Here is a 244,437-nt window from a genome sequence, read left to right as displayed (position 1 = left end):
GAGCTCCGTGCTCCTAACTCCGAAGGCTGACGGTTCGATTCCCACATGGGCCAGTGGGCTCTCAACCACAAGGTTGCTGGTTCAACTCCTTGGTCCCACAAGGGATGGTGGGCTCCGCACCCTGCAACTAGGAATGGCAACTGGACCTGGAGCTGAGCTGCGCCCTCCACAACTAAGACTGAAAGAACAACTTGACTTGGAAAAAAGTCCTGGAAGTACACTCTGTTCCCCAATAAAGTCCTGTTCCCCTTTCCCAATGAAATCTTTGAAAAAAAAAAAAAAAGAAGAAGAAGACATCCTGAGGGAGGGCGGTATATCTTGTGATTAACATGGGCATTGAGGACTGATTTTTGTGCTACCTGTGTGGTAGTTCATGTCAATAAATATTTCTTGACCTCCTCCTATGTGCCAGGCATAATGCTAGTGCTGGGTATGAAAAGACAAGACATGATCTCTGCCTAAGAGGGTGACCAACATGGAATCGATTATAATCTGGTGATGAAATCTGCAATAGAAAAATGTATTAAAAGGGCAAAAGTGGTTCAGAAGAAGGAATGAGTGACTTGGGGGTGGGGAGCCAGGAGAGCATTCCAGGCAGAAGATGTGATCAATGCAAAAGCACAGAGGTATGCCCCATTTGGGAAGAACTATGAGGAATTTAAAAAATAAAGATAAATGGCTAAAGCTAAACTTTTGAGGGAACAGTGGTAAGAGATAAGGCTACAGAGCTTAAAAGGACCAGACCTTAAAGGGCCCTGTTTGCTTCTGGACTTGATCCAATAGGCCTGGGGAAGTTATCAAAGGGTTTTATGCAGAGAAATTACCACAGTCTATTTTTTATTTTAGATAAAAAGGTAGTTTATGCATTTCAGGAAACATTTTTGAGCTTCTACCACATGCCAGGTAGGCAGGTAAGTGCTGAAGATACAAAAATTCTTAAAATTGATTGAAAACCTTAATCAATTAAGCTTAAAGTCAGCAAGTGATACTGACTCCTGGAGCAGAGGTGGGACTGGGCTTGGAGAGAAGAGGAGGCACTCGGCATCTTTAGAAAGTGAAGGATCTAGGAAAGGAAACAAAGGTGGAATCTCAGATGAATGAATAAGTAGAGGACAGTACCTCTAACTGAAATAGAAAACGAGGGAATTTCAGTTGGAACATGTGGGGTTTGAGTAGCTGTGCAGGATCCTGGGAGAGATGAACAGAAGGGAACTGGAGTCATGACTGGCGCTCAGGAGAGAAGCCAGTGCTCGAGAGTCGTCATTGTTTGAGCTATGTGTTGGCAGTGGGACTTAAAACTATGGACGTGCATGATGGAGTCATTTAGAAAGACTGGGAAGAGTGAGGACAGGACCTCTGAGACTGGAGTCACTTAGAAGGGTTCAGTCAACACTGTTATTACCTCCTGGTTAAGTCCTCCTTTTACGTTCTGAGCAAAATAAGTCTCTAGCTGTCAATCCTGGTCCCATTTCCGCTATCCTTTTCATTTTCACTTTCCTCTCTGGATCAGCCACAGTCTGTTTAATCTGTGAAAGTGTGGAAACCCTGAACAAATACGTACTTATGGAAAAGTATATGACAAGAGTGGCCCAGATGACCTTCAACATAGCAGCCAGAGGTGCTCTTAACTTTCTATGTATAGAACACTGGGGAATGGAGAAGTGAATGGAAGTGGAAAAAAAGACAGTTTAGGGCCAAGATCTAAAGTGGTGCTGGCCAATATGGGAGGTACCAGCCACATGTGGCTATTTAAATTTAATTAAAGTTAAGCAACATAAAAAAATGCAGTTTCCTCAGTTGCATTAGCCACATTTCAAGTGTTCAGTAACCACACGTGGCTAGTGGCCACCCTATTGGAAAGTGCAGATATAGAACATTTCCATCATCAGAGAAAATTTTATTGGACAGAGCCAGAGAGCATCTATAAGTGTTATCTTTCTTCTGAACTTTTTTAAGGCCTCTGAGGACTTTTTGAAGAGTACATGTGGGGCAGAAATTGAAAGCAGGGCAGTGGAAGGTTGGGCCATAGCAAACTATGCTAGGTATAAAAGTGAAGGAGGTCACAAAGAGGCATGGAGAATAAGAAAAGCCAAGCAAACAATCTGGAGGAGACGTACTGATGGCAAAATCAATTCTTTTTGCTGGGGAGAAAGTTCATGGGGAAGTAGGAAAGCAAAGATCTTTTGGTTGTGATGCTGATTCCGTAAAAGACCAAGACATCAGTAGTTAATGAGAAGATCTCAAGACAGGGAGAGGTAAGCCAGTATCTTTGTTAGTATGCTGTGTGTTTTCCCCACCGATTCAAAGAAAGACATATGAGAGGGCTCTGAGACAGTCCAAAATGGTGTGTCAGGGCTAGGAAATCCAATTTATTGAGCTCTTCCTCTTTGGTGCCTAGTATTGAGCTAGATATTGTGTACAAGAGAAGGAGACGATCAGTAAGGGTGGAAGAACCAAGGTAGGTTGTTTGGAATTGGGAACAATGGATAAGGATTTGTAAAATCAGAAGAGATCAGGGAGGCATTCCTGAAGAGTACCCATGGAGGTGGGACAATATGCTGTCTGATCTGACTGGTGGAAAGAGGTGCTGGATGCATGTCCCTTTTCAAGCTGTACTTTTCACTGAGCTCTCCTCATCTATTCCTTAAGGGTATGGACCATGTCTTTTTCATTCAGCTATGTGTTTCCATCACGTAGCACCGTGCCGAAGACATAGTAGTTCAATAAAAGTTTGTTGTAGGGGCCAGCCCGGTGGCTCAGGCGGTTGGAGCTCCGTGCTCCTAACTCCAAAGGCTGCCGGTTCAATTCCCACATTGGCCAGTGGGCTCTCAACCCCAAGGTTGCCAGTTCAATTCCTCGAGTCCCGCAAGGGATGGTGGGCTCCGCCCCCTGCAACTAAGATTGAACATGGCACCTTGAGCTGAGCTGCCGCTGAGCTCCCGGATGGCTCAGTTAGTTGGAGTGCGTCCTCTCAACCACAAGGTTGCCGGTTAGACTCCCACAAGGGATGGTGGGCTGTGCCACGGCAACTGGACCTGGAGCTGAGCTGCGCCCTCCACAACTAAGACTGAAAGGACAACAACTTGACTTGGAAAAAAGTCCTAGAAGTACACACTGTTCCCCAATAAAGTCCTGTTCCCCTTCCCCAATAAAAACTTAAAAAAAAAAAAGTTTGTTGTAGTGTAAAAGTTCAAGCTTGATATAGAGGGCAAAAAGAAAACTCAGAATTTTTTTTAGTTTAACTCTACTTAAGAATGAGTAGAATATAATGATGGACAAAACTTGACTGGTAGCGTTCATAATGAACGTGCCTTAGTGTTGTTGTGAAGATGATTTCTTAAGCAACATACTCAAACAGGATAAAAGGTAAGCTGGTTTAGGTCTCTGTCTAGGAGTCGATCTCCTCTCAACTCTCCACTGACTTGAGTTTGTTAAAGATATATATATATATATATATATGAATGAAATCAAAGGATAAAGGAGGACCAGAAACTAAACTAAGGTTATTGGGAGTGGAATGGAGATTAAAAAGTACAGTGAGGAGTGGGAAGATCCAACTCAGGTTTCTGTCCTCCAAAGCCCTGAATTATAACTTAGCACTTAACCTATCAGATAAATAGGCAAAGTGAAAAAAAACAGGAAGCTGGAGAGGGAGAAGTATTCACTTAAGAATGAGATGGAAATAGTTAGAATTGAACACACACAGTACTGAGGTAAATTTCTAGGATGTCAAGCCAGACAGAAGTCATAGTGTCCAGGGAATTCATTACTCCCTTGTTCTCACCTGAGCTCCTTTTTCCCACCTCCAGAAAATGTGTAAGAAGAACAGGTTTTCCCATTCAGCTAGTGGGAGAAATTCTCAATTGGACTGTGGAGTAATAGAACTCTAGGGATAGGCAAGTCTCCACAAGGCCTCAGAAATAGTTCTCTGGAAAGGAGCAAACACAGGCTGGCATCCCTCAACATTGTTGAGCCCAGATACTAACCCCACGGACTATGGGAGTTGGCTTTTAGCATCCCACCCACTCCAAAATTCACCCCAAGTTTCACTTCTAGCTTATTTGTCACGAAGCCAAGACTTTAGGAGACTAGTCTGTTGTCCAACTAGACAGGGAAGGCTAAGGGATGCTTTTCCCACGCAGGAAGGGATTTAGATCCGGGCCTCCTGTTTCCTAGGGCTTTTTCCTGTGGTCTCTGTAGACCCTAGTGTCCAAAATCTTGGATTCTCAAGGCGTTCCCTTGGGCCTTGGGGCAGGATTCCCATTCTCTGCCTCTCCATCTCCCTGGAATTTTCCACTGCAGCTGCCTCCGCTCCCAGACACCCCTCCCTGGGCAAAATTCCCGGCTCCCTCCGCCTCGCCATCCTTAATCACACCTCATTCCCACCCCCGGCCCTGAGGCCCAACCCACAGTCCGGCCCACACCCTACACTAACCCGGGTGGTCCCCGTTACAGAAATGGGAGGCCAGGCCCTTACAGAAGGGTGAGAGAGGGTCCCAGGCTCTCTCCAGAGCGGGGAGAAAGGACAGTGTAGGGGCCGGTCCCCCGTGGGGCTGGAGTGGGGGGAGTGGCCCTCCTCAAATCCCCATATAAGGCAGGGCAAGCAGTTAGGCTCCTGGATTGGCTGATTCAAATGAGCATTCCACCTGGCAACAGGGTTTCTATTGGCTCTCAGGAAAAATAGGAGGAAGGTGGATGGAGGTTTTGGTGGCGGAGATTGGAGGGGGGAAGGGAATGGAGGTGACCGGAGTGGGGGGCGGTTACCAGGGCAACAGGGTAAGAGCCCAGCAGGGTGTCTGAGACAGAAGGCGGGGCTGGGAGGTGGCGATGGGGGGGGGAGGGAGAGGAAAGAGACTGACGGGGAGGGAGCGAGACAGGGAGACTGGGGGCGGGGGCAAAGGTGGGGGGAGAGGGAGAGAAATGAAGCAAGAAGAGTACCGAGATGGAGAGGGTCAGAGATCGTTAAAGACATCAGTGAGTGAGTCAGGGAAACAGATTGAGAGAGAGCGAGATCTCAAGAGAAAGATAGAGTTCAGCAAGGAACAACCTGGGTGGGGCTCCAAGATTTTTGAGGAGACTGAGAAACCCATAGAAGAGTCAGAAAGAGAAATTGGTAGGTGTGTACATCAAGGGACCAAAAGATGGTGTAGTTAAGCACTCAAATACTAAATGATGCTGATGGATCAATGTGCCTTTTTATTAAGATAATGAAAATGATAAAAGACGAATAATGATAGACAAATATGGGAGTGCACACACCCCAAAGATACCTTTTTCCAAACCCTAGCCTTCCACTCCATCCACATTCCTGACCTTTAATACACAGCCTAGCTCCTGTCACCTCCTGAAATCCCAAACTTCTCAAAATGACCCAAAGATACTGACACTGAGAACCAGGAACTGAGGATATATGTGGTAGGGTGGGGCTGGAACTCCAGACCTGGACCCCTTGCAAAGGAGGCAGACATAATTCCGAAAGGCTGAGGAAGATGGCAGCACAGGGAAGAGAAAAGGAAAGAACCGGAAAATAGCACATGAAGAGGAATTGAGGAAAATCAGCTAAGAATATAGGGCCAGGTGACAGATTTGACAGGAACAGTTGTTTGGGGAAGAGAGGGAAAGAGATCAGAGGTGGAAGGGTAGAAGAGGGCAAATGAGAAGCAGGGCAGAGGTGACAGAAGAATAAGAGAGACGTGTGTTATAAATTGTTGTTAGGGAGGGGTCTGGGTACAGATGAATGAGGAATAGAAGGCAAAGAAAAGTGAGGTGAGATGGGCGAATAAGAAAGGTCAGAGATAGAAGAGAAGAAAGGACACTGGAGGGCCTCTGACTCCCTTCTGAGCACAAGGAGCCCGGAAGGGAGGGACCCATTCAGGGTCACAAATGTCAGCCTAGAGCAGGACGGAAGGTGGTCTGCTCTTTCTGCTCCCATCCCTCTCAAGGCCACGCAGAGAATGTAGATGCAGGATGTGAGGGGAAATCCAGCGTAATGTGGAAGTAGCTCCCCACCCTCTTCCTCTTCGTTAGGCTTTTGGTTTCTCAAATACCTGCCCATCCTTTCTATTTGCTCCCCCCACCGTCCCTTGGCAAAATCTCAGGGCTTTGGGGTGGGGGGTGGGGGAATCAGTAGGATTCTGGCCATCCCTTCAGTCCGCCCCCAAAAGACAAGACTCCACATTCGCAGGCAGTAGGTCGGGATTAGGAGAGGTCCCTCCCCGCAGGAACCCCACCCCTTCCCACCTCCTCGCCCCACTCCTTTCTCCGCGACCGTCAGTCTCTCCATTTCCCCCTCCCGGTCTCGTCCTCCCTCCCTCCTCTCGCGCTCTCCCTCCCTTAGCTTTCATCCTCCTATCCCCACCTCTCCAACCTCCGTTTTCATCCTCCTCCCCTCTCCTCTCCTCCCCGCTCCCGCCAGCCCCACCCCTGGGAAGCCCCTCCCGTCGGACAACACCGCCTTTATAAGCGGGTTCCCTGCTCGGGGGCGGCAGCGGCTGGTCGGCGGCAGCTCTGCTGTTGCGGGGGCGGCGAAACGAGGACCTAGCGACCGCGGCCGGAGCGCGCCGGCCACCACCCGCACCGTCCTTCCGCCTGTCCTCCGGACGGCTGCAGCCCTGCGGGTCCCCGCTCCAGACCCACCCCCGCCCCACCCCGCGCGCCTCTGCCGCCTCTTCCAGAGACCCAGCTTGCTGAGCGGCCGCCGCTGCCGCTGTCGCCGCCGCCGCCGCCACCGCGCCAGGTTCCTGCCGCGGCCACCTTCTGCCGTCCAGGGCCCCTCCGTCCCGGCCCCGGGACCCCGGCTCCCCGCCAGCCCCGGCCCCGGCACCATGTCGGAGAAGAGCGTGGAGGCAGCGGCCGAGTTGAGCGCCAAGGTACGGGCGGGGACGGCCGCGGCCCGGACCCCGCATGACTCCCGGGTGCCGCGCGGTCGGGCTCCCCAGGCCGCCCCCGACGGCCCCATGCTGCCCTGGCGCCGGGTCCCGGTGGACCCCTCTCCGCCCTCCCCCCGCTCCCCAGCCTGGCGCTGCCTACCAGACTCGGCGCGCCACCCGCCAGCGCCCTCTAGCTTCTCGAGCGCCGCTTCTGGCCCCGCTTGGGTCCCCACCCCTCTCCGGGCCAGGCCCTCGCGCCTGGTCCGGGCCGGTTTCCCGTCGGAGCTCTCCGGCCGGTTTCTCCCTCCCTCGCGCCCCTTTCCCCGCGCGTCCGGTTTCCTCGTCTCTCCTTCCAGTTGTGTCCTCAGCTTTCCTCGGCTAAGCGGTTTGAGATCCTCCAGTGTAAACAGGACTCGCCCGGGAGGCTGCTCCTCTCTGCTCCTCCCCTCGAGGCCCGACTGCCTCTTCTCTCCTAGGACAGCTACTGCCTCTATTTCCTTGTTTTCCATTTTTATTCCTTGCTTCCTCCATGGCCTTCAGCTTTTTCTCTCCATAGTCCCTCATCCAGTCGCTCCCCAAACACTTAAAGAATCTTGAGTCCCTGAAAATCAGAAGCAGACTTGGAACAGCCTTCGAAAAAACCTAAGCTCAGCATTTCATAGCCTTGTGTGGAGCTGTCCTTGCTCTCATCAGTTCCCTTCCCTGGCCCCATCCCTTTGCCCTTTCCTCTCTTCTAGCCTTCCTTTAATTTCCCTAGGGAACCTGCTGAGTGTCGCTTTGGGAAATTAATTTGGCCAGGGCGTGGAGGCTGGGATCCTGACCTTGGGGGTGTGTGTGTGTGTGGGAGGGGGGTGCTGAGGAGGTCACAAAGGTCTGGAGGCCTGTGAAGTGAAAAGGGGGAACCAGTGGGATTAAAGACTATGTGAGAGAGAGGGGCTACATGTGAGATCTGACAAGATGTGCTTTGTGGCCTTCCTATGGGCTGTGCGGTGACATGTGATTTCACTGAGTAGGTGTCTTTGTATGTCTGAAATCCAGTGAGTATGTGGGACTGCCCGTGTCAGTTACATGTGTGCATGTGGAGACGTACATGTTCTGGAGCCATGTATTCTTTGTGAGTATTGAGTGGCTCCACTGTGCTCTTGTGCTATCTCAAATGTGCCAGAATGCCCAAACACCAGGCCATGTGTCTCTGGGTCGCGTGGGTGCTCCTCTGTAGCTGTGTGTGTGAATCAGTGTCAGCCTGTGTCAGTGTGCCTGTGTTGAGTAAATGAGGCCAGGGAGCTGCTTAGTACAAGACCTGGGTTACATACCCTGCTGGAAAAGAGATCATGAAAGGACAGTGACCAGAAGGACAGGGAGGAGAGGGCCCTGGCCCTTGGACTTTGGTCTCTAGTAGTCTCCCTCTCTCCCCGGCACTCTCTCTCCCGCCCTCCCTCCCCCCCATCAGTCCAGATGGGAAACTCAGGCCAGGGCCACACAAACCTGGTGCTGTGGCCAGAGAGAAGCTGACTAGCTTCTGGCTCTCCAGGCCCAGGATGAAGGGGAAAGCCCACCAGGTAATAGAAATGCCATACTGACCATGTGGCAAAGAAATGAGGACAGCCAAGTGACACGAAGAAACCTAGCTGGAGTGAGAGGGTCAAGCATTCTGCACTTCCCTGAAAAGGAGAAGGGAACTGAGTATCCCTCTAGGCCACCCATTGGCACCAACCCCCTCTCCTATCCCCAGTCCTGTTCCAGAAAGGACACACCCTCCCAGGGTGATCTACTCACACAGAAAACTTTCATCCACATGGAATCAGGTACACAGAGCTGCACACCAGCACCAGATCGGATCACACGGAGACATTGTCACTCAATGTCTGCCAAAGATGGGGTAGGGAGAGAACTGGAATTGAAATTGGATGGGCTGGTGTGTCCAGAGAGAGGAGACTCTCTCGGGAACATCTCCCTCTGCCACATCAGAATAGGGTATCAGGGTGTGCTTGCTGAGATCTTGGGGTGAAGGAGAGAAGCAGTGCGAAGGGAGCGTCCTCTATACAGCTACCTTCCTCATCTGTATTCCTGTCCCACCCCAGACATAGACCTTGTTTGAGTCTCTCTTCATCTCATTTGTCCCACACTCTTCCCATGTTTCTTTTATCTTGCTTGACCTACATCCCTGGAAGTGATTACTTCTATCTACCCTTCCATCATACCGTGCACACTCCATGAGCTGCGGAGGAGGAAACTACTTGAACTGTTTTTTGAGGGAGTGGGAAAAAGTGAGAGGGGTGTGCCAGGACTCAGGCTAGGGTACCCTCTCTATTCCTGTGGTATTTGCCCAAGTAGGAGCCTGAGGATTCTGGGAACAGGCACAGAGAAAGAGAGAAACAAAGGCTTCAGAAGCTGGGGGGAAGCTGGGAGGGATGCCCAGGAGAGTACCAGGAAAAGGCCCCAGAGGTAGACAAAAGGCAGAGCAGGGCAGGCGAAGGAGGCGGAGGGACCTCAGGAGGGGGTGGGGCATCAGGCCTGTGAGCAGATGGAGGGAATTTGCTTTGCTGAGCTAAACTTCAGCCAGTGAGGTTTGGAAGAACTTGATAGGGATGGTGAGCAGTTACCTGGGCCACCTAGTCCCCTTTCTTCACTTTTCATCTTCCCTGAGTCTTGGGGCAGGTGTCTGGTCTCAGCCCCTTTGTGGTCTTAAGGACCCTGGGACCTCTGTTCTGACTCTAAGCTGTTCTGGCCACCTTCTCCATTTCACACTCCTCTGAGCTCACTGCAGAGAGAGAACTGGGGCTAGAGGGACTTCAAGGCTACAGATCATTTGTAGTGAGAGAAAGGTGACCTCTTTCTCTCTTGCAGGACCTGAAGGAGAAGAAAGAGAAGGTGGAGGAAAAAGCTAGCCGGAAAGAGCGAAAGAAAGAAGTGGTAGAGGTGTGGAGGGGTCAGGCAGCTTGGGGGTTGTGACCATACCTGCCCACCATCCCCCCCCTTCTGTTATTTTCCTGGGAGGCTGGGTCCTGTCTTTCCTCTGACTCCTCCCATCCTCCCTGCCCCAACCTTTGGGCCCTCCCAATGCCCCTTGCCATTGGTGGTGATGGTGGGTGGAGGCAAACAGCCAGCCTGATATAGCTCCCTGTACTGCTCCCCATAGGAGGAGGAGAACGGAGCTGAGGAGGAGGAAGAAGAAACTGCTGAGGATGGAGAGGAGGAGGATGAAGGGGAAGAAGAAGGTGGGGATGGGCACAGAGGCTGGGCTCCAAGGAACAGAGTTAGGGTGGGCTTGAAGACCTGAAGCAGGGCTGAGGGCCACCACAGGGGGTCTGCTGGAGCTTCCTGCCTTTCCCCAATGACCCATTTCTGGCTCCTCAGATGAGGAAGAAGAAGAAGATGACGACGAAGGGCCCGCGCTGAAGAGAGCTGCTGAAGAGGAGGTTTGGGCTGGGTTGTGGGGCCTGAGGGGCTGTCAGGGATGCAGCAGGGGCTGGGAGCCCTGTGGATTTGGACCCAGATCCCTGTGGTGCATGGGCGGGGCCGGATCTGGGAGGTCCCTCTCCCATTTGACAGCTACCCCAGCTCTTTCCCTCTCCACAGGATGAAGCTGATCCCAAGCGGCAGAAGACAGAAAATGGGGCATCAGCATGAGCCCCCTGCCAATGGGCTGGGGTGGGAGGCCCTCAGGGCCTGGTGGTGGGGGCAGGAACAGATAAGTGCAGCCACTCTTCACCTGGCTCCTTGATCTGAACCCTGCATCAGAGCTGCCACCCTTTTTCTCCCTAGCCTTCACACATCCACCTCTCCAGACACTGTCCTTCCATCCTCACTCTGCCATCGTTCCACTTCCTGACCTGTTCCATCTGAGCTCCCCAGCTGGTCCCCAGTTGCCCCTGTCCCTTTCCTTGCTCTCTCCCTCCCTCCCTCCCCACCCCTACTCCCCCCATAGCCTCTCTTTCCTAACCTCCGCTACCCAGCCTCCTGTTCTGCCCATCCTTACCTGCCTGATTCCTGGGTCTCCCTCAGATCCCCTTCTGTCAGACAGCGCCAGGCCAGGGTGGGGCCAGGGTTGGGACTGAGCCCCACAGCTGCCCCTCTCCCCTTTTTGTATAATTTAATAAAGAAATGGTCGCGCTTCTGTTTTTAACCTGTCTCCTGCTTTCCGGGTCAGAGGGAGGAGGGAGGATGGCCATGTCACATTCTGTCACGACTCTTTCTATAAAAAAGCACCCTTCTACCACCCACTACCCAAGAAGACAAGGTCAGCACCAGAGGTGGACATGGAGCTTAGCTTCTTTGAGAGCTGTGGTCTTGTTTCTGGATTTTTAGGGATGCTCCTACCACAGCAATGCACACACACACTTCCCTGCTAGCCCACATCAGGTCTAGACACTGCTGAGCCTAGTGGAAAGCTACCAGCCCTATTATGCTGAACCAGGCAATGAAACAGCCTCAGAAACAGGAAGTCCCACCCCTGCAGTGGGAGCGGGCTGGGAGGCCTGGGTCTCAACCTTCTGGGACCTGGAATGAGAGTTGCCTGGCATCAGAACTGCCCCTTCGCCTGGCACTGAGCAAGTGAGCTCCTGGTCAAGCAGGGGAGAACTCCAGAGCCTCTTGTGGTTCCCGGGCTGGCTGCAAGTGTTTGGCACCCACCCCCTCCACCTCTCCCGGCTGTGCTCCTCAGGCTGAGTGGAGTGGGGAGCAAGAGTTCCTCTCTGGCGGTCTCAGGCTTCCTTCCCTAGTACTTATGCCTCCGTTTTTCTGGAGGTTGATCTCTGTTGCAGGATTTCTGCATTTCTCCATATCACCCTTGTCCTCTCAGTTCAGAACCTCTGGATTGGGAGCAGCTGCAAAGCACACGGGCAGAGTGGATGCAACTCATTGATGCCACCATTCTTCCCAAAAGACATCCATAATTCACCCAGGATCGGAACTACACACACAGTTTTTGTCTTCACACTCCATAACTATTTGACCTTGGCAAGTTATTTAATCTCTGAGCCTGCCTCTGTTTCCTCATCTGTACAATGGGGGAATAACAGATTTCATGATTTACTGTATGTATGTAAAGTGTCCAATACAGTGCCTAGCATATAGTGAAGGCTCAACACAATGTCGCTAGTATCTATTTTCCCTGGGCTTGGGGTGCCCTCTAAACCTACCATCTTTTAGGGTCCAGTAAAACTTCCTGTCCACCTTATTCCCAGAAGTCATTGTTTGGTTGGGTGGAGAGGCAGGTTTATAGGGGTAATGAAGTTCTGGGAAGTTAAAGGAATGAGGGAGGGGATGAGTGCCAAAGAAAGGACTGGCCGGAAGAAAGTGTGAATGTTTTGACTTACAGAATGTTGAGGCAGTTTACAGAATGGCAAGCAGGTAGTTTCAGGCAGACATGGTTTGGGAGAGAAGGGCAGAAGGACCCGGGCAAAGGGAACAGAAGGGTGAGGGAGGGCATGGAGGGGGTGGTGGGGACACCCAGGACTGAGGAAATAAACAAGGGGAGCGCCACCACAGAGGTGGAGGGTAATGCTGCTGGGAATCAGCCCCCTCAGACTTTCCACTGCGAAGCGAAACTGTGAGCCCTGGGGTGTGTGTGTGTGGGGGGGCAACGGGGAGGGGAAGTGGGGAAGGAAGGCAGGACAGGGGCAAGGGCCCTGGGAGCAGCAGACCAGCCTCCCGGCTCAAGACAACAACCTTGCCTCTCCTCAGCTCTCTGCCACTGCTCTGCCCCATGCCCTGGGACCCCCCCTCACCTTCTCTCTGGCTGATTGATCTGGCCAGCTTTCCTCTGGATTCCAGCCTCTAGTCATTGGTTCCTCCCCTCTCTCTCCAGGTCTCTGTCCTTGTCCTTCTTCCTCTAGATTCCCTTCCTCCGCCTCCCTCTTTGCAGACCCTGTCATTTGTCTGGCTGTCTCCCCACTTTCTGACCTCTTCCCTTTGGAGGGCTCAGCGTGGCCCAGGCCTAAAGGGAGATGGGGAAGGCCCAGTTCCTGGTCTTGCTGCTTCTGCAACTGCTGTGGGTGGCTCCAGGTAAGGTGCGGATGACCTTGTGGGAGGGCTGACCTCCAGATCCACAGTAAGGGGGCAGCAGGGATCTCTGGATGCAAAGGTCCTTAGCTTGGGTGGATTCTTCTCATGCTTTGCCTGGGGCAGCCCTTCAATCCCAAAGCCTCTCTTCAAGCTCCCCCTTGGCAGGGAAGGGGCAGAACCCCGGTCTTCCTCAGGCTCCTTCTCTGCTCCTAAGTCACTTGGCTCACGGCCCCTCCCCTTGGCCTCTCTTTTCCACCCCAGTGGAGGCTCCAAGGCCTGGGGCAGAAGTCTCAGTGGTGTGGGCCCAGGAGGGGGCTCCTGCCCAGCTATCCTGCAGCCCCACAATCCAGGATTTCAGCCTTTTTCGAACAGGAGAGGTCACTTGGCAGCATCAACCAGACAGGTATGCACCCCAAACTTGGGCAAAGAACTCCTAAATCCAACAGTAATGGCATCCAGATTCACAACCCAAAGCCCAAGCCAGCCCTTTGTCCCCTCCCCTGAGCTGTCAGTCCCTCTGAAGCCAGGGGCCTTCCTCCCCTGCCGCTATGCACCCTAGGCCCTTTCTCCACGGACTGCTCCCCTCATCCCTGCATCCCATAGGATGCCTGCCTCTTCAGCAACGGATGGTGCTGGCCCAACACGAAGGAGAACGGGGACAATTAGTGGTCAAGAGAGCTTCCCTTTGGGTGGGCTTCCTCATCCTCAAAGTGTGGGGGGACTGCGTCTCCCTCAGGACTTCTTGCCCCTTAATGCCTCCATCGCATCTCTCTCTTCCGCGCCCAGCGGGCCCCCGGCCCCCGGTTCGCGCCCCGCGGCGCCCTCCTTCTACACTGTGCTGAGGCTGGCTCCCGGGGGCCTGCGCAGCGGGCGTCCGCCCCTGCAGCCCCGCATGCAGCTGGAAGAGCGCGGCTTCCAGCGCGGGGACTTCTCGCTGTGGCTGCGTCCGGCCCGACGCGCCGACGCCGGCGAATATCGCGCCATCGTGAGCCTCAGGGACCGCGCCGCCGTGCGCTCCAGGGACCACGCCCTCTCCTGCCGCCTCCATCTGCGCGTGGGCCAGGCCTCGAGTAGGTGGGGGCAGGACAAGGGGCGCCGGGCTAGGAGGAGGCCGCCGGGTTCCCCGCCGCCCAGAGGCAGGAAGGGCTGGGCAGAGGCTGTGCTTCTAAGGATGCACCCGAGGCCCGCCAGAGAGCCCCCAGAAGGGTAGCGGAAGAGGGTGGATCCAGATTGCGAAGTGGAAGGTGCCCCCAGAGAAGCACCTGTGTGTGGGGGGAGGGCTCTGTAGAGAGATTGTATCACCCCTTGAGCTCCCCTTCCTCCACCCACAGTGGGAGTGCCTGGGTGGAGGAGGGGAGGCACTTTTTGGGGGGAGAGAGGGTGCAGGGCTAGAATGATTCATTTCAGACATCTGTAGCTCAGGGGGTGGGCTCAGTGTGGATCCTCAGGCAAGGCCTGGAGAAAGGGAAGGGTAGACCAAGCTAAGTAAATTGGAGGCAGGGAGCAGGAAAAGCAGGCAGGAGACTGGGCATCCATTTTAAGCACCTCCAAGTTGCCAGGCACTGAGCTGAGGGATGGGGTGAGGGGAGGAGAAGACAAAGAAATCTACAGCTTGATGCCTGTTTCCAGGAGCTTCCACCTTAGTTGGCTTGCTGTGTTGGGAAAGTGTTTGCCCTGGAGCTGATCAAACTTTCTTTATCTTTGCCCAGTGACTGCCAGCCCTCCAGGGGCTCTGAGGACCTCCGATTGGGTCGTTTTGAACTGCTCCTTCAGCCGCCCTGAACTCCCAGTCTCTGTGCACTGGTTCCGGGGCCCAAGCAGAGTCCCTATCCAGGAGTCCCCCCATCACCACTTAGTCGGAAGCTTCCTCTTCCTGCCCCAAGTCAGCCCTTTGGACTCTGGGCCTTGGGGCTGCATCCTCACCTACAGAGATGGCTTCAATGTCTCCGTCATGTACAACCTCACTGTTCTGGGTAACTCTTCCAGTGTGCCTTCACACTTGACCACAAGCCCTTCCTGCCCCGTCACCTCCCTCTGACTTTTGGGTCTGCAAAGCAGGTCTTTGGCTTCTAATGCCACCTATAATTACTCTGGACCTCACTGCCCAACCCCTTTCTCCCTCCCGTTGCAGCCTTTCAGTTACCTTCTCTCATTCACGTCTTTCCCTTGGCAATCCAGCCTCACTTGCCAGCCTTTGGTCTGCAGCTGGCCTAGCCCACATCCTGGGTTTCTGAGCCGCCCCAGTTCATCCACTTTATTCTGCTCCTTAGCACTCAGCAGAGCTGGACCACCTCCTTCATTCTTCTGCCTCCCTTCAATGCAGACTTAGCGTTCCAGCGCCTCTGTTACCTCTGCTTTAACTTTGAGTTCCGTTTTCTCTCCAGGTCTGGAGCCCCCAGTCCCTCTGACAGTGTACGCTGGAGCAGGTTCCCGGGTAGAGCTGCCCTGCCACCTGCCTCCTGGTATAAGAACCCAGTCTTCCCTCACTGCCAAGTGGACCCCTCCTGGGGGAGGCCCTGACCTGCTGGTGACTGGAGATGATGGAAACTTTACCCTTCAACTGGAAGCTGTGAGCCAGGCCCAGGCTGGGACCTACATCTGCCGCATCAATCTGCAGGGGCAGCAGCTCAGCGCCACTGTCACTTTGGCAGTCATCACAGGTCAGCCCCTTGTGGGAAAGGAGTAGCTCCCATCCCAGGGGAGCTGGGACAGGGAGGAAAGAGGCTGGGCAAAGACTGGAAAAATCCACCTTATGATGCCAGGCCACAGGGCACAAGTTTCAGAGGCTGCCCCTGGTAGCCTCCTCTTTTCTCGCCCCCATATATAAAGAACTGGAACTGAAACTGAAAATCTCCCCTGAGTCACTAGATGAATGTTCCATTGTTCTCTAAGGGGATCCCCTGCTGTGAATTCTGGAGAGGTGGCAAAAGTTTGAATGGTTCCAAAGGGGTGGAATATATTTCTAGAATCCTTGTCCCATTTTGGGGCCATGGCTTGGGTTAAAGTTGCAGGAAGTGGCCTGGATTTGGGAGGAATTAATAAATCAGTCCCTCCTCAGCAAATATTTACTGAGCATGGGCTTATCAAGACAGTGTAAAACAAGCACACATTAAAAAAAACAACCAACTCAGAACTCGGAAAATGTGTTGATTGATTGGTAACTATCAGCCATGACATCTTGGCTATGTCTGCAGTTCTCACCTGTGCCCACTAAATAGTAGCACCGCATAGTAGGTGCTTAATAATGTATATTGGTTGAATGAATAAATGAATATGCTAACAAATAATACATCTTCTGAGCGCCAATGCTGAATTTCCACATGCTTCCTGGGTATCTCTACGTAGATATTGTAGCTACACCTCAACCTCACTCTGAACCCCATCTTTTTTCCTCATGCCCAATCCTCTTGCTGCCTTAGCCTGTCAATAACTCCACTGTCATCCCACACACCCTGAAACGTGGCCTCCTCCTTCCACCATGTCCAGTCAGTCATCATAGCCTACCAATTCTTTCTGTCCAAGTCCTTCTTGAGGGTCCACTGTTTTGTGTCTGTTTCCCATGCTAGCTCATGACAACTCCATGGAGTTGTTTTATAGAGAAGGAACTTTCCCAAAGTCACACAGTTGGAAAGTGCTAGACTTGGGGTCTAAACTCAGGGTCTGTGTCACCAAATTTTCAGGTTTTGTAAACCAGGCGCAGCTCAACGCCTTTCATTGTTTGTCTCCTGTTAGCCACAGAGTGTCTCACTGTTCAGCTTTGAGATACTGTGTCTCTAGTTTAGTTGGTCAGTTCACTGTTCTTCAAACATTCAGAAAGGGGGAGAGTTCATTCGGGGGCACCACAAGGCAGGGGCACTGATGTGAACCAAGTTGTGGAAGCAGGAAAAGTGCAAAGCATATTAGGGGCCAACTCACCCGACAAATATTGGGCCTTCTGAGCATTTGAGTAGACAGTAATGTAAAAGAATCTGAAATAAAATTTATGTGAGCCTTCTGGGCCAGAGTGAGTTTGAACAGCCCCTGAAGGCAGTAGGGAGCCTGGAAAGTTTTTGAGCAGCAGAGTGATCTGACCAGAGCTTTGTCTTGATAGGATTAATTTGGCTATGGCCTTGATCTCCTCCCCTCAACCTCACCCAATCAGCGCCCAGGAGAGAGCAGGGTGATTGAGACTTGGGAGTTGAATCTATGGTATCAAGTAAGGGGGCTGAGGCTTCAAAAGATCTCTTCCCTCTAATGTTTTCAGTGACTCCCAAATCCTTTGGGTTACCTGGCAACCTGAGAAAATTGCTTTGTGAGGTGACTCCAGCATCTGGACAAGAGCACTTTGTGTGGAGCCCCCTAGATAAGCCATCTTGGAGGAGTTCCCCAGGACCCTGGCTGGAGGTGCAGGAGGCCAGCCTCCTTTCCCAGCCCTGGCAGTGTCGTCTGTACCAGGGGGAGAGGCTTCTCGGAACAGCGGTATACTTCTCTAAGCTGTCTGGCCCAGGTTTGAGACCCCGCAATGGCATAGCCCCAACTCCAGACCAGTCCTCTTGATCCCACTTTCCTGCCCCTTCACAGCTTTTTTCTTTTCAATCAGGGATTTGACCTTCAGCTCTTGTGTAGGCCTGACTCACTTCTGCCACTAATAAGCTTAGTGACCGTGTCAAGTCCCTTAAACTCTCTGGGCCTCATTGTCTGCATCTGTAAAATATGAGGGTGTGGCAAGATGTCAGTTCAACTGTGACCCTATGCCTAATACTGTACTTTCTCCGTAGGTGCCCAGCACTCTGGGAGAGTCCCAGGTACCCTAAAAACAGACCATCTCCCTATCTTTCTCACCCTTGGTGTCCTCTTGCTGCTCCTTTTGGTGACTGGAGCCTTTGGCTTTCACCTTTGGAGAAGACAGGTGAGGCCCTCCCCCCTCCCCCCTCACTGGCTTCCCCTTTCTCTAGTTCTTGGAATGTTGTCTGGCTCCCCTTCCTCGGGAAAGATGACCAAGGTAAACCTGAACTTGCCTCTAGAGCCCCCTCTCCATAAGCTTCTGCACTCCAGGGACCCCTTGAGCCTAAAGAACTCAAGGAAGTCTTGCAGTGGCTGAGAAAAGGCCTGGGATTAGATAGGGAGGACTGGGGGCTGAGAGAGAATAGATGGACCCTTCTTATTCCCTTTCTCTTCATGCTTCTCTTCCTCCTACCTCTCTATGTCTTCCTACAGTGGCGACCAAGAAGATTCTCCGCCTTAGAGCATGGGATTCACCCACCTCAGGCTCAGAGCAAGATAGGGGATCTGGAGCAAGAACCAGAACCGGAGCCAGAGCTGGAGCCTGAGCTGGAGCCTGAGCTGGAGCCAGAGGCAGAGCTGGAGCCAGATCCAGAGCCACAGCAGCCCTGACCTGGAGCTGAGGCAGCCTGCAGAGCTCCACAGCACAGTCCAAATAAACTCCCGTCAGCAGCAAGCCCGAGTCTGGCTCCTTTTTTTCCAGTGAAGGTTCTTGTCTCTCCCCAGCCTCTGGGGCTTCCCTTCTCCCACCCCAGCCTTCCGACCTACTTTCCCCAACCTGTCTCTCTTAACTTCGCCTTTCTGTTCCTGGATTCTCCATGATCCATTCCTCCTTGGTCTCTTTCCTGCTCGCTCGCTCTCTCTCTCTCTCTCTCTTTCCTGTTCTCTCTCTCTCTTTCCTGCTCTCTCTCTCTCTCTCTCTCTCTCTCTTTCCTGCTCTCTCTCTCTCTCTCTCTCTCTTTCCTGCTCTCTCTCTCTCTCTCTCTCTCTCTCTCTTTCCTGCTCTCTCTCTCTCTCTTTCCTGCTCTCTCTCTCTCTCTCTCTCTCTCTCTTTCCTGCTCTCTCTCTCTCTCTCTCTCTCTTTCCTGCTCTCTCTCTCTCTCTTTCCTGCTCTCTCTCTCTCTCTCTCTCTCTCTCTCTCTTTCCTTCTCTCTCTCTCTCTCTCTCTCTCTCTCTCTCTCTCTCTCTTGCTCTCTCTCTCTCTCTCTCTCTCTCTCTCTCTCTCTCTCTCTCTCTCGGATAATCGTTTTTCTGAAGCTCCGAAAAGCCCTCACCCCTTACCTCTACAGCCCTTTCCTCAATCCTGTGGCTCACATCGTCCTGGCTGACCTGGTTTCCTTTATATATTTATTCCTGTGGCCCACCCTACCCCACCCCACACTCAGCTCTACTTCAGCACTGTCCTTGACCCTCTAGCTGTACTGGGCACACACACACACACACACACACACACACACACACACACACACACACGGAACAACCCTACCATGTCAAGTCTTCCAGGAGATCAGGTCTTGCAACCTTTCTGGGCCTCGAGCTGAGGTTCATGCCTGTCTCTGCCCCACCCCCCGTTCCTGAGCTCCTCGGGACCTGTGTGGTCCCTGGCATGAGAACACACTGCCACCCAGTGGTCACTGTATGTCACACGCTACTGGAGGTCACTAGGTAGGCTGGGGCAGGCCTGAGATTAGCAGTGCTATGGACAGGGAGGCACATATCCCCACGTGCAGTCACTGCCTTTGTGGGGTGCACTTGCTATGGTCCACATAGGAGTGCACACCCAGCAGCTGTCAGATGCCCTGTGTACCCACCAGGAGAGGGACTGAACAATACATACCTTAGGACACAGCCCTGTCAAGGTTATAATCCAAGTCTGACAAAGGAGGGTGCTGTGAACAAAGGCCCCACATGGGGGAGAACAGCCAGCAAAACAGTCAGCTGCTGCTGCAGCTTTGGGAGTCAGGAGACCTGGTTTCTGATCCGAGTTGTGCTGATGTGACCAGAGCTAATCGCGCTGAGCCTCAGTTTACTCACCTATTAAATGGGATAATGATAATAACCCACCCAAATGGGCTGTTGAAAATATCGGATAATAAATGGGCTTGGAAAACTGTGACATGCTCCTCGTATGTGATGTATTTGTCTCATCGTCCATTTGTGAAGGGGGAAGCAGGCCTGCTCTGGTCATAGAGCAGAATGATATAGAAGACCCATCAGTCTGCCTGCCCCCTTACGCTGTCTCTCTCTTGGAGAGAACATTTATCTGGGCCATGCAGACCATCCTTCAGCAGAGCACACACACAACCTCCGCCTGCAGAGGCCCCACAGGAACCTAGATCTTCACCTGCAATGTGTGCAGGGCTCTGGACTTTGGCCACAGACAGCTCTGTCAGGGAACTTTAACCCCAGGTAGGAGTGAAAAAAATATTGAAAGAGTGGGAACAAGTTTGCAGGAGGCCCCATGTTTTAGTGGGGCAGGGGTTTCCTGGACTTTTCTGTGGGTGGCATTTTTCCTTTCTACTAGGTAACATCCTATGCCCTTTGGGTTTATGAGAGTAGTCATTGAGGATTCACCACTGTCTATACAGGGGCTTCCCCATGCTTATACACAAAGGGGACAGGGAGGGGAAATGGGCAGAGGGAAGGGCCACATTGTTCCTCCACCCACTAAGGAAGTGAAGAGCAAAGGGCGGAAGGAAGAGGGGACATGAGGCTTGTGCATACGGTGCTTCTTTTAATTCTCACCCCCTTTCCTATGGGATCTCTCCTAGAGAATGACACTCCTGCTCCTTCCCTTTTGCCCCCAAAGCTCCAGCAAGATAACCTCCTGTCCTCTTCGCTTCCTTTTTTTTTTTTAATTTTTATTGGGGGACAGTGTTTTTCCAGGACCCATCAGCTCCAAGTCAAGTCGTTGTTTTCAATCTAGTTGTGGAGAGCACAGCTCACTGGCCCATATAGAAATCGAACTGGCGACCTTGGTGTTATGAGCACTGTGCTCTAACCAACTGAGCCAACCGGCTGCCCCACTTTTCACTTCCTCTTCAGGCCTTCCAGGGAGCTAGGTTAATTCATCAAGCATCTCCAAGTTTATCTGTGAACCAGTGTTCCAGGCTGGGGACATGGAGGGGAAGAAACATCAAGGAGGCAGGGAGCTAGGTGGGGCCCATGGGGGATGGGGGATGGGGGAGGAATCATCTTAGGTCCCGGTTAAAAAGAAAGGGGTATATTAGCTTTCTATTGGCACATAACAAATCACTCCAAAACTCAGTAATTTAAAACAGTAAACATATTATTTCACATGGTCGGGAATCCAGGAGCAGCTGAGCTGAGTAGTTCTGAGGCAGGGTCTCTAGTGAGGTTGCTGCCAAGATGTGGGCCAGGGCTGAAGGCTTGGCTGGACTGAAGGATCTGCTTCCAAGAAGGATCCTTAGGTGGCTGCTGGCCAGAGGTGTTAGTTTTGCCCCACCCCCACATAGGCCTCTTCTTAGGGTCACTCATGACATAGCAACTAGCTTCTTCTAGAAGGAGAGAATGGCCAAGACAAAAGCTACCATGCTTTCATAACCTAATCTGGAAAGTGACATACTGCCCCTTCTGCCCTATTCTATTGGTCACACAGACCAAGGCTGGTACACTGTGGGAAGGGAAAACATAAGGATGTGAAATGAAGGAGTCAGGAGTCATTGGGGGCCATCTTGCATTATGGCTATCACAGTGGGAAACACTGACCGTAAGAGAGACAGGCCATGAGAGAGGAAGAGGTATCTCTGAGTACCTCTACCCCCAGTCCTGCCATGGACCTGATAACCTACTCTGTTGTCCACTGTCCACAAGTTCTGGATGCCAAATGAGGTCCAGAGCCTTGCCAATCAAGTGGGTCAGGCAAGAGGCCATGCTGTGCTCATTCAGACCTGTGGTCACATTTGCCAGTGTGTCCCCCCCACCCTTAACCTCGTCTTTTTGTCTATATGGTGCAGGGTAGGCCCAAAAATTTCCGTGCCCCACCTCTGTCACCAGGCAGAGATATTAGAGTTCAGGTCTGGGCCCCTGTTGTAATTCCTCCCACAAAGGATGTAAGCAAGGAGCTTAGGGGTCTTGTTTGGGCCCACCCCAAGATGGAGTTCGCCCTTTGAAAGGAATGGGGCTGAGGTGGGGATGCGGATGGGTTCTATCTGCTCAACTCTGTGGCTGACAGTTTATCCAAAGGACTGCAGGTGCCAGCTGGCTGAGCCCAGGCTGAGCTCTGAAATTTGCCTGCTCATAGCTCCCATGGAGTGCGGGAGGCCCAGGAACCACTCTCTGAGAGATGCAGAAAGTGGTTATGGAGCTAGGGAGAATGTGGCCAGGTGGAAGTGGGTCAGCTCTCCAAGACTCCGCTTCTCAGAGAACAACCTCTGTGGCCCCTCCCCACCTCCCAAATTTTCAAGCCCTTCCCCCAACCCCCTTGCAAAGGCTGTCAGTGCAGCTGTAGATGTTTCTGGTAAAGAGGCCACCACAGGACTGCACCTGGGGCTTCCAACTTCCCTTCCACAGGCTTCCACAGGTGGCCCTACCCCTTCTCCAATGGCAGGCCTCCAACACTCTGTCAGCCTTGATGCCGGCTTCCTTCTGCTTCCCCTTTCTTTCTCCCCACTAGACCTCCTCCCCTTCTTCCAGCCTGGAGACAGAATCCACACAGCAAAAATATCTCTCAACCAGGAATCAGAAGACTTCTAGAAATCCCCATGCTTCATGCTTACAGTCACATCATGGGACAGATAACTTCAGTTTCTTCTGTAAAATGAGGATAGTAATACTTGCCAAAAAGGTGTGGTATGTGCTGATGTATATGAAAGTGCTTTGAAAATGGAAAATCACTCTGTACATATCAGGGATCATGGTGATGCTAAGCCTCAGATGCCCCAGATGAGGTTGTTGGCCTCCTACCTCTCCACTGTTATGGGAGAAAACATCTTAGTCATCATCCTAGCCTTTCTTTCTTCTTTCTTTCTTTCTTTCTTTCTTTCTTTCTTTCTTTCTTTCTTTCTTTCTTTCTTTCTTTCTTTCTTTCTTTTTTAAACTTTTATTTATTTTTTTTTATGTCTTTTTCCAGGACCCATCAGCTCCAAGTAAAGTAGGTGTCTCAATCTAGTGGTGGAGGGCGCAGCTCACATTGGCCCATGCAGGGATCAAACAGGCAACCCTGGTTTTACGAGCATCGCACTCTAACCAACTAAGGTAACCAGCCTCCCATCCTAGCCTTTCTTAATACAGAGAAGAGGCAGTCGGCTGAGGGGGATAATCCAGGCATGGGGTCCAAGCAGAAGTTCAAATCCCAGTTCCATCAGTTGTGGTTACTATCTCTGTGACATTCAGCAATTTTCTTAAACTCTTTGAGCCTCTGTTTCCTTATCTGTACGGTCTGGAGAATAATACCTATACCCTATATAGGGTATATAGGGTTGTTGTGAGTATTAAATAAAATACACAGCCATATAAAGCAAACAGCAGTTCTAAATATTAAATATAAACTTGTCCTCTCTTCCTCTTTTCTTTTCACAAACTCTTTAGAAATCCCAGGGAGAGAACCAGGTTCTTGAAACCCTTTGACTCCTGGGAACCCATCTTCACAGGCATTCATAGGTCAGAGACCCAAGAGCTAAATGGTGTCACACAGTCTGTCTGGTCCATGAGGTGCAAACTGCTGGGCTTTAAGCTAGATACAGCCCTTAGGATGCTTTGTTTGATTTACCCAGTATTAGAACAAAACAAAATTAATTGCCAACATTAAAATTAGGACATACTACATAAATGTCTGGTTTTCCATCTTCTCTCAAAATTTTGGCAGAACTGACAACTCTGGGCTCATATTCTGGTACAACTTCTGGTACAAAGCTGGAGCTGTGTGGTTAGTGGCTGCCCTCATGAAATGAGGCAGGTACTCTCTAGCTTATCTCAGTCCCCATTTCTCCCTATTGTTCACAGCCAGTCTGCTTTGCTCATGTATATTACCTAGCAGGCTCCTGTAGGCATTTAAGTTTGTGATCCAATCTAGTCCCTCTCTATTCATTTATTCATTCATTCTTTCATTCATTCAAAAAGTATTCAACAGCCAGGGCTGGGGGCGGGAGGAGGAATGAGAAGTTAGTGTTTAACAGGTACAGAGTTTCAGCTGAAGAAGATGAAAAGTTTTGGAGATGGATGGTGGTGATGTTTGTACCATAACATGAATATACTTAATGCCATTGAACTGTGCACTTAAAAATGGTTATAGTGGTAAATTTTATGATGGTATGTATATTTTACCATAACAAACTTAATATCAATAAATATCAATAAAATTTAATATATTTTTAAACAAAGATTTGACAAGTATTAAGGGTCTACCAGGCCCAAGGCACTCTGCTGGGTGCTAAGAAAGGCAGACATGGTCACTACTGTAATCTGTGAGACAGACACTAAAAAATCAATAGTGTCATAATTATTACACTTGGACTAGTGTTTCCAGGAGACAAACAGTGCAGGGTACTGGGAGATCTTACCATAAGGGACCCTGATACCAGCTGAGGAGCTTGAGTATCCTTCTCAGACTATGAGGAAGGTTCATGGGTAGAGGATGGGGGAGCAACAAGATATAAACAGGACAAATCCAGCTTCTGGGGTATGGCATGGTGCCCCCTCACCTCCCTCACCTCTGAACCACCAGCCTCCAGACTTCTTTCAGTTGAGAAATCAACTCAAGTCTCATGCAATCCTCTATCATGTTGAATTTTCTTTCATTTGTAGCAATGCTTACTGATATACACTTCCCATGGAAGCCTTTCTCAGTTGAACTAAGGTTCCCCAGGATAACCTCTCTCAACACTCTGCTTCTCCCTTTGTAGCACTTGTCCAATCATAATGGAATTATTAAATATTGAGTGTCTATATGTATGAGATTTAATAAAATTAATATTTACAGCTTCATCAAGGACATTCTTAAGTAAAAGTGTCATGGGCAAGAGCAGTTGATCATGTCTAGCTTACTTAACATCCCCAGCATCCAGCAGAGTACCTTGGGCCTGGTAGACACTTAACACTTGTTGAATGTATGAGTGAATGGAGAGAACCAGAGTAGATCAGGGATTATAAATTTAAATGCTTATAGGAGCCTGCTAGGTAACGTAAATGAGAAAAGCAGGTAGCCTGTAAAAAATTGTGAGGGTGTTTGCATTCCAGTCTGTAAGAGGGAATTAAAGGCCTGAGGAAGGACATACACCCTCCCATGAGGGAATTAGACCTTCCTTGTAAGGACGCTCCTTAGACGGTGCACCTAACATTTTCACTTGCATCCAAAATTTAGTCAGTTAGCCACATCAAGCTGCAAGGGAGGCTGGGAAGTGTAACTTAAATCTTGGTAGCCATGAGCTCTGCTAAAAACTAAGAGAATTACTAAGGAAGAAAAAGAAAATAAATTATGGGGACAGCGAAAGTTCTGTGCAGAGGGGTAGTTAAGTTCTGAAGAATGAATAAAGATTTTCTAGATTAGTAGTTCTCAAAGTGTGGCCCATGGGGGTCCCTGAGACCCTGTCAGGGGGTTTAGGATGTCCAGCTATTTTTATAAAAATAATGGGATGTTATTTGCTTTTGTCACTATGTTGACATTGCAATAACATTGCAAAAGCAATCTGGGATAGACTGCTGCCTTAGCACAAATCAAGGCAGTGGCGCCAAACCATACTATTGTCATTTTATTCTTCACCGCCAGACACTTGCAGTAAAAAAAGGAAGGGAAAAAAAACATGCCAGTTTTACTTTAGAATTTCCTTGATGAAGTAGTAAATATTAATTTTATTAAATTTCAACCCTTGAGTACATTGTGTTATGGAATGGGACATAACATTTCTCATTTGTTATGAAATGTTATGGAATGAGAGAAGCACTTCTGCTGCAAATGAAGCAAATAGTTGTTTCAAGTGGAAACACTTGTATTAATTGTTGGAGTTGCAAGATGAACTGGCCACTTTTTTTCATAGTAGGGCAATGGCATGATGACATTTGCACATTTAAATGATCACTCAGGCTACTGTGCGGAAGATGGCCTGGAGGAAGAAGAATGGAGAAGCCAGGAGACCAGAGAGGAGGTACGAACCATAGTCCAGGTAAGGGACGATGATGGCACCTTGGATGGGAATGGTGGCAGTGGGACAGTTGACTTGGATAGACTTCAGAACTATTTAGAAGGTAATAGCCACCGGAATTGGTAAATAAACACATGGGAGATGCTGGGTTAAGAAGGAGTCAAAGATTATACCTAGTTTATTTGGCTTGAGCAGCTTGGATGGTGAAACCCTCACTAAGTGGGAGACTTGAAGGAAAAGTAAGATTGAAGATGTAAATAAATAAAATGGAGCTGGAGCTGCTATGCCAAAGGAACTGCCTTGCACATCTTATACCTCAGACCTTTGGAAGGTTAAAAAGAGGGCAAAATAACCTTTGGACTAAGCCTGAGCAACATTTTGTCCCAAAGAACTGTTTGCAAAGATAAGAAGAAAGCAGATATTATGACTTCTGGACTGATGGCTAACGGACTGAAAATTAGAAGATGCTTTAGAATAAATATCCCTGTGTTATGTTATCTGCACCAATAGAAATGCCTTCCTTCTGTTAATGTAATTGTTCTCCTTTTTCTTCTCATAAATACCCATTGCCTTTGTCTCCTAACTGGAACATTATTTGGGCTTCTGCCTGAATCATTGCTTCCTAAATAGCTATTCTTTTTATCTCAAATAAATGCTTGTTGCCTCTCACTTTGAAAGTCCTTTTATTTTTAGGTTAACAGAGGGGGATAGTATGCAGGTGATAACTTTAGTATGGGGTGTGTTGAGTTTGCTGTGTCTGGTAAACATCCAAGTGGAGATGTCCAGTGGGCAGATGGGTTTATATATCTGGAGCTCATGAGAGATCTGGGCTAGAGATAAAAATTTGAGGGTTGACCAGAGACGAAGGCCCAGAGGAAAAGAGTCTGGTTCCTTGTCATTCTGGGTGTCTCAGACATCCTCCTCTAACCCAGTTCCTTTCTGCCACACTGGGCCATCTACAATGCCTCTGGTGATGAAAGTGCCCTTAGGGCCCAGGAAGAAGTAGCTCTTGAGGTCTTAACATAACTGCTCTCATATGCCCTCCACTTGCCTCCCACTTCTTGTTTCCCTGAAGCCCTGGCCAGACTGCAGAATCACTGACATAATCTTGCCACTCAACAAAAAGTGCAGTGACACTTTTTCTTGCTACCCAATAAGAAGTGCAGTGACGCTCTGGGCTCCAGCCTGGTTGTGCTTAACTTTTTCCCTTGACTTTGACATTTTCACTTTGACATCTTCCCTGAGAGGCAAGGGGTGGGGACCCCAGCCCCAGATGGTGACGTTGGGGGCTGGCCCAGGCCTGGGGTTTGGAGGAGCCTCACTACAGGGCTTCCTGTCTCTGCAGGAGTAACAAGCGCTCTCCCCAGTGGGCTCCTGGTGACAGAGCTCCCAGCCTTCACATAGGCACACACCTGTGCGAGAAGCAGAAGCAGAAGTAGAGGGGACGATAGACACAGGCCCAGAGGTAAGATGGATAGACTCAGCTTCATTCTTTTCTGTGGGCCTGGGAAGGGGAGGAGAACATGGCTGCAGACGCACCGGAATGTGCTGGGCCTCCTGTTCTTTGCCCACAACTCCGGTCACTTTCTCTTGCATTTCATGAGCAGCAATCTCCTACTGGAACTGTGAGCTTCAAGAGGCCAGGGACTATGCCAACCTCCTCTCTACCTCCCTACCAGCACAGCTCAGTGCCCAGAGCAGAAGATGCTCCTCGGAGGGGTGTTGACTCGGATTACAAGACCGCAGAAAAAATGGGGACTCAAGGCCACCCCCTGAGAAAGGCAGTGGAAGGCAATTAATCATGAGGACTGGAGGAGATGAAGATAGGAAGAGAGGAAAAGAGGAAAAAAAGAGGAAAGAAGGAGTGGGAGAGAAATAGAAAGAATGACAAAATATTAAGGAGGGAGGAGGCCTATACAAAAAAAAGGGGGAAACAAAGGGAAAAGCAAGAAAAAGAGAAAAAGAAGTGGAATCTAGTCCAGAGATAATTCTCCCAAAATCAATTTTCTCAATGACACAGTCACCAAAAAGTCATACCAGAAATCATACTTGCAGCATTTCATAAGCCACATGATTGATGAAGCCTCTATTAACTGTCTTTTCTGTTTGTGTGCATTTTTGTCTACTTCTGTGCATTTTTAGGATTTTTGAACAATATGTCTAAAGGCACTTCCCCTTTAATTAGCTTTAAAATGATTAATGAAATGAGAAAGCTAAAATTCTCAAAAGGGTTGAAACTGAGCTCTTATGTATGAAATGCTGTAAATGTGATAGATATATATTTTTAGGTAAATACGTCATTGGAACAATTGGTTCTAAGAGCACTGGTTTTAGGTGTCTTAGCTGCTCTGGGAAAAGAGATTAGGGAGATAGAAAGGATTTGCAGAACTCCTCCCTTCCCTGGGCTTGGTCAGGCGTGGTGGGGGGAACTTAGGAGGTGATACCTCTCAAGATGGGACACCCTGTACAAATCCACAGCCCTCGCCCTTACCTCTCTGAGACCTCCATGGCCTTGCAGCCCTGTTCCCCAGGCGTCTTCTGCCTTCCCTTTGTAGATGTCTTCTGGGAGAGAGGTCTCCTCTGGTACAGTGAGATGTCTCAAAATAGAAAGGCCCCATTCTCCCTAATTCAAAGATTTTGTTCTGGCTGGACTATCTCCTCCTGAATGTCCTACTCTTATGGGGCAAATTTTTAGAGGTGCAGGGCTGAGAGTAGAAGTTGATAGGGAAGATCACTGCTGTTTCGTGTTTTGACAAATAATTTCTTGGGCTGTGTTAGATGCTGTAGGTTCATACAAAATGGCCGCCCTCTTAACCTCAAATGAGAGAGTTCCCAGAGAATAGCGTCATAGATAACTCACCAGATGATTTCCCTCTCTCAGTTTGGGAGCACTTATATAGCAGAGGTCTACCTCAAAATAAAAACTCCCTTCACTAACCGGTTCTAGGCAGAAAAAGCCTCTCAGTGCCTTAGGCCCTGATCCTGGCCATAGTGGTGAGGTAGCAGCGAGGGAGTTGGGTAGACCAAGGGCCTTGCACATTTTAGACACTCAATAAATGTTTGTTAAACAAAATAAGTTTGATGAAAATGGGTGCTGGGAGGGGGCAGATGGGGGCCTGGGTTTGTAAGGCTCTAAGGTTGAAGTCTGTTCTGCACCTTTGGGGGGATAGGGGGAAGAGGGAGGGCACAGCTCCCCCAGCGTGGGCGTCTGAGGCAAAGGAGAGGATGGTGGAGGTTGCAGCCACTGAACCACAAGGGTCCCTTAGAGAGGTCATGGTCTCTAGGAAGTTTATATGAAGCCAGTAAGCAGTAGAGAGAGTGTGTGTTGTGGGGGGCACATCCCATGGCGGGGCTTGAGAGGGCTGACTGGGGGCTATGGGGAGAAGATAAAAGTGCCTGTGGGACCACAGACTGTCGCTGTGGTGGGGCTGTGCCCTCTTCCTCTCCCCAGCCTCACTCCTCATGCCGTCTCAGGGGGCCAGGGTGAGGGTAGCAAGAACTTCAGCGGCTCTGAGTATGCGGGTGTGTGTTGCCATTTTGGGCTCATCGCTCTCTTGGTCTCTGTCTCTCTTTTGGTCTACTGCGCTGTGCATGTAGCTTAGGTCTCAGAATTTCCTCATCACTTTTCCTCTTTCTCTGTCTTGTTTGTACTCCCTTGGGCTTTGTGTGTGATCGTGGATTGTGTGGAGTGTAGCTGTTACTTTAATGAGCTGCTCTGGGTTTCTCCCTACCTTCTGCGTTCCCTCCCAGCCTCCCATTATCAGCCCTTGGGGCCTCTGTTTGTTTCTCAGAATCTGTGCTTTTCCCTTTGTCCACCCTGCAGCCATCTCCCTGGTATCCATCCCTGGGCTCCAGACTGTGCTCTGCAGGCTCCCTTTAGATCAAAGCTTGTTGAAAGCCTGCATTCCTGCCAGAGGCCTGGATGCCTGTTAACAGGCAAGAAAAGGAACTAGAGCTTGGTGGCAGCTGGAGAAGGGAGAAATGCAAGAGGAAAAGAGGCAAAGGGCATTCCAAGAGAAACCAGAAGAGCCACAATTGCCTCCTGGTGTATGACGCACAGAGGAAGAGAGACAAATGCAGGGTGTTGAAGACAGAGGCATCAGCTTGGGGAGGCATAGATGTATAAATGCACAGATATGAGCAGAAAAACAAGGGAGGGAGGGAGACAACGAGGGAGGGAGGGAGGAAGAGAGAGAGAGAGAGAGAGTTGCCAGGACATCTCGGGGACCAGCGAGCTCTCCAAGACTCTCTCAGGGCTGTGGTGTACAGGATGCGCCTGCTACTGTACTGCTGCAGAGCGTCTCTGGGGAGGCTGAGGGTGTGGGAATCAAAGGCCAGCTCTCTAGGGTGGCAGCGGAAACCCGTAGCACCAAAGCAAGCAGCAGCTGGAAACCCATAGCCTCTTTCACCTAGTCGAGCCCTTGGGGTGGGTTGAGGCAGTGCAGGGAGCTGAAAGTTGGCCCTCTGCACAGACCTCAGGATCATTGAGTGGGGAAGGAAAAATGAGCACATTTGCGGAAGGTCAGGAATGTCCCAGCCTTCCTCAAACATCTAAGCTGAATTTGGACCCCAGGGAAGAGGTATCCCCTAGGAGACTCCTTTACTTTCTGCTCACCAAAGACACAGTGAGTCTGGGAGTTGGGGACAGTGGGAACCACTCTCAGATAATAGGGGTGCCCCTACCCCACTTTCTCACCCCAGCCTATCCCTCAATACCTCTATGCTCCAAGTTAACTTGTAAACAACTGCACCCGTGAGCAGCCTCCCTCCTTTCCTGGAACCCTTCTTCCTGACATGTTTTGTTCCTGTTTACCTGCTTAAACAATTCTATCAAGCCTGTACTATGTGTTAGGCCCTGGGTCATTACTCTTTTGGACAGATGGAGTGACTGGAGGGGACTTTTTAAAAAAATTTTCCCCCAAACCTCATAGGAGAACCAAGCCCCCAGCACCCATCTGAGTGTTACATCTGATCATAGACCAGTGCCCAACAGGAAATAGTCTGTCTCAGATGGTTCAAGAGACTGCAGAGAGGGGGTTTTTCACAGAGAAAGGTATGGACAGGGAACCAACCAGCACATTGCAGCAGACTAACACTAGCAACAGCAGGCAGGGTCCTGAAGAAACAAAAGCCAAAATGGTGTTTCTGGAACTTAGTGAGAATTTGAGCTGTGGATAAGGGGCTACCAGGTAAGAGCTTTAATCAGCAGGGGAGAGGAAGGGGGAGCGGAGGGAATACAACCATTTGCAGAAAATACTTCCAGAGCAGGAAGAGGGTAAGGAAAAATACCCCAGCCTCTCTCCCGGATTCTCTGATCTCTTGTGGGTGCTCCCCATTGGCCAACCCTAATTAGTAGCTGGAGAGCAAAGGAGCCTGAGCTATGCAGCCTATAAGAATCATCTTCCTTGTAGAGGGCAGGGCTGAGAGGATGGCCCATGGCGAGGTGGGGATTGGATTGGGGGGCGGGGGGTGCACAAGAATAGGCAGAATGATTGGAATGACTTGGCTTGATCCAGGCCAGTGCTAGGAGTGCACACACAGTTAAATGACCCATTTTAGTAACAGAATTAATATGTCGAGTACAGAAAGAAGTCAGTGATTTCTTCTCCTCCATTCAATTCAATTTGGTTTAAGTTTAGCAAACACCTCCTGAGTCCCTTCTCTATGCTGCAGCTGGTACCAGGCCTGCGGTAGCGGCAGATCTGGCTGAATCATCATCTCTGTCCTAGAGGAGATCAAGCTGGTAAAGGAGAGATAAGAACCCAATTCATTGCTCCATAGGTAGAAGGTGGGACATGCCCAAGAGAGTGTCAACAAGGTGTCGTGGGAGTTTAGAGTGGGCAGATCAGTGCAGAACTCAAACAACAAAGGTGGCTTCTAGGAAAAAGAAAGACCAGGCTTGGGGGAGAGAAAAATAAGTCTGGACGCAGGCTATCATCTTGCCAAATTCTGGATCAGGTCCATGCTGACACTCTTCCCAAGGCATTCACCCCTTTGAAGCCTACTTATAGTCTGGGCCTAGAGTTCCAAGACACTTGAGCTCTGCTCCTGCCTTTCTTTGAGGCACTATCTGGTGGCCATCCTCTGTTTTCTAATTCTTCCATGTCCTCTGATTCTGACTTGCCACGTCAAGCTTCCTAACAGTTCTGCATAGTCCATGTCACATCTCTGCTCAAAAATCAGCAGTGACTCCGTCACCTGCAGAACAAAGCTCCCTAGCTCCCTAGCCTGTCTGTCAAGATTTGCAATCAGTCCTCAAAGGCCTTTCCCACATCACCTGCTACCACTTCCCCCCATGAGCCCATTCGTGACTCTCAATTCTGTTTTCACAGCCCACCCCTCACCTCCCCCTGCACCTCTGAACACCATAATGGCAGGATGCCCCTCCCCTTTCCTTTCTATCTAACCCAGGCTTTCAAACTTGAACATGCATCAGTCACCTGGAGGTTTGTGAAAACACAGACTGCTAGACCCACCCCCAGTTTCTGAATCAGCAGGTCTTGGGTGGGGCCTGAGAATTTGCATTTCTAACAAGTTCCCAGGTGACGCTGCTGCTGATCTGGAACCACACTTTGAGAATCACTGCTCTAACCTAATGCCGCCTGTTCCTCAAGGTCTATTCAGAACTCTTCTGCAGCCCCCTCCCCGCAGCCAACGACAGTCTTCTAAGCTCATAAAACCTGCTCCTGCTCCTTCATCTTATGCTTGTCACACTCAAAGGACTTACAGGGTTGGTCTGTTAGAGAGCAGGGCATTACCCTCTGCTCTTTCTGTCCCTTGCACCTCACACTCCATCAGGCCCCAACCCCTGGGAATTTCATCTCAGAACTGTCCCTGAGGTCAATCTCTTTTCCCACATCTCACCACCACTGTCTAAGTTCAGGCCTCTTCTCTGTCAGGATTGTTATAATCCTGCCTCCTGCGCTTGGCCTCCTCCCACTCATCTTTCACACAGAAGCTCAAGAGAGCCATTTTACAAATCTAATCTTGTCCATCCCTAAATAAAGTCCTTTGTTGGCTCCCCAGGGCCCAGGGTCAAGTCCCAGCATCCCATCATGACATTCAAAGACCTTCATGACCTGGCTTGGTTTTCTGGTCTTGGTCCCCACCAATTTGTCACCTTCTCTGTTCATCTTTTTCTGATGCCAGCTGGCAGAGACTCCACGCCTGGCCTGGGCACAGCATTATATGGCACATATTGGTGGATGTCTGCTTTGCGGTTTGCATGTCCAGGTCTCTGGCTTGGCTGTAGGATAAGGGTTTGTGCAAACATAGACTGCTAGACCCACCCCTCAGTTTAACAGAGAGATTGCATATCATCCCCTTATGCCCCAGGCCCAATAAATGACTGCTGCCTAACAATTAGTATCTCCCTCAGGCCCTGCCCGTAAGCAGGGGAAGGCCCAGGTACTTGCCTGCCTCAGGCAAGGCCACAATGAACAGGGGAACCTCTTTTAGGAGCCTGCTTCTGCTGCTGCAACTGGGTGAGTGCTCAGAATTGGGATCTGGACGCAGATGGCCTGGGAGGAGGGGCTGATTGGGAAATGCAAAAGTGGGGCATGGGGTGGAAGTGGGAAGTGAGGGGCTCGAGGCCCAACCTCCTTCTTTTCCGCCTTAGCCCTGCTCCCAGTGGTCATTCAGGGACAAGAACTGGTGCTGGCTGAGGCAGGAGGCATGGCAGAGCTGCCCTGCAATTCTTCTCAGAAGAAAAACATGCACTTCAACTGGAAATATCCTTCTGGGATCAGGATTCTGGGAACTCAGAGCTCCTCTTCGGCATGGTTGGTGAAAGGTAGGGTGGCCTGGCTCCCCATCCCGGGAGAAAAGCATTATGGATTGAACATCCAGGATGTCAGAGCTCCTGATGCCCATTATAAATTCACACCCTTGGGCAGGGCTCAGGACCACAACTCCCACAAACTCTGCAAGCGATTTTCCTGTCCTAGAATTTTGTTCTGCTTAGTTACTTGAAATAAGCTGACTTTCATCTGGGACTTTATTTATTTTTATTAATTTTAAAATTAAAATAACTTGAGAAAGTCATATATGTACATGGTAAAAAATTTTAAACCATGCAAATGATATACAGTGACAATAAATCTCCCTCCTACTCCCTAGTACCTTAATTTCCTTCCCCAGAGGCAACTGTTTTAACCAGTTTCTATGTTTCCTTCAAGAGATGAACTGTGCACACATTTAGAAGCCCATATGTATATAGTAATCCCCTCTTCTTTCTTCTCTTAAATTATCAATACATTTCTCTCTCCCTTAAAATTGCTAAGTAATGTTCTAGATACTGGGAATACGTGTAATATGTATAGTGAAAGACAAAAGACACATTCAAGCAACATACCTGGTTCTAACCTTCGTTTTTTTCAAATTCGACAGATATTTTGAAGATTGTTCTATATTCATGTATATGTACACACACACACACACACACACACACACACACACACACAGTGCCAAAAAAAGTATACACATTTTAAGAAAGGAAAAAAACTGTTTTAAAATTACACTGATGGTAACCACTTTGAGCACCTTTTGTAATTGCAGAAGTCAAACATGACTTGTATTCTCTTTTGTTATCGGTATACATTGAGTATTACAATTTTAACACAGTTTTCCACTTTTAAAGTGCATTTTTTTGGCACCATATATATGGTCAAATATATCTGTATATATTTCTCCCTCATTTCTTTTCATTGACTGTATAGTTCTTTTGTATAATCATACCACAATTTACTTGACTAACCCCATGTTGTTGAACGTTTAGGCTGTTTTCAGTTTATTGCTGCCAACAATTCTGCAGGGAATGAAACCTTGTATCTTTGGACACATGTGCAAATGTCTTTGTAGGATAAATTCCTAGAAGTGAAATTAGTGGGCCAGGTCAGCTTGATCTTTTGATATCTTTTTGTTATACAAATTTTGCTGAAATGGAATCTGCTTAATAAGATTTGACTGTATATTGATTTGTACCATCCAATGTTACTTCCTTTATACAAATTTGATTGATATTACTGTTTTTTCAGATTTTAGTATTACATGCTCATTATAAAATATTTGGCAAATGCAGAAAAGAATAAGGAAGAAAATCAAATGCACACGTACTTCCACCTCTCAAAGATATGCTCTGTCAATATTTGATTTATTTCCTTCCAAAGGTTGTTTACTGGGGAAAATATAATATGTATTATTACATACATGATATTATACTATATATATCTTTATCCTTCTCCCTTATAAAATTATACCATGATGGGATGATCAGTTATTAGACTAATTTTTAAAAATAATCTGGCAATATTTAATAAATACAAAATTCTAAACCCTTTTATCTAGTAATAGCTACTCTGGAAAATCCTTTTGACAAAAATAAAATTGTGAATATATTGTGATATTTATGCAAGGATGTTGTTATAAGCATTGTTTATAATATGAGAGACTAGAATTCAACTTGAATACTAATCAGTGAGGAAAGAATTGAATTATGGGTATAACTGTGGGAACTTATGTAGCTAATAAAAAGAATGAGAGCTTGCAGGTATATATGTAAATACAATAGAATATTATTATAAAATGACTCCTTCAGAGCTTGATGAATGCCATTAATCATATCCTTCCCCCTAAAACATAACTGCAGGCTTAAAAGACTTTGGGGGCATACTAGTTTATGAGGCAGTTGTTAGTTCTGACCCCTGTGACCAAAGTTAATCCAAGTATGCTTATTTACATTTTAAAGGGTGAAATACTTCAGCACAGTGTGTGCATACAAATTCCATTGTGTTTGTACAATAAAATGATCCAATTTAAAGAAAACGAATGAGGATTTTTAGGAAAATGAAGTAGATGTATGCATTAGTCAGCTTGGGCTGCTATAACAAAATACTATAGACTGAGTGGCTCAGAAAACAGAAGTTTATTTTCTCAGTTCTGGAGGCTGGAAGTCTGAAATCAGGGTGCCAGCATGGTTGGGTTCTGGAAAAGACTCTCTTCTTGGCCTGCAGATGGTGCCATCTTGCTGTGTTCTCACATGGTGGAAAAGGGAGAAAACAAGCTTTCTGGTGTCTTATAAAGGCACTAATCCCACCATGAAGGCCCCACCCTCATGACCTCATCTAAATCTAATTGCCCCCAAAGGCCCCATCTCCAAATACCATCACAGTGAGTGTTAGGGCTTCAACACATGAATCTTGGAGGTCCATAAGTCGGTCCATAAGTCGGTCCATAAGTCAGTCCACAGTAACATACTTTTTGCTTTTCCTATCATTAAGTACAATTGAAAACCCTGGACATTACATATAGAACTAATATAAAAAGATTTTGAAAGGTGTAGAGAAGAGGGTAGACTAGTAGGGGCCTCAGGACCTGAGGAACAACATGATGGTAAGTTTTCTTGTTGCTTCATATATCCCAGTCTTGGAGCTGATCAAGGAGACAATCTAAAAATGCCAATGGGCACAGACAAAAATAAGCCTCAACAAAAGCCTTTCTCTAGCCAAAGGACCAGAAAAGGAGCAACTTAGCAAGACAAAACACTTTTAGATAATAACTGTTCTATTCCAGTCAAACACAAGAGAAGAAAAACTGGGCCCCACCCTCACTCATGCCAGCATTACCCTCCTAAGGCTGTACTGAGGCACCCCAACACCCCCACTGGGATGGTGTCAGGGAATGCAAAGTAGGAAGCCAGGATGTTCATCCACACCAGATAGTGACTCCTCAACCCCTGCAATGTCAGTGGAGATCACACGAGGAGCCTGGACATCCAGCCCCTCCCAGCAGTCATGAGGCTCCCCTCCTTGCTGGAGTGCTGTCAGAGGAGGCCTAGTGGAGGTGACAACTTTCACCATCACCCAGCAATAACTTTCACTACCTCCACAGCAGGGTCCAAGGAGACCAGTAGCTGGAACTTTCACTCCTACCCAACAGTAACGAGGAATATTCTCCTCTAGTGGCAATGGAGGATAAGGAACAAACCTAGATTTCTACCTACCCCTGGTAGTAATACGGTGGCATCGCCCCTTCCCTTGACAGTGGTGTCAAAGAAAGCCCGTTAAAATAAAAGCTTTAAATAAGATTCAGAATCTCACAACACTCAAATGTCCAGGTTCCAACATAGTTGGTAGTTGAAAAATATATCATTATTTTAATTTGCATTTCTTTGACCAACTGTGAGAGTGAAACAATGTGCTCCTTTCTAAAAATTCTTGTCTTTTGTGTCAGTGCTTTTGTTCTATTTCTATCACTTGAGTTTCCTCCAGAACAGCTCCCCTTCCCAACTTCCTGATCTCTGACAAAGGCGTATCATTTTCCTGATTCCCCACAGTCAATTTCTGAACCACAGGCAAATTTTTTTCAGTACCTAACAGGCCTGAATTTTAATCCCATTCCACCAGTGACTGGAGTCAAAATTCGAAAGGTAGAAATAGGTATATAGTGGAAAGGCCCCCTCCTACATCTGTCTCAAGGGTATTCACTTTCTCTCCCCCAGAAGCAACTAGTTACCATTTTCTTACGTTTACTTTTAGAAATATTTGTTCCTATGCGAGTCAGATAGATGATAGATAGATAAACTTTCCCCTCTTTTTTAAACAAATGGTAGCCTGTTTAATATCTTGATTTATTCAGTTAATGATGTTTCTTAGATATTACTCCATTTCAATATATAAAGAGCTTCCTCACTCTTCTTTTATAGCATTACACTGAATGGTGGACTATAATTTATCTATCCTTTCTTGGTGGACATTTAGTTTTGTACGTGCATTTGTAATTCTGGTAGATGTTACAAATTATATACAGATTATGTTCCTGCTGATGTTGTGTAAGTAAGAGTTTGGGCAACTATCTAATCTCTATGAGCCTCAGTTTCCTTATCTGCAAAATAAGCAAAATATTACCTATTTCTTGGAATTGTTGTGAAGAATATTTAAGATGATGCATGTAAACTACATAGGGTGCAAAAAAACTGTATTAAAATAACACTGATGGTAAACACTTTGAGCACCTCTTCTAATTGCAGAAGTTAAACGTGACTTGTATTCATCTTTTGTTATCAGTATATACTGAGTATTACAATTTTAATAGGTTTTTCCTTTCTTAAAATGTGTATACAGGGGCGGAGGGGTGGCTCAGTTGGTTAGAGCACAAGCTCTGGGCAACAGGGCTGCTGGTTAGATTCCCACATGGGCCAGCAAGCTGCTGCCCTCCGCAACTAGAATGAAATCAACAAGCTGCAGCTGAGCTGCCACTGAGCTCCCAGGCCACTGGATGGCTCAGTTGGTTGGAGCGTGTCCTCTCAACCACAAGGTTGCTGGTTCGACTTCCACAAGGGATGGTGGGCTGTGTAACTAAAATTGAACAACGGTGACTGGACTTGGGATTGAGCTGTACCCTCCACAACTGAGATTGACAGGACAACAACTTGACTTGGAACTGATAGGTCCTGGGAAAAACACACTGTTCCCCAATAAAGTCCTCTTCCCCTGCACCAATAAAATCTTAAAACAAACAAACAAACAAAAAAACCCTGAAAATGTGTATACATTTTTTGGGAACACTGTATTTGGCATGTTGGTGTTTAAATACGATGTTACTTTATTTTGGATTAATGAGATATTATCCTGGTTAGGTAAATGAATTTGATGGGACTTCTTTGCTAGTCTGGGTTTCTCTGACTAGGACGACGGCAGAAAATTAGCAACTTAGATCAGAAGAGTTGTAGGCACTGTCTTCATCAGGGAGGCCGTGTTCCAGGGTACCCCAACCTCCTCCATATGGCTTCTACTCCCAGGTTCCTCCAAGCTGAAAGACCGTGTCGATTCAAAAAGACTCAATTGGGACCAAGGATACTTTCCTCTGATCATCAAGAATCTTGACATGGAAGACTCAGGGACTTACCACTGTGAATTGGAGGGCAAGACAACAAAGGTGAAATTGATGGTATTCAAATGTGAGTAGCCCTGGGGTGCAGACCCCTCCAGCCAATCTCCCTTCCTCCCTTCCCCCACTCCCATCCTTGAAACCAAACCAGGGTCTGTGCTGGCAGTACTTCAACAGTCCAGAGGCGGATGAAACTGGCCACAACTCTTCAAACCCTCCTCAGGCCTTGGGAGGAAGAGGAAGGGGGAGAGGAAGAGACCTATAGAAGGGGCAGGAGAAGGGCAGGAGCTGTAGGAAGGAGGGAAAGAAACAACAGAAGAGAGGACGGAGAGAGGAGGAGGAAGGGAGAAGGAAGCCCTGCTGGGCCTGGGGGTGAGCAGCTGGGTATTGGCAGGAAGAGAGATGTTGGGACAAGGGTAATGGAGAGACACTTTTGGTTTCCTGGCTTCTGCCTGTCTCCTTGGGGATAGTGTGTGTGTGACACAGGTGGCCTGCTCCTTCCACAGTGAATTCCAATTTGGACATCCGCAGCCCCATCTGCTTACTGCCTGGGGAAAGCCTGACCATGACCTTGGAGAGCCCTCCTGGTAGTGACGCTTTAGTAGAATGGAAAGATCCAGGGAATATAAAGCATAAAAAGGGCAAGAGCTTCTCACTGTCCCAGCCAGAGTCGCAGAAGAGTGGCACCTGGACATGCACCGTCTCCAAAGATGGGAAGACACTGGAGTTTAACATAAACATCTACATGCTGGGTAAGAGGAGCTCATCTTCCTGCAGGCTCCCTCCTGCCTCAGCAGCTGACAGACCCTTCCTCTGCTCTCACAGCTTTGCTCCTGTGTCCGATACTAAGGGACAGAGGGAGGCTAGGGCTAGGCTCCCTAAAGGTGAAATCTGTCCTGAGGGATACACTGGGCCCTCCCTTCCTCAGGGTGGTGGACCTGGAGGAGAAAAGGGACACGGGATGTAAGGATGGAAGGGACCCCAGAGAGCCCTGGAGGAGGTCCTAAAGGAGGAATGTCAAGGGCATCTATTTTCTTTGTTGCCTCTGCTCCCCATGCCCACCAAACTGGCAAATTTACTTACTCAGGGATACTAACAGTGGCAAGCCAGCCCTGAGGAAATTCTATATTGCACCTTTAGAGTCCTGAGGTAGACACTGTGAGGGAAACTGAGAGGCCAGAATGCAGGTTCTACCCATTCCTGTCCTCCAGGTGCTTATGGGACACAAGTAGGGTGGTGTGGTGGCTAAGTGCATGGACTAGGGATTTAAATCCTGACTCTGACTTAACCATGTGACCTTGGGCAAGTTACTCAATCTCTCTGTGCCTTGGTTTCTGCATCTATAAAATGGGAATGAGGCTCACTGTGATAGTACCTACCTTGTACACTACCTTGTAGTGTTATGGTGAAAATTAATGCGTGTAATACACTTAGAACAGTGCCTGGCACATAGCAAGCCCTATATATTCGCTTTTATCTTGTGAAGGGTGCCAAATTATACATGTAAGTATTACGCCAAATACCCTCTGTGCTCCAGAGATCCTGAAGAGGGGAAGACCCCCCCTGTAGCTTGGCTGTTCTATGAGGGCTTCCAGCGGGAGGGGGCACTGCCATGGGAACATGCTGGGGTGGAGAGACAGAGACAAGATTGGAGAGGTAGATGGGAATTTAAGGGTCTGAAAGGGCAACCTAAGTGTTTGGACACATGTGGGCCCCTTCCATGCCTGTGTTGCCCCATCACATGCCTACTCCATCCATTCTATCTCCTTCCGACCCTTCCTACCCCCTTTGTTCCCCTTTCTACCCCCAGCTTTCAAGAAGGTCTCTGACACAGTGTATGCAAAAGAGGGGGAGCGAGTGGAGTTCTCCTTCGGACTTACCTGCGAAAATATAAACCTGAAAGGAGAGCTGAAGTGGCAGAAGGAGGGGGCATCATCCCCTAAGCCCTGCATGAACTTCTCCTTGGAGAACAAGAAGGTGTCTATGCACATTCACCCAGGCTGCAAGTTCCAGATGAAGGAAACCCTCCCGCTCTGCATTAGCCTGCCCCAGGCCTTACCTCAGGATGCTGGTTCTGGAAACCTGACCCTGCTTCTCAGCAAGCGGCAGTTGCATCAGGAAGTGAAACTGGTGATGATAAGAAGTGAGGAGCTGGGCTGAGAAGGGGAAGGCAGGGCAGGAGGTCAAGGGGTCTGGCCCAGGTTTCCTTCCAAGGCAGGACAGGCCCACAAAAGGATGCTTAGGCCTTGGTTGTCTGATGGAGCTGATGAAGGGCCCACTGGTTTGGGGGCTGGTTTTTAATTGAAACTGGAATCCGCATGCTCTTCCCTAACATCTATGAGCCAGCCTAGAGGGACGATTCACTGAGAATCCTCAAAAGGCATGCACTAAGAACCAAGGTTCTAGTTCTGCCTCTGCCCTCACCCTCTGTGCCCCTGGCTAAGCCCCCTTATCTCTCTGGGTCTCCTTTCTCCTGATGAGGACAACAAAATCTGCTCTGAGTTTAATATGATGATGATGTCAGGCTCCACACAGAGTCCTTCACTTTCCTCCTTCTTAATCATTGTGACAACCCCGCGGGTCATAACGGCTAATACTAGATGCTTCCCACATGCCAGTCCCCATTCAAGAAATGTACAAGTATTTGTGCATTTAATAATTCTCTGGGTCTCAGGTTGCTAAATAACTTGCTCAGGGACATGTAGATAGTAAGCAGTGGGGCTAGGATTCGAATCCAAAACCGTTGGACTTCAAAAACAGTGTTTTCTCTATTAGAAGTGCATGAAAATGTACTCTTAGAGGTCAAAAGAGGAGTGCCCATGTAAAGTGTCATTTTGATTGTTCTACTGAATCCACTTAGAGCATGGAGGTGCGGGGAACCCAGAGGTCCGGGGTCCCAGCCTCAGGCTCTGATTCCTCTGCAGTGACTAAGTCCCAGAACCATTTGACCTGTGAGGTGCTGGGGCCCAGCTCCCGCAACCTGATGCTGAGTTTGAAGCAGGAAGACCAGGATACAAAGCTCTCAAATCAACAGAAGAAGGTGGAGGTGCAGGACCCTGACTCAGGGACATGGCAGTGTCTACTGAGTGACAAGGACAAAGTCCTGCTGGAATCCAAGGTCGAGGGTGAGTGAGACCTAAGCCCAAGTCCCTGCCCCCTTAGCTGTAGGACCTTCCCAGGGTTGGTGGAGACCACCCAGAGCCCAGCCTCCCAAATCCCCTGAGATGGTGGGTTATGTGTATAGTGCCTGGACACAACGGAGATGAGGTGAGATGGAGTGTGGTCCCGGGCCCTAGGCACCCACCTATAGTCCTACAAGTCCTCACTCCCCTAAATCCAGGAATGGGTCCCCCCTGACCAAGATCCCCACTCCCAGTTCCTTTCCAAACCCAGCCACAAGCACTCCTGCATGTGTGCGTGCATGTGGGGCAGACACACTGGACTGCTGTTCCTAGCTCCCCAGAGCGCCCTGCAGTCTCTAAACCTTAAAACTCCTTCCCCAGCCTTTCCTCTCCAGCCCCAGTGGAGTATGAGAGCCCAGTGTACCCTGCCCTGCTCTCCCAGCCCAAGGATCACACCCAACAATATCTGGGCAGCGAGGCCTTCCTCAAGTCCTCCAGAATGCTCGATGCCCTGATGGAGGGCAGTGAGCTGAATACATCTCTCTTTCTCTCTCTCTCTCTCTCTCTCTCTTTCAGTTTTGCCTACTGCATTCACCTGGGCCTGGCCAAAGCTCCTGGCCAGTGTGCTGGGGGGAATTGCAGGCTTCCTGATTTTCACTGGGTTGTGTATCTTCTGCTGTGTCAAGTGCTGGCACCGCAGGGTGAGTGAACCTCCACAGACCACCCATTCACTCCTATATAGCAACAAAAGCACCTTGTCTATGTGACCTGCTTCTGCTCTATCTGCCCATTGCCGAGTTCCCTTAATGCAGGCTGGGCTCTGTCCCAGATCCCATGGAGGGAGAGGCAGGAAGGAGCAGAGTTAACTCTGGGACAGATGGCCTCAGCCACAGTATCTGCTTCTCCTCTCCCAGCTTTCCCCCCTCCCCCCTCCAAGGGGCACCTCCCTTCTGGAGGCCTGGGACCCTCACAACTCCCCTCCTTCTTCCTGGACAGCGCCAGGCAGAGCGGATGTCTCAGATCAAGAGACTCCTCAGTGAGAAGAAGACCTGCCAGTGCCCTCAGTAAGGAACTGGGGGGAAGGGGAAGGGGAGGGGTGAGAAAAAGAGTAGGAGGAGGGCAGGAGGGGTAAAGAAAAGAGGAAAGGGAAAGAGATGAGGAAGGAAGAGGGGTGGAGGTGAGGAGATGGAGGCTAAGGGAGGTGGGAGGGGAGAGAACAGTACAAAGGGCTGGCTGAGGAGGTAGGAAGCAGGCAGAAGGTGGACGGTGGAGGTGAAGAGCTGTAGGCCTGGGATATTTCTGGATGTGGCACTGCAGCTATGGCCCAGATGCCATCACCCAACTGGAAGAGAAGAGTGGGGTCCGGGAGCCATGGAGGTAGATCCTAGAACTCAAAGGAGTCAGGGAGGAATAGACTTATTCCTCTTATTCTTTGTTCCTCCAGCCGGTTCCAGAAGACATGTAGTCTCATTTGAGGCACCAGGCCAGGGGGAGCTTCCCACTTGCAGCCTCCCCAGCTGTTTTCCCTGCATTCCTCTTGGGCTCCTGGGCCTGCAGACGAAATGAATGTAGCAGATCCCAGTGCCTTTGGCATCTCCTGCTCTCCTTGATAACAGTTAGCCACTGGGTCTCCTCTTTCAGAGGCTTACTCACACCACTGCTTCCCCATTCCCTTTTCAGTCAAACCTTAGCCCTTCTTCGATTATTTCTTCTCAACTCTCTCTCACTGCTCACTTAGATCCCAGGGGAGCATACTGAACCAGTCTGGCCTGGCATGGAGGGTGAGGCTGGGTGTCTGAAGCACAGAACGATCATTTTACAGGAGAGAACGCTGGGACCAGAGAGAGCAGGAACTAGTCCAAGATCACACAGCCAGTCAAGGATAAATCTAGATTTAAAGGCTCCTGACTGCCAGCCTCCACCATTCCATTCTGCTACACACCCATGTAACAGCTCACACTTGTGCACAGACACAATTTCTTATCACCCAAGCAGCAAATTCAATTTATAAACCAGGTCAGATGATTGCCCAAGGTCACACAGCTGGTAAGTGTTGGAGTTAGGACTGGCCCAGGCCTCTTGACCTCTAGTTCTGCTGTTTCTTGAACACGGGAACAAATAACCACAAAGCTCTCTGCAGCTGGCTAGTCACAGATGCCCCATACGTACCTTAGAATTCTCAGGAGCACATCACCACAGGTAGGAGCACATCACCTCAGAGAGTTCAGGAACATGGAGGAGGGCCTCCCTGCCCACGAAGTCCTTCCTTTACCACCTGTTTTCAGCAGAATCCTGTTATCAAAGGACAAAGCCTTCAGCTCTCCTAACCAGAGCACAGGTTGGGAGCACAGACCCTGTGGGAAAGAGTACCCAGTGATTTGCCACTCACCCTGTGCAGAACCTTCTGGAAGGTGAGCTTTGCCAGGGGGATGGGGTTGGCACTGGCTTGAGAGTGAAGCTTGTGACAGGACCTCCTATGAAGGGTGATAGCCTGGCCTCAGTCCCTCTGCTTTAGTCCCCTTGCCCTGCACCCTCCTTCATCCTTCACTCAAACCATTCAGGATACAGGAAAACTGAGGTTACAAGTATTCTTCCTCTTCTTGACCCAGTTCTCTCAGGATCCCTAGCCTCCTCTGCCTCTCCTTCCATTCTTTTCTCACCATCTCCCTCAATCCCTATGCCCTTTCCCTTTCTTCCCAGCTTCCCTCTTCCAAAAACACCCAATTGCTGCCTCGGCTCCTCACTGCTTGCTTTGTATTCCTGCCCACTCCCCACTTCTGCCTCCCTGAGCTGACAGAAAAATACAATAAACTTACTATAAACTTACGCTTCTTCATTTGTGTGTGTGTGTGTGTGTGTGAGAGAGAGAGAGAGAGAGAGAGAGAGAGAGAGAGAGAGAGAGATGCATGGACTCTTCTCTGGGGACCCAGAACCTTCTGATCTGTGGTGTCAGACCCAGAGGAGAGGTTGCCAGTCTTGCCCAGGAAGGAGATGAGGTTTCTCTGGGGAGGGAAAAGTTCTCTGGAAGCTGATTATTCACCTACCCATCCCCAAAGGGCCCTGTGTGGTCTGTGAGGCTAAGACTTTGTAGTCAGTCACACACGTGTGATACACTGAGGGGGAGAGCTTGTAGGGGTGTGTGTGTTCCACACATGCGTATGAGTGTGGTGGAGAGCAAGGACCATAAGAAACTAATGTGTGCATGCAACTTGTGTGTATCCCCAAAAGGAGCGTGTGTTTGTGTTCCAAGAGGAGGGAGCTGTGTGTGTGAATGTGTGTCCCAGCATCCTTTTAGGCCCGGGTACCCGCACCCCACAAGCAGCGCAGCTTTACCACTGCCCCATTACTCCCCACAGCCTCCAGCACATGTCCCTCTGAGCTACACCCTAGACACAGCCCTCACACAGATACACACAGTGACATACTGTGACACATGCTTCCTCCTCCCGGAACTGCTAGCTCTTCAGTCCCCAACACCACCAGCTGCCTCCTGGAGCTTGTGTTCGTGTTGAAAACGGGATGGGGTGGGGGTAGGACACTAACCATTTCACCAATGAAGCGGATTCCCCTCCATCCTCCTCACCCCCTCCCTCTCGGCGTCTTCCTTGCCCCTCCTCCTGCAAGTCACCACCGTCCAGTTCCCCGCCCTACACTCGTCCCCCTTCCCCCGAAAAGCTTTGCTTCGGTCCCAGACCCGGGGCTCACGGGAAAGAGGACTCAGGGAGACAGGGTCTGGGGAACCCCTCGGGGTCAAACACTGAGTGCGTGGCGGGCTGAGCGGAGAGACTGGGACGTAGGGGAGGGAGGGAGGCCCCTAGTGGGGGAGGGGGAGGGAGGAGGAGCTGGAGCTGGCGGGCCTCGAGAGCCCCGCGAGCCGCGGCGGGAGTGCGGTCTCCAAGGCAGTGCTGGGCGCAGCCAGAGGTAAGCCGACCCTTGCCCGGTCCCCTCCCCTCTTTCCCCCGGCTGCCTCCTCTCCTCTCCGACCGGCCCCTCCTCCCCAGCCACCTGCTGTTTCTGCGCTGGAGAATCTGGTGGGCGGCAGGAGGGAGGAGCCGCCTGACCTTACCCCTTCACCCCGAAGGGCGAGGGACCCCTGTCCGCCATGGACTCCCCCAGATCCCCACTCCCACCTTCCTCTGATCTTTCTCTGCCCTTCACCTCCTTCTCTCTGTCCTTCACTTCCTTCCTGCCTCCCTCCCTCTCTCCCCATATCTTTCTTCCTGAGCCTGCCGCTGGGCCTGAGTAGGGGTGGGTGGGAAGGGGTCCGAGGCTGTTGGGGAGGGAAGTGGGGGAGGCTCTCCTGACCAATTCCCTCCACCTCCCTCTGGCTGGCCATTGCCATGGCAACTAGGGTGTACTGGGCTCCGGAGAGAAGACAAAGGTGGGGGGTGGACTAGGACCTCTTGAGGAGGGCAAGGATCTGAGGTTCTTCCACAGGAAATAGAACCTCCCACTGCTGTGCCCCATTTTTACTCTCATTTACCCTAAAGCCATTATGCCCACCCTTACTGCCTCCACTCTCTTCAGAGTTGCACCTGATTTCCTCTTAGCCCCCTCCCCAGGGCTTACTGAAGCTCAGGTGTCATGAAATTCTGAACTATCCTCCCTCCCATCAGAGAGAAACTGAGGCTGGGGCAGAGGAGGAAATACTCGAGGTCTACCAGTGGGAGTCACTACCTTATTGAACATTGGGCTTTTCTTCTCAGCCTTGGTATTCCCTACTCCCGCCCCCCAATCCTCTTCCCTCCAAAGCCTCCTCTCCAGAGGTCTCTAGGCTTTACTTATTTTTGGATCCTATCACTTTGCCCCCTCTTTCTTTCTCTTCTGCTAAAACTCTCCTCTTTTCCTCTAGTTCCCCTTCTTTCCATTTCTGGATGCTAATGATGTCAACGGTTTCCCCACCTTCAGGTTCCTAGTACCCCCTCATCCCAGCCTCCTTTGTCCCATCTTCCCAGATCCCTAGTGAACTGGAGGGCAATCACGCAGGCATGGGGAAACAGGGCTGAGCACCAAGGCCATGGGACCAGGAGCCTGGAAGGTTGGGGAGAGTCTGTAACACGTAGTCTGTAACACCGTAGCCCAGTCTACTCTGAACCTCAAGAAGAAACAAGTCAGATGTCTGCCATCAGTAGCTCTGAATAGAGATTCAGGGGCATGAAGATAAGGGTTGAATATTACTGAGTAGGGTATATGAGAAGAAGAAACCTGAGAATGCCAGAAGGAGGTAAAAGGGCTGAAAAGAGATGGGAGATGGGAGGTCAGAATACCGTCTTCCTGGAGGTCTGGAAAATAGAGTTCTTACTGTCTGGGGTATTTGAGCAGCCATCTGATTTAAGGCAGAATATTCTAAATGACCCCATGATCCCCAGTAATCAGTCATTGCTGCAGTTCCAAGAGAAGGGGAGCACAAGAAGCCAGTTGTAGACCAGTGTAGGCCCTACCTTCACCCTCTCCATTCCACATCTCATCTCTCCCTTGCAGTTTGTCCAGGTGGCTGAGCCTTACTCCCCATCCCTTGGGCATCCAGAAGATCCTTGACTGGTCAAGAACCAGAAGAAGAAATCTGCAAGTCCTGGCATGGGGGCAGGAGCTCCTCACCCAGCTTCATAGTTGGGAAAGCAGCCAGTTGGCCTCTCCTGTCAACTACAGGGGTACTTCAGGAAGGGCCCCACCCAATATGGAGGCTGAGGACCACCTCTGCTGACTCCCAGTCTCCTCCTCTACCCTCCACACCTGACCTTAGCTGGGTCAGTCATGCAGTGCTGAGCAGTAGGGTGGGCCTAGGAGTGGCCGGCCTCACTACAGGGCAAGGACTGTGGGCAAGATGGGGGTGTGTGTGAGTGGGGCTCCTGGGTGAGACCTATCCCCCACCCCCAGGAGTTCAAGGGGGGTGGGGGGCTGAGGATAGGATGGCTCGGGGTGGCGCAGGGGCAGAGGAGGCCTCCCTGCGCTCAAACGCGTTGTCCTGGCTGGCCTGTGGGCTTCTGGCCCTGCTGGCCAATGCCTGGATCATCCTCAGCATCTCTGCCAAGCAGCAGAAGCACAAGCCACTGGAGTTGCTGCTGTGCTTCCTGGCGGGCACACACATACTCATGGCGGCTGTGCCACTCACCACCTTCGCTGTGGTACAGCTTCGGCGTCAGGCTTCCTCCGACTATGACTGGAATGAGAGCATCTGCAAGGTCTTTGTGTCCACCTACTACACACTGGCCCTGGCCACCTGCTTCACAGTCGCCTCACTCTCCTACCATCGCATGTGGATGGTGCGTTGGCCCGTCAACTACCGTCTCAGCAATGCCAAGAAGCAGGCACTGCATGCTGTCATGGGCATCTGGATGGTCAGCTTCATTCTCTCCACACTGCCCTCCATTGGCTGGCACAACAATGGCGAGCGCTACTATGCCCGAGGCTGCCAGTTCATAGTCTCCAAGATTGGCCTGGGCTTTGGTGTCTGCTTCAGCCTCTTGTTACTTGGGGGCATTGTCATGGGGCTGGTCTGTGTGGCCATTACTTTCTACCAGACGCTGTGGGCCCGGCCCCGGAGGGCTCGGCAGTCCCGGAGAGCAGGGGGTGGGGGTGGCTCCAAGGGGAGTGGGCCAGGGGGTTTGGGTACCCGGCCAGCCTTTGAGGTGCCAGCCATTGTGGTGGAAGATGCCCGAGGGAAGCGCCGGTCCTCGCTGGATGGCTCCGAGTCAGCCAAGACATCCCTGCAGGTCACCAACTTGGTCAGCGCTATCGTCTTTCTCTATGACTCACTCACAGGGGTGCCCATCTTGGTGAGATTGGGGTCCTCCTCCTGGTCTTCCCAAACCAGGCCCCAGCACAATCCTCTGACCTCCAACTCCATCATCCATACAACAGTTTCATCACCCATCTTCCTCTCCTCTATCCATCCCACTCTATTCGTGAGCCCCATCTCTATCATCCATCTTCTACCGTGTTTCCCCGAAAATAAGACCTAGCTGGACAATCAGCTCTAATGCGTCTTTTGGAGCAAAAATTAATATAAGACCCGGTCTTATATAATATAATATACCGGGTCATATAATACAAGATCGTGTCTTTATAATATAATATAATACCGGGAATATAATATAATATATATAATATGATATATAAAATATAATAAATATAACATAATAAATATAATATAATACCGGGTCTTATATTAATTTTTGCTCCAAAAGACGCATTAGAGGTGATTGTCCAGCTAGGTCTTATTTTCGGGGAAACAGTAGTTCCCATTACTCCCAGTTTCATCATGTTTTCCAGTTCCCACTACTCAACTCCATCACCATCCTTCAGTCCCCACTACCTGTCCTCCAGCTCCATCATCTACTCTGAGGCTCCACTACTCAGCCCCCCAGACCTATCATTTAGCGCCGAGCTCCACTCTTCATTCTCAAATTCCCTCTGTATACCACAGGATCTCTGAGCACTCCCAGAGAGCTAACTTCACCACCCCAGCTTTTTGCATCCCCATCTAGTCTATATTCCTAAGTTTCTCTTGTCTTCAGGTTTACTATATCACCTCTGTCCCTCTCCCTCTGGTACTCTCCCCTGACCTTCCTCTGAGTCAATATTTTCCCTTCTGTTCATCCTGTCTTCTCTTCCAACTTTGCCTCTTTCATGATCCAATGTGATCCCAGCCTACCCTTCCTGACTTCTTGCCCACCACCTGCACTGTGATATCGGAGCTGGGTTCAAGTGGGCCCCCTGGGCTCTGGGTACTGACCAGGTGCCATTTCTGGTCCTCCCACCAGGTGGTGAGCTTCTTCTCCCTTAAGTCGGACTCAGCTCCCCCGTGGATGGTGCTGGCTGTGCTGTGGTGCTCCATGGCACAGACGCTGCTGCTGCCCTCCTTCATCTGGTCCTGTGAGCGCTACCGCGCTGACGTGCGCACCGTGTGGGAGCAGTGCGTGGCTATCATGTCCGAGGAGGATGGTGACGACGGTCAGAAGGGGGACACAGCTTTTGCTTTCCTGGGCATCGGCTCCCTTTTCTGCCCCTGTCTACCAGTCCTTCTCTGTGCGGGGATGGGCTGCCCGGGAGTGCTCCCTACTGGACAGAACCTGCGCTGCCTGTGGGCTGACTCCTGGCTTCCTTATCCCTAATCACACACCATGATGTGCACCCACCGCTTCCTTCTGCACTGAGGTCTCCTTCCACGGGGTGACTGTTCCCCTCTGGAAGCCTACACTACCTGGTGCCCAACACAGCAGTCCAGCCTAACACACTGTAAAGGAAGGCTGTGGAACTAAGGGGAGGCTAACCTTTCTGAGAGAGACCTCAGCTATAGGGATGGCTCTTGGCTGAGTGGGGGTAGGAGTGGAGGTTGGGGGTGGGGAGTGGGAAAGACTGTTTCAGTAAATATGTCTATGTATGACGCACTAGGGATTCAGCATTGAACACAACAGACACTAGCCACTCTCATTTTCCTTTTGGAGCTTACAGACTAGTGGGAACAGAAGATTCTTCAGGGAACTTATAAAGGGGGCAGGAGTTTTTAAAGTGGGATGGGGAGGGGTGGGCATTCCTTGCTTGTAACCACTCTATTCCTTTTCTCTCCCAGATGGGGGCTGTGATGACTATGCAGATGGCCGAATGTGCAAAGTTCGATTTGATGCTAATGGAGCCACAGGACCAGGGGACCCCACCCAGGTGAAACTGCTGCCTGGGAGGCACATGCTGTTTCCCCCTCTTGAGAGGGTCCACTACTTACAGGTATGGGACTAAGAAATACACCTCCTAGGGTATCCCCTCACTACTCTTCTCCAGTCTCTGTTATCCATCCCAACACCGCATTGCCTAGCCCTGGCCTACAGAGCACATAAGGGATACGGGAAAGAAAGGCATGGTAAGAGAGGCTCCCCTTCAGACCTCTGAAAACCAGGTTTGCCCATCAGAGGATATTTACAGAAGTTTAAGGGGGTCGAGCCATCTTGCAGAGTCCCCACTTTGGCTCCTGCCTCTACTCCCTTTGTCCCTGCAGCACCTCTGGGTCTACCTCTGCTTCTCTCCCCAGCTCCCTCTGTCTCGGCGTCTGTCCCATGATGAGACCAACATCTTCTCTACTCCTCGAGCACCAACCTCCTTCCTGCATAAGTGGTCATCCTCTGATGACATCCGGGTCCTCCCTGCCCAAAGCCGGGCCCTGGGGGGCCCTCCTGAATATCTGGGACAAAGACAAAGGCTGGAGGATGAGGAAGATGATGAGGCTGAAGGTGGAGGGCTAGCCAGCCTTCGACAATTCCTGGAGGGTGGGATTCTGGGATCAGGTGGGGGGCCCCCACGGGGTCCTGGCTTCTTCCGGGAGGAAATCACCACCTTCATCGATGAGACACCTCTGCCTTCTCCAACTGCCTCACCAGGGCCCTCTCCTCGGAGGCTCAGGCCACTGGGCTTCTCACCCCGCCGACTCTCCCTTGGATCCCCTGATAGCAGAGCCATTGGACTTCCTTTGGGGCTAAGTGCAGGGAGACGCTGCTCCCTGACAGGAGGTGAGGGGAGTACAAGAGCTTGGGGAGGGTCCTGGGGCCCAGGTAACCCCATCTTCCCCCAGCTGACCCTATGAGCCCAAGTGGTACTACTGGACTTAGAGGAGGGGGCCTGGATGGGTAACACCTCATTCTGGCCCTGAGCCGAGGGCAGCTGCCTCCAGACTCTGGGGAGATAGGCGCTGGATCTGGGGCCTGGGACCCTGGATCCCCTGCTGTGTCCTATCCAAGTGACCAGATGCCCTACTCACCTTCCATCACCCCTAGTAAAATGTATTAAAGTCTGAAGTGTTACCATGGAAACCTCTGTGTCCAGTGTACTATTGTGGCAAAAGGGTATGATCAGAGTTTTGTGGGGTTTGGGGGGTGGGGGTGGAGTGGCTCATAGAGGACAAAATAGAGCAGGGACAGTGGACAGAGGCACAGAAATACCCACAGAGAAAGACAAAGTCAAACATGCAGACATACACAGAGAAGGGCTTATAACGGCCTCTTATGCTGGGGGGCATTGGGAGTCACTTGAGTTTGCTGGTTTGGGGTGTGAAGGATCTTTGTTCAGATTTGTGGAGGTAGTTCCTTTCTTTTTTTTAAAGATTTTATTGGGGAAGGGGAACAGGACTTTATTGGGGAACAGTGTGTATTTCCAGGGCTTTTTCCAAGTCAAGTTGTCCTTTCAATCTTAGTTGTGGAGGGTGCAGCTCAACTCCAGGTCCAGTTGCCATTATTAATTGCAGGGGGCACAGCCCACCATCCCTTGCAGGAGTTGAACCGGCAACCTTGTGGTTGAGAGGACACGCTCTAACCAACTGAGCCATCCGGCAGCTCAGCAGCAGCTCAGCTGAAGCAGCTCAGCTGTGTGCAATCTGAGTTGCAGGAGGCAGAGCCCACCATGTGGAGGTAGTTTTACTCTATCCCCCAAGCCTCAGGTCTCCTCCTTCCCCCAAATCCGTGGAGGGCCCACTTTCTGGGCAGGAAAGGGTTTGGGCCTGATTTGGTGTCACAGGCCTGGCGTTTACCCTCCTCTATGATGCATTCTAAAGCTCTTTTGCAAGAGTGTGTGTGTGTGTGTGTAAAGAAGTCTGTGGGAAGCATCCACAATCCTATTCCTGGTCCCAAGAGTGAAAGGGAACACAATCACAGTGCTGACTCCCAGGGGCTGGAGTCAAGGGTCCCCGGAGGCTCCTCACACTGTCCTCTAAAGCACCAGGCCCGCTCCAGTGTACGCCTTTGCTCTCCTCATTCCGTGGTCTGTTTCTTGCTCTGTTTCTTGTCCCACACTGCAGTCGTTTTACAGACTCGCTCCACTTTCTGCCAGGCTCCTTCTGACTTTTCTCTCATATTGGCCTCTCGTAGGGTTGGGTCTCGGCCCCATCAGCTCTTTTTGGCCCCGCTCATTCATTCCTTCTCCCTTCCTGTCCTCCCTCCTCTTCATCTCTCCTTCCTTTCTCCTCCCTCTCCCTGCCCCCTTTCCTCTCTCCCTCTCTGCTCCCTCATTTCTCTTCGGCAGCCGCGGGCGGTTCGGGCACAATGCTCCGGCTCCTGCACTTGCTGCTGCTCCTGCTGCTGCTGCCTCCCCCCGGCACTCCGGAGCCCCCCGGCCTGGCCGCGCTCTCCCCGGGAGCATACCCCCAGGCCCCCGACTTGCTCTACGCTGACGGACTGCGCGCCTACGCGGCGGGGGCCTGGGCGTCGGCGGTGGCGCTGCTGCGGGAGGCGCTGCGGAGCCAGGCTGAGCTGGGCCGCATGCGGCGGGACTGCGGGGTGCATTGTACGGCGGAGCCGGGCGCCGCTCTCCCCGCCGCGCCCCTCGACGTTCCAGGGCCTGATTCCCGGCCCCGCCTGGCGCCCGGGGCCTGGGAGCCGCTGTTACTCCGCGCCGCGCTGCGCCGCGCGGAGTGTTTGAGCCACTGCGCGGTGCGGAGGCTGGGCCCCGGGGGCGCGGCGCGGCTCCGCGTGGGGAGCGCGCTGCGGGACGCCTTCCGCCGCCGGGAGCCCTACAACTACCTGCAGAGGGCCTACTACCAGGTGCGCCAGCCGCCGGGGCCGATTGCGGGGTCTTGCTCCGACCCACGTCGCTGTCCTACTTGCGCTCCCCAGGAGAGGGCAGGATGCCAGCGCCAGGGCTCGGGTAGGGCTGTGGAGGGCGGTCAACGGAGCTCTCCTTATGAGTAGGTCCTTCCAAAATCACATCCAGTATCCACTGACGTCGCAGAAGGACAGCCTAAGGGAGAGTTCGAGCAAAGTTGGAATGGGGGAGTGGGTCGTGAAGCGGGTGGAAGTAGCTCGAAAATGGAGGGAAGGGGCCTGAAATCTTAGTCGGTCTTACTGTGACTTCCTTGGGATGAAGCGGAGGGGGTAGAGGTGAAGCCCACTGCTAGACGGGAAGTGTGGAGAGGGAGTTAAGTGAACCTTTGCTTGGGGCAGCACCGAGCTTAGGGAAGTTAAGAGCAGTGGGTTCAGCCGGAGAGCCTGGTGTCAGGGAGTGGAGTGGGAGGACAGTGGACACTGCGCAGCTACTAGGACAGTAGCTGTTGTCTACGTGGCTGTGTGTGTGCGGTGGGTGCCGGTCGCACACCTAAGCTCAGGGTCCTAGAGACCTGCGGGTTTTGCTGGTCACTCAGGTCTCCCCCACATACCGCCTCACTTAGTCATCACTTCCACCTTGTCTCTCAAACTGAGGCCCCTCTGCCCATATCCCACTGACTGCAAAGTCTTCAGACCCTCTTTCCTTAGCTGCCAGACTCCTGAGAGTCCCAATATAGTGGTGTCTAGAGGCTCTGGAGGTTGGGAGGTGGGCAGTTCAGACTGACAAGTCTTCCAGAAGGCCTGGGGCAGTCCCAGGTGTGTGTCTTGGGTGGGGAGGCTGGTGAGGGGCAGAAGTCTGACAGAGGAAGTCAGTGCCATCACCTCAGGGCACTGACTTCCTCTTCCTTCCTGCTTCTCAGCTGAAGAAGTTGGACCTGGCAGCAGCTGCAGCTCACACCTTCTTTATAGCAAACCCCAAGCACCTGCAGATGCGGGAGGACATGGCTAAGTATAGACGGATGTCTGGGATTCGGCTGCAGAGCTTCCGGGACCTGGAGACACCCCCACACTGGGTGAGACCCTCAGCACGACCCCTGCCCCACCCCCAGCCATTCACTAGCAGGATACACAGAACTTCCTGGACTGTGGCCCTGTGTATCTTGGGCACCAGGAGATATGGTTACTGTCCTCAGTGACCATGGATGGAGAGTCCCTCTCTGGGACTTAGTTTTCTTCCTGAGGATCACTGAAGTCCCATGCTCTAACATTCTGATTCTGAGGCCCACTCCTGTCTTCCCCAAAGTGAAGTGGGACCTGGAGTCCATGCCCCAAAGGAGACTAACACCCTTCCTCCTCTTTTCATCTCCCAATCTTGTTTGGCAACCCCTTCCCCAGGATCTCAGGTGACTGACCACTCTCCTCTCCAACAGGCAGCCTATGACTTGGGTCTGGAACTACTGGGGCGCCAGGAGGCAGGACTGGCACTGCCCAGGCTCGAGGAAGCCCTGCAGGAGAGCCTGGCCCAGATGGAGAGCTGCCGGGCTGGCTGTGAGGGGCCTGAGGAGCAGCAAAGAGACGAAGAGGAGGCGGAAGGAACTGGGAACCAGGGGGGCCTCTATGAGGCCATTGCAGGTAAGGAGCTGGGAGGTTGGCTGGTTCCTGGTACCAGGGGGAGGAGCATGACAAGCTGAATGGCTCATGTGTGTCCTCTGCAGGGCACTGGATTCGGGTCCTACAGTGCCGGCAGCGCTGTGTAGGAGACACTGCTACAAGGCCTGGACGCAGCTTCCCTGTCCCTGACTTCCTTCCCAGCCAGCTGAGGCGGCTTCATGAGGCCCATGCTCAGGGTCAGTTGGGGAAGGGTCAGATCTGGGGGGGTGATGGGTTGGAAACACGGAAAGTGAAGTTTTGTTTCTAATGGTATCCTGAGCCCTGTCTCTCCATCCCTCCCATCTATCTCCGGATCTATTGTTGGTCAGGGTTCCAAGGGGACCATCACTTCCAGAGGACTCTAAGTTGCTTCCCTATGGCATCATTGTGGAAAGCTCAGGAGATGGGTCACAGGGCTCCTCTGTCCTTGCTGCTTTTCACTTTTCTTTATTCTCTCTTCTCTTCCTCTTCTTTGAACTCTGCCCATTCAGCTCATGTATGTTTGAGTAAGTTGTAGAAAGAAACACTGGAGGAGCACGTTTGCCGGGAGGATGGGGTCTTTGGAGTTGGTTGCCATAGGGAGATCACCTTTTCTGGCTCTGCCTCTGTCCTACCTGTCATCACTGCGTCTGCCCAGGGAACATGGCTGTTCTCGGTCTGTGTGCCCTATCCTACCCTATTGCTCTATCTCCAGTGGGGAATTTGTCCCAGGCTATGGAAAATGTCCTGAGTGTCCTCCTGTTCTACCCGGAGGATGAGGCAGCCAAAGAAGCGCTGAACCAGTACCAGGCCCAGCTGGGGGAGCCGAGACCTGGCCTTGGGCCAAGAGAGGTAACCCTCCACTCATACTTACCCTGTGAGGTAGCCCTAAATCAAAAAAATATATCTGCAGTAACCTGGATCCTGCCCCCCATTCCGGCTTACACACTCTACTGTGTTTCCCCAAAAATAAGACCTAGCTGGACAATGGACTCAAATGCATCTTTTGGAGCAAAAATTAATATAAGATTTTTTAAAATTAATATAAAATATCAATATATTACTATAAAATAAGAGCGGGTCTTTAATATAATATAAGGTGATAATATAATACCAGGTCTTATATTAATTTTTGCTCCAAAAGACGCATTAGAGCTGATTGTCTGGCGAGATTTTATTTTCGGGGGAACACGGTGGTCACCAGAGGCAACCCCAAGTGCAGTATTGCCTTCTCTCCACCCCCTGCTCCCCACTTCAGACTGGACTTCTTAGACCAGGCACCAGTCTATCCCTGTTCCCTGAAACTCACCCCTGCCGGCTTCTACCTTGTGCACACACTCCTCCTCCACTTTGAGCCCAGAGGTCTTGAGGCTGCTGAGGGAGGAAAGTTGAATGGAGAGGCGCAGTGAAGTGTTTCAGCGGCGTGTAGACTGTTTTCCAGAATCTGGGGCTGCCCTGCTGTCCTTCACCCTTTACTTCCCTGCCCCACTTCTCCTTGTTTTACCCCCTGCTGTCCACCCCACCTCAGGACATCCGGCAATATGTCCTTCGATCCCTGGGGGAGAAGAGACAACTCTACTATGCCATGGAGCACCTGGGGACCAGCTTCAAGGATCCTGTGAGTAACTCCACTTCTCTCCATCCCACTTCTATGTAGAAAGTGCTAAGAATAGCACCTGTCAAATAGTGCTACGTGAGTTGGTTTTGTTTTGTTGTTATATTATTACAGAGTTTGGTCCAGCTCCCAGGGGTTTTCCCACCTCTACCTTGCCCTGTGGAAATAGGAGAACCTTAATGTGGTAGTTTAGTCTAACGTCAGGGTTTAGGGCTGGACTTGGTGGGTGATGGTGCTTTTCTTGACTGTTCAGGATCCCTGGACCCCAACAGCTTTCATCCCTGAGAGGCTTAGAGAAAAGCTCAGGTAGGAGATGCCTGTGGTGGGAGGGGCCTGGCCTGAGCTGGAAGGTGACAGAAAGGGTCCTGGGAGGCTGGTTCTGGGGAAGATGGATCTGGACTGGTCTGTGCATCCACTGAGCATATCTCTCACCCCTGAGAGAGGATCAAGAGCAGCGGCCTTGGGACCAGGAGCCTCCACAGCCGAAGCCCTTGACTGACTGGAAGGGTAAGTTCCTGGGAGAGCAGGAGACAGGGCCTGACAGCTGGGGCTACTGCTGGGCCTGCTTTTAGGGGCCCTCAATCCCCTCTGACTTGCCCCTTCCCCTGCAGATGTCCTCCTCCTGGAGGTAGTAACCCTGACCCAGGATGCAAGACAGCTGAATGGGTCTGAGCGAGCAGTGTTGGATGGTCTGCTCACCCCATCTGAGTGTGGGGTGCTGCTGCAGCTGGCCAAGGTAAGAAGACCTATGAGTTAAGTGGCATAGTTGGCTAGTAAGGGACCCTTAGGCACAGCTGCCTGCTCCCTTGCTCTTGGCCTGTCCCCTGGACTGCCCTCTCTGATTCTCCAGAGGGGACTTACCACTGCCTTACCACTGTGGACAAATTCCTTTTTCTCTCAACTTAGAGGGCATGGGGTGGACATTCTTTACAAAGGAATTTTGCTAGAAATTTATAGGAAGAACAAAACAAAAAAAATCCTAAAGACATAAAGAAGTGTAGTATGCAGGTGAGGATTCTTTGGAGTTTCATTATTGGCTTGGTGGATGGCTCAGCGGACACACAGGCCTCTTTTCCCACCCATTACATCCCCTCCTAGTTTGGGGTTGAATGATCCATATGCACCAGGTTGAGTCTGCCATTTGATGAAGCTTCAGTCCTCATTCTAGGCCAGTGTTCCTTCAACACACACTCTTTGAGTACCTGCTGTGTACTCGAAGCTTCTAGATTTCAGGGAGAGATAGATGAACACAGATCCTGCATTTGGGAACTCACTGTAGAGAGAAGGAATCAGATGTGGAGACACATTATTAGAGTGGGTAGTAAGTTTGATAAAAGAAGTATGTCGTCCTCAAAATAGAAGCTCCAAAATGCAAAGTCCTCGAAGGCTTGGGTGGGGGGTAGCATTTGAGGTCAATCTTAAGGATGAGTTAACCAGGCAGAGAAGGGGAGGAGAGTCACGCTATGAGGAGTATTCTGGGAATTGCAGTGGAACACAGGGGTTAAGAGCATGGGTCAGCCCTACCAATGACTACCTGTGTGACCTTGGGCAATGTTTTTTAACGTCTCTGAGCCTAGTTTCCTCATCTATAAAATGGACTAAATACAGTGGTTTTGTCGTAGGGTCATTGTCAGGATTAAATGAATTAGAGCATAATTAGGTCTTGGAAGAGTATAGGAAGTGTTCAGTATTAGCTGTAACTATTATCATCAGGCTGTATGTTATCCAGAGGTGATATAGGAGATAGACCCAGAAGTAGAGGCCCAGGAGAGACGGTGCAGGGCCTTCTGTACCCTACCAAGGAGTTTGGACTTTATTTGTAGATGGTGGACAGCTTATTGAAGGATTTAAGGAGGGGTTGACTTTTGTGTTCCTGTAGAACCTTCAAGTGTAGAGTCTGGAGTCACCAGCACACTGTAGGACTCTAGTGGTAGTGTGGAGAATACAATGAGAGAGGAAAGTAAGGGGGAGACCCTGGGGTGATGCAAAAGTGTCCTTATTTCAAGAGAGTGAAGAGAAGGGGACAGGTGAGAGATATTTAGAAAATCAAAGTTGGAGAAGTTAAGAACTAAATCTGTGTGGAAGATTATGAAAGAATTGCGTCAAGGATAACTCCCAAGTAGCAGACCTTTCTATTCCTTAATCACATTAAACTCATTCTGGCCTCAGGACCTTTGCACTTGCTGTTTCTACTGGCTGGAACATTTTTTCTCTCAGATATTTAAGTGGCTCTTTTATATCATTTGATTTCAACTCAGATTGTCACCTCATCAATTAGCTGTCCTCTAGCCCTTGCCTAGGCATTCTCAAGGTTGTAGCCCTGTTTTTATTTTTTTCATAACACTTATCTAAATTGATCTGGTTTGTTTGTTTATGTATTATCTGAAAATATAAACCCCATCAAAGCAGGGGCCTTTTCATGTTCACAGTTTTGTCCCTAGTGCCTAGAACAGTGCCTGGCACATAGTAGGTGCTCAGTACAAATTTATTGAATGAATGAATACAAAAATAGAAGGTTAGATGGCTTGGGTCACATGGTGGCCTCTCACAGATGAGGTTTATATATGGGGTAATTAAGTAGTGATACTTTAACTGAGTTTCAAAAAGCAGACATAAGAATAGGTGTCAGGACAGGGACATCCAAATACCAGGAGAGCCCCGGGTGATAACGGTTGTGTAGGTGGTTGCGTTATTAGGACACTGCATCAAGGGTTCTCACGTTCTCCAAGAGTGTGTCAAGTGGGAAGATGTCAGAGAGAGATACCTCAGTTGGACCTGGCCTATCAAACTTCCTGCTGGGGACCTGTTTCCAGAAAGACTCCTCTATTCTTGGCTCATCAGGGATGAATGATCAAGCCCTTCCTGCACCCCTTTTCCTGCTGTCCTTACACCCTCAGAGGTCCTTTCCCCACTGTAGAACACTCTCCAGAGTTCTGTACACAGGCCCCTCAGCAAGTGGGATTCCATACCTTTATCAGAGAGTGACAATATAGACATGAAGATAGTCATTCTCTGGGGAAGGGCAGCATCTCAGGAAAAAGAGCCACCAGAGAACTCTGTTCCAGGAAATGGGAGGGTTGGAGGGAAGGTCTTGTAGCCCTGTGGGCAGTGAGGTGGGAGACAGTCCGGGGCCAAAGGCTACAGTCAACTCCCTCCCTATTTAGGATGCAGCTGAGGCTGGAGCCAGGTCTGGCTATCGGGGCCGCCGCTCCCCTCACACCCCCCACGAACACTTCGATGGGCTCACAGTGCTCAAGGCTGCACAGGTGAGAGAGGAGGCACCCATGCCCTGGTCTGATGGAGAAGAGGGCATGCAGGAGGCTGGATACCTGGGCTTGGGCTTCTGTGGAGGGGCTCTCCTGGGATTGAGAGTCCTTGAGTCCTCTGCCCAGGGTTGAGGAGGGGATTGTTCTAAGACCTGAGGGCCTGGGATGTTGTCATGGAGCCAGTTGGGACTGATGGACAGAACTGGCTGCTGAGAGACTCCAAACCCACCCTTCCATTGTCTCCCTCCTCTCTTGCTCTTCATTCCACTGCCTACAGTTGGCCCGGGCCGGGGCTGTGGGCACTCAGGGCGCTAAGCTGCTTCTGGAGGTGAGCGAACGTGTGCGGACCTTGACTCAGGCCTACTTCTCCCCGGAAAGGCCCCTGCATCTCTCCTTCACCCACCTGGTGTGCCGAAGTGCCATCGAAGGTAGCCATCAAGACCCTACTGCTCCTCCCCAACCTCGGGCCCCTATGGGGCACTGCACACCCTCAGCCTCCCCAAACTGTGTGGGGTCATCCTCACTCCTGAAAGACTCTGACTCCCTTTCCCAGGTGGGAGCCTGGGCTCTCTGCCCAGCTGTGACCCCTGAGCTGCAGGGTGGGTGTGGACAGTGGTGGGGGGACATGGGGGCACAGAGACATTCGCCAGGACGCTTTGCTTCCTAGGGGAGCAAGAGCAGCGCATGGACCTGAGTCACCCAGTGCACGCCGACAATTGCATCCTGGACCCTGACACCGGAGAGTGCTGGCGGGAGCCCCCAGCCTACACCTATCGAGATTATAGGTGGGCAGCCCCTCCAGAGGTCAGGTAGGTGGGCCTGGGTTGGGATCTTACTGCCTCTTGTCTTCTTCTCCCAGTGGACTCCTCTACCTCAACGATGACTTCCAGGGTGGAGACTTGTTCTTCACAGAGCCCAACGCCCTCACTGTCAGGGTAAGTGGGGTGGTGGGGGGGTGGGGGTTGGGACAGGGAGCCCAGCTGTAGGCTCAGGATTCAAAACAGAAGGTTCCCAGAGGCAAATGCAGGGAAATGGCTGGGGCCACCTTAACCCTCTCCTTTCCTGGCCTCCCCAGCCCTCTCCATCGCTTGTTCAGGGGCTCTCCTAGCAGAGGTTGACTATGCCCCGCAGGAAATCTCCAAGTGGCCCTTCCAGACCCTGCCTTCAGTGTTTGCCTCATCTCCTAAAAAAGGGTGGGTGAGCACAGGACCCGAAATCCCTATTCCAGGCAGAAATTATAGGTTAGAATTGGGTAGGAGGAGAGGAGCTGTGATTTCTCATTGTCTATTGCTCTGTCTTAACCAACTACCTCCTTCTCTGCTTATCACCATCAGCTACCTATAACCCAAGCCCTACTTGGGGTGGAAAAATGTCCCCAAGATCCTTATCCCCAGTATCAAGAATCTGTTCCTGAGCTCATTTCCTCAGATTGCTTCACACCGAGTTCAAAGGATAGACAGGAAAAGTCAAGGCATGGGGTTAGGGTGGGGAGTGGAACCAACAGAAAGCTCTTGATGGAGGCACCTTCTCCCTTTGGCTCTAAATCTTCTGTCTTCAGTCTGGCATTTGTGTTTCCCAAGTGGAGGCCAATTTCCCATGTCCCCCAAGATGGTCCCTGAATTAAGGAGTGGGAAATGATGGACAAGAGAGCTGACCTTTCAGTGGCCCCTGCCCCATCCTGTTCTGAGAGTCAGGGCCAAGTTCTCTGAGGGCCTGTTCTTAGAGCTGAACTTGCCCTCATTCTTCAGGCTCAGGTTCGTCCTCGCTGCGGGCGCCTTGTGGCCTTCAGCTCTGGTGGGGAGAATCCCCATGGTGTGTGGGCTGTGACGCGGGGCCGGCGCTGTGCCCTGGCACTGTGGCACACATGGGCATCTGAGCACAAGGAGCAGGTGAGGAGGAGCAGGACTAGGAAGTGATGTCTCTCCTAGTGTATGAAGCATGGGCAGGCTGATGGGTGAGGGGCAGGAGCTGAGATGACTCAGGGAGGGTCCTTGGGGCATGGTGGATGCAGGGTATTGGGCCAGACCGACCTCCCACCTCCCAGGAGTGGACAGAAGCCAAAGAGCTGCTGCAAGAGCCAGAGGAAAAGGAGGACGAGGAGGAGGAAAAAGAAATGCCCAGCAGAGACCCTTCCCCAGAGCCTCCCAGCCACAGACTTCAGCGGGTCCAGGACAAATCTGAGAAACCACCTCGGGTCCGAGAGGAGCTGTGAGGGTCTAGCCAGCTCCTTGGGGATGTGGCCACTTGACTTATGAAGGGCTGCCTTGATGCCAGGGCCCACGAGAAGCCCCCATGTGACAGAAGCAGAACAGTGAGCTCTCTGTCCCTGTACCCCTACTATTTTGGGGATCACAAAGGCCATCCAACCCTGGTCTCAGAGGACACTGCGCAGACCAGCCTAGAGCTCACCAGGTCTGGGGAGCCAGGCTTGGCCTCAGCTGATGGACCTGTGGCCCTAGGACTGACAGAAGACATGATGCCTCCCTGGAAAGAAATGGCAGGGGGTAGGGTCTGACTGCTTCAAATGAGGAGGATGAGGGAAGAATAATAACCCCACTACCTTCTCCCAGCCTGTCAATAAAGAATGAGAAGATCCCTCAGCCAGCGCCTGTCAAGTGTGTCAGTTTCTGTGGTGGTTGGAGGTGGGAGTGGCTATGGCTGGCCTGGGAGGAGACAGGTGTCTTCTGGCCTCCCAGAGGCAGGGCCACTCAAGCCTGTGATTTGTCAGGGAAATCTCAGCCACCTGCTCCCCTCATGCAAATGAACCCAAACCCCTGACAGCTGCTCCTTGGGCCTCCAACTCTAAGCCCTATCTTCCCTCTGAGCTTGGCCAAGACTTAGGGCAGCCTGATCCTTCTGACTCCTGCCTTCACAGCCCCAGCAGGACTCCGTGAGTCATGGGGGCAAGGAGTGGGCCAAACCCCAGATGGGAGCAGGAGATTGGGTTGCCCTCTACTTAACAAAGCTTTCTCCATCCAGGGTAGGGGCAGGCCTGTGCATCCTTCTCTCTGAATCCCCTGTGCCTCCCTCCCTCTGTTTCCCCTCTCTCCCAGGATCAGACCCTGGGGCAGCTGGTTGGGGTTTGTTGGGAAGAAGGATTATCCAGATCAGTCCCTTCTAATCTCCCTATATTCACCAGAACCCTCTTCCCTCACCATCCTGAGCTAAGGGACAGTTTTGGTTATTGACTATGGGCCGTCTCTCACCTTCCTATTCTGGCTATTGGACCGGTTGCTAGGTAAGCCCTGACTGCCAAGATCATGGCCATTGGTGGGGGCCGGGGCCTGAGGGGCTGCTGCAGCTATAGTGGCTACTGCTCCCAAACCCCAACCCTTAATCCTCACAGCTTTGTTCTAATCCCATGGGGCCTGAGGCTCTTCTCTCTGCCTGCAGAGAGACCTAGCAGGGAAGCACCCCTTCGACCCCTCCTTCTCCTAGGGCTTGTTGTGGGGGGCTGCTCCTCTATAGCCCCACACTCCTGCTCCTTCCCCTCCCCCAGGCTGGGCCCAAGTCTCTGGAAGCCACACACCTCTCTCCCGGTCCCTTTCCCCCTCCCCTGCCAGCTGCTTTCATTGGCCCTACCCTTCCCTGTCAGTGCCCTCTCCCCCGCCCTCCCCAGAGTGGGGCCAGGCCAGGCCAGCTCCTCTGGCAGCAGAGCTGGGGCAGGTGACAGGCTGGCCTCGCAGCTGAGGGAGTGAGGAGACGCCTGGGAATCAGAGCTGGAAACCTGGGAGAGGTCCAGTCAGAGTCCAAGTAAGAGGGAGCTGGCCTGGTTCTGTGTTCTGGGGTTGGGGTCTGCAGGGAGGGCTCGGGCAGCGCTGGGGCTGGCTGCACAGGACTCCAAACTTGGAGGGGCTAGTGGGGGACGCGGTGCAATCCACCCAGTCATTTCCCTGTTGCTTGGAGTGGGCTCCAGCCCTCATGGCAAGTGTGATGTGGGGTGTGAAGGACAAAGCATGGCCTGCTGGGGAGCCCCCTACACCTACCTTATGTTCCTGGCAGGAGCCGGAACTACCCCTCAACCTGTCAGCCATGGGGGAGATGGAGCAGCTGCGGCAGGAAGCGGAGCAGCTCAAGAAGCAGATTGCAGTAACCCCAGAACCTTCCCTCTGGGGACCCCAGAAAACTTGGAACTGGGGACATGAGGAAGTGTGGCCTGGGGGGAAGGAGGCTGGGTTCGCTCTTGAGTGACACCTTAGAAACCCCTGACCTGGAAGTGACCAGAGACTTTCTGAAATTGGATCTCATATTTGAGATGTCCCCAAATTGCAGAGCCCCAAACCCACCTGCCTCAGAGGCCCATGAACCCCCCACCTCCCTTCCCTATCCTGATGTCTGCTTTTCCCCCAGGATGCCAGAAAAGCCTGTGCTGACATTACTCTGGCAGAGGTGAGACTCCTGTCCCCCTCCCGAGGCAGGGTCTGAGGGGAGCGGAGGGGAGGGGAGCTCCCTGACCAGCCCAAGCTTTAGTACAGCATGTCCTTGGAATGAGGAATGACATTATTTCAACAAATAGTGAGATCTTCTCTGGACCAGGCACCATATTGGAGGCACCATACTGGCAGCTAAGGACAAGATGCTGTCCCTATCCTTGTCCATAAAACAAGAGTGATTACACCCCCTCACCTCGCAGGGTGTAAATCACTAAGCCCTAGAGACCCCACAGTTACTACTTGTCTAATACTGTACTTCATTAATTCTGAGATGCACATTTTTTCATATTTTGACATTTCTGAAATCAAGATGCATCAAACACTAGATGATGCCTTACAATTAAAATTGGCAGCATTTTTCTTAGTGATACATAGAAGACTGTGCTTCTCAGAGTTGGTGGCATCTTAGGTGGCATTAAATATCCTAGTAATAAGAGTAAGCATTTCCTAACACCATGAGGTAGACACTGGGGCTAAGTTGCTTAAATACATAATTCCATTTAATTTTAATGACAATCCTATAAGGTAGGTGCTATAAACATTCGATAGATGAGGAAACAGGCTCAGAGAATAATTTGTAACTTGTCCAATATAACAAAGCAGGGAAATGGCAAGTGAAATCTATTGGTCCTGGAGCCTCAGCCTGAGTCTAGAAGCTGGATAGAGCTTAAGGCACATAGGATCACAAATTTCAGGAGTTCAAGGTCATGGTGATACCTTAGGTACCAAGTTAAAGAGTTGGCCATGTGGCAGAGAATAAATTGCAGGCTCCTCGGGTGTTGGAACGATTGAATGCATCTCTTCCCAAGTTCGTGTTTGGTGACTTTACATTGGCATCTTGAAATTGGTTGTGGTGGGAGAATTACAGCATAGAAATCACCCTCCCTCCTCTCTTCATCCTTCCTCGATCCCCACTGGAGAGGTGGTTGTTAAACACTTAACAACATACCACTGGCCAGGCATGTGGCTGTCTCCCATATCAGCCTAAGCCACTCCAGGGCAGGGACTTATTTCTCTAAGGCTGGGGCCTTACAGCCTGGCACGGAACTGAAACTTGTACAGATCGGTGGCTGGGACACTGACATCTGGGGATGTACCGTGCTCACCTGGTTTCTAATGCCCCCTTTTTGGCAGCTGGTATCTGGCCTAGAGGTCGTGGGACGAGTCCAGATGCGGACGCGGCGGACATTAAGGGGCCACCTGGCCAAGATCTATGCCATGCACTGGGCCACTGATTCCAAGTGAGGCTTGAGAGGTGCCCAGAGGGGAGGGGTAGCAGGAAGGAGAGGCTTGAGTGACATGGGGTGTCCTCTCCCTAGGCTGCTGGTAAGTGCCTCGCAAGATGGGAAGCTGATTGTGTGGGACACCTACTCCACCAATAAGGTACCAGCCCTGCCTCCCACCCCTCCATCATCCCGTCCTTCCTTGGGGGCTTTATGCCTGTCCACCTGCCCTTCCCACTTGGGAGCTCAGCCCAGGTCCTTCCTCTGCCCACCCTGCCCTCCTGCAGGTGCATGCCATCCCACTGCGCTCCTCCTGGGTTATGACCTGTGCCTATGCCCCATCAGGGAACTTTGTGGCATGTGGGGGGCTGGACAACATGTGTTCCATCTACAGCCTCAAATCCCGTGAGGGCAATGTCAAGGTCAGCAGGGAGCTCTCTGCTCACACAGGTGAGTGAGAAACCCTCTTCCCATTCTGTTCCGAGGGGCCCTGGGAAGCCTCTGGCCTGGTCGGTTGTGCCTCAGCAACAAGGGCACTGTCCTACTCACCCCCAGGTTATCTCTCCTGCTGCCGCTTCCTAGACGACAACAACATTGTGACCAGCTCAGGGGACACCACGTGGTGAGTGCTGGGTGCTGGGCTCCAGAGGCATTTCTGTCCTGGCCTTTCTCTGTGACAGCCTCTCCTCATCCGGCAGTGCTCTGTGGGACATTGAGACCGGGCAGCAGAAGACTGTGTTTGTGGGACACACGGGGGACTGCATGAGCCTGGCTGTGTCTCCTGACTTCAAACTCTTCATTTCGGGGGCCTGTGATGCCAGCGCCAAGCTCTGGGATGTGCGGGAGGGGACCTGCCGGCAGACTTTCACTGGCCATGAATCAGACATCAATGCTATCTGTGTGAGTCCCCTCTGTGCTCTAACTCCCAGGACCACCTCACCCCACCCTCCAACACACACATCCTTTACCTCTCCTAGAGCCCCCCACCCATTTCTTTTTAACTTTCCACTTTGAAATAATTTCACCTAACAGAAAAGTTGTTAGAGTAACAAAAAGATTCCCATCTATCATTTACCCATTCGCTGTTAACATTTTATCACATTTGCTTTATCATTCTTTCTCTGTAGAGGGAGGGATGGAGGGATAGATAGATAAACACATACACTTTGATGTAGATATAGATACATTTTGTTGATTTTTTTTTCCTTGGGTCTTTTGAGAGTAAATTACAGACATCAAGACACTTTACCCCTTAAATACTTTAGTGTATATTTCCTAAAAACAAGGCTATTCTCTTACATAGCTACAGTGTAATTATTTTTAAAGATCTCAATGTTTTCTGTTGTTGTTTTAATTTTTTTTATTGGGGAACAGTGTGTCTTTCCAGGGCCCATCAACTCCAAGTAGTTGTTCTTCAATCTAGTTGTGGAGGGCGCAACTCAGCTCCAAGTCCAGTCGCCGTTTTCAATTTTAGTTGCAGGGGGCACAGCCCACCATCCCATGCAGGAATTAAACTGGCAACCTTGTTGAGAGCGTGCACTCTAACCAACTGAGCCATCCGGCCACCCCTCCAGCAGCTCAGCAGCAGCTTGTTATCTTCAATCTAGTTGTGGAGGGTGCAGCTCACTGGCCCATGTGGGAATCGAACTAGCAACCCTGTTGTTCAGAGCTCGCGCTCTAACCAACTGAGCCATCTGGCGCCCCTACAGTGTTATTCTTAAAACCAGAAAATTTAATATTGACACAGTACTATAGTCTACAGTTTATAGTCACATCTCACCAATTATCTCAAAAATGTCCTTAATAGCAGTGTGTTTTGTTTTGTTTTCTGCCAGGAACATGTATTGCATTTTTTGGCCACATCTTGGTTTCCTTTAAACTGGAACTGTTTTTCTACCATTCTTTGTCTTTCATGACATTGACATTTTTGAAGAGTACGAACCAATTTTCTGTAGACTTTGTATTTGAGTTGATTTGACATTTCCTCATGATGAGATTCAGGTTATGCATTTGTACGTGGCCCTGCTCCTACACACTCTGATCTAGCCGACTGTAGTCGGAAGAGTCTGGGACAACCTCCGCCTTCCTGGCCACGTGACCCTGAGCAAGCTGTCTGCCCTCCCTCAGCCTTGTGGGAACAATGTACGCCGGTAACACTGTCATGAGGAGCAAGCGAAGGGTATAGGGGAGCCGCCGGTGTGCAGCTGATGCATGATAAATGTCAGCCCTCGAGAGTGATGCTGCAGCCATTTCCCACTGCAGGCCAGGGAAGGGACAGGCAGGGAGGGCTCAGCAAAGCAGCCTGCCCTGGCACTACCAGGGCAAGAGCCAGGCAGAAGGCAGGTGAGGCAGCACCTGCCCAGATCTGAGTCCTGACCCTCTTGCCACCTGTGCCCTCAGTTCTTCCCCAATGGAGAGGCCATCTGCACTGGCTCGGATGATGCGTCCTGCCGTCTGTTTGACCTGCGGGCAGACCAGGAGCTGACTGCCTACTCCCACGAGAGCATCATCTGTGGCATCACATCTGTGGCCTTCTCTCTCAGCGGCCGCCTGCTCTTCGCAGGCTATGATGACTTCAACTGCAATGTCTGGGACTCCATGAAGGGCGAGCGTGTGGGTAAGGGCCAGCCCCCCTCTACTGCCACCTCAACCGGAAGGACCCTCCAGCCAGCTCCCCTTGTTGGGATCCTCTTATCGCCATTCCCTAATTACTAGATAACTCTGAGCTCTACCCCTAGAATCCAGTCCCTGTTGGTTCTCAGTGTAGGACCATCTTCTCTCAAAGAAAAGTTGCTCTAAGGTGTCCTTCTCTACCTGCCAAAGGAGCTCCTTCAGGTTATCTCCAGATCTGAGGACCTTGAATGTTCAGTCAGGTCTGGCTTTCAGGGGCATCTGCTGAAGGAAAGGGCAGGCTCATGGGACTAGGCAATGAGCAGAATCAAGATGCAGAGTTACCTGAGGCCCTGACCCCAGCCTAGGGGCTTATCTAGGACCAGCCTGGTGTGAAGTTGAATCAGACAGTGTGGCTTCTTCTCTTGGGAGAGGCCAGGTGCTGAATGAAGTTAACACAGGCGAGTCGGGCTCCAAATCCTAATTTTGTGGCTTCCTTTCTGAGTGCCCTTGCACAAGTCACTTCTCTCTGGGCCTCAGTCTCTTCATTTGGAAGCAAAGGAACAGCATGACAGGGTTACCATCCCCCTTTTCCAGCGCTGATCAAGGTGCTCCCTGCTTTTCTCATAGCACACGGACATTTCCAACCTTTCCCTCCCTCCCCACCTCATGTTGTTGACAGAGAGATTGGCCTCAAGAGAAACACCACTGCTTAGGGCTAATCCTCTTTTGGTCTTCCAGTCTCCACCAGGGGCTGAAGAGTCGAGCCCCGCTACCTTACCTAGGATTCCACATGCTCCCTGCCATATCGGCCAGGGAGACAGGCTGACTCCTCTCCCTTTTCCTCAGGAATCCTCTCTGGCCATGACAACAGGGTCAGCTGCCTGGGGGTCACAGCTGATGGGATGGCGGTGGCCACTGGTTCCTGGGACAGCTTCCTCAAGATCTGGAACTGAGGAGGCTGGAGGAGGCCATGAAGACACTCGGCTGCCTCCTCCCATGCCCAATTTCTTTAAGATTCCTTTAAAGGCTTTCTCCTCTACACCCTAGCTCCTCTGCCATTCCCAGCAAGCTTTCTCCTTTGAGGACAGTGGGGAACATGGGGGTTGTGCCTTTGGGAGGCAGCATCAGGGACACAGGGGCAGAGAACGGCCCCATCTCCTCCCATTGCCTCCCCTCTCCATAGTCCTAACAGCTTCTCCCATAAAGAGAAGGACAGCTGACCCCTCCCGGCCCTCGGCAGGCCCAGTAGTCTTCTAGTGTAAGGCCCTAGTCCCTAGGATTCCTTCCCTAGAGCTACTACCTTTGTCCGGACTTGGGGTGGCCCAGGGTGTAGTCCCGTGACTATGGCTCTGGCACCACCAAAGTCCTGGCCCCCTTCTCCTTCATGCTTTCTCCTTTTTCTACCTTCTTTTTCTCTCCTAAAGCACCTACAATAAAATAAATCTCCCTGGTATATCTGTGATGTTTGGCTTCCATCCTACTTCTGTTCCAAAAGGATTCATTTCCCCCTGAAGTAATAAAGTATTATAGGCGCAGTGATAAAGGTAGGGTACCAGACAGCTTGTGGGCAGAAAGTAGAGTGGAGGCAGAAGCCCAAGCCCTGTGGGGAAGACCTGAGCTCGGTCAGGAGAGAAGGTATTCACCACGTGGCTGGGGAGCATGTGCAGAGCAGTTCACTACAGCCTGCCTATGGTGCGTATGTGTGTGTTTGTACAAGAGGGTCATGTTGAGAAGGAATCAGATTATAAAAGGCCTTGAATGCCAGGCTACAGTCTAGAATTGATCCTAAGGGCAATGGGAACCATTAAAGTTTGAGCAGAGTAGTAATGTGATCAGCTATGCTTCTCAGAAAGACGGCCCTAGCAGTATTGTAGGTTGATGGAATGGAGGGAGGGGAGACAGGAGGGAATGGAAGGAAACAGGTAGGAGGCAGGTGGCAAGACTCGTAAAAGCAACAGGACAAAGGGGACAAGGGGAGGGACGGGGAAGAGATTAAAGATACAGAATCACTAGGATTTAGTGACCAAGTGCATAGGTATGGGATATTAAGAGGGAAGGATTCAAAATGATGGCCAAGATCTGGGTTTGGGCAACTAGGTGGATAATGCTGTTATTCACAGGGATAAAGAAAAGGGGATGAGAAATAGACTTTTGGGGGAAGATCACAAATTCAACTTCAGACAAACTGACTTTGAAGTGCCTGTGGGGCAGTTGGATAAAAGTCAGCGTTAGATAGAGAGACCTGGAAGTTACCAGAATATAGGTAATTAGTAGCTAATCCCCAGAAGTGAACACCTAGGAAGAGTGAGAGGAAAGAGCCAAGGACAGAGCCCTGGGGAACACCAGAATTTAAGGAAGGTGCCTATAAGAGGTTTGGAGATATTAGTACGGGGCACTCAGGCCAGGGAACATAAGCTCCCCAGGCTGCCTTTTATATACAGAGGACCTAGTACAAGCTTTAGGTGTAACACTTAACATCATTCAAAACTACTTCCTTTAATATACAAGAAACATATAAGACACAAAGAAAGCTCTCAGTTCCAGAGTTGGTAGTTTAGGGTGGAGTCAAAGAAAATGAGCCTTTCCAGTCTCCCAGGGAAAGAAGGGGTGAGAGGACGTGGACTATCACTAGATCCCCGGTGAGCTCAGGGCTGGGGCCGCGCACGGCCTAGTTCTCTACCAAGGCAAAGTGCTGGTTTTCCTTGTCATGGTCCTGGCCTTGTTCCCATGCTCGTCCTCCAGTTCTCAGAAGTCGTCCAGTTCCCAGAATGGCCCCATCCTTTAGTTCCCTAACATTTTCACTCAGGGGAGAAGGTCGCTTACCCTGCAAAAGGCAGTGTGGAAGTTGGAGGGGTAGAGGTTGTTCAGGAGATGGGAGATCAGGTAAAAGGGCATCCCACGCTCTACATCAGATTTCCTAGTAATAGCTTTCACCCTCTCTCCCTTTACCTGTCGTGGTGTCAGAGACCCGGGGGAGTTGTCGTCCTGCAGGATGGTGAGGGGAGATCTCCCTAGTACCTTGCTGTTTGATTTCCGTCTATTGCACTTAGAACCTGGGGAGTAAGGAGTTAAAGCAAAGAGCTAAAATTAGGGGCTTACAGTTTATTCCTCTTAAACTATCTGTGGACATTATCCCAGAACATGATCCCAATTCTCTTCCGTATACCTTGCTCTTAGATTCTGTACCTGAAGATCGGGGTGTCTCTGCGTCTCTCAAGGGCTTGTCTGAGCCCTGGCTGGCTATAGGGGTTTCTGAGGGCTGTCCTGTTTCCTCCTCAGAAAACACCTGCTTGGAGGGGAGCTCAGTCTGACTCCAAGGTGGCATCTGGTCCTCAAGAGAAAACTGGGTGCCCAGAGGCAAGTCCAATTCAGAAGATGAAGGTGCCTCTAGGTGTAGAACAGGCTCTGGGGGAAGGCTCGATCTGGGGGCTTCGGTCTCAAGTACTTCACTCAGCTGTTTCACCAATGGGCTTGGGCAAGGCTCTAGAGGCAAGAAGTGAAGTGAGAGAAATCCTTCAGCAAGGAGGAAAAGATACAGGAGCCTTAGGATTCATGTCCTGATGTGTGGGGAATTGGGAAGAGGGACATCAAGGTGAGAGGGAACAAAGTGTAGGGAAAAGAGTAAGATGTGCTTAAAGCAAGAGGATGGAGGTCCCTTTAAGAAGGAGCCCTGAGAGGCTTGCTTCACTGACCCCACCCAAGGATGCTAGTTGACAGTCTTATCAGAATTCCCTGGGCCCAACACTTACCTCCATTGCTGGTCTTCATAGGTGTCCGTGCAATGCCAAGGGTAGGAGAGCGGGGATCTGAGCCCTGGGCCTGATTAGGACCCTCCAGCTTCTCCCCTGCTGATAGGTTTGGCTGTGGAGAGCTCTCCACCTGTCAAGATTAACGGCTAGAAAAGTCTGGGCCCTGAATCTCCTTCCCTCCCAAGTCTCCACCCTTTGGCTGATGTTCCAGGCAGGAATTGCCAAGGCCTTCAGACATTCAACCTACCCTACCTAGTGAAATGAGAATGTGGAAAATAAAGCCTCAAAGGAGGGAGTTGGGGGGCAGAGTGGGGGCTCTCTTAGAATCACATTAGGCAGAGGCCCAAGAATTCAGTTTCTCTGCCTGGCACCCACCCGGCCCAGAGTACCTGGATGGGAGTGCGCAGGATGCCGGCCGTAGGTGAACGCGGGTCGGCCACTCTTGCCAGATGCTTGTTGTGCAGCGGAGGCCGCGCTGGAGTGACTGGGACGCTCTTGGCTGAGCCCATCTCAACCAGGAGGAATAGGGTGGGGCAGGGCCCGGCCCGGGGCAAGGAGGGGATGCCTGTGAGAAGTTACTCAGGTCTCAGTCTTCACCGCGACCAAGTCCGACCTCGGACTCCAGACCACCCGATCTTCCCAGTTCCCAGCTGAAGAACCTCCTGGCCGCTGGGCCAGAGGCCTCTGCAGGAACGACTGGTGCAGCTGACTAGGCGGTTCATTTTGGGCTAGCTGAATTTATTCACTAGTTAATTCCAATCACTTACCAGGCTCCCACTCCACCTTCGGGTGCACAGCAGCTCGAGTCTCAACTACCGAAGCTGTTTCAAACCTCCCGCCACGCCCCCTGCCGTGACCCTATTGGCCGAGCCGACGCAGAGTCCTATAGGCCCGCTATTAAGACCCGCCTCCAGTGAAGGAAGCCATTGGCCTGGGAGACGTCTATCATAGGAAACACAGGACCAATGGGCAGCGGTTTGGCTTGCCCAGAGGTGACGCCTCCTCGATAAAAGGGGACTTTTGTTCTGTACTGGGCTGCGAGTTGTCCATCATGAGATTTTGAGGGGTGCTAATCTTCGCTTTTGAGACCTTCAGTTTCAAAACCAACTAATTTTATTAAAAAAAATAATGAATTATTATGCTACTATGTACAGATGCAGGCGGACACGGAATTATGAAGATATTTCTGAGGCGAGAGAAACAGTAATCCTGACTGGTTGAGGGCATTATCAATCATTCGACTCTAACCCTCTCAAACTCCGCCTCATTGGATAACCCCTTTTCAAATACCAAGAATACAACTGCCCTTCTATTTTCGGATTGGACAAGTCCCCAGGAGTTTCTGAGATCAGTTTCTGCTCTTCAACAGAAGGCACGCGAAGGGGACTGTAGGACCCCAGAATACGAGCAGCGAAAACTCCGGGGTCCACCTCGCTGCTCTACAGGCGCTCTACCCTGGAAGAGTGGGATTGGTTCTTTAGACCATCGATTGTATTGGAAGCGCTTTTCATTGGCGTTAGTCAAGAGTAGGGCAGAAGGCGGAGCACTAGTAGGCCGACTCCGTCCAACTGCCATTCTCGCGCGTCTTCTCTGTAGCGCATGCACCTAACGAGTAGTGCTCATTGGACCGCAAGAGTAGGGGGTGGGGAACTAGGAACGGTGGGAGCCGCTGTGTGTGGAGGAGCTGCTGCCGGTGTCATGGCGGAGCTGAGTGAGGAGGCGCTGCTGTCAGTATTACCGACGATCCGGGTCCCTAAAGCTGGAGACCGGGTCCACAAAGACGAGTGCGCCTTCTCCTTCGACACGCCGGTAAGCCCATTCCCCATGCCCGCACCGAACACGACTTCCTTCCATCGCCCTGGTCATTCTGCCGGGGCCTGCAAAGCTTGGGCCACCGCCTCCTTGCGATGCACATTGGGACTTGTAGTCTTCCACGCTGTTCCCTGTCGTTGCTTTTAATTAGCTGGAGCTGTTGTGTGACTACCGCCCCCGGAAGACACCGCGGCCACCTCACCCGCTCCCCGTCTCGTGGAGCATTATGGGGATTGTAGTCGTTCATTCCCCGCTGCCGTTCTAAGCTAGGGACACAACCCGATTGTTGGACTACATCCCCCAAATGGACGCCTGCGGAAGCCTGGGAGTTGGCCTTGCCTGCCGCGCATGGCTCTCCGGGTTTTGTAGTCTCGTATAGGAGGGATGGGGCGACCCCCCACTGTTATGGCCCGGGGTTGGGTTGGAGAGTGGGTACTGCAGCTCCTAGGCGCCCAGTAGTCTGGAAGTGGCCATGAAGAAGACCAGTTCTGAAGAAAGCCGAGTTACAGAGCCTCCACGCATGGTTAATGTACACAGGGGGCGGGGAGGTGGGTCATTGGTTTTAGGGAGGGGAGAAAAGAGAGGAAAGCTCTAGTCGTTTCTCCTTTAAGATGAACTATGCCCGCGGCCCTCTCTTCTTTTCGTCCATCACAGAGAGCAAAGGGAACTCTTTTTAAAGTATTCCCAGAGAGATGGTTTCTTTTTTGAAGACTGCTAAGGCCCCTTTCCCATTCCGCTCCCACTCTTGACTAGTTAGACAAAGCCACCACCCACACCATACTTCACGTTTTGCAGGCTCCACCCGGTACCTCCCTTTCTGCAGTTCTGCCTTCCTCTGTCACCCTCAAGCAGAGACAAGCCTCCAGCCAGGCCAGAGCCTGAACTGAGAGGGCAGCAGCTTGGTTGGGATCCGCCCCCCTCCCCACCCCTCCCCTCAAGCCGCTGCTGGGCCCTGCCCAGGGTGTTCAGCCAAACCAGCTCATGGCCAGGAAAACTGCAAGTCAGAGTGGAAAGTCTTCATTAATGCATCGCCAGTGCTGAGTATAGCAGCATGATCTGAGGCCCTGTTCAGGATCATCACTGATTTGTGGTTTGCTTGGTTTCTAGGCTTTGATCTGGGCCTCAGACAATATGCTGCTTCTCTCAAGTCTGGTTTTGGCAGAGCTAAAAGAGGATTGCTCTGAGCAGAGTTCCAGGGTTCCAGTCCTTGGTGAAACCAGCATCTTTTATTTCCAATAGAGGAGTTTAATCTCTGCAGAGCTTCCTGGTGCCTCCCAGGTTATCAGATACATGGCTTGGTGAAGCACCATCTTTCTCAGGAGGAAAAGGTTTTTCTTAATTACCAACCAAATCAGTGGATCCCTTTTTATATTACTGTCTCCTAGTAACTACTTTGAATATCCAAAACGGATTTTTGTAATCTTATTATACTTCTCTCACCCCAACTCAAGAAATCTCCAGTGCAGCTGAGTTTCTTTGCTAACCAACTTCCAACATATTTGATTATCTTCAAATTGCGTTCATGGTAGAAAGAGAGCTTATATGATATGACTTCCCTGATGAGAAATGCTCTATTTGTTTATGAACATTGTTATCCACACTGCTTTAGGGAGTGGTACACAATCTATGGGACCAGGAACTGCCTTAGATGGTACCCTATTTTTAATATCACAGCAGAGAGTTTTTCCAGGCCACTGAGACTTATTCCAGAAAGAAGATGCCTGATGTTCTCAGAACCTTGGATCTGAGGGAAGGCTCTGTTGTCTCCAGTTTCCTCCCTCACGTTCTCCATCATTTTATTCACAAAGGCACTGGTAGACTTGCTCCGTTTGGGGGAAGCCCATCCTCCCCCATCACCTGCGAATTAGAGTAGACACTTGTCTTTCCCTGTTTTTTGTCTGGCTTATGTGTGTTCTAGCTGTCTCAGCAAGTATTGTTAGATTGTCTTAGAAAGGGGATGGCTTTGAAGTTGTAGGTTGATGGGACTTCAGTAGGGATTTAGTTATTGGCTAGAGGGGAGGCAACAGGGTGGTGGCTGGAGAATGCCGGACCTCATGTCCCTGCCGTACTGGGTCCAAGCTTAGCTGTGAACTACATGCAAAGCATTGTTCCTCTAGAGCCAGGCTTCAGCAGGGAAGAGGGAGAAGACTCAGTGTGGACCAGGGTTTGAGTACCTAATAGAGTGTGGTAAAGGTCTGGGCTTGCTGGCAAGCTCTGGGGTTAGATGTACTGTTCAGGTGCTAGAATCTCTGTTTCTCCAGTCTGGTAGGTTTTCTGAATCCTAGAGATTAGGTAGAATTTGTCATGGTGTCCCTGGTTTAGGTTCAGTATCTAACATGTAGGTCTTTCCTCTCTGAGAAAGGGACCCCTATCCCCTCTGAATATAGTCTCTGGCATTGTAAGTCCATGGTATATTTTATCCCCATTTTCTTTCTGGATCTCTTGGCTCCAGAGACGAGGTAGAGCAAGTTCTCTGCAATTGATTAGAGGGCTCCAAAGCCCAAAGAAGGCGCAAGAAGGAAGAAGACTGGTGAATGATGATAGGTGTCATTCAGCTCCTGGTGTCCTTGTTATTATCAAAGTCATAGGAGGATGTGGAGAATCTTAGCCATGAACTAGGTCCTAAAAGGCTAACTGACTTGCCATGGGCTACACCGTGTTAGACAACAGAACCTTTCTTCTGGAAACCAGCAGTTTCTGAGCCCAGGTCTTAGTTTCCTCCCCTGGCCAGACTTCATCCTTCCCGTGTTTCCTCCCCTGCCTCCTGTCCTGCAGGAGTCTGAGGGAGGCCTCTACATCTGCATGAACACGTTCCTGGGCTTTGGCAAACAGTATGTGGAGAGACATTTCAGCAAGACGGGCCAGCGAGTGTACCTGCACCTCCGGCGGACCCGGCGCCCGGTAGGGAGTAGGGAGGGACAGGGGCTGGGGCAAGGCCTGGGGACATTCAGGCATATCCCACTCATCCCTCATTTTGAATGTGTGTTCCATTCTGACCTCCCATAGGCCTCAGTTTCCCCCCTCACCTATTTCTGTTGGTGTCGTTAAAACCCAGCACATGTGTTTTTTAGCTCCATTCTCTTCTGAGATTCACCTACTCCATCCTGCCCATCCTCGCCCTTTGTCCTTTCCCTGGTGCTTCTTGCTGATCCTGCCCTTCCTGCCTCATTGCAGAAAGAGGAAGACACCACTACAGGCACTGGAGACCCCCCTCGAAAGAAGCCCACCAGGCTGGCTATTGGTGAGCACCACTGCAGTCCTATTCTTCTCCCTGAGCGGGGCTTTCCTGCTCTCAGAGGCACTAGGAGAGCCCCGAACCATGGGCCTGTTCAGTGGCCCTACAGCTGTAGAAGCGATGAAGTGAAGTGCTGTACCTGTGGTCATTGTCCTACTCTCCTTCTTCTTCCCTATCTCTCCAGGTGTTGAAGGCGGGTTTGACCTCAGCGACGAGAAGTTTGAATACGATGAGGATGTGAAAATTGTCATTTTGCCTGATTACCTGGAGATTGCCCGGGATGGGTTGGGGGGACTGCCTGACTTTGTCAGAGATCGGGTATGAATACCTTCCCCCCACAAAAGATTCTAGGGCAAGTGGGGCCGGATCAGTGATGTCTTGGTCAAGCACTGAGAAAGCTGAAGACCAAGGACTAGAGGGGACTGTGGGGCTGGGGGTCGGCTACTGTCTCTGACCCTCTGCTTCCCCCAGGTGACCAGTGCGGTGGAGGCCCTACTGGCTGCCGACTCAGCCTCCCGCAAGCAGGAGGTGCAGGCCTGGGATGGGGAAGTGCGGCAGGTGTCTAAGCATGCCTTCAGCATCAAGCAGCTGGACAACCCCGCTCGAATCCCTCCCTGGTGAGGCCTAGCCCCTCCACCTTGGGGCACAACCCCAGAGCAGGGGCAAAGAGGCCATCCTCCTGGTGAGAGAGAGGGTCGGGAGCGGGACAAGGAGACTTGGGGGAGGACAGCTAAGCAGGGAGGCATCCAGAGGCGAGGAGAAGAGAGAGAGCTTGGGCTGGTTGGGGGGCCCACAGAACCCCCTTTCTCTACCACTCCCAGGTACCCCTGACCCATATTTCAGCTCATTTTCTTCTCCCTGGGTTAGTGGCTGGAAGTGCTCCAAATGTGACATGAGAGAGAACCTGTGGCTCAACCTGACAGATGGCTCCATCCTCTGTGGCCGACGCTACTTTGATGGCAGTGGGGGCAACAACCACGCTGTGGAGCACTACAGGGAGACCGGCTACCCATTAGCTGTCAAGCTGGGCACCATCACACCTGATGGAGCTGGTTGGTACCCCCACCCCTCTTCCACACTGAAATGTTTTAACTGTTACTCACTTTATGTGACACGAATAATACATGAACACGTTCTCTTGATAAACAATGAAAATATTGCAGATGAGACTAAATCTTCAATTAATTCCCCCAAACCCCAGTCTCCTTCCTAGAAGTTACCATCATTATCTGATTATTGATATCTGATTATCTGATTCCCAACTCATCTGACCCTAGAACCTTATCCTATGGGGTAGAGTCACAATTAATTCCAACCCTCACCCTGTGTTTTACCCCATCTCCCTGACAGCCAATCCCTGAAGGGTTTGTGACCTTACTGATGTTCAGGGGAACCAAGAGGGTTCTCTACAGGCTCATCCTTCTGTCCCAAGGCCCCTCAGGCCAGGAGGTGGCATTGGTGGCCAGGCCAGTCCTGAGCTACCCCCTCTGACATTGCTCCTGCCTGCTGCCCTAGACGTGTACTCATATGATGAGGATGACATGGTCCTGGACCCCAACCTGGCTGAGCACCTGTCCCACTTTGGCATTGACATGCTGAAGATGCAGAAGGTGAGACCTGTTCAGCTTCACATCCTTCTCATTCCTGCCCCTGCCCCTGTTAGGCCCTTCTTTCTTGCCCAAGGCTGATGTAGTGTATTGAAGAGAGCTGCCACAATTATCCCAGTCCCCAAGACATGTGGGCTCTGAAGAACTTTCCAGAATCATTTATTCATCCATTAAATGCTCTTGAGTACCTACTATGTGCTAGTCACTGTGTGAATAAGTCAGGTGTGATCCTTGCTTTCATCGACTTATATTCTAGATGGAAAGGCAGATGTTAATCATATACTCACACAAATAAGTGAATAAGCACAAACTGTGAGGGGCGCTGAAAGAGACATGGAGGGCACTGCAGTGGTTTACAGCAGGGGACTTGGCCTAGTCCAGCACATCAGGGAAGTTTCCCTGAGGCAGTGTTGCTTGAGTTAAAGACCTGAGGGGTAAGGTGGGGTGTCTTTGGAATGGGAAAAACACTTCAGGTAGAGGGAATTGCATTCATTTCATTCCCTCCTTCAACCAGAGGCCTGATGACTCACCGGCCTCTGGGACAATAGCTTATGGCCTTCCGGAACTTGGACTGGACTATATCCAGCGTGCCTCGCCTGTTAGAGTCCATAATTCAACAAATTCTAGGCTCCAGCTGGGTATCGTCCTAGACCCTGTGAGAGATCAGTGTAAAAAATCCAGGGCCAAGTCTCTCACACCGTCTGAAGTGTCCCTTCCCTGCAGACGGACAAGACGATGACCGAGTTGGAAATAGATATGAACCAGCGGATTGGCGAGTGGGAGCTGATCCAGGAATCTGCTGTGCAACTGAAGCCCCTGTTTGGGCCCGGCTACACGGGCATCCGAAACCTGGGGAACAGCTGCTACCTCAACTCGGTGGTCCAGGTGCTCTTCAGCATCCCTGACTTCCAGAGGAAGTGAGTGGTGCCCCCCCTGCTGGCCCCTTGGCCCCAAACCTCCCTGCTCCCCTCCTGGTCACCAGCCTGTAGGCACACCCCTTCAGCTGCCCCCAACACCTTTGTTCCAGCACAGTCTGTTCCTCTGACACTGGCTGGCATGCTATGCGCCCAGGGCGCAAATTGTAGAATACACCACTGTCACCCAGTCCTACACGCCCCACTGACAGCAGAACACCAAATCCCAGGGCTCTCTGAGGCCTCCTGACTGGCTCAAGGGTGAGCAGGTGGTCTTTATTTTAGGCCAGTGACATCAGATGAGCACCTAACATGGACACTTGGGGAGCGGGGAGGGCTTGGGACACTGAGATAGAAGAAAGGCAAGTGCTTACCATAAATGACTTGATTGTCTGTTTGGGACGGACCTAATGCATATGTGGAAATTTAAAATGTATTGATAAGTTCTGTTCGGTAGTATATGAACTATGTTTAGCTTTTTTCCGGGTGGTCTTCTCCCATCCCTCTGGCTCTGTCTTAGGAAGGAGGCTGGGAAACACTGCCTCAGTGCACTGCATGCTGACATAGTTGAGACATGAGGAAGGGCAGGTTGCTGGAAAGAAATGGACTCCAAGGTTCAACCACATAACTCCCCACTCAGGGAGCCTGTTAACTGAGCTGGTAGATAATTACTCCCCTTTTCCTCTGAGCCCAGGCCAAAGCCCCTCCAACTCTCCTACTCTTGGCTTTTAGGTATGTGGATAAGCTGGAGAAGATCTTCCAGAATGCCCCAACGGACCCAACCCAGGACTTCAGCACTCAGGTGTACGTAGCCAGGTCCTGTGTACGAAGGCTGAGAGCCTCGCAGCCTGTATGCCTCCTCTCTGCTCCGTGACCACCTGACGTGGGCAGCAGTTTAGCCCATGGCCAGTTAGAAGCTTGCAGATGATTGCCTTCTGGGCATGCTGTCTGCCTTGAAATGGGTTCCTGTGGAACCTTAAGATTTTGCACAGTTTAGAGAGTTGTCTAAGGAGAGCCATGAGCAGGGGTTGAGTTGGGGAGGAAGAGGTACAGATCGACATCAGATTATCATTAGGTGACTAAAGCTAAATGGTTCTCTTGGATGTGAACACAGGGCCAAGCTGGGCCACGGCCTTGTCTCCGGAGAGTATTCCAAGCCAGCATCGGAGTCAGGTGATGGGGAGCAGGTGTCAGAACCAAAGGTGAGTCTGGGTCTCTGTCCCTTTCAGGCTCAGGAATTATGGGGAAACTAAGGTGTGGGAGATGTATAAAAAGGCCACTTGGTGGTCTCTTAAGCACCAGCTGAGCTGCTGCCTTGGCTCTGCCTAGGAAGTTCAAGATGGCATTGCCCCTCGGATGTTCAAGGCCCTCATTGGCAAGGGTCACCCTGAGTTCTCCACCAACCGGCAGCAGGATGCCCAAGAGTTCTTTCTTCACCTCATCAACATGGTGGAGGTAAGGACTGAAGATGACAATGGAGGGCTCTCTTCACACTCCTCCATCCACCTGTACTTTACTCCCTCTCCCTCTGCCCCTTCTTGCCTTGTCAGCCCAACCCAGTCCCACCCCTGTACTGGGCAGTCTGCATGCGCTGCACCTTCCCTGTGGTAGCCATTGGACCCAAGGAGAATAGGAGAGCCAAGCAGAGAGCCTTACACTTAGTGGGTTTTGCTGCCTCATGAAAGATACACCCAAAGAAAATGCTGTGAGGATACTTACTGCTTATCGAGAGAACTCCAACACAGTCCCACAGCGCTGTGCTGGGCCAGAATCGGGGAGGGCGTGGGTAATTGGGGAAGGCTTCTACTCTGCCCTTGCATCTGCCTGCTCTCAGCGGCAGTCTCCCTTCCCCTCCTCTCCCTCTCTGAACCCCAAGGACCCTTTTAGGTATCCATACCATTCCCTGGCTGCCCAGACTTCCCCACCCTGACTCTTTCCCATAGAGGAATTGCCGGAGCTCTGAAAATCCAAATGAAGTATTTCGCTTCTTGGTGGAGGAAAAGATCAAGTGCCTGGCCACAGAGAAGGTGAAGTACACCCAGCGAGTGGACTACATCATGCAGCTGCCTGTGCCCATGGACGCGGCCCTTAACAAAGGTAGATGGCTCAGCCAGGCCTGGGTGTGGGTGGAGCCCGGGCTGTGAGGAGCACTGGGCACCTTCGAGGAGCAGAGCGCACGGTATGCTCTGCTCCCCCAGCCCGAGGTCCAAAGCTGGACAGTGGGAGAAAGAGGATTAACCTTGCTTACAGCTTGTCAGCAGAGCTGTATTGAGAAAGAAAAGCAAGATCATATGTGGATGAGCGGCACATGGGTTTGGAGAGGGTGGAAAAGCTGAAGTAGTCCAGGACACGAGCCAGTAATGCCAGGCTCAGGAGGGAAAGAGGCAGCATCCTCTGAAGGATCCACCTACCAATTCTGTCACCAGAGGAGCTTCTGGAGTATGAGGAGAAGAAGCGGCAAGCCGAAGAGGAGAAGCTGCCACTGCCAGAGCTGGTTCGGGCCCAGGTGCCCTTCAGCTCCTGCCTGGAGGCCTATGGGGCCCCCGAGCAGGTGGATGACTTCTGGAGCACAGCCCTGCAGGCCAAATCAGTAGCTGTCAAGTAAGTCCTATTGGGCTGGGCCTGAGGTTTCGGGCCTGTGTCAGGATAGTCCTAAAGATGCTATCTGCTTCTTTCCAGTTCTCTAGTCCCTATTTTGGGGTGGAATCTCAGGGTTGCTTCAGTTGAGGCTGGTAGTCTGGCCCTGGCGAAACCAAGAGGCCCTAGCAGGAGCAGATATGAATGATTACTACATGTTACCTTGTCCTGCCCCAACCATTCCATTTTGTCATGGGACAGGGTCACTTTTTAGTGCAGTGTCTCTCCATTCACTCCCTCAATCCTGACAGCATAGACACGCAGTATCAGTTGTGGACAGAATGTGGATTTCTAGCAAGTGGCCTGACTTTTTGCCTAACTGTTGTTGGCATCAATTAGAGTTGGATCTGTAAGAGTGCTTTGGGCTCAAGCGAATTCAGCCATCCTCCCCTTTGTTGCTCCTGCCAATAAGACAGCCCTTCCCCTGGCTTCTGCTGCTCCTTGTCTGCATACGCTCTGATGCCGGCTCAGGGCAAGATAAGAATATGGAATATCTTCTGGGCTGTTAGATCTTCTGCCCATAAGAGGCTGAACCCCAGGGAGGGGGTTTCAGGAGAGGAGAACCTTGGGATTGTCTGGGTACCAGGACATTCTCTCTTCCCTAGGACCACACGATTTGCCTCATTCCCTGACTACCTGGTCATCCAGATCAAGAAGTTCACCTTCGGCTTAGACTGGGTGCCCAAGAAACTGGGTATGGTGGCTGGGACAAGCGAGGGAGGTTAAGCAGAAAATGCTAGAAAAAGAAGGGGCCTTAACACATATAAACTAATGTTTTTCTAACTTTCCTCTGAAAGGGGAAAACATTGCCTTAGATGTTTCAAAATGTGTCTAGTTTGAAAAGCACTGACTAAAAATATTAAGACTTCTTTGATTTTATAGTTATGATTTACAACCAAAAGTGATTTTCATAGTTTTTTTTTCTTTTTAATAATTTTTTTATTTTTCAATTACAGTTGACATACAATATCATATTAGTTTCAGGTATACAGCATAATGATTAGACAGTTATTTAACTTACAAAGTGACCATCCCTATAAATCTAGTACCAACCTGGCACCATACATAGCTAATACACTATTATTGACTATATTCCCTATGCTATGCTTTACATCCCCATGACTATTTTATAACTACCAATTTGTACTTCTTAATCCATTCCCCTTTTTCACCCATGCCCCAATCCCCTTCCCATCTTGCAACCATCAAAATGTTTTCTGTATCTATGAGTTCATTTCTGTTTTGTTTGTTCATTTTGCTTTTTAGATTACACATATAAGTGAAATCACCTGGTATTTGTCTTTCACAGTCTGACTTATTTCACTTAGCATAATACCCTCTAGGTCCATCTATGTTGTTGCAGATGGCAAAATTTCATTCTTTTTTATGGCTGAGTAATGTTTCATTGTATATATACCTCTTCTTATTTATCCATTCATCCATTGATGGACACTTGGGTTGCTTAGTTTTATTTTTATAATTGGTAAGATGTTTTCATTTTGATAATCTTGAAATAATTAGCTCTCATGGGTCTTACAGGCCCCTGACAGCTTTGAGAACTGTTGTTTTATTCATTTCCTAGATGAGACACACAGAAGTATAAAATCATTCTGTTGCACAAGTTGGAGCCCCGCTTCCTTGCCCATAGCTCATTTGTGGTAGATCTAGGACTAGAATCCAGGTCTCCTGACTCCCAGGCCCACAATTATTTTTATTACACTGGGGACCACTAATATTGGTACTCTCTGAATAGCTCCTTGGTACAGACCAGGGCCAAGATATGGTGGAGGGGCCTGAGAGTCCCAAAGTTCTTTTTCAGGGAGGGCCTCAGGTTGCTGCTGAGGTAAGCCTTTACTTGACATTCCAACTACAGATGTGTCCATTGAGATGCCAGAGGAGCTAGACATCTCCCAGTTGAGGGGTACAGGGCTGCAGCCTGGAGAGGAGGAGCTGCCTGACATTGCCCCACCCCTGGTTACTCCGGATGAGCCCAAAGGTAGCCTTGGTTTCTATGGCAACGAAGACGAAGACTCCTTCTGCTCCCCTCACTTCTCCTCTCCGACATGTTAGTGACTCTTCTTCCTGCCTGTCTCTCTCCCTTGCTGATGGGGGTCTTCTCTGCCTGCCTCACCCACTCCCTGTCCTTTGTGTTTCTCCTGTCCTCCTTTTCAAATTTCCTGTGCTCTCTTGATGGACATGAGGACTTACTGGAACACTCCCAGCCACGTTCTCTGTGTGGTGGCAGTAGCACTGGCTAGTTGCCTCTCTGCCCTTGACCTCATTGGTTGGGGGTATGGGCTGGGTATCATACTCCAGAAACGGTCCATTCTGTGAAAGTGGGCAAGTAAGAGGATCCATGGGGGATCTTTAACCTTAGTCCTGTGCCTTTAGGATACTGGCCCCACACTATGTTGTGTTGTCTGTCGTTTTAGTTCTGGGATAAGAAAAATGCATGGAATGGATGGTTGGGAGAGGGCTGGGGCTGGGCTGTGGGAGGGAGGAGGAGCAGAGAATGGCCTCAGCAGTTAGTCACTGCCCTCACTTCTCCCACCACAGCCCCCATGTTGGATGAGTCTGTCATCATCCAGCTGGTGGAGATGGGCTTCCCTATGGATGCCTGCCGTAAAGCTGTCTATTACACGGGCAACAGTGGGGCTGAGGCTGCCATGAACTGGGTCATGTCACACATGGACGATCCAGGTATGCAGGGGTAGGTAGTGGGGCGGGGCGGGGCCACCACCCTCCCCTAAACACGTCAACCCCTTCACATCCGCAGATTTTGCAAACCCCCTCATTCTGCCTGGGTCCAGCGGGCCTGGCTCTACAAGTGCAGCTGCAGAACCCCCGCCAGAGGACTGCGTGACCACAATTGTTTCCATGGGCTTCTCCCGGGACCAAGCCCTCAAAGCTCTGCGTGCCACGGTAGGGACTGCCCCCAGCTCAGGACTGGGGCCTGTGGGGTCAAAGGGGGTGGGAGCGAGGTTCCATCCTTCGTAAGCAAGACCAAGGACAGCCAGTGTGGTATGGCCAAGGGTGGCTTCCACCTGTGACGAAGGAGCTCAGGCTTTCCCTGGTGACTTTGAAAATGTCGTACTTCCCTTCTCTCCAAGAATAATAGTTTAGAACGGGCTGTGGACTGGATCTTCAGTCACATTGACGACTTGGACGCAGAAGCTGCCATGGACATCTCCGAGGGCCGCTCAGCTGCCGACTCCATCTCTGAGTCTGTGCCAGTGGGACCTAAAGTCCGGGATGGTCCTGGAAGTGAGTGTCCCGGGGAAATAGGACAGACCTGACGGGATCCAGCCAGTCTCCTACCCCAGATCCTCATTCCAAGGCAGCTCTGCTTCCCCTGGGGCAGAGCGGGTGGAAGCTTCCTTCCACTAACAGTACTCCTGAAGGTGGGATTCTAGGTGGTGGAGACAGACTTTTGACCCCATACATGCCCACATTCCCTGAAACTCATGTCAGGAGTTTGAGCTGTTAGACTATATTTGGTCTGTCATTCAAGGATCCCTTCTAATTATCTTTTCTGCTCTCCCCCCCTTCCTTCCCTAGAGTATCAGCTCTTTGCCTTCATTAGTCATATGGGCACCTCTACCATGTGTGGTCACTACGTCTGCCACATCAAGAAGGAAGGCAGGTGAGGGGCCAGCAGTGTTCATTAGGAATGGGGGAGTGGTGGTGGAAATGAGTAGGGCCATCCTGGAAATCCTTAGAATGTTTGTGGAGAAGGTGAAGGAATGCCTGATGGCAGCCACACATACACCGAGGATGAGAGAGGATGAGAGAATTCCTAACGGCAGGGATGGGCCAAGGACAGCCCGAGGGCTGGATCCGGCCATTGCTTCTGTAAGTAAAGTTTCAATGAGCATAGCCACACTTACTCAGTTATATATTATCTGTCGCTGTTTTGATGCTGCAACAGGAAAGCTAAGTAGTTGTGTCAGAGACTGGATGACCTGCCAAACCTGAAACATTTACTGTCTGGCCCTTTACAGAAAGTTTGCTGACCCTGCCTCACAGGAATGGGTGGGGGTGGCTGTAAAGATACTGGAGGATCTGAAGACACTGAGTAGGGGAGATGCTTGCGAGTCACTCCGTTCAGACAGGTAGCAGCTGGACTGTAGGTTTGAGGGCCTTTCCCCAGAATCCCCAGGATCGACTCCAGGAGCTGTGTCAGAGAAACCTAGTTGAAGCGGTGTGGATGGCCCAGTTTGTTCATCCTTTTTCACCTCTCTCCACCCTCCCCAGATGGGTGATCTACAATGACCAGAAAGTGTGTGCCTCTGAGAAGCCGCCCAAGGACCTGGGCTACATCTACTTCTACCAGAGAGTAGCCAGCTAAGAGCCTGCCCTGACCCCTTACCACAGAGGGCAGGGGACAGACCACCTGGCATGAGGGAGAGGGGCTGGGGAATGGACTGCAGCGCCCCTGCTCTGTATCCGTTTTCTTTTTGTCCCCAGCAGCAGGGAAGAAGCTAGAGGCCCTAGGAGAATGGCCAGGCCAAGTGGAGGGGCACTCAAGAGACCTTGGGGATAGAGCAGCAATGGGACTGGAGGGTGGCCGCCTGTCTGTGAGACTATGTTGCTTCCCGCCCCCCCCCATCCTTAGTTCTCTGCTTCTCTAATCCTGCCAGCCCCTGGTGTGGAGGGGGCTTGTTTGTGTGTGTGTGGGTGTCGCTTTGTGCAGCCTGTTCCACAAGAGGGGGTGTCCCTGCTCCACTCCCCCTTTGTGTTTGCTCCCTGTGTGGTCTGGCCAGGAGGGGTATGAGGGAAATGGGGACCCCCTTGCCCTCCTGCCTAAGTCTTTTCCCCACCCTGTCTCTTCCCTGTCCTTCTCTGGAAAATGCCAAAATACATGATGTGAATAAAAGTACAATGGCTAAATTGTGTCACGGGTGTGTTTTTTTTTCCAAATCCCCCCCCCCCAAATCATTGTCCTTCAATTTTAGTTGCAGGAGGCGCAGCCCACCATCCCATGTGGGAATTGAGTCGGCAACCTTGTTGTTAAGAGCTCACGCTCTACCCAACTGAGCCATCTGGCCACCTTATAAACTATGTCATGTTTGATACCTTGCTTACCTTCCTTGGGTCTTAGCAGGAGGTCCAGTGTCCAAAAACTCCCAGCCTTGCCCCCTCTGTAGGCAGTTCTCTACTTTTCAGTAGTTCCAGAGCTCTTGGGACATTGAGGGTGAGGTGAGGGCTGGGGGCTGTCAGATCAGGGGAAGTGGAGTGGGGGTGACACAACAAAGATGGGGGTGAAAAATGCTTTCCTGCCTTCCTCCCTCCCTCTCTTCCAGCAGTCACACACATTTCCATCAGGGGGCCCAAGTGGGTATTTCCCAAATGTCCCTATTGTCTAGGGGGGTCTGGACCTGGCACTGGGCCCCAGGCCCTGCAGTCTCTTCACCAGCTGGAGCAGAGTGGGATACTCTTGGGGAAAGAGTTCTGAACTGTCTCTTAGCTGCACAGTTTCTGTGCGAATGTGGGCCGTCCCTCCCCGTCTGAACCCTGTCACTTGCCCAGTAACTGTGCGCTAGACTTTCCCTGTGTGGGTCAAAGGTGCCTGCTCAGCAATCAGCAATCGGATGGGGGAAGGGAGTTCCTTTCCCCAGAGTTGGATTGATGCCTCTTAAGAGCCCCCTCAGTCTTCTGAGCAATGTGGTCTACGCCAAGCAGTTGGGAATGGTGGGGCCGGCTGCTAGCTAGCTAGCTTTCCTGGGAACAACCTCTGGCCGTATGGAGGGCTGTAGTCGCGAAGAGGGGGGGATCCTCCGAGAGCAGGGGCTCACAGTTCTCACATTCTCTCGAAAGTTCGGCAACAGGCTGAAGTGACTGAACCCCCACGTCCCTAGAACGTTGCTACAAGAAAGGGTAACAACAGAACGCTGCCACTTGAGCGGCGGGCGGGGCGGGAGGAAGGGCTTGCCGGCAGGGGCCGGGCTAACCATGGCAAAGGACGGGGAGGAGGCGGGGTTCTACCTCACCGCGCTCTATATAAGCGGGCAGTGGCCGCGGCTGCGCGGTGATCCTGACCTTCAGTGTATCGGCTCCAGCGCCATGGCGCCCTCCAGGAAGTTTTTCGTAGGGGGGAACTGGAAGATGAATGGGCGAAAGACGAATCTGGGGGAACTCATCAGCACTCTGAACGCCGCCAAGGTGCCAGCCGACACCGGTAAGCGTTGCCGGGGAGGGAGCTGGCTGGTGGGGGAGGGCGGGCGTGGCAGCGCCCTCTCCCGGGCCACCTGATGTCCTCATAGACCTGGGTGCAGGGCTGGGGACGAGGGCTGCTCGGGATCTGGACATTGACCCAGCAGAGCCGTGGCCCTGCAGCCGCGTACCTGGGGTGTGTCGAGGGGGAAAAGCAGGGCCACATTTTCTGGTGCCTTCGGAGAGGGGGGCAGGAAAGGACTTTTTGGGTCCTCGGGAGGAAGATGGCCCCGGGGCACGGACTGGGCTGCACCACGAGGAGTCCGGGGTGGAAGCGAAGGCTAGCCCCAGCCGGCTACCGGAGAGGCTGGCAACAGCCTCCAAGTGTGTGTGTATCGTGGGGGAGGCGGCTGAGTGGGCGTGCGGGCGACCAGCTACCTACCCCTAGGCCCAGCTCCGTGCGCTGCTGCACGTAGGCCGAGACTCCTCCCCGCGCTTTGCCCGCCGGCGGAGTGCCCCCGCCACGCTGCTTTGGCCTCCGGGGCTCCCAGCTCTGATTCTTTCCCCTGGGCAGCCTGGATGACTCCTGCCTTCCATAGAAAGGGCCTGAGCTGTTGGGAATGAGGAGTCATCCTACTCCTTCCAACCTGGAACCGGGAAAGTGCAGGGCCTCTGTAAGCTGGTGCTGTCCTCAGTCCTTCCATCCACCTAAATCACAGAACCACGGACTGGATCAAAAAGGCATCCTTTTTTATTCCCTAGAGACCCCAGTATAAACCCCAGGGGTTGGCCCCTTCTGCTTTTGCTAAAAATCCTTGCCTTGCCTGGGGGAGGTGGGGATGGGCTATTTTAAAAGGGAGGCGGGGTTGGCCCCCAGAGAATGCTGAGTCTAGGAGGTACCCAGACCCAGAATAGCCCAGGGAAATCGGAGCCACAGCTTTGAAAAGAGCAGAGGGCAGGGTGAGGGCCATGGCCTCCCAGGGGCACTTGCAAGGCAGGGTGAGGACCATGGCCTCCCAGGGGCACTTGCAAGGCTCTAGGACTTGGGAACAGGCCCAATCTGGGCTCACTATGGACAAAGATCCTCTTGCTGGCTTGAAAAGAGAAGGAAAGAACTAAGAAAGCTGGTGAAGGCTAGGGGGCTCCAGAGCACTGGATGGAGTTTGGAGAATGATGACTTCCTTGTGATCTCACCCTCAGAGGTTGTTTGTGCACCCCCGACTGCCTACATTGACTTCGCCCGGCAGAAGCTAGATCCCAAGATTGCTGTGGCTGCGCAGAACTGCTACAAAGTGACTAACGGGGCCTTTACTGGGGAGATCAGGTGAGATGTAGGTGAGGCGGGTGGGGTGTGGGACCCCTGCCCTCACCTTCCTCATTGAGTGGAAAGCCACAGGTAGGCTCCCTGTGGAATTGTGGCTTCATCTCTTTCTCTAGCCCTGGCATGATCAAAGACTGTGGAGCCACGTGGGTAGTGCTGGGGCACTCGGAGAGAAGGCACGTCTTCGGGGAGTCAGATGAGGTTAGTAACCTGGAGAGGAGATAAGAGATGCCTTATTCCAAGAGTGGTGTCTCACCAAGTCTGTTCCTCAACAGCTGATTGGGCAGAAAGTGGCCCATGCCCTGGCCGAGGGACTTGGAGTGATCGCCTGCATTGGGGAGAAGCTAGATGAGAGAGAAGCTGGCATCACTGAGAAGGTCGTTTTCGAGCAAACCAAGGTCATCGCAGGTATCTCTGGAGAAAGGGATCTATAAGCCTAGCCAGGGCCACGCAGGCACAGAGGGTGAGGTCAGAGGCCCTGCAGCCTGACTTGATTCCCATGCTGATACTGGAACAGAAAGGGGAAGGTGGGAACCCTTCCCTATCACCTCTGCTCCTGCTCCAGGGCTTTGATGCCTCTTGGAGTTCCTTCAACAGCCACCAGGGGGCAGAAGGCCACCCTCGTTCTTTAGTCCATGGGTATCTAAATACCTGGCTGGATAGCTCGTTCCTGTTCACCCTTCTTCCCTCTGTGATCTCTGTCCCACAGATAACGTGAAGGACTGGAACAAGGTTGTTCTGGCCTATGAGCCCGTGTGGGCCATTGGTACTGGCAAGACTGCAACACCCCAACAGGTAAAGCCCAGGGGCCCCACCTTATTCCTACCCTGCCTCAGCAGAACTGGCAACCACAGAGACCATCTGGGCCAACCCCTCATTTTAAAGACAGGAGCCCCCAAGCCCAGAGAAGGAGAGTGATTTGTCCAACGACGTCCATTCTAGGGCCTGGGGGTGATCGGAGCCCTGGTGTTACGGCTTGGATCCCAGGATTTCTGGGATTCCCTGAAACCACACTGCCTCTCTACGGGTGCCCAGGGATTTTTCCCCTTTGAGGGAAAGGCTGAAAGAGTCTTATTTAGTCTGGCTTCTTGTTCTAGGCCCAGGAGGTACATGAAAAGCTCCGGGCATGGCTTAAGTCCAACGTCTCTGATGCAGTGGCTCAGAGCACCCGCATCATTTATGGAGGTGAGTGGGTTTGGCTCTAGCCTGATGTAGGGTGGATTTAGAACTAGACTGATCCCTCAGACATGGAGGTGGGGATGGAGTATGCCCATCCCATCCCTGACCGTTCCCCCTTTCTTTTCCCTTTCTAGGTTCTGTGACCGGGGCAAACTGCAAGGAGCTGGCAAGCCAGCCTGATGTGGATGGCTTCCTCGTGGGTGGTGCATCCCTCAAGCCTGAATTTGTGGACATCATCAATGCCAAATAATAAGCCCCATATATCTCTGCTACCCTTCCTGCTATGCCAGGGACTACGTAGCTCAGAAGCCCAGTAACTGCACCCCCACTTCCCACACATGCTTCTCATGGTGTCATCTACCCCCTCTTGTGGCCTAATCCAAATTGTACCTCTTCCTTTACCGTTTACACCTTACCCCATAATGGTTGGGACCAGGCCAATCCCTTCACTTAACTGTAATGGTTGGAATAAAACATGTCACCAAGGTGGCTTCTCCTTGACTGAGAGGTGGAAGGGGTGGAGTTTGTTTGTGGGTCCCCTTAGTCCCTGGTAAAGGCAGGAGAGAGAAGCTAGCCTCCTCTCCCATCTTGCACCATGGGGCCAACAGCTGAGAGCCCTGTTGTCCCCTCAGAGGCCAGGGGTGTTGTCCTTGCCCCTAGTGCCAATGCCTGTGTGTGTTGTGTATGTGATCAGTCCCACCTGGGGGGAGGGGAAATAAACACCTGACACTAAGCCTTGTGTTGTCCTTTACTCCTGTACCTCTCTCCACATCATCTCTTTCCTTTTTTGAGACAGCCACAGGACTCGTGCAAAAAAAAAAATACCATGAACAGGTTTTTACAGTAGCACATCTCTTACTGTTTTTACTTGAAAAAATGTCTTGTGTACCAGGCCACCAGTCTTGAATAAACAGCTCCCTCCCTTCACCCTCTGGGTAGCTTGGGTTGGGATAGGGGCCCAGCCTCACTGGCTTTAAGTAGCTGGTCTAGGCCAGCCATGCCTCCTCCCTGGCCCCTGGGAGGGGTGGCATCAAGGCCCCATGCATCTGTGGTATCACAGGGTCACTGGTAGAGCAGATAGCGCTTCATGGCAGGGGGCAAGGGCAGAGCAGATACCTGGCCCAGCCGAGTAGCCCCCAGTGCTTGGCGCACGCACACGCGGCTCAGGTGCAGAAGGGAGTGTGGCTCCGCTGGGAGAGAGAAGGAGGGGAAGGTAAGTAGGGGTGTAGCCACCAGCCAGACATCCTCAGACTACAGGGTTCCCTTCTGCTTTCCTGTGCCGAGTCTGCTTGGTTGAGAGGGAGATCTAAGGCCCCCTGAAGTTCTGCATCTGCTCTTGGGGTGGGAGGCATCACATCCCCAGGCAGAGCTGGGGGTGAAGCTCTAGTTAAGGCCCTCTAAGCAACTGTCCAAGGTGGCTCTGACTGGTGGAGCTGGCCCAGGCTTTGATTCCAGACAGGCCTTGGGCTGGGGCTGATAAGCTGAAAGGATGGCCCTCCATTCTGTAACAGCTCATCATGGGTGATGGGAGAAGCATCCAGCCTCTGCTGAAGATTACAATTTCGGAGAACAGGTAACTTCAATCAGCTCCAAGCCTTGGCCGCATTAGCTTCCCCAAGAAAACCCCGCCCCTGCAGCACCACCCAAACCCTGCCTCCACTGCTCTGTTCCGGGCCCCAGGCCTCAATGTCTCCTTCCTGGGAAGTCTACCTACTGAGGAAGTACGTATGTGTCACAGGTCAGAGCCCGGAAATCTGGTACACACCCTGGGTGGCTGGCCCTGCCAGTTCTCTTTCTTTTGGACTTGTACACCTAGCCTAGTACCCATTTAACCCTTTGCACCTCTGTTTCAGGGACTGATAGCTCCTGTAAAGTCCAAATCCCGAGTACTTCCCTCCACTTTTGAGGGCTCACAACTTAAACTAGCAAGTTGATTTCCCAAGACCCACTTTGTACCTTTATCGCTGTTGGGAGGATAAAATTAGGTAACAGCTGTGAAGACCCTTAGCCATTCCTGGCACTGAATAGGGGTAGAAGGTCGGTCAGATGAAGGCTCGTTCCCTCTACGCTTGCAAAGATGTTGAGCTTCCAACCCAAACCACAGCCACCAGTAACAGAACACTCCCCACACCTGCCCCAGGCCTCACCTCTCCTTTCACCCAGGTAGCTGATGCGGACCTGGCACTGGCCCCAGACAGCGCTTACTGCTGGATAGAGGGTCCTGCCCTTCAGTCCCCGGAAGGCTGGCCCCAGGTAGGTTCCCCCAATAGCGTAGCCCAGAGTTCCCTCCTCCATGTCCAGAACCACCAGCAGCCTCTCCGGCACTTCCAGCTGTTCACCCTGAGGTCCGGCTGGATATTGAGGGGCACCGGGCCCTTTGCTCTGATGGTACAGCTTCCCCCGCCCAATGTCCCAGCCCCATGACTCGCTGTTGCTGCCCAGCAGCGCCGCGTAGTGGTCAGCCTGCAGAGGGGCGAGGGCCGTGGCCACGCCCACCACAGCGTGGGTGCCCCTCTGCTCCTGCGGCCAGCTGATCTCCCAGGCGTGCAGGCCCCTCGAGTAGCCCCTCTTACCCCGGGCCCCATCAGTGCTCTGGGCCACGGGCCGCCGCTCAAAGCACAACCCCTCTTCCTTGACCTCGATGTTTTCTGAGCAGTCCTTGGGGTTCCACCCGTGGCGCCGTTGGGTCCCCAGGTCAGGACGGGGAGCAGACAGCAGCTCCTCCAAGCCTTCGGGACAAGAGAGGTCGGAGCACAGGGCCTGTGGGGTAAGGGTGCCGTTGCTGCCCCCTGCCAGGGCCGTCTGGCCCATGGAGGTGAGGGGCTGGGGGACTCCCCCAAAGAGTCTTGCTGAGGCGTCTCGTCTCCCTTCTGCAAGTTGAGTTTCTGTTCGGTATTGACCTGGAGAGGAATTAGGAGAGAAGAGGGTGTGAAATGCACGATCCTGGCGGGGGGCTCCTCACCCAGGCGCCTCATCCTTTCACTACGCGTTTGCCCACTGCCCTGCTCCTCCCTCTTCGTTCCCCCAAAGCTCCTCGGCCCATCACCTTGCCCTCACCCATCTGTCCCGGTCTCCCGAGATTCTCGCGAGTTCGTTCCCTTCGGGCCTCTCTAGGGGCCATCCCTCGCCCTCCCCGTGCCCGGTCACCGCTCCCGAACCTCGCTTGGCTCCCCAGGCTGGGAGGTCGCCGGGCCTCAGGAGGAATCCGGCCGAAAGTCGCTACGCGCGCGGGGCGCAGAACACCAGGCGCAGAACGCCGGCCGCTTCCGTCTACAGCGCCGCCCCCGGGTCTCGCCCAGGCCCGAGGCCCCGCCCCACGGGGGCCCTCTCGACGCCGCTGCAGGTCGCGCCCCGCCCCGAGGCCACGCCCCCGCTGGGAGGCCCTCGCGGGCGGTTAACCCTTCTCTTACATCACTTTAGGATCCTTGGAGGTCTGGTCTCCACAGTCAAGACCTTTGAGCAGCTGGGCAATCAACTCCCGAGCCCCTAAAGATGAGGGGCATGGGGTCAAAGGGGGGGATTGTGTTTCATTGTGCTGACCTCTATTTCCGTGGTCCTATGATTCTGGATCATTGTTTCTGGGCAGATTTCTTTCTGACCCAGTTTTGATTTCTTTCTGACCCGGTTCTATATCTGAGGTCCGAACTCTGGTGTTTCGGTCCTGAGCGGTAGGTGTCATAGGTCTCCATGCTGTTCTAGTCTTCATCCTGGATGTCACTCCATTCCTGAGCTATTGGTCTCATTTGGGAGAGTGTAGTGGTTAAACCTTGGTTGTGGGGGAAGCTATGCCACTAATTAGCTGTGTGACCTTGGGGAGGTTGCCAAACTTCTCTAAACCTGTTTTCTCTTGTGTAAAATGGGAATAATGGTGGTACTTACTCATAGGGTTGTAATGGAGTTGAAATAATCCAGGTAAAGCACTAAATGTGGAGCCAGGTACTTGTACGCACTCACTAAGCATAGCTATTATTGTTTACTTAATGTTTACTAAGTGCCCACTCTATAAAGAGGTAATATAATGGTGAAGGATGCCTACTGTGGATCCAGGCTGACTGGATGTGAATACCTGAAGGCCAGCATGCACATGACCTTGGGCAAATTTCTTAACCTCCCTGGTGCTGTTTCTTCCTCTGTAAAACGGAAATGCCGTTGGTATCTATTGCATACAGTGTCATGAGGATTCAGTGAGTTTTTTCTATATGTAAAGCACAGCTTCTGGTTCAAATGTAATCATTTGTGCTAAGCACTGAAGTTTAAGCAGTGAATCCTCAAGAAGGTTACAGGGACATTTATAAAAACAGTTTATCATGTAGTAGATGAAATTATGGAGATATAAAGTATATGGGGGGCTGGCCCGGTGGCTCAGGTGGTTAGAGCTCCATGCTCCTAACTCCGAAGGCTGCCGGTTAGATTCCCACATGGGCCAGTGGGCTCTCAACCACAAGGTTGCCGGTTCGACTGCCGCAAGGGATGGTGGGCTGTGCCCCCTGCAACTAGAAAACGGCAACTGGATCTGGAGCTGAGCTGCGCCCTCCACAACTAAGACTGAAAGGACAACAACTTGACTTGGGAAAAAAAAAGTCCTGGAAGTACACACTGTTCCCCCAATAAAGTCCTGTTAAAAAAAAAAAAAAAAAAAAGTATATGGGAGTAAAAAGATGGGACTCCTAACTAGGGATCCAGTAGTTAGGAGAGGAAAGTATCCGGGAGGAGATGACACTGGGTTGAATCTCAAAGAATGCCTAGTAATTGGCCTGAGAGGTGTTTTTGCAGGATGGGGTGAGGTTAGAGTTGCTGCATGTAGAAGGTATTCCAGACAGAGCTGGCTTGAAAAAAAGCCAGGAGTGGTAGTTGGATCTGGGGAAGTTTGAAGACTTCATTCAGGGTTGCTGCAGCAAGAAAAGAAGCAGGGAGACAAGCCTAGAGAAGTCAGAGCCAGATCATGGAAGCCTCGTAGGCTAAGTTAAAGAACACAAGTGTTAGCCTCTGGACAAGCCAGTAATGGGGAGAAGCAGGAGAGGAACATGGTAGATACTTATTTGAGAAAAACCACCCTGACAGCAAAGTTGAGGAGGCTTTGAGAGTAATAGGACATTAAACATCAAGGCTGGTTCTAGCAGCTCAGGTGACAAGTGTCAAGAGCCTGAAATAGGGCAATAGAAATAAGGATGAAAAGAATTCAAGAAACACTGATGGAATTGCAAAGTTTGGTGATAGATTAGATGCTGAGGCCAGAGAAAGGAAAGAAAGGGAGGTTTCCAGTCTGGAAGTCTGTTGGAAGTTGGTGCCACTAATGAAGATGGAGATGACAGGAAGAGTAGCAATTGGGGGTAGGAGTAGGAGGGTGGGAGAGAGATGGTAAGTTCAGCTGAGGACATGTTTTTGAGGTACCTGAGCAACAACTATATGGAACCATTTGAACACACTTGAAAATTACAGATCTGGAGAGGGAGTGAGAGGCCTTGGGCTAGAGATATAAATTTGGGAGGTGAGTCAGCCTTTATTCAGGAGTTGAACTATGAGAATCAATGAAGTAACTTGGAGACAGTAGAGTGAGAAGTAGAGTGAGAAGAGGGTCAAGGAGGATACTGTGCAGCAGAAAATTCAGGTTTGATTACGTACAAAATTTTTTTGGTCATTGGCTACTTTGGTGACACAACACATGTGGGTAGTGGGAGATGGGAATCCAGGCTGAAGGGGCTGAACTGGCACTTTCTGTGTGTCGGGCTCTGTGCTACATGCTTCACATTTTGGGGGGATAGAGAGTTGGGAGAGGTGAGGTGACAATTATTCTCATAGTCAAAATTACCCTTGACAATCTCTTACTCCATCATTTAGGTACAGCATATGTTAGTTTTGAGTAAAATACAATATGTGGCAGTATACATACAGTATATATACAGTGAGATGCAGGATAAAATTTTATACCATTTTAATTAAAGAAAAAGGAGAAAGCATATTAAAAAGAAAGATGTGAACCTGAACACTTGTCATCCACACAACCTGGATATTCTTGCTAGTGTGACAACAAAAATAATGACATCATGACTGTGGATAGTGGCCTGTGATGAATACTAGTGCAGGACCTGTGTGATAACCAAATGGATGAAGGCTTGGGGAACAGAGAGTGAGACTATGCCACGGCTGACTCTAGTTCAGCTTGAAAAGTTGATCACACCTGCTCAACAACTGGTTGTTTCAAACATGGTATTCACCAATTGTTGCCACTTGATCTTGAACTGCTCAAACATTTGTTGATAATAGCTCAAATATTCCATAATGTTACAAGTAATTTTTAAACTTTTTTATTGTTATGCAACATATATAAAGTACACTAATCTTAAACTGCTCAATGAAGTTTTACATATTTATATGTTGTGTGACCACCATTTCCAGCATCAAGATCAGGTATATTTCCAGCATCCCAGAAAACTCCTTGCCCTTTCCCTAACACTACACCCCTAAAAGTAACTACCATTTGACCTCTGTCAGTATAGATTACCTTTGCCTTTTCTTCTATTTCATATAAATGAAACCATTTAGGGGGGCCGGCCCGGTGGCTCAGGCGCCGGTTCAATTCCCACATGGGCCAATGGGCTCTCAACCACAAGGTTGCCAGTTCAATCCCTCGAGTCCCACAAGGGATGGTGGGCAGCGCCCCCTGCAACTAAGATTGAACACAGCACCTTGAGCTGAGCTGCCGCTGAGGTCCCGGATGGCTCGGTTGGTTGGAGCGAGTCCTCTCAACCACAAGGTTGCTAGTTATACTCCCGCAAGGGATAGTGGGCTGTGCCCCCTGCAACTAGAAAACAGCAACTGGACCTGGAGCTGAGCTGCGCCCTCCACAACTAAGACTGAAAGGACAACAACTTGACTTGGAAAAAAGGCCTGGAAGTATACACTGTTCCCCAATTAAAAAAAAAAAAAAAAAAAGTTCTGTTCCCCTTCCCCAATAAAAAAATCTTTAAAAATAAATAAATAAATGAAACCATTTAGTATGTATTCTTTTGTCTGGCTTATTTTTCTCAACATTATGTCTGTGAGAGTCATCCCTGTTGTTGCATGAAATAGTAGCTCATTATTTTCATTGTTTTACAGTATTCTATTATATGAATATACCACAATGTATTTATTCTACTGTTGATGGGCCCTCAGTTGTTTCCAGTTTTTAGCTATTATAGAGAAAGCTACTATGTATAGTATTATACAAGTCTTTTGGTGGATGTAGGCACTCAATTTTATTGGGTGCATACTTATGTGCAAAATTGCTGGGTTATAAAAACTTACCATGTATGCAAGTAGATTTAACCACATGTAATTTTCAGGTTTCTCTCCATAAGAGCACGTTTATTTAGAAATTAAATCATTCAGATATTTGGCAGCATGGAACACTTCAACATATACATAAAGATTTGAACTGGTCTTCTCTTACTGTTCGTCATATCTTTGTCTTCTGGGGATTTTATAACTTCTTCAAGTTTTTTATTAGTGTTTCTCTGTTGCTCTCAAGAAGCTCTTCAATTTCTTCCACAAGGCCACCACCATCCACTCGCTAGGCCACTTAAACAATGTTTCAGTTCTTTATCAATAGAAAACCCTTAAAAATCCTAAACACATGCTTCCCAACGTATAGACTGTTTTAGACTTGTTTTCGTGCCTGTTTAATATAAATGATGCAACTGGCAATACTGAAGAAATTTCAACTCTTTCAGCTCATTACCACATTAATATTAGGCTCAGCATTCATGGCTCTGGGAGTCAGGGAGGAGTCAGCCTTGTGTATGTGGCTTTTTTTTAAATACTTTATTTACGTTTACTGGTTTGTTTGTTTATTTATTTATTTATTTATTTTTCCCACAGGACATTATTGGGAACAGTGTGTACTTCCAGGCCTTTTTTCCAAGTCAAGTCGTTGTCCTTTCAATCTTAGTTGTGGAGGGTGCCATTCAGCTTCAAGTTGTTGTCCTTTCAGTCTTAGTTGTGGAGGGCGCAGCTCAGCTCCAGATCCAGTTGCCGTTTTCTAGTTGCAGGGGGCACAGCCCACCATCCCTTGCGGCAGTCGAACCGGCAACCTTGTGGTTGAGAGCCCACTGGCCCATGTGGGAATCTAACCGGCAGCCTTCGGAGTTAGGAGCATGGAGCTCTAACCCCCTGAGCCACCAGACCGGCCCTATGTGGCTTTGAAACAGCAAATCATGCTTAGATCAGCAGAGTGACAGATAGGGGTGATGTTGCGGGGAGGAAGACTTCAATGTCTTTATGATGACACTCATAAAGTGTGGGGTACCTTAGCATGGTACTACCATCTGCGATCAGCAACACTGAAGTCAAAGCCTTTCTTTTTGAGTTCCTACTCGACTTCTAGAATGGAGAACTGTAAAACCGAATCAGGAAAAGCGCTGCAGTCCCACAGGAATTTGCATTTGATTGCTAGAGCACAAGTAGATTTAATTATTCATTCATTCATTCATTCATTCATTCATTCATTCATTCATTCATTTTTACAGCTTTGAAATCTGTATCCCTGTCAGACAGAACATGTCTGACTTGATTAAATACAGAGCTGCCCTGCCACCATGAGATAGGGAAGGAGAGATGGTCACAAGGTCATTAGTTGCTTTCATATCAGGGCCTGTGTCTCTAGTTTGGAAATATAGAAGCAATTAGGCTTTCCCCCCACCCCAGAAGATACCAGCTTCATTACATTCTGGAAGATAGCCCTTTGGTCATTAATTCCTTTCAGTTGCTCTGGGTGGGTTTTACTGCCTGCTCCTCCACAGATAACAGCTTCACCAACAGTTTGCATGTTTTTGAGGTTAAAGTGGTTTCTAACACTCTTATGCCATCTGTGGCTGGTTTTGAAATCCTTCCATTTGAAGGCTGTCTTCACTGGCAGGAGGTTTGAACTATGACTTGAGACCAAGAGCCCTTCTTCTCCTTCTCCTTCTCCTTCTCCTTCTCCTTCTCCTTCTCCTTCTCCTTCTCCTTCTCCTTCTCCTTCTCCTTCTCCTTCTCCTTCTCCTTCTCCTTCTCCTTCTCCTTCTCCTTCTCCTTCTCCTTCTCCTTCTCCTTCTCCTTCTCCTCCTCCTCCTCCTCTTTTTTTTTTTTTTTTTTTGCTACATATTGCCATTTTTAGGCACAGACTTCTGGCTCATTTCTTCCAGGCATAAATTTAGTGCTCTTTCAGTCTTTGTTAAAGATTTATCACATGTACTTTGCTGTCACAAGAGCAATTATATGTGAACTTGACCTGGCTTCACAAATTTGTTGAATCGTCACTGTATATGTGAATTTCTTGAGATCATATTCATATGCCATAATGGAGATGGACATACCACCTTTTGGTAAGTAAACTAGTTTATTTTCCCCCAGCATGTTAAGGGATTACTGTTTCTGTGGTTGGGTGCCAAATGAAATGATTTGCCTCCGGATGTTATACTGTCGTGTTCTACGGAAAAGAGACATCTTAACCCACTGTAATCTAGTTTTACAAACAAAACACTAGAATCACAAGATACACACACTGAAAGGCCCAGAACTGGTGCCAAGGGAACAGTCCAGTCTCCCATCTCACATTTGAATGGAATGATGGCTGGTGACCTTCTGCCCTACTTAATGTGAGTATTGTTGAGTTCATGTTAAGGATCTATGATGAAATGCCACCATATCTCATTTAAACCTTATAACAAAGATATCCCAATTTTTACAGATTCGTAAACTGAAATTGGGAAAGGTTAAACCAGGGGTGTCAAAACTTTTTTCAACGTTTTTTACCAAGGGCCATATGCAGTAAAGTACACAAACAGCCGGGCCACTCACTCGGGATAAAGAACATATTGCCTCACCTGGTTTATTTAAGTAAACTAAATATATTTTTGGAATTTGCTGCCGGCCAATTAACAATGGATTGCCAACCGCAGTTGGCTGGCGGGCCACAGTTTTGACACCCCTGGGTTAAACGAACTAATCCAAGACTCCAGAGCTGCTGATAAATGGCAGTGTCAGGATTCAAAAACAAAATACTCTGAAAAACGCAAGGGCGGTGATGAGATGGCGACTGCAGAAGATGTCAGCCCCAGCAAGACGCCGCGACCTGTGCCGCCGCCTGGGGCGCTTATTAGGTAAGCGTGGCAGAGCACCAGCGGGCGGGGCCATTGATTCAACGCGGGCGGCAGTGACGTGAGCGGGCGCCAAGGCCGCACGGGGGGGGGGTGGGGGGGGGTGGGAGGCGGCCCCGGTGGCTCACGCGCGCCCCCCAGCGGCCGCACCCGTTGCTGGAGTCTTTTCCCAGCCCTCTCCACCCCCGGCCTGCGGCAGAGCTAGGCGCCCTCAACCTAGCGCCCTCCCTTGGACTGCGCTCCCACCCGGCCAACCTCCTTCCGGCGCCAGCGTTAGCTTCTGGAATATTCTGCGCCAGAACAAAGGCCCGAGAGCGGAAACAGGGGGATCTCTAAGCCGGCTGCTGTTGGGCAGCTCTATCCCCTGGTTCGAGAGAGGTGTACAGGAGACTAATGTTTCTGCAAATCTTCTAATGGAGGCTTTCACCCGGAGTTTCTTCACATTTAAAGGGCCTCCTTTCTCCATCCTTCAAAAAATTTTTCCTTGCTTCTCTATCTCCCACTCCTGCTTACTGCTATCAGGATAGTTATGTCTAGGGACCCTCCACAGGAGAGAATCTCTTTGTTCACCTTGGAGGAAGGAGGACGGAAGTAGTAGACACCCAGGTTATGTTAGGAACTGTGCAGTATTAAGGAGCACACCTATTATAATAACCACTCCTTCTTAAACTCTGCCAACCTCACATACATTGGTCAGTCATCGAAAGTCTTACTTGCCAAATCTAATACCCTTTTGTTTATCCTCGGTAATTTTAAAAATACTGACTCAACTTTTTTGAATTCTTCCAACTTTATATCCTTCAGGTGTTCTACTTCCTTCTAGTGAATCCTGAGACTATCTCGCTGGCCTGTCCTTTGTTCATTTCTCATCAGTCACTCTCAAAGTGGAGGGAGAAGGAAAGCACATTTTATCTATGGAGGGCAAATCCAAATTCAGGGGAGGGTGTCTCTGATTACTTTTTTTTTTTATTGGGGAAGGGGACTTTTTTTTATTGGGGAACAGTGTGTACTTCCAGGCCTTTTTTCCAAGTCAAGTTGTTGTCCTTTCAGTCTTAGTTGTGGAGGGCGCAGCTCAGCTCCAGGTCCAGTTCCAGTTGCCATTGTTAGTTGCAGGGGGCATAGCCCACCATCCCTTGCGGGAGTTGAACCGGCAACCTTGTGGTTGAGAGACACATTCCAACCAACTGAGCCATCCTGGAGCTCAGGGGCAGTTCAGGGGCAGTTCAGGGGCAGTTCAGGGGCAGTTCAGGGGCAGCTCAGGGGCAGCTCAGGGGCAGCTCAGCGGCAGCTCAGGGGCAGCTCAGGGGCAGCTCAGCGGCAGCTCAGGGGCAGCTCAGGGGCAGCTCAGCGGCAGCTCAGGGGCAGCTCAGCAGCAGCTCAGGGGCAGCTCAGCTCAAGGTGCCGTGTTCAATCTTAGTTGCAGGGGGCACTGCTCACCATCCCTTGCGGGACTCGAGGAATTGAACTGGCAGCCTTGTGGTTGAGAGCCCGTGCTCCAACCAACTGAGCCATCCGGGAGGCAGCTCAGCTGAAGGTGCTGTGTTCAGCACCTTAGTGGCAGGGGGCAGAGCCCACCATCACTTGCGGGACTCAAGGAGTTGAACCAGCAACCTTGTGGTTGAGAGCCCACTGGCCTATGTGGGAATCGAACCAGCAGCCTTCGGAGTTAGGAGCATGGAGCTCTAACCGCCTGAGCCACCGGGTCTGCCCCCGTCTCTGATTACTTTTAAAAAGCACATTTAATATTCAGCAAGTATTTACTGAGCACTTACTATGTGGCATGCACTATGCCAGGCAGTAGACTGCAGAGTGAAAGTCAAGGTCTATTGGAGTTAGAAGAAACCAACATAGAAGTCCTTGACATCTAGAAAGGAACAAACGATTCACAAATTCATATATGAAGGCAAATTGTATTTATTGCTGTCAAAGAAAAGCAGGGGACTGTTAAGAGGGAATTCTAATTTGGATTAGAGGTCAAGAAAGACTTTTCTGAGGAGGTCTCATTTAAGCTGAGGCCTAGAGGATGAGCAGGAGTTAGTTAACACGTTGCGTACGGATCACGAGAATCTTCACGAGGGATTTAAACCCGCCGTACGCAACGTGTTAAGATTAGTTCCACACAGAAGAAAAGAGCATAAGTGAAAGCCCTGAAGAGGGAGGGAGCTTGGTAGTAGGATCTGAAAAGAGGGTTATATGGCCCAAGTGTGTCTCGCGCCTAATAGCAAAGGTCATGACAGACCTTGCTGGGCTTTGCTTATAGGCAATGCTGATGAGTAGATATTTTATCCTAAGAGCAATGGGAAAGACTGAGGGGATATAAATAGGGGGTTCTCTTTACAATTGAAAAAGCTCACTGTGGCTACTCATGGAAGACAGTTGGATAAGAGAAAGAGTGCCATCAGGAAGATACTTAGGAGGCTACTGTAGTGGTTCCAGAGAGTGATGATAGTGGTTTGGGCCAGATATGTATCTCAGAAGATAGAAGTAAATGGAGCCAAGATATATTTGGAGGCAGAACACCCTTGGTAATAGATTCAATGGAGGCCAGTGGGGAAAAGTGTCACTGAGGGAGAAAAAATGACAAGGATGACACAGGGTTTCTGATTTGAACATCTGAATGGTGATATAGGGAGCACTGCAGAAAAGCAGAGTTAGGGAAAAAGATACAGAATTTGTTTTTGGATATGTTAAGTCTGAAATGTCTGTGAGTCATAGAGGCAGAGAAGTAGGAGGTTATCTGTATAAGTCTGGGACTGAGAAGAGTTCTTGGTTGGAAATAGAAATTTGGGACTCGGTAGAATACACAGTGGTGAGCTGGAGCTGGCTAGTACAGGCTTGTGATAGCTGATTTGTAACTTTTTCATGAATTCTGTTAGCTGGTTGTTAAGCATAGCCAGTATTAAAAATTAAATTGTATAAATATAATTGAAGTAAAGTACTCAAAACTCGTCACTTTCTCGTTATTTTACTACATTTTTGCATTAATTTGCTAGGACTGCCGTAACTAAATACTAGGTAGTTTTAAAAACAGAAAGTTATTTTCTCACAGTTGTGGAGGCAAGACGTCCAAGAGCAAGGTGTAAGTTTGGTTTCTTTTGAGGCCTCTGCCCTTAGTTTGCAGACGGCTGCCTTCTTGTGTCCTCACAAGATCTTTTTCTCTGTGTACGTGCACCCATGTGCCTAAATTTCCCCTTCTTATACTGACAAGTCAGATAGGATTTGGGCTGATCCGAATGGCCTCATTTTAACATAATCATCTTTTTAAAGGCTCTATCTCCAAATACAGTCGTTCTGAGGTACTGGTGGGTTAGGGCTTTAACATATGAATTTTGCGAGGACAGAATTCAGTCCATAATAATTTTACTATTATCTTTGCTTCTTGAAGTTATTTACCTCTATTGTATCTGTATGGTAATGATGGAAACACCATATTATGGGTTGCTTGCTTAAAATCAGCCATGGTGGGAATATTTATACCAGAGAAATAAGCAAATGCTAAAAATTAGGGCTTTTATTCTGAGCTCCCTCCAATCCTAAGGTCTACCTGAAAATAACGATTGGATGGGACCTATGCTGGATGGGGGTGGGGAGTGGCAAAAACCAGACCACTTACCTTAGTATTTTTGTTCCTCTATTCCCACCTTTTACTTCAGGGGGTTAGTTTCTTTTGAATTCACAATACTTTGCTTTGAGGATGTTCGTTCCCTTTAAGATCTCAGGTGACGTAATGGATAACCCCCACCCCTCCCCTGTGCACAGTTCTAAGCCCCGCCCACTGTTTTATGCCCTCGACCAATAGAAGCCCCTTATCCAGGTTTCTGGGATTGTGAAAGTGGATTTGTAACCTGTCGTAAACCGATCCACTTCAGTTCATCGAGGCTCTTCCCTCAACGGTTGTCTACAGCGGAAGTCAAGTGCCCCGCCCCGCCCCCCTCCCCCCTCCCCCCTCCCCCCCTCCGTTGCCATAACATCAGTACACAACGCCTCCTTCCCCCTTGCCCCTCTTCCAAAACAATCCTTCCCCTCTTGGTGCCAAGACCCTCTCCAGAATCGCTTCTAGTTGAACAGAACCAGAGTCTGTGCCCCTTTACTAAGGAAGAGTGTGTAGGAGGATTAGAGACTGGGTCAGGCTGGTGTCGCGGAGGGGACAGGGAAATGGGGCTAAGCAGGGTGGAGCAGGGTTTAGGGATGAAAGGGGAGGGGAGGGGAAGGAAGGAGTCGGTAGGTGAGATTGGAGGAGAATATAGTTTTAAGGTGGAGGTGGGAAGAACTGGAGAGCGGGGAATTCAGGAAGCGAGGAGACTGAATTGTTAGAGAGTCGGAACCACTGTGAAGGGCAGGAAAGGTCTCAGGAGTCTGGGAAAGCATCCTGAAGGGAGAGGGGTCCTTGATGGGAAGTACGAAGTGGAGGTTGGAAGTCAAAATGAGATGTTCACAGAGATGAGGAAGGGAGCACAGTTGGGAAGAGAGGAGGGTGACAGGAGGGGGAGTACCCCACCATTGGAGGTGAGGGAGTTGAGGGTTGGCAGACGCTGAAGAGACCTTCTTTTTCAGGACAAGGACCCAGTTTGATCTGACTCCAAAGCCTTCTGCAGGGAAGAAAGATGTCAGATGAAGATGATCTGGAAGATTTTGAGCCAGACCAGGATGAGCTGGAAAGGGAAGATGATGAGAAAGAGACAGAGGAGTGGGAGGATGACAGGAAAGAGGAGGAAGACTTCTCTGAGGAAGTGAGAGCATGGAAATGGAGGGATCCTAGGGCTAAGGGATAGGGTTGGACTGGAAAGGGATGCCTGACACCACCTTCTCCTGCAGTGGCTGCCCACTCCTCTGACACAGGACATGATGAAGGAAGGGCTTTCTTTGCTCTGTAAGACGGGCAGTGGATTGGCCCATGCTTATGTCAAGCTGGAGGTTAAAGAGAGGTGCGTTTATGAGGGGCCAGAAGAGGACTGAGGTTGTAGGGCCCAATCTCCTTTCTCTCATTCCTGGGTATTTCCGCTGAGAGTTTGGATCTCTCTTATTCTGGGCCAGTGGGAAGGGAAAGATAGAATTTACTTTTTAGGAGCCCTGTGTCTCCCTGCATGCATCAGAGCTGGCTTGGGGATTAGAGGCTGTGAGGGTGAGTGGGGGGGATTCCTGCTGGACTCTCTTACTTGTCCTTCAGAGTGTAAGGGCTTGGCCCTTCACAGACACAAAGTCCCTGCCCACTGTTAAGAACCCACCTACCTTCTCTTCTCCCTCGTCACCCATCCCATCTGTCACCCATTCTTCTCCCCATTATAAGCCATCTCCATTTTGCCCTCTGCTTTAGCACCTCTGCCCATCCTTGCTGGATTCCTAACCTTAACCGTGGCCTCTGCCATCTCCTAGAGATCTGACAGACATCTACCTGCTGCGTTCCTACATCCATCTGTGCTATGTGGATGTGTCTGAGAACCACCTGACAGACTTGTCCCCACTCAATTACCTCACCCACCTGCTCTGGCTCAAGGCTGATGGCAACCGGCTGCGAAGTGCCCAGCTGAATGAACTACCCTACCTGCAGATTGCCAGTTTTGCCTATAACCAGATCACTGACACTGAGGGCATCTCTCATCCTCGTCTGGGCAGCCTGAATCTCAAAGGTGGGTCCTTAGGATGGGCTACACAAGATTTTTTTCATTCCTAGCCTGGGGCAAACAGAAGTGGGCAGTGTGGTTCTTAGCTGTGCCACACAGCAGTTGGCATTTATTCATTCATTCATTCAGATATTCATTATGATTTTTTATGCCAGTTCTATGCGCTGCTGATATAAAAGTGAACAAAGAAAGTCCCTATTCTTATGTAGCTTACATTCTACATGGGGGAGACAGACAATGAACACAATAAGCACAATAAATAAGGAAATTTATACAGTAAGTTAAAAAGATGTGCTGTGGAAGAATAGATTAGGGTAAAAGGAATGGGAGGGGGACACAGGCAGCAATTTCAAACAGGTCGGCTAGGACAAGCATCATTGAGAAACTGACATTTGAGCAAAGACTTGAGGGAGGAGAGGCAGTTAGTCATGTGGATTGCTGGGTGGACAAGTCCTTCAGACCCTGGACTATGAGACCACTTACCCCAGGGCCTGGAGGAGTTAAGTTTGGACTTGTCCCTCCTCATATTCACCTGGCATTAGAGGGAGAGGATGATGCAGAGCTTCCAAAATCCAGGCTCTACTGCAGAACAATCGGAGTGGCCCTCTGAGCTCTTGACACCCTCCTGCTCCTCAGGGAACCAAATCCGCATGGTGACAGGTCTGGACCCTCAAAAGCTGATCAGCCTTCACACACTGGAGCTTCGGGGGAACAAACTGGAAAGCACCCTGGGAATCAACCTTCCTAAGCTGAAGAACCTCTTCCTGGTAGCTCACTGGGTCAGAAGGTGGTTGGTGAAGGGAAGAGGGCATTTTCCTGGGGGCCAGCATATTCTGGCTTCTAGTAGGCTCAGCTACTAACATTATCATCAGAATGATAATTGGTGTCATTTATTGAGCCCTTACTTGATACCAGATGCTGTGGCGAAGCCAAGTTAAAACAGACAAGGTGCTGACCACCTAGCAGGGCTGATAATACATAATGTGTATACAGAGACAGTTGGCTTTGATACAGGTAGCAATAACGTGCCACAACTGAGGTACAGACATGGGGCTAAGGAGGCCACTTAAATGGCTAGTTGTTTAGATTCTTGAGCTTCCTCATTCCAGGATGGTGCTGAAGTCATTTCTCCTCAGTGGAGCAGTGGGGCTCTTAGACCTGGGGCGTGGGTTGAGGCATTGCCTCCTTAATCAGAGGTGGCTTTGGTGGGATGAGCAGTCAGTAGGAGGTTACTGCTGACTTTCCTCTGGGCTGGCAGCTTCTCCTGGACTTCTTTACTCTCTATACCCATCTCTATCCACCTCTACTCCCCTCCTGCACCCCTGCCTCTCTACCTCTTAAATTTCATCTTTTGCTGCATCTGTATCTGACTTCTCTTCCTTTTCTGTCCCTCTCCCCTCTCCCAATGTACCTATTATATCCTGGGGTCTAGGCCCAGAACATGTTGAAGAAGGTGGAAGGCTTGGAGAATCTAAGGAATCTCACTACCTTGCATCTTCGAGACAACCACATTGAAACTCTGAGTGGCTTCTCCAGGGAAATGCAATCACTGCAATACCTCAACCTGAGGTATGCACCCCTTCCTACCCCTGACTAGGAGCAGCTTTTGACCCTGTGTTCTTCCCTGTCCCCAACACTCCCATCCTAGCCCATGCCCAGATTCTCACCTCATCCTCCATCCTGATCCTTAACCCTTCTTTCCTTACTTTCTTCTACATTCAGTCCTAATTACAGCACTAAGACCTTATAGGCGGAGACCCCTGAATTCTTACTCATTCAATTCAGTTATTTAAAACATGCTATGTGCCAGGCTTTGTGCTTTTTCAGGAACATCTAAAGGAATCAGTGATGGCCTATGGTCTCAAGGGACTCAGTCTGGCTTCAACTTTCTTGGCCCTATCCTATATAAGTTTCTACTACCCATCGTCATCTCCTGAGCCCCAATTCCCCTTCCCATTTCCCACCTCTCTTTTCCTGAGCCCCACCTGTAAGGGATGGCCCCCTTACTGATATAAAACACAAAATGTGCTCAGATGTGAGGAGAGAAGAGTATCTGAAAGGAAATCTCTAGATAGGAAGCACTAGGGATCAGGGGGATTTTCTTTCAGCACCTCTTGTCTGATGGAGGATTTTATGTGTGTTTCTTTAAGCAAAGATATAAGGAAATTGCCTCCTTAGTCAACAAGGCGAAATCCTCAAGGCTGGCAATAGAAACAGAATCTCTAAGTAGGGAGAGGTAGTTGAACCTTGAACCCCAATTTCTGATTCCTGGAGCAACCTCTTGCTAATTAGCTCTGCCACATTGGTCTCATAGGGTGGAGGGAGTGCTGTTTTCCTGTTAATGGTCTAGACAGCGATAGTGGACCCTTCTCAGTGGCTGTTCACTGGGGATGTTTGGAAGTAAGTGTAATGGAGACACATTATCTCAATGACTGGGAGGAGCCTCAGGGGCCACAGATGCTAAACCTCCTGCAGTGCACTGGACAGTCTTACACATAGTGCATGTAGTGCTCCCAGGAAGAAACACTGCATGAGGTTTAGCACCTCCACTGAGAGAAGACAGAAGAATGTACACCTGATTTCATAAAGACTTGAGGCAAGAACATGAAAACAAACACAGAGAACAGTACATACAATGAGGCACATTAGAAGATGAAGCTTATTCTTCCGGCTCAGAGGCCTCAACCCATCCCTACCTCTAAGTTCCTCCCCGTGGGGAGCATCAACATAGCACCCACCACCATGAGTTTTGATCCCCGTTCATCTCCACTGGTCCAGATCCTACCTTCTAACCTCTGATTGTCACTGACACAGAGAAGTCTGACCCTGCAAGGGAGATTTCCCTGTGCTCCCCAACTACAAGACAAGGTTGTGACCCAGCTTTGCTGCTCCAAAAGGAGAAATACGACACATTACATAACAGAATATGGCACTTAGGGATTTCTTGACGGGCAGAAGCAGGACAGGAGTAGACTTGGACAACACCTCCGGCAATGCTTGGCAGGCCAATCCACAGAGGTAGTGTTTCTAGGGAAACCGGAGCCCATGGGAAATTCCCCCAGAGGTCCCATTCGTGGTAGCTGGCCTCCAGAGCCCGTTATTGCCCGGTGAACCCCTCTTGACTGCACTGGCAGGGGCAACATGATAAGCAACCTGCGGGAGTTCACCAAGCTTCAGGACCTGCCCAAGCTTCGAGCTTTGGTGCTGCTGGACAACCCATGTACAGATGAGCATGACTACCGCCAGGAGGCCCTGGTGCAGATGGCACACCTGGAACGTCTGGACAAGGACTTCTACGAGGAGGAGGATCGGGCAGAGGCCCAGGAGATTCGTCAGAGGATGAAGGAGGAGCAGGAACAGGAGGCTGAGCCTGAGCCTGACTTGGAAGTGGACCAGCCATTGATCTAGCAGCAGTTCTAGCCTTCAAGGATAGTAAGGAAGCCAGCAGGGAAAGGGGGGCAAAGGCCTGGTAGTTGAGGGGAGAGAGAAGTTGCTATAGGAGGAGGGGATAAGGCAAGGAGAGAGAAACAAGGGTGAGGAGTCAGGGGGTATCTTAGGGTGGAGAGAAATGAGCAGAAGGACCTGGGAGGAGCTGAGAAAGGCTTAGGAGACCCATCAGGAAGCCAGAAGAATAAGTGAAAAGAATTGGGGTGACAGGCAGAGATGTTGGTGTGGGGTGGGCAGGCACTCCTGACCTAGACTAAAGATCAGCTAGAAGGGCCAGGTCTGGGGCACGGTGGTGAGGGCATGGGGGAGGGACGTTGGTGGTGGCTTACGAGGAATACAGCTGGGCCTAAGAGAGAAGGCAGAAGAGGACGATCCTGCACTAAAAATCTGAAGCTAAAAATAACAGGACTCAGGGAGGAGAAAGAAGGGCAGGGTGTGGCAGAAAGAGACTGAGGAGATAAGCCCAGGGAAGTGTAGCAGCTGGGCACCTCAGATGGGCGCAGAGGTAGCAATGGGAACCAGTAAGGCCCAGAGGGTTTACTTCTGTCCTCTTCCTCCAGGGGATCAAAGACACTGGCCCCAAGACCTAAGAAGGCTCCTTTAGGGATCATCCAGTCAGAGGATGCCTTCTCTTGACCCAGACCTGGGGATTCATCACAGCCTACCTCCCAGGCTGTGGGTGGGCACCTGAGCAGCAGGGCAGGATGGCCAGGGGCCTGAGCTCTGCCTGCAGCCTAGCAACGAGGGCAGCCTTCAGGCAGGTCTGGTGCGAACCAGGCCTGGATGGACCGAGTTGGCTACGGAAGAGCTGCGGAGGCGGGCTAGGGTGTTGGGAACAGCTCGGTTTTCGAATAAAGAGAAATATTGATACTCTTGTGTCTGGCCGGGTTTGGAAGACACTGAATCTGTTACGGCCTCTCCTGGCTGTGCAGGCCTCAGGACTCGTATTACCCGTTGAGGCTGTGCTTGTTACTTTCCAGGGGGTCGGGACGTGGGCAGGAGTGTGCGTGGGCGCTGGGGGGCCAGGTTCTGGGTGACCCATAGGCCCTCCCCCATCGGCCCCCCACCCGCACTCCTACGTGCACCTCCGCCCGCGGCTCCTGACTCATCGGGGGCTCCGGGTCACATGCGCCCGCTCGGCCCTATAGGCGCCGCCCCCCGCCCGCCGCCCGCCGCCCGCCGCCGGGGAGCTGCAGCCGCCGCCACTGCCACTCCCGCTCTCTGCGCCGCTGCCGCCGCCGCCTCTGCCACCGACACGGACAGCCCGAGGTGAAGCCCCGACCCGGTCCCTGCTCTCCTCCGGCCGGTCCCCTGGCCATGGCGCTCCGCTGGCTCCCCTGGCCCGCGGGCATCCCTCCCCGGGCCGCTGCGCACCTGCTCAGTCACCCGCCCCTCTCCGGCATCCTCCTTCCCCGCCTTCCCGAACAGCTCCTCTCGGTTTTTGGCTGTCGCCCCCTCTTCATTTGGGCGCCAGTCCTCTATGCACCTGTTTCTCTCTAGCCGTGCGCCCTCCTCCACCCTGGCCTGCCGCTCTCCCCATGCCCTTCTCCGACTCGGGTTCTGTCGACGTTAAGTTTGGGGTCTCCCCGGGCTGTGCATTTTTATCCAGACACGTCCCCTTGGCTTTCCATCTGGGGAAATGTCTTCTCTCACCCTTCCGCAGCATCCCTGGACTTCCTCCGGACTCCCCTTTCTCCCACTCCGCCCCCACGTAGCCCCTCTCGGCTGCCCTGAGGTTGGAAGGGGAGGAGGGGAGAATTTGTCTAGGGGCAGCGGGAGGATCTGCTCAGCCCCGCCGCCCCCCTCTCCCGTCTCTCCTCCTCCTCCCTCCCAGTTGCTATCCCCGGAGACTGAGGGCCTTTCCCAGGACCCTCCCCGCAGACTTCTTTGCTGTACATCTCTCGGGAAGAGTGGGCTATACGTGTGGGAGCGAGATTGAGACCTTGGCGTGGAGGCTTGGGGTAGGGGGCCCCAACTACCCAGAACACCCATCTTCTTCTTGGCTCCAAGAAGAAAGGCAAGACTGGCAGCCATTCCTCTCTGAGGAGGTCTGGGGGAACCCCACTAGCCGGCTGCCGAAGCTGCCTCGGGGCGAGGGAACCACTGCCGAGCCCCTCCCCTCCTCACTGCGGTGTCCTCCCATCTTTTCGTTGGATCTTACCCCGCCCCTCACTGCAGTGACCTCCCCTTCCTCACTGCATTGACCTTCTCCTCTCCCCAAGGGGGGGGGGTCCCTTTTGTAGGCTGCTCCTCCCCGCTCCCCCCACTGCAGTAACCTCTTTCCCATCCTTCCTAGCCTCTGGCCCCTCCCACTGATCTCAGGCTCCACCCCTCTAAGCCTCTTACCTTCCTCCTTCCTTCGCTTCTACCCAAGGAGATCCCAGCCATCATGTCGATAGAGAAGATCTGGGCCCGGGAGATCCTGGACTCCCGTGGGAACCCCACGGTGGAGGTGGATCTCTACACTGCCAAAGGTACTGGGCGGGCCTGGGCCTTCCCATAGCCGCTGTGCTGGGTTTGCCCTGGCCTGTGATGGCAGGCTTCCTTGGTTCCAGCTGGGATGGGGTGGTGGGCCAGGCTCTCACAGGCCTGGATTGTGGGGGTTGGATCCTGTTGTCAAGGGTAGCCAGGATAGGCAGGTCTCCGTGTTTTAGTTTAGTGTATGACACATGTCCTGCCTCTGAATGTTTGTGTGTGCACTGGTGTATGTGTATGTGAATGCATAGCTTCATTTCTCTGGGTTCCTATTGGTGCATATAGGACCTCAGCTGGGCAGATAAGGAGGCCATTGTTTGTGCATCTGCCCCCGTGTGTCTGTGTGTGTGTGTGTGTGTGTGTGTGTGTGTATTAAAGAGCAGTGTGTATGTGTGTGTCCTAGGGAGCAGTGCATGTGTGTGTATTAAAGAGTGTGTGTGTATGTGTACTAGGGAGCAGTGTGTGTGTGTGTATGTGTGTGTGTGTGCGTGTGGGTATTAGGGAGCAGTGTGTGTGTGTACTAGGGGGCAGTGTGGGGAGAGGGCTGCATGTGGCAGGCAGGAGTTTAGAGCTGGAAGGCTGAAGGGATCCCTGCTCCCTGTAGTGCCCTTCTTTCTGCCTCCTCACTCCCTGTTCCTCTCCCAGGTCTTTTCCGGGCTGCGGTGCCCAGTGGAGCCTCCACTGGAATCTATGAGGCCCTGGAGCTAAGGGATGGGGACAAACACCGTTACTTAGGCAAAGGTGAGGCCTTCTCTCTTTTCCAAGCTCTCCCACCCCTCAGCTTTATACTCCTACCTCACACCAGTCACCAAGCCTCTTCCTGTCTTCCTGCATGCCTTCCTTTCCTTTTCCCTTCTGGCCCCTCCTGGCCTGACCAAGTCTAGCCTCTCTGCCTCTCCCCAGGTGTCCTGAAGGCAGTGGACCACATCAACACCACCATTGCACCAGCCCTCATCAGCTCAGTGAGGCCTGCTCTTTGCTGGGGGTGGCAGGACCAGGGTCCTGGAAGGAATCCTGGGTTAGGGGAGAAGGAAGAGGGGGGGAAAGGCCCACCCCTTGGGAATCATGGTTACCAAGGGAAGGGTGGGGAGATGACGTCTTATAGCCACAGCTCCTCTGGGGGTTAGGTCCCCTGATCCAGACAGGCCGCTGTCACAGGAACCTGTTTGGACCCTCCTGGCTGGATGTGAGCCTGTGTGTGAAGGGGGGGGCCCTGTGCCTTAGGGCCCAGCCTCCATCCTGGCCCTGCGTGATGGTGGCTGTGCCCGCAGGGTCTCTCCGTAGTGGAGCAGGAGAAGCTAGACAACCTGATGTTGGAGTTGGATGGGACTGAGAACAAATGTAAGCAGGGACCGGGAGAAAGTGGGGAGGCTGAGGGTGGACATGTGGAGCACAAAGAGAACTGAAGGGGCCAGCGCTGTGGGGGCTTCCTAAGGAAGGACTGTCAGAGGACTAGCCCTTTTACCAGACTCTCTTCAAAGCCAGAGCAGGAAGAGATGAGTTTCACTGCAGTGGGTGGGTGGGTGGGGGGAGTGACATTAGAGGAAGAAGCTTTTTGCAGCATAAAGAGGAGGGAATTGGCGCGAGATAGTCTGGTCTCCGGATGTTTAGAAATAAGCGCAGTTTTCTGCCTTTTCTAGTCACCTCCTTCCCACCTCTACCTCCACTATTATTTCAGGAGAGAATGGATGAGATGTTGCGGGAGAGGAGAGGGAAAGGGGGTCTCCTTGACTGGTTCCTTTGGGGAGTATAGGTGGAGGCAAAGGCTTGAAGGGGAAGGGGACATTTGTGCTCAGTGCCTTCCTCTATGATCTTCCAGCCAAGTTTGGGGCCAATGCCATCCTGGGTGTGTCCCTGGCCGTGTGTAAGGCAGGGGCAGCCGAGCGGGAATTGCCCTTATATCGACACATTGCTCAGCTGGCGGGGAACTCAGACCTCATCCTGCCTGTGCCGGTGAGCACTGAGCCATGCCTGTGCCTCTCCCAGGGGTGGGGGCACGGGGAGCATGAAACCTTGTGAAGACGGATGGGAGGAAAGGGGATTGGGGCAGCTAAAGAAAGGGATGGGGACATAAGACTTGGAGTCTGGGAAGCTGGGGGGAGTTTGGGATTTTGGGTGAACACTCCCAAGGGCAGGAAGGAAAGTGCTCAGTTACTTTTCTGTCCTGTGGCTCCAAGGCCTTCAATGTGATCAATGGTGGCTCTCATGCTGGGAACAAGCTGGCCATGCAAGAGTTTATGATCCTCCCAGTGGGCGCTGAGAGCTTTCGGGATGCCATGCGACTTGGGGCGGAGGTCTACCACACGCTCAAGGGGGTCATCAAGGACAAATATGGCAAGGATGCCACCAATGTGGGAGATGAAGGCGGCTTTGCCCCCAATATCCTGGAGAACAGTGAAGGTGAGGTCAGGAGCCCCACTCCCACTGCTAAGTGTCACTCCATCCTGGGCCATCAGGAAGGGTCATACACTTCACCAAGTCCTGAGGAGTATGGGTGGACGGTCCTTGACTCCTGCTAGCTCCAGGAGGTGCCAGTCCTCGGAGTGGGTTCCAGAGGGCCTGCCAAGTTCACATGCAGGCTTAGGAAGACAGTCCTTACCTGCACAGCCAGATCTGTTAGGAACTAGAAGTTCTCACTGGAGCCCCTGGGACTGCTGGGAAGAGGTCTGGGTCACCTATGGGATCCATCCCAGCCTTTAACTCTGTAGGATTTTCGGTTTGATGAGATACACTAAACTCCAGGGAATCTATTTGAATCTATCCCATTCCCACCCCAGCTTCTTAGGCCTCGAGGATTCCTAACTTTTCTCTGCCCTGGGAGAAACTGTATAGTAAATAGAAATAGTACCAGTAGTAGCTAAGAGTTAAGGTTTTGAGGCCAAACTGCCTGCATTTGAAGCTTGACTTGAAGAGTTACTAGCTGGTGATCTTCCTTACTTAATTTCTCCATGCTTCATCTTATCTGTAAAATGGGAATACTAATAACAGTGTCTGCCTCATAGCATCCTTGTGAGAATTAAATGAAATCATGTATGTGAAGTGCTTTGGTGACATAGTTACTCCTCAATAAATGACAACTATTAAAAAAAACACTATTAAAAATAATAAAAATAAAAAACCACTATTATTAACAGAATTCCATTCCTCTGCCTTCGTGGAAGATGACCTTCTCTCCCCAGACCCGGGAATAACCCTAACAAGAACCTTAGCTACACTCCTCCCCAGCAAGTCGTCCACCTCTGCTCTGAGTTTCTTCCTTTCCCTTATTCCTCCTTGCCCACCCTTCCTGCTAACAATCTCACTGTGTTTCATCCCCAGCCTTGGAGCTGGTGAAGGAAGCCATTGACAAGGCTGGCTACACGGAAAAGATTGTCATTGGCATGGATGTCGCTGCCTCGGAGTTTTATCGTCATGGCAAATATGACTTGGATTTCAAGTCTCCCGCTGATCCCTCCCGATATATCACTGGGGACCAGCTGGGGTCCCTCTACCAGGACTTTGTCAGGGACTATCCTGGTGAGAGCAGGGCAGGGGGTGGGGGGGAATGAGAGAAAGAGAGATGGCAAGGGGCAGGCAGGGATGTGTTGGGGCAACTCTGGACCTTATGGGGTGCTCAGGTGCCAGGTGGAGATGTCCTAAGAAGAACCTGAGAACCAGGGATGGGGTGAAGAAGCCTCCTGCAGGCCTGAGCTTTGTGTGTAGTGTAAATGTGCAAGTACCTGTGATGAATTTATTCCATCTGCTTTGGATCCTGATTAAAGGTCATGGGCTCTGAAGCTACTAGGATCCTGGAGAAGGCTTTGGAAGAAACCAGGAATGGTGAGGGGGTGACCAGACCTAGTAGGGAACCAGCAAATTTCAGTATTTTTGATGGATAGCATCGTGGATGCTGAATGGAGCTGGAAGTGATATATGAACAGAACAGAAGACTGATGAGGAACTGAATTACCTTCCCTAAGTCTACCTAGGGCTTTTACCCCTGGATGGAGGCAGTGGACTTCCATTTTCCTGAGACAGTGAAGAAAAATAGAGCATTTTGATTAGTAATGAGGAAGGGCTTCCTGGTAGTGAAAATAGGAAAATACAAAGATAGGTTGTGAGAAAGGTTCCGGACTCTTGTTTTTTTGGAAGGTTTTATGAAAGAATCAAGGTAAGAATCAGTTAGGGCAGGCTTATTTTGGCAGGGAGCAAGGATGAGCTGGTTCTGTTAGCCAGGGGATCTAGGCATTTCAGGGAACCAAAGGGGGTTGTCCCTACCTGATGCAGAGCCCCAGGGAGGGTCAACAGCGCCCTCACCGCTCTCCCTGCAGTGGTCTCCATTGAGGACCCCTTTGACCAGGATGATTGGGCTGCCTGGTCGAAGTTCACGGCCAATGTAGGGATCCAGATTGTGGGTGATGACCTGACAGTGACCAACCCAAAGCGTATTGAGCGGGCAGTGGAGGAAAAGGCCTGCAACTGTCTGCTGCTCAAGGTCAACCAGATCGGATCGGTCACTGAAGCCATCCAAGCGTGAGTGCCTCCTGGTTCTCTCCTGCCCAGTCCATTTCTCACGACCCCTCTTGCAAAGGCTCTAAGCCTGATCTTGCCCACAAATGCTGAAGAGAGCAGGGAACAGGGAGTCACCTTCATAGCTCTCTGTTCTGCTCCCTCCATCCCTGATTCTCTACTCCCCTCCCAGGCAGCTTCCCTCCAGATGTTTCTTAACATAGAGCAACGTTGGGGCTGGGAAGAGAGTAGCCAATGTGAGGGGCTGGGGGTCAGTGCTGGTGTATGGATACAGGTGCAAGCTGGCCCAGGAGAATGGCTGGGGGGTCATGGTGAGTCATCGCTCAGGAGAGACTGAGGACACGTTCATCGCAGACCTGGTGGTGGGGCTGTGCACAGGCCAGGTGAGTGCAAGGGAGATCTTTGTGGAATTGGTGGGTTCTAGCTCAGGTGGGTCTCTCCTTCCAGGTGTTTGAGGGTGTCAGGGAAATTTTCAGGGAGTATAAGTTTCCTTTCAAGGAATGAAGGGGCAACCACTAAGCTGCTTATCTTTCGGGATGTTTCAGATCAAGACTGGTGCCCCGTGCCGTTCTGAGCGTCTGGCTAAGTATAACCAGCTCATGAGGTGAGGGAACCTGGGGAATGGGAGCCCAGGGCTCAGAGAGTTAAAAGCTCTGTGTGCCCACCCTTCCATCTCCAGTGCCCAGGGCCTGGAGAACAGTAGATAACCCAGAAAAGATTTGGTTTTTAAAATGGGTTCACTGATGGATGGATCACATGGGTCACGTGGGAGAGCCAGGGAATGCAGGCTTGGGTCAGGACACAAGAACAGGTGGAGTGAGCGCTTTGGAGCCTGAGGGCCTCCTGGAGAAAAACTGGATCCTCCTACTCCTCTGATGTTTCCTTTCTGGCCCATCTCAGAATTGAAGAAGAGCTGGGGGATGAAGCTCGCTTCGCTGGACACAATTTCCGCAATCCCAGTGTGCTGTGATCCCTCTACTTGCTTGGAGGAGACTTGGACCTCCTGTCCCATCCTCCTGGAGGCCCTTCCTGTCCTGATCTGTGATATTTCACCCCAGACATCCTGGCTGACCTGCTGCACTGCTCCTGGGCTTGTCCCGCCCCTGCTGTCTCTGCTCTCCCTCTCTGGGTTCTACACTCTCCACTTCTTCCTTCCTATTCTTTCTCCTCAAAGACTGGCCCATGGGACTGAGGATTATAAAGGGGTCCATGGAAGAATGATCAGGGCCTGTGATGGGAGCATCAGGCTTGGTGTTGAGGTGTTTAGAGAAGGGCCATGTGTCACTTGTGCTGGTTCCATGTGTTTTCTGTGTTGCATATCAGCCAGGCACTGCATGGTGCTGAGGTAGAGGGGCATGCTGACTGTGTGGTCATGCCTGGCCTATTTATTTTATTTATTTATTTGGAATTCATCCTGTTATTAATTAATAATTTCCCCATAATTCCAGGGCCCAAAACTGGCTTGGCTGGAGGGGACTATGTGTCTGTATTTCATGTGGCTGTAGATTCCGAGATGGCGTGGGGTGGGAGGTTTTGCTGGTATGCAAAGGGTAACAGAAAAAGGGCCTTGCCAGCCATTCCTTTGTGTGTACCAACCCTTCACTGAAGCCTGGCTCCCCCCAGAAGTGGGGCTGTGCACCTGGGGGCTCTTCCCTGAGAACTCTCCCCAGCCCTAGCTTCCCTGTTCTTCCTCCAGCTGCGCCAGAGCAACATCTCCTCCCCCTTGCCATGTTCCACAGCTGCCACCACCTCTGTGGAGTTGAAATGAGCACCACCATTAAAATCACAGTGCATTATTGTGTCTGAGAAGTCTTGTAGTCCATATGCGGGGAGAAAAGATGGAGCACCGAGAAGGAAGTTGGTGAAACTGGCTAGCAGAGTTGGGGAGGGCACAAATGGAGGAAGACAAATAGAACAAATATGGGCAAGGTGATGACATTGCCTACCCTAGCCTGCCCAGGTGGGGTCCATGTTGCCCCTGCTTTTTCAGCCGCCAGCCTGGCCCCACGACCCACCCAGGTGAATTAGGGATTTTAACCTGGGGTCCAAGAATTCCTAAAATTATCCAAAATTTTGTGTGTACGTGCATTTTTGGGAAAAGGAGTCCAAAGTTTTCAGATTCCTAAAGGGCCTTGACTAAAGAAGGGATAAAGCTGTGGGCTGGAGTAGCTCCCATACTGGGCCTCATTCAAACAAAATCCTGGCTGCTGCTGGGATGGGACAGAATTGCATGGCCATTACCCCCTGCAAAATGGGGAACAGGGGACATAAGAATGGTACTGGGGGGTGTAGAGGAGGGCCTGAGGAAACAGTCCTCCAGTAAACTGGAGATTGAGGACCTGAAGTGCTCAACAGGACCCATGGGTGGATCAGCCGGTGAGCACCGTGCCAAAGTGTGGCTGGAGATCCACTACAACTCTTCAGCTCCTGTGGATCCCCAGCATTGAGATGGGAACCCAGGAACCACCAGAGGGGGAGGAAACCCCTCAGTGCTTTGGATTCAAGGGCACAGCCCACCTGTAGGGACTGTGGGGAGCTGTGGCCACTAGAGGGAGTCAGGTTCTGTAGGACATCATACTGCAGCCTGGCTAAGGGGTGGGTGGGAGGAATTTCAAGGTTGTTCCCTCTGTGGGCCTCCCACTCTGTTTCTACTCTGAGTTCTGGTCCTGGGCTCCCTCTGCCATCCTGCCCGGCTCCAGGACTAGAAGAGTTCTGCATGGGCAGCACCCATGTCTCTGCTCTTTTCCTTCCTGTGTTGCTGACACCTCAGTCATTTTCAGTTCAAAGAGCTTCTTACCCCCTCTCCTCTGTGCCTCTTCATTTCAGTACAGGCATCTCATCTTTCCCTTCTCTCCTGTGTCTCCTGGCGCCCTTTCTGTTTCCCTTGGGCACACTGTATTTTCTTCTGTGTTTCTTGGTTTTCTCTGGGGTCCATTATATCCATCTTCAGTAACTCCTGGACTGACCAGGCTGATTCTGGTTGGAACCACATTTCCTAACCTCTGCCCTTTCCCGCCTCCTTGCTAAGTCACCTTCTCTGACAACCATGCCTTCCCCCTTCTCACTCCCCCCCCCCCAGGTACTGGATGGATTGGGTTACAGCGAGCTCTGCCTGGGCTTCCAGGCCCCTCTCTCTACTTTCCCTTTGTGCCGTTGCCTGGAGACCAATGGGTTGTGGGGGGCTGGGGCCAGAAAGGGAGCTGGGGTGAGGTATGGTGTGTGTGTGTGTGTGTGTGTGTGTGTGTGTGTGTGTGTTTGATGCTCCCTGAGCTGAATTGTGAGCCCGGCCCTAAGGTAGGAGAGGAATTGGAGGGGGTAGGCCCTGGCTTCTCTTCTCTCTCTCCCCATCTTCTGTTCCTCCCTATGCCTAAATTTTTCTTTTAGGCTTAGATATGTGACCATCCTAACTCATCCCCTTAGTGGTTAAAAAAAATGATGGAGAAGAATTCAGCCTGGAAGGGAGTTGGGAAGGGCCTGGGCCAGGGCCCAGTGGGAGACTGAACTGAAAAGTGTAGAAAGAGAGGAAATGCAATAGGGAGGGGAGGAGGGGGAAGGAGGAGTCTTGGAACAGTTAAGGGTTGGGAGGAAGGGGACTGAGGGAGGAGGGGGCGGATAGGGAGCTTGCCTGTTCTGAAGGCCCTGAAGGATAAGGAAGGTGGGCATGGGTGGTAAAGTGCCAACCAATTCTCGGACTAGAGTGGTGATTCCTTCCCAGGTTAAGGAAGTCTTCTTGTTCATGGTCCCCAGTGCTTTAGAATCCATTTAGAGCTTTTGGGTATTCCTAGAACTTGGCTGAGCCTGGCCCAAGGAAATAATGAGCCAAAATCTACCGAGCTGCTACAGAGCTAATCTTTCCCAGAATGCTGGTGGGATCTTGCTATTGAGGGCCCACTTTTGGCCTCTAGGTGGCCTGGCCCCACATATACCCTACCCCTACCTCAAATCTGGAGAGCTTTTGAGGGCTCCCAATCCAGACTCCAGCTCCAGCTCTTCCTATTTCCCAGCCTGCCTCTTTCCCATTCTCTGGCCTTCCCAATCTCGGCTGCCAAAAATCACCCAGTGTCTTGGTGTCCTTTGTCCTGGGAGATGTTGCTGCTTGGTGTGGGGCCAGGGAGCCAGCCCAGAAGAAGACACTGGTGGTGGACTGGTGGGGGTGCTGGCTTCAAGGTCGAAGACTGGGAATGGCTGGAAGACTGGCAGAGACAGAGGCTGCCACTGGCAGTGGGGGAGAAGGAAGAGCCTGGGTCTGTGGTGGGGATAGTCTCCACATTAGAATGATTGGGATTGGGGAACCTGAGTACCTAGGGATTTGGCTCCGCATTGAGCCTAATCCCCACCCAACCCCTTGCCTGGGAGCCCAAAGTACCATCAGTGATGACTTCAAACAGATTTGAGAAGGAAAATGGAGACACCACCAGAGAGGGGGCCTGAGGATGGTGTCCCACGCCTATAATCCCTTACCTAGGGGGTTTGCCCTCCCCCATTTCTATTATTCTCTTCTGCTTTGCCTTCCACTCTGTCTTCCAAATCACTGACCTTCCCCTTCCATATTGCCACCAAAGGCCTTGTTTGTCTTACATTTCCTTCCAATTTTCTTAACCCCCCCACTCCATTCTATCTATTTGTCTTGCCAACTAAAATCATCCTCCTCTGCTCTCTTGGAATCCCCCCACCCCCAGAACAGCCATCTCTGTCTTCCACCCTCCTTTCCTACCCAGAATCCCAGCCCCCCTATAAAATGCATCTGACCCCACCTCTATCATCCCTTTTTGAGGTTCCTCCTGCTTTCCAGTCTCTCTCTCAGCTGACATCTCTGGACCTGTCTCTCTCCAGTTTACCTTCATCACTCCCAAATTCTTGTATTTCCTATTATTTTCCCAGCACCAGTCACCCCCACACTCTCTTCCAGAAATCCCATCCTATATATGTCTCCATTTTTTTCAATTTCTTCCCCTCCTATGATCCCAAACTTCCATCCTGTTTTTCTCATAATTGTCTCCCCAAACTATCCCCCTACATGTCTGCCACAGACCCTGTCACCTCAAGCTTCTTTCATCTCTCCTTGTCACACCTCATTGCCCCTAAAGCCCCCATGTAGAGCCATCTATCTTTCCAATCTCACCCCATTATCCCAATCTCTGCCACATACCCACAAACTCCCACCTCACCTCTGCTACAGACCCTTTTGCCCCCTAACTTCTCCTGCCTCCCCCGTATCTGCCCTTAAAACCCACAGCCCCTCCTACCTAGCCCTCTCCCGCTCCAGGCCAGCGGGCTCCCCACATTCCGCCTCCGCGAACCCCTCCCCGCGCTCCGGGCCCCCTCGGACTTGGTGTCGGCCAACTCGCACAGCGCCTCCCGCTCTCCGATCCCCCTCTCTCCCCCCTCGCAGCTTGCCTGGCGCTCCCTCCCTCGCGTCTCCCTCCAGGCCCCTCTCTCCTCGTTCCTCCGCGCTCCCTCCTTCTCCCTCTTCCTCCCTTCTCCCATCCCCCTCTCCCAGGCTCCCTCCCTTCGCCGGCCGCTTTCCTGTGCGAGTCGCCGGACGCGCCGCCCAGCCCTCCGCAGCCCCGCGTCGGGCCGGGGCCTGGGGCCGGGACCCATTACTGGGGGACCACTGGCCTCGGGGAGGGGCTAGCAGGGGGCCAGGGAGACGACCGCCCGGGAAGGGGCGGGGGCCGCGGGCGGAGGCCGCTTAAGGGGCCGGGAATCGCTCGAGTGCGGGCCGCGCGGGACCGGCGAGGGCAGCGGGCGGGAGACGGCGAGGCAGAGGCGAGCGGAGGGCCGGCGGAGCCGCGGGGGCGAGTGGAGCGGCGCCGGCGGGCGGCGCGGCCCGTGCATTCCGGGCGGCCGGGGGGAGGTGGCGGGCCTTGGGAGGGGCTGAGCGAGAGCCGGGATCGGGATTTGCTCCGGGGCCGGCGGGCGATCGGGACCAGGTGGGGGAGGAAGGGGGATGGGGGCTGCCCTCCGAGGGGGTCGAGGCCGCCGCCGCCGCCGTCGCGGCGGCGACTGAAGCCGGGAAGAGGAGAGGGGGGCGGGGAGCGGCCGCCGCCGCCCCCCGGAGGCGCCGGAGCCCGGAATCGCGCTCGGAGCCAGCCAGCGGTCCGGAGCTACTAGCAGGTAAGATCTGCCGCCGCCCGGGCTTCGGGCTTCCCGGGGTTCGGGCCCGCGGCTCCCCACCCCCACCTCCTCTCTGTTCCCCCTCCCGCCGCCGCCGCCTCCATTTGTTATTTTCTCGATCCGGTCCCCCCATTGCAGGCACTGTCTGGCCTGAGGCTGGGGGCTCGGGGTGGGGCCGGACCCCAAGGAGGAATGGGGGCCCGGGCACCCAGAGGATCGGGCAGGTGGGGGTAGGTGGGAGGGTCTCAGGAGGAGGGCTGATGGGTCAAGAGGGTAGCTAGGACCCTGGGACCAAAGAGGAACACCAAGAGGGAGGATTGGCAGAGGGAAAACGGGGGATGCCCGCGAGAGAGCTTCGGGGCGAAAGCAAAAAGGAATGGAGAGATGGCAACGAGGTGGGGTATGAGGGCTCCAGGAAAAGCCCCAAAGGCCCAGAACCTGGGTTTCAGAGCCCAGGGTTGGGAGTGCTAGGTATGGAGGAAAGTGGGAAATGGGGAAGGGGTGTGGTAGATGGGAAGAGAGGGCTTGCAGCTGATGAGGGAAGAGAATGGAACCTGGGGAAACAGGCTGGGAAAGAGCCAAGGAGAGGTCCACCTTTGAGAAGACCCCAAGGTGTTCCCGGGTTGAAGTGGGAAGGGAATGCCTTTGTGACTCAGTTTTCCTTCCTCTACTCCAGGTCACCTCTGGTCTCTTTTTCCCCAATTTCAGACATAGTTACTTCTTGGAGAAGAAAGAGTACACTGGGGCCCAGTAGTGTGGGTTCTCCTAAAACTAATGAGGAGGGAGGAACACTGAAGGGAGAGTTAAGGAGAAAGGGTTTCTGGGAGGGTGGAAACAGAGAGAATTGGGTAATCTTATAGGCACTCCAGACAAGTTGTCACCTCCACCTTCAAATCCGCAGAGCACCCATTGACCCTCTAGCTGTGGTTTCCTGGGGGTGGGGGTGTCTTCATTGCTGTTTTGAGCTCAAAAGATTTCCATTTGTACATGGGCTTATTTCTATTGGGGTAGGTATTTTGAAGCTCTCTTTCTTCCCTGAGGGTACTGCAAGGAGGGTAGGAGTTGCTTTGGCAACTGGAGGGGGAATGGCTGGCAGATGGACCCCTGGGATAGACTCTTGAGGGGCAGGTTCTGCCATTTCGTTACCATGGCAGTGATCCAGTGGGATGTCCAATCGGTGGAGGTTCAGAATCTTGATGGGACCTCAGCCTTTGGCTATGTCCTTGGGACTCTTGTCTGGGTTCTGGAGGATGTTTCTGGTGCTGCTGGCGGATAGGTTTCCTAGGGGGTCCACCCCTTCCCATCTAACAGTCTGTTGGACAGATAGATATGTTACTTGCCCGTCATCATGTTTCCCCAAGTTCCTTCCCCAGGCATGGTGGGATCATGGAAATGCTCTATTCAAGTTATACCATGTTTTGGTAGTTCGTTCTGACTCTATCACCCTTATTATTAAGGGACTTTTTATTAAGGGACACCCTTTTATTAAGGGACAGTAGTCTTTTTGCTTCTTTGCACTGATATTCTTCCATTTTCTTAAACTTGAGTCTCCTTTCCCCAGTCAACCTTTTCTTCTTTCACCAGAGTGACCCCTTCCCTCAGCTAACCTTTGACCTATATCCCTGACCTTGTAGAATGGCTGGGTTTTCCAAGCCCATCCCAGGTGAAGGAGGCCCAGGGGAGAGAGCTGTGAAACAGCTTGGAGCAGTGGAAATGCTCTGGAGATCTGGGTCTAGGCCTGGCTGTACCTCTAACTGTGACCTTGGGCAAGTCACTTCTGTTTCTTTGAGCCTCAGCTTCACTGTAAGATGAAGGGGTTATAGATGATTTCTGAGGCCCCTCTGACAGTCCTGGATTCCCTGGAGGTTTAGGCCAGTGCATTGTTATCTGCTGGTCTGGGCTGCACTGTTATCTAGGAATCTCTTTGGACTGGTTTGTTATTCTGGCAGGTCCGGAATGATGAGGAAGGATGGGCCAATGATCCTGAAATTCACCCTTCAAGCCCTTCCCAGAAAAGCCTTGTGCCTCTGTTGTATTCCCTCTGACATCCTTCTCATATTTCTCCCTTAATTTCTTTTCCTGTTCTTACTTAGAGACACTTTTCCTATTTCTTACTTTTCCACTTCCCCAATCTGGTCTTACCATTTTCCTTTTGCAGTAAGGCAATGAAGGTAAATGTGCTTAGTGTGTTGCCAGACACATAGTAGGTGCTCTACAAATGTTAGTTACAGTGACTGGCTACTAGGGCAAGATGTAGTGTAGCTCAGCTTGCTAGTGCTAAAACATGTCCCTGGTTCAGACACATAAATACAACCCTAACATCTTTGCTCCCCCTGCCCCTCCTTACCACAGGATTACCTACCATGACTGCTTTATCTCCTTCAAAGCTACTCATTGCTTATTTTATCAGATTTCAGCTGATTAAAAAAGTTGGGTGGGGGAGGAGCACACTAGGATTGCTCAGGTGCATTCCTGCATTTCTCTGATCTTTTGGATCCCCTAGCTCTAAGTGACTTGGTGAGCAGGTTCTGTGATGGGGAGGAGAGATGAGCAGCCTCCCTTGGAGGGGCTGGCAAAGACACACCAGTCACAAATCGTCCTCGTTGTGCTTTTGTTAAAGTTGTTTCCCCTTTTGTTATTTGGATTTTGTTCTTTGGGTTTTTTGAGTTGACAGTATTTTAAAATCACTCTACACAACAACTCAAAAATGTGGTGATAGTTGTAGTTGAAGAAAAGTAGCTGGTTTACTGGGCAGAGGATCAGTTGTAAGTTCGGAAGACCTGGGGCTCTGTCCCAGCTTTTGTGACTGTAAGTAAATTCTTATTAAGTTTTCTGGAAAGGTTAGGCTCACCCCTCATTGCCTGCCTCAGTAGGGTTCAGTAAGCGTGAGTGAGAAGATACTACTTTGTATTTCTTAGGGAAAATATGCTCTAAAATGTGGAAATGCCATTCACCTAGCCAGGCCTCCTAACTCAGAACAGGCGGTAAGCTTACTCTGTTCCCACCACGGTCAGAAGCTCTTCGTCCAAGACCTACAGAAGTTAGTGGATTTAAAGGTCAAGAACAAGAACTGAACACCCATATACACATGACATCAGTGGGGCATATAAAAAGGAAGAAAACAGTAACAAGAACATGTTTGCTCTCAAAAGATCATATGGTCAATAGTATGGAAAGACATGATGCTTAGCAAGAAATACAAACAAGTGCAAATGAAAATAGTTGGTATAGATATATAGATAGGCTGAGGAGCTGTGTGTCCCCGTCTAAGCCAAGTGGGAGGATAGGCTCACAAATTTATAAATTTGTATTGTGTGCTCACTGATAGTCACAGATTTCATTGGTAAAATGAAAGTCCTGCCTTTTCCTTTAGCCTTTGGGAACCCAAGGGGTCTTTATGAGGCTTTCAAAAGCGAAGCTCCGCACTTTGGGGATACCTAGATTTGGTCTTGGGATTGGTAGGATTGTGTGCTTTGCATTGTAGAATGGGACATTCTTCTTCCACCTACTCTGATGGGAAAAAAGATTCTTTTCATATCTCTGAGACTGAGCTAGGCCTTCTGAGGATTCTCTAACTTCTGACGAGAGTATAGCATAGCAAAGTATAGAAGAAAGAACATGGACTTTGAAGTCAGGGAAATTACTTCATGACTTCATGGGCTTGATTCTGGTGCTGTCACTGGTTCGTATATTCATCACATGAAGTTGGCAAATCACAATCTTTGAGCCTCAGTTTCCTTACCTATATAATGGGAGTAATAAGAACACCTACTTTTCAGGGTTGGTTGTAAATATTAAATTGTGTATATGTAAGGACTTGACAAAAAGAAGGTACTGAATAAATAAGTTAATATTTCAGCTGTATTTCTTTATGCTCTTTTGTGAGGCTCTCTGGAATTTGTGTGTGTACAGATATTTCCTAGGGATCATGAAGGGTAAAATAGTGCTATCTCCTGAACTGGGGCTCATAGATACTTCTGAGTTAAATGCCTTCCCCAGAAATAAAAGAGGTGACATTGTGAGCAGAGTCTCCTTCACTGGTAGATAGCTGGGTAGCCTGGGGCGAAGCCAGCGATGTCTTATGGGGCCTGTACCTCTTGGCCCAAAGGCCTAGGGCTGGGCCTCTTGCTCAGCCCCTTGACAAGCACAGTAGTAACCTCCTCAGACTCTATTCCCCAATTTGGAGATACTGATGGTCTTTTTCTAACAGGCTTCCCTGAAAACAGATCCTGCAAGTTCCCGCTGCCTACATTGCAACCTTGGAGATCCTGCTTCCTGCTTCCCAGGCCACAGACGTGGGGAACTTGGGGTGAAGCAGAGAAGTTTCTGTATTCAGCTGCCCAGGCAGAGGAGAATGGGGTCTCCACAGCCTGAAGAATGAAGACACGACAGAATAAAGACTCAGTGAGTAACAGCTTAAATGAGAGACATGAAAGATGAGGGGCAGGGAAGCTAGGAGGAAAGGCCTAGAGAGAACGAATAGAAATCAGACACATCATAAAGTTAGGTACAATGTAAAAAAAAGAAAAACTATATTATCTGTTCCCTTTCTTTCCCCTCAGATGTCGATGAGGAGTGGACGGAAGAAAGAGGCCCCTGGGCCCCGGGAAGAACTGAGATCAAGGGGCAGGGCCTCCCCTGGAGGGGTCAGCACGTCCAGCAGTGATGGCAAAGCCGAGAAGTCTAGGCAGACAGCCAAGGTATTCTATCCTGAGATCCTCCCACAGGATGCCCAGGCACTGGGGCTGAGGATGTATGTGTGTGTACTGTGGGGGTAACTTCCTGTCTGGCAGAGGGTAATGGTGGAGGCTTGGAAGGTATAAGATAGGAATTCTCTTTCTCTCTAACAGAAGGCCCGAGTAGAGGAAGCCTCCACCCCAAAGGTCAGCAAGCAGGGCCGGAGTGAGGAGATCTCAGAGAGTGAAAGTGAGGAGACCAATGCACCAAAAAAGACCAAAACTGAGGTGAGAGACCAGTGCAGCCATCCTGACCCTTCTTCTGACCATTCTTTCCGCCACATTTCCTTACATTCAGGATTCCTACTTTAATCTTGCCTGGGATATGAGAGAAAAGTCACATCCTAGTGCTTATTAAAGGAGCCCTGTCTATAATATGTCAGACAGATCTTTAGGGCTTTGGCCAGACCATTAGATGACCAGGCAGGGGGACTGGAAGAGTGTGGGGGATCTCTAGCCTTACCTTTTGTAGGTCTTGATTTTCAGGAAGGGGCTGGGGAGGAGGTTAAGGGTGAGAAGTCTTAGTAGAAGGAACAGATAAATCAAGGAAAATGCAGAAGTGGCCTTTTTAAGAATGAAGGGTTTCTGGGATGTTAAAGGGGTAAAGGAGTTGAGAGGAGGGTGGATATGAGCTGGTGGAAGACAGTGATTTGGGTTCATCTGGGAATGAGGAGAAGGTGCTTGAAACGGACACTTGAGGAAGGAATAGGGTTTTACAAGGAGGGAAATAAGACTAGCTGCCAGGGAGTAGTTGAGAATGTAGGGAGAGTGGGGGAATCCCCAGATGGCAGGGGAATGGGCTTCAGCAAGCGTATTCATCACATCGTGACACAATAGTGTGCTATGAGGGGAAATGATTTTGTGCAAGGGAGGCCCCAAATCTAGGGGAAGCAAGAAAGGTAAGGAAAAGGGGAAAACAGCCCTCCCTTTTCTGTAGCAGGAGCTCCCTCGGCCACAGTCCCCCTCAGATCTGGACAGCTTAGATGGGCGGAGCCTCAATGATGATGGCAGCAGTGACCCAAGGGATATAGACCAGGACAACCGAAGCACGTCCCCCAGCATCTACAGCCCTGGAAGTGTGGAGAATGACTCCGACTCATCTTCTGGCCTGTCCCAGGGCCCAGCCCGCCCTTACCACCCACCTCCACTCTTTCCCCCATCCCCTCCACCGCCAGACAGCAACCCCCGACAGCCAGAGCCTGGCTTTGAACCCCATCCTTCTGTGACACCCACTGGATATCATGCTCCCATGGAGCCCCCCACATCTCGGATGTTCCAGGCTCCTCCTGGGGCCCCTCCCCCTCATTCACAGCTCTACCCTGGGGGTGCTGGTGGAGTTTTATCTGGACCTGCAATGGGTCCCAAGGGGGGAGGGCCTTCCTCTTCAGTAGGGGCCCCTAGTGGGGGTAAGCAGCACCCCCCACCCACCACCCCCATTTCAATATCAAGCTCTGGGGCTGGTGGTGCTCCCCCAACAAAGCCACCTAACACTCCAGTGGGTGGTGGAAACCTACCCTCTGCTCCTCCACCAGCCACCTTCCCCCATGTGACACCAAATCTGCCTCCCCCACCTGCTCTGAGACCCCTTAACAATGCATCAGCCTCTCCTCCTGGCCTGGGGGCCCAGCCACTACCTGGGCATCTGCCCTCTCCCCATGCCATGGGGCAGGGTATGGGTGGACTTCCTCCTGGCCCAGAGAAGGGCCCCACTCTTGCTCCCTCGCCCCACCCACTGCCCCCTGCTTCCTCTTCTGCCCCAGCTCCCCCAATGAGGTATCCTTATTCATCCTCTAGTGGTAGCTCTGCAGTAGCCTCCTCTTCCAGTTCTTCTTCGTCTTCATCTGCTTCCCAGTACCCAGCTTCCCAGGCATTGCCCAGTTATCCCCACTCCTTCCCTCCCCCAACAAGCCTCTCTGTCTCCAATCAGCCACCCAAGTATACTCAGCCTTCTCTCCCATCCCAGGCTGTGTGGAGCCAGGGTCCCCCCCCACCTCCTCCCTATGGCCGCCTCTTAGCCAACAGCAATCCCCATCCAGGCCCCTTCCCTCCTTCTACTGGAGGCCAATCCACTGCCCACCCACCAGCCCCAACACATCACCATCACCACCAGCAACAACAGCAGCAACAGCAGCAGCAGCAGCAGCAGCAGCAGCAGCAGCAGCAGCAACATCATGGGAGCTCTGGGCCCCCTCCACCTGGAGCTTATCCCCATCCCCTGGAGAGCAGTTCCCATCATGCACACCCTTATGCCATGTCTCCTTCCCTGGGGTCTCTGAGGTCCTACCCACCAGGGCCAGCACACCTGCCCCCACCACACAGCCAGGTGTCCTACAGTCAAGCAGGCCCCAATGGTCCCCCAGCCTCTTCCTCTTCTTCCAACTCCTCTTCTTCTCAAGGGTCCTACCCATGCTCACACCCCTCTCCTTCCCAGGGCCCCCAAGGGGCGCCCTACCCCTTCCCACCGGTGCCTCCGGTTACCACCTCTTCGGCTACACTTTCCACAGTCATTGCCACAGTGGCTTCCTCGCCAGCAGGCTACAAAACAGCCTCCCCACCTGGGCCCCCACCGTATGGGAAGAGAGCCCCGTCCCCAGGGTCCTACAAGACAGCCACCCCACCCGGATACAAGCCAGGGTCGCCATCCTCCTTCCGAACGGGGACCCCACCAGGCTACCGAGGCGCCTCGCCACCCGCAGGCCCAGGGACCTTCAAGCCAGGCTCGCCCACCGTGGGGCCTGGGCCGCTGCCGCCTGCGGGGCCCTCAGGCCTGTCATCCCTGCCAGCACCGCCTGCGGCCCCCACTTCGGGGCCGCCCCTGAGTGCCACGCAGATAAAACAGGAGCCGGCAGAGGAGTATGAAACCCCCGAGAGCCCAGTGCCCCCGGCCCGCAGCCCCTCGCCCCCTCCCAAGGTGGTAGACGTGCCCAGCCACGCCAGTCAGTCAGCCAGGTGAGTGGGGCAGGGGCGGACCTGAGATGGGGAACAATGACCGGATGATGAAAAGAGGGAGTAGGCTCGGGTGGGGCTTGTGTTCGTGCGATACTTTTTAAAGTACTGCAGACCCTCGCCTAGTCCTCTAAGCCTGCGGAGGCTGGCTTTGGGCCGGAGTCACCGCGGGGCCGTATGGGCAGCTCGCAGGGGCTGAGCGCGCACTGCTTCCGTACCCGGAAGGTTCAACAAACACCTGGACCGCGGTTTTAACTCGTGCGCGCGCAGCGATCTGTACTTCGTGCCGCTGGAGGGTTCCAAGCTGGCCAAGAAGCGGGCCGACCTGGTGGAGAAAGTGCGGCGCGAGGCGGAGCAGCGCGCGCGCGAAGAAAAGGAGCGGGAGCGCGAGCGGGAACGCGAGAAGGAGCGCGAGCGCGAGAAGGAGCGCGAGCTGGAACGGAGCGTGGTAAGTACGTCACCATGTGCGCCGCCGGTCTTCTGATCCTCTGCGCCGCGCAGGGAGGCTCGAGGGACGGGGAGTTGTTGCACCACCTATCGGAGAGGAGGAAGCACTGCAGCCCAGGAAATGGAGACCAAAGGACACCCTTGCATGCCTGGGTTGGGGGAAGGCCTGCTCAGGTCAGACTACCTGTGGATTGCAGGGAGAACCACTAATCAGGAGAAGGGGGTTAGGGAGTTTCTGGTAGGCTGAGTTCCAATAAGATGTGACATTTTGCCACTCAGCTTCTGAGACAAATGAGCAGCTCGAGACCGGTTGGTCACCTCTTTCCAGAACTGCCCTTCTGACTCCACTTTTCTTCCTGTACCTCACAGAAATTGGCACAGGAGGGCCGTGCTCCAGTGGAGTGCCCATCTCTCGGCCCAGTGCCCCATCGCCCTCCGTTTGAACCAGGCAGTGCTGTGGCTACAGTGCCCCCCTACCTGGGTCCCGACACTCCAGCCTTGCGCACTCTGAGTGAATATGCCCGGCCCCACGTCATGTCTCCTGGCAATCGCAACCATCCGTTTTACGTGCCCCTGGGGGCAGTGGACCCAGGGCTCCTGGGTTACAATGTCCCGGCCCTGTACAGCAGTGATCCAGCAGCCCGGGAGAGAGAGCGGGAAGCCCGTGAACGAGACCTCCGTGACCGCCTCAAGCCTGGCTTCGAGGTGAAGCCCAGTGAGCTGGAACCCCTACACGGGGTTCCTGGGCCAGGCCTGGATCCCTTCCCCCGACATGGTGGCCTGGCTCTGCAGCCTGGCCCACCTGGCCTGCATCCTTTCCCTTTTCATCCGAGCCTGGGGCCCCTGGAGAGAGAACGTCTGGCGCTGGCCGCTGGGCCAGCCCTGCGGCCTGACATGTCCTACGCGGAGCGTCTGGCAGCTGAGAGGCAGCACGCAGAAAGGGTGGCAGCCCTGGGCAATGACCCACTGGCCCGGCTGCAGATGCTCAATGTGACCCCCCATCACCACCAGCACTCCCACATCCACTCTCACCTGCACCTCCACCAGCAGGATGCCATCCATGCAGGTGAGATGACTACTTCCTTCCTTGACCCCTTGAGGCCACCTTGTCCCCCAGTAAGGGATTGGGCTCTCCTCAAGCCAGGACTTCTCTAGTCTGGCATGAGCCTCTCTCCTGAGTGCTGCCCTGATCTTTGCCTCCCTGTCATCCCCCAGCCTGTCTCCTAATGCCCTAGCCTTGCCACAGAGACTATTCTCCATATCCCCACCTGTCCAGAGGAGCATTCACTTGGTCTGCAGCCCCTTGCCCCCTCTCAAGGTGGTAGATGAGCTCAAGCTGTAAACCTTTGAAAGAGCACCATCTTTCTAGCCTTACAGCCCCTTTCTGGCAGCCCGGCACATACCTGTTTTCTTGCTCTTTTGGATTCAACTCCGCTGTAGCTTCTTGCCATCTTCTCTTCTCCCAGCTGGAGGTTCTTTCTTGTTCCTCCCCATCTCTAGATCCTGTGTCTTTTCAGAAACAGCCTTGTAGCTTTGGTTGTGGGCATCGTAGGTGATAACGAGCTTTACTTACTATCCCTTCACTATATTTCTTATTGCCCAATCTAGCCTTATAGCCATATTCATCCCAGTCTCCTTTGTGCGTTCTCTGTCTTAGTGTCTGATCTCTTCCTATTTCATTTCCTAAACTTTCTATCCTCTTCCATTTCTAAGCGATCCATTTCTCTCTTTCCTTTTCCTCAGACCCCTCTGACAACTATAATCTGGCCTCCGCCATCCATATGTCCCTGCTCCAGTAGGTTCTTATGTTGTCCATCCCCAGCCCCTAGTTCTTCCATGTGCCTCCTCATTCCACTCTGTTTGATTTTCCATCTCTCTTCCCAGGCTTGGATCCCTTAACCCACATGCATGGTTTTCCCCAAACTTGCCTTCTGGTGACACCTTCCTCTTCTCTACCCTCCAGCCTCTGCCTCGGTGCACCCTCTCATTGACCCCCTGGCCTCAGGGTCTCACCTTACCCGGATTCCCTACCCAGCTGGGACCCTCCCCAACCCCCTTCTTCCTCACCCTCTGCACGAGAACGAAGTTCTTCGTCACCAGCTCTTTGGTAAGGATGGAGGTTGGGGGTGGGGGAGGTCTAATGAGAGAAGGGCAGAAAAGAGGAATTTGTGTGGTGGGATTGGCCTAGTTGGGTTTGGGTTGGGGTGAAATGCTGCCCAAAGGATCTGGGAATGGGAGTAGAAGGGCTGAAGCCCTGCCCAAGAGAGGCACAGGTTTTAATGTCAGGCTGAGGTTTGAATCCTAACACCACCGCTAGCAGCTTGCAAGATTAGCTGTTACCAAACGATTTTAGTCTCAGTTTCCTTTGTATGTAAAGTGACTATCTCCTCGCCCAGAGTAGGTATTCAGTACCCTGTCAGTCATATGCTCCCTGCCCTTCCTGCCCATAGCTGCTCCTTACCGGGACCTGCCAGCTTCCCTCTCTGCCCCGATGTCAGCAGCTCACCAGCTGCAGGCCATGCACGCGCAGTCCGCTGAGCTGCAGCGCTTGGCACTGGAGCAGCAGCAGTGGCTGCACGCCCATCACCCATTGCACAGTGTGCCGCTACCTGCCCAGGAGGACTACTACAGGTATTACCAGGCTCCCCTAGGCTAGGAGTGAGGGGATGTGAGCTCTGCTAGGCTGGGATGGGGTATGGGCATGGTACAGCTGGGCGCTTGGCTCCTGGGGGGGGGGGGAGCCCCTCCTCCACTATCCTCTGTGAGAGGGGCTAGGTTAAGCTTGACCTCAGTCTCTCATTTCTGTTCTGCACTCCATCTCCCCCCAGTCACCTGAAGAAGGAAAGTGACAAGCCGCTGTAGAACCTGCAATCAAAAGAGCACCTATGGCCCCTGCATCTGGACCTTGTAGGCCTCCTTCCCAGCCTGCTACCCAGAACAAGGAGGGGTGCTGCTCAGTTGCAGGGCCTTGGCAGCTGGGCAAAGAGAGGAAAGAAGGGACAGATGGAAGGCCAAGGCTCCTGTGGTGTGTGGAGGTGGAGAGGTGGCAGGGGTGGGGGCAGAAAGCGCACAGAATCTTGGACCAGGTCCCTTTTCCTTGTCCCCCTGCTTTCTTCCTCACCCATGCCCAACTCCCATGGCCACTGCCCCTCCCCCACCCCGTTGGTGTGATTATTTCATCTGTTAGATGTGGCTGTTTTTGCGTAGCATTGTGTGCCGCCCCAGCCCCTCCCCAGTCCCCGTGTGCGCGCCCCTTCTGCGATGTATGCCCCTTGCCCCTGCCCCACATTAATAATTTATATATATAAATATCTATATGATGCTCTTTAAAAAACATCCCAAACAAAACCAACCAAACAAAAACATCCTCATGATTCCCCAAGAAGATGGCTGTGACTGGTTATTTGCGGGCTATGGGGGCGGAGTCTGCGCGGGGCCTTGAGAGAAACCAGCAGGATGGGCCTTCTGAAGGAACTGGGTGGAGGGACCCTGGAGTGTTGGAGAGGGTACCATTGGAGCTAGTCCCCTCCTTCCAAGGCTGGGAAGTCAGGATGCTGGAGGTCTGGGACAGGCACGCCTCTGACAAGGTCAGGTCTAGGAAACTACTCAGACTTTTGAGGCGTTTCTTTCCACTGGTCCCACAGCTAGGAGCCTCCAGCCCTGAATCCTTTCCGTAGAATAGTTTGAGACACGGTTATGAAGCGGAGGTGGAGGGACCGTCTTGGTTTCAACAGATTAAAGCGATTAGAACCCAGGAGTCTTACCTACCCTAATGGTTTGAAGAGATAGGTGACAATTTCAAATGCCTAGAAGAGAAATTAGGAGGCATTACGCTGCAGCACACACCATTATACAAAGCCCTTTTGGGAAAGCGAAGAGTGCCTTCAGCTCCAAGCTTTTGCTGTGAATCACTGTCTCCGTCCTTAAAAACAACGGTGTGACTGGCTTCTCTCAGCCAATGAGCATCGATCTCATTTGCATAAACTCGTATCAAACGTTCACAAACTAGAAATGAACGATATAAGTTCCTTAGAATACTGTTTTTTCTTGTGAAAGTTAGAGTGTGCCTCGTTGTTACATCTAGGGGAATTAGAAACAAAGCAACAACAACAAAAAAACACTGAGCTCACCCTCACTAATAGTGGAGTTCATGGCTATTCCATATTCTCTCCAGGTTACTTTCTGCAGTGCTTACAGCTCTTTTTGAATTTGTCTAGTAGGTCTTCCGGTATCCACCGGAAGGCCCCCCCTTCTACAGTATGTTTTTAACAATAGAGTGTAAATGACGTGCGGGCGATTTCATTTTTATTTACTTGAGCGGTGTAGGCTTTGAGCATCGCAGAATTCTGAGATCTTGCAGTGCCAGGTTTAGGGTTGCGTCGAAAAGCTTCCGGTTACGGCTGTTTCCCTACCCCCATCGGTCTAGAGAGCTGTTTTGTGGAGGTTCCCCTTGTTGAGTGTGTTCTTGGTTTTGCTGCACGTGCAACTTTTGTTGCCCTATGGCGTCCGCCTCGGCCCAACCTGCGGCCCTGAGCGCCGAACAAGCCAAGGGTGAGAAGCTTCCCAGTCACTGGGTGGGCTGCCTGCTGGAGGAGGGTGTGGGCGGAAGATCCGGAGCGCGAGATACGCTGGCATCGCCGGGAAACGGGGCGGGGGGCAACCATGTTTCTCTCTTTTCTAAGAGGGGTTCCCCTAGAGCAAGGTATTCGGGCCGTGTTTATCGGATTACTGCGACTTCAGTCCACTAATTCCCTGCCCTCTTCTCTGCACTGGGACCGCCGGCCATGCTCTGATGCCTAACCCGGGACGTCTCACCCTGGGTTGCATCTGCCGCACAGTGGTCCTGGCCGAGGTGATCCAGGCGTTCTCAGCTCCGGAGAACGCCGTGCGCATGGACGAGGCTCGGGACAACGCGTGCAACGACATGGGCAAGATGCTGCAGTTCGTGCTGCCCGTGGCCACGCAGATTCAGCAGGAGGTTATAAAAGCCTATGGCTTCAGCTGCGACGGGGAAGGTGGGTCGGACGAGGGTCGAGGAGAGAGGGTGCCGAATCCTTTGAGTCCCTGAGCCGTCGTCCCCCTTCCCGCCACACGGCGGCAGCCACAATCTAACAGTATTGGCACTTAGAGCCCAGGGTCTACTTTGAACTTGTGCCAGGTGAAATCCTAAGTGCATTTTGCAGTTACCATTAATTATACTATTGTTTCATTTTATGATGAGGAAATTAAGTCCCCGAGGTCACAGCACAGCTGGACCTGAACCCTGTTCTGATAGCTTTTAGTGAGACGTCTGCAATGCATGGCAGTACGCTTCTGCAGCCCCTCTGAGGTGTTTCAGCTAACCTCTGTTTGAGGGCTGGCATTTAGTTTCCTTGATGAGATCATGGTGTTCCCCAGGGGTGTTGACTGATTCAGGTCAGTTGGCCCATGGCCCTCCTGTGTCCTGGTTATAGATGTGGGATCTCATGGGTGCTCATACTTTGGGTTCCTGTGACTAAATTGCTAAAATGGTTCACCTGATAGTGAGAAGCACACAGCTTTAGGATATTTCCATTTACTGCATTCCAGTTAGTTGTGCCCAGTGTAGACCAGGAAGTGGTTGATCCGAACCCCACAGGGCAGAAGCCTGCATGTCTTGTTTTGCAGACAGCTACCTAGCCAGAAGGGGAGCAGCCAGTGACTCCTGCGCAAGCTGTCCCCTCCTGCTGTCTTGGGCACCCCAACCCCCTAGGGGTGTGGGTTGACCTCCACTCCTCCTTATAGGTGTCCTTAAGTTTGCCCGCTTGGTCAAGTCTTACGAAGCCCAGGATCCTGAGATTGCCAGCCTGTCCGGCAAGCTGAAGGCACTGTTCCTGCCTCCCATGACACTGCCACCCCATGGACCTGCTTCTGGTGGCAGTGTGGCTGCCTCCTGAGGGTTGGCCTCCCCGTGACAATGCCCAGGAAAGGAAGACCTTGGAGTCCCAGAGGATAATAAACATGCCTGTGATTTAGTCTCAGCGTCAGTCTTTTGTGATTCTGACAACACCTCCATCTGACCCCAGATTCCCTCTGCCATTCCAGCTGCATATCCCCTGGTCCAAATCCTTCCTGTGGTCCTGCTGGGCCCAGCCCTACTCCAAGGCAGGGTGGGAGGGTGGGCAGCCCTTCAGCACCCTAGGTGGGTGATCCTGCACAGGTGGCACTTTTACTGAGGAGTGGGGCTTCCTGGGCTTTTCCTGAGGCCCCTGGGTGGCTGTGGACTGAGAGGCTTCCCCATTGGTTGGTGTTCACTTGGCCAGGGTTACTTCCTGGTCTTTGCCTCACCCGCCTTCCTGCACCCTGCTAGCCTGAGCTCCAGGTGGAGCTCCAGGTGGAGCTCCAGGTGGCTCCGCCCCTTTCAAGGGAAGGAGGCCCTGGACGGACAGGCGGGCCCTGCACTCCCTCCCAATGGAGGAGAAGGGCTGGAGAGAGAAGCAGGCTGCTGTGGGCGGTCTGAGGCCAGCCCCGCCCCACCTGTCCTTTTTCCTGGGATCGTTAATCCAGAGGCTTGTCCCTGCTGTTCCATTGACCTGGCAGGCAACACTGTGGAAAAAGTGGCTGAGTTCCGAGCATTCTTCCTCACCTGGTTTGGGCCACTGCACAGCTGTGCTTCTGGCTCAGCCCCGCCTCTTGTGGCCCTCTCCGCCTGTGACTCCCCCATCTCTCTGGGGAGATGCTGTCCCGTGGGTAAGTCCCCTGCTCCACCTGGGTGCTATAGTCTCTTGTTAGTTTGGGAGGAGGGGCATGTCTCATGCTCACTTCTGACAGGTGTGTGACCATGACTGCAATCTGTTGCTGCCCCCTGCTCTGGGTTTGCTTCCTGTCCCTACCCTTAAATTTTGAGGAACTCCAGTCTCATGCATGCTCCTTGTAGGGGGCTCCCTCCTTCTCTAGCATTTTCCCTCTGACAGATGTGTATTTATTCTCACCATTGCATTTCTCCACCCTCTGGTTCTCTGGTTCTGCTGTCTGCTTAGGACCTGTCCCCCTGGGTAGCCCACATCACCTGAAACATGTCGTGTCTGAAAGGCAAACCTGAGAAAGCTTGCCTTCATTCCACTTTCTTTCAGTTTTCCTTCACTCCCCCCCACCCCGCATCATTCATACAACAGATACATGGTGAGCATCTCTTCTGTGCTAGGTACTTTTAAAGATGCCGGCAATACTATATTGGACAGGGAGGACATGGTCCCTGCTCTCATAGAGCATTGTTCAGTGGGAGGTGACAGACTATACAAAAATCCCAATAAGTAGGATAATTTCAGATTCTCAGAAGTGTTAACGCAGAAAATGAAACAGCTTCATGTGCTAGCAAGTGACTAGGGGTGCCAATGTCATCACTAGCATGGAGGGCTTTCCTGAGGAGTGGACGAGTGAGCTGAGACCTGGATGGTGAAGAAGAGCCAGGCTAGTGCCCCTAGGCAGAGACAATGGTGAGTGCAGAGGCGCTGCTGTGGGAACAACCACCCAAGGACTGTGCCTGAAGCAGGGTGAACTGGTGGAGAGGGAGACAGGGCCAGACAGGACTTGTTGGACTTTGGATCTTATAGTAAAGACCTGCTTGGAGTGTTGGTGACTTGGTCGATTGGTGGCCCCTCAGTCCTGCAGGTTCTTGTTTCTCATATCTTCCCTTTTACATTTGCACTGCCTCCCCAGTGCACGTTTTCACTGTCAGCCCCACTGACAGGGTATTTATCCAGGGTACTTAGCTTATGGTCCCTGGTCCCTTACATACTCCTGCCTTGGTCGTTTTCCTACCAGGTGGTTAGCAAGGCCTCTTCTGGTGCAGAATCCTTCCTTGGTTCCTAATCCTGGACTTGTAAGATCCTCTGCAACAGGTCGCAGTATCTCAGAGCAGCTTTGCTGCAGCCACACTGCTCTGCTCACACCCAGCACTGCTCAAGCGGATCCTGCTATCTCAGTGCTGCCTCGCGGAAGCACCAGCCCTCTGGCTTTCACCCTGCGGGCCATGCCAGTGCCTGCCCACTCCCCTCACTGAAGCCTGCTCCAGCAGTGTGGTTGGTGTACAGGAAGGGGCAACAAGCTCTGGCATCAGACAGCCTTGGTTTGTCCACCTTTCCAGTCACTAGCTTGTGACCTTGGGCAAGTTATTTAACTTCTCTGAGCCTTAGCTTTTGTGTCTAAATTTGGGCTAATAAGACCTACTAAATAGGATTGGCATGTGGATTAAATTTGTAATGTAAAACCTGTTGGCACTAAAATGCTACTACATACCAGCTTTTTGTATCAGTATTTGGGAAACATTGTTAAGCTTATTTATCAGGTACAGATGTTGAGGCTAGGGGAAGCTCAATAACTTAGACCACGCAATAAACAGACCAGGCACGCCCCCCGGGGTACCAGAAAGGGGGGAAAAGCAGCCCTTTTTTGGCGGGGAGAAAAATTGATGTTTGATGTTTCAAAAAATGATACAGTAGTCATCAGAGGAAAACTAGACTTTTGCTGGGCTTTAACACTTTGTTATTTATTTTTCCTTATTTTTTTAGTGAGGTGTGGTACACATAATGTACATGAATATTAAGCATACGCCTGATGAACCTTGCATTCATACACACCCATGTAAACACCACCCCGATCTAGATGTGGAGCGCTCACAGCACCTCAGCACTTTCCTAGAAATTACCATCTCCCAGTCTGTTTCTTTCTTTCTATAAAGGCAATACAAGCCCATACTACAACTATCAAAAAGGTGCAAGGGAGAAGTCAGCGTCCTTCCCAGCCCTCTCCTCCAGCCACCCAGCCTCCATTCCTAGGAAAAGACACCAATCTGACTCCTGTGGGGCTTTTTTCCTTTTGTTTTGGGTGGGCAATGTTTGTATTTGGAATTACACACAGACAGCATTATAAGCTTTTAGTGCCCTGTTTCCCCGAAAATAAGACCTAGCCAGACAATCAGCTCTAATGTGTCTTTTGGAGCAAAAATTGATACAAGACCCGCTATTATATTATATAAGATCTGGTCTTATAGTAAAATAAGACCGGATCTTATATTAATTTTTGCTCCAAAAGATTATAGTAAAATAAGACCTGGTCTTATATTAATTTTTGCTCCAAAAGACACATTAGAGCTGATTGTCCGGCTAGGTCTTATTTTCAGGGAAACACGATGTTCAGGGCCTATCAAGATCAACCAGCCCTGAGAATATCAGCCATGGCAGGGACCCAGCCCCCAGGAGCCAGGCCCTTGGTTGGAGTCCTGAGCTCCGGCCAATTCAGACCAGACCCACTTGGCAAGAAGCTATGACTCAGGCATGGGGTGGATGGACTCAAGGGAACTGGTGATTCTGCTTACCTGCTTCCCTTCCCCCATTCTGTTCCCGGGCTCCAACTACATGGTTAGGGCAGAGTGGAGGCAAAGGCCTGGGGACAAGAAGTAGAAAAAGTACAAGTTTGACAGGGCTGCACAGGGGTCATTTTGTCCATCTGTCTGCCCCAAAGGTACCTCTTCAGATACGTCTGTCAGGAAGGCGAGGGCACCCCTCCCTTTGTAAGCATCTGCAGGGCTTGGCTATTAGGGACTCTCCCCCTTCCACTGCAGCCCCAATGATAGAGGAGGCTCACCCTACCCCCACACCCCTGTTTTTTGAAGCCCTGGGGCAGGCATATGGTAGCTAAAACCACAGGCTTTAGAACCAGACCATCTGGGTTTCATTGTGGCACTGCCACTTTACTGACTGGATGACCTTGGGCAAGTTCCCTACACTCCCTGAGCCTCAGCTTCCTTGTCTGTAAAATGGGGAGATAGTACCTGCTTCATAGGGCTATTGTGAGGAGTAAATCAGATAAGGCTTGCAAAGGCTGTTATAACATAGTGCATGGCATATAGTAAGACTCCATTAAATAATAGTTGTCACCATGACTATTATTAATTATTAGCTTGCACCAGGGAAGGCTGTGTGGAAACAACTGGTGGAAGAGGAAGAGATGGGTTCACATGTATGAAGCATGATCTTTGCCTGGATGGTGCAAGGCACACGTGTCCTTATTTGTGGAGTGCCATGCTCCTCCAAGGCCTTTGATGGCAGACATGTGGGAAGTGGGCCCGCCGTCCCCACCCCCACTGCCACCCTGCTCTGCTTCTCTTCCCTCTGCTCTAAAATGAGAAGTACAGTGAGTTCCCCCAAGGGGTCGGCCGCGCCCCTTCCTGTCCCCGCCCTGCCGGCTACCCTAGGCCAGTGGAGTGGCAGCCCCAGAACTAGGACTGCAGGGGTGGTGAGGTGGCCTGGGCACTGAGGGCCGAGTTTGAGGCTTAGCCCCAGCATTCTCTGCCTGCCTGGACTCCCCGGCACCACCACCACCTCGTTTCCTGCACCCGCTTCCTCTTGGGGAGCCCCCAGGATGGTGAGGTAAGGGCCTGGGACCCACGGTAATCAGGAGGCAAAGGGCCCTGGAGCCCATGCGACCTCTCCTCACCACCCTCCTGGGCCTCCCAGGTGGTTTCACCGAGACCTCAGTGGGCTGGATGCAGAGACGCTGCTCAAGGGCCGAGGTGTCCACGGGAGTTTCCTGGCTCGGCCTAGTCGCAAGAACCAGGGCGACTTCTCCCTCTCAGTCAGGTAGGTGGCCTTCAACTGCAGTCAGGGCCAGTATTTTGGCAACTCATTCCCGGTTCCCTCATGGCAGTGCCAACTCCCCAGTCCCCAGCCCCAGCATGTCCCCTCCCCCTGTCTGTGTCCACCCTACCCATGTGTGCCCCATATTCAAGACCGCAGCCCATCCCCTACCCATCCCCACCTCTACTCCTGCACCCTGGTCTCATCACCTTGCAGGGTGGGGGACCAGGTGACCCATATTCGGATCCAGAACTCAGGGGATTTCTACGACCTGTACGGAGGGGAGAAGTTTGCGACGCTGACAGAGCTGGTGGAGTACTACACACAGCAGCAGGGTGTCCTGCAGGACCGCGATGGCACCATCATTCACCTCAAGTACCCGCTTAACTGCTCTGACCCTACCAGTGAGAGGTGAGGGCCTTCACTTCCACCCCTAACTGACAGTGCCTTCCCCATCCTGGCTCCTTCTCAGGGCTCTGTGGGCCTCTTTCCTCCATGGCTGTGTCTCATGGGACTCACCTAACACCCCTTTCCATTAACCCCCCGAGGAAGCAAGAGAACGTCACCTCACCCTTCTTCAGGGTCCCTGTCAGCTGGCAACCCAGGCCCTATTGGTGACAGGCTACTCCTTGTGGCCGTGTTTCTTGGCAGGCCAGCTCTGTTGTTAGAAAGCTTTTCTTCCTCCTATGGAACTGAATCTGCCTTCCTATAACTATTCTCTCCCCCAGGACAGGTTAACCCAGTGAGAGGTGGGTGCTTAGGAGGAGCACAGGGACTAAATCGATGAGGACACTTAATGCCTTACCTCAGAACCCAGTGGGGATGGGTCATCCCGTTGGGGTTGGGTAAGGGCATCACTGTGTGATGTGGTCACATGTGTAAGGGCCTAGTACCTGGGCACAGGATAATACTCAAGGCATTTCCCTCCCATCCTTTTAGCTCCAAAGATGTGGCCCCAGAGCTGGGCTGGCCACTCCGTAGGTGGTCTCTGTAAAGCCTGGGTGGGAAGTGGGGTCATCTGAACACTCAGCATTACAGGTGGCTAATTGTAGTAGCTACATCTCAATGACAGCTTCTATTAAGGTGAAGCGCAGCAGAAAAACTCTAGGTTTTATTTTATTTTTCTCCACACTCCTGAGGCCAAGTCAACTTGCCCTTGTCCAGTATTTGTGTATTGATTGTTGAAATGATTCTGAACCTTAACTCTCTGTCAGTTTTCAGTCTTTCTAAAGTGCATGCCTTGCAACTTGCATCAATATTTTTAAGTCACTGGTTAAAACTTAGAACTGGATGAGGTGAGGTAAAGGCCTCATGGCCCCAACACTGGAGACCTCTCTCCAGTCAACATGAAGCCATTGATTTACTTCCTTTGAAGCTATATCTTCTAGGAGTGAAGCCCCAGCATTGATGACCTTGCTCATGGTTGCCCTCCTTACTAGTTTCTCACCCTTTTCCTACTCCCCACCTATAACATGCATGGCGGTTTTGCTCCCAGACCCTCTTGAACGCCTCATGTCCTCTCTCCCCTCTTGCCCGCAGCCAGGCTCTGACCTTGGGGAAAATGGATTGCCCAGACCATAGAGAAGTAATACGTTGTAGATGGAGCTGGGAGAGGGAAGGAGGAGCTAAGCAGACCCTCTGGGGAGGAGGCTGGCCTGGGTTCATATTGCTTGGGAGAAGAAGGAGAAGGGCAGAACTAGGACTAAGGGCAGTCATTCATAGAGGGATCGAGACCAGAGAAGCTGACTCTAAAAGGCCCTTTTGATTATCCACGTCTGGACGCCTGGGCTCACCCCTGACCTTGGGAGTGTGCGTGGGAGGCTCTTTCTCCAAACCTCCGTTGTGTCCCAGCCTTGTGTGCAGCCCCTCCTCCTCCACAGGAATTTGCATTTGTCCCCTCCTTGGCTAGCTCTGCGCCTGTGGTCAGCCTGACATTTGCATGGAAACTTCCTCATCCTGGGGCCTGGGGGAAGAAGGTTAGCCCCTTCCCCATTGCCTGGGGACCCTGGCCTGTCCCTGAGTGGTGGGATGGGGTGGCCCAGGGGGCTCCTGGACAGGCCAGGAGACTCTGGAGGTCTCTGAGCTACAGTCTCCTCTGGGCTGGAGTGAGATGGGGCAGACAGAGGGGCCCCCCTCCCTCCTTCCCCCATCCCTGCGGTTGGAAAATGCCCCCCCCTCCAGAGGTCCCTGGGCTGAGGAAACCTCACAACCTCACTTCTCACTCTCTCCCCAGAAGGAGTTTTGTGTTTTTTCCATCACGTGGTTTCCTGTGGGGCTGGGCATTGTGGGGCTACAGTTTCCTCCTGGGAAGGGGGTGTGCTTCGGGGAAAGGTCCTAGTTCTGCTTTCTACTCCTTTGAGCCCCTTTGAGCCTCTCTGAACCCCAGACTCCCCTTCAGTGACATCATCCTGGGTACCCCGAGAACCCCCTAAACCACTCTCCCCAGCAGGGTATCTTTCTTCTCCGCCTCCCTGGGGGAGTTCTCCCTGTCATGTCTCCCTGGTGACTTCCGTCTCTCCCATCTCCATCGCTCTCTGTGGTTTGGTCTTTGTCTGCATTTCTCTTGGTCTCTGTCCTCTTTCCCTAGTCAAGCCCTGTCTTTCATGGAGACTCTTGCTGGGTTTCTCCTCTCCAAATATTCTGGGTATGGCCTGCCTTTCTACCTTTGTCTTAAACTCCCAGAAGTGGACTTGGTTAGAATTCCTGAGGCTTGCTTCTTATCAGCTAGGGCCTTAGGCCAGTGTGCAATCACCATCCTCAGTTTCCTCATCTGTAAAATGAGGATGGTACTTGCCTCTTTGTGTTTTTGTGACTAATGGACCTAAATATCGTGGTGGGTTTGGAAGCATCTAGCACAGTGCCTGGCACATTGCAAGTACTGTTTCCTTGCTCAGTGCCTGGCCCTTGGCCCAGCACTCACCTTCCCTGCTGCTGCCTTTTCTAGGTGGTACCATGGCCACATGTCTGGGGGGCAGGCGGAGACACTGCTACAGGCCAAGGGTGAGCCCTGGACATTTCTTGTACGTGAGAGTCTCAGCCAGCCGGGAGATTTTGTGCTGTCGGTGCTCAGTGACCAGCCCAAGGCTGGCCCAGGCTCCCCCCTCAGAGTCACCCACATCAAGGTCATGTGTGAGGTAAGGCAGCCGGCAGTAAAGAAGGCATCCTCCTGGGGTACCCATCTGTGCCCGCAGCGTGGGTGCTGGGGAAGGTCAGCCAGTCTTTGGTCCAAGGCTGGGGGTCAAGGGAGGGAGACAAACTTTGCAGGGTGGCCTGACTTGGTACCCCTCAGGGTGGACGTTACACAGTGGGTGGCTCGGAGACCTTTGACAGCCTCACAGACCTGGTGGAGCATTTCAAGAAGACGGGGATTGAGGAGGCCTCAGGCGCCTTTGTCTACTTGCGGCAGGTGAGGGGTGGGCCTGGCAGTCCCTCAGACACATGAGCCTTTGAGATCTGGAAGTTGCTGACTTTTCGCCCTCACCCACCCAAGCCATACTACGCCACGCGGGTGAATGCGGCTGACATTGAAAACCGGGTCCTGGAACTGAACAAGAAGAAGGAGTCCGAGGACACAGCCAAGGCCGGCTTCTGGGAGGAGTTTGAGGTGCGTTATGGGGACCCAGCAAGGTAACCGGCGTGGGGTCCCAGGCAGACCCATTCCCTCTCTCCCAACCCCTGATACTGATCTACCCCACATCAACGACCCCCATGGATACCCCTCTTGCGGGTGTCCATTGTCCCCTCTTGCCCCTCAGAATCTGCAGAAGCTGGAGGTGAAGAACCTGCACCAGCGGCTGGAAGGGCAGCGGCCAGAGAACAAGAGCAAGAACCGTTATAAGAACATTCTCCCATGTGAGCACCTCACCCCAGCAGCCTCCATCCCTCCCACTCCGAGGCAGCATCCATTCATCTTGGAGACTCCCCTTCCCTCAGCCAACCTCCCCCAATTCACAGTACCTCTACCCCCATCTCAGGGAGGGTCCACCTCCGTTCCCACACAACAGAACCTCTTTTCCTCTAAAATGCCTCTACTCCTCCCAGCAGAGCCTCCCACACCCACCCTTACCACTCTCCTTCCTCTGAAACCTCCACCCCCACCCATGCCGGTCCCCATCCCTGCCCATGCACTGTGCTCTGAGAACCTCACAGCTTCTCAGACAAGAATGGCCTGTGAGCCTAGGAAGGGTGTGATGCAGGGGCTGGTGAGTTGCTGCTGACCCAGGCCCTTCCCACCTGCTCTCTGCTCACTCGCAGTCGACCACAGCCGCGTGATCCTGCAGGGACGTGACAGTAACACCCCTGGGTCTGACTATATCAACGCCAACTATGTCAAGGTGGGTGTTGCCCCTGGGAATTTCCCATCTCAGGGGGATACTGGGTCCAGAGATGTGTGGGCAAAGCCAAAGCTGATCACTTGGGTGGGATGAGGCGGGTGGGGACAAAGGGCGTGTCCCGGGCCAAGGAACTCACAATCCTGGTATGTGTTTTCTGTCCTTCCATCCAGAACCAGCTGCTAGGCCCTGATGAGAACTCTAAGACCTATATCGCCAGCCAGGGCTGCCTGGATGCCACAGTCAATGACTTCTGGCAGATGACATGGCAGGAGAACACCCGCGTCATCGTCATGACCACCCGAGAAGTGGAGAAAGGCCGGGTAGGGCTGAGCCGGGTAGAGGCTGATCCCCCCACCCCCTCCCCAGTAGTCATTGTCCACCATCATTAAACAAAAGAAACTTTGGACACCAGGACAGAAAGGCACCCAAACCTTGTTAGGAAACCGAGGCACAGAGACAAAATCTCGGGTACACCCTGACTCCCAGATCCCTGCTTCCAACCTTGGGTTCTCCTGACCACCCCCAGACCCAGGTTTTAAATGGGTCTTCTGCCTTAAGATGTCCTGAAGCAAACATTCCTCCTGCCCCTCCCCCACCTGTCCCCATCCAGGCAAGAGCCCCTCTTGTCCACTCTGCCTCATAAATCTCTCTGGACTTGGCCCCTCACCCTCACCCCTGCACTGTAGTACCCTATGTACTGGAGTCAAAGTGATTCTGTCCAAAGCATGCACTGCATCACATTACTCCCTCACTGCAAACCCTTCAATGGCTCCCAGTTGCCTTTAGGAGAAAGTCAGAGGCTAAGACTTGGTACTCCAGGTCTGGTGGCTTCTCTACAACACTCACTGCCTCCAACGGGCCAGGCCTTTTCAGGTTTCTATGCCTTTGCACAAGCTCATTTTCTGCTAGGAAATGACTTCCTCTCTCTGCACTATCTCTGCCTGACAGACTCCTCATTTATGAAGACCCAGTTCAAACGCTCCCTCCTCTGTGAAGCCATCTCTGATTTCCTCCATAACCTAGAGGAAGAATTAGCCTCTCCCTCCACCGTGCTCCTGAGCAGCTCCATATTTTTCCTGTTCACTTATCTCTCTGTGAGCTCCTAGAAACACAAGGGCGCAGATTGCATCTAGTTTGTGTTTGTAATTCCAACCTGCTTTACACAGCTTCAGGTTCTGTGTGTGTGTCAGACAATGTGTACTGAGTGACTTGTAAGGTTAGGTGGCTGGCTGGTCAGGTCTCACCACTAGATCCTGAGACTGACTTGGCCAGTTCATCCAACCGATGTTGACTGGGCCAGCACCAGGGACTCATGACATAGATCAGGGCCTACAACGCCCTGCCCAGTGCCTGCTTCTGTGGCCCATTCTCTACCTCTACCCTCCCTTTCAGAACAAATGTGTCCCATACTGGCCAGAGGTGGGCTCTCAGCGAGTGTATGGATCCTACACTGTAACCAACTGTGGGGAACACGACACAACCGAGTACAAACTCCGCACCTTACAGGTCTCCCCGCTGGACAATGTGAGTGTCCCCACTTCTGCCCCCTCCTGGGCCTTCCTTGGACCTGTCCTCTTATCTGGTTGTTGGGGATGGGGTGATGTGTGGGAGCAGCCATCACTGACTTCTATGTACTTGGCCCAGGCGAACCTGGTGCGTGAGATCTGGCACTACCAGTACCTGAGTTGGCCTGACCATGGGGTCCCCAGTGAACCTGGGGGTGTCCTCAGCTTCCTAGACCAGATCAATCAGCGACAGGAAAGTCTGCCTCATGCAGGGCCCATCATCGTGCATTGCAGGTGAGAATAATAATAAAGATATTAACAGTAATCATGCATGTAGTAGCTGGCAAGTAAATACTGCTAAGAGCCATGCAATTGTATGCAATTTACATAATAACTCGTTTACTGCCTCCCCCTTCCCCCCAGCCTCCTCTGGGTTTCCTGATGGCTCCAGATCCATGGGTGGAACTTAGCTTGAACCAACCCCACTGTCTGATCCTGTGCCTGGGGGTGGCTTTCTCAGAGATCTCCCTGGATGTGTCATCTTGTCCAACCCTGCCAAATACAGATGAAGAAACAGGCCCAGCCACTTACCAGGTCACCACCTGGTCAGGGGAAAGCCTGGACTGGTGCTCACAATAGCCCTAGGTCCCGTCCTGGTCACCCCGGTTTTCTTGCACAGGCCCACTCAGCCTGTTAATTCTCAGCCCCAACACCCTCCATGTGGGTCTGTGTGGCTCCCTATCCCTTCTCTTTTTCCATCTGTGGCTGAAGCCCTGGTTGGGGGGTGCTTCTTCATTGCTGCTCCCGGTCTCTCCTTCCTAGCCAGGGTTCCCCAATTGGCCCCAGGGTGTGTAGGGATGGGTAATGTATTCAGCAGGGGCACATGCCTCACTAGCTCCAGTGGAGACCCTCATGTTCATGATCAGGATACCCCATTCCTGCTAAGGCAGGGAGGTGGGGAATCAGCAGGGAAGCAGCTGAGTTCTGCAGACGGGCTGACCCGGCTGGCTTGGCCTGACTGGATGAGAGGCAGTGAGTACAGTGTCCAGGACAGAGGCTGCTGGTTTAAATTCTAGCTCCTCCACTCACTGGCTGGGTGACCTTGTACAAATTACATCACTTCTCTGTCCCTCAGATCCGTAAAATCAGGATCTCACAGAGCTGTTGTGAGTATTAAATGAGACCCTATCACTGTGTCCGGAATACAGTAAACCCTCAAGAAATGGGAGCTGGTAGGGAAGGGGGAAATAGAAACCCGCTGTGTGCTCTTCCCTTCCAGCTCCCTCCATGTGACCCAGACTGTGAGGGCCTTGACTTCCTTCTTCCCACCAGCAACTGCTTTTCCTGGGGCAGGGCTGGGTGGCTTGAATCTGGAGGTGCTCCAATATGCTGTCTGAGGGGCTGTTTTGCTTCCAGGGGCAGGCAAGCCATCACCAAAAACGACCCTCCTGCTGCCCCCCACCCCCACCCTCTCATCCACTTCTTGAAATCCCCATGGCCTTTATTTAGACGTTACAGGAAGGAAGTGGGTGAGGGGGGGTGGTATTTTTGACAATCTGGGTTTGAAATTAGCGCGACTCAGGGTACCAGTCTGACAGGTCCAGTGAGAGGGCGGGACAGGGTCCATGTGGGTTCCTGAGGTTCCTGGGGTCTGTTTGCCCAAAGGTGGTGGCAGAGGGTGGGGGAAGAAGGGAGACTTCCTGCTGCATTGCTCCTCCATGTCTCCTGACCCCAGTGTCCCCTGCACCCTACTGTCTCAGGGCTGTCCTTTCCCTGCCATCATAGTCTGAAGAAAAAGGGAAATGAAGCCCTGAAGAAAGAAGCTCCAAATATAACTTTTGATTGAATGGAGATGGGGAAGGTCTTGCTCAGGCCAACAATGTGGGAGAGGGCTGGGGAGGCTGGCAGGACAGTGGTGGCTCTGAGGGTTCTGGATTCTTTGGGGTAGGCCGCAGCCACGGGCCAGAAATGAGGAGTCGAGACAGGAAGTGGGGGAGTGTGGTGCTGAAACAAGGAGAGCAATGGTGGTGTGTGGGAGAGCCAGGCCCTTCCTCACAAATCTCTTGGCTAACATGATGAATGCAGACACAGAGTTGGGCAGATTTCTGCCCCTTGCCAGCCTGCTTGCCCAGTGACCTGGGCACATTTCCTCATCTCGGGGGAGCCTCAGTTTCTTTATGTCATGACCATGCTGGAGCTGGGTGCTGGGGCCCCCCTTCCTAGGGAGGTGTAGACCTGGCCGCTGATGGCTCCCCTTTCTCTCCCCAGCGCGGGCATTGGCCGCACAGGCACAATCATTGTCATCGACATGCTCATGGAGAACATCTCAACCAAGGGTGAGGGTTACCTGTGGGGGACATAGGAGGGAGGGTGTGAGCAGCCCCTTGGTGTCCACCTCTGCCTGGGCAGGAGGTCCAACTGCCATCCCTGCTCAGGGCTGGACTGTGACATTGACATCCAGAAGACCATCCAGATGGTGCGTGCACAACGCTCAGGCATGGTGCAGACGGAGGCGCAGTACAAGTTCATCTATGTGGCCATCGCTCAGTTCATTGAAACCACCAAGAAGAAGTTGGAGGTCATGCAGGTGTGTGCTAAGCGGGGCTGCTGGGGTTATGGGAGGCAGTGGGCATCACCTGGTCCTGCTGGGTCTGCTGCCTTCCCAACATACCTCTACCCACAGTCCCACAAGGGCCAGGAGTCGGAGTACGGGAATATCACCTACCCCCCAGCCATGAAGAATGCCCATGCCCAGGCCTCCCGTACCTCCTCAAAGTGAGTGACCCCTCCCTGCCTGCCACCTCCCATCATCCACTCTTTTTCCTTCCCAGTCCGACCCTTCCTTTCTAGAGAGGACCAGTGTTGCCTTTGGGGTGGGGGTGGGGGTGCTGAGTTCAAGTTCAAGCTCGGTTCTTACTGTCTGTGTTCACAAGTGTTTCCTGAGTGCGCTCTGTGTGCGGCCTGTGCTAGGAACTGGTAGTAGTAGACTGACGTATGAGGTGGAGTTTCTCTGCTCCCAAGGAGTTTTTGGTCTAGTGTAAGGACAGTGACCAGGTCTCCTTGCTTTGCTGGCCTCAGTTTGCTCACCTGTGATGTGGGGTGGCCCGGAAGGGGCTTCTGGTTAACTCTGCACTGTCTCCTGACCTGTGCCAACTGCCTACACGTGCCTCCTCCCCTCCCCCCCCCCCCCCCCCCCCGCTGCAGACATAAGGAGGACGTGTACGAGAACCTGCAGAGTAAGAACAGGAGGGAGGAGAAGGTGAAGAAGCAGCGATCAGCGGACAAGGACAAGAGCAAGGGCTCCCTCAAAAGGAAGTGAGCTGGGCACAGTCTTGACATGGCCATGGTACGGTCCCTCTGCTCAGGGCTTTTCCCTGCCCTGTCCCTACTGTCCCCTGACCCCTCTGCTCAGGGCTTTTCCCTGCCCTGTCCCTACTGTCCCCTGACCCCTCTGCTCAGGGCTCTTCCCAGCCCTGTCCCCAGTACCCCTGGCTCCAGTGCTTCCCCTGATGGATGGGTGGCTGCAGCCTCACCCTGCCCTTCCCAGCTGCCTCAGACTTGCTCTTACCCTGCACTCCTCAGGTTCCAGCCAACCCCTCATTCCCTTACTCCCTTCTCTCTGCAGCCTCAGCACTGATCCCTGTAGAAGTCTCCAGTGAATGCCAACAGCCTGAACCTAGGAAGCTGCCCGCCCAACTCTATTGTAATTTAAATGGTGTGTCCCCACCTCCCTCACCCTACTGTATATAGCCCAGCAAGACTCCAGGAGGGGCCAGACCCTTCTATTCTTGTAAATAAAGCCCCTAGGATCACTGTGTGTGTGGGTCTCTAACTCTGTGTGGCTCAGAGGGTGGGGCCCAAGGGGATGGAGGGGGAGGTGGGCAGGGAGTGGTATGTGGGGCACACGAAAGCTCTGTCTTCACAGTCACACAGACTGGTTCTGGGCTCTGCTTAACACGCTAGGTCTGTGATCGTGGGCCAGGTTCCTTGTCTCTTTCCTTTAAAGTGGAGGATCATCCTAACAGGGTGGCTGTGAAGATCATTGAGATGAGGGATGACGATCTCAAGGGCAACCATAACTCATTCCATGCTTGTCACGTGTCAGGCGCTGTTTAAAAGACTACACCTTTCCATTCAATCTGGGTGCCTGTACCATTCCCATTTTACAGTAGGGGAAACTGAGACACAGATAGATTGAATAATTTGCTGAAGGTCACAGGACTATTGAACAGTGAAGCTAAGATTTTAACTCAGGCCCCAGAACCCTCACGCCTGGAAATGCAGCTGGGGTCACCTGAGGGGGACAGAACCACACATTGGTGGTGCTGACTTCTAGGTGTAAGAGCTAAGAAGATGTAGAAACGACCTCCCAGGCTTTCCCTCCCCTCTCTGGGCTCCTGCTGCTCACAGGAGCATCCTGCTTCTCCCTTTGCTGAAACCGTTTCTGCCCTTATGTTTCTGGTCAATTTTATGTTTGTCCCCTCTTCCTTACCTGTGTCCAGAGTGGACGATCAGGGATTCTTTCTTCGTGTTAAGGCTTTATCTTAACTCCTGGGGAGTTAAGCCGATGAGAGTCCTACTGGGGATGGACTGGCTCCCCGCTGCTGGGCAGGCTAAGAACACACTCGTATGGCAATATTGACTTCAGTCATTCATTCAGCATATACTTTCTATAGTGAGTGTCCACTGTATCACAGGCACTGAGTTGTGCTGGGGGCGCGATGGTGAACAAGAGAGTTCCTGTCCTTGCGGAACTTTAGGAGAGTAGTAGGGCAGACAGACGCTGAAACAGTCCACAAGCATAAAATAAGTACAAACAGGTATTAAGAAGGATGCAAACAAACAAAACAAAGGGGCAGGATGGGGGAGGGGGAGAGAGAGAGAGAGAGAGAGAGAGAGAGAGAGAGAGAGAGAGAGAGAGAGAGAGAGAGATATCAGATTGGGCAACACAATAGTTGCCTTACCGGTAACTAAAGTGCCCTGGAAGGGGTGGGGCCATAATCTGTGTGCCTCAGGACCCTTTCCACCCCAGCTAGAGCTGCACAAAAGAAAGGTAGGCTCCACAGCCTCTAACTGCCCTTGGGCTAACTGCCTGTGGGCTGGGACTTGGACCCAGGGCATTGAGGTGGGTTCAGGAGCAGCTCTGCTCAACTTTGGTCCCTCTGGAGAACGGAGCATAGCCCCTGGCTGCTCCTCCCTGCAGGACAACTGTGAGGGCTGAGGCTGTGAGGGCTGAGGCTGTGAGGGCTGAAGCAGAGCAGCTCAGTACTTTAACTGTCTGGGTCCGTGCTGATGCTCCTGGCCGGCAGGGGTGAGTACCCCAACACTAGGGTATAGGACAGGTAGGCACCATGCTGGGACCTGCCTGTCCTCCACAGGCAGGGATGCCCAAATACAGGTAGGTCACTGGGCCTAGGCACAATCCAACACTACCAAGCTGACTCTGTTGCTGCCCTCAGGGGTCTATGGTCCACCATCTCTGGCCATGGGCAGGGTCAGAGGTTTCAGAGGAAGAAAGTAGCTGGGAGCAGAAGTGGCTGTGGGGAGACGCCAAGGAGGAAGGCAAATTAGCCCAAAGATAGCCCTTGGCTTTGTCCGTCTGGAGACCAGGTTCCCTAGTCTAGGTCTGGAGGACGGAGGTGGCAGATAGGACAGAAAACACCACTGGAAAGGGTGGGAGGCCTAGTGGGGTGGCTAGGACTCAGAATAGGTGCCTGCGGCTGGTGCTGGGAGGCAAGGGGTTAAGGCAGTGGTGGGGGGTAGCCTATGGAAGGAGGACACACCTGTACGCAGGGGCGGCGGGCGGGGCCCAGGTGAGGAGCCTGCGCTGGCTGCCTGCGGAGAAGGAAGGAGGAAGAGTGGAGGCCAGGACAGGCCTCAGGCAGCAGGCTGTGGAATCCTGGCCTGACTCTCCTTCCTCTCCTCAGCACTTACTCTCTGGGGGGGCAGGCGGCCCGGTGACAGGTAAAGGCCACTGGGAGAGGGGTCTTGGGGCTCAGCTGGGGACTATAGAAGGGAGATGAGGGCTGGTGAATTGGTATGTGGGGGCAGAGACAGGCTGTGTAGGTGGTGGGGGAAGGGGTTCAGAGACAGAGAACAGGTGGGCAGGGGGCTTCTGAAGCCCTGCCTGGACCTCAGTGGTTCAGCAGCTCAGGGTGGGGCTGGTGGCGGGCTGCAGGCCTCACCCGGAAGTGTCCCCAGGGACGCGGGTGCTGGGGGGATGGGAGCCAGCGTTCTGCAGCCTCTCCACAGGGAGCCTGGGTTGAGGACTGCCTGACCCGGAGGTGGGCAGGCTGGGTGGGGGCCCCCGTCTTACCCAGCAGTGTTTGGGTGCTGGTTGGGAGTCTCTAATACTGCCGGGTAATGATGGAGGCCCCTGTCCGTGTCACCGACATCCTTTACCTCAAGCCCCCAACCCCCAGCCAACTGCAGCCCCCCACTTGAACCTCCCCACACAACCTGGAATACCCTTCATCTTGTGTGGAGGGGGCTGCAAAAGAGGTGGCTCTTGGTTGGCAGGCTGCCCACTGAAGGGACACAATGGTTCCGGGCCCCTCCCCCAACCCAGAGTGATTTGTCATCTGGTGGATCCAGAACCCACAGCCGACCTTGAGCTTGGGATATACTCTCAAAAGACTTCACCAGGCCCGCAGCCAGGGTCCCTGTAGCAACTGGTCAGCTCTAGCCCAGAGTTGCATGTCAGCCGGCTCTGGGTCCATCTTCCAGCACAGTGTTGGATGGTCTAATTGTGAAGCTCCTAACACTGTCTGGTAAAGATGGCCCCCGGGCCGGTTTCCTCGGCAGTGACCTTCAGGGAGCCCTGAAGACCATGGAGGCCTCCTGACCAACAATCTCTGACCTTTATCCCTCTGGATGGGGGTGTAAATCACTAGGAAAAGGGGAACAATGGGAGGAGACAAAATGGCTGCCTCTAGAGCGGCAGCAGCATGATTTGAAACATACTTGGCTCTCCAGGCACCTCTACTCTCTTCCCACCTTGGGAACATGAACGAAATAAAATGGAATGAAACTTGTGGTAGACTGATTAAGGTTACTTGACCCATTTTTTGTCTGTCGATCTCCTCTTAGGCTCCCAGTTCCTGAGGACTGGGGCAGCCACAGCTACTTCATCTACCTGTCGAGCAGGGGGAAATTGATCTTTCTTCAAAAATCTAAGAAGCTGAAGATGAACTCAGTCTCTCACCCTATAAGACTCACCTCCCCTACCAAGCACTTTGTAATTCCTGTACATACTTCTGCTCCCAGTATTTATGGTTTCAAATGTTCTTTCTCTCCCTATAAGGACAAGGGACGGGACACGGGTTGTAATGGCATCAAGTAGAGCAGTGGCTTCATTTCCCTGGTACTTGAGATTCAGAGAGTGCTGTCTTGGGAAGGAGATGAGGTGGCTTACATAGGGACTAAAAACAGGCACCTGTTAGGGGCGCAAGCTGTGGGAGTGAAGAGCCCATCTCAACACAAGTAGAGCCCTGTTTCACCTGTGAAACAGGCTCTGGTGACTGTGAAATTGGTAGTGTGGGTAGCCCATAGCAGGCAACATGACACACTGGGCTTTGGACACGTAAGTCCCTCAGTAGGCACAAATGGTCTCCCCCACAGCTACATGGAACCCTGTTACCAAGGAAGCAGCTCATGTTGGGGTCATCACATTTTTGGTCTAGCTCAGCAAAGCCACAGCTGCTACAGCCTTAAAAAAGGAGATGTTGGTGAACACAAGTGTGATGTGGTAGAAATAGAAGGTGGAGTGGAAAGTGCAGCTGGGCCTCAGGATCCAAGGGCCCTGTTTCTAGCTTGGCTCATTTTGGATGACTGCTGGGCTTCCAGGGCAAGAGCAGCAGAGCCCAGGCCCTATTTCCTTAACTGCCCTGGCCAGAGTCTGTGCTCCTCCTGCTGGCAGAGATGAAGACAGACCCAGGAGTGTTAGGTGAGCAAACGCATGCGTGCCTCCCATAACCCAGCTCAGACATGTGAGACCTTGACTTCAGCTTAAGTAATAAAAATTTATTGAGAATTCCTGGGATGGTGGTTATCGCCTCCCAACAGAGAGGGAGGAACCAACTCTGTAGGAAATCACTGAGAAATCACACACTGTCCCAACAACCCTTGTCAACACTGGAAGTCATTCCCCTGAAAACGGGTCAGTCTTCATTCATCCAAAAAGGGTTGGTAGGACAGATCCAGAGGGGACCATCACATGATACCAGGGGCCAGGTGGGGGTGTGCTCCTCAAACACCAGGGGAGAGACAGATCCACTTCTTCTCTGGTGGTTAAATTCTTGGTCACCAAGTTCATTTCTTAGCCTTGATGAGGCTGTCACTGCGGAAAGGCAACAGATAAGGGAAGATGACATTAGGAGACAAATGTAAGAGGCACCTTGGCCACTCCCTCCTCAACTACCCTCCTTCCAGATAAAAGGTTAGTATGGGGAGGTGAGAAAGGTTAGGCGGTGGGGGAGGAGGCAGGTACTGGGAGATGAGCTACAAGACCCCAAAGAAACATGCATCAACAACTTACCTCCCCCTGCAGATACCAGGTCACCAAATGAACAGGAAACACAGGAAAAGAAGAAAAATGCAGAGGTGATTTGACAGTTCAGGCCCCACCCAGCTCTAAACCCTCCTTTGCTCCCAAGAGAAAAAGACAAATTGGGTTGGAAGCCAGGAATCTCAGGCTCTGGAAAGGAAGAAACTGGTTCTCTTTGCCACTGCCATTTCTCACTTCTCCTTTCGTAGCATCTTTCCACGCCCCCACAGCAGCAATTTTAGGGTTCCCGAGTAAGGATATTGAGTTTCATCTTTCACCATTTTTCAGTTAGACAAAACTTTACAATTAAAGTGCTTCTTACATGAATAATCCTATTCTCATAAAATCAATCCTATGGGATTCAAGTTAGGCATATCAACCCCCACACTTTTCCATCTTTGGTTTAGACACATGGTGTCTTTCAATGGTGACAAGAGTAAGCTAGTAACAGGCCCTAGAGCCCAAGCGACTAGACTCAGATCCCATGTTCTGACACCCCACTATGTAGGTCACATCTCTCACCGGGTGAAACTTTCATCCTGTAGGTTCAGCACAAGGTTGTCAGCAGTGAGATAGACACGATTCTGTGATGTGGCAATCTACAGGGTAGGAAACAAGACAGACGCTTGTATTAAGCAGAAAAGGCCTTGATTCCTGTCCTTGCATTAAATCACCACTGATGGGGCATATGTGGGTTAGGAACAGGGATCCAACGATGAGAATGACATGGTTCCTGACCTCACACAAGGATCCAGAGCAGTAAGCAACTGTGATGTGTTAGAATTGTTAACAGGTGTGAACAAAAGGTCAAGGGAACCCAGAGGAATCGTTTTTGTATGGGCGGAGGAGTGACAGAGAAGCCAGTTTGAGTAGCAACCTGAACGAGCATGATTCTAATTCCCTTGCTTCAATGTGCTTTAATTAAAAACACTTTAACTCTCCAGGCAGCCCTGGAGGGATACTGGGCTCATACTCACCGTCTTGGAGATGTTCTGGGCTGCCCGGATCTTGCGCAGCTTGATGTAGCCTGGGTTCTTGCTCAGTGCTTCTCCAAGGTGAGCAGGGTAGGGTTAAGGGTTCACACATGGCCAGGTCTCAATCACTGGCCCCATCTTTACTACTCCCCTGGTTCCAGCCCCCCTCTGGGCTGTCAGATCCAAGGTTGCGCTCAGGTGGCTTGTGCCCAGTCTTATTTTGGTCCTCACCTGTGGGCCCCCCTGCAGGCAGCTGCCAGGAACTGGAGGCAGCAGCAGGAACGTAGGCAAGGCCAGCAGTGCTATTGATCTGCCTTACAGTGAGGTGCCAAGCTCAAATACCCCACTAAGATTTCAGATCCCATTTGAAACCTCTACCCCCGGGGGAGCCAAGGATCAGAGAGCACAGAGTCGCATTCGCCTTAGTCTCATCAGCCGGCCCATGAGGGAGGACGGGGAAAGCAAGGTGCCTCAGAGGCAGGCTGAGATCTCTCCAGCAGAAGGATATCATCTTGGCAGCCTCGGCCTCACCCTCGGCCTGCACGATCTTCTGCCGCTGTTCCTGCTTTGCTTTTTCCACCAAGAATTGGGCCCGCTGGGCCTCCTGCTGGGCTGTGGTGGGAGCCAGGTCACAGATGTGAGGTGTTAGGGACCCCATCTCCCTTTCTGCATTCTCAGAAACCCTCGTCCTACTCGTCTGGTAACTCACCCACTTGTTTGGCTTCTACAGCAGCTGTGTATTCTCGGCTAAAGCTCAGCTCTGTGATGGCTACGTCATCCAGGATGAGGCTGAAGTCCTTGGCCCTCTCTGTCAGCTCTCGTCGGATCAACAGGGACACCTGGGGGTTAGGGTGAGGAGGGGAAGGGAGAGGTGGTTTGAAGGGACTGGAGAACTGAAAGGAAATTGTTGCTGTGACCATCTGAATACCATATCTTCTGAAAATGGCAGAAAATTCACTAACCCTTTTTTAATTCCTCACTAAAACATCTGAGTTGGAACATATTTGGTCCAATCTTTTCAGCAGGTCACACTAACTTCTAATCTTCTACTCTCTCCAGCACCTCTAAACTTTGTTTTCTCCCATGCTTTCTCACACTGACTGCTAGCTATCAAGTTCCAATCTTGGCTCTCCTTGTTGCCCACAGTGGCCATTAGTATAGCTTTTAGATAGTAATGGAACCTGGGTCACAACCTTTTTCTATTAAGCTGGCTTTCCTAATACCCAGTGCTCTGGGCCTAGAAGGGAAATGCTGCCACTATGCAAATGGTAATGGGAGCTGGAGTCCAACCTGGGCGCGCTGTGTGATCAGTTGTGAGGCATTGAACTTGGCCACCACACTCTTGAGCACCTCGTTGACAATGGACGGCAAAACTCGCTCCTCGTAGTCTAGCCCTAGGCGCTGGTACATGCTGGGAAGCTCCATGGCATTAGGTCGAGACAGCACTCGCAGGGAGATGTTCACCATCTGCAGGTCTAAGAGTGAGGTCAGCAGTGGCTGGTCAAGGCCATCGGGGCCTCATCTGGTCTCTTAGCCAAGCACCCTTCCCCAAGCACCGTCTCCTCTTTGTGTTTCCCTCCATGCGATGTCGTGCAGCCTGGAACTCCCCTGGGGCGTGGCAGCAGGGAAATCAGGCCAGCAACATGTGACTTGGCACAGGCCAAATGCATCCTTGTCCACTGTGACGTCGTCTCTGCCCACAATCCCTCCACCAGTAAAGCTGATCTGTCTTTTTGCCACTATTGTGTGCAATCTCTACTGTAGGTTCTATCATAATCATGTTTTCTTTACTAGACTATAAGGGCTTGAAGACAAGGATTTGTTTTATGAATCCTTTATTCCCAGGGCCTATGGTTTAGGGAATGTTAAGTGACCTGCACTAAAAATAGTACAAAAAAAGTATATTATAGATGAACTACTTGCCTCAGTGTGTACACGCCTGTGTGTGTGTGTGTGTGTGTGTGTGTGTGTAAGGAATCTGGGGAATCTCAAAGGCACAGCTTCTAGGTACGGTGTAGGAGGGAACAGATGCACCAGGGAAGTTTCCCAGAACAGGGTGTACTAGTGGATATAATTAATAAGTTAAGCAGTTAAAAAATGGCTTTGATCTAGGCAGTGAATAAGACAAAGAACAAACACTGCTCTCAGTGAGTTTACATTAGAGGAGAGGGGCAGTTAATAAGAATGTACAAACACATAAAAAATGTGAATGTGCAAACATAAAAAAATGGACAAACAAAAGTGTCCAGATGTACTACTTTAACTCCAGAAGCAGGTACTTTTATTCCAGCTCTTTTGCAGATGTGGAAACCAAGGCCCAAACACTCTGACATGACCATCTGCCCCTAGGAGCTCTTGCCAGGTTCCCTGTTGACTTTAGGGAGCCCATCTGCTGGTAGCTTCCAAGTGTCCAGACCTACCTTTGGAGCCTGTGGGGGAGGAAATTTTTCTGGGTCTGGCCCGAATGTCATAGATGATGGGATACTGGAACCAAGGTATCCTGGAGGAGAGGAAACAGGGATAGGTATTAGGAGACTGCAGTTTCACTAGTTTTCCCAGTTTTCCCTCACCACGTGTTTCTTTGCCTGCCCCTCCTCTTAATGACCAGACAAGGAGAAATCCTATTCTTCCTTTAGAGAACAACAGTTTATGCGTTGCTGGAGTTATGGGCAGCACATACTGTCCTGGGAGATGGGGTGAGGAAGGGAAACAGTAGAATCCTGTTGAAAGTCCTACTACAGCCATTGGTGGGTTGGCGTTCAAGGGTGAAGGGTCAGGGTCAGTCCGCTTTGCCCGCCATTACCTGAAGTGAAGGCCCTCGGCGAGAACGGTGTCCTGCTGCACGCCACCAATCCGATTAAAGAAGATGGCTCTTTGTCCGCCTTCCACTGTGGGGATAGGGGTGTTAATCAGGCCAGGTCACTGCTCAGAGTACGTGCTAGCCCCTGGTGGGGCGGGGCGAGGGGCTAATCCCTTAGCGCGGGGACCAGGCGGGACAAAGTAGGGCGTCTGGGGAGGGACTAGAGGAGTCCAGAGTGCGGACGGAGGTTGCTCACCGGTGAACACGGACTCGCGGACCCCATAGGCCACGGCGCCGGCCCCCAGCAACAGCTTCAGCGCCGTGCCCATGCCCCGGGGCCCGGAGGGCAGCCGCCCCGCTAAGTCCTTCAAGTTCTGGGCCATGTCTGATCCCGAGGCCGGCGGCACCAAAGGTCAGGAGGGGGTGCCGGCCCGCCTCTACCCCACTCCAGTTTAGAAATCGCAACCTTCTCACGAGGGTCCGGGCCCCAGGTGCTCTCAGGCGAAAGGGCACCGGAAGTGCGCTCCCTTCTAAACCCTCCCCTAGCCCACGGCGGACCCAAACTACGCGCACAGGAATTACGCATTCGGAAGTCCCGCCTCTTTCTGAAACCCTGCCCTCCCAGAGAGGCTTTGGTAATGCCAGACTGGAAGCTATCGCCATTTCCAAGCGCCCATTTTCAGAATGGTAGCCGGAAGGAAGTTCGCAATTAGGGCGAGCGCGAGGTTTTAATTTAAGGATATTAGCGCAATTTCCGGTTCGGTTGCAAGATGGCTGCGCCCAGTGGTGGATTCCAGCCTCGTGAGCGTCGCGGTGAGGACCAGGAACAGGACTGGGATGCTGTGGCGCCCAAGCGGCCCCGATTTGGGGCGGGAAGCAAGATGGGAGGCCATAGGCTCATTGTGGTGCTGGAAGGGGCCAGTCTGGAGACAGTCAAGGTAATGTGGGACAAGAAAATGAAGAATGTGTATATTGATAGGATGGGACCCTGTGGAATGAGTGAGGGTGAGGGCCTCAGTGGATGGAGAAAGCAGAGAGGTGTAACATGCTTTTGGAGGAAGAGTGGCCTAGTTGACTGTCTCTTGGTTTAACATCTGGGGTGGCGGTACTCATTTTCTACTGCCCTTCTTGAATCCCATAGCAGCCTTCATGTCCTTGGTTACAGTTGATTTACCAAGATTTTGTGATACAAAGTAAACTAAGGGGAAGGGAGTTTTGTGCACCGCGGTGTCCCACATCATCCCACGATAACTTACAGGGAAAGGAGAAAGTAGCTTAGTCTGCTCCATCCTTTTATTCATAAGGACTTTGTGTTTTAATTCATTAAAAGGTGTTTACTGTCTCCTTCCTCCGTATTACTATACAACTTGAAACACTGTCTGGATCAGATTATCATTTAATAATTTTACGTCTTTATTTTTACCTGTCATTCGGCTCTTTCCCTGAATAATCCAGCAATTCCCTGTCTTAAGACTTTGCTGCCTTATTCTCTGACTTGTTTCTCTTACCGTTTAGAACTAAATTTGTTCAATGAGTAGGCCGAGAAGAAATAGCACTGGTTGAGAAGTTAGATCTGGATTTTAATCTAAATTCTTATACTTAAGTGTGTGATCTTGAGAAAACAAGTTTGTCCTCAGTTTGTAAAGTGGAGGTTAATACTTTATAGGGGACTGGAATGAAAGTGCTTCAAAACTAGTACATTTCCATTGTAATCTACGGTGTGATTTTTCTATCTTTACTTCTTTAGTCACTATAGCATTTTATTAAGTTTGCAATCTAGAAAACTTTTTTTAAAAAATGAGCAGCTAATGAGATTTCCTCTTTCGTTTTCTTCTGTAATTGATATTTCTAACCTAACTGTAGGTTCTTATAGCCATCCCTTATTTAATAGCCTGCTATCTTTCCAGCCTATTAACTCTGAATGTCACTTCATTTCTTCCTATGTTTCCTGGGGCTGATGGTAGTATCTACCTTACTCGGTTGTTGGGAGGATTAAAAAAGTTAATATGTGTGAAGGGTTTAGAATAATGTCTGTCTCTTGGAATTAGGTATTAGGTATTAGATATTATTATTGTTACTGTTTCCATGTTACCTATTAAAAAGTTGAAAAGGTCATGGCCAAATTAAAATTTCTAGAACATGTTCAGGAAGAATTTAAGCCAAGTTGTCATTAATGGTTCTCCAAGGTGATAGAATTCACAGCTGTTTGAAACCTTCCTCTGCCTTGTGTCTTCCTTGTGCTGCTACCCCTTGCTTCTGCCGGCCTCATCTGGGCCTGCTGTCTCCATTTATTCTTTATATATATTCTGGCCGCACTGGCCTTCTTTTAAGCTCTTTGAAAGCACTGAGTTCTCTTACACCTTAAGGCCATTGCAAATAATGTTCTCTAACTGGAAGCTCCCTTTACTCAGCTCTTTGCATCAATTCCTACTTAATGTTCATTTAACAATTATTGAGTCTATTATGTTCATTTAACAATTATTGAATCTATTATGTTGCTCATTCTTCAATTAATAGGTTAAATGTTACTTCCTCATAGAAATGACTCCTTTCCTGCTATAAATCAGGTCCTTCTGTCATAATCCTTTAATGAACCATTTACTTTTCCTACGTAATGTTTATCACAATTTGATTTAAGTATTCACGTGGTTGTTTCCACTAGAAGTTTGTCACTTCCACTAGAAGGCTCTATGAGGGCAGAGAATGAGGTTTTAAAAATTCTTATATCTCTAATACCTATTATAGAAAATGAATACACACGGTATTCATTCTGATTATTCCGATTAGTGGTTTTCAAGCTTACCATGTTTCCCTGAAAATAAGACCGGGTCTTATATTAATTTTTGCTCCAAAAGATGCATTAGGGCTTATGTTCAGGAGATGTCATCCTGAAAATCATGCTAGGGCTTATTTTCTGGTTAGGTCTTATTTTTGGGGAAACACGGTAGTAACCACAACCCACCAGTGAACCAGTGTTCACACATACACACACACAACTGTGTGAAACCAAAAGTTTTATAAACCATCACTTACCATTACACTACATGTGAAGTACTCATATGTTTTCTAGTTTATTTTATTAAACCCTGGTTATTAAGTCACTAATGGGTTGTTGAGACTGGATTCTTTTTCTTCTATAATTAAGTGTCCCATGGACCTAGTTCTTGGTCCTTTGTTCTTTTTCTGTGCTTACTCTCTGTGACATTCTTAGTATTTCAGTTATCCAATTAATTTCAAAGTCTACATGCCTCTTCTCTGAAATCTTTTGGAATCATATACCTTAAAATGTCAGATCTAGAAATGTTCTATTGAAACATAAAAACTTAGCCTTTCAAAACCTGTGTTTGTACTTAATGGTATGTTTTTAGACTTTTACTGGCCACCTGAATGCTTCTTAGGATTCCAGATAGCAATTTGCAATTTTTTAAGCTGCTACAGATGGATCCAGCCAGATTTTTAGTATCAAGTTTTCACCTGGTATATTTTCTAGTATACAGAGTTGCCGGGATAATATCCCTGTCATTCTCATGCCTCTGTTACTCCAGAATTATCCTAGCTTTGTGCTGGATACTTGAGGATTCTGCAGTTTACAAAGCAGTTTCATATACAGAGGGTGCCAAAAAAAGTATATACATTTTAAGAAAGGAAAAAACTATTAAAATTGTAATGCTCAATGTATACAGATAACAAAAGATGAATACAAGTCATGTATATACATTTTTTTGCCACCCCCGGTATAATCACTGCCTGTCAATGTCTCAGTTCCCACTTTTTCAGCATCATTTTCTTCACATTTCTGCCTTTTCTTTATTCCATCTGTACCTTTGCTGACACTCCTTAAGAACAACCCCTCTTCGTTTTACTCCTGAGAGTATTCCTTGATGAAACTACCTCCTGCATCATTAGAATTTTCACTTTTTCCCAGATTTGCAGCCTTTCAAATTGTTACAAGCAAACTGAGGGAAGGCACCTGTAGATTTTGTCCAGTATATACAGTGCTCCTGTGTTAAACAAGCATTCAGCCTTGCTTATTAACCTTATTCCTACTGGGTTCCAGAATCCCTCACCGGCTTTGCCTAATAGCCACAGGTTTTAAAATTAAATCCAATTTAAAACGTGCAATCACAGGTTGTGCCATTTTCCCTTTTCCTTTTAAGATCAGATCAGTTATGGTGGGGGTGAGTGGGGATTGGGAGGCAGGGTAAACATAGTGATCGCCTGAAGGGTTTGCAGGGAACCACCCCCATAGCTTCAAATTCAGTAGATCTAGAGTGAGCCTGAGAATTTGACTAAAACATTTTCAGATGTTGCTACTGCTGGTGGTTTGGGGACCACACTTTGAGAACCGCTGGGCTAGGTAAAAGCAACTTACGTTGCTCTCTGTCATGTTCCTTCTTCTTTAGGTAGGGAAGACATATGAGCTACTAAACTGTGACAAGCACAAGTCTATGTTGTTGAAGAATGGACGGGACCCTGGGGAAGTGAGACCAGACATAGCTCACCAGGTAAGTCCAGGGACAGAGCTCACCACCCTGTTAGCCTTTCTATGGAAGGTAAAGCAGCTGCATGCTACTTCTTAATTGTACCTTGGTGTCTGCCTCCCTCAGAGTTTACTGATGCTCATGGACAGTCCCCTGAACCGAGCTGGCTTGCTGCAGGTTTATATCCACACACAGAAGAATGTGCTGATTGAAGTGAACCCCCAGACTCGGATTCCCAGAACCTTTGACCGCTTTTGTGGCCTCATGGGTGAGATCTTTAGGATTTGAAAGTTCAGAATGAACTTGGCAGAGGTGAAGGAGGAAGAGGGGATGTGATCGATCCCAGAACAAGGATTCTTCATTACTTTCATGTGCAGGGGTTAAGCCTGCATGGGTTCCTGGCTGAGTGAGAGAGAGTGAACCCATCAGTACACAACTAGTCTTATGCTGACAACTGCTTGTTCATAACAGTTTAGGAGTAGAGTGGATGTAAAACGACACATGGAGCCCTCCTTACCCATTGGTTTTTCTGGTTAGATTCTGGGCAGAAGTGGGGTCTCCACCTAGCTCTGAACTTTGTTTTTCCCCTGCCCTAGTTCAGCTTTTACACAAGCTCAGTGTTCGAGCAGCTGATGGCCCCCAGAAGCTCTTGAAGGTGAGGTAATAAGTACTATCTACTGTTTGGAGGTAGGGTTCTGAGAATGTTTCTGGGGCTCATTTTTCTCTTTTTCTTTAGGTAATTAAGAATCCAGTGTCAGATCATTTCCCAGTTGGGTGTATGAAAATTGGCACTTCTTTTTCCATCCCAGCCGTCAGTGATGTACGAGAGTTGGTGCCCAGCAATGAGCCTATTGTTTTTGTGGTGGGGGCCTTTGCCCATGGCAAGGTAAGGTCTGGGCTCTTCAAGTCCGAGAGCAGTTAGCATTTTGATCCTTGTCCTTATAATTTGGAAAACAGAGACTAAGAACACAGCTGGAAGACAAATGGGGGTTCCCTAACCTGTCTTAGGGCACATCCTTTAAGGACTGCTGGCATATTTGTCAATACCATGCTGTTTTGATTATTGTTGCCCTGTAGTACAAGGCGAAGTCAGGGAGTGTGGTATCTCCAGCATTATTCTTTTTTCTTAGGATTGCTTTGGCTATTCGGGGTCTTTTGTGGTTCCATACAAATCTGATGATTTTTTTGGTCTGTTTCTTTAAAAAATGCCATTAGGATTTTGATGGGGATTGCTGCTGGCATATTTGTAAGTCAAAGCTAGGACCTTTTTCATCTTTTGTACAAATTTGATATTAAACAGCACTGAGAAATACTAACTCAGCCCAATTTCCCTGCCCCAAAGAAGGGACTGAGCCTGTTACAGAGTGACAGTCAGCTGACAGAACTGTTCTCTCTTCAGGTCAATGTGGAGTATACAGAGAAGATGGTGTCCATCAGTAACTATCCCCTTTCTGCGGCCCTCACCTGCGCAAAACTTACCACAGCCTTTGAAGAAGTATGGAGGGTCATTTGACAGTCGGACCTTGCACGGAAACACAGACTGTTGACATTGTAACCCTTGACCTTGTTTTCAATTCACTGTTGGAAGATGACCTTCCTGCACCAAGACTGTGGGGTTTGCGGAAGCTGAGGCTGTATATTTGCTATTTGTTTATCCTATAAATAGTGTTCTTGTAAACCTGGTTGTTCTTTGGGATTCCTAAATTTAGTATTTAATGGTTTATACCGTTTGTTCCCAGACTTTAGGAACAGGTGTTTGGTTCTGGGCTTTAGCTCCAAACTGCTGCAATTACTGTGCTCTAAAGGAGACAGTCCTGATACTTGGAGCCACGGCAAGCATGGAGATCTGTGAAAGAAAGCAGCCGGGAATGCTAGCAGTGAAAAACCAAACAAACAGAAGTGATTTTATCTGGTACAGTTCCAAGGTAGAAAAAGTGGAGCAGGCGAGGCCTTGTACCCCTCCTCTCCCCTCCCCTCCCATGGGGAGTGGGGGTGGTAGCGGCACATATACAATCATAGTAAATTGGCAGAAGAAAAACAACAGATTCCTGGCTAGAGGGGGAGAGATAAGGCAACGTGCATGGGGGAGTCCAGAGGGGAGACATGGGTCCCTCTACTCCTCCCACAAGAATTTCCCCTTTGGCCCAAATGAAGACTTGGCTGGCGGCAGAGGCACAGCTGGCAGTGCCATGTCTTCCCACTCCCTGGCTTCTATGTTCTCTGTGCTCTGGGGCAAAGGAGTGCTGTAAAAAGGGAGACAAGTTGTTTCTGCACCAGTCTTGCTCTAGGCCACCTGCAAGAGAAGAAATTGGATTGGAAGGCAGGTCAGAGTTACTTCTAGTCCCTGGTCTTAGCCCATCTAAGCTGCTTCCTGGCATGCTAAGTTAGAGTCGTCAGTGCCACATACTGTGTTTTCTATCAGCCAGGCTACCTTGAGATTCACCCTAAATTTTCAACACTACCTTTTTTCCACTTAATCTATTGCTCTATTCTGTATCCTGTTTAAGTTTCGGGTTAGCTTTAGGAATGTTTACTTACCAGGGAAATAGATTATTCCATTTTCTTTAACTTCTCTTTCCTTGGCACCATTGCTTTATGAAGATAAGGCAATATGAATAGTAGGCTCAAGAAGACGACGTGGCCAAGAAAATAGATGGATTTATACACCTGTGGAGAGATACAGGCCACCAAGGTAGACAGAGGGCATGGGATATAATATCCCTGACTGCCTGAGGTATCAGTGATTCCCTCCTGTCCTTGCAAGCAGGCCTTCACTTACCTTAAGCCATTTGTCCCATGTGAAGAGGCAGAAAGCAGTCATTGAGTAACCCATGAAGAGCCAATGGATGGTCTGCTGCACCAAATAGTAGAAGGGTTGTAGTATAGTAATGGAAGCCATGCTGCTCAGGGTTGGGCTGTCTCGAATTAGGCTGGCAGCCTGGGGAGGAAGGGGAGAGGTAGTCAGTGTCTTGCCCCTTCTCATATTCCTCTTTCACTCACCACCCTTAAGGCCTACCTTTCTTTCGACGACAACAATGAGGAATTCCATCTGGAAGCAGACCAGGTATCCTGAGTGTAGGCCGTGCCAGAGGGCCAAGAATAGCAATGAGAGACCCTGGGATAGTTCTTTATTTCCAAGGAACTTGAGTCGTTTAAAGAAGTAACTAGAGAAAAGGGTGGGTAAGGATGAGCCTCAGACCAGTTCTTGTACTCCCCCCATCCTGCCTCTGGGTTCTCAGTGCCCTGCGGAGTGCTGTAGTGGTGGCTGGCTCCCACTTGGGGCCCCCTGGGGGGGTCAGTGATATTGACGACTCAGACAAAACAGACCTGAGGCTTAGCTGGGTGAACTGGGGCAAGCTACTTAGTACAACAGATAATGACTAGTGCCCACTAACTTGCAGTAAAAAGGACAGACCAGATCTCTATTTGTGCTGCTTACACGCTCGTCATGGGACAAATAAAGATGTTTATAAATAGGGCAGTGGAGAACATAAACCAGTGGCAGAACTGGGATTAAAACCCAGGATTTAAGGCACTTGTATATCTTGCTTTTGGGAATGATTTTTGGGGGTGGTTGGGGGAGTGGAGACACAAATAAGTGTGTGAGAATGACCGGCGGGTGTACCCAAAGTGGGAAAAGATGGACAGAAGTGATATAATACTTCCCTGCCCTCACATTTAGTTAAGTGGAAGGCAGAAGCTAGTAGGGTCCAGACCTCCCCTCCTGCTGCTTACCGGGCCACCCAGGCATTGGTGTTGATGTTGAAAGAGGCGATGGTGCCAGTGAAGCGGGGGGTTGTTTCAAAGAGCCACACCTTCATGTTAGCGCAGGCATCCCACTTTGCGTTTCCATTTTCATCAAAGTCATTGAAGCCCAGTCCCGTCAAAATGCATACTCCTTCCTGCGGGAAGGACCGACTCAGGGTTCTTGCCACTCTCCTCCCCATGTCCCCACAGCTTGTTTAAATATGATCCTGTTTCATCTTTTTTACTTACTGTGACCAGCCAACAGGTGACGTATTTGTACAGTACAAACTTGCCCCAGACCAGCATGTACATGCAGCGGAACCAGAAAACGCGGTTCTTGAGAGCAGAAAGAACACATGTATTAGAAAGCCACCTAAGCCAGGCCAATCTCCCTAATGTTCCTCCTTCCCACACTTGTGGCTGACTATGTCATGGGTGCCTGACAGTCTGCTTAATTGCCTCTATATAGGCTGAGAGGAATAAGCAGGGAGCCCAGTCAACACCCATTCACCTCCTTTTCCTTGGAGAGTCCCCGAAATAGCATTGTCCTTAACTCTTCTCCTAAAGCACCGAGCATCTGGGACACTTAAGTACTGGGACTTTTATGTCGCCATGATCAATGTTAATTTAAGGAGACAACCTACCCAGAGTGGGTATGGAACTGTTGCAAGCCTTTCAGCTGGGCCAGAGCAAAAGCCAGCACTTCCCCATCCCTTGGACTTAGAATTCCCTAGGAGCCCCCAATCTATCAAGAAAAGAAACAGGCTGGAGAGGGCCAGAAGCTGCTAAGCTCCAAGGAGTTACTGGGCCGTAACACAGCAAGCTAAGAGCTGCTCCTGGGAAAGGTAAGGGGTGCTGAAAGTGCACCTGGCACAGCCCTGTGCCCGCGAAGGTCGTTCAATGTTGGATGATGAACATGTCCCGGCCCGGCTGGCATTGACATCAACTCACAGATCTAGAGCAAAACCAACATGCATTTGTAGATGGCATTACCCACTTCCTGGCTATCTACAGGGATCCTTGCCTGGCCATTTTCTATCTTGGATGCAGTCACACTGCTGCTGCTTTAGTAGCCACTCACTTCATAGTCTTCAGACAGGAGATAGTTTTCTGTGATGTGGGGGCTGAGCAGAACGTAGCCCACCAGGTAGACAAGGCCCAGACTCAGGCGCTTGAGAGCAGGTACGGTGCTGGAAAGGAACAAGGGGTGGGGGGTGGGGTGTCACAACGTGCAGAGGCCACTCCCTTCACTCTTTGACCTTAAGTCACAGAGGGGAGTGTTTCGGAGTGCGGCTATCCATCTGGGATGGGACGAGGAGCTCTGCTGCCCGGAGTCTATACTCATTCTCAGGGAAAGACCTCTATGTGGTTGGATATGAGGACTGGTGAATGCAAACCCCTGTGAGTTACAGGGAATGAAGGGCAGCAGCAGGGAGCCGTATGTCTGAGTCTGTGGTGCTTCCCCTCAGGAATACTACTGATCCCAAGTGTTCTCAGTCTACACTGGGACTTGAAAACCCAATGCCTAACAGATAATAATGACCAATTTTGAATCCCCTCCTTTCTCTCTTGTTTGAGTTGATGCTCAAACAGGCTGAACACGTTCTCAATGAAGGTAACTTTTAAATTTTCTACTGTGATATGTATTTATGTAAAGTTCTATTTAACAATCTATTTTTTTAACTGAGAAAATGGATTTTAAAGGCAGGTACATGATTGGTTCAAGCAGAATCCTGTGGCAGAAAAGTGAATTTTTATGTTTGTACTACTAGGTCAGAATGGATGTCTGGAAGCGACCTAAGATGAAAAGCGCCCGCTGCCTGCAGTGAGCAGGTACAGGGTGCCCGTTAAGCAGTCCAGGGCCTGTGTGGCATGGACCTGGGAGCCAGGGCCAAGCTGGAGAACGCAGCCGGGGCTGGCCTTCAAGAAAGTCACTTCAGAAGTGGCTTTATAGTGGATTAGACACCTACACAGAGGTCTTGACCAGAAGGGGCAATTACCTGTTTGGTATCTTCCCTGGTATGTCAGTCAGCTGTCCCTGCACCAGCTTCATGTAGTGGTTCATTGAGAACTGGGGCCCTACCAAGAAGGCCCCATAGAAGTAGGAGAAACCAGCAACTTCCAGCAGGGAAGGGACACCCCGTATGGCATATTTCTGTTGCTCAGAGGACAAGGAATTCTATGCCGGGAAGAGAATGAATGGTTCAGGATAGCCTTGAATCTCCCCGTAAGAGCCAGTTTGCGTGTTCCCCACCCTGTGGCCCACTGAACTGGTTCTTCAAATAGTCATCTCTGAGGGGATGATACGGAGAAAAGTAGTTGCCTCATGTGGAAACGAGTGTGTGTAGGGGTAGCTTAGCAACAGTCGGCTGCGGCTGCCTTTCCAAATGCCGTGCTGGCACTGATCTCTGGACTTTGTGCAAGAGCTGGATCTGGGCAAATTCGGTTTGCTGATCCTTGCTCAGTGCTATCTGATATGGAGATCACATAGGCTGCGGACAAGGGAGAGGCTCTGCCCCTGGCATTTGGGTTCAGTCTTTTGGTAACAACAGCCTTTCTCCTTCCTTAACCTCTGCGGAGGAATCCTACTTACCTGATTTTTCCCTCCGTCAAAGTAGTCAACAGCCAAACCTGAGCAGAGAGAGAAGGTGTGGGTAGAAGAGAGAGGACACTGGGGGTGTGGCCTGTGAACTGGGGGCCAGAAGTGTCCGGGGAGAGAACAGAGTGAGTTTATGGTCAGATGGGGGAAGGTAGGGACCCATCACTCACCAATCAACTTCAAGGTCAGAACACAGTGTGGCATTGTCCACTTGATGTCGTAGTTGCCAGTGGCTGTGTAATAATACCCAGCAAGAAGGTAAGCCTAGGAGAAGGGGAAGTATTTATTCTATTACTGCTATGATTTATTTTCTTCCTGCTCTGAAATCCCATATATTCTTTCATTTTTCCTTTCTCCTGGTCTCATCATTAAAGGCTTTAAGAAGTTCCAAATAAATGGAGAAACTGAACCTGTAAAGGGAAGAGAATTGCTCAAGGTTTCTCAGCAAAATGTGGGCTAAACTGAGAATTTAGATGCTTAGATTCTGTAGCTCATTCTAAGTTGATTTTCTGCCTTGCCTTTAGTTGACTCCACTCATGGACAGCTGGGCTAATCCTGGTCCGAATCAGAGAACCTTAATACACAGTCCTATACAAAGGGTTAGCTGGCACCCCTTCCTTGTGGCAGATGAAACACCTGGGGCCCGTGTAAAGTGACCTACCCAAAGTCATACTGCCAAGTGTTCTTGGGAGAAAGGATTAGAAATTAGATCTCCTAGTTCACTGTTTTTTGTACACCACAGCCCCCGACCTCCACCCACCCCCGAACTGCTGTCAGCTGTGACCTGAGCTGTCAAGGGAAAGACATTTACCATCTGGAAGATAAAGGTAGTGATGACGGCAGTGATGGTGCGGCCCATGAGTCGCAGGATGAGGAACTGCAGGACAATACATAGCAGGGAGTGGTAGAGCTCGTTTCCTGGGAGCAGAACAGAGCAAATTTTAGCCTTTTTTTTTTTGGGGGGGTGGTGGTGCATTATCACCTTTCCTGAGATTTCTAAATGCAAAGAGGATATATAAAGAAACAAACTTTGGTATTAGGATTTTTTTTCAAAATAGCCTCATATTTTGGAGGAAGGATGGACATTAATTGTATAAACAGAAGGGATTGTGAAGCAGTTACTGTATTTCTCAATGTCTGAGCTCAGGATCGCTCCTGAGGGGCTTGCGTGGATCTGTCATCCAGTTACAGCCACAGCAGACAGAAACTGATGCTTCTCTGTTGATGGGGTCCGGCAAGGGTAAACACTCTCAAAATGTTTTATCTGGGACGGGATTGTACATAAAAGGAGAATTTTAGCTGTGTTCCCGTCCATACAAACCCTTTCTTTGCAAGCAGAGCATTATAACTTCCCTATCCATCAAATTCTCTTCAGGAAATTTTGCTCAAGTCTGTTCCTTCTCAGATTCCCTCAACTGCAGTGCCACTGCTAACTCAGTTTACTCACCAAAGTTAAAATAAGCAATTGAGAGGCCTGTAAAGGCGTGGAAGAGATGGATGAGGTAGCTGTCCTTGTAGAAAAGGTAATGCCGGTAAAACAAAGCCAAGGGGTAACCTGAGGGGAAATCAGAAGAGGGTTACTTGTGCCTGGTGCTCTCCCAATTTTGTTTTGGAAATTCATCTGGCATGAAACTCAGCCCAGAGAGGAAAAAATATACATTATGTGCATATCAACAGAAAAGATAGTTAACAGTATCCCCAAGAATCAAGTCTCTTTGTAAATACACATTTAAAATTGAAGATAGTAATTTTATATTGAGGCAATACAAGACTGGGTCCTAAGGCTAGGTTTCATTTATAGTCTCTTAAATATTGCTAGGAATTTTCTCTTGTTTTTCTTGAACAATATGAGGAACTGAGGGTACCCAACTATGCCCAGAAACACTATTTTATACTTTTATGATCTATTATAATTTTACTCCATCCTGCTAGCAGAGTATGATCAAATTATTAAGACTATTAAGAGCATAAATATAAGTGAACACCAGGCTACAAAGAAGGATTGCTGACTGCATATAGAGTCACACAGCAGTTATAGGATGCATGTGGATACTCCTCACAGACCGAGGTCGGGACATCCACCAAGTTATAAATCTATTAGGTATACTGGAGAAATGTCTTCTACATCTGTGATTCCGAGTATGGTGCCAGGGCCATGACTGAACTACAGAGGATCTCCTGATGGGCCATGAACTGATCACGCACGGCCTGTGAATTAAAAAGGGTCAATAAGACTTGGTATTCCTAAACTGAAGTTACTACACACTGGCATTCAGTGTTCTATGAGGAAGTCTGGCTGATGTGCTTGACAACATTCCCACTGCAGGTAGTGCACGTGTGAAGAATTGGAATCCCTACTGCATTTTGGAAGGACCCTTACCTATCCTACCATTGTACAGTGTTCTTGAGTTGGTCATGGTTTACAGTTGCTGCAATTCCGCTTTTAAATTTTAAGTTGCAATATCGTTGCAACTTATCGTTGGCAATATAGTTGTAAATTTGAGAGCCATAAACAAAGCGCTAAATCATTTATTAAGTAAATGGATAATCATGTTGTATAATTGGCTTATGTCTTAGTCTTTTTTCCAATACTTTTTAAAACTTAGGATCACAGCTTGTGTACTTATATAACCTAGTTTTTCACATAACAGTGTATATACCATTTGATCTTCTTGGTGCCAGGATTAGTTGGTGTTCTTTTATTGCTGTCTTACAATGGACTAGGCTCTTTATCAAATTTACAGCGTCATGCAAGTAGTTAATTTTATAGATATCCTGTGGATTACTGGCTCATCTATTCATCCAACAAATGTTTATTAAATGCCTATTATATGCCAGGTATTGTTTATACAGCGTATAAGGAGGGACAGGGTGGCATGTAATGGTTTATTTTCTAGCTAGCAGAGATGAAGTGATATAGGATTACTAGCTCAAGGGAGAGGGAGACACCTGTGACCCTTTTACAGTCAGATGAATAAACAAAGAAATAGGATCAAGTCTCATACATATCACATACCAAATTTGGCAGGGACAGAACATCAGGTTATCAGCAAGTATTGCAAGAACCAGAGCCAGGTACTAGAAAGTATATAGAGTAAGATCTGACTGCCTGAAATCTTTTGCTTTTTTAATGTTTTAGAATAGGGGTATAAATGAATAGAAACAATAAGTAGGGTAGAGCTTAATTATCTAGAGTACTCATAAACAGGTTCTGGATAGAGTTCCCCTCTTTAAGCACTTTGCCCCTTAACCAATTGGCATCACCAAAACCCTGAACCATTTGGAATGCCTGAAATTTAAAAAACACAACACACTTTATTCTGCCTCTTTAAATTGAACATAATTTAACAGTTTCTTGGTGATCTGGGTCATAATTGTTCTAGAGTCACGTCACAATGGCTTTATGACCTGTTGAGGTATGTAAAACTATTTGACTGTAGAGGGCCTACACTGTCCGGCATTCTGTGTGCCTATGTCCATTTCTTAGGGCTTTTTGCCCCTTTCCTTCCCATGCAGGGATCAGTAGTCACTTCTTGAGCTTTCAGTTATTTTCCCTACCGTAGAAACCATAACTTTGTTTTAAAGGCATTAAAAAAAAAAAAAAAAAGATTTAAGACAAGAGCAAGGGTCTTGGGTGCTTTCCCGATAGACGGTGCCGCGTAGCCTGGTGACATCTGTTCTGGCCACTCAAGGCCCTTTGTGCTATCTCCTGTTTACTGGTGTATTTGGGGGAGTGGAGGTTGTTGAGTTCCACACGGGTAGGTGAAGTATCACTGCACACTAGTAAACACATGGTAAGAAGATGGGGCAGTTGGCAGAGAAATAACAGGAATGCAGCAGGCCATTACGGTTACCAGGAACGTTAAGATCATAACAGAGAGCAGCAAGGCCTGGGTTGCAGCAGCAAAGAGGAACAAGAAATGGTGCTGGGGTGAGTTGCTGTGACAACCCAGGGCTGATTCTGAGTGTGTAAACACCAAGCCTTGTTCTTGGCTGCTGCTCAGCTCAGCAAGGCTTTGGAGCCTAGCTGCCCAGTCACCCCTTCAGGGACGTGCTGTTTTTTGGGCGGGGTTGTCCTACCCCAGTTTCAGAGTTTTAATGCTTTTTTTTGTGTGGGAGCCAATGCTTAATATAGTGGCTACAGTCACCTGAAGAATCTTTAAAAAACAATGAAAGCACCTCCTGACCATTCTCCCCACCCGTCAACGTCTGATTCCACAGGCCAGTGATCTGATGTACCGCCAGGGTTAAGCAGCACTGCCTCACTAAAATCCTAGTGCAAGGCAGCAGCAGTACTTCCTAGGTCCTGAAAATAAAATTCTGAGTTTGATTACTCAGAGTTGCTGTCTTTCCTTTAATGGCACCAAACAAGCAGAGGTTTGTTTTATAAACCTGTCCTGGAAGTTTTTAAGAACTTGTTTGGCAGTACTGTAACTGTTTCTTCTGTTTGTTTAAAGGAGGGCCTTTAGAAACTTCTTAGCAGATGAAGGATGATGACCTAACCTGCCCTCTAAACCCAAGGATCTTCTATTAGAACGGGAGCATGCCAAGAGCAACATCTAGGGCATTCAAAATGCTGTGATCTTAAAGCAGACTGCTGGGATACACGGAATCTGGTCCTCTTCGGGGGTTCAGGTCTCAAGCACACGGAGAATATCCAGCTGTGTGTGTTAGCTAGTCAGTCACTGGGCATCTCCTCAGGTCCTTGTGCTGCTGAAGTCAGGGACTCGGATCTACCACAACCTAGTTGCTAGAAGAACTCCTTATTTTCTGTACAATAGTTGTGAAATCACTTACTAATCCTAGAGGTTCTGAGGTTTCATTTGAAGAAATAGAAATGGGCTGTTTTCATTCAAGTCTGGTAAATTTCTTTGCCTTTCATCCTGTAAAGCAATTTTGGGGCTCTGTAGGAATAGGATAGGACTCCATCTGATCAGTCAGTGGTTCATAAGACTCTGGTAAGAAGAAAATAGAGCATGTTTTGGCAAGTGTGAGGGAGATGATGGAATTAGAACTGCTACACTTGAATGCTGGCTTAGCCAGATATTGGTACCAGTTTTACAAAAAACAAAACCACCTCAAACACCATACAAAGAGTTGATATAATATCCATAGCATATCGTAGCGATTTTTAAACTTTGTGGTCTCAGGACCACTTCACTCTTAAAAATTACTAAGGACCTCAAACAACTTTTGTTAGTATGAATACTATCAATATCTATTGTATTAGAAAATAAACTAAGAAAATTAAAACATATTTAATTACTAATTCATTTAAAAAACCTATTATATGTTAATATAAATAACATACTTTTAATGAAAACAATTTCCAAAACATATAAAACTAATTAAAAGAATATCATTGTTCTATATTTTTACAAACTTCTGGCCTTTCTTTAGCTAAATAGAAGATAGCTGGGTTCTCAAATTTGCTTCTGCATTTAATCTGTTGTCATATGTTGTTTTGGTTAAAATATAAAAAAAATAAAACATAAAAAATCTGGCTTTACACAGATATGTAATTGGGAAGAGAATCAATAGCCTTTTCAGGTAAGTTTGGATAGCCTTCTTTGATACTATTCCAAAACTTGAGAGGTAGGTTGTTTCTTAAAGGTTAGTTGCAATGTGGAATCTGCAGCAACCATGTCAATGAACTTTTCATACTCTGTTACGTTACAATCCAGGGGCCTCTCCTGGGCTTTGAATGGATCTGTTACCCAGACATGGTTTTTGTAACATGCACTGGTCATTCAGAAAATATTGGTTCAATGATTTAGGCAGATCTTCCAAATACTGCCATGTCATTAGAATACAGTACCAAAAAAATCCACATCTCTTAATACCACCATTGATTTTCAGCAGAAAAGTCTTTATGTATTGGGAAATTGTCAAGCTCATGGTAGTGGATACAAGATTTCCAAAATTCTAATTTTCACTTGAAAGCTTGAATTTTATCATTGACTACAAATACTGTCAGTTATTTTCCTTGAAGTGACAGGCCCATTTTGTACATTTTCAAGAAACTGCCAAATGCTCATGTCTAAATAACCAGTTTATTGGTCACTTTTTCTTCCTTTTTTTTAAAAATAAATTTTATTGGGGAACAGTGTGTTTCTCCAGGGCCCATCAGCTCCAAGTAGTTGTCCTTCCATCTAGTTGTGGAGGACACAGCTCATCTCCAAGTCCATTCGCTGTTTTCAATCTTTAGTTGCAGGGGGTAGGGGGGTGGCGGGGAGCGCAGCCCACCATCCCATGCAGGAATTGAACTGGCAACCTTGTTGTTAAGAGTTCGCACTCTAACCAACTGAGCCATCTGGCCGCCCCTCATCATTTTTTCAAGTAAAAATGGTGTTCCATGGAAAAAGAAGCTGTTATTTCACCATGCAAGTCAAGCAACCGTACAAGTGCTTTGCATCGGGACAGCCATTGTACTTCAGTATGCAGAAGTGTTTTGTGCATATTTCTCATTTCTTCAAACAGAATATTAAAAGACGTGTACTCAAGGGTTGAGATTGAATGAAATTCATAATACTTACTGCTTCATCAAGGACATTCTTAAGTGAAACTGGCTTGTTTTCTTGGCTGTGAGTACATGGCAGTGAAGAATGCAGTGACTGCTAGTGCACTTTGGTCCCTTGCCTTCATTGGTGCTAAGGCACCAGCAGTTTTACACATCATTGCTTCATCAGTGCAAATGCCAACATATTGAAAAAGGCAAATAACATCTTCGTATTACTATGAAAATAATTTTTATCCTACGAATCCCTGAGGGGTTCTCAGGTACCCCTAGGAGTGCATGGACTATACTTTGAGAATTGCTGACTTATGGAATGATGTTTTACCTTAATCTGCAGTCTTGTAATGCCGAAATCCAAGTCTTTTCTTCCTCCCTAGTTTCAACTGCCATGCTGTATTTTGGGTTTTTTTTGAAAGCTTTTCTTTCATTGGTTTTGAGACACACAGTCTTCCTATTCTTTTGCTTTTTCTATTGAGATATAATTCACATACCATAAAATCTACCACTTCAAAGTATAGAATTCAGTGGTTTTTAGTATATTCACAAAGTTGTGCAACCATCCCCATTATCTAATTCCAGAATGTTTTCATCTCCCCAAAAGAAACTATACCTGTTAGCAGTCACTCTCCATTCTCTCCTAGACCCTGGCAACCATCAATCTACTGTCTGTCTCTATAGATTTGCCTATTCTGGGTATTTCATATATATGGAGTCATACAATATGTGGACCTTTTGTATTTGGGTCTTCCACTTAGCATGTTTTCAAGGTTCATTCATGTATAGCATATATCCCTACTTCATTCTTTTTATGGCTGAATAATATTCCAAAATGGACATACCACATTTTGTTTATCCCCTCATCAGTTGATGGACATTTGGGTTGTTTCTACTTTTTGGGTATTATGAATAAGGCTGCTATGAACATATGTGCATAAGTTTTTGTATGAACATATATGTGTTGAGTTCCCTTGGGTATATACCTAGGAGTGGGTCCCTTCGTTCTTTTATCCTCTAACCTAGCACTTCTTAGTCAGTAGTGCAGACAGTTTTTAACTGTTGTGGACCAATACTTTTGTAAAATACAACAAAGTCATGGGCTTGGATGATGAGACTTAAATTTCTATGAATATTCCTAAGTGTTTACTCACTTTCTGTGTTTCCTTTCACTGGTAAATGGTGGCCAACTACAATTTGTATAGATTGCACCAATCAACCTTTCTTTGTCTCTTTCACTGAGGACTTTTTTCTGGCTCCTAAATATGAATGATTTCTAGGATTCAGTCTTGGCCTTTTATTATTCTCCCTATACTGCTGCTTTGGAAAACACCCATCTACTCTCATGTAACTTAATACGATATTTAGGCAAAAACCAAATCTACATTTTATAATCCTAATTTCTCAAATTTCAGTTCCACATTTCCTACTTCCTGCCTGGACATTTTCAGTTTGCTATCTCATACTATTTTATACTCTGTAAAACTAAAACATGACTTTCCCGCTAAATCAACCTTCTCTTGGCTGCTGCTGCTGGTTTTTTTTTTTTTTTTTTTTAAATTAATGGTGTTAGCTTTCTCCAGGTCACACAAACATCTTCAAAAGCTTGAAGTTGTCTTTGTCTCTTCCCTTTTCTTACTTCCCTCTATCTAGTCATCAAACCCTGTTGATTCCTTCTTTCCTGTCTCTCTCACCACTACCATCACCATATCCCCTTTTTTTTCTGTGCTACATTTGTATAAGGCCCTTAAGCATCTGACCCTTAAACTCTTGCAGTGGCCTCCTATTTGATCTCTGCCTGCAGCCTTACTTTCAGCAATCCTACACCAGAGTACTCTTCCTTCAACTTCTGCTCAGAAACCATCAATGACTCCCGACTGACTACTCAACAGAGTACCAATTCCTAAGTCTATGATTCAAGGTCTATCTTCTAAACCACATTTCTAGTTAAAGCTTCCATTTCTCTGCTTCAGCTAAAACTGATCTTGTTTTTGCCCAAACATATCTTGTGTTTTGTCTCTAGACTTTAGCTTATACCAATCCCTTTGCATAGAATAACTTCTCCAACCACCCCTCGACCAAGGGAAATCCTACCCATTCTTCAAAACCCAGTTCAAATGTCTTTCTTTCTCTAAGGTTACCTCAGACCACAATGAACTCATGGTCTTGTGTATCATGGACTCACTCATGCCTTAAATGAATGGCACTTAGGACTAAGACACTCATTTGGCAAATCATTATAAACTACAATATGTCATTCCTTACATTTTTGTATTACAATTTTCATATGTTCACAATCTGTTTTCCTGTAGGCCTCCTATGTCTTTGGATCTCCCATAGCATGATATGCTGTATACCTTTTTTTGATAGATTGACCAACAGTAATTGACACTTAATAGCTGTTTGATCTTGAGTGTCAGTTTTCCTCATCTGTGAAGTGGGGATATTACCAGTACCTGCCTCAGTGAGTTGTAAGGACTAAAGGAGATAATGCATATAAAGTAATTAGCACAGTTCTTAAAATATTCTAAGTGTCAAAAAAATCATACAAACACACATTGACATAAAGTTAGAGGGAGGTAAAGTAGGCCTTATCTGAGAAATTTTGGGGCAAGTAGATCTCAGAGCTTCTGAATCTAATCTTCATTCTGTGTGACAATCAACTGATTAAGAGATTTCCCTTTCATCTGCATTTCAAAATAAAATTCATAGCACATTTTTTTCTTACAAGGGTACTGATTATGGCTTGTCAAGAGCACTTTTTCTAAAATGCAATGTACTATTAAATTAAGGCACTAGATGGTTAGAAAAACATGGACTTTGGAGTTAAGACAGATGACCTGGTTATTATATTTATACATTATATTGTATTTATTATATGATATTATTTATATTATATATTATAATATTAGACCTGGTCTTACAGTAAAATAAGACCGGGTCTTATATTAATTTTTGCTCCAAAAGATGCATTAGAGCTGATTGTCCAGCTAGGTCTTATTTTCGGGGAAACATGGTACTTACTAGCTGTCACATTAGGTTGGTTGATTAGTTAACATTTTTGGACCTCGGTTTCATCAGTGAAATGAGTATCTAGCTTAGGGTTCATATATTAAGACTGGTACATATTAGATGCTCAATAAATGTGAGATTGCTTCACCTCTGCTTTAATAGTGAAGTACCCAGTGATCTCATCCAGTCACATGGCTTTAAATACATACCATCTATTTGCTGATGTCTCCCCAAATTTTTATCTCTAGCTTAGACTTCTTCCCTGAACTCCATACTTGTATAGCCTACTCAATACCAACTTGAATGCCTAACGAATATCTCAAATTTAACAGGTCCCAAACTGAACCGCTGACATATGCCCTCACTAAACCTGCTCCTCCCATTGCCTTCCCCATTTCAGCAAACAGCAACTTACTCTCCTGTTCACTCAGGACTGAAACCTTGGAATCATTCTGACCTCCTTTCCCTCCACTCTCAATCCAATCATTAAGCAAATCATGTAGCGTCTACCTTCAAAATAAACCCAGAATTTGACCACTTCTTCTCCTGGTCCAAGACAACCCCATCTCTGGCTGTTATAGTTGCCTCCTGACTGATCTCCCTGCCTCTGCTCTTGCCTCCCTTCAGTCTATCCTTAACACAGCACCTAGAGGGATTCTATTACAACATAAGCCAGACCCTCTCCTTCCTCTACTCAAAACTCTTGGAAGGCCTCCATTCTCATTCAGCAAAAGCCAAAGTCCAACCAGAACTTAGAGATCTGTTCACCCCTCCTTTACCCCACTTTTCTCATACTCATCTCTTACTCTCTGCCTCCACCATTCTGCCCCAGCCACAAATCTCTTCCTTCCTGGAACATCAGGCAGATCCAGCATCGTAACCTTCACATAATAGGTTCTTCACCTGGAATGCTCTTTCCAAAGATAAGCTCAAGTCCCTCCTGCACTGCAGGTCTTTACTAAAAAAGTCACCCTATCAGAGAGACCTTCCCTGAATATCCTATCTAAAATTGCACCCATTCCACTCCCCCCACCAACCACACTCCCCCCCCCACTGTCCTTTCCTCTTAGCACTTATTACTCTTTCGCATACTACATATTTTACTTATTTATCAGTCTTTGAAAGCAGGGATTTTTGTCTATTTTTTTCCCCTGCTGCACCCCAGTGCCTACTACAGTTCTTGCTACAAAAAAGGTCTCAAAAATATTTGTTGAATGGATGAAAGAATGAAACAATGAATAAACAAATACTCTGTACTCCAGGCAGTCAATGAATTATTTAATGGTGACAATTATGTGGTCAGCATTGCATTAGGCAAAAAAGGGATATGGTAGAAATTATAAGAGATGCTTTTAACTCTTAAGGAGCTTTTTAGATATAAAAGAAGTATCAAACAATGATGTTCTAAAAGTGCTAACTGCATGGAATAGCCAAGGTTGTAGAGGTTAGCGAGAGAGAAATCAATAACGCAGAGCAGTCAGGACAAACAGAGAAGAGAGAAGGAAAGGGCATTCCAAGAGAGAGGAATAATGTAGTCAAAGACACAGGGTAGGAAAGAGCAAGGAATAGTCACTTCAAGACTATTTCCCCCCAGGGAAAAAACAGTAACAAAAATGGACTGGGAGATTTCAAAAAACAGCAGAGTCTGAAATTGATGTAACAGGGAAAAAATTAGTGAGGGATGATGGAAAAGGTCAAATTAAAGATGGTTAAGCTGCTGCAATGGTTTTCAAACTTTTCTGCTGGAATAGCCCCTGAAAGAATTCTGAAAAACCATATATGCCCTCTCCCATTTTTAAGTTGTCATCTAACATTTATTAAGTTAAACAGTAAGTGATGTGTGTTTTTTTTTAAAAGGCATACTGAAGATGTGCTTTAAGTACATATGGAAAATGTCTGCCGTGTAATCCAAATGGCAAACCAATTAGCTTGATCAGATGTGCTTTCTGTCAAAAGAGGTCTAACTTAATTTTTAAAATTCAAATAAATATGTTAATACTTCTTCCTAATGACAACCATCTTATTTCTGAATTCTACTTTTAAGATGAATAGACAAGGCAGAGGGTAGCCATCAGTTTGTCGCTGAATAGAATAAGGGGCTGCTTCTCTTTGCTGTACTTTTGTGGTGTCCTGTGGAATTTTTACACCCTGGGACAACCCACTGTGCCCTTTTTTCTTTTTTAAGGCTGGTGAAGGGTGACTGTAAGAGATTCGGTTAAGAACCTTCAGCTCAGACAGTCTCAAGCATATCAATTTTAGAAAAGAATACAACTGGAAGTTGAAAACCTGGAAATGGATTCCCTTATCCATGCCCATGATGCCCTGGAAAGTCTCTGTGTATCCCTAGGGTACATGTATCCCACTGACCTCAAGATTCCATGTCTCAGAGGTTAGAAAGAAGGTGGTGCCACTGACAGAGACACAAAGGTTGGAGGAGAGAGCTGGCTCTAGTGGTGGTGTTGCTGGTGATAGCGGAAGCCAGGAAAAAAGATAAGCTCGCACAGGGACAGACCATAAAAGAAGGGCAGGTCAAGGCTCAGTCTTGGAAAACGCCTGTATTTAAGGGAGTACAAGCAAAAGAAACAGATAAAACACAAAAACAAGGTACTAAATCAGGATAATATACATGTGAGAATGGAAGAAGACTATTTCAGTAGGAAAGGAGTTTATCAATAATATCAAATGTTACAGAGCTCAAGGAAGGTGAGGAAGGGGACGATATCATTGAATTTCACAATGAAGTTATCAGTAACTCTGAAACGATGGAGCACGATGGATATGGAGATGAGGAGATGAAGGGCAGCTAAGAAGGAAGTGAGTGGATAAAGAGATGTAGGCTGGCTATAAAGACTATTCATTCAAGAAGTTTGGCAGTAAGCAACTATTGGTCAGAGAGCGTGACCACTGAGAGAATGAAAAATCTCTAAGACAGAGAAGTTCTATCCATATATGCATGTTGTATGGAAGAAGAAAAGGAGTAGAAAAGGACAGTATCTGTGCCACAGGAAGAAGGATTTACCTTAGAAAAGGGGAAAAAATCCTGGCTCTTCCTCTGAGACTTTGGGCAAGGCAAAAAGAGGCGGGCCTAGAAACATGGAAGACAGATGAGGTAGTTGATGGGAAGACCCTCAGTCTCCTCAGTGAAATGGTTGATGTAGGTCATCTCTTGGAAGAATGGCAGTGTGGGAGAAGCAGAGTGACATGGGATGGGTGGGGGAGGGAACACACAGCCCATCCCCAGAGAATCAACCAGAGGAGATGCTCTCTCTTTGCAAAGGTTATCCAAAACAGAAGTGGGCAATTCCTCAGCTATGGATTCATTCTTCTTTCTTTAGAATTTGGTAATATATATGAACATAGCAGAGAGCTCTGACTTTTGATTTAAAACATCACCGTCAATTTATGTATATCACTGTCTAAATATGAGCTGCTCAAACTGAGGCAACTGACAGAAGCTATAAAACAAATGTGGCATATTCACTTTACTAGAGGTTTTGCAGAAAAGAAAATTTAAGTAATTTAACTGGTAAGTAACTTAATTATATTAAAAAAAATGAATTACACAAAATGGAATGCAAAGTTGCCCTATGTTTTAAAGATACAACATAAGACTTCAAGACTTTGTCTTTTAACATCCGTTTTACACTAAATGCCCGAAGCCCTGAGAGCACACATTTATTTCGTCTCCAGCATGGCCTTTAGGATGCTTTGCTTGAAATCCGTATTTTTATCCTCTCTTCCAGATTCAGAGGAAGATGTCCCTCCCTTCTTTTTAAACATCTCCTCCTTCCCTTTGGTCCCAATCCTCTTACCCGTACCAGTCTTATTTGGGAACTTCCTGTATGCTTTTTTTTGCTAGAGTCCTTATTCTTTTCTTCTCAATAACAACATTATCATCAATATCAGCAACTAACCTTTACTGAACACTTACTAAGTGTCATGCATTAAACACTTTACACACATTCTCTTAATCCTCATAACTATATACAATAAATAATAAATATTATTGTCTTCATTTTATGAATAAGCAAACAAATCAAAACAGTTATCTAACCTGTGCTCATTAGCTAGTAATTGATGAAGTAATTGATTCTAAAGCATTGTCTGACCTCTAAGTCCACGATTTAGCCGCTTAGCACATTATCTCCTCTACCTTCAGCCCTGCACAGGCCCTCAGTGTTAACCTTCTAGACCCCGCCCCCCCCCATTCTTGTCCCTTTGTTACTGCTTCTAGCTACTGTTCATTTTTACTTATTGCTTTTGCAGTCAATCTCCTAGAATCCTAGTCTAATTCATCACCTCTGTTTCTTGTCTATCCATTTCTTTCTTAGCCTTCAGCAATGTGGCGCAGGTCACCTTCCTAAACGTCACCATCCCTTCTTATAAGAACATCTGGTTTAGATGGTGAATGAGCTCCTTAAAGTCACTGAAACTCATCAAATTCAAAATTCACGCTTATAGTTGGAGATAAAGGATGGGGGATAGAGAATCTAAAAAAAAAAAAAAAGGCTATGTCTGTCACTGCTCTTAGGGATTGTTTACTGAAGATTATGGCCACTCTATGGAATTTCTAGTTAAAAGAGATCGTTAGAAAAAACTGTTTGTCCTTATCTAATATGGATGTTGTAATTTTTCTAGACTATGGAATGTTACCATAGATAATGGGTATTTTGCTTTCGGCAATATTGGAAGGCCACATTCAGAATCTATCTGCTCCTTTAATCAAATTTCAGTTAAATTTCCCTAAGAATCACAGACTAGAATATAAAACAGAACTGCTTTTGGACATGGCTTATTTGTAGTTTTTTTTTAATCAAATATTTTCACATGATAATTTTAACCTTATTATTTCTGCTCTGAAGATCTGCCACTCAACTTTTTCCCTATCCTTTCACCAAAGTGGAAAGTCCTTGTGCTAAAGAAGTGTACAGAGAAAAGGAAGACAAATAGAAATAGAGAGGTAAGCCCTGCTTGACACTCTATTTAAATGATAGGTAACTGATTAGGCACTTAATGCTTTGAACTTAGTTACTGATTGCTGTCAGCTGGAGCTGATACTTGTAGATTATGGACATTTAGGTAGCGATGAAGCTCACCTTTGGAATTTGTTTAGAACTAGTTCTTTGTTTCCGTTTAGCAGATTAAGCCTTGTTGATAGTTAAGGGCAGGCCAATACACCTTCCACATTCTGACAATCCTCTATAGCTAGAGCTGAATGGTTATTCATTGGATATAGATTCTTAGAACTAAAGAAACCTTAGAAATCACTGACTCCAAACCCTTCATTAGATAGATAAAAAGCTAAGGCCCAAGGGGAATAACTGGTATACCCAAGATTAATAGAGCATAGTTCAAATTAGAATCCCCCTCACTTGATTTCCATTCTGATACTCTTGCCACATGCCTTAGCACTTGGCAGTGACCTGTGAGTGTATCACTAATAACTAGCTGTGTGCTTCTAAAACTACAGCTGTATTATTCTTTGATTTCTCAATAACCATCTATATTCCAGCACCTGTTTATAGACACATACACACCCACGTTTATGCATGCTTATTTTCCTATCTAGAAGTATGTAAAAACTTCATTTTAATGCTAAATATAGGTGCTCTCCCATACTTTGTTAATCTAATTCTTGGGGACTCCCTCTCCCTACCCTCATATAGCGCAGTAAGAATACAGCAGTTCATTTCTGAAGGTTACCTCCAACTGAGTATCTTAAATATTTTGGCAAATGTGGTATAAGATTCAGGGAAACTGGGATAAGTGATCAAAATGACCTGAGAATGAAAGAACAGAAGGGACATTTTAAAGGTAAACTAGTGGATGGCTGTTACTTGTGAGAAAGAAAAGGGTTGTTATGAAGGGTAAAAAATATTAGTTTAGTCATTTAACCCAATCAAATAAACTAAACCTGAACTGCCCCAAAGTCCTACCAAAAGTAATTCTTTAATTGCTCCATTTAAGCCAAGTGCTCTTAGTAAGCAAGGCCTTCTTAAACTTAGTGCTACGGTAGTGACTGATATACACACACATTGACTGACTGGTGAAACCTGCTACAAAAACTGAAAAGTTAAGATACAACAAAAGACTGACTTTGATGCCACTAATCCCTTTTTTTGTCATGTCACAGGAATTAAACACTCACAGGTTCTTACTAGCTTCTTAGCCCAGGAAAAAGTTAGTCACCCATCAGTGGCAAAGCCCTCAAGAGTATTTCATATCTGATGAGATGGCAACAGGGATGTCAAGAACATTATCCTCGTATTACAGTATTTTTCTAAATTACTAGAGTTTGTTCAAATGGTCATAGTTATTTTGTTACTTTAGATAAATGTTTTTCCTAAACAATTCTACAAAAGTTTATAGACTGAAAGAATGTTAAAGCTAAATGAGGCTACTGACTGACATTTCTTCATTTTAGTGGAACAAAAACAGATGTCCAGACTGACTTTCAATGCGCTTTAAGACACTGAAATGCCTTTACTAGGCATAAAATGACACCCCTAATGCCTGTATTCAGTGCATTTCATCACATTTTAATTTTTAAAATAGTAAACCACAAGGTGGCAACTTGTAGCCAGATTGTCAAGTACAGGCATACCTCATTTTATTGCACTTTGCTTTATTGCACTTCACAGGTGTTGCATTTTTTTTTTTTTTTCCTACAAACTGAAGGGAAGACCCTCTACCAGCAAAAAGATTATGACTTGCTTTATTCCAATACTCACTTTATTATGGTGGTCTGGGACTGAACCTGCAATATCTCCAGAGTATGTCTGCAGAATATCCCTGGACTTAGGCATCAAGAGTAACCTGGTTTAGAAATTCAGTTCTACGGCTTGGACCAATTACTTAGATTCTTTGTACCTCAATTTCGTCATCTGTGAAATAGGGGAAATACTAGTCATCTCGCTGGCTGTTGTGCAGATTAAAAGAGACAATATTTATAAAAGCATCATGCATGTACTTCCTTTAGGCCACTCAAAATATTTATTCTATGTATGGGCAGGTATTTTATACAAGCATATTTTATACAAGCATACCTGATTTCTTAAAATATAAGTATTCTTTCAACTGATTTTAAAATACAAAATCTCAGGCTCAAGCCTATAATTTAGCAGTGGAAAATTTTGACCTTTGCCCACCTCGATCTAACTGAACTAAATTAAGCCAATAGCAACTTTCAAAAGTAAAGGTCCAAGTTGCAACCAGCACTCCTAGGGAGCTGATTTGCCAAGAAGCTACTGAAGCTTCAGTTTCCAGGCCTTTCATTTACATAGACCCCTTTTAAGGCCCTAGAGGGTAAGGTGGGAGTGGAGGTGGGAGCTAGCAACATATTTTTGTAAAACTTGTAAGGTATTTTTGTTTTCTTAAGGTATCCAAGACTATATGTACTTCAGGTCTTGCAAATCTTAGATTAAAAAAAAAAAAAAATCAACACCACAACAAAACTAGGTAAATGCCAGAAAATTCTGGTACTCCCAGAATTCCTAGTGGAGATAAGGTTCTTCTATTCCTATTGTGACTTGATCTGGCCTGGGGTTGCCCAAGGGTTGTCCTGTTACACTGCCAAGTGACTAATTAGCTGCTGTTTCTCCAACCCCCCAGAGTACTTGTTCAGATCATTTCTCTCATGTTTAGAGTTGCCAAATCTAATCTTTGTAAATACAAACAAGTTAGGTGAGACTTCTTTTTCTCAGCAGGTATTTCAGCAAATGAAATAATAAACTTTTACTTAGCTAAGATTCTAAAAGGAGAAAAGATAACATCACACCCTCTGTCTTTATGAATTTGAATAGGTTGTAATTGTTGGGTTCTCTACCTCTGTGATCATACATTGTTCCTCTTTATTCTTTTTAACATGTACAGTTCAGTGAATTTTAGTATATTCACAATGCTGTGCAACCATCCCCACTATCTAATGCCAGGACATTTCCATTACCCTAACAAGAAACCCCATACCTCTTAGCAGTCACTCCCAATTCAACCCTCTTCTCAGCCCCTGGCAATCTACTTTCAGTCTTTATGGATATGCTTACTCTGGGCATTTCATATAAATGGAACCATATAATATGGCCATTTGTATTGGTTTTTTTTTCTTTCACATTTTCAAAGTTCATCCATGTGTAGCAGGTATCTGTACTTCATTCATTTTTATGGTCAAATAATATTCTATTGTATGAATATAACATTTTATTTATTCATTCATCAGTTGGGGTACAACTGAGTTATTTCCACTTTTCAGCTAATATAATAATGCTATGAACACTTATGTACAAGTTTTTGTGGTGAGCATATGCTTTCAATTCTTTTGCATATACTGTACAACTAGGAGTGGAACTGCTGGGTCATACTGTAACTGTTTAGCTTTGAGAAACTGCTAACCTGTTTTCCACAGTGGCTGCACTATTTTACATTACTACTGGTAATGCACGAGGGTTCCAGTGTCTCTATATCCTCACCAACACTTGTTTATTCCATTTTCTTTTCAGGTATTATTAAAACTTTTTGTGTGCATATTAAAAAACTTGTGCATTCCAATAATTAAAATCATTTGGAAAACAACAACAAAAATGGCACTCTGATTAAACTGCAATTTACCTTAGAACAACTTGGTTTTTACTCTAGATTTTACCATTATTACCCAGCTTCTGCCTTCACCAACATGGAAGTTCTTCTTCTTCCCTGCCAGACAGGCAGGCAGATGGGAGAGGCAGGTTCAGGCTTCCTTGACAGTAGTTCTTTGATGTGAAAAAGGGCAGCACAGTCATTTAAACTTGATCCAACCTCTTTGCATCACACAAAGTTAAACAACTAAAAGAAGTAAAATAGAAGGCAGTGCTTGTGGAATGTACAGTGCATACTGGCAGTGCCTGCCTCATTTCGATTCGCCTGCTTGCTTCTTCTGTTCAATCATTTTTTTTTAATGGCAGTGGACTTTCCTTTTGTGTTTCTGTCTTCTTCAATTTTGACTTAGTGAATTCTCAATCTCAGTCATATCAGGTTTGTCAGACATGGTTGCAAAGGAAGCCGAGAGGTGTGTGAACCAGTGGAGTCTGATCTGCTCAGGGGCGGTCGCCAAGTCTATTCCATTGTTTTTTTGATTATAGCCATCGTAGTGGGTGTGGGTGTGACGTAGCAAGGCATTGTGGTTTTGATTTGCATTTCCCCAATGACTAGTGATTTGAGCATCTTTTCATGTGCTTATTGGCCAGATGTATGTCTTCTGTAGACAAATGTCTATTCATATCCTCTGCCCATTTCTTAATTGTGCTGTCTTTTTTACTGTTGAGTTATAAGAATTCTTGACATATTCTGGATACTAGACCCTTATCAGATACATGATTTGCAAATATTTTTTCATTCCGTGGGTTTTCTTTTCACTTTCTTAATAGTATCTTTTGATTCTATCAAAAGCTTTTAATTTTGATGAAGTCCAATTTATCCTTGACCATCCAAACTGGAAACAATCTACTTTCTGTATCAGCATCTCATATTACTTGAAGATTTGGGAAGAATTTTCAAAAATATTAAAAAATTAGATATTTTAGAATATGGTAAAAAATATACTTTAAAAATATAAAACAAGAGGGTAAGACTTGGAGAAATTTGGAGCTACTGGTAAGATGATTACTAGGGTGCCCATAATTGCTCTGTTAGGCTCTTAGTGTAAATAATATAAATATATGCTATCTAGGAGTTCCTATGTTTTGCTTTTGTTTCCTACTCTTTCAGAAGAATCAATGAAGAATTAAGAAGTGGAGTCAGATTACCCTTTAGCTAAAGAATGAGGATTTCTAGTAGCCTTTATGATTCAATATTTTTAGTCAGGGCCCCAGGATATTTGTACTCCAACTGTAATCAATCTTTTTCACTTTTGTCTAAGGTATATGCCATAGAACCTTAAGGCATACTATTCCAGTTGGCCTCTTCCTGCTGGCTTGCAAACAGAAGTTGTGTATTTATGGACAATAATCCAGAGTGGTGTCCAAGTCCATCTGAGTTTAGAATTGCTATCACAGCAGAAACTGAAAACCTCAAGAGCTATAAGCCATTTACCATGTCTATACGGATGCCACTTCTCATTAGAACATATACAAATATACAGTGATTAAAACTTTAACCTCCTGGGACCTCATATCCCCCTCAGATCTGTATGCAATATATGCACATGAATCCTCAAGTCTTTTTATAGTGATTCTTAATTGCTTACAAAATTACTATGTTATATTCATAATTTTATATAGCAAGATATGACCATGTATGCTTTTATGAAAATGCCATAGCAACATGAATACTTATACTAAAAAGCATCTTTAATTGACAAAAGCTTTTTATTTTTAATTAAACTTAGCCTTTGGTTAGAGAGGGTCACTTAAGTAGTCTACTTGATGACCTCATGTGAATTAAGAATAAAACCTGGGTCTTATTTTCGGCCTAATCTTCTACTTACTTTCTGACAGACTGTCCCGACAGTTACAATGCAGTGACATTTCTATCAGAAGCCTCTGTTGCTAACAATTATGGTACATAGTTCTTAAAGACGCCTTCATTCAAAGTATCCAGAGTTTCACGAATCTCATTTACCTTAACAGCCACTGCTTGAATAGGGAGGAACTTAGAAACCGTCTATTTTATTAGGCCAAAGGGAAATTCTTACTCACAAATTATTTATCCTTATTTTTCAGTGTTTTACTTGCCTGTTTCTCGTTTTGAAAATAGGGAGAAATAAAGATGCATACAATATCTTTTGGGCTACACAAGTTAGATAGACTTTGAAGCAATGATTGCTTTACCAAGAGAACTCCAAGTGGGCCCTAATCTCCTGGCCCCAGCAAGTGCTGGGAAAACGTCAAAACACACACTCACACATACACCACAGCCATACCTTAAAATGTGAAGCAATCAATTAGGAGAATTTTATGTTGTTGAAGGTGGTTGATGCAAGACAGAAAAGGAAAGATGGAACTATTAGTCCAACAACTTTATGAAAAAAATACCTCTATATTTAACCTTCTCATCAAAAATGTGAAACAAACGGTGTAGGTAATGATAATAGTTATGATAATAAAAATGATAATGACATAATATCATTATTATAATATTGATAATACGAGAAGTAATAATAATATTTGAAGAATAACGAGATGTTAGCAAATAGGAAGAACAAAGCTGTAAAGAATCCAAGAGCATTTTGTTTATTCTAAAGATCACAGGTATAATGACATTTCAAAAAGTTTAAGGTACTATCAGGACATCAAGTATTAAAAACAGATGCTCGAAGAATACAGTCATGCATTGCTTAATAATGGGGTTATGTTCTGAGAAATGCATTGCTAGGCGATTTCATCATTACGTAGACATCACAGAGTGCATTTACACAAACCTAGATGGTACACCTACCGTACACCTGTGCTATATGAGATAGCCTACTGCTCCTAGGCTACAGGCCGGTCCAGCATGTCACTGTACAAACCACATGATTAAATCAAAACACAAGAGAAAATGATACAATCAACAGACATGGTAAACATGGCGCATATGAGGCTACTGTCAGCGTTTCACGACATATTGTTCTACAGAAAACTTTTATTTTTTTAGTAAGTAGAAAGAGTACACTTTAAAATACTAAAAACAGTATAGTAAATACAGAAGCCCGTAACACAGTCATTTATTACCATTATCAAGTATTATGTACTGTACCTAACAGTATGAGCTATACTTGTGTACAACTGGCAGTGCAGTAGGTTTATACCAGCGTCACCACAAACATGTGAGTGACTGATGATGGCTATGACATCATTAGACAGTAGGAATTTTTTAGCTTCATTACAATCTCATGGGACCACAGTTGTGTATGTGGTTAATCTCGACCGAAACATTGTCACGTGGTGCATGACTGTACACTAACCCAGTGATCCTCAAACTTCAGGGTAGTTAGTATAACTTGAAGGGCTTGTTAAAACATAGATCACTGGGCCCCATCTTCAGAATTTCTCATTCAGTAGGTCTGGGGTAGGCCTGAGAATTTGCATTTCTAACAAGTTCCTAGAAGATGCTGATGCTGCTGGTCCCAAGACCACAATTTGAGTGTCCTTGTAAAGGAAGGAGATGAATACTTATTGAGGAAAGGCAGAGAATAATTATTTAAAACTACCTTGGGTCAAGTTTGGTCAACTATTTACACAGTTTATCTCATTTAGTGCTCACAGCATCCTAAATGACCAACGAAATGCTTCTCAAACTTTTCCAGAGCAGAGAATGAACACATCTGCACACAGGATGCAGTTCTCTAGAAATAAGAAATTTCTTTGATGACTACATTATTTTTAAAAAGCCATGTCCATTTTGCATGGTTTCAAAATATTGCTGGTTATGAATTAAATATAATTAAAAACTTATTTATCAGATAAACTGCCTCTTAACCTCAATCCTTTAGTAAGACTGGTCTTTAGTAACATGAGGAAATGGACCACTGAAATTTAGTAGTAATTCCTCTATGGTGAAACAGGTAGTAGATATTTAATCCAGAATTTGCACCTAGGCCTGCAGGTATCTAAAGACAATGCACATCCTACCACCTTACTCTGCCCCCCCCTCCCCACACACACCTAAAAGGTCTATTGGGTTTTTCTCTACTATTCCTTTATGAGTCCTCTATTGTTCTAGCCAAACTGACCTACTTGCTGTTTCACAGACTTGTCTTACTTTTCCTGGTCTCCACATATATGCTCATTATTCTCTGCAGCTGGAAAACTCCTCCTTTTATCTCTACCTGACTAGAATCTTCCATACCCTTTAAGGTCCAGCTGAAATGCTATTTCCTTTTTAAAGACCAAATCCCATGTTTAAAATGCTGTTGGACTCAACACCTCCAGTGAGTTCCCATGGCTGCCCAGACAGATTTAATGTCAGTGGGTATGTAATTATTTTTGTTAGATTAGCTTGTGCATATAATCTCATGGGCCCTAATTTACACAGGCCTCTGCAAAGAAATGAATCTATTTGACATTAAAGTTATACTGGCATTCAAAACATGAAGTTTTGTGCAATGTAAGATACTGGAGTGCAGACAAGTGGTTGGAAAAATGTTATTTAAAAGAAATCCCCAAACAGGAAGCTTTATCTTATGATGTAATTTGTGGCTGCGGATTAGTATAAAGATAATGTCTAAAAATGTAGAGTATACCTAGACTTTTAGAATTAGAAGAGGCCTTGAAAGTCATTTAAGATCACCCCTTTAGTTTACAGAATTCTTGGACCCTGCTTTGTATAATGGTCAGAAGTCCAATTTGTTTAGTTAATGTGTTTAATTTCCATCTAGCTTAGCTTTGATTTCTATATGGTAATTTCAGTGCTACCTGAAGAAAGCTTTTTGTATTGAATAATGGATTTAGTTCTGAAGGACCAGTCCTAACTTTGGTCCAAAGGGAACTAAAGTGCAGGACCTCCTTTGATTTTAAAGGTTGCAAACCCTAGTGATGCTAATTCTGAACCTCTGAGGAATGAATCCTTGCCACCAAGAGCAATTTTTGATCAATCTAACAGCCAACCCATAGTCATGGCCAAGACTAGAGAACACCCATACTAAGTGGGGTGGCCATCTGCTCCATTTGGCCAGCTCTAGCTTTGGATGTAGAGAGGTATCGCATATGCTGATTATATCGTGGTTGAACCACATAGAGTGAAAAGAAAAAAGGATATTAAGGCATTTATTTTTCTCAGCCCCGCATGCTCCTCCCAATCCTCAGAGAGGTAAAGAACAAGGACTCTAGAGTTGGGTAGAAATGGGTGTGACCGTAGGGAAGTTACTTAACCTTTGTAGGCCACTTTCCTATCTGCACAAGGGAGATGATAACATTACTGTAATTATCTCATGGGTGATTGGCAGCTTTAGGTGGAGCAGTTTGAACAATGTCTGGTACGTAGCAAATCCTTAAGAAATGAGTTATTGTTATTATCAACAACATATTCAATCAACATGAGTCAGATCCCCTCATCTCAGTATAAGCTTTTCCATGGCATTTTATTCCCTCCCTAATTCAACTGTGATACCACCATGGACTCCTAAAACTGTATCTTTAGTGAAACTTCTTTGCTGAGCTCAAGGTCAGCCTTCACAACTCTCAAGAAACCTAGAGGTGCTCATGGAAACTAAAGAAAATCCAAAACTAGATAATTACCTGGCATAGAACACTCTTTAACCTTCCTCTCGACTTCTGCATTTGTGAAAGATACTGTCATCTTTCCAGCTACCCAGGCAGAAGTGCTGAGTTTTTTTTTAAACTACTTGTTTACCCTCCATTTAATCAGTTGCCCAGTCATTCATTTATACATTGACTTATTCAACAAATATTTATTGTGCCTTTTCCATAGGCCAGGTACTGTGTTAAACTCTGGGTATACTGTGGTGAACAAAACTTACATGGTTTCTTTTGTCATCTACAAATATATAATTACAAATTGGAATGTATACTTGGAAGGAAATTTCAGTCAGTATGAGAAAGTACAACCAAGGACATAATTTAAAATAAGAGTCAGGAAAGAACTCCCAGAGGAAGTGAAAATTTGAACGAGACCTGAAAGATGAAAGGAGTCTGTCAACTGAATTACAAGTGAAGAGCATTCCTGGCAGCGAGATGAGCAGGTACAAAGGCTCCGAGGTAGAAAAGGGCTTAATGTCTTTTCTGGGGAACTGAAAGGCCATGTGGCTAAAAGGTTGTGAACTTGCTTGAGATGAGGCTGGAACGGCAGACAGGGGCTTACCAGCCATGTATGGAAGCCCCTGAAGGGTTCTGAACAGGAGAGGCACAGGATCGGACCACTCTGGCTGCTTTTGGAGAATGGACTGGAGGGGGCAAGAACAGAATTAGAGACCAGTCAGGAGGTTACACGGGTGGCTCTGGTGACAGATGGTCAGTGGCTTTGGTGATGGAGAAAAGTGGATGCATTTGAGACAATTTGGAGGTAATACTGGTAGGACTTGGTGACTGGAATGTGGGGAAAGAGTGAAAGGGAAGTGACAAGGCTGATTCTTAGGTTTCTGTCATGAGTAGCTGTGTAGATAGAAGTGTTTACAGAATCTACCTCTCAAAAGATTTTGTATTCCGAAAATACCTCACATGAGAGCCCCTCCTTTTCTCTCTTAAGTTCAGCCACTTTACCAAGTCATTATAACTATTTAGATCTTGATCCTTCTCATTACTTTCCCTATCTCTTGTCTATGTCCACTTCAAATCATTCTACACTCTATCATCTTCCTAATACAGCTTCAGTCACATTATTCCCCTTTCAAGTATCTCCAATGGCTCCCCATCACCTACTTCATTAAGTACAAACTCCTTACCTGGCTTTCAAGGGTCCACAACCTACCTTTCCAGTTTTATTTTCCACCACTTCTCTACTTAAGTCCTGCTGTAGTCAAACTGGACTTTTTAAGGTTCCTTGAACGTATCACCACATATTACTACCTCAGTGCATTTGTTCATGCTATTCCTTTTGTCTTATCATCTCAATTTGCTGAAACCTTATTCAACTTTCAAAGTTCATTAAAGGTCCAATTTTTAAATCTCATAAAGCTTTGTAATTCTCTTACAGCCCTCAGATTTCTGCCTTTTATTGTGGTCATTAGAGTACTTATCTCATGCCCATTCCCTACCCCCTAAGACTGTATGCGATACCTTTGAGTGCACAGCTCTATTACTCATACTGTATGCTGTACCCTTGCAGGGTCAAGCATAGTGCTTCACCCACTGTAGGTACATTTTATTGTATTTATTTGGAACAATTCAGGTTATTATGCTAAGGAGTGATGAGACCCAAGTTGTTGAAGGGAAGATGTTTTCCAGTAGCATTTGCCAGCACCAGGGCTCGTAGCAAAATTCATCTTCTACCAAACCCTCTGCAATCATACACAAGACAAACACACACACACCCTTTTAATAAGAGTCTTATTGCTGTTCACAATACTCCAATGGAGCAGTCCCCATAAGCTTACCCTTTCCTTGAAGTACAGAATATTAAAAGTTACAGCCTCTTACTCAGGATTTTTAAAAATATTTGTTGGAACCCATTAATGAATGGGTCATGAAATCAATTTAGTGGGTCTTAAACAATACTAAAAAATAAAATAGAAAATAGCTAAACACACTGCCTATAGAATGGATAAGTAATGTTCTCTGAAACTTTTGTTTAAAATACATGTCTACACATATGTGTATACTGGGTCAGGATGTAAAACATATTTCTCACCATGGGTCCCAGTCAGAAAGGTTTGAAAGTTAGTACTTGAATGCTCTGCAGCTCACCCCAAGATAAGCACACAGAATTCAAACAGGGAAAGTAAGATACTAAGAAAATAATAATGAGACTATCTAATTCAAAGTTATCCACACTTTAAAATGTGAAATGTCTGATGACCCTAACTCCTCCCTCAGGATATCTGCATTTAGGTGTTTTTAACCCAAATTAACCTCAAAATTAGTAAAAAGTGAGCCAGAAATCATTTTGGACTACAGGCCTTCTTGGTACCTTTAGCAAGTATTTCCTCCAGTATCCCAGTTCCCCAAGAGAGCTGGCTGGGTTCAGGAACCAGGAACGCCATTGTTTTGAAGGGCTACTGGTTTCTAGGTTATAACACACAGAAGTGATAATACTTTTGTAAGGGAAACATATTTACATCTAGAACGCACTCTTTCTTCCATGCATATGTCAGGCTTATCAATTTATGTATATGTTTAACCTATACCTAAAAAATACAATCCTCTATATCTACGTGGAAGAGCTATGCCTGATGAGGCAACATGAAGCCCCAAGTTGATCTAAAAATGAGAAATACTATGAGTTACTGAAGGCAGTGGTACATGTGAGATAGGAACGGGATATGGGAAACGGTAGAATGGGCAAGGTAGCTCAGGAGTGTGGTAGATGTATTATACCAAGTGTTTATTACTTTGATGATTGGTAGTAATGAGAGGATGAGCGTAGAAGGGTAGGATATGGAGAAAACACTTTCTTAGTCAGTTGTATGCCCCCTAAGAGAACATACTGTAGCAGTAGCCCACCAGGAGTGCACAGGCAGTATTTGATTGTCAGCATAAAAAGGATATATTCCAAGTCCTAATTTCGCCCTGGCTCCAGTTAACAGGCTGCCCCTTGTTGCTACTTGTGTTACATTCTCAATTTAAAGTTGAGAAATCAACAGTGAGTTTCCTAACTAAAGAATGTAAACACTATTAATTGCCAATTACAATCCCAACAGATAACTGGGTCAGAAACAGGTTGAAGGAGTAGGAAGTTCAAAGCTAGCGTGGTGCAAAAAACCCTAGATGGGGGTGCTGATAAATTTGGGTTAGATCTGGGCAATACTGAGGAAGACACACAACCTAAGGTCCCTTCCACTTCTAAAATCTTACAGTTCTACAAGGGAGAGAAAAGGTGACTTATTTGGAAGAAAGGAAGATCATCTTGGTTTGATATTTAATAGGCAATCGGCCAATGATATTAGCCAAGGTTGTTTAAATATGAATTAATGCCTCTCCCATTATCTAGATAGGGTGAACACTCTTAAGGGATATTATATGTCAGTGTCTCTACTGACTACTGGATAAATTCCAAGCTTCTTTCTGGCATTTAAGGTGTTCTACATCTGCCTAACTTTATCTCATTTGTATCTCATTCGTTGTATTGTTCAGATCTCTAACCCTCTGCTCTTGTCCCAGTCCTGTTTGCTTAATTCTTTCCCACCTCTATTCTCCTAGCTAAAGTTCCATAACCCTCATAAAACCTTCTAACTACTCAAATATTTGTATATCAAATCCTGACCTTTGAATTCCTACAGGACTTTACAGCAATCTTATCACGTAGGCATTTATTGTTTTCATCTTATAGGTAAGAAAATTGGAGTTCAAAGAAGTTAAGTGGCTTGTCCAGGGTCCCACAGTTTGTAAGCAGCATGCTGCTTCCATATTAAAAAAAGGCATGGAGGAAGGATGTAGTAAAAAGCCTATATGCCTGACCACTGCACTGTACACCGGAAGCTGAATAATACTGTATGTCAACTATAATTATATATATATATATATATATATATATATATATATATATAGTCACAGGATATGAAGCACAGCATAGGGAATAGAGTCAATGGAATTGTAATAGATATATACAATAGCAGAGGGGCAATAGATTGGGGGAAAGGGGTTATCACTTTGTGAGGGGTGAAATGTCTATTACATTGTTTTGTACACCTGAAACTAAAAAAAAAAGCCTATAAACCAGTTATAATAGTTATCACACAGCTTGTTGTGACGTTACCGTCATATACACCACATCCTTTGAACCACACAGGTGATGAATGCTTGGGGTAGCATGGATAGTTTTTAAGGGGGTTGTCAGTCCTGTTTCCCAAGCCCAGTATTAAAAGGACATTCTAGGGTAAATGACAGATGGGTGGTTAAGCGGGGGGGGGGCGGGGGGGGGGGGGGGGGGGGCGGGGGGGAGCAATACGGTATAAAAAGAAAATATGAGAAATGGGACAGAAAACAAATGAAAATGTACTATAGGCTGGCAATGCACAAAACAGAGATTCAGAATATGGGGCTGAGGAGGCCCACAAGGCTAACATACAAGTCAGGGGGCCTGTCCTACCGATAAGCGCGCGTGTGAGGGCTGATATTAATAACAGACAGCAGTGCACATGGACAGAGAGTTGAACTCAAGAAAGAGACAAATACGGACAGGTCGTGGGGACACAGGGTAGATCATGGCACGGTGAGAGGATGGTGGCGCCAAATGAGAGGTCAGAAGGGTACAGCAGGAGTCGAAAAGAAAGGTGAAGAGGTTCAGAGGGCACAGCACCCCCAGACTCGAGACAAGACTCGTCTTTTTCTCCATTGCTGGTTGGGGTGTTTTAGGATTCACATCTGCACCCCACAAAGCCCTCGTGGCTGGCTCCAGGAAAAGGGGTAGGTCACGTCCCCACTCCCCAGGGATTCTGCAAGGGGGCAGAGGGAGGAACCAAGGTCCTTACCCAGGAAGATGGAGATGATGAGCCGCAGCGCCTGTTCTGACGCGCCCAGGGACGCCGCCAACTTGTTAAGGCTCAGCTGCTCGAAACCCCAGCGCAGCACCCTCGCCAGCTCCGCCACCGTTCCCAAGTCCCCCTCAGCTGCGGACGCCATCTTAGCTCCGGGAGCCCCCCGGGGACCCCTCAGCTCCGCGAGCCCCGAATGTGGGCACAACGCTGTAGCTTCACCCCCAATTCCGGCCCGGGGCCCGCCCACGGCGTGCGCATTGGCTGCAGGCCCGCCCAGTGGCTCCAGGCGCTCCCGATTATTGGTCGGTCCGATCGTGGGGCGTGGCCTAAAGCAGCAAGGTAGGCAGAGGGCGGGGCGCAACGTTAGTAAGGCAAAGGTGACTCCTGCCTAGAATGAACGCGGGGCTGCCCGGGGGGGCGGGGCTTGGAATAGGGAACTAGAGTTCTGATTGGAAAAGTCTAAAGCCCGCGGCAAGGTGATTGTACAACTCGGTTCTAACCGCTTAGGGGAGGAGTCGGTGAGGGCCAGTGTCCGGCCAGCTCGTGCGCTGCCTTCCCATTGGCTGAGACGGAGCAGGCGAGAGTCGGGGCGGGGGGGCCCGTCCCCCCACCTCGAGGTTACTCTCGGACGCCGGCGCGCCGGGGTTACTGGGGCATGCAACGGAGAGGGCGGGAAATCCTGCTGCGGCTTCGCGAGCGACTCCTAACGGTATCTCCCGGCGGTTCTTAGATCGTTAGACGCGCTGCCTCCACTTGCAAAGGGTCTGGGGAGAGCTCAGTGCCCCAGAACACTATTTGCCTGCTCTTTTTATTTCATGCACTCCCCTTTTCATGAATTTCCTATATTAAGATGTTATCTTCCTCTAAGAGGCTATGAAATAAGATATGCCGATTTGTTATTGTCATTTAAAATTAAACTACTTTTGTCACCATTTCAGTAATACAGGTTTATGGTAAAAGTTCAAATAGTCGAGAAACTTACATAAAACAGAAAATAAAAGTCCTTTTTTCCCACTCTGCTTCCCCATCATCCTTATTTCCTATACGTAACCACTGTTCGGATTACACTATGGAAAATGTGTTAAGCACTTAGCGCAATCCAGGGACTGTCCTGGGCTCTGGGGAATATAATGATGAGTCCAAAGCTACAAAGTGAGGAGGATGCACAGTCATACAATAGCATCACGCGTATGTAATTGTAAGCGAAGGTAAGTGCTCTGAAGGAAAGGAGCAAGGTTCTATGAGAATATGTAACACTAAGAATTTTTCGTTATAACTGGAATTTGTGGACATTCTTGTATAATTACAGCTTATACTTCTATAGCACTTTGTACTTTATAAAGCATTTATCCATATTTTGTCACTTAACTTGGCTGTGAAATAGGATATTTACTGTTGTGATGTCCTCTCACAGACACAGAGGCCTGTAGAAACTAAGGAATTCCCTAAGTTCTTTCCCAGTAAGTGGCAGAGACAGAATTTAAGCCTAAGTCTGTAAAAGTTCACCTCCCTTCCCCGTTTGTGGACAAATCTTAAAAATATGAAATATTCAGAAAAGTAGAGAATAAAATAACTTCCCCCAGGTTAAGAAACAAGCATCACATATACAATTGAGAAGCCTGGTATAACCCTTCTTCATGGCATTTCCCGCCTTCCCTTCTCAAAGGTCACCACTTTGTTGACTTTGTATTTGTCAGTGCCTTGCCCATTTTTATACTTTACATACTGTGCATATCCAGAAGCAACATATAGTGTAGTTTTGCATGCTTTTAAACTTTATATTAATGGTATTACGAGTGTATCATTTTGCAACTTTTTATTGAGGTGTACTGTATTCATGTTTTTACATGTAGCTCTAATCCATTTATTTTAACTGTGATGTAACATTCCATTGTATGATTATACCACGATTAGTTTTTCATGATCATGTTGAGGGATACTTGGATCATTTCCTATTCACTTACGTGTGAGGTGTGATTAAACAATACGGTGAATATTTAAATTAAGAAAATTATTACAGTAAAAGACACATTGCCATGAATCCCCCCTCAAAATATTCCCCCTCGCTTCAAATACACTTATCCCGTCGTTCTTGCCACTTTCTGAAGCAGTTCTGGAAGTCCTCTTTCGTGAGTGTCTTTAGTTGCACTATCATGGCTGCCTTTATGTCCTGAATCATTTTGACTTTGGGGAAAAGCCAGAAATTGCATGGTGCCAGATCTGGTGAATAAGGTGAGTGAGGACACACCATAATGATTTTATTTGACAGAAATTGCTGTATATCAGAAGTGATGTGTGACACAGAGAGTTGTCATGATGGAGGATGATTTATGGCACACTTTGAAACACACCTTCTCTCAACTGTAGCTCACACCCAACTGACTGCACTGAACAAGTTGAAACTTGTCACACACTGTTACTAAGGTTTGATGCACCACTTCCCGTATTGCCTTTTGGTTGGATGGCACTCTGCAGCAGTATTCACTGTAACTTTTTATCACAACAAAGGCTCCGTGTCACACATCACTTCTGGTACGGCAATTTGTCACACACACTCAAAAAAACATTTCGGCACGTTAGATCAAGTCTTAAAAACAGGTTCTACAATGCATGGGTTTGGATTTATGGCAGATCTGTCCCCGTGGGCCACTCATAGTGCCCTACGCCAGAGCAAACTGTGGCCCTGAACTATTGCCTGGCCTCTGCCCATAGGCTGCAGGCACTGAAGTGGGTTGCACAGTTGGAAAAAACAAAAACAATAATATTACAGTGTGTCCTAATCCACTTTATTAACCGGATCTGGCACTGTGCAACTTCTGGTTTTTCCCCAAAGTCAGAATGATTCAGGACATAAAGGCAGCCATGATAGCACAACTAAAGACACTCATGAAAGAGGACTTCCAGAACTTCTTCAGAAAGTGGCAAGAACAACGGGATAAGTGTGTTTGAAGCGAGGGGGAGTATTTTGAGGGGGATTAATGGCAATGTGTCTTTTATTGTAATTTTTAAAAATTTAAACGTTCAATCCTTTTGTAGTTCTTAAGTGAGATGATTAGGTGTTCACGCTGTTGCGTGAGATGTGCCTCCCACAAACCTTGTTATGACATCGGCACATCACCCATCTGACGTGAAAAAAAAAAAAGGAAAAAAAAATTTAAACATTCACCATAGTGTTTGATCACACCTTATATTTATTTTATTACAACATTGATGCAATGGACATTCTCCTTTAAGCAACAGCTAGAGTTTTTCTAGGATTGTGATTCCAAACTTAAAAAAACAAACAAAAAACTAAGATCCACTGTGAGAAGTACATTGCTATCCAGTATACATATGTATTCATACACTAGACAACAAACACATATACTACTCACACAGACATACACACATTACACACTGCCATAATATGTATGTGTCCTGATAATTTCTATTCTATAGGCTAGGAGTGTCTTTTGTTCTAATGAGGTGACTCTGGGTAGGCCCCTGGATGAGGACTGGTCTCCAGAAAGATCAAACCATGATTAGAAGCTTGGAATTTTCAGCTCTGTTCTCCATCTTTTGAGATGGGAGAGGACTGAAAATGGCGTTAATGATTGATCATGCCTATATGATGAAGTTACATAGGTGACAGCCTAGGCTTGTGACTGGCATCTGAAGTGGGGAGAGGGCAGTCTTGTAGAACTGAACCATTAACCTGTGGAATGTGACACTATCTCTGAGTAGATAGTATCAGAATTGAGTTGAATTATGACACCCAGCTGATGTCTCAGAAAACTGCTTTGTGTGGGGAAAAACCTCCACACATTTGGTGACCAGAAGTGAAGTGTTTTGTGTGAGTAGTAAAGGAGACTCACAGGAAAGAAAGACACAATAAGGAAGAACTGGATTTTTCCCTACATCGAACTAAAAAGGCTGAGTTTTCCCACCAGACGGTGGATATGTTAATTTGCTCAAGCAATGAAAGCACATCTGGTATAGCAGCTGCAACTGGGGTCACTACCTGGTAATGCTTACAATAACTGACAATTTCACTGTCATTCTCCAAGATCCATCTGTCTTTTGCACAGGCCAAATATGTGAGTTGAATGCAGATGTGTTGGAAATCATCACTCCTGCACCTTTCAAGTCCTTGATGGTGGGTGGTCTTAATCTCTGAAATCCCTCCAGGAATTGGGTACTGCTTTTGGTTTTCTATTTTCCCAGGTAGAGGCAATTTTGGTGGCTCCCCCTGGCCCTTCCTATAATAATAGCGCTCACTCGATAGGTTAGGGAGCCAATGTGGGTATTCTGCCAGCTTCTTAGTGTATTTATTCCAAGTATGTATTTGGAACTAAGGAAATAACCACAGAATGGGTTTGGGGACCCTGCTGGGCCCACTGTGCGAGCGATCGATCTGAGCTAAAACTCCATTGATCACCTGACCTCTGTAAGCCCCTACTCTGACTGGTGGACCACAGTGAGACTTTGAGTTCAGAGCCAGTGTCAAGTAGTCCCTGCAGATCTGATTATTTATTTTTTCCCCAATACAGTTACCTTGGTAAACGGTTGTAGGTCCCTTTGGGGATGGCTGGGAGAAAGATTAATAGTGTAAATTTTTGACAGTGTACCAGGGTCTTCTTCAAGGGGACCTGGTTTTTTTTTTGGTTTTTTTTTGATGCAAGGCTTCTGGCTCAAGTCTGGGAATTGACTGAGAGGATGTGATTCTCTTTTTATGATTCAGGTTAGACATTTGTTCATTTGGCTTAAAACTTTTCTGCTTATGAAAATCAAATGAGAATTTAGTAGGCTTCCTGTCTATTTTGCTTCTAGAGATTCCCTGATAAATTAGCCAATGCCATAGGTCTGCGAGAATCAGATATTCTGATTGCCTCTTTGACTCTGCTGTCCATTATGGCAACCATATCCACCTTGCCTTTGGTGTTTGAAATCTGCCATTTGTCCCTGCCACCCCAGGATCCAATTATTCCCATTGCATTTAGGTTTCCCAATTTAGTGACTGCAGTTCCCACTGTAAGGCCTGGCCTTACAAAGAGCCATCACAGAGCACTTCAAGGATGTTGGGTTCCCTGCACAAATGTATTTCTAACAGTAGTGGTGAAAGATGTCTTCTGGTCCCTCCCAGTGTGGGTGAATAGGTCTTAAAGGACAAATCCCCTATAGCATTACATAGCATCTCCCTAACCCTTTGAATCCCTTCTACATCAAACCAAGGCAGGTCAGGTAATCTGGCTGATAAAACCACCTGCCTTTTCCTAAGAGGAGAAGACTTTGCCTGAAATAACACACTCTTTTTCTTGTTCTTCCCTGTTTTTGCCTATAAAAGCCTTCCATTTTGTACAGCTTCTCAGAGTACCTTTCTATTTACTAGGTGGGATGCTGCCCAATTCCTGACTCATTCAGTAAAGCTAATTTTTAAATTTAAAAGCCACTTTTTATTTTACTTCATTGAATTTTTGCTCTTTAACAGACACTAATTGTAAGTCCAGATTGTTATCTGTGCTTCTGACCAACTGGCTATAAATCAGAGGCTCCCACAACCCTTTCTTGGATTTGATTAATTTGCTAGAGAGACTCACAGAATGCAGAAAAACATTTACTTACATTTACCAGTTTATTATGAAGGATGTTACAAAAGATATAGATGAACATCCAGATGAAGAGGTATATAGAAGGAGGTCTGGAAGAATCCTGAACACACGAGCGTCTGTCCCCATGGAACTGGGTTGCACCATCCTCCCCAAATGTGGATGTGTTCATCAACCCAGAAGCTCATCAAATCTCATTGTTCAAGAGTATTTTTATCCTACTAGATTACTGGTTTATTATAAAAAGATATAGCTCAGGTACAGCCCGATGAAAGAGATGCATAGGCATGTGGGAAGGGGGGTGGAGCTTCCATGCCCTCACTGAAGACACTCTAACAGTACCTCCACAGGTTCACCCACCTGGAAGCTCCTGTTCAAGAATTTTTTTATAGAACTGTAATTTCAAGGCCCACCCCCTTTCCCAGAAGTCAGTGGGAGGAGCTAAAAATTTCCACTCTCTGATCACTTGATCTTTCTGGTGATCGGCCCCATCCTGAGGCTATCTAGGAGTTCTACCCTAAGTCACCTCATCAGCCTAAGATCAAAAGAGGTTTCTCATGAATGACAAAAGACACGCCTAATTCTAAGGGTTTCAGGAGCTTTGTACCTGGAACTAAGGACAAAGACTATTTATATTTCTTATTATACCACACTCCTAAACCCCCATTTTATGTCAGACCTCCACTCTACTTCAAGGTTACAGAGGCCAGGCAGATAATGTGAAAAAAGGAAGTGGATCCGTTTTTCTTTTCATAATGGTGTCTTCAACAGAACCTTTTTTCGTAATAATCTGGCAGGAATATTCTTTATTTCCATAAAGAAATAAGTTCTCTCCCAGTTTTCTTAATCTTGTAAACTTGTTTTGTTTTTGGATTCCCACTTTTGATAGGTACAGGGCTATAAACATAGTTCCCTTAACTCTTTCTCTAAGAAAAGTACAGTGACAAATTACAATTGTCTATTGACCTCAGAGTCAGGGACAATAGGGAGTGGTAGAGACTATGGAAAACTTACAGAGTATGCCTCATGTGGAACTGTAGGCTAGGTATTCTGTTATCTTCAAAAGAAGCTAGAAATATGGGTATCCAGCACAAACATCAAAAGATGTTTGTTGGATGAATGAATAAATTAGCATAGCAATATTGGAGGTTTCCGGCTGGCTGGTGGCTCAGGTGGTTGGAGGGCCGGTTTGTTTCCCACATGGGCCAGTGAGCTGCGCCCTCTACAGCTAAGATTGTGAACAATGGCTTTTCCTGGAGCTGGGCTGCTATGTGTTGCCATGGGCTACCATAAGCGGCTGGTGACCAGTGTGAGTGGCCGGCAGCCATCATGAACGACCGGCAGCCTGCGAGAGCTGCTGTGAGCTGCTGTGAGCCGCCTACGGACCATCTGCCTCAGCCTGGGGGAGCGCAAGGTTCATAACACCAGCATGGGCCAGGGAGCTGAGTCCTACACAACTAGACTGAGAAACAACCTCTTGAACTGGAGTGGGAGGGGGAGGAGGAAGAAGGGGGTGGAAAGAATATTTTGACCTCCTTTTGTTTTATTTCTCAGTTTCTCTAGAAGTTGGACTGGAAAGAGGGATGCTGTTATTCGGCCCTCTCAGAGACCCTAACATTGTGAATATGATAGTTATGACTCTGAGGAACCCTAGTGATTATTTTCTAAAATATCCTATTCATGCTTAAGTAAATGTGTGTTAGTTACATTTAATATTAGCATGTAAGGTTCTAATTTCTGCTTTGTATATCAGCATTATCCTATTATCTTGGGTTCAGGTAACCCTGAGGGTGACAATAAGCACCGTCATTTTTATGAATTCCCACAATACTGAGCAGATTATGTAATGCAGCTCCTGCTCTTTCAAGGCTGTTATTTGTTGAACTTAAACAAAAAGTCAGCTAGCTATTCCTTCAACAAAAAGGGTTTATTCAGGAAAAAGAGAGAATTGCAATCGGGAACATATAGTCATGGCAAAGAAGAGGAAAGAAATTCTTTTATAGAAGGGAAGAGAAAGTTAGGAGGGTTGTTATAAACAGAGTTCTTCCTGTAAGGCATGAGAACTTGCCCTACAGGCCCTCCATATTTCAATCTTGGTCGAGGTTTTGATTCTTTTTTTTTTTTTTTTTAAGATTTTATTGGGGAAGGGGAACAGGACTTTATTGGGGAACAGTGCATACTTCCAGGACTTTTTCCCAAGTCAAGTTGTTGTCCTTTCAATCTTAGTTGTGGAGGGTGCCGTTCAGCTTCAAGTTGTTGTCCTTTTAGTCTTAGTTGTGGAGGGCGCAGCTCAGCTCCAGGTCCAGTTGCCATTGCTAGTTGCAGGGGGCGCTGCCCACCATCCCTTGCAGGACTCGAGGAATTGAACTGGCAACCTTGTGGTTAAGAGCCCACTGGCCCATGTGGGAATTGAACCGACAGCCTTTGGAGTTAGGAGCATGGAGCTCTAACCGCCTGAGCCACCGGGCCGGCCTTTTTTTTTATATACATACTCATGGTTTGAGTTCTTGCTGAACTGGGAAAAGAGGTGGGGCCCAGAGATTCCATTACATGTGTGATTTATAGTTTCCTTAAGATTTAGAGAGAAAAGTAAAATATTTAACATGGATAGCAAATCTGAAGGAGAGAAGACAAAACACAAGCGAGGGTAACAGAATCACTAACTTTTCTTGCAAGTGTTTAATTCAGAAGCAAAAGAAGAAGGAACCCTGTACTATTTGGTGAGATGCTCTCTTTTTTCTTGTTGCATACTGAAGCATCTGAAATTCTTAAGGAGAATGATGCTACAACTGCTGCTGTTGGTATTGGAGCTGAAGTTATTGGTTATTTATTAAGGGCTTACTAAGTATGCTAAATGCTTAGCATACATTATCTCATTTAATCATGGCCACAACAGGCCCTGACAATGCTAGCTGTGTCTGAGGTAGGTGATAGTATTCCCACATTACACATGCTACAGCTGGAGTTTAGAGAGGTTAAGTAACTTTTCCTAGGCCATACAGCTAAAAGCAGCTAGTAAATGGTTTGAATTCACCTTGGCTCATTCAATCAATCAATCAATCATTTCTCAGATACTCACTGAGCATGTTGTATCAGCCATGGTTCTTAGTTGTAAGCAACAGAAACCAACTCTGGTAGATTTTAACAGAAGAGGAATTTATTGAAGGATCCTGGATTGCTCTCAGAAATGCCAGGAAAGCTGGAGAGCCCAGTGTGGAAGCTTCACAGCAGGAACAATGGTCATAATATGGCTGTCTCTGTTGCCACTGCCTTTGCTGTACCCTAGACACTTCAGCGTGTGATTCTCATCCACTGGGGCTGGACGCTAGACGCTGCTTGCAAATACCACCTCCTCCTCCATCCTCAGGGCTGCAACCACCACTGTCTCCAGAGGTTCCATAGTCTCTGCTTCTTGGCATCACTACCTCTGGATTCAAAGCTTAGGCAGTTGCCTCTGATAAATAGAGTTTGAGTGCATGGGCTTCTCCAGAGCTGCTAGAGTGGTGAGGGACACACTTTCTGCACTTGCATTTTTTTCTCCTGGAAGGTGAACTCTATTCCCAAGACTCATATAATGAGAAAGTCTCCAAATGTGGTAAAGATATTCAAATACTGGGCAGCCAAAGGGACAACAAATGATCGTCTGCCCATCTACTGTGTGAATGACACTGCTAGACGTGGTGGAAATACAAAGGTGAATCAGGCCCAGAACGTGCCCTTAGAGACCTGATAGACTTATAATTCTCTTCCTTTTAGTGTTTACATTTATTTGGTACCATAGTTTGCAAAGCTCTTTCACTTCCATTGTTTCATCAGATCCTTCCGACTGCCATGTAAGATAGGCAGAACTGATATTATCTCAATTTTATGGTTGAGGAAGCTAAGAAGTTAGGTAATGAGCCCAGAGTCTCTCTGCTGGTGAGTGTCACAGATAGGACTTGGACCTGTCCTCTGACTCCAGGCCTACTGCTGAGTCTACCAGAAGTAATGCATGTGCACAAATACCATGCTTCATGGATTGCGAGGCTCTTGGTTACCCCCACCACTTAACACTTCTGAAATCAGAATACATCTTATAATCAATGGTGTACCATAGTTTAATTGGCAGCTTTTTTATTTCTAGCGGTTTATAAAATAAGAGAGCATCTTCAATTGATGAAGTTATAGATTCATTGGAGTGCAGTCACTAAGATAGGGCTAGAAAGTGATAAGGGACATAAAGGAGAGCTGGGAGATCATGGAAGGCTTTGTGGAGGACTGTACAGGCCCACCATTCCTTGGTCCTGTATCTGCAACTCTAAATTCCAAAAGGCTCTGGAAACAAAGCTTTTATTTATTTATTTATTTATTTATTTTCAAATTTGGCACCAAAATTGATTTGGTACCAAAACCTGACCTGATGTGAAATAATTTATAATCATAGACAATTTATAAATATATAATTAAAACTAAATTGCAATTTCAGTTATTCCAGTTACTATGAAGATCAATCTGTTTAGCTGAGAAATATTAATGTTTGATAATGGTGTGTTATCCCAGCCTTTTGAGGGGAGGGAGAGGAGGAGGTGTTATCTAATATTGGGTCCAGGTACTGTACTGTCTTTCTAAGATCTGTAAAATTCTGAATTTTGAAACATATCTGGACCTAAGGATTATGGATAAGGGACTCTGGATTGTAGCTGAACTGGGGCTTGATTGATGGATAGAATTTAGATTTTTGGAGATATGAGGGGATTTTAAGAAGAGGGGAGGGGCCGGCCGGGTCGATCAGGCGGTTGGAGCTCCGTGCTTCTAACTCCAAAGATTGCCAATTAGCAACAGCAACTGGACCTGGAGCTGAGCTTCGCCCTCCACAACTAAGACTGAAAGGACAACAACTTGACTTGGAAAAAAGCCCTGGAAGTACACACTCTTCCCCAATAAAGTCCTGTTCTCCTTCCCCAGTAAAATCTTTAAAAAAAAAAAAAAAAAAAAGGAGGAGAAAGCGTCATCTCATACCAGCTTGGGTCTAGATATAAGTCATTATCTAACTATTACATTTGCTTTAAAGACAGAGAAGACCTATGTTTCTGTTAACTATTCTCCCTTAATTCATAATTCATACACAACTGGAGGGTTGGACTTTCTGGGTTTGGCTCCCCCCTCCCCCCAAGTATGCATCCCCTCCTTTTCCCACAAATCACCTGACTTCCCAGAAAACTCTGTAACACACCCTTTGGCTGAAAAAGAGCATTAGGCAATCGGTGAAATTCCCCATTCCTTCTTTCTCCCCCTGGAGCACTGGATAGAGGAATCTCAGGGCCAGAGAGAAGCGTGCAGTTCTTGTTTCAAAAGCAGAGGGAGCTCCAAGGCTGAGTTATCTTTTCCCTATGTTGTGGTCTCCCACCCCCCTCTTGTTTAGATCAGGGAATTTCAGACACGCACACTAGGGTAGAGAATCATATGAACAGAACCAGGACAGGGAGGCCAGCGGAGGTTCCTGAAGAGGGAGCGTCCAGGCCCTGTGCTTTTCTTCCTGGGAGCCGGCAGGGTTGCCTAGCATGCCCACTGGCAAGAGAGAAGGGACTGACACACTTGCTCCCATCAGCTTCTGAAGGTAAAACCTTAAAAATGAAGAGCAGAGCTTTGATAAAGAGAAAAAGAAAGGCATAAAACTTCACATGTGAAGGTTTCAGGCAAAGATGGAGGGCTGGAAAGAGTAGAATAAAGAGAAGGCAAAACATAGACAACCTATTTCTCTTAGGTTGACCCCATTCACCCTCATATCATCCCACTACCTACCACTGTTTTCAGACTTAGCAATATTTGGTAAGACTTTTCTAGGAACTGTGGGAAGATGTCTTTCTAGTAAAGGGGGGGAAAACCTGGAAAATTAATATAGAAAATTGAGGGAATACCTTTCCTTTCCTTTTATGTTTCTTGTCATTCAGCTGTCCCTTTTCTCCTTCCCCACCCAACCCTGTCTCAGACCACTTCTCCCAAGGTAACTGCCTTACCCTAGTGAAAGAAGCTCTTTGTTCTATTAGTGGTCACTGGGAGTATCAACAAAAATGTGTGCAATAGGAAACACAGTAAAAAGAGCTGATTTGAAGTGATGGGGGGATCATTGTCAAAAGAGGGGGAAATGTCAGGTGGTTGGTCACGATGGAGAAAGACTCCTGAAAAACGTGAGTGGAAATGGGAATATTGTTCTGTGAGGGCAAGAGAGAGACTGATAGAGACGGGGTGGCAGTAGGGGATGAGGGTGAGAGGGGAGGACAGAAGGAGGAAGAAAACTGGGAGAAAGTACTCATTTTTTTGGAGAAAAAGTGGGATAAGATCTAGAGAAGCAATGGGAGAGGGATAAGATTTAGTTATAGTATAGAAAATTAATTGAAGTAGAACCAGGGAGGGTGTGAGAGGATAGGTGTCATATGGAGATGATTATTAATATGACTGTTTAAGCTGTGTGTTATTATTATTATGAAGGTGACACTGAACCCCAGGTGGCCCTCTACCACCAAAGCAGGTGCCTGTATTTGTTAGACAAATAAGCCAGGCCTGGCACCCCTTTAGCTCCGAAGTCCAAAGGTACAGAGAGCCAGGACCAAGAGACGTGCTGCTCACGAGGGATGGACAAATTGCCAGTGATGTGGTAAGTAACCATGAGTGTACAGAGGACTCCATTCTCTTCATCTTCTTAAGAAAACAATCGCTTCTCGGCCTTTTGGCTAAGATCAAGTGTAAGAAAACAGCTCAGTTTTGAAGGCTGGGTTTTGGTTTGACCTCAGCCTTTTTTGCTTTTCCAACCTAAGATTCTCTTCTATGTGCTGTTGCCCTCCTCCCTGTGACAAATGCTGGAGGTCTGCACTAGTTTGCTGGTACTTGTGTCACCCACCTCTCCATCTGTCTTTTTCCCCCCCAGGTGCATCGTCTTGTTTTCCCTTTTGACATGGGTTTATGCGGAGCCTACTATGTATGGGGAGATCCTGTCCCCTAACTATCCCCAGGCATACCCCAATGAGATAGAGAAATCTTGGGATATAGAAGTTCCTGAAGGGTACGGGATCCACCTCTACTTCACCCATCTGGACCTGGAGCTGTCAGAGGACTGCTCATATGACTCAGTGCAGGTATATTACAATAAGCACATACAGGATAGGGCTGGGGTGGTCAAATGAGGAAGATATAGTGCCACAGGCATTCAGTGAACTAGAACCAAATAGTCCTAAGGTGGCATGTGTTCTATTCTCTCTGTCCCTTTTCTCTGATCTTCATATCAAAAGATTACTCTTTCCTAGCTTCTTTTTGACTTCTCTTAGATAATGTCAGGAGACTTTGAAGAAGGGAAAATCTGTGGAAAGAGGACCAGTAAGAATCCCAACTCCGCAATTGTGGAAGAGTTCCAAGTCCCATACAATAAACTTCAGGTGATCTTTAGGTCAGACTTCTCCAATGAAGAGCGTTTCACTGGGTTTGCTGCGTACTATGTTGCCGTAGGTAAGGCTCACCCTTCTCTATGTGATTCATCAATCCAGCTAAAAGATTAGAAGCAGGACTAACATTGAGGAATTCAGTGAATGAGGATTCTGTTTACAACTCTTAGAAGTGTTGACTTGGTTTGGTTCCCTCCGTGAATGATCTTTGTGAAATTCAAACATATGATCATATCTTAATGGTGATGATAATAATGGTAACAACAGATAATAAACAGTAATTTATTGAAAACCACTATGAAGTGGACACTCTATTAGAAATTTTATCTATATTAATTTAATCTTCACCTCAACTCTTCAAGGTAGGTATTGTTATCTCCATTTAAAGATAAGCAAAGTAAGGACTAGGAAAGTTAAACAACTTGCCAAGACTCACACAAGGAATGTATGGTATTCAAACCCATTTAATATACAGCAAAGAAACCTTCAAATTCTGCATGCTTCTACACCTATCTCCAGCTTAAAATAAAGAACATCTCATAAAGCCAAACTATGATTTAGATTTGACAGAAGTGCCAATGTCATATAAAGTAATAAATGTACTAATTGTCCCTCCCTGTAGAAGATATATCATTATGTTTAGCTTGCAGAGTGTTTTCTTTGGAGCTCAAATGCTCTGTTTGTTAGCAATGTCAAGGGTCTCTGGCATTGAGAGCTCCCTTATAGTTTTTCAATGGCAGGGCACAACTCTGGCATCACATTTCAGGAGAGTAATAGAGAATAATACCACCCTGAAATGTGATTCATCGAAGGTCTTTAAGCAGGAGGCCTTTCTTACTTTTTCTTGCCCTTGTAGTTTTGGGTTTAATCTCCTTCTTCCTTCTAGGTCTTTGTCTTTGACCTCAATCTTTCTTTACTTTTTGTAGATGTAAATGAGTGCACAGACTTTGCCGATGTCCCTTGTAGCCACTTCTGCAACAACTTCATTGGTGGTTACTTCTGCTCCTGCCCCCCAGAATACTTCCTCCATGATGATATGAAAAACTGTGGAGGTGAGCTTGGCACCAAGAGGGGTGCATGATTCCTGGGATTTGGAATGGCTTGAGGTTTCAGTAAGGGATTTATCTACCTTTCCAATTTTGCTTAGCTTCAGTTTTGATTTGTCACCTATTCTTAGTTACCCCTAAGCTGAGAGGGAGCCGTAAGAGTGGAGGAAGACAAAGTTACAGGGTCAAGTTAATTAATTGGAAAAAGAGATAGATGCCTGTGAAGAGTCTACCTGGGGCTGTTCATGACTATGAAAGGCTCTGTCATAAGCAATGTGATGGAAACCTAATAGACATAGGGTATGTCTACTAATATATATTAGGTGTGTAATTGCTGCATATGGGCTCCAGTCAGTTCATAAGAGTAGTCATAGACTAGGACAGGAACTTCTTTGCTTGAGCCAATATTTGATTCCCCTTTCTCTTTTCTCTCTTAGTCAACTGCAGTGGGGATGTATTCACTGCACTGATTGGGGAGATCACAAGTCCCAATTATCCCAACGCATACCCAGAGAACTCAAGGTGTGAATATCAGATCCTGTTAGAGGAAGGGTTCCAAGTGGTGTTGACTGTTCGGAGAGAAGATTTTGATGTGGAACCAGCTGACTCAGAGGGCAACTGTGCTGACAGTTTAGTTGTGCGTGATGAATGATTAGTTTTCCTCCCAAATCACAGAGAGAGAGAGAGTTCTCCTTGAAGACAAATTCTCTCTCCTTCTGTCCTTTCTCCCCTGCCCTTATCTTATTTTATATTATTTTTATTTATCTCTCTTACTTTTATCCTTTCCATTTTGCCTCTTGTAGTTCTTTCTCTCTTCTGATTTCATCATTTTGTGTCCTTTCAGTTTGTTGCAAAAGATGAGCAATTTGGTCCTTACTGTGGTAATGGATTTCCTGGACCACTAAATATTGAAACCAAGAGTAATGTTCTTAATATCATCTTCCAAACTGACCTAATAGAGCAAAGAAAGGGCTGGAAACTTCGTTATCATGGAGATCGTGAGTAATCTAAAAATTGCTCTTTGGTTGGTGGTACCAAAGTCCCTGGACAATGTAAAATCACAACAAGTGGATTGCTTTATGGAAAGGCATCTTGAGATACTCCCCTTTAAAGCAAGATCTAAGTCTGTCAGTGGTTGCTAGAAATGGATCAACGTCTAGGAATGCTTCAACTGGACTTGTGAGTGCAGGCAACTTGGGGATGGCTAGTTGGCAATGCCATCTTATTTTAGACACCCCCATATAGTAATATTTGGAATCAAGATTGGGAATGACTGAATGATTTTATAAAGTGTGAGAATGATATGCATAGAACAGAGATTATCTACCTATTTGGTAAAAAAAATGTTTCCTGTCGTTTCCAAGCAATCCCCTGTCCTAAAGAAGTCAGTGTCAATTCTGTTTGGGAGCCTGAGAAAGCAAAATATGTGTTCAAAGATGTGGTGAAGATAAACTGTTTGGATGGGTTTGAAGTTGTACAGGTAAAGTACCATTAAGGACTTCTCCCTACTCCTTAGGTCAGGATGAGCATACTGAAAACTTGTTTACTAAATGTCCTTGTTTGAGCAAGATATAACACCTTCTCCATTAACAGAACAGCTCATGGTCTTTAGTCCTTCCTTGTGAGTCATAGGGCTCCTTCGCCAGCTTGGCATTCTGTTTCTGCCTACAGTCTCCCTAGGGAAGGGGAGTTGATATGCTGGGGCAAAGTTGTCTTTTAGCCCTAACTCCTGGGGACTTTGGGTAATTCTGTTAAGATGTTGCTAAGCTTTTTGTGGTGAGAATTCTTCCTTGATCCAAGGCGAGATATTGATTCCATTTTTTGATTTTGATACCCCATATCCCTTCATATAAATTAATGGTGATGTCTATCATTCTGCAGGGAAGTGTTGGCTCAACATCTTTCTATTCTACTTGTCAAAGCGATGGAAAGTGGAGTAATTCCAAACTAAAATGTCAGCGTATGTATCTCTTTGAAATGGGGCTCTCTTTTTTTTCTCCCAAAGGAGACTGAAAGATCAGCACATCAAGATTCAAATGCATGGTTTCCTCTTAGGCTTGTGAGAATGGGTTGGGTTTTTGCAGGGAAGCTAGTTATGGAGTCCCAGCCCTGATCTGGTCCCAGGCCAGCCTAGCAGGTTTCTTCCAAAGAAGGGGGCTGTGGGATTGGTAGAATCAATAGCACCATATAGGTCCATTCCTGGCTTCCGCAAGGGCTTTCAAGGGGATATCTGAATTGGCAAGACTCGGTGGGCTGGTAAGTTGAGTGATATCAGTTGGGGGGCATGGCAACAGAGAAGCTGGTATAGGGAGAATATTGATGTGGGGATGGGGAAGGAATGAGAGACATGGCTGGGAAGATATAACTGGCCTAATGACTAATGACTTCCTGGGAGAAAGTGGTTATCCTGACCATCTCTCTCCTGCCTTCTTATTATAGCTGTGGACTGTGGCCTTCCTGAACCCATTCAGAATGGTAAATTCGAAGAACCAGAACATACTTTATTTGGTTCTGTCACTCGATACACGTGTGAGGAGCCACATTACTACATGCAAGATGAAGAAAGTGGTAGGTTTCTTTAACTAGAGAAAAAAGAAAGGGTGAAAGTATTAGAAGGGTGAATAGCACAATCTTTCTGGGTTGGAGAGAGTTTGTAGAGAAATGAAGGAGATGAGGTGGACTTTGTTCATCCTTTTGGCTTGGTCTAAAGATATCGTTTTCATATGGGGGCAGGGTGGGTTCTATAGGATCATTGATAGTGAATCATAGCAGTCACCTAAGCTCAGTTTCACAATTATGGCAGGAATTCCCCCAACAATATCCATTTTCATGTGGTTATCCAGGTTTGACCAATCACTTAATGTAGAATCCACAAGAGCAATGCTTCCAGCTTCAAGTCACCATACTACGATGACTTTCTTTCCTCTCCTCTCCTCTCCTCTCCTCTCCTCTCTCTTCCTTCCTTCCTTTCTTTTAAAAATTTTTATTAAAAATATAGCTAACATACAATTTTTTATTAGTATCAGGGGTACATCATAATTATTCAACATTTATATACCTAAAGAAGTAATCACCATAAGTCCAGCAACCATCTGACACCGTGCTATGCTATCGCAATATTATTGACTATATTCCTGATGCTGTGTATATGTTCCCATGAGTTGCTTGTTTCATATCTGAAATTTGGACCTCTTATTTCCCTTCACCTTTTCCCTGCTTTAAAACATTTTTAATTACAATTGAAATTCAATATTATTTTACATTAATTTCAGGTGTACAGTATAGTGGTTAGACATTTATATAATTTAAGACGTGATCCCCCTGACTAGTCTAGTACCCACCTGGCACTGTACATAGTTATTACCATATCATTGATTATATTCCCTATGCTTTACTTTACATCCTGATGACTATTTTGTAACTACAAATTTATACTTCTTTTTTACCCTGTCCCCCAACCCACTCCCATCTATCACCTGAGCAAATCTAGTACCCATCCGACACCATATGTAATTGTTACAATAATCATATTGACTATATTCCTTATGCTATACCCTACATCCCTATAACTACTTTTTAACAACCAATTTATATTTCTTAATCTCTTCCCTTTTTTTCCACTCACACCCTCAACCCCCCTCTCATCTGTCAACTATCAGAATGTTTTCTGTATCTATGAGTTTGGTTCTTTTTTTGTTTGTTTATTTTGTTCTTTAGATTCCACATGTAAGTAAAACCACATTGCATCTGTCTTTCTCCATCTGACACTCCACTCAGCACAGTATCTTCCAGGTCCATCCATGCTGCTGCAGATGGCAAGAACACATTCCCTTCCATGGCTGAGCAATATTCCATTGTATATATGTACCACCTCCTATTTATCCATTCTTTCATCATCGCCAAGCTGCCTCCACATCTTGGCAATTGTTTTCTGATTTTTTTAAATTAAAATTTATTGGGTGACAATGATTAGTACAGCTACATAGGTTTCAGGTGTACAATTATAAACAATGCTGCAATGAACATGTGGATACACAGGTCCCCTCAAAGTAGCGTTTGAGTTTCTTTAGATAAATACCCAGAAGTGGGATTACTGGGTCCTTCCTTGTCTCTTGTTATAGTCTTTGTTTTAAAGTCTATTTTGTCTGGTATAAGTATTGATATCCCAGCTTTTTGTTTGTTTGTTTCCATTTTCATGAAATTCCATCCCTTTACTTTCCATCAGCGTGTGACTTTCAATCTGAAGTGAGTCTCTTAAGCAGCATATGTAAGGGTTCTGTTTTCTTATCCACTCAGCCCTCCTATGTCTTTCTTTTTTTTTAAATTTTTATTGGGGAATACTGGGAAACTGTGTTTTTCCAGGACCCATCAGCTCCAAGTCATCGTTGTTTTTTTTCAATCTAGTTGTGGAGGGCGCAGCTCACTGGCCCATGTGGGGATCGAACTGGCGACATTGGTGTTATGAGCACTGCACTCTAACCAACTGAGCCAAACGGCTGCCCCATCTCCTATGTCTTTTGATTGGAACATTTAATCTATTTACATTGAAAGTAATTGTTGATAGATACGAGGTCTGACAATTAAGTTTGTGAACTTGCTGCAACGATGTTGCTAACCTTTTTTTGATATCAGAGGGATTATTCATTATGAATTTGTACCAACTTGACAAACAGTTAACCAAATTTACTATTTGGAAGTGCTGAAAAGGCTGTGTGAAATAGTTAGACGAAAATGATCTGAACTTTTTGCCAACAGTTCATGGTTCTTGCATCACGACAATGCATCAGCTCACATGGCACTGTCTGTGAGGGAGGTTTTAGTCAGTAAACAAATAACTTATTGGAACACCCTCCCTACTCACCTGATCTGGCCCCCAATGACTTCTTTCTTTTTTTTTTCTTTTTCGCCTTTCTCCCCCTCACTTTGGTTCAAGCTGTTGTTTCTCAGTCTAGTTGTGTAGGACACAGCTTCCTGACCCATGCTGGTATTATGAGCCTTGCGCTCTTCTGGCTGAAGCATTCGGTTACCGGTTGGTGGTCGGCCGCTCACAGCAGCTCACGGCAGCTCTCGCCAGCTCCAGACACACACGTTGGCTGCTGGCCACTCATTCTGGCCACCAGCCGCTCATGGCAGCACACGGTAGCCCAGGGCAGCCCACGGCAGCTCACACGGACCTCCAGCTGCTCACGGCATCCCAGCTCCAGGGAGAGCCGTTGTTCACAATCTTAGCTGTAGAGGGCGCAGCTCACTGGTCCATGTGGGAATTGAACTGGCAACCTTGGCGTTAGGAGTATGGTGCTCCAACTATCTGAGCCACTGAACCAGCCCATGACTTCTTTCTTTACCTGAAGATAAAGGAACTATTGAAAGGAAAATATTTTGATGACATTCAGGACATCAAGGGTAATATGATGACAGCTCTGATGGCCATTCCAAAAAAAGAGTTCCAAAATTGCTTTGCAGGGTGGACTAGGTGCTGGTGTGGGTGCATAGCTTCCCAAGGGAAGTACTTCAAAGGTGACAATAGTGATATTCAGCAATGAGGTATGTAGAGCTTTTTCTAGGATAAGTTCACAAACTTAATTGTCCAACCTCGTACATAGCTATTGCCATTTTATTAGTCATAATTTTGATATATTTTCATCTTAAAGAAGTCTCCCTAACATTCCCTTATCTTTTTCTTGTCTGTGAAGTTCTTTATCTGCTCTTCAATTTTAAATGACAGCCTTGCTGGGTAGAGTACCTTTGGTTGTAGGCCTTTACTTTTCAACACATTGAATATTTTGTGCCAGTCCCTTCTGGCCCACAAATTTTCTGAGAAATCAGCTGACAATCTTAGGGAGGCTACCTTATAAATTACTAGTTGCCTTTCTCATGCTGCTTTTAGGATTCTCTCTTTTTCTTTAACCTTTGACATTTTTTTAAAAAAGATTTTATTGGGGAAGGGGAACAGGACTTTATTGGGGAACAGTGTGTACTTCCAGGCCTTTTTTCCAAGTCAGGTTGTTGTCCTTTCAATCTCAGTTGTGGAGGGTGCTGTTCAGCATCAAGTTGTTGTTCTTTCAGTCTTAGTTGTGGAGGGCACAGCTCAGCTCCAGGTCCAGTTGCTGTTGCTAGTTGCAGGGGGCACAGCCCACCATCCCTTGTGGGAGTTGAACCGGCAACCTTGTGGTTGAGAGCCCGCGTTCCAACCAACTGAGTCATTCAGGAGGCAGCTCAGGTCAAGGTGCCGTGTTCAACCTTAGTTGCAGGGTGCAGAGGCCACCATCCCTTGCGGGACTCGAGGAGTCGAACTGGCAACCTTGTGGTTGAGAGCCCACTGGCCCATGTGGGAATCGAACCGGCAGCCTTCGGAGTTAGGAGCATGGAGCTCTAACTGCCTGAGCCACCGGGCCAGCCCCCAACCTTTGATATTTTAATGATAATATGTCTTCTTGTGGACCTATTTGGGTTCATCTTGCTTGAGAGTCTCTGCACTTCCTGGACTTGTATGTCTATTTCCTTCACCAGGTTAGGAAAGTTTTCAGTCATTATTTCTTCAAATACGTTCTCCAATCTCTTGCTTTCTTCCTTCTCCTTCTGTTACCCCTATGATGCATATGTTGTTATGCTTGATGTTGTCCCAGAGTCTCTTAAACTATCCTAATTTTTTTGGATTCTTTTTGCTGTTCTGATTGTCTTTGCTACCTTGTCTTCCAAATTGTTGATTCAATCCTCTGCTTCATCTAGTTTGCTGGTGATTCCTTCTCATGCATTTTTCATTTCAGTTATTGTATTCTTCACTTCCAACTGGTTCCTTTTTATGGTTTCCATGTTATTTTTTATGCTTTTTATCTCTCTATTGAAGTTTTCACTAAGTTTTTTGAGCATCCTTATAACCATTGTTTTGAACTCTGTTTCTGGTAGGTTGCTTGCCTCCATTTAATTTAGTTATTTTTTCTGGAGTTTTCTCCTGTTCTTTCATTTGGGACATATTTCTTTGTTTTCTCATTTTGGCAACCTCTCTGTATTTGTCTCTATGTATTAGGTAGATCTGCTATGTCTCCCAGTGTTGGCTGGGTGGCCTTATGTAGTAGGTGCCCTGTGGGGCCCTGGCACAATCTCCCTTATCACTTGCTCCAGGTGCTCCAGGAGTGTCCCTTGTTTGGGTTATATGTACTCTTCTGTTATAATTTAGGCTTGCTTGCTATTGGCATATCAGTGGGTAGCATTGGCCCTCAGGCTGATTGGTTGTGGAGTGTGGCCACATCCACAACTTATGGGCTGCAGTCAGGAGGGCTTCCCCCTCTTAGTACGATTTGCTCCAGGAGGCTCTGGTGCCTGTTGAGACCGCCCTTTGTGTGTGCCACTGGTGGGGCTAATTAGGTGGTATTCTGCTGTAGTCTGAAGCCAACCTTCGAGTATGTTGGTTCTGGGACCTCTTAGGAGGGGTTCTGGTGCAGGCCCAGGTCACCCACTGTCTGTGACCAGCTAGGGACTACCTGGTAGGAGCTACAAAGTGATCCACAGTTGTTCGCTGCCTGAACTAAAAATTGGAGGCATGTGGGAGAGGCCATGCTGAGAACTGAGGACAACTGCCTCCAGTATCAGGCCTGGGGTAGCTTTGCAAAAATCCAGGGCACCCCAAGTCCTGCTTCCACCTGACAGTTCCCTTAAGGTTCAGCCACTGATAAAGCCTCGTGTAGTATGTGAGTTGGGTGAGGCAGGGTCTCAGGGAGTCACTAGAGATGGAATAGTTGTGGTCACCAGGTTAATGTAGACTCTAGTTTGGTGCCAGTGCTGAGCCTTGAGCTACTTAGCAAAAGTCTCAGAGCACATTGAGGCCAGCCACTGCCCGCCTGGGACCCACAGACTCTGATAGTTTCCCAAGAAAAAGTGCAATGTGGGCAGGGCTGGCTGCTCTCAAGAAAGTATCTCCAGCATTGGGGGAGTTGGGTGGCATAGGGTCCTAATGGAGCTCACCAGACCAATTCAGATTTAGGTTTGGTCATGGGCATGGGGAGAGGGCTCAACACAGGAAAGATGGTGGTTGCATGGGAGGAATGATCCCACACAGGGAAAATGGCAACTGTCCTCCAGCCCTTGCTATGAAACTACACACCTTAGTCTGCCCCTCGTATGCCTCCGACATCCCCCAAGTCACTGTCCCTCCACCGGAGCCCAGGGTGAATGCCTGGGCAGAAAGTCTGTGTGCGCGCCATTTAAGAGGACGTCTGGGTTTTCTGAAGCCTTCTGTCACACCAGGATTGTTGGAATCCCCACTGTTTTTCACAGCCAGATGTTGTGGGTCTCCTCTGCCTGGCACCAGTACTCTGGGATGGGGAGTCTGGTATGGGGTTGGAGTCCCTTGCTTCTCTGGGGGGAACCTTCACACAGAGGTTTGGGGCCAGCCCATTTCATATCTCTGCTCCTCCTACCAGTCTTGACATGGTTTCTTTATAGCCTTAGTTATAAAACTTCTGTTCAGCCAGACTTCAAATGGTTCTCTGGGTTGATTGTTCTATAATTTAGTTACAATTTTAATTTGTTTACAGGAGGAAACACCACAATGTTTATCTATTCTGCCATCTTGGATCTCTCTCATGACTGGCTTTCTTGATGGAGAGGCATTGGTAGTGCTAGATGAAGGACTGCATGAGACACAATAGGTCCCACTTCATTGCTTTTAAAATTTTATTTTAATTAATTAATTTTATTTTCCCTCTTGAAGCACTTCCCAATGTTTACCATAACCATCTTCCTTCTGCTTTGAAGACTGTTCCTTTCCCTCCCCAGGAAGGATAGAGGTCAGAGAGATGGTTTAGAAGATGTTCTCAAGATTCTTTTCTAATTGATTTGATCTGATCTCCTCCTCAAGTCCCAGAGGAGCTGAGGCTCTCAATGAAAGGGGTAAATGGAAGAGAAAAGATGTGGTGATGAGTGTGTCCTGTATCCCTTTTGTTATTCCAGGGGAGTATCAGTGCGCTGGAAATGGGAGCTGGGTGAATGAGTTGCTGGGCACAGAGCTGCCAAAATGTGTTCCAGGTAATCAGGGCTCAGTCTTGGGTAGAGACCATAGCCACAGTTGCAGGTAAGTGGGGTCACCTTCTGAAAGTAGCTGTAATTATCTTGGAAAAGGACTTAAAAATCTGGGGCTATCAGAGTCTAGCTTAGTGAGGTGGAGACAATAAAAGATATGAAGGGTTGCAGGCAGTTCAGAGTTGAGTAGAAGAAGGCTCTCAGGCAAAGCAAGGATAATAATCCTGATAGTAACAACAGTGTTACTGAGAGCTAATTAATTGCATTTATTATCTCATTCAAGTCCTTGCAACAACATTACAAGTTAGGTATTATAAGTCTCACTTTACAGATTAGTGAATTGAGTGCAAGTTCATAGAGTTGGTAAGGGGCAGGGAAAGGCTTTGAACTCAGGTCTGTGCAACTCAGAGTCCATTCAGGCTGACTAGAGAGGGATTTAGGTAAGCCAACTTCATCTGAAATAAAATTCAGTTTTAGTTATACTGGGTAGTAGCAACGTGATTGAACCTGGAGCCAATCCATGGGGAGTGAGATGAAAGATGAAAGAAGAGAACCCTCTCTCTGCCCTATTTCCATAGATCATTAGGAGGGACTCAGCGACAATTAGGACTTCAGTAAAGAAGATGATAAGTGTTTGATCTGGGCCTCAGAAGAAGGTAGATGCTTGTCTCCCCCACCATCTGTATGAAGAGTTTCCCAGTGTGGCCCCCAGTTGGGCCCCATGTGCTGAGCCTGGGGTGAGGTGTAACCCTACAGGGGCCATGAGTCAAGCTGTCCACAGTGTGAGGCACTAGTACTTCACACATTACCTTGGTTTGCTCAGTTTCTCTCACAAGCCTGATGTAGCAGTGGTAACATGGGATGTTAGCTCCTTATGTAAGTTAGGAATTAGTCAGGTATTGAAATGGTTGACCAAATACAGGGTTGACTATATTATGCTAGAGAACTCTGAAGCTCAGCAGGTTTTTGAATGGTTTTGGATTTGTAGGAGGCCAGTGATATATTTCCTGCTCCCTTACTACCTTGTTCTTGTTCCTTTCTAGTCTGTGGTACCCCCACCGAGACCTTTAAAGGAAAAGGGAGGATATTTGGAGGAGTCAAAGCAGATATTAAAAATTTTCCCTGGCAAGTCTTCTTTTTGAACCCACGGGCTGGTGGGGTTCTCATTGATGAGTACTGGGTGCTAACAGCTGCCCATGTTGTGGACGGCCAAAACCCAGACATGTATGTTGGATCTACCTCAGTGGTCACCTCAGAGCTGAGTAAGGCCCAGATGCTCACTGCTGAGCGTGTGATTATTCATCCTGGTTGGGAATCGCTGGATGAATCGAGTACACGGAAGAATTTTGACAATGACATTGCGCTGGTGCGACTGAAAAACCCAGTGAAGATGGGACCCACAGTCTCCCCTATCTGCCTGCCTGGCCCCTCTTCAAAATACGACCCTTCAGTGGGAGACCTGGGACTGATCTCAGGCTGGGGCAAAACGGAAAGAATAGATAACGTTAGAGTGCTCAGAGGAGCAAAGATACCCATTGCTCCCTTATCAAAGTGCAAGGAAGTGAAGGGGAAAAATCCAAAAATTGCTACAAATACCTATGTTTTCACTGATAACATGATCTGTGCTGGAGGAGAGAGGGGTGTTGATAGCTGTGATGGGGACAGTGGTGGGGCCCTTGCTATACAGATTCCCGGTGAATCCAAATTCTATGTAGCTGGCCTGGTGTCCTGGGGCCCCGAATGTGGGACCTATGGGATCTACACACGAGTGAAGAACTACATTGACTGGATAAAGAAGACTATGCAGGAAAATAGTACCCCCAGTATGGACTAATCTATACATATATCACCAGCCTTTCCGAGGTGGTAGAATCAATTTGTGTCTTTCCATTCTTCACAATATTCCCATCACTTCACCATGACTGAGTGAAGACATGGGATATATGGCTGGAGGTAGTGTTTTATCATAACATTGTGTTGGTCATTCAGTGTGGTCTGAATCTGTGAATTCCTCTCTCCTGAATATATACTATGGATAACAACATGGGAAGGGCACCGCTATCTTGCACTATTCCACAGGGCGTCCCCTTTTCTAATGACTGCCTGGTGTTACAGTTCTGACTCTGAAATTTACTGTTGGGCATATCCTTGACTTTTGTTTCCCCTTTACCCATTCAAAGTTCCATTTACTTTATCATTCTCAATGTCTACTATCTACTTGTAATAAAGCATGTTTATAACCCAGTTCTGCCTGATTTGCCTTATTCCACATCAAGACCTCTGCACCATGGGAGGAGAGTGTGAGTGAGGAGAGGGCTGTTGTGTCATGGAAACTCATGTGTCTAGCAGCTAATATTTAATGATCATGAAAACAGGGAATTCAGCTTTTTTCCTCTCTTCCAATTGAAATTTACTGTATATTGTGGATTAACAGGAACATTAGTAACACAAGGTACTGTGTTCTGCTTTTGAAACTCATCAAACATATCTGAACCTCACTGAGAAATCCACATACAACAGTTAGAATTGGCTGTTTAAGATCTTCTGTAAGTATAAAAATTTGAGGTGTAAATTGCTTCAATATGTCTCCTGAAAATTAATTTTCCTTTAGTTCTCATTTGTATCATATAATATTATGACTTAATACAAAAGAAAAAGAAAAGAAATTCAGCATGCTTTCATCTGCTTTCCTGGTGGTTTTGGTTAATCGGTCAGCTAAGCAACAATGTCTTCTCTGGATTGAACTCTGCACCAAGATGTCATAGCTGAAAATCCCAGTGAGAATGGACCCAAAGCCTCTCCCTTCTATTTTTTTTTTTTGTCAAGGGAATGGAAACTGCCCCAGAAAGCTTCTCTTCCCCCCAAAATGACTAGTGATAAAAAATAACCACACAACAGAGACTAGTATTTTTAAAACAGAGGATAGGATAGCTATTTTAGGGTGTCAGTTGCTCTAACAAGGTGTCCAATGAAAGCTGTAGATTAAAAGTTCTGGAGGACTTTGGTTTGTTTGATGTGACACGTGGCTTTCAGGACACCACTTTTACCAGAAGCCAAAAGGGATGTATTTGTGGCCTATCAAAAAAGGACTTTGATCTTCCATAGACCAAAAGGGCTAAATTCAACAGTTGACCTTAGACTGGAGCCTAACACATGATGAAGTAACCAGAACTCGAATCGAAAGATCTGAAGAACCAAAGGGGATCATAATAGGGAACATCTGGAAGAATTGAGTCAAATCAGCCAAGTAGCATAAAGCCATTTACATTGTTTCTTAACCGTATACCTTGTAACCACATCTCCCCACCTGCCTGTCATTACATGTGCAATGGAATTGACAGTGTACCCTCAACTACAGTATTTTGGGTAGGAGAAGGGAGATTCCTCTAGAGAAAAAAGAGTTGGAAAAATTTTAAGAACCATACTTGTGATGTAGAAATGTTCCTTCTTATTTATAATAATTGGAGTAATAGAAAAAAAATTAACCTGGAATTTGATAAGTAACAGAAGAAGGCATTTCAGCCCTGCCAGAGAGAATCTTCAGTCTATTTGGGATTTGCTCTTGTTGATGGGCTGAGGTATTGGTGAGAAAACCCCTCCGTACCGCTGCTTTGTACAGCGGCGTGGGTGTGGTTTTGCACGGTTAACTATACCACAGTAACATTTCCTTGGATGAATGGCAGGGAGGGGTTCTAAATGAATCATCAGAGGCTTCAGAGCCAGGAAGGGCTCATCACCAAGGCCTAGAAATTAATTCATTCATTGTGGCTTTAATTAAAGGGTATCAATCATATTGCTTTGCAAGTTACTTGGGAACAACATATGTCTGCTTTACCTGAAACTCAGGAGAGGACTTAACTTTTTGAAGCAGCTGAATGTCACATTCTTTGGTCAGAAGAAAGTGGACTGATAGATCAGCAACTCATGCCAGGGAGAAAAGAAGGTGCCCAGAGGCCAAGAGGACTTAGTGGGAAGGAGCCTAGTTGAAACTGAGTTAGTCCAGAAGGGGCTAGAGAAATTTTGGGACTCTCTAAAGCTGCCTTTATTGTGATTCTTAGAATCAGAAATATATTCAGTAGAAATGGGACTTTATGCTTTCTGCATATCTGTTCTTTCTTAAAATTAAAAATATGACAAAGCTATTTTTCAGCTTTATTGAGGTATAATTGACAAAATTTTAAGATATTTAAAGTGTACAATATGATGATTTGGTATACATATATATTGTAAAAGGATTCTTTTCGTCAAGTTAGTTAATACTCCATCACCTGACATATTTACCTTTAAATTTTTTGGGGGGTAAGAATATTTAAGTTGTCCTCTCTTAGCAAATTTCAATTATACAATACTTGTACATTGTTATCAACTATATTCATCATAGTAAACATCAGATCCTCAGATCTTACTAGCTATTTCCCCCACACTCCACCCCTGGCAACCACTTATCTATTATCTGTTTCTATGAATTTGCCTTTTTTTTTTTTTTTTTAAAGATTCCACATGAGTGATACCATGCAGTATTTGCCTTTCTCTGTCTGGCTTATTTTACTTAGCATAATGCCCTCCAGATTCATCTATGTTGTCACTAATGACAGGATTTCCTTCTTTTTAAAGACTGAACAATATCTCATTGTGTGTATGTATATCATATATCATAAAATATGATATATACCTATACCTATACAGACATACACACACATGAGAATATATATATATATATATATATATATATATATATATATATATACACATATATATACTGGAAGTGCCAAAAAAATGTATACAAGTGGACACTTTGGTCAACATTGCTCAAGCAGTAGTTTGCCATAATCAGAAGTGTCTGGACGCTGATGGGAACCACTTTGAGCAGCTCTTGTAATTGCAGAAGTCAAATGTGATTTGTATTCATCTTTTGTTATCGATATATATCGAGTATTACAATTTAATACAGTTTTCCTTTCTTAAAATGTGTATACATTTTTTGGGCACCATATATATGTACACACACACACACACACACACACACACACACACACACACATATGGCATTTTCTTGACCCATTCATCTGTTGACGGACACTTAGGTTGTTTCCATACCTTGGCTATTGTGAATAATGCTGCAATGAACATGGGAGTATAGATATCTCTTTGAGATTATAGTTTCATTTCCTTTGGATATATACCCAGAAGTGGGATTGCTGGATCATGGGTTAAGTTCTGTTTTTAGTTTCTTGAGAAAACTCCATACTGCTTTCCTCAGTGGCTGTGCCAGTTTACATTCCCAATGACACCATACAAGTGTTCCCTTTTCTCCGCATCCTTGCCAGCATTTGTTAATTTCTTGTCTTTTTGATAATAGCCATCCTAACACATGTTAGGTAATATTTCATTGGGTTTTGATTTGCATCTGTTTGATGATTAGTGATGCTGAGCACCTTTTAATATACCTGTTGGCCATTTGTATGTCTTCTTTGGGAAAATGTCTATTCAGGCTCTTTGCCCATTTTTAAATTGGGTTATTTCCTTTTTTGCTATTGAGCTTTGTGAATTCCTTGTATATTTTGGATATCAATCCCTTACCAGATATGTGGTTTGCAAATATTTTCTCCCATCTGGTAGGTTGTCTTTTCATTTTGTTGATGGTTTCCTTTGCTGAGCAGAATCTTTTTAGTTTGGTGTAGTCTCACTTGTTTTTGTTGTCTTTGCTTTTGGTGTCAAATAAAAAATAAAGTCACTGCCAAGACCAATGTCCAGGAGCTTCCCCCCTATATTGTCTTCTAGTTTTATGATTTCAGGTCTTACATTCAAGTCTTTAGGATTAACCACTTTTTTTAAAGTTAATTTTTCTGTATGGTCTAAGATAGGGATCTAGTTTAATTCTTTTACATGTGGCAAATCTAGTTTCTCCAGCAACATCTATTGAATAGATTGTCCTTTCTCAATTGTATGTTTTTGGCTCCTTTCTGAAAAATTAATTTACCATATATGTGTGGGTTTATTTTTGGGCTCTCTATTCTGTTTCACTGATCTACGTGTCTGTTTTTATTCCAATACCATATTGTTTTGATTACCATAGCTTTGTAATATCGTTTGAAATCAGGAAGTGTGATGCCTCTAGCTTTGTTCTTTTTCAAGATTGCTTTGGCTATTCAGGGTTTTTTGTGATTCTACACAAATTTTAGGATTGTTTTTTCTATTTCTGTGAAAAATGCCATTGGAATTTCTATAGGGACTGCATCAAATCTATAGATAGCTTTAGGCAGCATGGACATTTTAACAATATTAACTCTTCCAATCCATGAGCATGGAATAGCTTTCTATTTATTTGTGTCTTCATTTTCTTTCATCAATGTTTTATAGTTTTCAGTGTATAGATCTTTCACCTCCTTGGTTAAATTTATTCTTAGGCATATTATTCTTTTTGATTCTATTGAAAATGAAATTGTTTTCTTAATTTCTCTTTCTGATAGTTTGTTGTTAATGTATAGAAACACAACTGATATTTGCATGTTGATTTTGTTTCCTGAAACGTCACTGAATTCATTTATTAGTTCTAACAATCTGTTTTGGTGGCATCTTTATGGTTTTCTATATATATTACAATGTCATCCACAAATAGAGTCAATTTTACTTCTTTCTTTTTGATATGGATGCCTTTTATTTCTTTTTCTTAGCTAATTGCTTTGACTAGGACCCCTAGTACTATATTGAATAAAACTGGTGAGAGTGGGCATATTTGTCTTGTTCCTGTTTTTAGAGGAAAAGCTTTCAGCTTTTCACTGTTTAGTATGTTAGCTGTGGACTTGTCATATATGGCTTTTGTTATGTTGAGATATGTGACCTCTATATCCAGTTTGTTGAGAGTTTTTATCACGAAAAAATGTTGAATTTTGTCAAATGCTTTTACTGCATCTATTGAGATGATCACATGACTTTTATCCTTTATTATGTTAATGCAGTGTACACATTGATTTGTGGATATTGAACCATCTTTGCAGCCCTGGAATAAATCACACTTGATCATAGGGTATGATCCTTTTAATATACTGTTGAGTTTGGTTTGCTAATATTTTATTGAGGATGTTTTTGCATCTATATTCATCAGGGATATTGACCTATAATTTTCTTTTCCTGTAGTGTCCTTGTCTGGCTTTGATGTCAGGGTAATTCTGGCCTTGTAAAATGAGTTTGGAAGTGTTCCCTCCTCTTCTGTTTTTGGAAGAGTTTGAAAAGGATTGGCATTAATCTTCTTTAAATGTTTGGTAGAATTCACCAGTGAAGACATCTGCTTCTGGACTTTTGTTTGTTGGGAGGTTTCTGACTACTGATTCAATCTCTTTGCTAGTATTGTCCTGTGTATTTCTTCATGATTCAGTCTTGGTATGTTGTATGTTTATAGAAATTTATCTGTTTTTTTTAGGTTGTCCAGTTCATTGGCATATAATTGTTCATACCAGTCTTTTATAATCTGTTGCGTTTGCGTGGTATTCATTGTAATGTCTCCTCTTTCATTTATAATTTCATGTATTTGAGTCCTCTCTCTTTTTTCCGCCCACCCACTCTGGTTCAAGCTGTTGTTTCTCAGTCTAGTTCTGTGTAGGACACAGCTCCCTGGCCCATGCGGGTATTATGAGCCTTGCACTCCCCCCAGCTGAGGCAGTCAGTTGCCAGTCGGCGGCTGCCAGCTGCTCACGATGGCTGCCGGCCACTCACAGAGGCACACAGTAGCCCATGGCAGCACACAGCAGCCAGCCACAGCACACAGCAGCCCACACCAACCTCTGACTGCTCACAGCAGCCCAGCTCCAGGGAGAGCTGTTGTTCATAATCTTAGCTGTAGAGGGCGCAGCTCACTGGCCCATGTGGGAATCGAACCAGCAACCTGGGCGTTAGGAGCATGGTGTTCCAACCACCCGAGCCACTGGGCTGGCCCATGTCTCTCTTGTTTTATTGGTAAATCTAGCTAACGGTTTTGTTTATTTTATTTTTTTTCAAAAAAATCGGCTCTTAGTTTCAGTGATCTTTTCTATTATCTTTTTAGTCTCTATTTGATATATTTCTACTCTAATCTTTTTTTCTTCCTTCTACTAACTTTGGGCTTAGTTTATTCTTCCTTTTCTAGTTCCCTGAGGTGTAAAGTTAGGTTGTTTATTTGAGATTTTTCTTGTTTCTTAATGTAAGCATTTATCACTATAAATTTCCCTCTTAGAAGAACTGCTTTTGCTGCATCCCATAAGTTTTGGTATGTTGTATTTCCATTTTCATTTGTCTCAAGATATGTTTTGATTTCTCTTATAATTTCTTCTTTGACCCATTGGTTCTTCAGGAGGATGTTGTTTAATCTCCACATACGTGTGAATTTTCTAGTTTTCTTCTTGTAACTGATTTCTTGTTTTATACCACTGTGGTTGGAAAAGATACTTGATATGACTTCAAGCTTCTTACATTTATTAAGACTGTTTCATGACCTTACGTATGATCCGTTCTGGAGAATGTTCCACATATGCCTTGAGAAGAATGTGCATTCTTTTGCATTTGGATGGAATGTTCTGTATGCATCTGCTAAGACCATCTGATCTAATGTGTCATTGAAGGCCAAAGTTTCCTTATTGATATGCTTTTTTTTTTTTTTAATTTTTATTGGGGAACAGTTGTTTTTCCAGGGCCCATCATCTCCAAGTCATTGTCCTTCAATCTAGTTGTGGAGGGTGCAGCTTAACTCCAAGTCCAGTTGCTGTTTTCAATTTTCAGTTGTAGGGGACACAGCCCACATCCCCTGCAGGAATTGAACCAGCAACCTTGTTGTTAAGAGCTCATCCTGTAACCAACTGAGCTAACCGGCAGCATCTTTGCTGACTTTTTTGATATCAGAGGGATTATTCATTATGAATTTGTACCAACTGGACAAATAGGTAACCAAGTTTACTATTTGGAAGTGCTGAAAGGCTGTGTGAAAAAGTTAGATGATCTGAACTTTTTGCCAACAATTCATGGCTCTTGCATCATGATAATACACAGCATTGTCCGTGAGGGAATTTTTAGCTAGTAAACAAATAAATGTTTTGGAACACCTTCCCTACTCACCTGATCTGGCCCCAATGACTTCTTTTTTTACCCAAAGATAAATATTGAAAGGAAGACATTTTGATGACATTCAGGACTTCAAGGGTAATATGATGACAGCTCTTATGGACATTCAAGAAAAAGAGTTCCAAAATTGCTTTGAAGGGTGGACTAGGTGCTGGTGTTGGTGCACAGCTTCCCGAGGGGAGTACTTCAAAGGTGACCATAGTGATATTCAGTAATGAGGTATGTAGCACTTTTGCTAGGATGAGTTCACAAATTTAATTGTCAGACCTCGTATATCCACTCTTATTTTTTATGTAAGTAGTATGGTAGTATTTTATATACACTGTAGTCCTTCTTACTTTTTTCGTTTATTTATCTTGGAAATTGACTGGCTACGTTGTATTCCATTATTTGGATGTTTCACAATTTACTTGAAACTTTGGTACCAGAGCTTGCAGAATTCAGGATTTGAATACTTTGCTATTGTAAACAATGCTGCAGTGACTATTCTTACACACATGTCATTTATCTCATATGTGAGAGTATCTGTGGGAAAAATTACTAGAAGTGGAATTGCTGTCTCAAAGGCACATGCATTTGTAATTTTGATTACATGTTGCCAAATTGCTCTCTTTTAAGTTTGTACCAATTTATATTCCAAAAAGCAACACATGAGTGACTATTTTCTCTGTGTTGTCACCTACATAGTATATTATGTTTGCCAGTCTTATAGGTAGAGGTCGTGTCTTAATTTAAATATTTTCCTAATGAGTTAAGTTAAGCCTCAAAGCCCAAAAGCAATTTGTATTTTCTGTTCTGTCAATTGTCTATTCTTATGGCATTGGTTTTGTCCTTATTTTTCTACTCTAGTGCACTTGAAAGAGAAAATACACATAACTATGGGGGAGGGGAATGGAAACCAGGAACATCAGAACAGTCATTGTACTGTCCTGAGTCACCTTTGATGATCACAATAGAGACAAATGACTTAGAATCTTAAATTTGCCAGGAACCTTAGACATAATATAATTCAATTTTTCAGTTTTAGCTTTTGTGTTCACCACGTCCATCTCCTTCATCCACTCCACTTTCACCTCCATTAGAATCCTGGCGGTGCTTCACTTCTGAAAACATTTCCAACCACTAAGAAAATTACAATCAACATATGCCCCTCAAATGTACTGCACACCATTGTGTATGCTTTTGTGTTGACTATATGAAAAGTTTTCCTGTCATTTCTACCTATACAATTCCACACTCCTGCAATCCACAATCCTGGCATCTCAAGTGCTCTTAAAAACTGAAAGTGTTTGGCACCAAAATTTATTTAGTGGCAAAATCTGACCTGAGTTGATGGGTTGCAATTTAGAGTATTTATCTCACATTTCAAACGTTTTTCAGAAGAATTATTTGCTTTTACAGGATGCTGTTTTAGAGCCTGCTGGGGATATTACCTGGTAGTAGATTACATTTCTGAAATTTGTAAAATCTTGGATATTGAAAGGCACTTGGCCCTGAGGACCAGATTAGGGATTGTGGACCTGTGTTTGAATTTAAAAACTCGTCTTTACTTGGTAAGGTTTTAATGCTGCACTGGTCTTCTTAAATTCAGGCCTGTGTGTGTTAGCTTATGTAAAGTTATTCAAACAAGTCAAGAAGAGTCAGTTGTGCAATAACATCATGAATTATCAATACTTACTATTATAAGTATTCTATTATAAATACTTACTATGCTTATCCCAAGTTTTGGGTCTTTCTCTGACCTTTACATGTATCTTAAGGAATATAAGTTATTTAGAAATATTGTTAATGATTCACTTTGGAAACAAAAATTTCACACCATTCCTATCTTAAGGAATATTTTGAAATTGGAGCTATTAAAAAATCTGTTATATTTGCAACTATGTATATGGGAAAATCAGGATTTTCTTCGTATTGTATGATCAAAACAAAACACAGAAATAAATAATCTACAACCCTAATTGTAAATGTGTATTTTTTGCATAAATTTAATTGTGCTCATTGCCCTCTTAAGTAGATATTTTAAATATGGCCTCATTAAATATTTTTATACTGATCAAATGCTGCTTTTAACTCATTTTACACACTGGAATTTCTCATAAAATTTTATTTGGAAAGAGTTTTATTCAATTACCCAATGGTATAAAAATAGAATAGGACCGTGATAACTAGAGATTGTAGAATACATCCTGCAATCCTTGGAGGAAAGAAAGGTGGCCTTTGGGTTGTTTCAGGTGAAGAATGTGGATGGGATTATAGAAAAGAGAATTTATTTCACACAGTGTCTTTCTGCATCAGTGATTTTAATATGGATTCTTAGTGGTTATAAACAATGTCAGATAATTTTTTTATATATACACTGCTCTCTGGATTCTGACCAAATAAATTCTGGGCTCAGCCCTCCTCCTCCATCTCTTTCTTGATCCAGTCCACGTAGTTGAGTAATTTGGTGTAGAAACCGTACCCCCTGCTACACCCGATGCCCCAGGATACAATGCCCGTGGCCACCCAGCGGTCATTGTTCCTATCCCTCACTGCAAAGACCCCTCCACTATCCCCCTGACACGCATCCTGCTTTAGAGTCGGGTCCCCAGCACAGAACATGCTTTGAGAAAACACGTCTTTCCTATTTTTTTTCCGGAGCCACCTCTCACATTCCTCTCGCTTAGCTACCGGCAGACGGACAAACCTGAGGTCGTTTGCAATCCTCTCCTCCATTATCCCAAAACCACTGACATAGCCCATGAGACCGCTGTCATAGAAGGTGTCGTTGTCAGGGAGGCAGATGGGGAGGAGGTTGGGGCCTAGGGTGACACTATTTTCCAGTTCCAGAAGGGCGATGTCACCCTCAAAATTGTGGGACTCACCCTGGCGGTAGTCTGGGTGGATGTGGACTTGGCGGACAGGGTGGTTTCCTAGTTTCATGATCTCTTCCACGCTTACGTGGCCCAGGAACACATCATTCGAGACATTGGTTTGGGTGTTGTGTTCTTTGGGTTTGAGGGTGTGGGCAGCTGTGAGGATCCAGCGATCGCCCAGCAAGGCTCCACCCCCTCGCCCATGGATGCTGGTGAATGCCTGCCAGGGGAAGTTGCCCATCTTTGCTTGTTGCCCTCCAATGATGCGCTGCTTCTCTTCCACAGGGTGGACCGGTTTCCCACACACTGGAGAAGAGAGACAGCGAAAGCAAGGACAAGTCAGCTCCAGTCACCGCCTTTTCCCTCCTTTAGCCAGTTAGTTCCCCTGTCATCTCTTACTGGCTCTTTCTCCTCCCATTCCATAAGCCCATCTCTGGCCTATTGTCAGCTTCTTCTCCTTGTTCTTGTTTATTTCTTCCTGGGGTTTTTCTTGCTGTTTTTATTCCCTAATTTCTCATCTGCTCAGTGAAAATGCTGGAATGTCAGGACTGCACCCAGTTCTCCTGGTCTCTCTCTCCCTTTCTCCTGGAACATCTCCCCTCCTGTTCCCTTACTTCTCGTGTCTATTTTTGACTTCAAGCTGGAGTGTCTCTCTACTCCCTTTGTCTCCATTCTCTGTGAATGCTTTATCTGAGGCTCTGCAAAGTGGAAAGTCACTGAGGATGGACCCAAAGGGTTTCCACTCACCTGGCAAACACCGAGGAATCTTCTCTCCTTCCTGTTCATTCTTCCAAATGCCCTGTGCTGTGCATGTATACATTCCTGAAGGAAAGGGGGCTATGATCAGATTGGGAGGTGGATGGCAGGAAAACCAGGTTGCAGAGGTCAATGATCACTGTGTATGTTGGACATGGCTGGGGACAATTGGAACCAGCATGGACAGGGATCAAATGAAAGGTTCAACTATATCAGGATGGAGTATCAAAAGTGTTAAGAGGCTCCATTCATATTTTTTTGTTTTAATGTTATGTGAAAATCTCAGAATATTTAGCTATATATGTTTGATGTGATCCCTATTTGTGAAAATAGACACAAAAACCTAGAACGAACATATTAAAATCTTATCCATGACTGTATCTTGGTAGTGGGATTGTAGATAAAAATAGTAACAACATTTTCTGATTGCTGACAATATGCCATGCTTGTTGCTAAGCACTTTATTTGCATTATCTCATTTATGTGTCACAGTGATACTTGCAGGTATGCATTATTACCCTAATTTCATAGGCAAGGAAACTGAGCTTATATAATTTACACAAGGTCATTTAACTTCTAAGTTCTAGAACCAAGATGCGAAGTGAGGTTTGCTTGACTTCAAAGCCCAGCTCTTAAATAATACCTATAATAAGATATACACAACCTCTAATAAGATATTTTTTCTTGCATGTTTTAAACCTAGAAAGCATGTGATTTTTTTTATTTAAAAAAAGTCTTAAAGATACCCATAGATGCATTTGAGAGTCATGTAGTAAAACTAAATGCAAAAAACCACAACATAGCAGCCTGAAGAGGTATGTGGGGAGAATTGGGGGGGGGGAGTTCCACTGATATAGCTGTAGTGGTGATGATGGTTGTGGGGGTGTTGGTGATGGTAGTAATGATGGTAATTGTGCCGGTTTTGGTGTTGTTGGTAGTGATGATGACTTTTTGTTATTGGTAGTGGTGGTGATGGTGATGGTGATTGCAATGGTGGTGGTGGTGATGTTGGAAGTGGGGGTGGTGGTGGTGATGGTTGTGATAATGGTGATGGTGGTGGGGGTGCCAATGGTGGTGGTGGTGATGATGGTGATGGTGGTGGTGGTGGTAAGAGGGAGCTGACTCTATGAGATTCAAGTCTTTCTTTGTATCACTCAGGTGCCTCCTTCTTCAACCTTATTAGATGCCTCTTGGCACTGTACTTTAGGCCCCTGAAGCCAGTGTCTTGGGCAGACCTTGATATACAGTCCTTAGGGATTCTATCAGAAGAAATCTCAGATGTCTCGAGCAGATGGAAGGGAGAAAAATGCCATTTGTATGCGTCCCTACCTCTCTCAGACTCGCTGCTACCATCTCTGGTCTTCATCTTGTAATACGGTTCCCGGCAGTAGTACTGGATACGAGCTTGGTAGGTGTTCACCCCGTTTGTGGTGGTATAATTGAAGGCCCCATTAAGCAGGCTTCGAGGCTGCCCACAGTCCTTGACTGGGAGAGAACAGAAGGCCATATGAGAGCTGACAATGATTGTACTGGAACTTCAGTGGGAGGAATATGAATTCTCTGCCCACAGAACAGGCTGAGAACCTCAGGGAAATATGGTCAGTGAGGGGCACTTGCGATGGATGGGAAATGGATAGAGTGAAATTCAGTTCTTGGTAGAGACCATCAATCCAGCTGAGATGAGGGCTACCTCCTGAGATGGGCCATAGGTTTCAAAGGACAAGTCAAGGATCTTTTGGAGAAAGGCTTAATACAGACCCACTCTTCCCTTCTCAGCCTAGGTCCCCAAGACTAGGGGGTGGAAAGTCCCCAGGGGCGGACACATCCTGAGTTGTGACTTACTCTTGCACCTGGGCATGGCACGATGCCATGTGCCATCATCCTGGCAGACAGCTGTGAAGGAGAGCAGTACCTGGTTCCCCTGTTTGAGCAGAGGTAGAGGTGCCATTAGTACAAGGAGGCATTACAGCTCCCTTCCTGCCCTTTCCCACACAGTAGGAAGTGCAAAGACAGCTCTCAAGCTCTCAGACCTCAGCACCCTTCTCCCTAGACAGTCCTCTCAGACCAGAGTTACACATGGGAGCACTGAGTCATACAGCAGAAAGTCAGAGAAAGGGCTAAAACTGTCAGACCCAAAAATCCTCTCTCTAGGTAGACTTATCTATTTCCACTGAGGTCCAGTTGAACCCCACAATTTTAAACTGAAAAAATAACAAGTCTGTTCATGTGTTTTCTCTACATTGAAACAAAAGACTCTTCCCTGAAGTAGAGCCATGGTGCTCTCCCTGTGGAGTGCCCTGCCAGTCTATGCCTGCATCACTTCATCTCTCCTAATTTGCAGTTTTCTTAAGGGAAAGGGTCTTTCCTAAAATACTGGTGCAGGCCAGCCACTCTCTAGGGTGCTTGAGATGTGTGAAGTGCTGATACGTGAAGTGCTGCTGCAACTGAGGAGACAGTGGGGACAAGGCAAGAAAATGGCACCCTATGAAACGAAAAGTCATTGGATAATATGAATGAGTTTTATTAAGATCAACAATCACCCCAAAGAGTTAGCCCTGGAAAAGATTGCAAAAGAATGTGTGTGAGAATTAGGATGTCTGAACGAAATATAAATAATGTGAAATAAACTGTGTGACTTGCTTTAAATTCTATGATGTGAATGACAAATGCCAAGGTAAGGGTTGGGGTAGCACAGAAAGGGAGGGTTGTAACACAAGCAAAGAGTATGTGAGTCTGCAGTCTTCTGAGCCCAGGACACCCAGTTTTCAACCACCAAATGTAAATAAATTCCATGAAGGCTGTGTGATGTGCGTTTCTTTTTACTGTACCTCCTGCATCTAAAATACTGCCTGACAGTAAACACTGAAAATGTTTGTTAAATGAATTGACTACTACGTAAGGATGTACCAAAGGTCTCTTCTCTCATTCTGATTAGGTCTTCCAAGTGGATCTATTTAACAAAGATAGGCTGTCCAGTCATGTGTCCCTGGCCAGGGGTAATTCCAGTTGTATGTTTTTCAAAATAGCATTTAAATTTACCAGCTTTTCTGAGATGGGCCAATGAATAAAACCACATTCTTTCCTGAGTCTGTAAAGAACAGGATGGTGGAGCCACAGTCAGACCACCAACATACATAAAAGAGCCCCAAAACAAGAGGCAGGAGATTTGGTGCAGGTTCCTGCTGTACAAAATTACTGTGATATCAAGTGAATCACTCCTGGCGCTCCACTTCTGCCCCTGCCTTTTCAGTTCCTAATTCTACAATGAGTTGTTAGATTGGGTCATTAGTTCTTGAACTTGGCTATAATTAGAATCACCTGGGTAGCTTTAAACAGTTCTGATGCCCAGGTTGCACTCCATACTAGTGGAACCAGTCTTTAGCAGGGTACCCAGATATCAGTATTTTCTAGACTCCAAGAGTTTCCAATGTGTAGTCAAGTTTGAAAGTTGGTAGACCAGGTGACCCTTCCAACTCTAACATCTGTGATTCCACCTGGGGCTGAACCTAAATCTGCTGTGGGCCTAACCATCTGAATTACTCCTGGAATGCTGGGCCAGCTCTCTCCCTCAGCCCTGGGCTCTTACCTCCACGAGCTGGTAGCCTTGTTTGCAGGTGACAATAAAGTAGTCACGGAACTGGTACTGAGGCTGCAGGTCCTGGATGATGGTGAACTCGTCTAGAGTCTTGGGCTGGGGGCACTTGATGACTGTGGGGGAGACCAGAGGGTACATTTGTTTCAGAGCCACTTGCCTTTCTCCCTTTTTCCCCACCTGATCCTGCCCCATTGCTGGCCAGTGAGGGAGGCCCTCAGGTAACCTTACTTTCAGTGGTGTAGTGTAGCTTCCAGCCCCGGCTGTCCCCTGAGTCGTCTGTGAAGAACAGCAGATCCACGGCATTGCTCCTGGTATCAAGGGCAGCAGGCCTTTGCTTCCCACAGAATTCACCGATGTTCCTCCCACTGGCATAGATCTGGTGAGGGAGGAGTGAGGGTCATCTCTCCATTGCAGATATTTTCCCACAGGGCCGAGGTGGTGGTGCTGGTGGTGGTGGGAATCCTGCTTTGTGTATGTTTTCAGCTGAAAGGGAAAAGGGGTCCACAGGACCCACTTCCAGTTGTGTGGGAGCTTGCCCAGCCCATGTGTGATGTTGGTCATTCTTGTCCCAATTGGCCAGACGAGCCAGCAGGCAGTAGGGATGAGAAGAGCCAAGTGGGGATAGGAAGGAGAACGAAGGGTCTCTCTGGAGTGGGATGGCTGTACCTGTAGCTGGTCATAGGGGCAGTGTACTTGCTGGTGGTCATCGATTTCGAAAGGCTCCAGAAACTTGAGGTGGATGGTGTGGCCCCGCTCCACCCTGATGCTGTAGTTGCAGCGCAGGTCAGGCGGGTAGGGCTGGGGGTACTCCAGGCTGGACACATAGCCCGATGGCTCTGTGTACAGCTCATTGCTGCACTTGACTGTGAGAGCAGAGCAGGGAGGAGGTCACCAGGAGTCTCTCTGGCTGTCCCAGCAAGCCTTTGCTTAGCCTCTGCCTCCCTCCCACACCACCCGTTCTCACCCTGGCAAGAATGCCCATTCTTCTGAAGCTCATAGCCTATACGGCAGGAACAGAAGTACCCGCCAACATAGTTGTGACACAGGTGCTGGCACTTGGGCTGGATATTCTCCTCAACTGAGTTAAGCTGGGAAGCACATTCATCGAGGTCTGGAAGAGATTCCGGAAGGAAAGATTAAATTCTTACCAGGAGACTTCTGCAGTAGTGCTGGTCTCAGAGAGATCACTCGTCAGAGGCCTAAAGACCAAGTCAGCTCCTGGCCACCTGGACCTGCAGGCTTCTCTAATGCTTTCTGGGTACTGCCCAATGGGGACAGGGCCCAGGTTGATAGGCCTCTTCTGGAAAAGCTCTCTTGAGGGAAAAAACAAGGAAGGCCAGGTTTCCTGCTTCTTTGGATTCAAGATTCCCTTCCTCTGGTCCCCATTCTGTATGACTGAGGCCCGTAAAAAGGGCACCCGGAGACCACTCACCCACAGCTTGGTAGTAGGCCAGGAAGCCCTTGTAGAACATGATGGTGCCATTTTCCTCATTGGAGAAGTCCGTGTGGAAGGTCAGCAGCATCTTGTTCCCTTGGGACATAAATTCCTTCTTTCCTGGGGGGTTGCCCAGTGGAGAACCCAGTTGCCCACAGAACCTCCCCAGGGTTTTCTTATCAGCAGAGATCTGGTGGAAGAAGGACAAGGGCTAGGAAGAAGGGCTGTTGAGACACATCTCATGTAGCAGGTCAGTGATTGTCCTCTTTCTCTTGTCCCGAGCGAATCATGCCCCATTGCTGGAATGGCCTCTGCCTGGACTCTACCTGCTGGGCTCTGGCTGTTGCAAACTTCTCCGGGTGACTTTCACCTGCCCACCTGAGTCTCTCATTGGCTAACTCTTTGCACATTCTCTTGTGCCTGCTACATCGCCCCTTCCCTATTTATGTTCCCCCAGCATGTTTCAGAGCTTTCTTCATTCCCACCCCCTCCCATGCCTGTCTTCCATTGGAATCCTGGTTGTCTCTATCCCGGCTTTATCATTCCTTCCTTCCTAGAGCCTGGACTGGTCTGCTTTAATTTCTATCTTCTTATTCCACCTCACCTTATTCAAACTATTCACATCCAGCCATGCCTCCTGATATGTACAGTTGAATGTGAGCCTCTGGGGCCTGGTACCAGCCTTAGCATCAGCAAGCATCGCCAAGCAGAAGACATTCTTTCCCTCCATCCTATTCCTCACTATCCTTGCCACCAAGACCCTTCCTCCCAACACTGCAAACTTCTCAAGTCCTCTGGGCTAGAGATGTATCATTTTCATGTTATCCTCTCACAACGTCCAGGAGGTCTCATAGGAATAGTATTTATTAGACATGTGTAGGCTCTACTTGAATCCTGGATCTAGAATCTCATTTTTATTGGATGTAGAAAAATGGGACTGGGATTGTACCCTTGGTTTTTACAGAGGTGAAGGGACTGAGCCCATTGTCCCTGCTGAAGGCTATGCCTGAGCTACCACTACACACATTTCTCTTCCCCATGTTGTTGTGTTTTTGATGAGGCAGGCAATCATGGTGATATTTTCAATGGAAACAGGGAAATGGTTTCTCAAAGACTCCCAGCAAGGAAACAGATGGGAAAGGCTTTTCTGACTCCTGTGGACAGTACATTTCCTGAGAGTGGGACTGTACCTTCCCTCTTCTGTGTTCCTCTCCCAGTGCTCAGCGAGGGCCTCTAAAACCAGTGGACACCATCCATGGTATCACCTGACTCTCAGAACTCCACTCAGCCATCAACTCTTACAGGGCTGGGGCTGTGTCCATGGGTGGAAAGTGCTATCCAGGGTGATTAGAGCACAAGTCTTCAGGTTCCAGGGATACCTAGCTCTCCCTTCCCCTCCCGACCTGACCTCCTACCTTGACATAGTCATAGAAACAGCCTTCAGAAGGCTCCAGGTCAAAATGCCAGAAGACGAGCTTCACCCTGTATCCCGTGGGGACTGTGATCACAGTGGTTGTCTCAAAGTTGTTTGGGTAAGGCTTGGGGTACAGAGGGGAAGTCACCTCCCCAAAGAGCTCCTGAGGGATGCGGATGGAGCCTCCCACCCTGCAGAACAGGACTGGCACCAGGATGCATAAAAGCCACCTGCCAAAAAGAAAGAGGGATCTGGAGGGCTGTTTGGACAGTGGCTGGGGCGGGGGATGGGATGGTCATACTGCTGGGCATTTTTCTCTCTGTCCATTCTGGACCTCACAGATGTCCTAGATAGGGGTGGGCAGAGTGGGGAGGCCTGTCTCTGCAGCTGCTCTATTGGGTGTTCCCAGGGCAGTGTCCAGTCCAGAGGTCATCACCCTACCTTCACCTTTCTCCCCATCCTCCTCCCCTGCCCTGTCCCATCATTCCCCTCCCCTTCCCGGAATAAGGTTGGCTTGGGACCAGTTAATTGAGGGTGAGGGCTTTCAGTCATGGTTCTCTGAAACGGTTCCCAAAGACTTAGCAAAGGCCTCTGGGAGAAATCGCCTATGAAGTATGGAGTGATGCACGGAGGACAGCACCCCCCCCCCCATCTTGCTGCTCCCCTGCTATGAGCTGGGAGGAAGAAGGGGATGTGTCCATAACCTCATATGTCTGAGGTCTCCTTTAGTCCTAGGAGGAGGGATTGGGATTATGTGTTTGCGTGTGTGCATGCGTGTGCACGCATGTACACACTGGAATAGATAAGGGATATGGGGAGGGGAAGGCTGTTTCTGTCTCCCCGAATAAATTTGGGAGCAGGCTGCCTCCCGTGCCCAGGGTTCTCCTCTCTGATTTCTCCCTCCCTCCTTGATCCGCATTAGCCTTACTCACATTTCTCAAGTCCTGCTTTTTCGGATTCTGGACTCTCCCGATAGCTCTCATCCACTCTGTATGGAGAAAGAGAGCAGTCATGCAGAGGAGGCAAGGGGGAGGGAGGGAATGACTGTGGAGCAGGAAGAGGGGACCATTCCCGGAGGAATGTTGTAGGGAATGAACTATTTGCATAAACAAAACCAAAAAAAAAAAAAAAAATCTGTTCCCAGTTTAATTTAGTTTTGGTTTTGACTTCCCTAATAGTGGTGCCACCTGCTGGCTTACATGGGAAGGGCTAATAAGACAGGTCAGTTTTTAGAAACAGGAAAGCCTTTTGGTTGGGGGTCCAGATTTCTCGTTTTCTAAATCTGATCTGAATTCTCCCTTTCTTCAGGGATCTTCCTAGGGACTGTTGCTATGTTTACAGGATTCCCACCCAAAGGGCAGCAGAAATCACAGCTGAGGGGATTCTCTTTTCTGATTGCCCTTTTCATTAACCTGATTCATCTTGTCCTTATGTCCTTAGTCACCCAGCAGCCCTCATCTAGGAATGACCAGGGTTTCAATGTCCAGGATAATGTATTGATATCAGGGGGTAGAGGAGGGCAGGACAGTTGTGGAAAGAGAAGTTTGGTCGCATTGGGGCCCTGCCCTACGTCACTCATGAATGACATTTAGGGTGACCCCAAAGCTGCAATAGAGTCAGTTTTAAGACCCTTCTTCCTCACCTCAATGAACTCAGGCCTGCCAATGAACTTGGCTTTTAGAGAAGTAAGGACAGCTGGGGAGGGGATAGAGACATCCTCTTTTCCTCAGCATCTGGTAAAGAGTTTGAGCCCCTGAGGGTCACAATTGCCTAGGGCTAGGCAAACAGTGTGGTTATGGACCAAGAGTGACTTGAGAGAAAGCCAGGCCCTTGGGAGGGAGGAGAGTTCTTGTGTCTGCTGTCCACCAGGCCATAGTAGCCTATTTTAAAGGTTTGCTCTTTGTGGGAACCTATTTTCGTCAACTCCCCATGGCTCAAATGCCCTACGGCACTGTATTCCACAGGGAGGCTAAGGCTGCAGAGCAGGTGTCTGAGTTCTTAGGCCTCCGTAGTGTATCCTGCTTGTTTTCCATATTAGATTAATTCCTCCATCCCTGCACCCACTCATCCACTCATTTATCATTAATGGGAGACCTATTTAATGTGCCAGGCACTTTCCTAGGCCATGGATTGCGAGGACTCACGAGGATGGGGCAGTTCCCCATTAGGCAGTGACCAAGTCATCACTGAATATAGTTAGAATGGAGGCACACAGAAGATGCAAAATCAACTAAGGTCTGGAGGGTTTCTCCAGCAGGCTTATATGACAGAGTTGAGGAATGAATCTGATGACAGGGCTGATCCATGACAGGACCCGTGACCTGACCCATGGCCTTGTCAGGTCAAGAAAGTCAAAAGATAGTGGAGAAGGATAAGGACCGGATTAGGATACAAGAAAGAAGGGGACACCTGTCTAGCAAATTGCACATTAGCATCCTGACTGCAGTGTGTGTGTGTGTGTGTGTGTGTGTGTGTGTGTGTGTGTGTGTCTTTATGGCGGGGAAAGGATTGCACAGGTAACAGGCAACGAGGAGGTGGTCCAAGAAGGTAAGTCTTAGCTGAAGTTCTCCCATTCGTCATTCTGAGTTCTGTCCTGGTATCATACAACATGACTGGAAAGTGACAATCCTGGATCTTATTAGCTCAGTCCCAGCCCGACCTCCACTCTGCCCAACCACTCAAAATAACCTTTATTTATACCTTTGTCTTACACTAAGAATAGAAAGAAGAAACAGCCATATAAATATTGTTCAGACACTTGTTTTAAAACCAGTATTGGAGACATTGTCTGTGATATTGTTCAATATATATACCAACAGAGGGAAACCTACCATTACTTTAAGGGAGAAACTTTTTTCCTCAGAATCAAATCCTAAGAGGAGTGAACAACGTCACAGACAATGTCTCCAATACTGGAGATATATATATATATATATATATATATATATATATATACACACACACACACAAGGACAGACAATTAAATTCGTGACCTTGTTGCCATGATCCTGATGAAC

At 48.2% G+C, this 244,437-nt stretch overlaps 19 protein-coding genes, 2 long non-coding RNA genes and 4 other non-coding genes across 42 annotated transcripts; 17 read left to right on the top strand and 8 right to left on the bottom strand.

The window, feature by feature from the left end:
• The first annotated feature begins 6,272 nt into the window (after positions 1 to 6,272).
• Positions 6,273 to 10,995, top strand: PTMS (parathymosin). The gene is made up of 5 exons (XM_019754400.2): positions 6,273 to 6,869; positions 9,717 to 9,788; positions 10,009 to 10,087; positions 10,227 to 10,288; positions 10,449 to 10,995. Exons 1-5 carry the CDS (start codon positions 6,825 to 6,827, stop codon positions 10,497 to 10,499), a joined length of 309 nt encoding a protein of 102 aa, XP_019609959.1. The 5' UTR covers positions 6,273 to 6,824; the 3' UTR covers positions 10,500 to 10,995.
• Positions 10,996 to 12,447: 1,452 nt separating this feature from the next.
• Positions 12,448 to 18,312, top strand: LAG3 (lymphocyte activating 3). Of its 2 annotated transcripts, XM_019754396.2 has the most exons (8): positions 12,448 to 12,875; positions 13,137 to 13,278; positions 13,662 to 13,945; positions 14,585 to 14,848; positions 15,260 to 15,535; positions 17,119 to 17,361; positions 17,633 to 17,763; positions 18,072 to 18,312. In XM_019754396.2, exons 1-8 carry the CDS (start codon positions 12,818 to 12,820, stop codon positions 18,246 to 18,248), a joined length of 1,575 nt encoding a protein of 524 aa, XP_019609955.2. In that variant the 5' UTR covers positions 12,448 to 12,817; the 3' UTR covers positions 18,249 to 18,312. The 2 variants fall into 2 exon arrangements, with proteins under 2 accessions (XP_019609955.2, XP_074182221.1); XM_074326120.1 differs by lacking the exon at positions 17,119 to 17,361 and having other exon boundaries at positions 12,449 to 12,875.
• Positions 18,313 to 26,864: 8,552 nt separating this feature from the next.
• Positions 26,865 to 44,568, top strand: CD4 (CD4 molecule). The gene is made up of 10 exons (XM_019754428.2): positions 26,865 to 27,200; positions 33,114 to 33,219; positions 33,354 to 33,527; positions 38,532 to 38,690; positions 39,127 to 39,372; positions 40,431 to 40,763; positions 41,545 to 41,745; positions 42,319 to 42,443; positions 42,739 to 42,806; positions 43,187 to 44,568. Exons 2-10 carry the CDS (start codon positions 33,171 to 33,173, stop codon positions 43,215 to 43,217), a joined length of 1,386 nt encoding a protein of 461 aa, XP_019609987.2. The 5' UTR covers positions 26,865 to 27,200; positions 33,114 to 33,170; the 3' UTR covers positions 43,218 to 44,568.
• On the bottom strand, positions 35,639 to 45,330 carry LOC141570145 (uncharacterized). Of its 3 annotated transcripts, XR_012494054.1 has the most exons (4): positions 45,168 to 45,278; positions 43,912 to 44,096; positions 43,086 to 43,293; positions 35,639 to 42,476 (listed from the first exon to the last, which is right to left on the bottom strand). It is a non-coding gene; the product is annotated as an uncharacterized LOC141570145 (long non-coding RNA). The 3 variants fall into 3 exon arrangements; XR_012494053.1 differs by lacking the exon at positions 45,168 to 45,278 and adding an exon at positions 45,286 to 45,330 and having other exon boundaries at positions 35,639 to 43,293; XR_012494052.1 differs by having other exon boundaries at positions 35,639 to 43,293; positions 45,168 to 45,277.
• Positions 45,331 to 51,542, top strand: GPR162 (G protein-coupled receptor 162). Of its 2 annotated transcripts, none has more exons than XM_019754427.2 (5): positions 45,331 to 45,663; positions 47,224 to 48,005; positions 49,506 to 49,695; positions 50,315 to 50,466; positions 50,768 to 51,542. In XM_019754427.2, exons 2-5 carry the CDS (start codon positions 47,652 to 47,654, stop codon positions 51,314 to 51,316), a joined length of 1,245 nt encoding a protein of 414 aa, XP_019609986.1. In that variant the 5' UTR covers positions 45,331 to 45,663; positions 47,224 to 47,651; the 3' UTR covers positions 51,317 to 51,542. The 2 variants fall into 2 exon arrangements, with proteins under 2 accessions (XP_019609986.1, XP_019609985.1); XM_019754426.2 differs by having other exon boundaries at positions 47,224 to 48,518.
• A 1,129-nt stretch (positions 51,543 to 52,671) lies between these two features.
• Positions 52,672 to 62,374, top strand: P3H3 (prolyl 3-hydroxylase 3). Of its 3 annotated transcripts, none has more exons than XM_074326115.1 (15): positions 52,672 to 53,000; positions 54,185 to 54,337; positions 54,695 to 54,896; positions 54,980 to 55,111; positions 55,609 to 55,745; positions 56,422 to 56,511; positions 56,762 to 56,814; positions 56,948 to 57,015; positions 57,120 to 57,244; positions 59,673 to 59,774; positions 60,052 to 60,202; positions 60,442 to 60,559; positions 60,634 to 60,709; positions 61,523 to 61,663; positions 61,786 to 62,374. In XM_074326115.1, the coding sequence occupies exons 1-15, from the start codon at positions 52,767 to 52,769 to the stop codon at positions 61,984 to 61,986; spliced, it is 1,983 nt and encodes a 660-aa protein (XP_074182216.1). In that variant the 5' UTR covers positions 52,672 to 52,766; the 3' UTR covers positions 61,987 to 62,374. The 3 variants fall into 3 exon arrangements, with proteins under 3 accessions (XP_074182216.1, XP_019609992.2, XP_019609991.2); XM_019754433.2 differs by having other exon boundaries at positions 52,677 to 53,264; positions 61,819 to 62,374; XM_019754432.2 differs by having other exon boundaries at positions 52,680 to 53,264.
• Positions 62,375 to 62,507: 133 nt separating this feature from the next.
• GNB3 (G protein subunit beta 3) lies at positions 62,508 to 69,496 on the top strand. Of its 3 annotated transcripts, XM_074326117.1 has the most exons (11): positions 62,508 to 63,012; positions 63,394 to 63,527; positions 63,777 to 63,863; positions 64,125 to 64,163; positions 65,342 to 65,448; positions 65,527 to 65,590; positions 65,718 to 65,880; positions 65,986 to 66,052; positions 66,129 to 66,330; positions 67,831 to 68,047; positions 68,890 to 69,496. In XM_074326117.1, exons 3-11 carry the CDS (start codon positions 63,807 to 63,809, stop codon positions 68,994 to 68,996), a joined length of 1,023 nt encoding a protein of 340 aa, XP_074182218.1. In that variant the 5' UTR covers positions 62,508 to 63,012; positions 63,394 to 63,527; positions 63,777 to 63,806; the 3' UTR covers positions 68,997 to 69,496. The 3 variants fall into 3 exon arrangements, with proteins under 3 accessions (XP_074182218.1, XP_074182219.1, XP_019609993.1); XM_074326118.1 differs by lacking the exon at positions 63,394 to 63,527; XM_019754434.2 differs by lacking the exon at positions 62,508 to 63,012 and having other exon boundaries at positions 63,027 to 63,527.
• Positions 69,497 to 70,520: 1,024 nt separating this feature from the next.
• CDCA3 (cell division cycle associated 3) lies at positions 70,521 to 72,678 on the bottom strand. Its single transcript, XM_019754436.2, has 6 exons — positions 72,560 to 72,678; positions 72,182 to 72,357; positions 71,793 to 71,922; positions 71,230 to 71,526; positions 70,993 to 71,096; positions 70,521 to 70,867 (listed from the first exon to the last, which is right to left on the bottom strand). The coding sequence occupies exons 2-6, from the start codon at positions 72,299 to 72,301 to the stop codon at positions 70,712 to 70,714; spliced, it is 807 nt and encodes a 268-aa protein (XP_019609995.2). The 5' UTR covers positions 72,302 to 72,357; positions 72,560 to 72,678; the 3' UTR covers positions 70,521 to 70,711.
• Positions 72,679 to 73,113: 435 nt separating this feature from the next.
• Positions 73,114 to 86,892, top strand: USP5 (ubiquitin specific peptidase 5). 2 transcript variants are annotated; one of them, XM_019754344.2, is made up of 20 exons: positions 73,114 to 73,601; positions 76,380 to 76,505; positions 76,779 to 76,845; positions 77,024 to 77,157; positions 77,311 to 77,456; positions 77,707 to 77,891; positions 78,355 to 78,449; positions 79,170 to 79,363; positions 80,093 to 80,164; positions 80,475 to 80,562; positions 80,690 to 80,815; positions 81,304 to 81,457; positions 81,787 to 81,961; positions 82,603 to 82,691; positions 83,871 to 84,062; positions 84,554 to 84,697; positions 84,774 to 84,919; positions 85,108 to 85,261; positions 85,556 to 85,640; positions 86,252 to 86,892. In XM_019754344.2, exons 1-20 carry the CDS (start codon positions 73,392 to 73,394, stop codon positions 86,343 to 86,345), a joined length of 2,676 nt encoding a protein of 891 aa, XP_019609903.1. In that variant the 5' UTR covers positions 73,114 to 73,391; the 3' UTR covers positions 86,346 to 86,892. The 2 variants fall into 2 exon arrangements, with proteins under 2 accessions (XP_019609903.1, XP_019609904.1); XM_019754345.2 differs by having other exon boundaries at positions 73,115 to 73,601; positions 83,871 to 83,993.
• Positions 85,627 to 89,658, bottom strand: LOC109459670 (uncharacterized). Its single transcript, XR_012494051.1, has 3 exons — positions 89,521 to 89,658; positions 87,083 to 88,858; positions 85,627 to 86,171 (listed from the first exon to the last, which is right to left on the bottom strand). It is a non-coding gene; the product is annotated as an uncharacterized LOC109459670 (long non-coding RNA).
• On the top strand, positions 87,950 to 91,383 carry TPI1 (triosephosphate isomerase 1). Its single transcript, XM_019754357.2, has 7 exons — positions 87,950 to 88,175; positions 89,351 to 89,474; positions 89,588 to 89,672; positions 89,747 to 89,879; positions 90,181 to 90,266; positions 90,569 to 90,656; positions 90,785 to 91,383. Exons 1-7 carry the CDS (start codon positions 87,950 to 87,952, stop codon positions 90,898 to 90,900), a joined length of 858 nt encoding a protein of 285 aa, XP_019609916.1. The 3' UTR covers positions 90,901 to 91,383.
• A 102-nt stretch (positions 91,384 to 91,485) lies between these two features.
• Positions 91,486 to 93,986, bottom strand: SPSB2 (splA/ryanodine receptor domain and SOCS box containing 2). Of its 4 annotated transcripts, none has more exons than XM_019754354.2 (3): positions 93,708 to 93,977; positions 92,798 to 93,550; positions 91,486 to 91,840 (listed from the first exon to the last, which is right to left on the bottom strand). In XM_019754354.2, the coding sequence occupies exons 1-3, from the start codon at positions 93,769 to 93,771 to the stop codon at positions 91,713 to 91,715; spliced, it is 945 nt and encodes a 314-aa protein (XP_019609913.2). In that variant the 5' UTR covers positions 93,772 to 93,977; the 3' UTR covers positions 91,486 to 91,712. The 4 variants fall into 4 exon arrangements, with proteins under 4 accessions (XP_019609913.2, XP_074182220.1, XP_019609912.2 ...); XM_074326119.1 differs by having other exon boundaries at positions 93,809 to 93,971; XM_019754353.2 differs by having other exon boundaries at positions 91,486 to 93,550; positions 93,708 to 93,986.
• Positions 93,987 to 104,755: 10,769 nt separating this feature from the next.
• On the top strand, positions 104,756 to 118,616 carry ENO2 (enolase 2). 4 transcript variants are annotated; one of them, XM_074326116.1, is made up of 17 exons: positions 105,358 to 105,498; positions 105,584 to 105,693; positions 106,142 to 106,395; positions 107,026 to 107,156; positions 107,822 to 107,958; positions 110,985 to 111,105; positions 112,211 to 112,310; positions 112,957 to 113,052; positions 113,215 to 113,273; positions 113,583 to 113,652; positions 114,131 to 114,264; positions 114,489 to 114,711; positions 115,630 to 115,827; positions 116,622 to 116,823; positions 117,095 to 117,203; positions 117,366 to 117,424; positions 117,721 to 118,616. In XM_074326116.1, exons 1-17 carry the CDS (start codon positions 105,373 to 105,375, stop codon positions 117,788 to 117,790), a joined length of 2,199 nt encoding a protein of 732 aa, XP_074182217.1. In that variant the 5' UTR covers positions 105,358 to 105,372; the 3' UTR covers positions 117,791 to 118,616. The 4 variants fall into 4 exon arrangements, with proteins under 4 accessions (XP_019609908.2, XP_074182217.1, XP_019609906.1 ...); XM_019754347.2 differs by lacking the exons at positions 105,358 to 105,498; positions 105,584 to 105,693; positions 106,142 to 106,395; positions 107,026 to 107,156; positions 107,822 to 107,958 and adding an exon at positions 111,671 to 111,797 and having other exon boundaries at positions 110,970 to 111,105; XM_019754348.2 differs by lacking the exons at positions 105,358 to 105,498; positions 105,584 to 105,693; positions 106,142 to 106,395; positions 107,026 to 107,156; positions 107,822 to 107,958 and adding an exon at positions 111,671 to 111,853 and having other exon boundaries at positions 111,016 to 111,105.
• A 3,514-nt stretch (positions 118,617 to 122,130) lies between these two features.
• ATN1 (atrophin 1) lies at positions 122,131 to 134,451 on the top strand. 2 transcript variants are annotated; one of them, XM_074326114.1, is made up of 10 exons: positions 122,131 to 122,937; positions 127,148 to 127,341; positions 127,500 to 127,637; positions 127,788 to 127,901; positions 128,614 to 130,622; positions 130,845 to 131,067; positions 131,436 to 132,132; positions 133,030 to 133,173; positions 133,517 to 133,697; positions 133,895 to 134,451. In XM_074326114.1, exons 2-10 carry the CDS (start codon positions 127,315 to 127,317, stop codon positions 133,926 to 133,928), a joined length of 3,567 nt encoding a protein of 1,188 aa, XP_074182215.1. In that variant the 5' UTR covers positions 122,131 to 122,937; positions 127,148 to 127,314; the 3' UTR covers positions 133,929 to 134,451. The 2 variants fall into 2 exon arrangements, with proteins under 2 accessions (XP_074182215.1, XP_074182214.1); XM_074326113.1 differs by having other exon boundaries at positions 122,132 to 122,937; positions 128,611 to 130,622.
• Positions 134,452 to 135,251: 800 nt separating this feature from the next.
• On the top strand, positions 135,252 to 135,314 carry LOC141570263 (U7 small nuclear RNA). The gene has a single exon (XR_012494268.1). It is a non-coding gene; the product is annotated as a U7 small nuclear RNA (small nuclear RNA).
• On the top strand, positions 135,314 to 137,059 carry LG02H12orf57 (linkage group 02 C12orf57 homolog). The gene is made up of 3 exons (XM_019754340.2): positions 135,314 to 135,617; positions 135,905 to 136,081; positions 136,830 to 137,059. Exons 1-3 carry the CDS (start codon positions 135,566 to 135,568, stop codon positions 136,979 to 136,981), a joined length of 381 nt encoding a protein of 126 aa, XP_019609899.1. The 5' UTR covers positions 135,314 to 135,565; the 3' UTR covers positions 136,982 to 137,059.
• A 4,226-nt stretch (positions 137,060 to 141,285) lies between these two features.
• On the top strand, positions 141,286 to 151,317 carry PTPN6 (protein tyrosine phosphatase non-receptor type 6). The gene is made up of 16 exons (XM_019754465.2): positions 141,286 to 141,454; positions 141,542 to 141,664; positions 141,878 to 142,072; positions 144,606 to 144,795; positions 144,951 to 145,067; positions 145,152 to 145,265; positions 145,417 to 145,513; positions 145,916 to 145,995; positions 146,166 to 146,315; positions 147,388 to 147,519; positions 147,640 to 147,794; positions 149,769 to 149,836; positions 149,936 to 150,087; positions 150,184 to 150,275; positions 150,705 to 150,846; positions 151,126 to 151,317. Exons 1-15 carry the CDS (start codon positions 141,447 to 141,449, stop codon positions 150,817 to 150,819), a joined length of 1,788 nt encoding a protein of 595 aa, XP_019610024.2. The 5' UTR covers positions 141,286 to 141,446; the 3' UTR covers positions 150,820 to 150,846; positions 151,126 to 151,317.
• Positions 151,318 to 155,501: 4,184 nt separating this feature from the next.
• On the bottom strand, positions 155,502 to 160,517 carry PHB2 (prohibitin 2). The gene is made up of 8 exons (XM_074326112.1): positions 160,076 to 160,517; positions 159,823 to 159,907; positions 159,440 to 159,519; positions 158,310 to 158,494; positions 157,729 to 157,858; positions 157,528 to 157,631; positions 157,023 to 157,100; positions 155,502 to 156,644 (listed from the first exon to the last, which is right to left on the bottom strand). The coding sequence occupies exons 1-8, from the start codon at positions 160,200 to 160,202 to the stop codon at positions 156,564 to 156,566; spliced, it is 870 nt and encodes a 289-aa protein (XP_074182213.1). The 5' UTR covers positions 160,203 to 160,517; the 3' UTR covers positions 155,502 to 156,563.
• Positions 157,194 to 157,458, bottom strand: LOC141570311 (small nucleolar RNA U89). Its single transcript, XR_012494315.1, has one exon. It is a non-coding gene; the product is annotated as a small nucleolar RNA U89 (small nucleolar RNA).
• On the top strand, positions 160,445 to 165,982 carry EMG1 (EMG1 N1-specific pseudouridine methyltransferase). 2 transcript variants are annotated; one of them, XM_019754393.2, is made up of 6 exons: positions 160,449 to 160,757; positions 164,223 to 164,324; positions 164,427 to 164,568; positions 164,897 to 164,955; positions 165,037 to 165,186; positions 165,700 to 165,982. In XM_019754393.2, exons 1-6 carry the CDS (start codon positions 160,590 to 160,592, stop codon positions 165,811 to 165,813), a joined length of 735 nt encoding a protein of 244 aa, XP_019609952.1. In that variant the 5' UTR covers positions 160,449 to 160,589; the 3' UTR covers positions 165,814 to 165,982. The 2 variants fall into 2 exon arrangements, with proteins under 2 accessions (XP_019609953.1, XP_019609952.1); XM_019754394.2 differs by lacking the exon at positions 165,037 to 165,186 and having other exon boundaries at positions 160,445 to 160,757.
• A 196-nt stretch (positions 165,983 to 166,178) lies between these two features.
• LPCAT3 (lysophosphatidylcholine acyltransferase 3) lies at positions 166,179 to 199,461 on the bottom strand. The gene is made up of 13 exons (XM_019754390.2): positions 199,203 to 199,461; positions 172,094 to 172,201; positions 171,458 to 171,564; positions 170,817 to 170,910; positions 170,641 to 170,678; positions 170,048 to 170,226; positions 169,129 to 169,237; positions 168,297 to 168,383; positions 168,036 to 168,202; positions 167,317 to 167,464; positions 167,080 to 167,238; positions 166,839 to 166,967; positions 166,179 to 166,593 (listed from the first exon to the last, which is right to left on the bottom strand). Exons 1-12 carry the CDS (start codon positions 199,351 to 199,353, stop codon positions 166,851 to 166,853), a joined length of 1,464 nt encoding a protein of 487 aa, XP_019609949.2. The 5' UTR covers positions 199,354 to 199,461; the 3' UTR covers positions 166,179 to 166,593; positions 166,839 to 166,850.
• A 2,355-nt stretch (positions 199,462 to 201,816) lies between these two features.
• Positions 201,817 to 201,950, top strand: LOC141570277 (small nucleolar RNA SNORA42/SNORA80 family). The gene has a single exon (XR_012494282.1). It is a non-coding gene; the product is annotated as a small nucleolar RNA SNORA42/SNORA80 family (small nucleolar RNA).
• A 282-nt stretch (positions 201,951 to 202,232) lies between these two features.
• On the top strand, positions 202,233 to 202,336 carry LOC141570305 (small nucleolar RNA U13). The gene has a single exon (XR_012494310.1). It is a non-coding gene; the product is annotated as a small nucleolar RNA U13 (small nucleolar RNA).
• An 8,925-nt stretch (positions 202,337 to 211,261) lies between these two features.
• On the top strand, positions 211,262 to 224,516 carry C1S (complement C1s). The gene is made up of 11 exons (XM_019754466.2): positions 211,262 to 211,427; positions 211,698 to 211,905; positions 212,095 to 212,272; positions 213,135 to 213,260; positions 213,692 to 213,891; positions 214,099 to 214,252; positions 214,619 to 214,734; positions 215,136 to 215,214; positions 215,694 to 215,822; positions 222,204 to 222,278; positions 223,316 to 224,516. Exons 1-11 carry the CDS (start codon positions 211,405 to 211,407, stop codon positions 224,104 to 224,106), a joined length of 2,079 nt encoding a protein of 692 aa, XP_019610025.1. The 5' UTR covers positions 211,262 to 211,404; the 3' UTR covers positions 224,107 to 224,516.
• A 9,130-nt stretch (positions 224,517 to 233,646) lies between these two features.
• Positions 233,647 to 242,513, bottom strand: C1R (complement C1r). Its single transcript, XM_019754469.2, has 11 exons — positions 242,353 to 242,513; positions 241,422 to 241,650; positions 240,004 to 240,196; positions 239,536 to 239,682; positions 239,238 to 239,434; positions 238,800 to 238,947; positions 238,563 to 238,684; positions 236,819 to 236,897; positions 236,306 to 236,461; positions 234,968 to 235,042; positions 233,647 to 234,526 (listed from the first exon to the last, which is right to left on the bottom strand). Coding segments are annotated over exons 1-11 (2,118 nt in total). The 5' UTR covers positions 242,355 to 242,513; the 3' UTR covers positions 233,647 to 233,756.
• Positions 242,514 to 244,437: the final 1,924 nt, after the last annotated feature.

The sequence above is a fragment of the Rhinolophus sinicus genome, linkage group LG02 (assembly GCF_036562045.2).
Source record: "Rhinolophus sinicus isolate RSC01 linkage group LG02, ASM3656204v1, whole genome shotgun sequence".
Lineage (NCBI taxonomy): Eukaryota > Metazoa > Chordata > Mammalia > Chiroptera > Rhinolophidae > Rhinolophus > Rhinolophus sinicus.
The sequence above is the reverse complement of the archived record's forward strand: the minus strand, read 5'-3'. Positions and strand labels throughout refer to the sequence as shown.

Coding starts and splice junctions, on each gene's coding strand:
- PTMS (XM_019754400.2), top strand. CDS start 6,825: ATGTCGGAGAAGAGCGTGGAGGCAGCGGCCGAGTTGAGCGCCAAG. Junction 9,789..10,008: donor GAAAGAAAGAAGTGGTAGAG/GTGTGGAGGGGT, acceptor TGCTCCCCATAG/GAGGAGGAGAACGGAGCTGA. Junction 10,289..10,448: donor AGAGAGCTGCTGAAGAGGAG/GTTTGGGCTGGG, acceptor CCCTCTCCACAG/GATGAAGCTGATCCCAAGCG.
- LAG3 (XM_019754396.2), top strand. CDS start 12,818: ATGGGGAAGGCCCAGTTCCTGGTCTTGCTGCTTCTGCAACTGCTGTGG. Junction 13,279..13,661: donor TGGCAGCATCAACCAGACAG/GTATGCACCCCA, acceptor TTCCGCGCCCAG/CGGGCCCCCGGCCCCCGGTT. Junction 14,849..15,259: donor GTACAACCTCACTGTTCTGG/GTAACTCTTCCA, acceptor TTTTCTCTCCAG/GTCTGGAGCCCCCAGTCCCT.
- CD4 (XM_019754428.2), top strand. CDS start 33,171: ATGAACAGGGGAACCTCTTTTAGGAGCCTGCTTCTGCTGCTGCAACTG. Junction 33,220..33,353: donor GCTTCTGCTGCTGCAACTGG/GTGAGTGCTCAG, acceptor TTTCCGCCTTAG/CCCTGCTCCCAGTGGTCATT. Junction 42,444..42,738: donor TCAAGTGCTGGCACCGCAGG/GTGAGTGAACCT, acceptor CTTCCTGGACAG/CGCCAGGCAGAGCGGATGTC.
- GPR162 (XM_019754426.2), top strand. CDS start 47,652: ATGGCTCGGGGTGGCGCAGGGGCAGAGGAGGCCTCCCTGCGCTCAAAC. Junction 48,519..49,505: donor TCACAGGGGTGCCCATCTTG/GTGAGATTGGGG, acceptor TCCTCCCACCAG/GTGGTGAGCTTCTTCTCCCT. Junction 49,696..50,314: donor CGAGGAGGATGGTGACGACG/GTCAGAAGGGGG, acceptor TTTCTCTCCCAG/ATGGGGGCTGTGATGACTAT.
- P3H3 (XM_019754432.2), top strand. CDS start 52,767: ATGCTCCGGCTCCTGCACTTGCTGCTGCTCCTGCTGCTGCTGCCTCCC. Junction 56,815..56,947: donor AGGCTTAGAGAAAAGCTCAG/GTAGGAGATGCC, acceptor CTCACCCCTGAG/AGAGGATCAAGAGCAGCGGC. Junction 59,775..60,051: donor CAGTGCTCAAGGCTGCACAG/GTGAGAGAGGAG, acceptor CACTGCCTACAG/TTGGCCCGGGCCGGGGCTGT.
- GNB3 (XM_074326118.1), top strand. CDS start 63,807: ATGGGGGAGATGGAGCAGCTGCGGCAGGAAGCGGAGCAGCTCAAGAAG. Junction 65,591..65,717: donor ACACCTACTCCACCAATAAG/GTACCAGCCCTG, acceptor GCCCTCCTGCAG/GTGCATGCCATCCCACTGCG. Junction 65,881..65,985: donor GGAGCTCTCTGCTCACACAG/GTGAGTGAGAAA, acceptor ACTCACCCCCAG/GTTATCTCTCCTGCTGCCGC.
- CDCA3 (XM_019754436.2), bottom strand. CDS start 72,301: ATGGGCTCAGCCAAGAGCGTCCCAGTCACTCCAGCGCGGCCTCCGCTG. Junction 71,527..71,792: donor TATGAAGACCAGCAATGGAG/GTAAGTGTTGGG, acceptor TCTTGCCTCTAG/AGCCTTGCCCAAGCCCATTG. Junction 70,868..70,992: donor GGTCTCTGACACCACGACAG/GTAAAGGGAGAG, acceptor TGCCTTTTGCAG/GGTAAGCGACCTTCTCCCCT.
- USP5 (XM_019754344.2), top strand. CDS start 73,392: ATGCACCTAACGAGTAGTGCTCATTGGACCGCAAGAGTAGGGGGTGGG. Junction 78,450..79,169: donor ACATGCTGAAGATGCAGAAG/GTGAGACCTGTT, acceptor CCTTCCCTGCAG/ACGGACAAGACGATGACCGA. Junction 80,816..81,303: donor ACCTCATCAACATGGTGGAG/GTAAGGACTGAA, acceptor TCTTTCCCATAG/AGGAATTGCCGGAGCTCTGA.
- TPI1 (XM_019754357.2), top strand. CDS start 87,950: ATGGCAAAGGACGGGGAGGAGGCGGGGTTCTACCTCACCGCGCTCTAT. Junction 89,475..89,587: donor GCCTTTACTGGGGAGATCAG/GTGAGATGTAGG, acceptor CTCTTTCTCTAG/CCCTGGCATGATCAAAGACT. Junction 89,673..89,746: donor TCTTCGGGGAGTCAGATGAG/GTTAGTAACCTG, acceptor GTTCCTCAACAG/CTGATTGGGCAGAAAGTGGC.
- SPSB2 (XM_019754353.2), bottom strand. CDS start 93,771: ATGGCCCCTAGAGAGGCCCGAAGGGAACGAACTCGCGAGAATCTCGGG. Junction 93,551..93,707: donor CGGGAGACCGGGACAGATGG/GTGAGGGCAAGG, acceptor ATTCCTCTCCAG/GTCAATACCGAACAGAAACT.
- ENO2 (XM_074326116.1), top strand. CDS start 105,373: ATGTCAGATGAAGATGATCTGGAAGATTTTGAGCCAGACCAGGATGAG. Junction 113,653..114,130: donor GGATGGGACTGAGAACAAAT/GTAAGCAGGGAC, acceptor ATGATCTTCCAG/CCAAGTTTGGGGCCAATGCC. Junction 116,824..117,094: donor GTCACTGAAGCCATCCAAGC/GTGAGTGCCTCC, acceptor GTATGGATACAG/GTGCAAGCTGGCCCAGGAGA.
- ATN1 (XM_074326113.1), top strand. CDS start 127,315: ATGAAGACACGACAGAATAAAGACTCA. Junction 127,902..128,610: donor CAAAAAAGACCAAAACTGAG/GTGAGAGACCAG, acceptor CCTTTTCTGTAG/CAGGAGCTCCCTCGGCCACA. Junction 130,623..130,844: donor CACGCCAGTCAGTCAGCCAG/GTGAGTGGGGCA, acceptor CGTACCCGGAAG/GTTCAACAAACACCTGGACC.
- LG02H12orf57 (XM_019754340.2), top strand. CDS start 135,566: ATGGCGTCCGCCTCGGCCCAACCTGCGGCCCTGAGCGCCGAACAAGCC. Junction 135,618..135,904: donor GAGCGCCGAACAAGCCAAGG/GTGAGAAGCTTC, acceptor TCTGCCGCACAG/TGGTCCTGGCCGAGGTGATC. Junction 136,082..136,829: donor CTTCAGCTGCGACGGGGAAG/GTGGGTCGGACG, acceptor TCCTCCTTATAG/GTGTCCTTAAGTTTGCCCGC.
- PTPN6 (XM_019754465.2), top strand. Junction 146,316..147,387: donor GAGAAGTGGAGAAAGGCCGG/GTAGGGCTGAGC, acceptor CCTCCCTTTCAG/AACAAATGTGTCCCATACTG. Junction 147,520..147,639: donor AGGTCTCCCCGCTGGACAAT/GTGAGTGTCCCC, acceptor TACTTGGCCCAG/GCGAACCTGGTGCGTGAGAT.
- PHB2 (XM_074326112.1), bottom strand. CDS start 160,202: ATGGCCCAGAACTTGAAGGACTTAGCGGGGCGGCTGCCCTCCGGGCCC. Junction 159,520..159,822: donor GCCGAGGGCCTTCACTTCAG/GTAATGGCGGGC, acceptor CCTCTCCTCCAG/GATACCTTGGTTCCAGTATC. Junction 158,495..159,439: donor CTCCCCCACAGGCTCCAAAG/GTAGGTCTGGAC, acceptor CCTCACTCTTAG/ACCTGCAGATGGTGAACATC.
- EMG1 (XM_019754393.2), top strand. CDS start 160,590: ATGGCTGCGCCCAGTGGTGGATTCCAGCCTCGTGAGCGTCGCGGTGAG. Junction 164,569..164,896: donor CCGCTTTTGTGGCCTCATGG/GTGAGATCTTTA, acceptor CCCCTGCCCTAG/TTCAGCTTTTACACAAGCTC. Junction 165,187..165,699: donor GGGCCTTTGCCCATGGCAAG/GTAAGGTCTGGG, acceptor TTCTCTCTTCAG/GTCAATGTGGAGTATACAGA.
- LPCAT3 (XM_019754390.2), bottom strand. CDS start 199,353: ATGGCGTCCGCAGCTGAGGGGGACTTGGGAACGGTGGCGGAGCTGGCG. Junction 168,203..168,296: donor TCACCTGTTGGCTGGTCACA/GTAAGTAAAAAA, acceptor TCCTTCCCGCAG/GAAGGAGTATGCATTTTGAC. Junction 167,465..168,035: donor ACCAATGCCTGGGTGGCCCG/GTAAGCAGCAGG, acceptor CCTTTTCTCTAG/TTACTTCTTTAAACGACTCA.
- C1S (XM_019754466.2), top strand. CDS start 211,405: ATGGACAAATTGCCAGTGATGTG. Junction 215,823..222,203: donor CATGCAAGATGAAGAAAGTG/GTAGGTTTCTTT, acceptor TTGTTATTCCAG/GGGAGTATCAGTGCGCTGGA. Junction 222,279..223,315: donor GCTGCCAAAATGTGTTCCAG/GTAATCAGGGCT, acceptor GTTCCTTTCTAG/TCTGTGGTACCCCCACCGAG.
- C1R (XM_019754469.2), bottom strand. Junction 238,685..238,799: donor GCTACACTACACCACTGAAA/GTAAGGTTACCT, acceptor TCTCCCCCACAG/TCATCAAGTGCCCCCAGCCC. Junction 236,898..238,562: donor AAGGCTACCAGCTCGTGGAG/GTAAGAGCCCAG, acceptor CTGCTCAAACAG/GGGAACCAGGTACTGCTCTC.